The following is a 288358-nucleotide window of genomic DNA, read 5'->3' as shown; positions in this document are numbered from 1 at the left end:
TGTTTCCACTGAGAAATCTGTTGTCAGATGTATTGAAACTCCACTATACATTACTTGTTTCTTTTTTGTGTTGTTTTTAGTATCCTTTCTTTATCCTTGACTTTTGGAATTTTTATTATTAAATGTCTTGAGGTTGTCTTATTTGAGTTCAATCTGCTTGGTGTTCTATAACCTCATATTTGAATATTCATATATTTCTCTAGGTTTGGGAGGTTCTCTTTTATTATCCCTTTGAATTAAACTTTTTAACTTATCTCTCTCTGTCTCCTCTTTAAGGCTAATAACTCTAGGATTTTCCCTTTTGAGGCTTTTTCCTAGATATCGTAAGTGTGCTTCATTCTTTTTCAGTCTTTTGAATTTTATCACCACTGACTGTGTATTTTCAAGTAGTCCGTCTTCAAGCTCACTCATTCTTTCTTAGGCCCAGTCAATTCTGCTATAAAGAGACTGATGAATTCTTTGGTATGTCAATTGCATTTGTCAATTCTAGAAATTCTGTTCGATTCTTTCTAATCGAATTTCAATTTCTTTGTTAAATTTATCTGATAGGATACTGAATTTCTTCTCTGTGTTATCTTAAATTTCTTTGAGTTTCCTTAAACCAGCTACTTTACATTCTCTGCCTGAAAGGTCACATATCTCTGTCTCTCTGTGATTGGTCACTGGTGCCTTATTTATTTTATTTTGTGATGTCTTGTTTTCCTAAATGATCTTGGTGGTTGTGGATATTAGTCAGTGTCTGGGCATTGAGGAGTTAGGTATTTATTGAAGTCTTTGAAGTCTGGGCTTATTTGTACTCATCCTTTTTGAGAAAATTTTCCAGGTAGTATTCAAAGGGACTTAGGTTTTACGATCTAAGTATCTGTTCACTGCAGTCATATCTGCCTTAGGGGGTCACCCAAAGTCCAGTAATGCCATGGTTCTTATAGACTTGTAGAGGCACAACCTTGGTGGTCTTGTATAAAATCTGGAAGATTTCTCTAGATCATTAGACATACTCTTGATCTCTTCCTCACTTTCTCCCAAATAAATGGATTCTCTCTATGCTGAGGTAACTGGAGCTGGGGAAGGGGTGACACAAGCACCCCTGTGGCCAATACAACTCAAACTGCACTGGGTCAGTCCTGAAGCCAGCACAGCACTGGATCTCACTCAGAGCTTGTGGTAACCACTGCGTATGTTTGCTCAAGGCCCTAGGGCTCTACAACCAATAGCTGGCAAAGCCAGCTTGGCTTGTGCCTTTTCCTTCAGGGCAGTGATTTCTCCCTGGTCCTAAATGAGTCCATAGCTGCCATCTGTGAGCCAGGGCCTGGAGTCAGGTACCTTAGGAGAGTCTACCTGGTGCTCTATTCCACTGCAGCTGAGCTGACACCCAAATCACAAGGCAAAGTCCTCCCACTCTTCCTTCCCATTTACACAAGCAGAAGAGTCACTTCCCACAGACACCACCACCCCAGGCCTGCAGTGAGTACTGTCTGGCTACTACTGATGCTCATTCAAGGCTCAAGAGCTCTTCAATCAGCTTGTGGTGAATGTTACCAGGCCTGAAACTCTCCTTGCAGGGCGTCAGGCTCTTCTTTGGCTCAGAGCAGATCCAAAAATGCTGTCCAAGAACCAAGACCTGGAATCAGGGACCCCAAGAGCACACGTGGTACTCTACCCCACTGTGGTCAAGCTGGTAACTAAGCTGCAAGACAAAGTCCCCTTTATTCTTTCGTATCTTTTTCCCAAACAGAGGAATCCTTCACTTTAGCCATCACAGCTAAGAATGTGCTGGGTCACACCCGAAAGCCAGCACAGCTCTGAGTCTCATTCAAGGCCCATGGCAAGTACTGCCTGGGTAATGCTGCTGATTATTCAGGGCCCAAGGACTCTTTAGCTAGCTCATGATGAATCCTGTCAGGACTGGGTCCTTCCTGTCAAGGCAGCAGGTTCCCTTCCAGTTCAGGGTGTGTTTAGAAATGTAATCTGGAAGCTAGGGCCTGGAATGGAAACCCCTGCCTGGTGCTCTATCCTACTCTGACTGAGCTAATGTCCAAGTTGCATGTCAAGGTCCTCTTTTCTCTTCCCTCTCCTTTTCTCAAGTGAAAGTAAGGAGTCTCTCCTGGAGCTGCAAGCTGTGCTGCCTGGGGTTGTGGGAGGGGTGGCACAAGTACCCCTGGTGTCTCACTGGTTTGTGTGTCTCTCAGGTCACTGGCTCTGACCCTAGCACAACACAAGGACTTGCCCCAAAATTGCAGTCCTTGCAGCCTAGACTGACTTTCAAGTTTGTTTAGGACTTCAGAGTACTTTGGCCCCATGGTGGCAAGACTTGTTGGAGCTCAGGTTCCAACTACTGTGAAAGATAATTCCTCTCTGGCTAGGGTTCATCTAGTTGCTCCCTCTGTGAGCATTGGCTGAGTTTTGCCTGGTGTTGCTTTCTGCTATGATAGTGCACCACTGAGTCCCAATGCAGTGCCCCACAATCACTGCTTTCTCCCTCCCCCAAGTGCACAGATTCTGTCTGTATGATATGTGGCTGCTGCCAGGGAATTAAGGGAGTGATGGCATCAGCAATTCAATATTGTCTTTCTTCCTCTCCTCAGTGCCTCTTTTGTTAATATGAAGTTAAAACCAGATACTGTGAGCACTCTTCTGATTTTCTGGTTCTTATGAATCTATCTATCTATCTATCTATCTATCTATATATATATATATATATATATTCATGCCAGTTATATATATTATATAACTGGCAACCTCCAGTTATATATATTATATAACTGGCAACCTCCAGTTCTCATTTTTGAGAAACTAAATAGTAGAAAACTACTTCATCTGGAATCTTACAGAGATAGTCAACCACTAGTTGGGAAATGGACTATATGAAATTTAAAATCTATATGTCCCCTTATGTTTTGCATCTAAATGAATTACCATAAATTAATTATTTAGCACTGTATTGCATTTCACAAAATAGGTATTTATTATTAGCATCACTCTAATACAGGGGAATTTGAGGAAAATATAATACAAACTCCCTTTATTCAGTATTTAATATCAGCATTCTCTGTGTGTGGAAAACAAATGAAGAAGAGAACAATGTGTCTTCAAGACAGGAGCAACCATAGACAGAATAACAGGCTTGAATGAACTTTGATCTACAGCAGAAGCCTCCTGCAGCTACCGACTTCACAGAGACAGGGAGGTAATGAGATTCCTGGAGAGGAACACTGCAAAGTAGGTAGATTCATTGAGCCCAACACAGTTGCTGTGCATTAATTTTCAGTTAATGGAGCATAACTAAAATCAGTACAGGCTGAGGGCTGCAATCTAGACAGCTTCAAGTTTAGAAGCCGTCAGTGTAACATGAAGAAGAGTAGACGATGCTCAGTGCCAGAGAGTTAAAAAAAATCCTAGGCAGCAGTAATCAATATCAGATGTGTTGCTATAGTAAACTTATTAACTGTGTTTTAGAGTGATAAAATTGTATAATGAATTTAAAGATATTGATTCTAAATATAAACACTATTTTTGTGTAGTGTCTTACATTTTTCTAATGGAAATTTCATAGGATAGTTGTTTATTTATTCAATGAATATAAATACAACTCAGTATTTGCTATGTGTCAAGAGCTAAGCATGGAAACATAAACAAAACCACGTCCCTTCCCTCTAGGAGCTCAGAGTCTACTTGGTGAAATAAAACATCAGTGATTCCAGAAGAACACGAAGGGTACTGCACGAGATGTTAGGGATATGGAGAAGATGGCCTTACACGGATTAGACTGGGAAAGGGGTTTCAAGAAAATATTTTATTCATGAAACTATCCTTGGTCTCAATGTTTCTCTCAGGAGGTAAACTGCTTTTTTGTTGATTGCACTGCCAAAATCTGAAGGAGACCTATATTTCTAAACAAAGCTTCTGTGTTTTTTTCAGGGCAATAGAGTTGTGTTTTGTGGTAGACTCAAAATTATCATTGAGAGATTCAGATACTCCATGAAAGATTTATATAGATATACATATTTTCCTGTGGCAGTCTTAAGAATTAATAAAAATGACTCTAACTGGACTATATCAATTATTCCATATGCCAATTATGCCCAAATTGTGAACCACAGGGAGGTATTGTGTATTGCATGTTTATGTATAATAATGTACATTTTTTATGTGTGTATACACACAGGATACTGAAATGAAAGTGGATCTGAATATTTTCCAGGCCAGATGTAGGGTAGTCTTGTTGGGAATGAGTATGCAATGATGACAAGTCTTAAACCCCTTTCTTCTTGAAGATGGATTAAACAAAAGATTTATTTCCAATGAATCAAGTTTAGAAAGAAAAGTAGCATTACAATAGAGAAACCTGGCAAAAACTAACACTAATCAGTAATGTCATGTGGATATCATGCCCATCCTGATATAATATAATGAGAAGAGTGCTTCAGCTGTTTGGTACTTTTTTTCTACAAACCTATAACCCCAGACTAATCATGAGAAAACTATTAGACAAATCTAGAATGATGGACATTCTTCAGGATACTTGGACAGCACTACTTAAGATTGTTAGTGTCCTGAAAAACAAGGAAAAACAGCAACTGTCACAGACCAGGGTAGCCTGGGAAGACATGCTTCCTAAATGCAATGTGGTAACCTCAGTTGGATCATGGAACAGAAAGAGGATATTAATGGAAAGGCCAGTGAAATATAAATAAAGTATGGAGTATAGTTAAATAATCATTACCAACATTGGTTATTAGCTTTGACAAAACTTAGTTTATATCACATTAGCGTAATTTGCAAATAATGGGGAAAACTGAATGAAGGATGTACAGGAATGCTGAACCATTTTTGAAATTTTTCTGTAAGTCTAAAATTATTTCCTTCCCTTTCAAAAATTTCCTTGTGGGGAGATACCAAATCTACCTCGTGATTTGCCTTCTCGCTAATCCCTGGAAATCAACAGAATACAATGGACTTTAGAACTTTTACCAAGTGTGATGTGAGCTTGAAATCCTAGAATTGCGGCTCCTTTTATTCATGGCAAAATTCAGAAACATTTTTCTGGTTCTCTGAGCTCCACTTATGCATTGGGGATAAAAATTGATAAATTGATAAATCATATTTTATCCTTAACATGTTTTAGGAAGATTACATGAGAGTAAAAATATATAGTAGAGATACATGGTGGATTTTTAATAAATAGTAATTCTTTCTTTATATATTCTGTCAGTAGTACCCTCTGAATATCAAGGTAAACCATTAAAAACATTACAGGACCTAATTGGAGACCTTTTTTTTAGCAATTAATTAATGAACTCCTATGTGTCTGGCACTATGTGTGTTCTGATGATAAATGATTAATAAGCAAACTTACTATTTAATCAGAAAGCCCAGCAGAAAATGAGTCAATAAAAACATGAAATTAAAATGCAATAAATGCAAAGGCTTTGAATAAGAAAATGTGTGAAAAATAATAGAAGAATAATGATGTCGCTCACAGAGTCTACGACTCAGTAGAAGGCGGCAAAGAGGCACGCCTCTCTTCTATCTATTTCTCTTCCTCTTTCTTCCTCTCTCTCTCTCTCTCTCTCTCTCTCACACACACACACACACACACACACCCCTCTGTCTTCCCAAACCAATATCTGATTCCATTCTGCAGCTTCTGAGTTGGTTAATTTTGACAAAGAAAGTCAAAACACGTGGCCAATTACTTCAACTATAATAAATTATGGTTTAACCTCTCTGGTATTTATAAACCCTAAATTTAAGGTCGCATAAGAAAGAAAGAAGTTTTCAGCAACTCAAAATATATTTTCATATTCAACCAATATGTGCTAGCAGGTTGATTTATTTCAATCACACTTCTGACTTTAGAGAGGCTGTTTTGAAGAAAGGGGTTGACAATTGCTTCTCAAAGATGAAGAGAAGAAGAATGCATCAGGAAAGCAAGTAGAGGCCAGGAAACGAGATTCTGGATATGCCAGAGGGAAAGGTGCGGGCAGTGTGATCACTCATAATAACCAGCCCCTTCTTTCTGGCTTTAATTATTTTCTGCTAAGTTCTCCTTCACCCGCCTTTTGCTCATTTTACTTTAGTGTGTGCTTGGTGTTCCTAAGGAAATACTATTTTAAAAGCTTGCTTGCCCATCATTTCCAACAGCTAAATTTGTTTCTTCCCATGGGCCCTCCGTAAACTTCCTATCTTCTCTAAATTCCCATACTGATTTATCATTCTGCTTCTCATGTTCCTTAAAGCTTTTAACCTTGAACTGTCATCGCTCAGATATATGTACCATTTCCTCTATGAGACTTTACCTCTTTAAGATCAGTGATCATATTTTATATGTCCACATCTTTCGAGATGTTTATCAAATTGCCTTGTATAAGGTATACATTTTTAAAAGGCTTGAATTAATAAATTTGACATAATAAATGTTTATCCATAGATATTTTTGATTATCACTAAAGGAACTTATTTCTACAGCTATAATCGGAGTGTTTTTCACATCAAAAATCATTAAGTTTTCTCTAATAAATATGTTTTATTCAGGCTGTGCTTCCAAATTGGACTAAATAATGTTTAAGATCACAAATATGGCTACCTTGAAGTTAATAAAACTTCTAAGAAAGTTAAGATTTAAACAAAAGATTTAATCCCTAAAGGACTGTAAAAATGTACAAGATTCTTTAACTGACAATTATTTTATAGCAGAGCTCTGTCTATTGGTTTCATCAATGAATCTAGAAGCAGTAGAGATATGATTAAACATTGAAAAATTGCAAATGAAAGTTACTTTAATAAATACAATCATATTGTTATTTAATATGCAACATTGGAATGTTAGCAATATGCATTTTACTTATTAATACCTACGTGAATCTCTCAAACTAGTTGTGGTGTTTTTAAATTTTAGATTCGGGGGTACATGTGTTTGTTTATTACATGGTCATTATACGTGTAACAGTGGGGGGTGGGCTTCTAGTGTACCCATCACCCAAATTGAACATTGTATGCAGTAGGTAATTTTTCAACCTTCATCCCCCACCACCACCCTTCCCCTTTTTGGAATCTCCATAGTCTATTCTTCCCTCTTTATGTCCATGTGTACCTGTTGTGCTCCCACTTATAAGTGAGAGCACCTGATATTGGATTTCCTGTTTCTGAGTTAGCTCATTTAGGATAATGACCTCCAGATCCATCCATGTTGCCTCAAAGAACATGATTTCAGAGGAATAAAATTAGACTCCTATCTCTCACCATATATAAAAATTAAATCAAAGTATTTAAAAACCCAAATGTAAAACCCCAAGCTATAAAAATCCTAGATGAACAACTAGGATTAACTGAGGAATTAACTTACTTCTGATAGAAGCCTAATCCTCAGAAAACTTGTCATTCAAAATAATCAATACATACCTGTCTAAACAGTGGTCCTCTGGTTGCTTACTATATAAAGAGACAGAAACAAACCACTACGTCTAGGGTACCTACCTCTCTCCTTTCCTCTTTCCTTCTTTTTTGACCTATTTTTGTTTCCTACTTTTATCCCTTTATATCTCTCAAACATGTTGTCAGTATGTACGGTGGATACATTAATATTTTGAAGTAAATTGATGATGGGATTTCATTCTGGATGTTATCATTTGAGAAGGTACTTGGCAGTATTCTGATCCACAGAGAAGAAGAATGATTGATAAGGCTCATTTATTTTCTCTGATCCCTCCTGAAAAGTGCTGAGACAACTTTTCCAACACCCTTGCTATCCTCATGGCCCATACCCAATATACTTCATCTGAACATTGCTGAAAAATAGGCATTATTTTTTCTTCTGCCATCACTTTGTTCTGAATAGTATAAAAATTTTTTGGTCCATGAGTCTAGATAAAGAATTCTTCCAGTTTATCCTAGCGGAAAAAATTGGCAGAGAATTCACACTCTACTTTTACCCTCCTAATTTGATATGACGCTGCTAATAGAAACATTTATGTAAATGATACATATTAGCAACTGACCTTGAAAAATAACAACATTTCCCACCTACAAACAAGTCTCCACTTGGCACTTTACTAGTGATAATGATCCAGAACAGGTGTTAATTCTCAATTTGCAGGTTCATTATGAATCTGTTAAAGTTTAGAAGTTGAACATGTCTCTCATGTGATTCCAAATTTCGCCATTTTCATCTATATAGTGGGTTTATGTTCTCTTACTTACAAAGAACATATGCTCTGCAATGGTAATGTGGTCCATAACATATTCAGTATTACGTAAACATTCTTTCTCTTGAAGCATTTACCTACAAATGTGATGTATTCTCAGCTCCCCTCCTCATTTTAAAAGTTCGTTTAGATGACAAACTGTGGATTTCTTTAAAACGTTTTCACTTTTTCCCATGTACTTTTATAAAAGTTTGCACATCTTTTTTGTGGTGTACTCCGAAGAGCGTTTGTTTCTAACAGCATAGATAAATAAATTGCTGCCCACCTCAATCATTTGTTTTGTTTTCTATGGGGCAGATTAATCTGAAAACAAATTAGTATTAGTTATGAAAGCTTTCTCAAAAATCAAAGTGTTATGTATTCATAAATGCACTGTCCCTTTGAAATGGACAGCAGTAGGCACTGATAATATTTAAATACAGTGATTAAATTTTTCTTCTTAAAAAAATAGGTTTTCTTCAGGATAAGTCAGAGAAAACATAATAAAGTTACCTGGTGAATCTTCAAAATGTTGGAAACCAGAAATCTTACTGGAGCTAGTGAGAGAAGTATTTGAGCTTACACTGAAGTATAAGAATGTAAGTGTACTAGAAATATCTTTTTCAACATGGAACATAAATAGAAATGGGCAGAACATATGAGAAAGCCAAGAATATTAACGTAGATACCAAGACTAGAATTCCTGTAAGTAAAAAACATAAATGAAACAATTTGAGGAAGTAAAAGTAAACAATTTAAATATGATTACTTTTACAGGAAAGTATTTGGAAACTTGAAATAGTCTCATATATTTTGTTATTTAAAATCCATTTTAAATATGTTGAAATCAAATTAGAGTTTACCAATTAGTTACAGGTATCTGAGAAACTATCGCTGGAATGCCAGAGAAAAGAAACAAGAAACAGAGCCATCATGTATTAAATGTCTATGGTGTGCCAGATACGCCTTTTAAAACTTCTGCATGATTTTTCCCAGTTAACCCTCACAAATAGCCTAACAAGTTAAAATGTTGTTATTTTTCAGATAAAATAATTGAAAATTTGAAAAATTTGATTCATGTACCTATACCAACACAAGCACTAAGTAGTGAAGCTAGAATTTAACTCATCCCTTTCATACTCTATCATTTCATATGTTTCTCAGAGGAACCTCAGTGACATCCAGTTGTGCAGAAATATATGTGCCTGCTTGTAGGAAGGATTTGAGCCTGCAGTACAGAGCAATCTAAAGTTATTTCAGTTGGAGTGGCCATGAGGCAGAGACATTAGATTTTTTCATGGTTATTAATTGCAATGGGAGGAAGAGCTGCTACGTTAGAGGAGATTTAGTTTAGTAAGAGCTGTTTATGGCAGAGAAAGCAAGAATGGTGTAGTAAAGAGTCTGCAGAGACACTAAGTACTTTTTCTCAAACACATTTAACTCCCAGATAAGAGTGCTAACTAAAATGATAAAGTATGGTGTCCAGGCAAAGCTTATTGCTTGAGAAGATGCAGTTTAAACATGTTCTCTCAAGTAAAACTTGGAAAGACCATATTTTGAAAATGTTTGTTTGCTTTCTTGTTCTAATTGAATATAGCAAGTGTAAAAATGCCTTGAATTTCAAGGCCCTAAGAAAGTCAAAATAGCCTGAAGACTTTTGTTAATACAAAAGCTGATGATGTTTGTAAGAAATACAAACTCATGGCCCTCATAAAATAAGTTTGAGGCCAGAACCTTGAACTTATTATATGAGAGCCATAAGGTTCTATTAGTTTTTTCCAGAGAAACAGAACCAATAAGATGTGTATATAGGCACTGAGAGCAAGAGATTTATTATGAGAATTGCTTTGTGTGATTATGGAGGCCAAGAAGTCCAACAATATGCCATCTGCAAACTGGAGAACCAGGGAAGCCAGGGGTGGAGGGTGGGGGTAGTGGGGAGCTGGTATAAATCCTGGAGGCTAGGAACCAAGATCTCTGATGTTCAAATGTCCAAGGGCAGGAGAAGATGGATATTTCAGCTTAAGGAGAGACAGGAAATGTATCCTTCCTCCACCTTTTTGTTCTATTTAGGCAGTAAAGAACTGGGTAAGGAACTATATAGGTGAAGGTGGATTTTCTTTACTCAATCTAGTAAATCAAATGTTAGTCTCCTCCAGAAACACCTTTACAGACACACCAAAAATAATGTTGTACCAGCTATCTAGGTATACTTTAATCCAATCAAGATGACACATAAAATTAACAGTAACAGAAGTAAATAGAGAAAAGAATGTTCAATAATAAGTGTGAATATTAGAAGATTGATTATGAAATAATAAAACTCTTCCAAACGTGGCTTACAGATGTCCTGCCTCAGGAACTAGAAGGAGGGTAATGCCATTAATAGAGCTCATGTGACAAAGCCATTTTCTAACTCTTGTGCAGTTGGCATCTAATGTAATGAAAGGTAACTCTTCCATCCAACTACAAAGTTCATGGATAGGTAAGACATTATTTGGACAACAGATTTTAAAATTTGATTATGTATGGAATCTCCATTTTGAGAACTTTGGAATTCTCTAGTAATGTTGAAACACCCACCTTCTATGAACCAACATTTCCACTCTTAGTTATCTACACTACAGAGAAACTCATACACATATGCAAGAAAAAAATTTCTGATTGTAGAAAATTGAAAAAAACTTGTGTTCATCATATACACACACACGCACATTATATATACTATATACATAGCTATATAGTGTGTATATATAGTGTAGTGTGTATATATAGAGAGAAAGAGTGTGTGGATATGCAGTGTGTATACACATATAGTGTGTTTATAGTGTGTGTATATATAGTTCACACACTATATACACAATATATGTATATATATTACACACACACACATGCTGAGAGAGACATTACCAATTTCCTCCAGGAATGAATTTACCTCTAGATGAGGCATATATAGGATTAAGGTAAAATACAAAGGGATTTTATAAATGTTCAATTATACAGATGTTCTGGGGGAGGCACAGGTTGAGTCTTTGGGAAGCAAACATTGATTCAGAATTTAGTGTGCAGGATATTTATTAAAGAGTGTCCTTGAGATAGACATCTGTTGAAGGGAAGGGAAGGAAGCGGAGGAGTGCAAAGGGAAAAGTTAAAATGCAATGCAAGCCCAAAGGCAGTCTCAGCTGACCTTATGAGGATCTCTGTTGCTAACAAGGTCCATCAGGTTGGCTATTTATAGCCCAACCTGAAGTAGTCATTGGATACTGGCTATTCCAGAAGGGCCTTCCTTGCAGAGAATGGGTAACTAGAAGCTGAGGCAATTCATGAAGGGGCTGACAGCTGAAAACTCTCTCAGCAGACAACTTCTGGTAACAGCTGGCTCAATAAATTCTTCCTTTGAAAGAGAACTACGCTCAATTCAATAAACCAGGTCAAAGACAAATGAATAATAAAACTAGGAATAAATATTTGCAAAGAATATGGCTCACTAAGGGCACATTTCCTTAGTACATAAAGATCTCTTACCGCTCATGAGAAAAAAAAATAAATCAAATGATCTAATAAATACAAAAATGAGCAGAGAACATAAACAGGCTACTCACTGCCACAATAAACACACATGGACATGTGCAAAAATAGGTAAATGACCATTAACAAAATGATATAATGATAAATCTCTGAAGGAAAAAGGACAACTTACAACTATAATTAATTAAAAATCTTTGTTTAACAATTAAAAAGATATACTCTGTTAGCAAAAATATGGGAAGTATCACAGTTGTATATTGACATATATTGTTTAAAATGTATGAAGAACAATTTAGCACTACATACCATTTTATTAAGTTTATATTCTTGACCAAGAAATTTTCCTTCTAAAAATATATCCAGCAAATATAGTCACATGTATGCATAGGAAATATTCATCTGATCAAATTTCATAGTGTAAAACAGAAAACAAATAACAAAAATATCTAATAATATGGAACCTATTAAATAAATTACCCTAGAGCCACACAGTGGAACAACATGCAATCATTTAAAAATAATATATCTCTTTTAAAAGTATAAAAAATTAGAAGAGACACTTTTAGTGAAGAAAGAATAATAGTAAACACTGTATATAATGAACCATTTTTGTAAGAAAAAGTTGTCTCTATGTAAATACTCATTCCTCTCTCACACACACACATACACACATACGTGGACACTTTATACTTGTTTCTTCACAGAATCTCAAACCTCATTGGAAGAATACATCATAGAGAGGTAATGCTGATTTGAGGATAAGGATTAAGAACTCAAGGTAAGAAATAATCAATTTACTTTCAAAATTTGATGTCTAATTATTTTCCCTCTGAATAATTAAAATCTAATTATTTTCCCTCTGAATTTTAAAATAATTTAAAATTATTTTAAAATCTCTTAGGTTTTCCAGTGATAACAAATAAAACTGTGTGAAAGACATATACCAAAATCCAAATGCCTTCCTTAATATGTTAGTGAGATTTTTAGTTGCCTTTTTTTTTTGCAATGAATATGTTATTTCGATAAACAAGAATACAGTTATAAAAATAAATGATCATATTTTCCAAATTTAAATTATTAGAAATTATATAGTTTGAGGTATTAAGGAAGTAATATGGAAGTTTTGCCTGTGTTTCATGTTTCTTCAAATTTTACTTCAAAGCACATTTTCTATATTTGATTCGACAATTTTCTTCATGAAAATTAATAGAAATTTTATAAACTACAGATGCCTAAAAAGAAGAAAAATTCAAAGCTTTTATAATACCCGCCAATAGGAAATGACCAAAGCAATCATATTTTTCTTGGTAGTATCTTTTGATGTGCATTTGCATGGGTGTGTTTTTTATAAACAAAACAGGGTTATATTCATTTTAAAGTTTCTTTATTGCAAGTAATCCATCATAAATATTTTAATGTTGTAATATTTTATAATCTGTTCAAAATATAACCTACATTTATGTTTCTATTTTATTAAAATGATATTTTTGTTTAATTTGGTTTATTTTTGAAAAATCAAATATTTTGTCTTTTGTATTAAGCTGTTCATATTTAAGGGGATGTTAATTATTTTACATGCTTCAAAAGAATGTACTTCGACTATTTAATGACAATTTCTTGCAAAGAGAATCTTAAGGAATAAGATACGATAGTTACATCTCAAGTAATGGCCTAGCAAATTCAGTTCAACCTTAGCAATCACACATGAAAAAAAACACAATATGAAAGTGCAAGAAGGTAAACAACTCTTCTATGGAATCTACAATGAAAACTACTAGGTAACAAACCCTTGTAATATTTGAAGGTAGAACAACAAAAGCACTTCAAAACAGTTTGAACTCATATTCAGTAAAATGATTTCATCTCTGAAAATGAGCAGGCATACAGAAGAGTTTGGGGACTTGGTTTGCATTGCATGGGATGTGCTGATCCACTGCCATGAAAAGCTTTTGGGCATGTATTCTAGACATTAAATTATGGTAATTGAAATGGGAAAATGTCTGTAGCCTTTCTCAATGTGTTTGGGTTAGTTGCACATGAACATCTGCTTTCCCTTTATAACCCGAGACTGGAGAATAGCATCAATTTGCAGGCATTAACAACTTCTGCTCACAAAACAGCAGACAACTCTCTGTTGGAACACCACACCATATAGTCTGCTCAGGGAACAGTCTCTAAGCACTTACACTAGTATCAAGTCAATAAATGTACTTGCTAAAAAGAAAAGACATCAGTGTTCAGCCATTTTGTGTGAATATTTCTTTCTTCCTCTTTTCCCTTCTCCCATCCTTGAGTAGATGGAAAAGTTCATGTTTGTGCCATTTTAAATCACGATTGATAAGTTATTAAAACTATAATGTTTACACTATATTGATATGACTCAGAGTTCTCACAACATATTCACTCTACTCCCTAGAGAAAACCATGGTATTGTTTCAGATCCTTTCTCTGTATAAATTATAAAGTATTATTTCTGTAACTAGCTTTTCCCATTCATATTATTGATATAGGTGTGATAAATGCAAGCATAGTAAGTATATCATGTCAAAAATCCATATGATTTCATTTAGGTATATAAAGTAATTATGTAATTGTTCTTCTGTAGAAAACTTTTTGCTAATGTAAATGATATTCCAAATATTAAGGACAAAATAATTTCAGTTTTATAAAAAATATTTGAAGAGAAGAAAGAGAGGGAACTCTTTCCACCTTATGTTAGGAAGTCAGAATAAACATGACAATGATATCAAAAGATGAAAATGTAAAGGCCAATCTTTGTCAAAAACACATAAGCAAAAATCCATAACATCATCACTTTTTTTCAACATTGTACCAAATTGGGCAATAGAATAAATAAAGAAAAAGAAATAAAAGAATAAAAATTGGTAAAGTTAACTCTTGTGCTAATGTCCAAATGAATCTGCAAGAAACTCTTAGAATCATGAGTGGATTTGGCAAATTCACTGGAAAAACAATTATTATGCAAAAATCAATTTTACTTCGATACACCAGCAACATAAAATTTGAATAACCATTTTTAGTTTTATCAAAAATACACAGGTTTTAGGAATAAATCCAGTGGATGATGTGAAAACTACAAAACACTGTTGAAGAAAATGAAGAGTCCAAATAAATGTAGAGACATATGCTGTTAATGAGTGAGAACTTCATATTTTAAATGTCACTTCACTCTAAATTTATTTTTTGATTCAATATATCCCCAACAAAATTGTAGCAGTTCTTTTTTTAATTGTTAAATGGTGAGTTGATTCTAAAATATACAGAAAAAGAATGGGCAACAAATAGTAAAAAAATACATTTTCCTCCATTCCTCTTGAAGTTCACAGGGCACTATCCTGTGTCTGATCAATTCTTGCCTTGGTCTAAGCAGGAGAAGTCAGAAGTGGAGGCAGGTCCACCCCAGCCTCTTCATGCTCTCAGTACCTATGCTTGGCTTGCATCCAGAGGGGCACCTTCTTTTTCTCACTCGTTTTCCTGAAAATATTGTGTGCTCTGGTTTCTTCTTCCATCAGATCTCATAGCACAATACCTTTGAAAGAGTACTTGTAGTTATTCTTCTAATTTTAAGTATTCAAGGTTATAGATTTGTTAGACAAAAGATAATTTTCTCTTTGTTTAGAGATATAGGATCAAAAGGGCCAGCTGTAATGTGTAGCTTGAATTTTGATCCAATTCTCCTTTGTTGTAGTTTTCTTTTTAGAAACTCTTCACAATGAAAATATGATGGATGTAGTATATGTACAATCTTAACAAACAATATCCTAAAACAAGAGGGTTGTTGGGTATTCAAATTAGTGAAATCTTAAACTTTTTGTTTGTCAAAGGAAATCTAAGGACACAAACAACATGTTATTGGGTATGTTTGAAGTGATGCATATCAACAATTTCATGAGTTGTCTTCAGCTTCAATTCTACATTTATCAATGCTGTTGACTTCTTTAGAAGTCCCTCTAGACTCACCAAGAAACTGGCAGAATCTCCAGCTAATTTGGAATAGAAATGCTATGTGATGAATTAATCTAGGTATTCAGCTTCTGATATGAGGACTCACAGCTCAGTTAAAATATTTTTCCTGAGTCCCATAAATCAGAAATCCATTTGCAAAGAAGTGGCTTGCAGTTCCCATTAATAATTTTCTGAGGGTATCAAAATATACAGTTTTTCTTCATCAGTTTATCAACCACTTTATTTTGCAGGCATCATTTTTATACACGTATTACTTATGAATCCAATAGCTCTTTTTCTTTAAAATATCCTGACTAATAATAGAATTAAAATTATGAAGTGCATAGTGGCAGGGATATATTTATCTGTGAAGAGTGATGTTCTTAGAGACTTAGATACAGTGCTTAAATTGGAGAATATTACCAATATGTCTCCTATAGAAAAGATAACTCAGAATAACATATTAAAGGGTATTGGAAGTCCTAGCCAGAGCAATTAGGCAAGAGAAATAAATAATGGGTATCCAAATAGGAAGAAAAGAAGTCAAATTAGTTTTACAGGTGACATCATCCTATAGCTAGAAAACTCCATAGTCTTGACCTCAAAGCTCCTTAAGCTGATAAACAACTTTAGCAAAATCTCAGAATACAAAATTAATAGCATTCCTATACACCAACAATAGTCAAGTGACAGCCAAATCAGGAACATAATCCCATTCACAATTGCCACAAAAGAAATAAAATACCTAGGAATACAACTAACCAGGGAGGTGAAAGACTTCTACATAGAGAACTACAAAACACTGCTCAAAAGAATCAGAGATGACACAAACAAATGGAAAAGCATTCTATTATCATGAATAGGAAGAATCAATATTGCTAAAATGACTATACTGCCCAAAGCAATTTGTAGATTCAATGCTATTCCTATCAAACTACCAATGGTACTTATCACAGAACTAGAAAATAAAACTATTTTAAAATTCATGTTGAACCAAAAGAGACCTCAAATACCCAAGGCAGTCATAAGCAAAAACAACAGAGCTGGAGCTATCATGCTACCCTACATCAAACTATACTACAGGACTATAGTAACCAAAACAACATGGTACTGCTACAGAAACAGACACATAGACCAATGAAAGATAATAGGAAGCCAAGAAATAAAACCACACATCTACAACTATCTGATCTTTGACAAAACTGACAAAAAAAAATAGCAATAAAGAAAGGAAACTCATTTCAATAAACGGTGCTGGGATAAGTGGCCAGCCATATACAGAAGATTGAAACCGAACCACTTCCTGACACCATATACAAAAATTAACTCAAGATGGATTAAAGAGTTAAATGTAAAACTCAAAACTATGAAAACCCTGGAAGACAACCTAGTAGAAATGGGAAAAGATTTCATGACAAAGACACCAAAAGCAATCACAACAAAAGCAAAAATTAACAAATTAAACAGCTTCTGCACAGCAAAAGAAACTATCAACAGAGTAAGCAGACAACCTACAGAATGGGTGATAATTTTTGCACACTATGCATCTGACAAAGGTCTAGTATCCAGAATCTATAAGAAACTTAAACAAATTTACAAGAAAAAAACAAATAATCCCATTAAAAAGTGAACAAAGGATCCTTTTCAAAAGAAGACATACATGTGGCCAACAATCATATGAAAAAAAGCTCAACATCACTGATCATTAAAGAAATACAAATCAAAACTACGAGATACCATCTCACATCAGTAAGAATGGTTGTTATTAAAAAGTCAAGGCCAGGTGCAGTGACTCACACCTGTAATCCCAGCACTTCAAGAGGCTGAGGCGGGTGGATCATGAGGTCAGGATATCGAGACTATCCTGGCTAACACGGTGAAACCCTGTCTCTACTAAAAATCTCGAAAATTTAGCCAGGTGTGGCAGGCACCTGCAGTCCCAGCTACTCGGGAGGCTGAGGCAGGAGAACGGCCTGAACCCAGGAGGCAGAGCTTGCACTGAGCCAAGATCACGCCATTGCACTCCAGCCTGGGTGACAGAGTGAGATTGTGTCTCAAAAAAAAAAAAGGCAAAAATAACAGATGCTAGTGAGGTTGTTGAGAGAAAGGAATCCTTATTCACTGTTGGTGGGAGTGTAAATTAGTTTAACCATTGTGGAAGGAAGTGTGGCAATTCCTCAAAGACCTAGATACAGAACTACTATTTGACCCAGCAAGCCCATTATTGGGTATCTACCTAAAGGAATATAAATCATTCAAACATAAAGACACATGCACATGTATGATCACTGCAGCACTATTCACAATGGCAAAGACGGGGATTAAACCAAAATGCTAGTCAATGGTAGACTGGATAAAGAAAATGTGGTACACATACATGATGGAATACTCTGCATCCAAAAAAAGAATGAGATCATGTCCTTTGCAGGGACATGGGTGGAGTTGGAGGCCATTATCCTTAGTAAACTAACACAGGAACAGAAAACCAAATGCTGCATGTTCTCACTTATGAATGGAAGCTAAAGGATGAGTACACATGGCCATAGAGGGGAACAATAGATACTGGGGCCTATCGGAGGGTACAGGGTGGGAGGAGGGAGAGAATCAGGAAAAATAACTAATGAGTGCTAGGCCTAATACCTGGGTGATTAAATAATCTGTGCAACAAACCCCCATGACACAAATTTACCTATGTAACAAACCTGCACATGTACCACTGAACTTAAAATAAAAATTGGGCTGGGCACAGTGGCTCAGGTCTGTAATCCCAGCACTTTGGGAGGTCGAGGTTTGTGGATCACTTGAGGTCAGGAGTTGCAGAGACTAGCCTGGCCAACATAACTGTCTCTACTAAAAACACAAAAATTAGCCAACCATGGTGGCTGGTGCCTGTAGTCACAGCTACTTGGGAGGCTGACTCAGGACAATCGCTTGAACCCGGAAGGCAGAGGTTGCAGTCAGTTGAGATTGTGCCACTGCACACTCCAGCCTGGGCCCTGTCCAAAAAAAAAAAAAGAAGAAAAGAAAAGAATAAAGAAACATATATATACATGAGTTTAATATATAACATATATGTGTTATATATGTTTAATATATATTAATATATATTGTTTTATATATTAATATATATGTTTAATATATATTAAACATATATAACAATATATATTAAACTATATATTAATATATATTAAACATATATAATGTATGTTGTATATTATATATTATAAAATATGATAAACATATCTATATGTTTAACTGTATATGTTAAAAATAAAGAAAATGAGGAAAAAAGACAAAAATAAGTACAACAAAAAAGAGGAGTGTTCTGACTAGACAGTAAAAATTTTGAAAGGAAAAGACAAAAGGAAAATATTTTCAAAATAATGTTTTAAATGTATGAAGGCATAAAAGAATTGAAGAAAATATCTCATTGTTCTACATGACTAAATATAATTTACTTTCACTTTCATGATCAAATTTATGATCACTTTTCTAAACAATTGTTTGTTTCACTTCATGTCTGATTGACAAGTGTTTTCCCTTTTGCTAAATTAAAATAAACATGCATTTCTGCCTCATTTGATGGGTTTGGGAGAAAGAGAGACTTTTTATTAGTTTCACTTTTTATTTGTTTTTTTAAATCACAGAGGTGTTGGGATTTAAGCTTATGCTGAATAGCATGCTATTTAATGCTATCTTACAGTCATGAATGGATTTACAATGATTTTTCTGATAATGCCAATTTTGCAGACGTGTTATGACCCAGAATTTTAAGTTTATCTCTTTTGTTTTCAAATTTACTTTCCTTTTAAATAAAAAAAAACATGATTATCAACAGATTTTATGTATTATTAATGGCTTAAAAATAGGGAATATTTTGGTCTTATAATGCATCCCTTATTCATCCTACATTATTTCACTTACTCTTGAGCAAAGAAGGATGTGACCTTAAATTTTAAAGTAACAGCTGACTTGTTTGTCTAAAGCAAGTATCAAAGTCAACTGTCATTCCTTAGCTATAAGTTTAAAAGTTACTAACTTGTTTTTACGTTTAGAAAAGTCCCCAAAGTTTTTTATTTTCAACTTTGTATACTTAACAGATTTTGTCAGAAGAGTAAGTGCAGTTTACGATAGAAAGGTAACATGACAAATCCAAGAACTTTTGATGTACATTACTAACTGTAAATGTATATAACATGACTGACAATATTGGTTAAGTTAATGTGAAATAGCTTTACAATTTCAATTTGCATTAGCCTAGTGATGATTTAGAATTTAACACCATTCACATAGTGTTTACTAAATACATACATGCAACATACACAGATTAAAAATATTACACAATATTTTAAGTTTTCAAATGTCCTCAAATAGTAAATATTATATAAAACTTAAGTTTCTTATAAAACTTTAAGAAGTTTGTATAGACACAAATATAGTTGATAGCATTATGAAGTTGGTATAAGACATTTACTGTTAGTAAGACATTTACTCTTCTGGACATCAGTGAACTTGTGTAAAATTGTACATTTCAGGGATGCTTCGGTGACTCAGTTTGGTGACAGTCTCTCCCTCACCTTCTGTTCTCTCACTCTCAGAGTAAAGGTGTCTCTTGTTAGGTTGACACCTCTCTCTCCCCTGTGTTTGTGCTTATATATAATATTCTCTAACATCAATGGATCGTTGTTTCTTCAGATTTTCCTTTTTTTCTCTGCATTCTAACCAGTCCTCTGCAACTTGGCTCTTTCTGTAAAGATTACGACTATGCTAAAATGCAAACTTCTTTCATATTATACTTATAATTATTTTACTGCCTTGAATATGATTCCTCCAAAGCTATGCACCTGTCTCTCCTCTTTCTTTCTGTTGATAATTGCCATTTATTTCTTAATCTTAAGTTTGAAGAATCTACCCCTGAATGCTCATTATATGAATTGCAGCTATCAAATGTAATGAATACTTTAGTTCTAATGTTGCTTCACCACATCCCCCCACAAAACATACATAATCAGGTCCCAACTCCAATCCTACCTCTATAAAACCATGTCATATCAATTTTTGTTGATGTCTTTGTATTGCACCTACATGGCTAGGATGAACTGTGTTTCTCAGAATTCCCATTGTTGTATATTCCTTCCAATGGATCACAGGAGAGATTTTAGAGATTAGAAGGCAAAAGTGAACCACAACCTTTTATTTTTCTAATGCTAAGAAAGGTCTAATACTAGGAAACAACAGAAGGTGTTGTAGCTCATGTATATTTTCATTTACCTGCTGGCTTGGGACACTAGATAACCTACTTTCTTCCAGATCTTTCTTCAACTTCTCCAAGTCCTGGGTAAGGACTTACTTAGATTCATGAGAAAAAGCACCAGTTTCTCTTGACACCATCATTGAAGTTAGAAGCAGTAAGACACTTAAACAAGTTCCAGTCTGTCCTCGTGGGTTCAAGCCCACATTCATAAGTTCTAGTTTCTACTCATTCTCTCCTATTTCATATCCATCTTCCTTTCTGTCTGACCTCAGATGTCAAGCTCCAGGATCAGATGAGAAGACAGCAGCCTTTCACCAACTCTTTAGCCAATGTCCACAGTTGTACCAGGACAGATCCTTTTAATAAATTATGTAAGTATATCTATCTGTGTCTCATCAATTTTTATCTATCTATCATACACCTATCTTTTTACCTATCTATCTTTTATAATCGTTTTCTTTGATGATCCTGCCTGGACTGATAGAGTCCCCTAATCTTTCCTTTTTTTTCTTTTCTGACTTTGATCATTACAATCTCCTGACTGGTGTTTCTGCCTCCAGTCTTGCACCTCTCCAAGCATTCCCCCCAGCTATAAAAGTTAATTTAACGTTATCAAATTTATTTGTGTTATTTTCCAAAGTAAAACCCTGTTGTGGCTCTCAGTCACTTTCACTGCACACCACAAAACACAGATATGATCTCCAAGGCATTATGAGTTCTGGAATTTTAAAAAATCTCTCCACTGTTATTTTTCACTACAACCCCATCACCTATGAGCATTAGGTACACAATTTAGTTCAGCTATGCCTAAATACTTTAAATTCTTTAGACCTCCTTTGCTTTCATTCAAGCTCCTTCCTTACTTCTGTATTCACGATGAATATGTAACCATCTTCATGACTTATGTCAAGAAATATCCCTCCTGGTGATCCTTTCAGGTGAATAAAAGCTACTCTTGTATCAGTCATTTAATCCTGAATGATTATTGTTTATGTAAAGTCTTCCAATGATAAAAGTATAATTTACCAACTTTACTGATCCTTTACCTTTGTGCTGTGGCCCCTTAATGCACTAATAGTATTGGGGAGAGTGTGGTGGGGATTTAATTTTGGATCAACTTGGATGGTAACCTTAGTCAGCCAATGCAGTATGAAAAATATGTTGAACTCCACTCTGGGTCTCTTTATGCCTGATAAACTTGTCACAAGGATCTTTTGCTCTCCTGTGCATTTCAGTGCCTGTGGACAGCCTTTCTGACTCTTAATATTTAGTATATATAGACTGCTTTATCCACTTTTTAGCTTCCTCTTCCTATTCTGGCAAATATATGACAAACCCTCTTTAGTGATTTCAATGTGTATTTTGTTTTTTGTTTGGTTTTGTTTCGTTTTCATTTACTTTCTTGACCCTTACTCTGGATTTGTGTCTCTCAGGTGTCATTCTGTATACTCGGCAGAGCTCTACTAAATTTGATTACGTCAAACATGCAAAAAGAACCAATGATAACTGATGCCTCTGTTCTACAACTCCTCAGAACATGGGACTTAATAATCTCAGATGATATTAGATTATATCACATTATAATTATAATTATAATCACAAACTAGCCCCACATAAAGCTGTGGGAGTCTAATATTGCATAACAGAGCTGATGTTTGGGATAAATGGAATTCTCTTCTCATCAGAGGCATCAACTATGACGGGAGCAGTGAAGGTGAAGAAGGATCGATTTAATGAGGACCGTTAGAATTCTAGCCCTAATTAACATTAGAATTAGCTACTTTTTCTCACACTACACCATGCACAATTTCAAATAGAAAAGTAGTGCCTAGTGAAACAGTGGAGCCTCGTGTTAAAACATGAGGGTCTGAGCCAGAGGGTCTGAGCCAGAGGGTCTGCTTTTGATTTCTGCCTTAACTACTTACCAGCTGTGTGACTTTGGGCAAGTGTCTCTCTTCCCTCAGTTTAAAATTCTGCTGCTATTTCTCATAGGGTTGTAGTGAGAAATTCAATGAGTTTAATGGCAACCTTAGAATTCTTCAGGCAATGAAATATTAGCAATGGGAAGAATGAAAAGCCCCTGACATGGAGATCCCTTGATTTGTCATTTGAAAACAGGGAGTCTAACAGATGATTTCACATCTTTCCTTTGTTTCTTTCTTTCTTTACTCCTCCCTCTCCCTCCTTTTCATTCTTAATCAGACATTGCTCTGCTTTTCATGCTCAGAAATGTTACAAAGAATAATCCATTATTGCAGACTCTTATATGGAACCCTGAAAATGGGGCAAACCAAGTATTTATTTATTGCAGTAGGTTCACTTTGACACATCCACAATGGAGAGATGTAAGAGAGCTGCTTGTTTGAGAATTGTTTTGTTTTCTCTCGTTTCTTGTGGTCCTTTATCTTTTGACATTTCCACCTTCCCCACATTGTTCTTCTTCCTCATAGCCCTGATCCATGTGCAGGCATTTCGTTCTAAACAGCTTCCCTTTAAACTTTTTTTGCAGGTATTGAGGTATGAAGAGCTTCTCAGAGAGAAAAATGAGTGTAATGAATGCAGGAAAGGTGGTCTCCGTCGACTAGGAATAACCTACTGCAAAAGGAAGCATTCCTAATGTTGAGACTTAGCACAGTCTTTTAGCTCTATTTGTCATTATGCCAAAAAAGTTTCCATTTTCTGTGTGTTTCCAAAAGCCTTTATTGTGATTTTATTTGGCTCAGAGTTTCAGAGTATAAAACTTCCTTCACATTGGATATAATAGTTATCCTGCCCCATCAGGTTTTATTTTTAATTTTTTTGATTTCAGTTTCTAGATTTTTGTTTTTTGTTTTGTTTTGGTTTTGCCTTTGTGGTAAAGGAAGAAAAGAGAAAGAAATTTTTATTCTCTCTAGGAAGGAATTTTGTTCACAGTGGACATGACAATGAGGGTTCAAAGGCAGGGAATTCCCACACTCTGTCAATATGAGGGACACCTGTGACTCCTAGAGCTTAGGACAGGACTTTGAACAAAGTAAGTGTTAAATAAGTAATCATTTGACAGCTGAATGGAGTGTGTGTTCATGAGGCACTACTGATGGTGGCAGCAAAGTCAGAACAAAGACACTGAAAGCAACAATCTAGGCAGCACTGATGGCTCCTTCCTGGGTCACTTACAGCTACAGAAGAGTCCAGAGCAACGACTGTGACTGTGGCCCGTCCAAGATGGACTTAGAGTTCCTTCCAACTTGACTATGCTTTAGACAAGTTTTTTCATGACTCCAGGCCGCTGGCCTCCCTTTTCTTGAAGCATTTACTTTACAAAACTTGAGATTGTAAATCCTGCCTCTGCCCCTTTTTACAATGCAAAAATGACTTTCTTAAGGTCCTGAGAACCATTTCTTTGAAAATGTGGTGCCTATACACCATGGAATATTACACAGCCATAAAAAAGAATGAAATAATATCCTTTGCAGCAACATGGATGCAGCTGGAGGCCATTATCCTAAGCAAATTAATGCAGGAACAGACAACAAAATATTTCATGTTCTCACTTAGAAGTGAGAGCTAAATACTAAGTACACATGGTCACAAAGAAGGGAACAATAAATACTGAAGATGACTTGAGGGTGGAGAGTAGGAAGAGGGTGAAGGTTGGAAAACTACATATTGGGTACTATGCTCGCTACCTGGGTGATGAAATCATTTGTATACCAAACCCCAAAGACATGTAATTCACCCACATAACAAACCTGCACATGTCCCCTCTGAATTTAAAATGAAAGTTGAAAAAGGAAAAGCAATGTAAAATATAAACAGCAAGGAAGATAGTGCCCCTATCTCCCAGTTCCAGTGGGAGCGTAGGGGTCTTTCCACTTGAACAAAAGGGGCTTGCTATGTTCCAAGTCATAAAACCAACTCCTATTATGAAAAACAAGAACGTGGCTGGGCGTGGTGGCTCATGCCTGTAATCCCAGCACTTTGGGAGGCCGAGGTGGGTAGATCACGACGTCAAAAGAGCGAGAGCATCCTGGGCAAGATGGTGAAACCGCATCTCTACTAAAAATACAAAAATTAGCTGGCCATGGTGGTGGGAGCCGGTAGTCTCAGCTACTTGGGAAGCTGAGGCAGAAGAATCCCTTAAACCTGGGAGGTGGAAGTTGCAGTGAGCCAAGATCGCACCACTGCCCTCCAGTCTGGCAACAGAGTGAGACTCCATATCAAAAAAAAAAAAAAAGAGAGAGAGAGAGAGAGAGAGGAAAGAAAATAAAGTTTACTTTTTCTTTGGGGAAGGCCAACTGGCAAACCCAGATGGCCTAGATTCCCCCATGTCCAGCTTTTAATAACTCCTCAGCTTTTATATCTGAGGAGCAGGGTATCTACACCTGCTCCATGCTAGCAACAGTATTAGAATAGAATTGTCTTCTGTCTGCTCATCGTGTCACCATGTCTGGTGCAATTTTGTCTTTAATAAGAGCAACCAGCAGAGTGTGGAATGTAAAACCGGTCACTTAAGGATTTGTCTTTAGGAACAAATCACCTGGAATAGCTTCAGCTACAGGTACCATAGAGCAGAGAGTTACTCAGACACTATTTATAACTGCCAGAGTAAGACATATGGGTAAAAAGAATTTGTTCAGTAACACCATATGTGGGGTAAAAAGAATCAGGTCTCTGACAGTGCCATACACATACATTTATGAAAGCATGATTTACTTGAGGCTGGCTACTTAGGAGAGACTCTCCTCCTGGCTGTGTATGCTCTGAATGACTGAATAATTTGGAGCTTTTTATGGAAAATAGATTGGGCAGCACTTTATTAATAATTTTGGCTTTCCTTTAACTAAAGAGGAAATCTCCATCTTTATTTATTAAGACTTCATGGAGGAACAAATCAAAGTCTAGCAAGACATTCTGGCCCGCCTCCTCCGACCCACTCTTTGAGTGAGGGTCCAGCATTTTTCTCTTGTGTTCTGAGGCTTCAATGCAGAAACTTTACTTTTCCTTTTCTAACAGTCACCTCCCTCCCTCACTCACTTCTCAGTCTTTGGTTATTCCTTTTCCAATAAAAACAGCCTCTGCAGGATTTTCTTTTGTGACTGTAGTTTCTGTGACAACTATAGAATTAACTGACTTGAAGACACAAAACTGGGGAGATAAAAGAAAAGAGAGAGAGAAAGATTAGGTGTGAGGCTATAGTTATAAACTGATCAAAGTTTCAGCTTATGACAGAAGGAGGTAAGTTAGTTGGAGAGAGAGATATACACAGAGCAGTATAGCACTTAGAGTGAGAAGTTATGAATATGAGACTGAGCCTGCTTTCTGTTTATAAAACTATTTCTGGAACTTTCATGAACTTCTCTGTAAAATCACTACCTTACCCATCAAACAATTTTGATAGGAACAAGTGAGATAACACAAAATTATGTGCTATAAACTATAAAGTACTATAAGAATTGTCAGTATTCATTTAAAAGATATTCAAAAGATGCTTACTCTAATAAACCTTAAGAGTTATTTTTATGATTTTTTTCTTCATTATAATTATACATTTTTAATCCTGATGAGAGTTGGCAATAAAAGCAATTAAAGAGATAAGGCACTGTATTCATAAAGGGCCTGGACACATTTTTATTAACCAAAGGAAGAAATCTATCGTGGGAATTTATCAGCATGCCTCATGAAGCACAGGAAACCACTTTTAAACCTGTTTTTTTCACCCTTAGTCCCAAATCTATAATACAGCAACACAAACAGGCAAAATATGTTCCTCGGGGCTTCCTCTGTCCTAAGGGAGAAAATAAATTTATTCTGGTTTGTTTGTACTTTCCAGGAAATCAGCGTTTAGTAAATATTTAATAGTTTACTAACGGACTCCAAAAATCTGCTACCATAGCAGTGTCGGTAAATTAAATTTTGCTTGCTTCTCATTTCATGTATGTAATATAATTGGAATCTACTTTATTTTTAAAGAATGGACTTTATGTGTCATCTACAAGTCTTTAACATAAAATAAAGAATAACATTTATTCAATGTGTTGTGCGCAGTCATGTTCCTGTTATAGACAGCATAGTCTGTAAGACTACACATATTAAAATTGTTCACACATAGCTCCTATGTGGCATTTGATATCATAGCTCAGTGGTCTAAAAACTTGGTAATTCTCAGAAGACGACATGTTTCTCATATGCAGTCTTGCCATCTGCAGTATCCTGGTCAGACTCTATATATCCAATTACTGCAGTAAAAATAGGAACTACAATAACATAAACAGATGCTACACACTTGCTATGGTTGGAATGTGCCCCCTCGAACATTTATGTTGAAACTTAACCCCTATTGCAGTGGTATTAAGAGATGGGTCCTTTGGGGAAGTGATTAAATCATGAAGGTTCCCAAAACTATAAAAACCCTAAAACAAACCCAAGGCAATACATCCTAAACATAGAAATAGGCAAAGCTTTTTTTAACAAAAGCATCAAAAGCAATCACATCGAAAGCAAAAATTGACAAATGAGCTCTAATTAAACTGAAGAGCTTCTGCACAGCAAAAATACTATCTACAGGTTAAAGAGACTTGTAGACTATCCACAGGTTAAAGAATCTACAGAATGGGAGAAGTTTTTTGCAAGCTATATATCTGACAAAGTTCTAATATCCAGCATCTATAAGGAACATAAACATATTTGCAAGAAAAAAAAAAAAAAACCCTGTTAAAAAGTGGGAAAAGAATACAAATAGACACTTTTCAAAAGAAGACATACATGTGGCCAAAAAGCATGTGAAAAAAATGCTCCACATCCTAACAATTATAGAAATGCAAATCAAAACCACAATGAGATACCACATCATGTCAGAATGACTATTAATAAAAAGTCAAAAAATAACAGATGCTGGTGAGGTTGTGGAGAAACAGCAACACTTATACACTGTTGGGGGAGTGTAAATTAGTTCAACCACTGTGGAAAGCAGTGTGGTGATCCTCAAAGAGCTGAATGCAGAACTAACAATTGACCCATCAATCTCTTTACCAGGTTTATTTACCCAGAGGAATATAAATCATTCTAACATAAAGACACATGCCCATGAATATTCATTGTGGTGCTATTCACAATAACAAAGACATGGAATCAATCTAAGGGCCCATCAATAACAAACTGGATAAAGAAAATGTGGTACATATACACCATGGAATATTATGCAACCCCAAAACGAACAAGATTATGTCTTTTGCAAGAACATGGGTGGAGCTGGAGGCTGCTAACCCTAGAAAACTAACACAGGAAGAGAAAACTAACTACTGCATGTTCTCGCTTATAAGTGGGAGCTAAGCGATGAGAACTCAGGAACACAAACAAGGGAGCAGTGGACACTGGGGTCTACTTGAGGGTGTAAGGTAGGAGAAAAGAGAGGGACAAAAAAAACTATAGGATATTAGGCTGAATACCTGGGTGATGAAATAATCTGTACTACAAGCCCCCATGCCATGAGTTCATCTATATAACAAACTTTCACATATACTCCTGAACCTAAAATAAAAGCTTTTAAAAAAAAAATCAGGAAGGTTCCACCTTTTTGAATGGATTAATCACCTGCAAAAGGGCTGGAGCGAACCAGCTTAGGCTCTTTTTCACTCTTTCATACTTCCACAATGTGAGGACATGAAAAACAGCTCTCAGCAGACACCAGATACAGGCACCTCGATCTTGGACTTTCCAGATCTGTAAAAACTTCAAAACACACATTTTTATTATTTAAGAAGTACTCAGTCTCTTTATTTTGAGGTTTTCCTTAAAACAGCAACAGAGACTAAAAGAACATTTTCTTTTATTTATCTGATAATAGACACATTTTATGAAGATTTCTAGTTTCTTGGATATCAATAAAATATTTTGTAACGTGACATTAGCTATTATCAAATAACGTATGGCAATGATTTTAAATATCAAAGTCTTATCGACTTGATTAACAAACAGCAGTCTCCTGCTCCTTTCCCTCCCCTGCCCTCCCTGTTCCTGGATTCCTACTCCACAGCAGTAATCATCCTCAGCTACTTTAACTCTAATTTAGTGCTAATTTGTTTGTTCTATTTGTCCATGTTCTTATAGAATACATTTGTACTATATTTGGAGGATTTTGAAATTCAGACATAGATATCCGCTACTACCCTTACATTATATTCAGATATCAATATTATCTACTAATCTTGCACTGTATGTTGTAGGTACAATAATCTGTTATTTAGGTTTTTATTTCAAAATATCTAAATTTTCTTTCCTATATATGTCACTGGATATGATACTTGAATTTTGGAGATTGCTCTTATTCAGAACTGGCTCTGTTGGTTGTTAAGTTCCTCGTTTTTGTTTGTTGAGGTCTTCGTCTTTCATACCACATCGTAATTACCTAGTAATCCTTGGTTGTCTACTCTATTACAAATAAAGCACTAAAAAGCTGATTGGAAGCCCTAAGTATATGAAAGAGATTTTTCACTAGCAGGTGGCACATTAACTTGAAAAACTTTCCATAAAATTATTGGAGGATTTCTGATTTTCAAAATCTATGGGTTATTTTCCTTCTTTGGGAAGGTAAATTCCCCTGAGAGAATTCTCCAGTCTTAGGGGAGAACATCTTGACAGCAAATGTCCTGAGAGCAAAATCAGGACAGGGGCATGAGCCCCATGGATTGCAACATAGTCCATCAATTAATCCCTCTGTTTCTGTTTTGCCTCCAGACCCTAGTAATATCTGTTGTTCCCGGATTCGGAGTTTCTCAGATTCGATCTATACAAAGAGTATGCTGCCAATCTTCTACTGGATTGGGGAAAAGTTCTTCTTTGCTGTGTGGGCGGATGAGAAGGCAGCTGGTAGGCTAAGCGCTTTCAAGTCCCCTGGCACTTGGAGGGCTATTAAGTGTTCATGCTTGTTGAGTTATTCTTGGTTTTGCAGACGAGTAACTTGTGACTGGGTGTTGCTCCACTCTCAGCTTTGGTTGCGGATTCTGCTAAGTAAGCTGTCACTTTTCTATTGTCCTATCACCTCCTAAAATACTGCTGTTGTTGCCTCTCCTTTTCTTTTTACTTGGCGTGTATTCCCTTTGAAAACTTCTTCATTGTTAATTTAAAAGGATTTAGAATGCAACAGAGATAAACGTGTGTTTAACGTATCATGTTTAAAAAGAAGTTCACCATGTCTTTCTTTTATAGGATCTAAGCATGATCCTTCAGACGTAATATAGAGGAAATAAATTTCAAAATTTTTTTTTTAATACAAATCAGACTATATTTAAAAGTAAGCAATGAAAATGCTGTTATAAATTTGTATAGGATGCAGCTAAAGCAGGATGACAAAATGTATAACCTTGAACACTCATAATACAAATCAAAGAATGAAAGGTAATGTGATAAACATACATTAGGACTTAGAGCAGCAAAATAAAGTGTAAAGAACAAAATAATGAACATAAATCCAGAAAGTAATAAGATAAAATTAAATTTAAAATTGATGAATACAACAAAGCTAAAAAGTGAGTCTTTGAAACAGCCCGTGATAACTCTGGTCAAGAATAAAAGAGAGAATTCACAACTATACATACAGTATTAGATGTGAAAGGGAGTGCATAATTATAATGTTGCAGTCATTAAAAATATGGAAAAGGATATTATGATTTATATAAAGGATATATAAAAGGAGTATATGCCAACATATTTAAGTGAAATGTATAGATCTTAGAAAAATACCTGACTAAAAGTGACATAAAAATAAAGAAAATGGTTTTGTAACCTTTAGTGACATTGAATTAATAGTAAAAAAAAAAAAAAAACTTCCAGGCCAGGCACAGTGGCTCGTGCTGATAATCTCAGCACTTTGGGATGCCAAGGCAGGATGATCGCTTAAGGCCAGGAGTTCAAGACAAGCCTGGGCATCTCAGCAAGACCCCATCTCTACAAAAAATAAAAAAGTTAGCTGGGCATGGTGGCATGTACCTGTAATCCCAGCTACTTGAGAGGCTGGAGCAAGAGCATAGCTTGAACCCAGGAATTCAAGGCTCCTGTTAGCTATGCGGTGAGCTATGATCATACCACTGCACTCCAGCCTGGGCAACAGAGCAAGACTCAGTCTCCAAAACAAAACAACAGTAAAAAATATTCCCATTAAAAAATGTCTGCCACCACATGCTTTTCCCAGTGAGGTCTACATTTTATTTTTTTATTTTTTTTTTAATTTATTTATTATTATTATACTTTAAGTTGTAGGGTACATGTGCATAACGTGCAGGTTTGTTACATATGTATACTTGTGCCATGTTGCTGTGCTGCACCCATCAACTCGTCATTTACATCAGGTATAACTCCCAATGCAATCCCTCCCCCCTCCCCCCTTCCCATGATAGGCCCCGGTGTGTGATGTTCCCCTTCCTGAGTCCGAGTGATCTCATTGTTCAGTTCCCACCTATGAGTGAGAACATGCGGTGTTTGGTTTTCTGTTCTTGCGATAGTTTGCTAAGAATGATGGATTCCAGCTGCATCCAAGTCCCTACAAAGGACTCAAACTCATCCTTTTTTATGGCTGCATAGTATTCCATGGTGTATATGTGCCACATTTTCTTAATCCAATCTGTCACTGATGGACATTTGGGTTGATTCCAAGTCTTTGCTATTGTGAATAGTGCTGCAATAAACATACGTGTGCATGTGTCTTTATAGCAGCATAATTTATAATCCTTTGGGTATATACCCAGTAATGGGATGGCTGGGTCATATGGTACATCTAGTTCTAGATCCTTGAGGAATCGCCATACTGTTTTCCATAATGGTTGAACTAGTTTACAATCCCACCAACAGTGTAAAAGTGTTCCTATTTCTCCACATCCTCTCCAGCACCTGTTGTTTCCTGACTTTTTAATGATTGCCATTCTAACTGGTGTGAGATGGTATCTCATTGTGGTTTTGATTTGCATTTCTCTGATGGCCAGTGATGATGAGCATTTTTTCATGTGTCTGTTGGCTGTATGAATGTCTTCTTTTGAGAAATGTCTGTTCATGTCCTTTGCCCACTTTTTGATGGGGTTGTTTGTTTTTTTCTTGTAAATTTGTTTGAGTTCTTTGTAGGTTCTGGATATTAGCCCTTTGTCAGATGAGTATATTGCAAAAATTTTTTCCCATTCTGTAGGTTGCCTGTTCACTCTGATGGTAGTGTCTTTTGCTGTGCAGAAGCTCTTTAGTTTAATGAGATCCCATTTGTCAATTTTGGCTTTTGCTGCCGTTGCTTTTGGTGTTTTAGACATGAAATCTTTGCCCATGCCTATGTCCTGAATGGTACTACCTAGGTTTTCCTCTAGGATTTTTATGGTATTAGGTCTAACATTTAAGTCTCTAATCCATCTTGAATTAATTTTCGTATAAGGAGTAAGGAAAGGATCCAGTTTCAGCTTTCTACTTATGGCTAGCCAATTTTCCCAGCACCATTTATTAAATAGGGAATCCTTTCCCCATTTCTTGTTTCTCTCAGGTTTGTCAAAGATCAAATGGCTGTAGATGTGTGGTATTATTTCTGAGGACTCTGTTCTGTTCCATTGGTCTATATCTCTGTTTTGGTACCAGTACCATGCTGTTTTGGTTACTGTAGCCTTGTAGTATAGTTTGAAGTCAGGTAGCGTGATGCCTCCAGCTTTGTTCTTTTGACTTAGGATTGTCTTGGAGATGCGGGCTCTTTTTTGGTTCCATATGAACTTTAAAGCAGTTTTTTCCAATTCTGTGAAGAAACTCATTGGTAGCTTGATGGGGATGGCATTGAATCTATAAATTACCTTGGGCAGTATGGCCATTTTCACGATATTGATTCTTCCTATCCATGAGCATGGTATGTTCTTCCATTTGTTTGTGTCCTCTTTGATTTCACTGAGCAGTGGTTTGTAGTTCTCCTTGAAGAGGTCCTTTACATCCCTTGTAAGTTGGATTCCTAGGTATTTTATTCTCTTTGAAGCAATTGTGAATGGAAGTTCATTCCTGATTTGGCTCTCTGTTTGTCTGTTACTGGTGTATAAGAATGCTTGTGATTTTTGCACATTAATTTTGTATCCTGAGACTTTGCTGAAGTTGCTTATCAGCTTAAGGAGATTTTGGGCTGAGACAATGGGGTTTTCTAAATATACAATCATGTCATCTGCAAACAGGGACAATTTGACTTCTTCTTTTCCTAACTGAATACCCTTGATTTCTTTCTCTTGCCTGATTGCCCTAGGCAGAACTTCCAACACTATGTTGAATAGGAGTGGTGAGAGAGGGCATCCCTGTCTTGTGCCAGTTTTCAAAGGGAATTTTTCCAGTTTTTGCCCATTCAGTATGATATTGGCTGTGGGTTTGTCATAAATAGCTCTTATTATTTTGAGGTACGTTCCATCAATACCGAATTTATTGAGCGTTTTTAGCATGAAGGGCTGTTGAATTTTGTCAAAAGCCTTTTCTGCATCAATTGAGATAATCATGTGGTTCTTGTCTTTGGTACTGTTTATATGCTGGATTATGTTTATTGATTTGCGAATGTTGAACCAGCCTTGCATCCCAGGGATGAAGCCCACTTGATCATGGTGGATAAGCTTTTTGATGTGTTGCTGAATCCGGTTTGCCAGTATTTTATTGAGGATTTTTGCATCGATGTTCATCAGGGATATTGGTCTAAAATTCTCTTTTTTTGTTGTGTCTCTGCCAGGCTTTGGTATCAGGATGATGTTGGCCTCATAAAATGAGTTAGGGAGGATTCCCTCTTTTTCTATTGATTGGAATAGTTTCAGAAGGAATGGTACCAACTCCTCCTTGTACCTCTGGTAGAATTCAGCTGTGAATCCATCTGGTCCTGGACTTTTTTTGGTTGGTAGGCTATTAATTGTTGCCTCAATTTCAGAGCCTGCTATTGGTCTATTCAGGGATTCAACTTCTTCCTGGTTTAGTCTTGGAAGAGTGTAAGTGTCCAGGAAATTATCCATTTCTTCTAGATTTTCCAGTTTATTTGCGTAGAGGTGTTTATAGTATTCTCTGATGGTAGTTTGTATTTCTGTGGGGTCGGTGGTGATATCCCCTTGATCATTTTTAATTGCGTCGATTTGATTCTTCTCTCTTTTCTTCTTTATTAGTCTGGCTAGTGGTCTGTCAATTTTGTTGATCTTTTCAAAAAACCAACTCCTGGATTCATTGATTTTTTGGAGGGTTTTTTGTGTCTCTATCTCCTTCAGTTCTGCTCTGATCTTAGTTATTTCTTGCCTTCTGCTAGCTTTCGAATGTGTTTGCTCTTGCTTCTCTAGTTCTTTTAATTGCGATGTTAGAGTGTCAATTTTAGATCTTTCCTGCTTTCTCTTGTGGGCATTTAGTGCTATAAATTTCCCTCTACACACTGCTTTAAATGTGTCCCAGAGATTCTGGTATGTTGTATCTTTGTTCTCATTGGTTTCAAAGAACATCTTTATTTCTGCCTTCATTTCGTTATGTACCCAGTAGTCATTCAGGAGCAGGTTGTTCAGTTTCCATGTAGTTGAGCGGTTTTGAGTGAGTTTCTTAGTCCTGAGTTCTAGTTTGATTGCACTGTGGTCTGAGAGACAGTTTGTTATAATTTCTGTTCTTGTACATTTGCTGAGGAGTGCTTTACTTCCAATTACGTGGTCAATTTTGGAGTAAGTATGATGTGGTGCTGAGAAGAATGTATATTCTGTTGATTTGGGGTGGAGAGTTCTATAGATGTCTATTAGGTCTGCTTGCTGCAGAGATGAGTTCAATTCCTGGATATCCTTGTTAACTTTCTGTCTCGTTGATCTGTCTAATGTTGACAGTGGAGTGTTGAAGTCTCCCATTATTATTGTATGGGAGTCTAAGTCTCTTTGTAAGTCTCTAAGGACTTGCTTTATGAATCTGGGTGCTCCTGTATTGGGTGCATATATATTTAGGATAGTTAGCTCTTCCTGTTGAATTGATCCCTTTACCATTATGTAATGGCCTTCTTTGTCTCTTTTGATCTTTGATGGTTTAAAGTCTGTTTTATCAGAGACTAGTATTGCAACCCCTGCTTTTTTTTGTTCTCCATTTGCTTGGTAAATCTTCCTCCATCCCTTTATTTTGAGCCTATGTATGTCTCTGCGTGTGAGATGGGTCTCCTGAATACAGCAGACTGATGGGTCTTGACTCTTTATCCAGTTTGCCAGTCTGTGTCTTTTAATTGGAGCATTTAGTCCATTTACATTTAAGGTTAATATTGTTATGTGTGAACTTGATCCTGCCATTATGATATTAACTGGTTATTTTGCTCGTTAGTTGATGCAGTTTCTTCCTAGCCTCAATGGTCTTTACATTTTGGCATGTTTTTGCAATGGCTGGTACCGGTTGTTCCTTTCCATGTTTAGTGCTTCCTTCAGGGTCTCTTGTAAGGCAGGCCTAGTGGTGACAAAATCTCTAAGCATTTGCTTATCTGTAAAGGATTTTATTTCTCCTTCACTTATGAAACTTAGTTTGGCTGGATATGAAATTCTGGGTTTAAAATTCTTTTCTTTAAGAATGTTGAATATTGGCCCCCACTCTCTTCTGGCTTGTAGAGTTTCTGCTGAGAGATCTGCTGTTAGTCTGATGGGCTTCCCTTTGTGGGTAACCCGACCTTTCTCTCTGGCTGCCCTTAAGATTTTTTCCTTCATTTCAACTTTGGTGAATCTGGCAATTATGTGTCTTGGAGTTGCTCTTCTCGAGGAGTATCTTTGTGGCGTTCTCTGTATTTCCTGGATTTGAATGTTGGCCTGCCCTACTAGGCTGGGGAAGTTCTCCTGGATGATATCCTGAAGAGTGTTTTCCAACTTGGTTCCATTTTCCCCCTCACTTTCAGGCACCCCAATCAGACGTAGATTTGGTCTTTTTACATAATCCCATACTTCTTGCAGGCTTTGTTCATTTCTTTTTCTTCTTTTTTCTTTTGGTTTCTCTTCTCGCTTCATTTCATTCATTTGATCCTCAATCGCTGATACTCTTTCTTCCAGTTGATCGAGTCGGTTACTGAAGCTTGTGCATTTGTCACGTATTTCTCGTGTCATGGTTTTCATCTCTTTCATTTCGTTTAGGACCTTCTCTGCATTAATTACTCTAGCCATCAATTCTTCCACTTTTTTTTCAAGATTTTTAGTTTCTTTGCGCTGGGTACGTAATTCCTCCTTTAGCTCTGAGAAATTTGATGGACTGAAGCCTTCTTCTCTCATCTCGTCATAGTCATTCTCCGTCCAGCTTTGATCCGTTGCTGGCGATGAGCTGCGCTCCTTTGCCGGGGGAGATGCGCTCTTATTTTTTGAATTTCCAGCTTTTCTGCCCTGCTTTTTCCCCATCTTTGTGGTTTTATCTGCCTCTGGTCTTTGATGATGGTGATGTACTGATGGGGTTTTGTTGTAGGTGTCCTTCCTGTTTGATAGTTTTCCTTCTAACAGTCAGGACCCTCAGCTGTAGGTTTGTTGGAGATTGCTTGAGGTCCACTCCAGACCCTGTTTGCCTGGGTATCAGCAGCAGAGGCTGCAGAAGATAGAATATTTCTGAACAGCAAGTGTACCTGTCTGATTCTTGCTTTGGAAGCTTCCTCTCAGGGGTGTACTCCTCCCTGTGAGGTGTGGGGTGTCAGACTGCCCCTAGTGGGGGATGTCTCCCAGTTAGGCTACTCAGGGGTCAGGGACCCGCTTGAGCAGGGAGTCTGTCCCTTCTCAGATCTCAACCTCCGTGTTGGGAGATCCACTGCTCTCTTCAAAGCTGTCAGACAGAGTCGTTTGCGTCTGTGCAGAGGTGTCTGTGTGTCTTAGTTTACTGTGCCCTGTCCCCAGCGGTGGAGTCTACAGAGACAGGCAGGTTTCCTTGAGCTGCTGTGAGCTCCACCCAGTTCGAGCTTCCCAGCAGCTTTGTTTACCTACTTAAGCCTCAGCAATGGCGGGCGCCCCTCCCCCAGCCTCGCTGCTGCCTTGCCGGTAGATCACAGACTGCTGCGCTAGCAACCAGGGAGGCTCCGTGGGTGTGGGACCCTCCCGGCCAGGTGTGGGATATGATCTCCTGGTGTGCCTGTTTCCTAAAGCGCAGTATTGGGGTGGGAGTTACCCGATTTTCCAGGTGTTGTGTGTCTCAGTTCCCCTGGCTAGGAAAAGGGACTCCCTTCCCCCTTGCACTTCCCAGGTGAGGCAATGCCTCGCCCTGCTTCGGCTCTCGCTGGTCGGGCTGCAGCAGCTGACCAGCTCCGATCGTCCGGCACTCCCCAGTGAGATGAACCCAGTACCTCAGTTGAAAATGCAGAAATCACCGGTCTTCTGTGTCGCTGGCGCTGGGAGTTGGAGACTGGAGCTGCTCCTATTCGGCCATCTTGCTCCGCCCCCAATTTCAAAAATTTTTAAAGTTACTTGGCAGAACTTTTGACAGCTATTTTCTGTTTAAAACATCAAGTCAGTATTCATATCTTTTTTTTTCTTTTATTCTCTGTTACGGCTTGGATACTTGATACCTCAAAACCTCATTTTGAAATTTGACCTCAGCGTTAGAGGTGGAGCCTCATGGAAAGTGTCTGGGTCATGGGGGCAGATCCCTCATGAATAGATAAATGCTTTGCCTCAAAGGGAGTAATGGTAAGTGAGTTTTTGCTCTATAAGTTCCCAAGAGAGCTGGTTTTTTAAAAGAGTCTTGTATCTCCTCGTCTCTCTTGCATCCTCCTTGCCATATGATCTCTGTACATGCTGGCTCCCCGTCACCTTTCGCCATGAGTAAAAGTAGTTAGAAGTAGTCATCAGATGTAGATGCTGGCACCATGCTTCTTGTACACCCTGCAGAAGCATGAGCCAAATAAAACTCTTTTCTTTATGAATTACCCAACCTCAGGTATTCCTTTGTAAAACACTAAATGGACTAAGATAGTATGCAAGTCCTAATATTTTCAAGAAAATTGTAGTCATATTACCAACAACCGATGAGTCATTACTTCTCACTCTTTCTTCATTTTTAATACATGCTGCTCTTTCTAGCCACACCACTAGAATCTTTTATATAATCTAGGACATGATACTAATTATCAAATTATTTTCTATCTATTTAGGGTGTCCTTTGTTTGGCTACTTTGAGGTTTTACTTAAGGGGTTACCATTGCCCCATAGTAAATTCTTTACTTGTGTTCTGAGTGTGTTCACCTTTCCTAGACTGTAAAGCATAAAACTTGAGTTCATTCATTATTGAATGAGAAAATGCAGACTGCAAATACTTGTCTGTTAAGTTCGAAAACAGTGATTAATCTAACAGGTAGATTCAAATAAAACATTTTAAAGAGTATTTTCCTGTTCCCATGCTACATGAAAGATGCTTAAGTTAAAGAAAAAAAAAATAAGATGTAGAAAGGAAAGAAAGAGAAAGAGAGAATGTCAGGTGAAAGAAGAAAGTTTGATATCAGCAAGCCCCACAGAGTCCCAAGATGTCCAAGATGTCCAGAAGTCCTCTCATCACCTTCCTCTCTCCTTGCTGCTGCCTGGTGAGAATTGCCATGGAATGCAGCCAGAAAGTCACCAACCACCAGTGATGTTGATCTGTGCGGCATAAAGAGCCCCATGTAAGTGGCTTAGGACACTCATGAGACTCTTGGAATTGAAGTTGGGACATGAATCAAAGTTCTGTAAATGAATTATTCTAGTAAAGTCTCAATTAAGAATTAAATTATTATTTTTCCAGCTTTCTGAGGGTAAGGTAAAAAACTATATCTTGTCTACTTTCTTCAGTAACAGATTCCCAAGGTATAGTTTGTGGATTTCTACATTAGAATCACCTGGTGTAATTGTTAAAATAATATGACGCATGGCCCTACCACACTATCTTGGGAGAATTCCTGGAGTGGAGCCCAGGAATATGCTTTTGTTTGTTTGTTTGTTTGTTTGTTTTTTGAGATGGAGTCTCACTCTGTTGCACAGGCTGGAGTTCATTGGCGTGATCTCGGCTAAGTGCAACCTCTGTCTCCCAGGTTCAAGTAATTCTCCTGCTTCGGCCTCCCGAGTACCTGGGACCACAGGTGCCTGCCACCACGCCTGGCTAATTTTTGTATTTTTAGTATAGACGAGGTTTCACCATGTTGACCAGGCTTGTCTCGAACTCCTAACCTCAGGCAATCCACCTGCCTCAGCCTCCCAAAGTGCTGGAATTACAGGGGTGAGCCTCCACGCCCAGCCCCAGGAATGTGCATTTTAAAGAAACATCCTAGATTGGTGGTATGCACACTAAAGTTTCTCTACTATGATTATTATCTCTACTTTGAATAATCTCCAGCAGGGAGAAAATTGTTTATACTAATTAATAAAGAAATTTAAAAGTTTCTGTTTTTTGTTTGGTAGATTTTCTCCTACATTGGTATGAAGAACCTTCATTACCTGTCTAAACTTTAATCCTCTACACATGACTTCTTAAAATATTATTCTTAACTATAAATCTGCTTATTTGTTCATCCATCTATCCATCTCTTGTTCATTTGTTCATTCATGCATTTAACCAATGTTTATTGACTAGAATTATGTATTAAGCATTTTGATAGGCAGTGACCTAAAAATGTAACTTTAAGTAAAAGAATTATAGAAGAAAGGGTGAGGGCTTGAGGAATATATATCTGAGTATGGATCCTACATACGTTATTCATAAACTATATGAACTCAGGCAAGTTAGTTAATCTTTACACATTTACATCCTTAACTTTGATAGGTAAATAATGATTTCTACAATGCAGGATAACTGTGGACAGTAAGTCATATAATTGTTACAAATTATACCATGCAATTTGTGGCACATAATGCTAAGACTTCTTGCTATATTATTACAACAATCATTGTGATTATTATCCTTGTATACCTTGTACAATCTCCCACTACTGAATTACACAGGCTGAGGATTTGAGACTCTGTGTCTTGAAAGTGTAGCCTAACAGGGATTTCCTCCAGATGTGAAATGTACAGCTTGGAAATAATATCAAAAATGAACATACGGGCTGGGTGCGGTAGCTCATGCCTATAATCCCAGCACTTTGGGAGGCCCAGACAGGTGGATCACTTGAGGTCAGGAGTTCGAGACCAGCCTGGCCAACATTATGAAATCCTGTTTCTACTAAAAATACAAAGAAATTGTTGGGCATGGTGATGTGCACCTGTAATTCTAGCTACTTGGGAGACTGAGGCAGGGTAATCGCTTGGACCCAGGAGGCAGAGGTTGCAGTAAGCCGAGATGGCACTACTGCACTCCAGCCTGAGTGACAGAGTGAGACTCTATCTCAGGAAGAAAAAAAAGAAATGAACATATTATTATGTTTTTACATCAGTAATAAAGTGGACATTCAAGAATCAACTTAAGACTCTAATTAGAATAAAATACAGGCAAAGTAATGTGTGAAGCTAAGAGCACTGAGAACTGAGAAAACTGTTAAATAAAGAGATTCAGGAAGGTAAAAACTGAAGAAATTCTCTGAGTCTAAGTTTTATGTTGTGTGTAATCTTTATGTGGTATAATCATTGTAGGTAGAGAAGGGACTAGCAATGAAAAGAATGCTTTCTCTCCTTTAACTGTTAGCGAGGTAAAGGAAAAACCCATGAAGATGAATAATTAATATGCCAAATGGAAATGTGATAAAAGAAGTATATATGAAGTATTCAAACCACAGAAAAGAAGAAAATAGTTAAACATAGATATAGCATATAAAATACCTATTGAAAAAATGTTAAAAAACACAAGCCACTCAGCTGTCTTTAGAGCAGCAATCACAAACCCAAATGCTTACTAGGGACAGATATATAAATGAATGAAGCAGCTTCTGGGTGAGAGCATTATGAACACAGTGAGTAATTGGTGAAAACTGGCAAAATGAAGAGTATTCACATTGTCTGGTGAGAACAGCTGCTACTCAGGTGCAGGCAATTATTGCCATTTGAAAATAAGGCCCAATGTTGTCATCTAAAGATTTATGAGGAGCTGAATATCTACAATTTCAGGTGAAGTCTCTTACTAAAAGTGTGGCCAGGAATTTACAAAGGAAAAATCATACTCTATTGGAAAGAATAAAAGTCTGGTTGCAGACTATCAGTTTGAGAAATCTATTTAGATTTTAAGAAAATCTGAGCTGGCAAATCAAACTCTAACCCTATCAGGAAATCTCTGAGCACTGGCCTAATAAAAGTTCAACAATGTTAAAAGTTATTAAACTCTTTTATGTCCCCCCTCTCCACTGGTTTCTATATAGACAGGATTTTCTTAAGCATATTTCTGGCCTCTAACTATATCATTACTTACTTTGTCCCAAAGGGTAGTGAAGGGTAGTGAAGTGATACTTGGTTAGTGAGTATGGGAGCAAGAACTTAGTATGCCTAGCCCTGCTCTTCCTTTCTTCCTCTTGAAGTAAACTGCTCCTCAAGCAAAGGGACCTGCCACTGTTCTGTCAGGTACTTTACTACTTAGAAAATTGCTGCCCCAGACCTGAGTGGCTTGGTTTCAGTGATTGAATAGTTTGCCCAATTTAGGGACTGTGTTTGAGTGAGCAGACAGGCTCAGTGTATGCAGAATAACATTCTGCAGCCTGAACGTTCTATGAGTTATAATTTAGCTTCCATATGTTACCCATTCTATTTTACAAATGAAGTCTTATGGGAAAGAGGGTTGCTGTTTATCAGTTGCCTCTGAAGAACTTTAACAAATTTATTTTACCTTCAACTAGTGTTCTGTTTTAAAGTCTGCTAAAATATCATAAAGTTTATTTTGAAAATATTGATCTTGTCTAATTTTTATTCATACAAACAAAACCTAGGAGTCAATGTCACTGATTTACATAAGGTTACCCAGAAGTTACTGTCAAGACTATGGTAAAAAGTAAGATGGATTTCTTGTTTTGGGACTTGGAAGTTCTCACTCTCATTATCACAACAAGAAAATAATGGAACAATTTGAAAAAGAACAACTCTTCTTAAATCTATCTAATAATTGCTGTCACAGGGCAAGCTGCCAACATAGAAACTGGAGAGAAGGGCAATCAACTTACGATTTTACAACTTCACAACGTTGCAAAACCATCACAATTTGACATACTTCGAATTTTGAATTCTGATCTTTGCCTGGCCTAGGACTATGTGGTACATAAGATATTTGACACTTTTTTTTCTTTTATATATATATATATATATAATTGCTTTGTATTAGGTGATTTTACCTAACCATAGACTAGTGTGAGTGTTCTGAGTACATTTAAGGTGAACAAGGCTAAGTTCTGTAGGTCTGGTGTATTAAATACATTTTCAATTTACAAGATTTATGATGGGTTTATCAGGATGTAACCCCATTGTATGTCAAGGAAAATTTGTACTGAGAATCACAATACTTTCAGAAGTCTTACCTTCAGGAGTCTAAATAGATTATTACTGAGATGAAAAAAAAATATCCCTTCCTGTTTCCAGCAGAGGGAAGGGAAAAGTAGCCATTTTGAAATGCACTCAGAGCTTTCTGTCCTCCTTAACAAAAGCCTGTCCTCAAGGGAAGCTCTTCTGTCACACCTTAATTGACTTTATTTTTACTAGAACAAGGTCATTTAATTCATAAATGGAACTGAAACAAATACACATCCAATGAAATTTTTTAAAAAAGGAATCTAGATAGTTTTTACAAAAAATAACAAGATATAGACTTAAATGTAAAATGAAAAACCATAAAAATCTAGAAGATAGCATAGGAGAAAATCTGTGTTGGGTGTAGAGTCTTAAACTTAAGACCAAAGCAACATGGAATTAAAAAAAAAAAAAAAAAAGGCATAGCTCAAAGATAGTGCAGGTTTGGTTCCACACTGCCACAATAAAGTAAACATTACAATAAAGTGAGCCATACAAGCTTTTCGCTTTCCCAGTGCATATTAAAGTTATGTTAACACTATGCTGTAACCTATTAAGTATGTAACAGCCTTATGTTTTAAAAAGTACAAACCTTCATTAGAAAATAATTTGTTGCCAAAAATAATTGCTGATAATTACCTGAGCCTTCAGCAAATCATAATCTTTTTGCTGGTGAAGGATCATGCCTCCATGTTGATGCCTGCTGACTGATCAGGGTAGAGGTTGCTGAAGGCTGGGTGGTTGTGAAAATTTCTTAACATAAGCCAGCAGTGGAGTTTGGCATATCACTTGACTCTTCCTTTAACAAAAGATTTACCTGTAGCATGCAATGCTGTTTGGTAGTGTTTTACCCGTAGTGTAGCTGCTCAACAGGTTCACCTTGCCTGCTGCCTAGACAGAGTCAATTTATCAAAGCAGGAGAATTGCAACAAAGAGAAAATAATTCATGCAGAGCCAGCTGTAAGGAAAAGTAGAGTTTTATTATTACTCAAATCAGCCTCCCTGAAAATTCTGGAATTAGAGTCTTTAAAGATAATTCCGTGGGTAGGAGGCCAGTGAATCTGAAGTGCTGATTGGTTGGGTTGAAGATGAAATCACAGGGAGTCAAAACTGTCCTCTTGTGCTGAGTCAGTTTCTCTATGGGGGCCAAAACTCCAGATGAACAAGTATATCGATCTGAGTAGTGCCAGCTGATCCATCAAGTGCAGAGTCTGCAAAATATCTTAAACACTCATCTTAGGTTTTACAATAGTGATGTTATCTGTAGGAGCAATTTCAGGAGGGTCAGAATCTTGTGGTCTCCAGCTGCATGACTCCTAAACCATAATTTCTAATCTTGTGGCTAATTTGATAGTCCTGCAAAGCCAGTCCAGTCCCCAGGGCAGGAAGTGGGTTTGTTTTGGAACAGGGCTGTTACTCCCCAGGGCAGGAAGTGGGTTTGTTTTGGAACAGGGCTGTTACCAACTTTGTTTCAAAGCTAAACTATAAACTAAGTTCCTCTCGAAGTTAGTTTGGCCTACACCCATGAATGAATAAGGATGGCTTGACAGTTGGAAGCAAGATGGATTCAATCAGGTCAGATCCCTTTCACTGTAAATAACTTTCTCAGTTATGATTTTGCAATGGCAGTTTCAATAATAGAACTTGCTATACTAGAGTCAATCTTTTCAAGCCCTACCACTGCTTTATCAACTAGGCTTAGAAAATATTCTAAATTCTTTGTTGTCATTTCAGCAATGTTCACAGTATCTTAACCAGGTATAGATCCCATTTCAGAAACAACTTGCTTTGCTAATCCTTAAGAAGCAACTGTTCGTGCATTCAACTTTGATCATGAGATTGTAGCAATTCAGTCATATCTTCAGGCTCCATCTACAATTCTGCAGTTACTTTCTTCACTGAAGTCTTGAACTCCTGAAAATTACCCATGAGGTTTTAAATCAACTTCTTCTAAACTGCTGTCAAAGTTAATATTTTGACCTTCTCCCATGAATCACAAGTGTTCTTAATGGTGTTTAGAGTGGTGAATCCCTTTCAAAAGATTTTCAATTTATTTTGCCCGAATCTATCAGAGGAATCACTATCTATAGCAGCTATAGTCTATAAACCAAAAATGAAATTCTAAGCACCCCCCAACCACCTCAGTGGACCCCTCCTCTTGGCTAAGGGTATTCTGGAATTTGTCTGAAAATCTAGTTCAGGCTATGATGGAGTAGGAGGTTGGACATACCTCATTATACTCCTCAAGAGTTAATATCAATGCAGAACTTAAGTCTAATCAGAAACATTTTCAATGTATTCTCTCTGAAGCCTGCTACCTGGAGGCTTCATCTGCATAATAAAACCTTGGTCTCCCTAACCTCTTATCAGTTTTTTTTTTTGTGTGTGTGATGGAGTCTTGCTCTGTTGCCCAAGCTGGAGTGCAGTGGCATGATCTCAGCTCACTGCAACCTCCACCTCCCAGGTTCTAGCGATTCTCCTGCCTCTGTCTCCCAAGCAGCTGGGATTACAGGTGCCTGCCACCACATCTGACTAATTTTTGTATTTTTAGTAGAGACGAGGTTTCACCATGTTGGTCAGGCTCATCTCAAACTTCTAACCTCAGGCAATCTGCCTGCCTCAGCCTCCCAAAGTGCTGAGATTACAGGCATGAGCCACCATGCCCAGCCCCAACCCCTTATCTTAACCCTTTTTACCGATAGACATTCCTTTTTACCGATAATAACTCTTTCAACCAATTACCAATCAGAAAATTTTAAAATTTACCTATGACCCAGAAACCTCACACCTTAGCCCTTCCAGGTCCAACCACTGTAGATCTTATATGTATTGATTGATGTAATATGTCTTTCTAAAATGTAGAAAAGAAAGCTGTACCCATGGGCACATGTCATCAGGATGCACTAAGGCTGTGTCACAGGTGCATCCTTAACCTTGGCAAAGTAAGCTTTCTAAATTGATTGAGACCTGTCTCAGATATTTTGGGTTCACAAGCCCTACAAAAGGTATTTATTAAATACAAATACTTGAAAGTCTAAATGACTCCTTGATCCATGGGCTGCAGAATAGATGTTGTATTAGGAGGCATAAAAACAAAAAAAACAACATTAATCCTCTTGTTTATCTCCATTAGGCCTCTTGCATGACCAGGTGTATTGTCAATGAGCAGTAATATTTTGAAAGGATTTTTTTTTTAGTAGTAACTCTCAAAAGTGGGCTTAAAATCTTTAGTAAACCATACTGTCAACAGATGTGTTGTGACCTAGGATTTGTTTTTCCATTTATAGAGCACAGGCAGAGTAGACTTGTCATAATTCTTGATGGTCCTAGGATTTCCAGAATGGAAAATTAGCACTGGCTTCAACTTAAGTCCCCAGCTTTTTTAGCCCTTAACAGGAGAGTCAGCCTATCTGTTGAAGCTTTGAAAACAGGCATTGACTTCTCCTCTCTAGCTATGAATGTCCTAGATCGCATCTTCTTCCAATAGAAGGCTATTTCATCTATATTGAAAATCTGTTGTTTAGTTGTTTATCTTAGCTACTCAGGTCTTCTGGATAACTTCCTACAGCTTCTACATCAGTACTTGCTCCTTTACATTGTGCTTTTATGTTATGTACATGACCACTTTCCTTGAAACTTATGAACCAACCTCTGCTAGCTTCAAACTTTTCTTCTGCAGCTTCCTCACCATTCAGCCTTCATAGAATTGGAGAGAGTTAGGGCCTTGCTCTGGGTTGGGCTTTGGCCTAATAAGGGAATGCTGTGATTGGTTTGATCTTCTATTCAGACTACTAAAATTTTCTCCATATCAGCAGTAAAGCTGTTTCTCTTCCTTATCATTCCTGTGTTCACTGAAGTAGCACTTTTAATTTCCTTCAAGGACTTTTCTTTTGCATTCATAACTTGACTATTTGGCACACAAGGCCTATCTTTCAGCCTATCTCAGCTTTTCACATGTTTTTCTCACTAAACTTAATCACTTCTAGATTCTGATTTAAAGTGAGAGACGTGTGACTCTCCCTTTAACTTGAACATTTAGAGACCACTGTAGGGTTATTAATTGACAGAATTTTAATATTATTGTGTCTTGGTTAATAGGGAAGTCCAAGCAGGGGGTGAGACAGCCAGTCAGTAAAGCAGTCTGAAGGTACAGAACATTTATTATTCGTTTGCTGTTTTATATAAGTGCAGTTCATGGTACCCCAGAAGAATTACAATAGTAACATTAATAAACACTGATCACACATCACTATAACACATATAGTAACAATGAAAATGTTTGACATATTGTGAAAATTGCCAAAATGTCACACAGAGACACAAAGTGAGCACACGCTGTTGAGAAGATAGCACTGATAGATTTGCTCAGTGCAGGGTTGCCACAAACTTTCATTTTCTAAAAAGCTGATATGTGAAGGGCAATAAAGCAAAGCCCAACTAAATGAGGCAGGTCTGTTTTGATAAATTGAACTTCATTAAAATTAAAAACTTCTGCTCTGAAAAGACATTTTTAGGAAAATGTACAGACAAGCTATGTGTTTTGCAAAAATCAAAATATTTGCAAAAACACATATCACAATATATAAAGAACTCTTAAGACCCAACAATAAAAAACAGAACCCAATTCAAAAAGCGAGCCAAAAATCTAAAAAGACACCTCACCGAAGAAAACATACAGAGGCACAAGCAAGCTTATGAAAAAGTTTTCTACATTATATGTCATTAGGAAATTGCAAATTCCCTAATTTCCACTATTTCATTTAATAACTTCTATGAAACAGTGCCAGTTGTTTGGTTTGCTTTTTTATGCTGGGGGGTAAGAGACATATAGCCATAGCTCTCAATTAATTAGGCTACTCCCTTCCTTCATGATTTAATTATTCTAGAATGCTTGAAAAGGTTACACTGCAGAACCCTGTCACAGCTCTCCACAGACTAGAATCCTGAATAATAGTATAGTTTATTAACATAGTTAGCTTACAGTGTGTATCTACCATACGTGATTCAACAAATCAGTGTCAGCTCTGAGATACACTTAAAATACATTATGCGACCATATATACCTCCTCTAATGACCCAATGAAGTAAATAATGAGACATTATCACAACATAAAAACAAAACCTTCACAAATAAATGTTTGAAAACACTCAAAAATATTTACCAATACTTATCTTAAAATACAGTTGGAATTTGCATTTCTATGTGAATATTAAATTGAGATAGATAAAATCTGAATTTCAAATTCTTAGAGTCATTCAGGCATTTCCAGTTCTTAATATCTCATTGACAGAGTGAATAGGATTATATTTTCATATATCTGTTATTGAAAGAGCCTGTTGCACAGAAATACAGATTTTTCAGTTTGGGAAAATTACTAAATTTTTTAGTATCTTCCTTTTTTTTTTTTTTTTTTTTTTTTACTATTTCTTCTTTTTCATAAATCCAATATTGAATATATAGAGATATTGGTATTTTACTTGTGGGCACAAGGAAATTGCAAAATAAAAATTCTACTTAGACAATTTTCTATAACAACATCACCTTTCAAATTATAAGAATAAATAAAGCAACATATAATAAGAATTCTTAGCATCTTTTGTTTATATGAAGAAAGCTGCCTATTTTGGACTCCTATATGAATGTGCACATTCACAAGCCTATGTTTGTATATGTGCTGGGTTAGATTAGGATCAGGGAGATTTGGAATGCAAAGGAGACTAGCATTAATATGAACATATGAAATTACTAAAATTTCAGTGATACCACCATCTATTTACACAAAGGCAAATGTATAGTTTTGGTTGGTTTAATATTAATAATACAAAATAAAAATAAATATTGAAATGTCAGTGCTTGAAGTTTAAATTACTAAGGTCTTTTGGAGAGAGTTTAGTAGTGTTTTAAAATACACACACACCACACACACAAATACACACATATACACACCTAAATTGTGTTAGAAAATATTGTATATTAAAATGTAAATAGTGGACACTCTTCTATTGTAGTATACATACTACAATATGTATGTATACTTCTACATCTAATGTATACATACATGGTATATTCATTTTATACTCAATTTACTAAACTAAGTAGAGTATACAAATTCATTATGTTTTAATTAATGTATCTTTTATGGTACATAGTTCAGTGAAAGCCACAAAATAAAGAGAAGTTTCAAAGTTCTTTGATTCCAGAAGTAAATAGTTAAAAACCATGGGAATTTACTAAATAGCATTGAGCCATGATAGTTCCTGATGAGCAGAAACATATAATCAAGAACGACCATTAAAGGTATGGATACCTTTAAAGCTAAACCCTGGGGAATCTATGCCTTCATAACTTACCAATATGCTCCATTGTTAACTGCGATATACTTAAGGACCTATGGCTGGCACTTACCGATACAGAGAAATAGAAAAATAAAACTGAAAGGTTTATGAACTATATACTTTTGCCATGTAAAGAATTAAAGTCTATTTCATAGTTTAAACAGCCATTAACTAATTCTAGTGTTACTCTGATTAAATTCAGCAAATAATACTTAAGCAGACCATGGTAATCTCTGTGAAGAGATGAAAACTAGTGACTCTTGCCTTTGAGAAGTTTTCACTGTAAAGAAGGATGAGTTATTCTTCATGCTTTCTTTGGCTATAATGGCAAAATCATACTACTTACCAGCCATGAATGAATCTAGTATGGTATATGTAGATAGTTATATACATGTTTAGAGGTATATTTTGTATGGCTTAGTATTATTTTTGAAAGAGAAAAATATGACATTATAGGTAGGTTAATAAAGCAGATAGAATGACAATAAAGCAATATTTTACGAATTTTGGAGAAATAAATAAGAAAAAGAATGAATGACATAAAGTTTCTAGTTTACTGTCTTCATGAAGAGATTAAATATCTGTAGGAAGTGTCTTGAACACAATTGATAAGTAATGTACTCCAAGAATACAATGAGAATGTACAAAAATAATCTGTAAAGCATTAAGACCGGTTGAGCAAGATTGTCATTTGAGTCCTGTGGAAAGAAACTCAGACTGATATTTTTTTTTTCTAAATGCTTTTCAGAATGACAATGGAAAAAGCAATAAAAACTCCATACCTTGCTCAATGTTGCATTATGCAGATAGAACAGGATACTCTCAATCTTCTTGAATTTATGCACAAAACAGTTTATCTTTACGTAGAAAACAATGACTTGTCTGCAATTTTCCTTGCTTGATATTCTAAAACATGAATATTCTTTATTAATTAAAAAGGTGTGCATGGTTGCAAATGAGTTCTCTATAAAATATCTCTTGCTAACCAGTAACCAAGAAAACGGAATGCTTCATATGATTTTGAACATGAACGTATCTCAGCAATCCTATTACAAAATCCACTTATGCTTGTCTCTGCCTTTCTGTTCCTTTTGAATGTTTTTAACGTCCTTTTTCATCTCCACCTCAGGCAGTCAGGGCTCCTTTTCATTTCGCCTTCCTCAAAAACTTCTATGCTTGAACCTCACAAATCCTGGCATTTCAAAAACTAAAAGGTATTTCCCAATTAATTCATTAACAGAACATGTTGAATATACAACTACTTTTGCTTACTCTGAACAGAATGGAGGAGTTAATACATTTCTTCCATCTGAAAAGAAATTGTAAAGATCTAAACTCTTTCTTTGAATATCTACTTGCTCTCAAATAATTTGGTCAGTTGTCTTACTTTAACTTGAAAACTATATTCTTAAAAAACATACATACACAATTCCAAAAAAATGTTTTAGTCTCAGTTAGAAAAGTCATATGTAAATAGAGATAAAACTAATTATTCATGTCTTCTCTTTCTAAAAAATGTTTATGTATATATAACTTCACCTGTTCTAAAAATAATTAGGCAAAGCGATCATGTTAGAAGACACTTCGCTCTGATAAACTGTTGAGATGTTAAAATCAGGAGAAATTGGTAGAATTACAGAAACTACAGTTTGGAAGTGACCTCAGAGGGCATCTCTTTTAACTGGCTGCCTCATGGATTGATGCCTTCAGAGAGGTTTAGGAGTAGTGACTGTGCGGTTTCTGCTTGAATACCTCCAGAGAAAGAACACTCACTCTTAATACAACCAGGTTTCAGTTTCTGGAGAGCACAGTTAGAAATCTCTTTCTATTCTTCAGATCAGGGTCTACTTTATAACTCAAACAATAGAACTCCCATATATTTTTGTAAATAGCTTTACATTTCATAGCTTAAAGTTGAAATAAAAATGTGCATCCGTGGCCCTAACTAGGAGAAAGTAATATTCAAAACCAAGAGTGGCATCTGACATTGTCCACTTTGAGACTGAGTTTTGTTTTTGTATTTTTAAATCAGGCAAGATGGTAATCTGTTAGCCTAAGAATATCTATACTTATATGTTCAAACTGTGGAATAATTATTTCTTACAATGACTGTCTAGCAGACTAGAACAACTAGGGGGCACTGTGGAAAGTTAAGAAAAATCGTATTAGTCGAGGAATATGTGGCTATTAGTGTGTGTGTTTGTGTGTGTGTCTATATAAGTGCTTGTAACTGTGTGGATGTGTCTATGCAGATTTTATGTTGTGTGTGTAGATGTGTCTGTGTGCATGATGAGTAAGAAAGGAGAGAAAATAAAGATTTATTGTTAGCTCTGACTTCTTCCTTGCATATCATTTAAACATAACGACAAATAACACTGGAGAGAACACATTTCACTGTTATACCTCATAGTTGAATCATCTGTGTTTTTACTTGAATATTGGACAGGTAGAAATTTATAAACAGCTTTAGATGAATTGTATATTTTGTTGACTATTACATAAAATCCAAAGATTTTTCTGGTGTCATGTTGTGTGTGTGTTTGTTGGAATGTGTGGAGTTTTTGTGTGGGGGTGGATAATAATCATTTCTGTTAGGGAGCCATGCAACTTGACCACATGTAGCCAAGTTAAAGATTGGGACTCCCAGCCCAAATTAAAGATTATGTTTTTTTTTTTTTTTTGTATAGAAGTAAAAGATTTCACCTCCAAAATGTGAAGAGAAAATGAGTAGATTTTGCAAGCACATACTAATACCTTCTGAATATCATATTTTGAATATTTTAAAACTTTGGGATTGCATTTAAATACCATTTATACATTTGAAATCTATGTTTTCTAGATATCCAGAAAGTAACACCAAAGGATTCATAAAAATATATTGGCAATTTTACTAATTAGAAGTTCTATACACAAATAAGTGAAACCAAAGATATGAGGTTATAAGAGCATAGATTTGGTTGTCTTTGTTCTATTTTCTGTGCTAAAATTACCAGCCATCTTGAATATGGCATCTATTATATAATTTTTGAATATGCCAAATAGTAAATGATCAATTTTATTTTATAAAAATATAGCAGTTGTTGAATTTTATATTTTCCATTGTCTGAACATATGCTATTGTTTGCCCTGTAAGTTTAAAAATGTTAAAAAGACAGTTATAAAAAGTTAAATCTTTAAATAATTACAGGCTTTGGAGAGTTTTTTTCCTTTGTGTTCTTTTCTATAGCTTTTAAAGTTACTTGGATAGAGGACCCCCTATTTACTTCTCTTGGCTCTGATATTTTTTGGACTCATTGCAGTTATAGCATACTCTTTGATATATTGTGGTTTACTTTAAAAAAATTCCAACTATCACTGTATGCTCTGCAAAGTTTTGGTTGTGAAATAAATCCTCTATTTTGTTTTACATCCTGAGGCCATAGCTTGTAACTCTGGTGGCAAGGATTTGTTTAGCAATCCTGCCTTAGGGGAGGAGCCTTCTCTGATTCAGTATTTGCATGTCCCGTGTCTCTTAAAGGGCTTCACTCTCGTCTATAATCCCAACACTTTGGGAGGCATGTCTCGTGTCTCTTAAAGGGCTTTCACTCATGCCTATAATCCCAACACTATGTGAGGCCAAGGTGGGTGGCTCACCTGAGGTCAGGAGCTCGAGATCAGCCTGGCCAACATGGTGAAACCCCGTCTCCACTAAAAATACCAAAATTAGCCGGGCGTAGTGGCATACACCTATAGTCTCAGCTACTCAGGAGGCTGAGGCAGCAGAATAGTTTGAAGCTGGGAGGCGGAGTGAGCCGAGTCGGCGCCACTGCACTTCAGCCTGGGCGACAGAGCAAGACTATGTCTCAAAAAAAGAAAGAAAGAAAAGATTATTGGCAAAATGAAGGTTAGATGCAAGGTTTGCTAAGTGTTTTGAGGTTACAAACTGCTTTTTGGGTTTTGAGAACTATTTGACTTGCTGGCTTCACAGTTGATGAGGCCTGAGGACATGTGGAACTAACCACGCCCCTAACTAAGAAGGCACGCCTTGGCTGCAGTTAGCACACGATTAAAGCAACTTTCGAAGTTTTACCTTAAAGTTCAAAATTGCTAGGAGTTGGAACTACTCGAAATATATTTACATGCAAGGTGAGTAAGAACAGTAAAATGTGTTTTTTAATAAAATGTTATAAGAAGGCATGGAAATGTAAACTTCTGTTTGGGATTAAAGGATTGTTTTGAGTTAAATTAGGAAAAAGCTGAAGGTTCAAAGAAGTGCTGGGAGAATTGTGGAAATTAATCTTGCAGAAGAGGTTCTCTGTGTGAACATACTGACTAGATTCAGAAAAGGGTATTATTTGGTTTTTCTGTAAATTGAAATAAAAGCATAACAAGATTTTCCTCAGGTGCTAATCTGCTCTTTGGCACATTTGTAAAGGGTTATAACAGGCTTTTGCTTCTTTAAAATTTCTGAGTCATGATTTTGGCAAAATAAATAACTTATGGTAATCTGGAATTCTATTTCATTGTATCAAGTTATTTAAACCTCAAACATTTAGCAGCCTTCCCAAAATCAAACCTCAGTTTCAAAATTGTCTTCCCTGGCACCTGGCTTTTCAATATGTCAGAGGTCTCCTGAAAAGAGAGGTAAACAGGAATATTTGACACGCTTAGGTCCATGGGATTGCAAAAATTATGCTCAATCTTCTTTAGGTTATATCTTGGTGAATAATCCTAATATATGTTTCAAAATTGTATGAGATTTCTAGAATTCCAATGGCTGACTATATGCTATCAATCATAATTAAGGTTGTTATGTTAAGTTATTGTAATCCACGGAGATAACAAAACTTCAATCGTGTTTCTAACTGTAACTACCCTGGACATTTTGGTGTTCACAGACAATTGTTGTCTTGTTTTAATCCTTTTCAAAGATGATTTATAACAGGCTATAGAACTTTAACAGGTGCTCTCAAACACAGGCTTCTGATAACTTTGGAAATTGTAACATTAGAATAAAGGAAAATGTACAGGACTCACAAGGAGCTGAAACGCTCACGAATATCAAACAAAACTAGAGTTAACTAAATGGACTGAACTCAAGAAACTGAAATCAGGCTGGAAGCAATGGCTCACACTTGTAATCCTAGCACTTTGGGAGGCCAAGGCAGGTGGATCACCTGAGGTCAGGAGTTCAAGATCAGCCTGACCAACATGGCGAAACCTTGTTTCTACTAAATGCAAAAAAAAAGAAAAAGAAAAAATAGCCGGGCATGCTGGCGCATGCCTATAATCCCAGCTACTTGGGAGGTTGAGGCAGGAAAATCACTTGAACCCAGGAAGTAGAGATTACAGTGAGCTAAGATCAAACCATTGTACTCCAGTCTGGGTGATAAGAGTGAAACCCCGCCTGAAAAAAAAAAAACAAAAAAAAAACCTGAACAAATCTTTTTAACCTTTGCTTGGAATATTGCTGATCCATGTTTTGTTTTTCAGAGTCAAAGAAACTTTGAACTATTTATGGTCTTTAATAATTAAGTAAGGTAGGCGGGGCACGGTGACTTACACCTGTAATCCCAGCACTTTGGGAGGCTGAGGCGGGTGGATCATGAGGTCAGGAGATCGACACCATCCTGGCTAATGCAGTGAAACCCCATCTCTACTAAAAATACAAAAAAATTAGCCAGGCGTGGTGGTGGGCACCTGTAGTCCCAGCTACTCGGGAGGTTGAGGTAGGAGAATGACGTGAACCCAGGAGGTGGAGCTTGCAGTGAGCTGAGATCATGCCATTGCACTCCAGCCTGGGCAACAGAGCGAGACTCCATCTCAAAATAATAATAATAATAATAATAATAATAATAATAATAATAATTAAGTAAGGTATACTCCTGTGATCAAGACTTGGAGCATGTTTGTTTTTCCCTGCCTGGCTGCTCTAGAAACTGGAAACTATCAGTGAGTATTCTTATGGCAATATAGTTGTTTGCATAAGTGCAATAAGAGTCCATTTTCAATGGCAGAATTCTTTTCTCGCTCTTTTCATTGTTTAATAATTATTATAGCAATAATAATAAATATCAATTATTACATGAACTTTCTGCATTTCTATGTTCTTACTGTGTTTTCTTATAGGAACACAAGACATATTGGATTATGACCCACCCTAATGATCTTATTTTACCTTTTTAAATATCCTATCTCCAAATACAGTCATATTCTGAAGTACTGGGAGTTAGGATTTCAACAAAGGATTTTGAAGGGGCACAGTTCAGTCTGTAACAGTGGTTAAAAACCCAAGCTCAGAAACCAAATTTTCTTTGCACAAATCTCAGTTATGCAGATTAGGAGATATGAGACCTTGGCAAACTTGCCAAGACCTTGGTGACACTCTATATGTCTTCTTGTTCTCATCTTTAAAATAAGAGGTAAAAGATGATTAAAAATTATTACATAAAAACAAAAGACTTAGGATGATGATGACACACTGAGAACTCAATATATGTTAGATATTAGTATTTTTTATCTCAATAAATTCAATTGCCATAACTCTAAGTCCTCATCTTGCTACTGTGAAATTGCCCTTCTCTTCCCTCAGGGTCACCCATCAAAGGGTAGATAGTCTCATTACAATACTTACTTCTATATTTCCTTTCCGATTTATCAGTTCAACCTCTTTATTGATGCTGGGATTTATATGCATTGACTTAAGAATGGAGAAACTACAACAGCATTAGAGGCTGTTTTTAAATTAATGAGTCTTTCCACTTACACAATCAAACTGAAGATTAGTTGTTGATTTATGAGATACCCTCAGCTTGTATCTTGTGCCACATCCAAATCATTGCCAATTTATTTCCAGAAGGAGGATCAGTACCATTATCTGCTCAGTATCTCTCGTTTCAAGCACCTCTCAGAGAGAGAACTGAAACATCTTTATCATTACCAGAAGTAAAGCTAAAGCAAAAAGCTATTCTCTGAAGTCTGCTGGGGGGATGAAACTTCTCAAAAAAATACATCTCTGGGAGATGGGAGAGAACCTTTTTCACACCTTCCCTGAGAGAAGCAAAAGGGATGTGGGAAAGGGAGCATTCTCTTCTGCTAGGATAACACACTCCTCCTATAGTAATCCCACGCCACTGAGGGCCTAAGTTCTCAATGCTTCCGCTCTTTATTTCATCTAGACAGCCATTATTCTTTTTTTTTCTTTTGAAACAGAGTTTCGCTTTTGTTATCCAGGCTAGAGTGCAATGGCGTGAACTCTGCTTACTGCAACCTCCATCTCCCAGGTTCAAGCGATTCTCCTGCCTCAGCCTCCTGAGTACCTGGGATGACAGGTGCCTGCCACCATGCCTGGATAATTTTTTGTATTTTTAGTAGAGATGGAGTTTCACCATGCTGGTCAGGCTGGTCTCGAACTCCTGACCTCAAGTCATCCACCTGCCTTGGCCTCCCAAAGTCCTGGGATTATAGGTATGAGTCACCGTGCCTGGCCAACAGCCATTATTCTTATACACACCCACAGACCTAGAGAAGTTAGGTTGAAGTTTCTGTACCATATGCTACACTTGAGACCAGCCCCATTGCTCCACTTTCCCCATGGTAGGAATGTCGAGTTTTATCCAAGCCTTCACTCCAAACTCATTCTCTGATGCCTAATTAGTTCTTCCTTGTAGAGCCCTGTTTTCCTTTTTTTACCAAGAAACTCCTTTCCTTTCTTGAACAAGTTAGAATCTGGTCCCATTCATCAGAGCTATTCTGATACTATTGAGTCTATATAGGGAAAGGGTTAACGCTTGTATTCTTTAATTACCCAGGAAAGGTTGCATGCACTATCACCAGCAGCTGTCAGGTACAATACAGCTTCTGGCATGCGTTGGGAGGTGGAGGGTAGGGGGAATTATTGAAGCCTTTGTCAAAACAAAAACTTACATTTTACTGAAGATGCAAATTTAGTCAGTAAAGGAAGGGATACCAAATTCTCTCCCCATCTGCTCTTGGTTGATATGTTACTAAGCTTGGAAAAATTAGATGATTTTTTTTTTATATATATTTTTTTGAGACGGAGTCTCGCTCTATCGCCCAGGCTGGAGCGCAGTGGCCGGATCTCAGCTCACTGCAAGCTCCGCCTCCCGGGTTTACGCCATTCTCCTGCCTCAGCCTCCCGAGTAGCTGGGACCACAGGCGCTCGCCACCTCGCCCGGCTAGTTTTTTGTATTTTTTAGTAGAGACGGGGTTTCACCGTGTTAGCCAGGATGGTCTCGATCTCCTGAGCTCGTGATCCACCCGTCTCGGCCTCCCAAAGTGCTGGGATTACAGGCTTGAGCCACCGCGCCCGGCCTTAGATGAATTTTTTAACCAGTGGTCTTCCCCCGTTTTGTAATCATCTGTCTTATAAACCAATAGTTTTATAGGGACATATTTTTAACTGCATGGAAATAAGAATATGTATATACATATATATGTATATAATTAATTCGTTTTGTATGCAAAGTTTAACAGAAATCATAATATTAAGAAATACAAAAGATTTGGAAAGAATCTAAATTAAGAAGAGAAAATAAATAATAAGAAGTGAAACTATAGGATAGCAAAAAGAAATAAATATGTGGTACTTGAGACTTCAGGATTAATTAATTCATTTTCAACACTTTTTAACAAAATAATTGTTTTATCTACCATTGATTTAGAATTTACTAGGATCTGGGCATTTCTCTAAATTTGTTTATATTATTATAAATCTTTATAAGTATAATATAAAAATTACTATGTTTATTTTACTATATTTTAAATAATTTATTTATAAATTCACTACATTTATTTTAAAGATAATGAAAGTGAGGAAGTCACAGAGAGATTAACTTTATCACACACAGCTAGTTAGTTGTAGAGCCATGGTATGAATCCAAATCTACAAATTCCAATTCTCTAAATTTTTTCTAAGTTGTTTTATGTTTAAGCTGTAGTTCTTAGTAATATATTTATATTTAGTGTTAATTTTTAACACAGCAATATACTATTTTTTGTGTGTTGTTGTTAATAAAATTATATGGTCTTCAAAAATGTTTAAATATTTTTCAAAGCTTTTTAAAATTTACACTTATAATCATTAAATTTACTTGTGATTTATGTGGCACAAAGACAGGAAAGCATGTATATGACAACAGGTAAAATAATAACAAATCTAAAAATATAATAATGGCAAGAAATTAAACGAATTCAGAGGATATCATTTTATATTTAAAAAATCAAGAATTAAAATTTTGCAATATAGGAAAAGAAAGACATATAATACAAAGGCTAATGAAGAGGAAGATGGTTGATAGAAAAATAAAAATGATGTTGAAAAATAAAAATGATGTCAGAAATAAAATCCATTGTAAATTAACAATTAGAGCAACACCAGTATTATCTTAACACACTGAAATTATAGAGAAAAAAATTATAGTACCCAGTTTCAACAAAGGGAGAGGAGAGCAAACTCGTTAACATTCACAAAAGTATAGGAGGAAACCATAAATACATAAAAATGGTTATATTAATGAATGATCATAGAGAGAAGATATCAGAAAGCCAACAAAGATATGATTGGTGTCCTTGATACAGGAATCAGAAAAGGAGAAAAAGAAGCAACATTCATTCTTATTTCTTTCAGCCTTAGGAACAAGTTAATTTGAAAATGTAAAGATAATTATATAAAAAGATAAAGAAATATCAAAGTCATTATAATACTAAGTAGGTCCACACTGATACATATATTGGCAATTTCAAGCAGAAAAAGAAAATGAAAAACCTATGTAAGAAAAATGAGGACAGATTCAGATGTATTCTACCACATAAAATGCCAGAACAAAATGAAATAATCTCTTATTTCATTAAGAGAATTAAGGAGGAAACGATTGTGACAAAAGATACATTAGCCAGCAAAGATTTTTCACTTATAAAGATAAAAAGCACATCAAAACAAGTATCTTTTCATGTTTAAAGCAATAATGCATGTATGAAGCAAAAACGAGTGATCATAAAAACACATAACATTTAAATAGTCTTTTAAGAAACAACAATGTGCAATGAGATGCACATCAAGATAAAGAATTCCAAAACAAGAAAGCCAAACACAGAAGGTGTCACAGTTGACACTGCGACTATTGAAACATAAAATAAAACTACTTTTTGCAAGAGCAGCTATAAAATGCAACATATTACTATTAATGAAGAATATGTAATGTAAAAGGTAAAACAAAATTAAGAAGTGTCTAAAATCCTAGACTATTCCAAAAAAAAAATGGTAAAGACGCTAAAGTTTCGTATTTGAGATGAACTAATTTATTCATAATATACATGTACATAAACATGTATATGGAAGTCAGTATATACTCAGTATATACTATTTCATGCCTTGAGCTGGTCAAATAGGTAAAATATATCATTGCTATTTTTGTTTTTAATAAAAATTTAACAAATAGAATAATTAGAAAGAGAATGCATAGCTTAACAAAGAGTAGTGAAACAAACCAAAATTACAAAAACTCTAAAAAATGGGGGAGGGAGACAGATTTCATCAAATAAAAGACAGGGAAAGAAAAAAACCGAAAGAAAACAAAATATAGAAAAAAAAGGATTACAGTTCTGAATTGCTAAGTTCTGCATTAAGAGAAAGTGATCCTCAAATTTAATGAAAACCAAATATATTTATTTGAATTCTATAAGAAGTGCAATCAAAACCACATTATAAAATGGACACAAACATTGTATTATGATTTATTTGTTAAAAACAATAGTGTCAAAATATAAAATAAAATTTTTTCATCTTTTTTTACATGAAAGATGTAAAAAAAGACATCTATACCTAATTCTTGATCATTAAGTAATCAAAAATAATAAGTATTCTGAAACCAAATAGTATCATTATAATGTTGTATTGATTTAATTAAGATGTATCTAAATCCATAATAGGAAAATAAAAATCTTAATTTTTACCCTCAAAAGTTATACCATATGTAGTATTACTGGGTCATTTATTAGGACAAAACTTTCTTGTATATAAAGTTTCTTGTATATTATTATCAGTTATTCTGTGGTATTAGAAATATACACATCTAGCTATTTAACCAAAATTTTAAACAATAAAGGAATTATTGAATAATTAAGCTTTAAGCTATTTATTCTAAATAAATTGAATTTTTGAGCAAAGATATATGTAAAAAGAGTACCGCTATATTATTTTTAGTATAGAAACATGACATGACCTATGCTGTGAAACTGTTTAATAATAATCTACTATAGGTAGAAGAATTGCCATGGAATATCTATACCTTATTATCTTGTACATGTTATATACACATTTAAATATAAATGTTTTCTAAAGTAAGATTATATTTAAGTTTACTAAGTATAAATATTTGTTTACTTTGGAGATACATAAGGTTTCAATTGATTATTTTAACTGCCTTTTGGGGGCTTGTAACATTCCATCATTCTTAAAGAAAAGTTATTTCTGATGGCAATCTCTAAGGTAATATAATATAAATAAAAAATATTTGTAGAATGCAACAACAGAAACATTTCTTGAAGTGTTTTCTTAAATACTAGACCTCATTTTGGTTATATAATCTGCATAACTTCTCCAGAACTTTCAGATCTCAAGTAAATTAAATGCTGAAGTCAAATAAAACTGGCTCCATAATGATAACACTGAGATATCAGGTACAGATTGCCTGCCCCCTGAAATATGTGTTTTACATATTTAACTATAAATTTGAAATTGTTATCATCAAAAAGGTTTATTTTAATAGCTATCTCTGCCTATTTGTATATTCTCTATATACATATCTTTATTTTTAATTGATAAAATTTATATATATTTATGGGGTACAATGTATACCTTAATAGATGTATATGTTGTGAAATGGCTAAATCAAGCTATTTAATATATACATTATCTCATATACTTATCTTTTTTTGTGGTATGAACACTTGACATCACTTTTCAGCAATTTCCAAGAATGCAATATATTGTTATTAACGACAGTCACCATGGAGTACAGTAGATCACTTGAACTTGTTCCTCCCGACTAACTGAAATGTGTCCTCTAAGCAACATCTCCCCAGTTCTTCCAGCCCACAGCCATTGGTAACAACCATTTTACTCTCTGTTTCTATGAGTTTTATGTTTTTAGATACCACGTAAATCTCTTCCATGAAAGAGATCATATAGTATTTGGCTTTCTGTGCCTAACTTATGTGTTTAAAAAATATCTTGAGTTTTTTTACTTTGATTTAAATAAGTACTAAACATACTCCCAACATTCTGGTAATTCCTTCACCTTCTTTTAAAGTTGAATTTTCATGCTGTGGAATAGTTACTTTGTGACTATTCCCACTCTTTTCTCTCTAGTTTTATACATCTTTTCCTATGTTATCTATGACCTACTTAAGAAAACAAATGATTCCATTGTACTACTAGGTTTGTAAAGTGTTTTATTCATTTAAGGAAGCTTTTAGTGAATACCTACTATATGTCACATATACTGAGGGTGCAAAAATAGGTCAAACATGGATTTGCTCTTAAGGAAATCACATATATGTCATCATTTATATCTAACATTCCTGTTTTAAATTGCAAATCTTTGCCATTAGGTCTATAAGAGAAGTCCATCATCGAGCTGTGGTAGCATAGAAATGGAGGAATTAATAACTCCTTTGGACAAAATCATCAAACAATTCAGGTAAAGCTGCACTAAGAAAACATCTAATAGCAATTTTAAAGAACATTTTAGATCTAACAAATGGGCATGTGGAAAGATAAAAGTGTACAGAAAAGAGGGAGAGAAGAAAGAACTAATATTTATTTAAGGCCTGTGATGTGTAAGACATTATGCTAAGTGCTTTACATGGGTTATTATATGACAATAGGTAAGTAGTTTGACTTTTATTGTCGTAAGCAGGGGAGTGATATTACCCAATACGCATTTTATAAGGATTAGTCTTGATGTTGTAATGTAGAGGGTAAGTATGTAACCAGGAAAACCAATTACAGGTTATCATATTTCAGGGGAGAGATGATGGCAGCCTGAACAAGGTTGGCAATAATGGAGACAGAGAGAAAAGGACAGATGTGGTATGTGTGCAAATATTATATTTGCATATTTAATGTAAAGTAGAGAGAACTTGGTGATGGATTTATTGTAGTAAGAATTAGGAAAAGACATAAATCAAGGCTGCATCTTAGTATTTGTTTTTGCAACTGTGGGTATAATATTACTAATTACCAAGAGGAGAAGCACAAAGGAATTAAACAATCTGGGGGGATACCATGGACACGGGAGAATGAGAAGACAGGAAAAATTAATAGCTCTATTTGGACATGTTTAGTTTGAGATGACCATTTGGGCATTCACGTAAGACAAGAAGGAAGCTGTAGACGAGTAAAGGACTTAGAATACCTTGAGAGAGAATTTAGAACTAGCAAGAGATAGCATAGAAGAAGGAAAAAGTTGGGCCAGGTGCAGTGGCTCATGCTTATAATCCCAGCACTTTGGGAGGCCAAGGCAGGAGGATTGCTTGAGCCCAGGAGTTTGTGACCAGCCTGAGCAACCTAGCAAGACCCCCATTGCTACATTTTTGTTTTAAATTGGCCAGGTGGGGTGCTACATGCCTTTGGTTCAGCTGAGTGGGAGGCTGAGGAGGTAGAATTGCTTGAGCCCAGGAGGTTGAGGCTGTGGTGAGCCATTGTTGTGCCATTGCACTCCAGCCTGGGCAGCAGCTAGATCCTGCCTCAAAAAATAATAATAATAATAATAATAAAAGAAGACAAAAATCAAAAGAATGATATATCAAAAGAGGAGAGTGTTTGAAGAGAAAATGATCAAGAATTTTGTTTACTGCTGAGTGAATGAACACAACATAATAGGAGCCATAAATATTCCTGTGCAAATCTGTTCCATCTTAGGGTGGTTTCCTGATTTCAGTCTTTGATACGTGATGCAGAATCAAGGCAACAAGTACTCCAGACAGCTGTGCCTTTTCCACACTTAATCACTATACCTTTGCAGCATTTTATTCTGGGCTTTGAAAATGTTAGATTTTTCTGGACTTTGAAAATGTTGGACTTTTGGTGTTGAGATGAAATATTAAATGTGCTTGTATTATCTAAACTTATTGCCAGAAAGCAATTTGCTCAGGTGAACATTCCACATTATCACAGTATACATGAATAGGTGAATGAATAAAAGAATGAAGGAATGGATAAATAAATGAATTTTGAATAAAATTCAAAAGGCTTAAATGTTTCATATGTAAAATCAATAGCAGCAGGAAGCAGACAAATCCTAGGCAGACAGGGGCAGGTCCCCAGTGAAACCCAACCTTCAAGCTGAAGACAATTTGAAACCTGGCTACAAGTCCCAGATAAATCCACAGACTAGGTTGAGAACCTCTCTTCCCATTTGGTGCACTTTCCTCTGATTGATCTCCACCCTTCACCTATTTTACAAATTCCCACTCTTCTCTAATTGATTTTTTACACTGTCATGCCCACCTTTAGATGTGCCTTTGTTTTAACCTTTTTTGGCATACTCACAAACTATTCAGCATGCACTCCCCCATTCTGAGTCCATAAAAGCCCTGGACTCAGCCACATGTTGGGAATACCCGCATTTGGGTGGTGGGAGGACTACCTGCTTTTGGGTGATGGACCACCACACTTCGAGTCCACTCTCTGCTGAGAGCTGTTATGTCCCTCAATAAAACTCCTCTCTCTCCTTCTCACCCTTCAGTTGTCAGCATAACCTCATTCTTCTTGGACATAGGACAAGAATTCAGGATGCACCAAATGCAGGTATAAGAAAGGCTGTAACACTGTGGCCCTTAGCCCTCCACTAGCGCTGGGCAGCCACCCCACACAATGAGAAACAACAGTGGGGCTGGGTCAGCCATGGGCCTGAGCAGGGGAGCAGGACTGAACAATCTGTAACACAGCTGTGCAAGGGCTCACCTGGCCCAGCTGCAGGCTGAGCACGGGATTTGGCTGGGGTGCATGCCAAGTGCAATCCGCATGATTGAGTGGGCCAGGTACCTCCACCTAGGAGCCCAGGACCGAGCGGAGCCCAGGTGGGGGTGTTGCTAGCAGTGGAAGTCTCTGGCTGGCAAAGCAGCACTGAAAGTCCACAGCTTAAAATACTAATATAGTACCAGAAGAAAAAATCCTATGTCAAAATAATTTAATATTTAAACTGTTACTATGATATTCTTAGTTTTTGTGTAAAGAAAAATGGAATATAGAAGGCTAGAGGTTCACCTTCATAGAAATAGTAAGCTGAAGAAGCAGAATTTAAGCTCAGATTTTCTAACTTGAAATGTTGTAATACACTGTAACTATCTCAACAGTAGCAAAGAAAGCCACAAATGTATGAAAATTCTACTGCTATTTCAATAAGTTTAAAAATAAATGTTTCGACAATTTAAAAATAAATTAAGTTGAAGCTATTGTTAAGTAAAACATACATGGTAGACACAGTTTCACATTTAAAGAAAGAAACAACAATATTTGTAAACTGAAGCAAGGTAAAACCTACATAAAAAGATGCTTACAAAATTTCCACAAGAGGCTTACTGGCATTGTGGAGATAGATATAAATTTCTGAATAAAATTGTTTACAGTTATTTTATTAACCCTTCTACTGGTAATATTTCTAATAAATAATTTGTTAATTAATATTTAGTGAAAAAAGTTTTGTGGAAAGATATACCTGAGAAAATGCTTCAAAGGGAGGAAGTGTTTATGAACTGGTACTTCAAGGATCTAATTAAAAAATGGAGAAAAGATTGGGAACTTCAGTGAACATGTTAGCAGTATCTTTGAATATTTCACAGTACAGTTCAGCTTCATCAGAGTTTATGGAAAAAGAAAACAAATGCAAAAGTCAAGTCATGAAAAATAATGTTTCGCTGTCTCCACAATACTCCCCTAAAAGTTGCAGACTTGTTTAGAATCAGGTGATTATAAAGGACAGATATCAACTTGGCATGCAGAATTTTAGGATATTTTACTGACCACTAAATATTTACCAGTACCATGGAATTAGTAAAGATAGTGAGATAACACAGATCCAAAGAAAGGAATAGTCCATGCCTAAAAATAACATAAATTTAGCATTATAATGTATTCATTGATTCCTTTCAAATTCTGTTTCTTCCTAGTACAATAACAACCATATCCCATAATAATCCCATAATAATTATTGCAATTATTTTATTAACCCTTCTATTGGTAACATTTCTAATAAATAAATAATAATATTATCCCATCAGAACCATTAGTCAGAGAGAAAAAAAGTATGCTTGTCTTCAGTGGCCATCAGGGGCATGTATCTTCCTCTTGAAAACTCTTTATACATCCGGAAATGTGGCCGTTGCTTCTGTAAAACAACTCTGAGTGCTTCAACTGCTTTGCTCACCTTGGAGTCAAGGATACAACTTAAGCCTACTCATAATTCCCAATGTCAAGAATCTACATGCTATGTTCAGTCAACATAGCTATATATAACCTAAGCTGCTCTATTAGTCTCTGATTTTCTTGGTTGTAGCCTATACCCAAAATGATAATGCTCTGATATTAAACTGAATCTTTCACAATTTTAAACACACACACACACACACACGTGCATGCACATCTCAATCTTGTGCTTCATTCATTGGTACTGAACTAAATATTATTTGCCATATCACAGCATTTTACTTTTATTTTGTTTCAAACACATTTTCTTTTTTGCAACTCAAAAGTAAAACAAATTTATTGACAAATTTTACACATATTTGTTTAGTGATCACCTTTTGGAGATTTGAAAACATCCTGAGATTTTACCTTCTATCTTATTCTTTTAAAATAAATAGTGCTTACTCTAAGAAAATATGAAAACTACATTTTTATTCACAAAAATATATGCTTATTCTTGTATATGTAGTCTTGGATAGTTTGAAATCAATGCTTCTATTAAAAAATAGGAAATGAAACAGAGAAGAGTTGTAGGTAACAGATTAATTATGTCTTATGGATATGCTAAAAAATAAGTATATACAAGGGATATAAAGTAAATGTTGTCTTATTGGTGGTTACAGATATAGGGCTGGAAATTGGGAGATATTTAAAGGCTCTTGGTAGACAAGTGAGTTACAAACATGTATGTAGTAGCTGAAATGAGTTTACTGAGAAAACATGAGCCATTGATAATATATTGGAGACTTTTTATTTTTGTAGAATGAAAGTATATAAACATCTAGGGAAATAAACAGGAAGGTTTTGAGATTTTGAAAACAAACTAAGACACTAAAGGACAAATAATAAGAAATAGCAAGTAGTCTACAGCTTAAAATACTAATACAGTACAAGAGGAAATTACTTATTATTCATGAGTAGAATTTATTGTGGCCTTGTATGAGGCATATGCTATTCTAGCCTCTGGGAGTATGATAATGTTTAATTTTTGGCCATTTGCCTTCATGAATTTAAAGATTAAGAGAAAAAAACAGACCCTATACCATAACTATAATGTGATTTGCTGAGAGTTAAAATAGAAGGTGCTTTAGAGGTGCCTTTAGAGAAGCACTGTGACAGAGACTGGCCTTTCTTTTTCCAGGAACAAATACAAGCTCCATTTCCCAATCCCTTTGCAATCTGCATTGAACCATGAGTCAAGTTCTTGATAAAGGAGTGAAAATGATAAGTCTAAAGCAACAAAAAGCTGCTCTATTGACTGCACATGCCTTCATTTCTTCTACCCTGCTTCCTTCATGCCTGCTCATCTGAATAACACCAGGATGACATTTAAGGCACACCTGAAGATGGGGCCAACCACAGCACAGAATGAGGCTGGGCCCTTGAATCAATAAATCGAGGAGAACTACTCAAGAGAACATAACCACCAGCAATATCCACCTGTATTTGTCTTTTCATAAGTGAGTAAAAAAGTATTCACATATCATTGGGATTCAAGATTTCAGTTGTTATGCCAGCATAGCCTATCCTAGATGAGATTTTCATGTTGGAAACAGGTTACTGGATCTGGAAAGTAGTGGATCAGAAAACATTGAGTGAATAGTTCTCATAGGTAGAAAAATTTAGATTTTAAAGAATATATTTGTTTAGATTGTTCAATATATGCATTTCTATAAATGTGTATTAGGGATGTCAATGTGGTTAAAGTAGAAAAATATTTTTACAATCCTGCTGTGAAACAAAGAAGGGAGATAACTTGGAAGCTTGGTAGGGAGCAGGGAAATTCAAAAGGAAAGGCAGAAGCATGGGCATACAGGGATGTAATGTGGTCGTTGTTATAGTTGAGGGGAAAGCAGTATCATATAGCAGATGTTCTATGGCTCTTTGATGAACATATGAAAATAAGTAAAATCAATAAAAGGAAATGGATTTATATCAAGTACTATGATCCAAGTGGTGAAATCAATTTAGATGAAAGAGTAAACTATGATTGAAAACACAGCAATAAACAAGATGAGGAATGGCAATGAATTGCCTAAAAAGATTGTGAGAGAACTTTTCTAGGAAAAATGACAGAAAGGAAGTTGTTAGTACATGTTTGCAGAATAAAAGTCTGGACTGGAAGCAACAGTAAAAAAGCAAAGAGCATGTTGGTCCTCTGTTTTATTCCTGCGAACAGTAAAGAAAAGTAAAAAAATAAAAATAAATATATAAACTTTTTCTGGGTTGATCCCAAGAAAAAATAATGTTATCAAGATATGATGAATGATATGGTTTGGCTGTGTCTTCACCCAAATGTCATCTTGAACTGTAAGTCTTCTAATTCCCATGTGTCATGGGAGGGACTCAGTGAGAGGTAATGGAATCATGGGGCAGGTCTTTCCTGTGGTCTTCTTGCAACAGTGAATACGTCTGGAGAGACCTGTTGGTTTATAAAGGAGAGATCCCCTTCACGCGCTCTCTTGCCTTCCGCCATTAAGATGTGACTTTCTCCTCATTCACCTACTGCCATGATTGCGATGACTCCCCAGTCATGTGGAACTGTGAGTTAATAAATCCCCTTCCTTTATAAATTACCCAGTCTCTTGTATGTCTTTATTAAAGGCGTGAGAACAGACTAATACAGTCAATGTTGACACATGTGAAAAGATACAAAGAGTTTTTATGTATTAAAATGAAATATCGTAGAATGATGGCTTTATGGTGGAATTTGCAAAGAGCATGGTGGCAGTTGTCAAACTGCACTGAGTTTGATGGGGATAGTGATATAAGAAAGTATGGCATATGATTTATTTTTTAAATAATTTTTTTCATATGATTTTTTTTTTAAATAATTTTTTTTTCTTGCTCTTCTTTCTTCACTGGTTCCATTCCTTTCTGTCACTCTGTCCACTGCTGTTTGACAAACTATTGATTCAAATGCATGGCTAAGATACAAATCACATGCAACAGATAACAGGCAAGACAGAATGTGGGTAACAGAAATGAAGGCAGCGAGAGGAGAGGAGCTAAGTTATATAGGAATATGTTTCGACCTCTGGGGTTTTTTTATGATGTTTCAGTTTTACTAAATTAAGCTTGGAACTTTGAAGCAGTATATGAACACCAGGCACTGTTTATAATGTTAAGACAGCTACATTTATCTGCTTTACTTTGGCACAGTGAAAAATCTAAATTACTGTGGGAAGAAGAAAAACAGGAAAAGACGTGTTAATCCTGTTTTTTTTTTAATTTTTTTTTAACACATTATTTGGCATTATCTTTGAGAAGATGTTTGGTCTCTTTTGCTTAGTTTCTTGATTTAGAAGCTTATTACTTTACTGATTGTCACCTAGCAATATTGTAATTTGAACTTGCTGAATTTTTTGAACTAAAGTTCCAGTGTCAAAAGAGAACATATAGTGGAAGATTTATTTTGAAAATTAGACCATTTTCTGCACCAAACATGGATTCAAGCAATCTAAATAACACAATCTATAAATCTGGTAAAGAAAAAAAAATTGTACAGCTCTTTTTAAAGTATGAAAAAAAAAGAAACAAAAACTGCTCCTATGGCAGCTTCTGCCAGTACACATGGACGTAACTATGACTGCCACACAGGTGCAGGTGCACGCCAGGAGTGAGGGGGAGAGGCCAAGTTCTCATATCTGTTGAACTTACCTTAGACTTTCTGAGAGAGCTTTTCTGGGGAAAATGACAAAATGGAGCTGCTAAAGGATAAAGTTGATTTTTTCACAAAGTAATCTACTAAAGGAGACTAAAGCCCGGGGTTACTGACCCCATGTGTAGGGCACAACAGGGAAAATGAAATCTAATATTGGAAATCTAAGACAGAATTTACAAACCTGAAATCAATCTATAAGGTCAAAATCAGTGCTCTTCCCTAAAAACATTCATGAATATTTGTTATTCTTCTAAGTTATTGATGTTTGATAAGGAGTAACAATGGGTAGTTTTAAACTCAATTTATCTTTCTAGAGTTAGTTTCAAAGGAAGACACAGAATCTACTAGGGAAGAGAAGCTGAGCAAGTAGTAATTTAAAAACTGTAGAATTCCTTCTCCATTGATAATTAACATTGTTTTGCTCTTGTGACCTTAGAAAATACTACATAATAAAAATATTAGGGATTAAAATGTATATACTATATTACCTTAGCCAGGTGATCAAGATTAACATCAATAGTCATAAGTCTTGTTAAAAGTGTGTGCCCTTGGTATGATGTGATGAAAATGTCACCTACCTCTGTGGTCTTCCTCCCAATAACTTATAACCTCCATCTAATCATGACAAATGCACCAAGCAAAATCTAACTGATTGTCATTCTGCAAAACGCCAGACAAGTATTACTCAAAAATGTCAAGATCATCAAAAACAAGGACAGACAGAGAAAATTTCACAGCTAGGAGAAACCTAATAATAATTACTATTGCAATGTGATACCCTAGATGGGATCTTAGAACAGAAAATGGATGTTAGGTAAAAATTAAGGATTTCTGAATAAAATATGAACTTTAGTTAATGATAATATATTAATATTAGTTCATTAATTTAAAAAAATGTACCATAGTAAACTAAGATATTTATAATGAAGAAACCAGGTATGGGGTATGTGGATTCTCTATACTGTTTCCTCAATTTTTCAGTAAATCTGAAACTGTTCTAATAAAGTATCTTTTTAAAGCATTATACTTAATTTATAGGTAGAGTTTAATGAGTAAGAATAAAATTAACACCATATGCCATTGTCTAACTTAACACAGAAATGTGACTATTAACCTTGGAGTCTCCTTTGTGTACTTCTCTACTAATTTTTCTCTAAGTATTCCATTTTTAAAAAATTTTCTTTATGATTTAAAACAAGTTATCTAAAAAAACATATACTTTATTGTTTTATTTTAAAAATGTTAAAGCCTGGTGCAGTGGCCCAAACCTGTAATCCCAGCAATTTGGGAGGTGGAGGCAGGAGAATCACTTGAGTCCAGAAGTTGGAGACCAGCCTGGGCATCACAGCGAAACCCCGCTCTACTAAAAATACAAAAATTAGCTGGGCATGGCAGCATACCTATAGTCCCAGCTACCTGGGAGGCTGAGGTGGGAGGATTACTTGAGCCCAGCAAGTCAAGGCTGTGGTGAGCTGTGATCGCACAACTGCACTCCAGCCTGGGTGAGGGGAGTGAAATACTGTCTCAAAAACAACACAAAAAAATTCCATCAAATTATATATTTGCTCTTTTTTTTGTTCGATATTGTACTTTTAAGGTATTCGTGTTGATTTAACTAGCTATAGCTTAACATTTTTACAAATAAAATTGTTAATTTTAACCCTATTTCTTTCTGGTTTGTACGTTTCTGTCATTTTTTTTTTAAAGTATGTTTCTTTCCATGGAAGAGAAAATACTTTATATTTTTCACTACAAGTGTGTGTGTATACATATATATATAGTGTGTGTATATACATAGGTATATATGTGTATGTATATATACAAACATATATGCATACCTATATATACACCTATATATATGTATAGGTATGCATATATGTGTATATGTATAGGTATGCACATTGGTATGCATATATGTGTATATACCTATATATGTATATATGTTTGTATATATGTATGTATATATAGATATGTATATATGTGTGTATATATTTACACACACACACATATATACTTAAGAACTTTTTTATCTAAAATTTTTTATTTTCGTTTTCTTGTTGTTTGTTTGTTTATTTATTTATTTATTTAATTGTTTTTTGAAATGGAGTCTCACTCTGCCACCCAGGCTGGAGTGCAATGGCATGTCTCAGCTCACTGCAACCTCCACCTCCCGGGTTCAAGAGATTCTCCTGCCTCGGCCTGCAGAGTAACTGAGATTGCAAGTGTGTACCACTAGGCCTGGCTAATTCTTGTATTTTTAGTAGAGATGGAGTTTCACCATATTGGCCAGGTTGGTGTCGAACTCCTGACCTCAAGTGATCCGCCCACCTGGGACTCCAAAGTGCTAGGATTACAGAGATGAGCCACTGCTCCCAGTCTCTTTTGATTTTTAATTAAAAAAAATTTTTTTCTGTATAACATGTGGACCCAATTTTATTAAGAGTTATAGAAATTTAAAAAACCAACTTGGAGATATTCTGTAAAAAAATTATTAAAACATTAGTATGTGGATCAATAAAAATCTTCCTGTGTTGCAAGTGAGAGTATAATTGGTACAATACATTGATAAACTGTTTGAAAGTATCTATAAAATTTACATATATGTATACCGTAAATGCAGCAATCCCACTCCTAGGTATATACCTAACAAGTATACATTCTGTTCATCTAAAGATAGACACAGGAATGTTCACAGAAATCTTATTCTTACCACTCCAATGCTGTAAATAACTCAATGATCATTCACCGTGGAATGGATAAATTGTATCATATTCATAAATGAAAAACTACAAAATAATAATGAACAAACTGCAATTACATGCAATGTGGATGTATCTTGCAAAGGTATTTTTGGGCTAAAGAAACCATATATAAAATAAATAATTCCATGTGATTTCACTTGCATATACATTTATATATATTTATATATTATAGAGTGAGTTCAAAATTGACAAAACTAAACTCTGGTGTTACCGATTACAGGGTTTCTGCCCAGAAGGAGCCATGAAGCATGCCCAGAAGGAGGCATGAAGTGCTAGCAATGTTCTGTTTCACGATAAAGGTTATGGATATACATATGTGTTCAGTTTGTAAAAATTCATTGAGTTACACGACTATGATTTTTCACTTTCTACAGTCTTCTATTATTCAATTAAAAGTTTACTACAGATCTTAATAGTAGTTATATGATAAGAAATAAATTTTTGCTTAATTCATGGTATTTCACTGTATTTTTCTAATTATTTATGGTAATAAGCATTCCCTTTTTATGAGAGCTTTACTGAAATATAACTTACATAAGAAAAAATCAACTCATTTTAAGGGTACAATCCAAGATATAGAACATGTTCATTTCCCCAAAATTTCACAGTGCCCTTTTGCTAACATTTCCCTGGGCCACTGTGATCTGATCTCTGTTTGCTTTCTGTTGCTACAGTTTTGCCTTTTCTGAAAATTCCACATAAATGAAAGTTTTTTGTGTCTGGCTTCTTTTACCTAGCATATTTTCAAGATCATGTTGCTGTGTGTATGAGTAGTTCTTTCCTTTCTATTGCTGGGTTGAATTCCATTGTATAAATTATTGCATAGTTTGCTTGCCTATTCAGCAGCTAAAGAACTTTTGGGTTGTTTTCTTTTCTTTGGTCTTGTGAATAAAGCTTCCAGGAGCATTTCAATACATTTCTCTTTCTTTGGGGCAGAAAACTAGGAGTAAATTTCTTAACTTTGCAATAAGCACATATTTAATTTTATACAAAATTATCAAGCTATCTCTACGATGGCTATACCATTTGGGGTTTTGTTTTGTTTTGTTTTGCTTTTTACTTTTTTTTTTTAATTTATTTTTTACTTTTAAGTTCATGGGTACAAGTGCGGGTTTGTTACATAGGTAAACTTCTGTCATGGGGGTTGTTGTACAGGTTATTGCCTCACCCAGGTATTAAGCCTAGTACCCACGAGTTGTTTTTTCCTGATCTTCTCCCTCCTTTCATCCTCCACACTCTGAAAGGCCCAGTGTGTGATGTTCCTCTATTTGTCCATGTGTTCTCATCATTTAGCTTTCACTTATAAGTGAGAAAATGCAGTATTTGATTTTCTCTTCCTGGATTAGTTAGCTAAGGATAATGGCCTCAAGCTCCATCCATGTCCCTGCAAAGGACATGATCTTGTTCTTTTTCATGGCTGCGTAGTATTCCAAGGTGTATATGTACAACACTTTCCTTATCCTGTCTATCACTGATGGGCATTTAGGTTAATTCCATGTCCTTGCTATTGTGAATAGTGCTGCAGTGAACATACACATGCATGTGTCTTTATATTAAAATAATTTATATTCCTTTGGGTATATATCCAGTAATGAGACTACTGGATTAAATGGGATTTCTGTCTTTAGTACTTTGAGGAATTGCCACACTGTCTTCTACAACTAATTTATACTCCCATCAACAGTGTATAAGTTTTCCTTTTTCTCTATAACCTTGACAGCATTTGTTATTTTTTGAATTTTTAATAGTAACCATTCTGACCGGTGTTATATGGTATTTCACTGTGGTTTTGATTTGCATTTCTCTAATCATCAGTGATGTTGAGCTTTTTTTCACTTGATTGTTGGCCATGTGTATTTCTTCTTTCGATAACTGTCCGTTCATTTCCCCTGCCCACTTTTATTATTTTTGTTTTTGTTTTTGACAGAGTCTCACTCTGTCACCCAGGTTGGAATGCAGTGGCATGATCTGGGCTCACTGCAGCCTCCACCTCCCGAGCTCAAGCAATTCTCCCACCTCAGCTTCTCAAGTAGCTGGGATCACAGGCGCACACCACTATGCCGGGCTAAGTTTTTATATTGTTTTGGTAGACATGGGGTTTCGCCAGGTTGCCCAGGCTGGTCTTGGACCTGAGTTCAGGTGTCCAACAGTGCTGGGATTACAGGCATGAACCACCATGCCCAGCCTTTTTGTCCACTTTTTAATAGGGTTGTTGGGTTTTTTTTTTTCTTTTAAATTCATTGAAGTTCCTTATAGATGCTAGATATTGGACCTGTGTTGGATGCACAGTTTGCAAAATTTTTTTCCCCATTCTGTCAGTTGTCTGTATATTGTTGATGGTTTCTTTTGCTGTGCAGAAGCTCTTTAATTTAGTTAGATCCCATTCGTTAATTTTTGCTTTTGTTGGAATTACTTTTGTTGTCTTCCTCATAAAATCTTTGCTTGTGCTTATGTCCTGAATGGTATTGCCTAGGTTATCTTCTATGTTTTTATAGTTCGGGATTTTACATTTAAGTCTTTAATCCATCTTGAGTTAATTTTTGTATATGGTGTAAAGAAGGAGTCCAGTTTCAATCTTCTGCATATAGCTACCCAGTTAGCCCAGCACCATTTATTGAATAGAAAATCTTTTTCTCATTGTTTTTAATCAGCTTTGTTGAAAATCAAATAGTTGTAGGCATATGGTCTTATTTCTGGGTTCTCTGTTATGTTCCACTGGTCTATGTGCTTGTTTTTATACCAGGACCATGCTGTCTTGGATACTGTAGCCCTGTAGTATAGTTTAAAATCAGGTAACATGATGTCTCCAGCTTTGCTCTTTTTGCTTAGGATTGCCTTCACTATTCAGACTATTTTTTGGTTCCATATGAATTTTAAAATAGCTTTTTCTAGTTTGTAAAGAATGTCAATGGTAGTTTAATAGAAATAATATTGACTCTATAAGTTTCTTTGGGCATAATGGCCATTTTAATGATATTGATTCTTCTTATCTATGAGCATGGAATGTTTTTCTATTTGTTTCTGCCATATCTGATTTCTTTGGGAAGTGATTCTCCTTGTACACATCTGTCACCTCCCTAGTTGGCTGTATTCCTAGGCATGTTATTCTTTTCATGGCAACTGTGAATGTGATTGTATTCCTGATTTGGCTCTCAGTTTGAATATTATTGGTATATAGTTAATGCTAACGATTTTTGCACATGGATTTTGTATCCTGAGACTTTGATGAAGTTGCTTATCAGCTTAAGGAGCTTTTGGGCTAAGACACTGGATTTTTCTAGACATAGGATCACGTAATCTGCAAACAGGGAGAGTTTGACTTCCTTTCTTCCTATTTGGATGCCATTTATTTTTTTCTTTTGTCTGATTGCTCTTGCCAGACCTTCCAATTCTATGTTGGATAGGAGTGGTGAGAGAGGGCATCCTTTTCTTGTGCCACTTTTCAAGGGAAATGCGTCAAGCTTTTGACCAGTCAGCATGATGCTGGTTGTGGGTTTGTCATATATAACTCTTATTATTTTGAAGTATGTTCCTTCAATACCTAATTTATTGAAAGTTTTTAACATGAAATGACATTAAATTTTATCAAAAAGCCTTGTCTGCATCTATTGAGATAATCCTGTGTGATATTTCCCTATTTGACAAATCATTTTATCATTATACAGTGTCCCTCTTTGCCTTTTTTTACTGTTGTTGTTTAAAGTCTGTTTTGTCTAATATAAGAATAGCTACTCCTGCTCACTTTTGGTTTCCATTTGCGTGGAATATCTTTTACCACCTCTTTACTTTAAGTTTATGTGAGTCCTTATGTATTAGGTGAGTCTCTTGAAGACAGCAGATACATGGTTGGTGGATTTTTATTCATCCTGCCACTCTGTATCTTGTAAGTGGAGCATTTAGGCCATTTACATTCAATGTTAGTATTGAGATGTGAGGTACTGTTCTCTTCATCATGTTAGTTGTTGCCTAAAAACTTTGTTTCCCCCCCCCCCCTTGTGCTATTGTTTTACAGACCCTGTTAGATTTATGCTTTAAGGAGGTTCTGTTTTGGTATATTTCAAAGTTTTCTTTCAAGATTTAGAACTCCTTTTAGCATGTGTTGTAGTGCCGGTTTGGTAGTGCCAAATTCTCTCAGCATTTGTTTGTCTGAAAAATACTTTATCTCTCCTTCATTTATGAAGCTTAGTTTTGCTGGATTAAAAATTATTGGCTGACAATTATTTGTTTAAGAAGGCTAAAGATAGGACCCCAATGTCTTCTGGCTTATAAGGTTTCTGCTGATAAATCAGATGTTAATCTGATAGGTTTTTCCTTACAGGTTACCTGATGCTTTGTCTCACAGTTGTTAAGATTCTTTTCTTTGACTTTAGATAACCCAATGACTATGTGTCTAGTAATGATCTTTTTGCAATGAATTTTACAGGAATTCTTTGAGCTTATTGTATTTGGATGTCTAGATCTCTAGCAAGGCCAGGAAATTTTCCTCAGTTATTCTCGCAAACAAGTTTTCCAAACTTTTAGATTTCTCTTCTCCCTCAGGAACACCAATTATTCTTTAACATAATCCCAGATTTCTTGTAGGCTTTATGCATTCTTTAAAATTCTTTTTTCTTTACCTGGCAATTCAGATATTTCTTCTTAGTTTGCATCCATTGCTGGGGAACTAGTATGATCTTTTGGAGGTGTTATAGAGCCCTGTTTTGTCACATTATCAGAATGATTTTTCTGGTTCTTTTACATTTGGGTAGACTATTTCTTAAAATTAGAACGACATTTTAATACTAAGTCTGTTGCTACTGATTGGCAAGCTATCTTGATGATATTTAAACTCTACCTTGGCATAGGTTTATGTCTTAGTTCTCTATTTAGTTGCATTGGTTTCTTTCTATATTCCTGTTTCACTATCACACTGCATTAATTAGTGTACCACTATAATTAACATTATATTGCGTAATGTAATCTTCTCTAATTATTATTCAACTACGGAATGTGCACCCTTGAAAATTTAAGTTGAAACTTAGGTCCTTTTGGAAGTGATTAAAGCATGAGAATTCCAAAAACTATGAAAACCCTGGAAGACAACTGAGGCAATACCACACTGGACATAAGCAGGGGCAAAGTGGTTTTTTGAGATGGAATCTACTCCTGGTAAAGATATTGGAAACATGGATGACACAACCAAAAGCAATTCAGAATGTTATGGAAACTTAGTTGATAGAGTAATTGCATTGTTTAAGAGTATTGACTGCAGTTTTAAATGTTTTCCTGTGGGTAAAATACTATCAGACAACATCACATGCTACAGAGAAATATTTTATGAAAGGAATAGTCAAGATGCAACAAACGTTACTTTCGTCTTATTTTAAGAAACTGCCACAGCCACCCGCCCTTCAGGAACCACTACCCTGATTAGTCAGCAGTCACCAGCATGGAGGCAAGACCTCCCACCAGCAAAAAGATTATGACTCCCTGAAGGTTCAGATGATTGTTAGCATTTTTAGTAATTAAGTATTTTTAAATTATGATACGTACATTGTTCTTTTTAGACATTATGTTTTTACTACTTAATAAACTACAGTGTAGTGTGAAGATAACTTCAATTCACTGAGAAACAAAATTTCTGTGTGTCTCACTTTATTGCAATATTTGCTTTATCGTGATGGCCTGGAATGGAACGTGCAATTTCTCCAAAGTGTGCCTGTATACTCAGAAATAGGATTGCTGGACCCTATAATAGTTCTATTTTTAACAATTTGGGAAATGTTTATATGATTTTCTATAATGGCTGCACCATTTTACACTCTAATCAACAGTGTACAAGTGTTCCTTTTTCTTCATATCATCATCAACTTTTTTTATCTTTAGACTTTCTTAAGTCTAAAGGTGTAAGGTGATATTTCCTTGTGGCTTTGATTTGCATTTCCCTGGTGAGTTGTCTGTCAAGCATGTTTTCATATACCTGTTGGTCACGGGTATGTCTTCTTTGGAAAACTATCTATCCAGGTCCTTTGCTCATGTTTTAAACTGGCTAAAATATTTATCCATTCTTAAGCATCCATCTCAAGTACACTTCCTCTTTAAAGGTCATCTCACTACCTAATATTACTCTATCACTCATTTGTGTTTCCATAATGTATTTACCTCCATAACTTGTGTTTTCTATTTTGTCTTGTATATAAGTCTGTGTCCATGCTAGATAGACTCTTGAAGGTAAGACTCATGGTCATACCCCTCAAAACTCATTCTGAAAAAAGATGAGTAATAAGTCTTGTTATTTATCTTTGTATCTCACTTCCTTACACCTAGCATAACGAAGGGCCTCAGAAAATGTTGATTGATTTAAATGATTTAATTTTAGATATTTGGAAGAAATTTCTATACCCTTGCAAAGAGAGCAAGAGAGTGCATATAACCTTAAGCTATAAATGACAACCAAGTGACTGGAGATTTTCAGAGTAAATGACCATTAATCTTGATTTCTTTTGAGCATATTTCATTTTCATTCTTTCTCTTTCCTCTTTCCTTGGTGTTTACTTTTCAAACCATATCAAATACCACATACTTAGGATGGAGTTGAGTTTTCTGTATTTGAATATTTTATTAGACATCTTAGAGAATAAATTCAGTACAATATCATGTCTTACATTGGAACCGAGGTCTTTTGAGGAGGCAAATGGCTAATGGAATTTCTAAATAACCATGGGTTTGTTGTGGCCTTTTTCTTTTCTAGAATTGAGATAGCTGTCTATCTCAGTTTTAACTCACACAATTTGCAACTTGTAGGTAATTTATTAGTGACAGATTTAGTTATAGATCAACTAAAAATATTGAGTGTTTGGTTTGGGGACATTCTAATGGAGCTGGTCTATTATGTTTCATTTTGATGAAGATATTAGACTCAATAAAGTTTCCTCCAGCTACATCTGTTAAGTTCCTTTTAACAGGAAAATCTTTCATTGGTATTTTAAAGTTTTTATAGTTTTCTTTGTGTGTTTGGAAAGTGTTCAAAACATTCTAACACTAACAAAAAATTACGCAGTTACGCAATAATTCCAGGAATATTAGTTTGTCTTGTTCCAAATGTACTATTTTCATCCTCCTTTTAACTAATCTTAAATGTATTCAGCCCTTTTCCTTAATAAATTTTGAATTTTTAAATCAGTCATATATGAATTGTTATCATATCAAGACTTCCAGCTAGCCAAAAACAATGACGTCTAGGTCTCTATCTTCAATTATTTTCCCCAGAAATATAGAACTATGAGGAGAAAAAAAAATAAAACTAAAGGAAAACCTCAGCATAAATTCAAGACAAGAAATGCCAAAATGTCAAATTACCTGAAAGTACAAAAGGAGAAAAAAATGCCAAGTTATGGCACGTGATCTCTAGTGCTCCTACTCTATGAGGCAAAGGCAGGTAAGAAAAATGCATGGAATGGAGAAAAATGCAACAAACAAGAGGGTCTAATTTTAATGTAAAATCACAGTCAGAAAGAATAATTTGTCCTAAGTCTAAAAATACTATAGAAGTTTCAAGGAAGACCAGATAATAGATAAAGGGAATGGACTTACTAGTGTATTTTATTTGAATAAAACTTTGTAGCCTCTGGAAGAGGAAAAAAATGAAAAAGGAGAATTAGAAACAACTTTTGACAACTAGGTGGTTAAGGGAAAAGTTTATGGTGCTAAAGACAAAATGTAACTAAAAATTCAAGAGACATAACTTCTCTATCCACCATAAAAACTAACAAACAAACAAACAATTTAGTGTATGTCTTGATTTTGCTTTGTTTACAGAGTAATGACTTTCCAAAAGAGACTACACTAAAATAAAAATGTATTAAGTGACACTGAGGAAAGACAAGAATCAATCAAGCTAAAAAAATAAGATAAAGACATAAAAAAGTTCAAAAAGAAAGTAATAAACATGAAAGACAATAATCACATTTTTATTGAAAAAAATAGAAAGTATACTTAAAACTTTAATACAATAAACTGTCAGAGTTAAAATATTTTTATCTACATATTTGAAAGGTTCATCAGGTACTTGGAAAAATAAAACCAAAATGAAAACAGAAATATGTGCTAGTAAAAATATTAGTTTAATAAAATATTTGATATTATTTACAGGCCAAAAAAAAAATCAAATAATGTCAAAAACAACAGGAAAAAACTTGAAATATCAAAGGACTAATGAAAAACAATATGCACAATAAGATAGCAAGTGGAGAGTATTTTTAACTCAATAATAGTAGATCTGAATAAAGTAATTTATATGCAGTTATACTTTCAGTCAAATATCAAGGTTATTATGAGGGAAAAAAGCAGTTTTCAGAATACTTAGAGAATTCCCCTTCATCCATGTACCTATCTTAAGGTAGGTACTAAAGAATGAGATTCATCACCCATAAGATGACTGAAAAAAATCTGGAAATAGGATGGTGGTAAGTGGGTGTATATGACTAATCAAAATTGGGACAAAGATGGAATTTGTTGGTTCTGACCAATCTTACATAATTATAGCAACAAAATAATGACAAAAAGGAATTACAACACATAAAATAAGATAAATATCAATTAGTCCATACTTATATAAATAATCGAATGAATATATAAATAAATAGATACAAGAATAAATAAATGAATCATAGCAAGAAATAGTTATTCCTCAAAGTAGACTTCCAATTCATAAATGTAGAAGAATTGATGGAAAGAGAAAATCACCATCAAACAGATACCACAGTAATAATATTCCAGGCAGAAATAATGAATGGAATCTAACATTAATGAGTACAGAAATGTTGAAAAACAGGATATTTGCATCACCTTAAAATATCTCCACATAAAATATTTATTAAATACAAAAGAAAAAATAGTAGCATTATAATGAAGAATCATGTAACTCCCAAAGCAATATACTTCAAAAGAAACCATGTGACTTCTTTGGTTATGTTTTTCTAAAAATGCATAACGTTGGTTTAGCCATCAAACATCAAAATATCAAACTGAAATTGAAAGACATTCTACAAAATAATTTGCCAGTTATTTTTTAAAAGTATCAAGGCCATGAAAGATAAAACAAGACTGAGAAACTACAAAGGACTGAAGAAGACTAAGAAGTCATGATGATACAATACATTATATGAGCCTGGATAGGATCTAAGTCCAACAGTATAACAGTAGTGGAACAACTGGCAAAATTCAGATAATGTCCATAGGTTAGTTAATAGTATTCTGTCTGTGTGAATTTACAAGTTTTGATAATTATCTATGTTATGATATGTGGTGTTTTAAAAGTAATGAACTGGCTGAAGAATACATGGGGATTCTATACTATTTCAAAAATTTTCAGTAGGTATAAATTATTTCAAAACAAAAAGTTCTAGATTTGCTATTTCCTAATGACTAATAATGTTGAGCATCTTTACATATATTTATTGGACATTTGTATATCTTCTCCAGAGAATGTCCATTTAAATCCTTTGCCCCATTTTAAAATAGGATTGTTTACTTTTTTATCTATATCCTAATAAGAAAGTTTTTTTGTTTGTTTGTTTTAGTGTGGCACTACCATTGAAGAGCATTTCACTATTAGGTAATTTTCACTTTAAAATTTTTCATTATAATATTTTCACTATGCAAATGTCATTGAATTTTGCACTGCAGATAGATAAAATGTAGTTTTACCAACAAAATTCCTTGAAGCGGTTATGAAAATCCCTCTAAATTAACATTCTACCCATCTGAAAAACAGGCACATGATTCAAAAGGTTGAAATAGCAACAGTAGTAGGAAATCTATGTAGGAGAACGCTGCTCAGATATATCATTCCTGTGAAGATATCTAGAACTTGGGACCTTGTTTAAGGTTCTTCTGCAAAGCTAAAATTCTCCTAAATGTTTGTAAAGGGGATGGAAGGACCTAACCTGACCTATTCTCTCTTCTGCTCCTGAAAGACAAAAACTGGACTACATCTATATGACTGTAATGGAGAAGAATGTTTCTGTGTCCCAGAAAAGTATCTAGAAAAGTCGATCAGAAGATAGCATGGTTACTTGTTTACCATTTCTTACTAATTGAAGTCATCCTTCCTTCCTTGTGAAGTTATTAAGGATGGTTAGGAGTTAGAACAAGCACATTCAAGAAAACATACAATATATTTTATTCATTAGCACCAACCTGAGAAAGAAAAGGGAATTTCTTACCTGTAACTAAATTAGTCATATATCCTGGTTTATAACTATATGCCCAATATTATGTCAGATGATCCCTTCTTTCTCTCAAAATTATCTAAATTTGGACAATAAATAATATAGTTACACTACCCATATATTAATATAATAATAAATAAAATGTTATTATATGTTCTTCTGGATTATTTTTTTCTTCAGGTAGATCAGCCACTTTTCACTTTATCTGGAGCTTAGTGAGTTTGGATTAAAGTTAATCAGCGTGAATTGTTAACCAATATGACAGAAAAGCTTTTTGCCGGGAATAACTATTTACCTGAAAATAGGTGTTTTTCTTCTTTTCTCTCCACGATGTAACATCTAGCCCGTAGTTTGTTCCCACATATCAGAAAGCATTGTTGGTTCCATCAACAGAATAGGACACTGAAAAATTTAGGTGGTCAATGTATACATGAGAAACACTGGAGTACAAAAAGGCTGAAGTAGGCTTGGAATATTGGCCATAGCTAAGGTGACCCTAAAGTGCCAAGAAAGAGGAAACTCAACAACCATATTAGGAAAAGCAGTCTATCTGGGATGCTTCCCCTGCTGCTGGATGGTATTTGGTATAGGACATTCTTACTGACTTGGGGAATGTGTCCTTTACATTTGCCCACCTACAAAGATTCATAGTCATTATGGAGTCTTCCTTCCTTCCTTCCTTCCTTCCTTCCTTCCTTCCTTCCTTCCTTTCTTTCTTTCTTTCTTTCTTTCTTTCTTTCTTTCTTTCTTTCTTTCTTTCTTTCTTTCTTTCTTCCTTCCTTCCTTCCTTCCTTCCTTCTTTCTTTCTTCTTTCTTTCTTTTCTTTCTCTCTTTCCTTTCTTTTTCTTTCTTTGTCTCTTTCTATCCTTCCTTCTTTCCTTTCTCTTTCTTTCTCTTCCTTCCTTCCTTCTTCCTTCCTTCCTTCTTTCTCTCTCTCCCCCACCTCCCTCTCTCTCTCTTTCTCTCTTTCTTTTATTCTTTCTTTCCTCTCTCCTTCCTTCCTTCCTTCCTTCCTCCCTCCCTCTCTCCTTCTCTTCCTTTCCTTTCCTTTCCTTTCTTTTCCTTTCCTTTCCTTTTTCACTCTGCCTGGATGAGCAGACTTTTGAAAGACTTTTCCAAAAAAAATCAGTCAGCAGAACTGGAATAACTACCTATAACTACCTAATTCTTCAAATGCCCAGGCATCAATGTATAGCTACAAGGATCAAGAACAATCAAGGAAACATGCCATGACCAAAGGGATAAAATAACATGCCAGTGACCAGCATGAAAGAAATTAAGATATATGAACTGTTTAACAATCCATTATAACTATTTCAAGAAGGCTTAATGGACTTCAATAAAAGTCAGAGAAAAGATTTAACAAAATAAGGAAACAACAAGTGACCTGAATGAGAAATATGGAAAACATCCCAAACCTGGAGGAAGATGTAAATATCTAGGTACAGGAAAGTTAAAGTTATTAAAACAGATTCAATCCAAATAAAACTAAACTGAGTCAAACTGACAAAAACCAAAGAGAGAATACTGAAAGCAACAAGATAAAAGAAGCAAATAATATATATCAGATAAAAGAAGCAAATAATATATATCAGAGTTTCAGCAATGCAGATGCAGCTAGAGGACATTATCTTAAGTGAACTAATGCAGAAACAGAAAACCAATTATCTTATGTTCTCACTTATAAGTAGGAGTTAAGTTTTGAGTACGTTTTGGCATAAAGACAGGAATAATAGACACTAGGGATTCCAAAAGGAGGAAGGGGAAAGGGTTGAAAAACCTCCTGTTGGGAGGTTCAGTATCTGGGTGATAGGCTCAATAGAAGCCCAAACCTCAGCATCACACCATATACTCTTGTAACAATCCTGCACATGTACCTAGGCTGTACAGCACAAAAAGAGATACGATCCACTTGTGGAAGAAAGAGAAGGAAGTGAACACAGAACTTTGCTTTAGACTCCAATAAAAGTTGAATTAAAAAAAAATAAGAAAAGGACCTGAATAGAACTTTCTCAAAAGAAGACATACAATGAACAGTGGGTATATGGAAAAGTAGTCAACATTACTAATCATTTAAAAAATGCAAATTAGAACCACAACGAAGTAGTACCTCATACTTGTTAAAAAGGCTATTATCAAAAAGAGAAAAGGTGACAGTGGCTCATGAAGATGTGGAGAAAAGGGAACCCATGTACACTATTGGTGGGAATGTAAATTAGTAAAACTATTATGAAAAATAGTTTGGAGTTTCCTCAAAAAATTAAAAAGTTAACAAAACATTTGATCCTGAAATCTCACTATTCAATATATATCCAAAGGAAATAAAATCAGGACATCAAAGAGATATCTGCATTTCTGTGTTTATTGCAACACTGTTGAAAATAGTCAAGATATGGAATTAACTTGTTTTCATCAACAGATGAATGGATAAATAATATATGGCTTATCTAAAAAGTTGAATACTATTCAGTCATAAAATGCTACTACATGGGTAAAAATGGAGGACATTATTTAAGTGAAAGAAGCCAGGTACAGAAAGACAAATATTGCCTAATCTCACTTCTACGTGGAATCTTCAAAGGTTGGTCTCACAGAAGTAGAGAGCAGGGCTAGGCACAGTGGCTCATGCCTGTAATCCCAGCACTTTGGGAAGCTGAAGCAGGAAGATCACTTGAGCCCAGGAGTTCAAGACCAGCCTGGGCAATATAGCAAGAACCCTTCTCTAGAAGAGAAGAAGAAAAGAGCAGGAGAAGGAGAAGAAAATAGTGAATTGAATAATAGTGGTTACCATGGGGCCGTGGAAGTTGTGAAGGGGTTGGGAAGATGTTAGTTGGTCAGCAGATGGGAGGAATATATTCAAGAGATTCATTGTATAGCATGACCACTAGAATTAATGATGATAAATTATACTCCTAAAAATGCTAAGAGTGGGTATTAAATTTGCTCACCGTAACAATGATAACTATGTGAGGTAATTTATATATTAATTAGCTAGATTTAAGCATTCCACAATCTATATGTACTTCCAAACATTGTGTTTGCATGATAAATATATACAATTTTATCTATCAATTGAAAATATAATTTTAAAAAGAAAATGTTCTTCCAAAGGCCCCAAATCTTATAGAAACTAAAGCAGATTTGTGGCAGCTTGAGAGTATGTGTCTGGGTTGGGACATAGAGAGTCACTGGTAATGGGTGTAAGATTTTTATCTGCTGTGTTCTAAAATAGATTGCAGTGATTATTGTAAATCTCTGTGAATACACTAGAAGTCCTTGAACTATACTTTTTAAATGAGAAAATGTTATGAGATATAAATTATACCTCAATAAAGCTATTAAGAATATATCATGGCCAGGTGTGGTGGCTCACGCCTGTAATCCCAGCACTTTGGGAGGATGAGGTGGGTGGATCATGAGATCAGGAGATAGAGACCATCCTGGCCAACATGGTGAAACCCCGTTTCAACTAAAAATACAAAAATTAGCTGGGCATGGCAATGTGTGCCTGTAATCCCAGCTACTCAGGAGGCTGAGGCAGGAGAATCACTTCAACTCGGGAGGCAGTGGTTGCAGTGAGCCGAGATCATGCTACTGCACTCCAGCCTAGCAACAGAGCTAGACTCCATCTCAAAAGAGAAAAATATATATATATATACACACACACATACATATTGAGATGTTGCTATTGAACATACTTTGCACCACTACCATTGCACAGAATCATAACCATGCCTAAACTGTACAACAATGTACTATATATAATTTACAAGCATTCATGTGATTAAAAAGCATAAAAATTTGTAAACTTAATGTAGGTTTTAAAAGTCACGGTAGCATACAATGGATGTGTAACAATTCTTTGCTACCATTTAGGTGAATATTTCAGTTGATTACACCTTTGTGCTTGGTGATTTTGTAATTTTTCTCAATAAAATAGAACCCATTCATCACTGAATATACATAGCTAGCCTCTAATACATAGATTAGCCATTCATTTTGTATCTTTGGTTTCATTGTAGGTAATTTCCTGTCTATAAGAGTGTAGAAAATTAACACTCAATTTTAATCCTGTTGCAAACTTCAAATAATGGTGGAAGATAGAATCTTTAAGAAAACATATCAATATTAAAATGTAAAATAGTCTGAGTTGAATTGTGGCTCAGCAGGATTACCAAACTTAAAATTTGTCGATTTATATCTGCTCTGCTAAAAATGTCAATGTTAAGTTTGTAAAATTTGAGAGTAGAACAATAAGAGGTAATGTTACATGTCCTAAGCGCCTTCTGAAAAAAATACATACTCTTCACTTTTACCCTGTAGTCTGTGATTAGCATATCTGTCTGTAATAATCAGAGCCATTTGTTTCAAAGGCAACAATGCTGACTGTGGTGTACATGTGCCAGTCTGCAGAGATTTTAGTCATACTCCATCCATATAGTGTGTAAGATAATACATAGTTATTATTCAGGAGCCATTTGGATGAAGAAATAAGTTGCTTGAAGAAAATAAAGTCATAAAGTTCACTTCTAAATTGTAAAATAATAATTGAAGGCTTGCCCTTGCATTTGAAAATATTAACATATTATTTAAGTCATCTACATGCCAGATAAAAATATACCACAAGCCTCCAGAAAAACTGAGCAAGTATTTAGAAAATGGAAGCAACAGCTTACAAGATATCATTTTAATGGGTTTATAAAAGCTCACGTCTCTGAGAGACTTTTTTTGCTCAAGAAAATGTCATGGAGATGTATGTCTCAAACAGTGTTTATGAACAGTATAGTTATTCATAGTTTTCTTTACACAATTCCTATGGTCTGTGTGTCAAACCGCCTGCATGCATTTATGATGGCTTCCTGCCATATAAAATCTGGCTGACTTAATCTATACGAACTTGTGTTATGCATAGAGCTTTCATACACCAACTCACTGAGAAGTACCCTTGATGTAAAATAATTTTTATGTAGTTATTCAATTAAAGTTTGTAAAAAGAAAATGTAGATGCTTTTAAATCAGGCATAGGTTGAAAGTAAGCTCATATCTGTGATTATCTCATTAAGCTGCTTGTCCTATTGATAGAATTGAGAAATTGAATTATGAAAATTTTTTAAAAATATAAAATATGTTAATATGAGTGGAAATGTATTGATAATCCATCCTAAGTAAAACAGAAAATAAGAGACAGAAACAGCTTGAACCCAGGAGGTGGAGGTTGCAGTGAGCCGAGATCGGGCCACTGTACTCCACCCTGGGAGACAGAGCAAGGCTCTCTCCCTCAAAAAAAAAAAAAAAAAAAAAAAAAAGACAGAAACAATGCAGCAGAGAAAACAGTCTAGCATTTTTATGGCTAGGATGTACTTCCAGAGAGTATTATTTGAATAACTTTTCTCTCTGACATTAAGTTGTATAGCTTAATACAGATATGTAAAGTCTGTATGTATTTATTTACAGATATGTAAAGTCATTGTCACAAGCCTAACACACAGTGAGCTCTGTCTAAATGTTTTTATGTTAATTACTAATGAAGTTCGCACCTAAGAAAGGCATTTTTTCAAAAAAAAGAGTTTTGCCTTTGAGTCCTTTCATTTCTCTTATCAGTTTTCTCTCTTCTCTTCCTTATCCCTCAATCAATTTCTCTTGACAATTTCACACTGATTTCAAGATCTTGTTGTCAGTCCCCTTTCATCCAGTAAGATTCTTTCCTAAGAAGCTTCCTCATATTGAATATGTCTTATAAATGTATATTACATAAAGTACAATGCCTGATGGTGCCTCACCATTCTTATATTATTTTAACAACTGTCAAGATTTTTGAAGTAGAAGACATATCCTTACATTCACATTTACAACTTTCATGTAATTATGCTTGTCAGAGATTTAACACAGTTGACTACCTGTTTCTTCCTATTACACACCTTTTTTTTTTTTTTAATCTTCACTGGTCACTCCTCTTTAGTTCCCATAGTTTGTTCTTCCTGCTTGAGTAAATGTTTAAATGATGGACTTCTTCAGGTCCTGGTGCTGAATTTTTCTCTATTCTCTTTCTTTAGTCTCTTCTAGGAACTTTCATTTCCAAACCGAAATTTCTAACCTATCCTAGATAACCCTGAACTCAAGCCTTCCACTGCAAATTTAGCATAACTAAAATAAAAAATTTATTCCTGCAAACTTCCCCTTGCTCAGTTGTCACATCTTTGCCCATAGAACATTTTTAAAAATGTTACCTTAAAATTAAAATTTTTAAAAGTTAGAATTTTTAAAATGATAACTTTCACCCAAATTCTTGCTAATGAAGTATCTTGACATAATTCCTGCTTCCCTCTTTTTCAATGACTCTTATAAATGTACCTAGACAATCCATTACTGCTTTTCTAACTTAATATGTTGAATTATGATAACTGATTTAATCCACTTCAAATTTCTTTGACTTCATTTTTTTTTCTTTCTTATATTACTTATAGCTAGAGATAACCATATAATTCATATGTGAACAAAGAGACTTAAGCACAAGTCAACTGACTCATACTGACATACTGCTCATTTAAATTAAGTAATGCGGATGTACTAAACAAAAATTGTTATTATGTAATGGTTTGGTTAGTTATTATACTGAAATCAAACAATTTCATGATCTTATAAGATATCTATTATTATTCTTATGATTCTCAGTACTATTTCTTCTTTAGTAGTACTTCTGTTTAATATCTTCTTAATAGTGTAAAAATGTCAGTTAAACTGTTGCTAACAATTTACTTTCTTTGGGAAAATGAAGTGATACCAGATAAATACATTTAAAAGATGTAGTTGAAAGGAAAGAAAATCATTTTAAAGGAATAGTCTTCAGTGCAATAAAGGTAAATTCAGTTATAGCTAGCATTATTTCTAATATTGTACCATATGGAATCTATCATTCTGAAATACACATATATTCAAAAAGTTATTGATTATCTGTTATGTTCCAAGCACTATTCCTGGCACTTGGGATGTAGCCATAACAAAATACAAAAAAAGTCACTGCCTTTATGGAACTTACATTCTAGAGAATGAGAGAGACAACACTTCAGTATGTAATATGAAAAGTGGTGATAAGTGAGATGAAGAAGAGCACAAAATCAGGAGATGGAGAGTGATAGTCCAGTTTGAGTGAGTAGTATTTTGTATTCCACACAGAACAAATGAGTAAAAAGTCCTTTAAAGTTGGAGCATGTTCTGTGTATTTAAAAACTAAAACAAGGAGGTTGATATAGGTAATGAAAAGTATTTTGTAGGCAGAGTAAAAGGACATGAGTTTAGAGAGATAAGAGAGGATCTAGCTCATGTAGTGCCTTGAAGGACATGGTAACAACTTTGTAATTTAGCCTTAATAAGACGGAAATGCACTGGAGGGTTTTGAGTCTAGAAGTGAAGTGACGTAATTCAGGGAATTACTCTGAAAGGGAAAACTATAGAAATAATTTCTCTATGGAAGATAGAGACCCTTTAAATACTGGTAGGAAAAAGGAAAGAGATTTCTCAGTCAACACAGGGAATATTGAGTGTTTGTAATACAGTGGTCTTCTATTTAATCTCAGGAAAACTCAAGAATATACAAATAAGAGGAAAAGGAATATATTTTACTATAAATAAAGGTGGCAGTTATTATCAATATTGTTAGTAATCTGTCTTCTTTCCCTTTTGTAATTTCAGTGATCATACAATTGCAACATTTTACCTATATAATGAGTGATGAATCAGTGAGTCTTTTTGCGTGTGTGTGTTATATTACAGTAACAATTAGCCTCACATTTTCATTGGCTTATAAAATAGCAAAGTTTATTTCTTACATATATGGCAGATTCTGTAGATTGGTTACAGGTCTGATTTGCTCAAATCAAGCCACCTAGACATGATCCATGCTGATCATGTAGCATAAGTAAAGTGAAAGGCAAATAACAGAAACATCATGGCTCTTAATACTGCCACTTGGATATTGTGTGTGTTAAAAATAATCAGTGCTGTGAAGAAAAGTCATCGTGGAGACAAAGGATCTTTCATCAAGACAATCTTTACTTTCTGCAGAAAGGGTGCTCCTCACAGATGGAACAATGGCGAGAGCACACTTGAACAAAGGAAAAGCAGACATATTTATCCCTTACGCATTTGGGTTGTCCTTATTGCTGTGTCCTGCCTCCATTGGCTGGAGCTGGACCTCACGGTCTTAAACTGATACCTGATTTGCTAACAACCTAAAACATTTCTAAATAAGTAAGTGCAACGGAGAACAAAGAAGGAGAGGAAGTTGCTTATGAAAGTTTTAAGGAAGCAATAACAATTCCAAATAAGGAAGGGGCATAAGCTGTGAGCTAAAACTTGCCTGGGCCTGTCCAGACATGCCTGAGTAAGCCAAAGCAACGAACTGGGCTAAAGTGTAAGAACTAATAGTTGATAGGAGGCTTTAGAGTAAGAAGTTATTATTTCTAGTGTCTATTACTTTATTTTTAAACCAAGACGAGATTTGAAGAGAAACTTTTATAATTTCTACAGCGTGTGACACATGTGCTCATGGATTATTGTCTGAAGCAAGTCATGTGATCAAGGCTAACATCAACTGGGTGAAGAGTTATATATTCCTTTCTGAAGAGGCACTACAAGTTACATGCCAATAGGCAGGTAAGATCCTCTCAAATGAATGGGACCATAAATATTTGACTAATAATACAAATATTTACTGGCTATTTTACAGTGATAATTACAAATATCACTTGCTAACTTTTCCCAGCTTGATATCCTAAAAGACGCATAGTTTCAATAGTAAATGGTAAATTTACCTTGATTGCACTGAAGGCTATTTCCTTAAACCTATTGTCTTTCCTTTCAGCTATTCCATGTATTCTTTCAGAAGTAAACATTGTTTTTACGCCTTTAAAAAGTCTCTACTTATAACATCTATTTAAGTTGGAATTTATCTAACATTGTCAGTTTGATATAGGTACAGAAATTTAATGAGAAAATGCGGTTCTATATTTAGAATATGGATTCTTCAAGATGTTTCTGACATGCATTTGTTTTAATTGAAACCTTAAAAAATTTATTTAGCTAACATTTTGTACCGTTCAACTTTTTAAAATGAAAGAACTAGTGTTTCTTGTAGAAGGGAAGAATGGAGATTAGCACCGAAGGAAAATTTGACTCCTTCTGTGTCACATTTGGTCTTGAAAGTTAAAGTCTGAATAAGAGAAACTATGTCCAAGAAGTGTATCTTATGAATAAGAAACTAATGCATCACATTTTCATGGAAATTATTTTTAAATAATCAGAGTTACTAAATTCAGTTTTTGTCTTTTTTGTTTTGTTTTGTTTTTCCCTAAGGCAAGCTCACAGCCCATACTTAAAGTTGTAAATATAAGCCTGAAAGTGTAAATTTCTAGGCAGAGCATGGCAAGGTAGATGAATGGATTCCATTAATGTCAGCGGAAGCAATGGAGTTAAATCCTTTTTTCGTTAGTCTCAAAAATGAAGCCCTAAGCGAGTTTCGCAAATGGCAAGAGTAATAACAGTTAAGGCATGAACCTTAGGCTCTTAGTGTTAATGCTCTAATTCATTAAACCAACGATTTTCCTGATGGAACTCAATTTCTAAATGGTTTCTAAGCCAAAATGCCTGGCATAATTAAAACTTAAATTTTGGTTATTTTCTTCACTCTTCCCCATTTTTTTAATTCTTAAAAAATACTTTGTATCAAATACAACTCTTCAAAATGTATGACAATTTTCTTATTTGATAATTTTAATTTCATGATTTACAAAATTAAGCTCACTAAATATGAAGAAAATTCACAACTGAATGTATTCTAAATCCTAGGAAAACATTCACTAAGGATCAGCAAACTGTGGACTGCAGCCTATTTTTTAAAATAACGTTTATTTGTTTACATATTATCTATAGCTGCTATTTTTGTGCTACCATGGCAGAGTTGAAGGAAAGGAAAAGAAAGGAAAGTAAAGGCTTCTTTCTCCATAGTACTCAGATGCCTGCCAAGATGCTGGAGCTATGTGGCATAGAAAGAATTAGGTAGTCATTTTTTTTTCTCCTCAGATTCTCTCCCTTTAGCACACACTGTTTAGCCCATAAAGTAGAACCATTTTCTTTGTGGAAGCATAGGGAAAACATCTGCCTTCTCTCTAGATCTAGCCCAAGGCTTGGTCCCTTCAGACCCTCTTGGCCTTGAGGGCACCCTGTGATTGACAAGTGGGAAGAAAGTCAGAATTCTCTTTGTGGCTGCAATAGAAAGATCTTCTTCTGAACAATGAATTCCACTATTTATATGTGAATATAGAGAAATTCAGGGCTAGCTTCATGGATATATGACCTGTGTACTTATACAGAGTCCCATGCTTAGAAGAGTCCAATGTTTGGTTTAATATTCTGCTATCACTGTCTCGAAATAGGCCCAATAAATTAGGTAGGTATCCTAGGTAGGGTATGAGAAGTCAAACTCTCCTGTTACATTCAACCAGAAATAATGTCATATTTAGATGTTTATGTGTTTCTGTGTACACTTCTTAATTGTTGCATTTATCAGTTGGGGAAAAAAAAAAAAAAAAAAAAAACTGGTGTAATATTGCCCACAAAGAATCTTTGTTTAATGTTAGTCAAATTATCATTTATGTTTTCCCCACCCAGGATGGGTTACCCGGAAATCTCACATTTAGTACTTTGCTTAAGCAGATTATTAAATGTCTGTCCATGAATAACTTCTCATAGACTTGCACAACCACAACGCATCTTTAGAAGCAAAACCCCAGTTTATGTGTGAACAATGATTTGGTCACAAATCCAAGTGTAACAATATTTGGACTATGAATATTGGTGGCACATAATAGTAAATACATCAATTTATTTACATTAAATAAATTAGTTTCAGAAAAGACACAATCTAAAAATCCATTTTCATGTAGGAGGGAGTTTGTATAAAAATATATTATTCGGCTCCTATTAAGAATAACTAATATTATTCTGTAATTATAATTTTACCATGCACCTTTGTTAATAAAACAGCTACCTGAAATGGATATTTTAACCACCGTATCTGCTTATTCTGGCCTTAAATACTATTTTGGATTAACTAATTCATACACTTTTACATTCCTAAACAAGATTGCTAATCAAAGTCCAATCAAATTTTTAAATTCCTAATCACAAAATGCATCTATTTTCAGTAAATTCACAAATTAAGCAGAAAAAAATGTATAAACCTAATAAATTGGACTTTTAAATAGTAGTGATTTTTTTCGATCTTCCATTTTTCTTTCATTTTGTTTACAATGACTGAAATTATTTGCTATTTAAATACCTATATTAAAGTTAAGATGTTGTAGTAAGATGTTGTATATTTTGGATGTATATTACTCCAAAATATAATGGCTTAAATAAATCATAAATACAGTTCTCTCTCATGAGACAGAGCTGAGTGGTACAAAACAGAACAGCTCTGCTCTATAAGGCCATTCAAAGACTTGTATTTCTTTGATTTTCTTACTATGCCATTTCAGAGTTGTCCTTGTCTCAATGTTTGAAGCTAGCCACTGCTATATCCAGTCTGCCAGTGGGAAGAAGAAAAGAGGAAGCCTAAGGCAAAAGGCTTCATTTTATTTATTTATTTATTTACTTACTTATTTATTGAGACAGGGTCTTGCTCTGTCACCCAGGCCAGAATGCAGCGGCATAATCGTAGTTTACTGCATCTCCAAACTCCTGGGTACAAGCAATTTTTCTGTGTCAGCCCCCTGAGTAGCTGGGACTACAAGTGCACACCTCTATGCCTGGCTAAGAGGCTTCATTTTTAAAGAGGTGACCTACAAATCACATGCCTGACTTTACTCAAATATCATTTTTCCAGACTTAGTCATGAGGCCAAGGTTATGAGTAAAGTTGGCAGCCATGGTCCATGCACCTAACTAAAAGTCAGCAACCAAGAGTGAGAGAGAGAGAGAGAAGGAAGGAAAACCATTCTGGGCTTACAATTAATGCTATAATATCTCAAGTGTTTAAGCTGTTGTATCCGACACATAATTCTAATAAAGTCCGAAAGACATGAAGGATTTAATGTGTACAGCCTCTTAATCCTTGGCTAAATAGAACTAAATTAAACTAAAAGGTTAGAATTACTATGTTCCTTATTTCACTTGTAAATAGAAACATAAAGTGCTATTAATAAATACTAGAAATATTTCAAATATGGAATATTATAATTAAGAATTTTATGAGAATTTAGAAATACCTCTATTTGGAGAAGCAATACTTCTTAAAGTTCCATCCCTTGGCCTCACATTGGTCTTTTTGAAGTTGGGTTGTTTGCAACGTAATAATACAATTACAGTGAATATATTTATTTTATATAATTTGTGTTCCTTATTCTTAAGTTTACTCTTTTTCAAAAAATTTGATGTTGATATATTTTCATTAATAAACTGACAGTGATATAATAGGTTTTGGATATTGTTGTGAATTCCATATTCCTAAAATATAAGTTGACTGTCAATGGTGGTCCCCCTATTAAAATAAATAAATTAATAAGTAGTACTGGTGCATAAGATCCATAAACATTGTGGCCGATAACGTGAAGTGTAAATGGGACTTTTCTCCATTATGAGATTACATTGCACAATGCAACTCTGAACAAAAGGTATTCCTAAATTAAATCCTATATCTAAGGTAATGTGTGATGAAGAAACAACACAGAAGCCTTCAAGGATTTGCCCAAGTTTGCACGACTTGGCAAATGCATTGCTAGCCCTAAAACACTGGCTTCAGCTTATTTCTTATATTTTTTCTACTGCATAATAAAAGTAATGCTTTCCAAAGTTGTAAACGGTGAAACATAGTTCCTCTAGATATTATTATTTACAAAAAAATTGTAAAACATGCCAAATAAGTTCATGAAAAGACTACAGTAAAAATTAAAAAGGAAAGCTAGTGTCTTCGTTGCAGCCTTTTCTAACTAAGGTGCTTTGTGAGTTACAAGAGATGGATAGAGGACAGAGCATTTTACGCAGCTTCCTGCCTTTGAATGAGCATCCCTTTATTTCTACTTACTTAGAGTATTTTTTGAGAAACGTTTCTCTCTTGGAAATGATTTTAAGCAGGCTGTCAACAAACTTTCAAAAGCTCTCTTGTATCGGTGTATTTCAAACACACACACCTTAAGTTATGTCATACGACTTGCACATAACACGCAGCATACTGAGATACCATTAACTGAACTTCCCTGTATTCAAGTGCAGGGTTCAAGAGGTGCAAATCAATGTTTACTTTTCTGTTCTTAAAAAATTCTGGTGCTTCAGAAGACCAAGAAAATACATGAATTCAGGAACTTTCACCTTTAAGTCTTCAAATGGCATTTGGTTTATAATGGGTACTAAAGAAATATGTAACACAATTCACTTACAATAGCATCCAACTGCAGTCTTTAAAATTAGTCCTCAAGTGATTGAAAACATTAGAGGCACATCTTTTGTCGTTTTTATATGTGAAACAGCAACAACAACCTGCACCCTCCACACACGCACACACACACACTCGCAAAATTAAGACAATTGGAACTAAAAATACAATATCATTAGCAGGTTATCCATTTTTGTACTTGTGCATATTTTTATCTACTTGCCCTGATTTAGTATTTATTTTTTTGCTGGGTTCCCATTTTCAACTTTCTTCATCTGCCATTTCTTTTGTTTTTTATATGCACTACTATTCTCACTCATTCTTTTACCCATAAACATAACTTATTCTCACTGAGTCACAAATGGCTCCAAGGCATAGAAATATCTTTAAAAGACCATTTCCGAAGTCCACAGATTTTTTTTTTTTATGTTGGTCAATAAATGCTACATGTTTGGGCTTGATTCACACTTTACAAGAAGGGTAATGGAGATGTGATTGGAGTCAACTAACAGGTATTTTTTTTGGAAAGACGTTTGGTAGAAGTTTTGCATTTTATCTTAGTTGACTTGTTTGACGTTTATTAAGTTTCTCTATTGAGGTTTATCTAATGTTTCTCTTGATCAGACTGGGGTTATGTGATCTTGTGAAGAAGGCCACAGAGCTAAAGTGCCATTCTCATCAAATTATATAAAAAGTATGTATTTTCAACATGACATTACTGTTGATGTTGACCTGAGGTAGTGCTTGTCAGGTTTCACCACTTTAGAGTCATTCCTTTTTTCCGCTTCCCATACTGTATTCCATGAAAGAAAGTCACCATTTAAAAATCCAAACTAAAAGAAGGGGGAGTCATTTTCCACCTCCTTGAGGGCAAATATCTACATAAATTATTTGAAACTGTTCTGCAAGGGAGTATTGTCTCTTCTCTCCCATTTATTAATGTATTCATTTATTTATATCTGTATGGACTCCCTGATATTTATTTTATTCTTTGGGTTATAATCCAATAGCACTTTATTGTATTGCTCAAATTGTCTCAGTTTTGACAGTTGGGAACTCTTTCAATGGCTCCTGTGTCTCTTTGACATATCCCCATCATTGTGGTGTTATGTTTTATTTTATTTGTTTTATTGTTTATGTTTGTTTTATTTGCTCTTGCTAAGTCCTGGAATGTGCCCTTTCTGCAAGGAGCCTTGGTTCATTTTATTGGAGAATTACATTAGAAACAAAAATCTGGGTGATAGGTATCTGTGCATTCTTTAATAAATCCACCCTTTCTCCAATTGAAAGTAATATTCTATATAAGTTCTTGTAATGATAGATAGTATGCATTGAGTAGTTGCTGAGTTCTCGGCACGGTTTTCAGTACTTTATCTCTACCCCCTCATTTAATCTCTAAAATAAGTCTTTGATATCAGTACTATTGTTTTCCCTACTCTGTCCAGAACGGGGCTAATTGCTGAAGGTCACACAGAATAGTAAGTGATGTAATACACATTCACACCCGTGCAGTCTGACTTCTCTAGTGTCACTCATTCAAAAACTGAGTATTTTCTCCATCGTTTTAAAATGACAATCCTTTCTTTGTTTTGTTTTGTTTTGTTTTGAGAGAAAGTTTCACTCTGTTGCCCCGGCTAGAGTTCAGTGACGCGATCTCGGCTCACTGCAAACTCCACATCCAGGGTTCAAGCGATTCTTGTGCCTCAACCTCCTGAGTTGCTGCAACGACAGGCGTGTGCCACTGTGCTCTGCTAATTCTTGTGTTTTTTAGTAGAGACAGGGTTTCATCATGTTGGCTAGGCTGATCTTGAACTCCTGACCTCAAGCGATGCACTCTCCTCGGGCTCCCAAAGTATTGCAATTACAGGCGTGAACAGCCGGCCGTGCCCAGCCAGAACTTAATCCTTTCTTTCATTCATTGTACTTTTTTGAATGTACAGCTATTTGCTTCTTATATTAAAAAAGAAAAAAAAAAAAACAAACTCATTTCTGACATTATGGAAGCTTTCCTAAAAACCTAAAAACTATATGAAATTTAAGCACTGTTCTATTTACAATACTTTATCACACTATATTAAATTGTACATATTTAAATCTCTCTCACAACTAGCTAATAAACTTAAGATCTGGAATTTCATCTCTTATATCCCTGATCTTGTCATTATTTATACTTGCAATACATTTGAATAAATGAGTGTCTACTTTTCGTTATGAGGCTGCAAGCAACTAATACAGCTGATTCATATTAAAGTTTCATTTTTAATAATTTATACTCTCTTGACCACATTGTAGATGTTTAATAATGAATGAATGAGTATGGATCTGTGAAACATGTCTTATCACTCCTACGTGGATGAAATTTGCATGATATTTTTTAAAACAGAAAAAAAATATAGGAAGACTAGGTCTAAATTTCCTCAAGATATTTTTGCTAGGAATTTGTTTCTCTAAATAGTGTGTGGTCCTTCAATCATTTCAAATTGTTTTAAAGATTTATGGACTTTTATTTTGCTTTGTTTTGTCTTAGTCTACAATTAGTAATTTTTAATTTACCTAATACATACAAAACCCAAGGTAAATAAGATAATAGGTTTTTTTAAAAAGGAAGATTGGGTAAAAGGGTAAATTTAAAAGAATTGTGGTGGAGCAGGCATGATGGCTCATACCTGTAATCCTAGCACTTTGTGGGGTGAAAGCCAGAGGGTCACTTGAGATCAGGAGTTCAAAACCAGACTGGCAAGATCCTGTCTCAGCAAAAAAAAAAAAAAAAAGAAATTTAAAAATTATCGAGATGTAGTGGCATACATCTGTAATTCCAGTTAATGGGCAGGCAGAGGTGGAAGGATCCCTTGAGCCCAGGAGTATGAGGCTGCAGTGAGCTATGATCATGCCACTGCAACAAAGCAAGATCCTGTCTCTAAAATAAAATAAAGTAAAATTAAAAATAAAAAAAGAAGTTGTAAATACTGAAACAGAAAATAATTATTTTAGGTACTTCAATATTTATTTCTGATTTCTCGTCTCTGGCCGAAAGTAAGAGAGGGGGAGTTAAAATTGAAGTGAATTTAATCCTTTATCATTATTCAACAAATTCAGTGAACAGAAAAATATAATGGATTTTCCAGGAATAGTTTCTGTTATTTTAGAAATGCTGAAAGTAGATTAAAAGCTGCATAGTTATTGACCTAAAAATATCCACTGTTAGAATTTTTCTTTCATTATTCAGAAGTAAATGCTTTGCTAAAAATCTATAAATAAAATTACTGATTTTTTAAAGTATGTTTGAAGAACTAACTTTTGGAGCAACTGCATCAATCCAAGATAATGTTAATCTGTTGGAAAAAATTAGAGAACATGTTTATTAGACATTTAACTCTGTGTGGAAAGTAATTTCTTATTCATCTCTCTGCTCCTTCTTACACCTAGTGTTTAGCCCATAAGAGTCAATGATAAATATTGTATGTATGCATAAAATACTGTTTAGAATTAATTTTAAGTTAGTTTTCTGATAGAAAAACTCTGGTTTAACAATATTGCTAACTTAACTATAAGTAGGTATTGACATAATAGTTATTGAACTTAAACTGTATTCTACTATTTATTGAATGAAAAACATTTTGTATAAATTCACCTATACAACTGTTATTTCACCTTCTGACTTTTTTTTGGAAGAAGTCAAAATCATATTATGCAAGGAAATTTTTGACGGAATATAAGGGACAGATAAATTCAAGTGATTTTCATTTTCTCAATTGCATTTGGAATTTTATTTTCCATTTTAATAATACATTTTCATAAGCAAGGACAAATGAATCATAAAAAGTAAGCAAATTGCAGCCTACTAGTGGCACTAGTGCTTTCCCACAGATTCTTAGGTTAAGTCTTTAAGAAAAAAAATCAGTAATTTGAAATGTTTCTAGGTTATTTGTGCCCCAAACTTAATAATAAAAAAAAGTATACTCAGATTTTCCTTTACATTTGCATTATGGACACTGTTTTTTTAAAATGTTAACTTCACAGTAATTCTTAGCCTGTAGTCCACTAACTGTGATATACATAATAAATATTTGTTGGATTAAATTTCACTGTTCATTAACATGACTTTGAGTAAGAAGACTGACCTAGTAAATTTCCACAATAAATGTTAATATTCCCAGTAAATTCTAGTTAAGTTCCATGCAAAAGCTGTTTTATTATTTTAAGCAACTTGAGTTATCAAAATATCTAACCTTCATGTATTTTAAGTATTGTTCTGGAGACTCATCAATTTAATCAAAGCTATTGCTTCAGTCCTGATAAGTATTCTTATTGTAAAAGACTCCAAAGTACTGTACAGATTTATACTCAGCAAAAACCAACAAACACATGCAATATACAAAATTGTTTTCTGACAATGTGCCCAAAATATTTTATTACTCTATTTCTTATATTTTCCAATGAGTTGCAGAATATAGTTTACAAATCATTACATTGACTATTAGCACATTATGAGCCTTCAACATATTCCATTATATATGAAGAAAAAACTGAAGTCTTAAGATGAATGCAAAAATATACATGTAACAATAGCTCTAGAGGAAGATATACCATTTATAATTCTTCATATAATCTACCTGAGGGCAAAAAAAATTATCTTATATCAATAAAGAATTTGCTGGTCTTATACTTTCTTTGTGCCCAGTGTATATAATCTCTCATTCTCTTAATATATATGTGAACTCACAACTGATTCTACATTCATTATGTTGTGATATTTTGTTTTGGTTTAGTATGTGAAGAAAATCTGGACTCATATAGATGTGTAATTGAAAAAGGGAGGAGTATTTTAATAGCCTTATGATTGCTGCAGTTAGTCCAATTTGATGTTACCCCCAGCTTTACAAATAGTAGTTTCTTAAAGATTAGTTGCAATTTGGAATGGAACTTGTATCAATGAACTTCTTATAATCTGTTTAATTTCACTGATACATCTTCGATATAAAGTGAAATTTGTGTAAGGTCACTGATCATTTGAAAAATTATCAGTTTACTGGGTTGTGTAGACTTCACAAAAGTTGATACACTTAACTAGGGTTAATGTGAATAATCACATGTTAATATCACCATTGAGCTCCTTAGAAACATTTTCTTGTACTGAGAAACTGTCAAGCTCATAATGGTGGATAAAAATTTTGCAAAATTCTGTTTCTCTTGAAATTAAAATTTCATTATTTGCAACACACACTGTTAGCTGTTTTCCTTTAAGTAAACAGTTCTGTTCCTTAACTCTGTAACACTAAATTCTGAATAACAATACTTTGATAGTCATTCTTTCAAGTGAAGATGGTGTTTAATTACAACAGATAGCCACATCAGCCCAGAAGTCAAACAATTGCACAATTATTTTTCTTGATACAATCTTCGTACTTCAATGGGCAGCAGAAATGCACTTTATATATATTTCTCATTTTCATCACATAGAGTATAAAAAGATATGTTTTCAAAATAAAAGATTTAATAAAATTAATAATTTTCTAAGACATTCTTAGGTGAAACAGGTATTTTTTTCCACCTGTGTGGTGGGAAAAATTATTTGGTATCACTGCCTCAATTCTTGTTAACACATCAATGATTTTACATATCACTGCTCTTGTATCATGAATTCAAATGCATACACAGTGAGAAAGGCAAATACTTTCTTAGCATTCTTGAGAAAAAAAGTTTTTAATTGGACCGGCTGAGAGGATTACAGTGAAATTTGGAGCCAAAAATCACACCTTAATAATTATTGTTCTAAATATATCTACCAAAAACCGATAACATTCTATGGAATAGAAAACAAAGTAACTGTAATTGCAAAATCTTCCATATGTGCAACAAGAAAAGATTTTGTATGACAGAATTTTTTTTTTTTTTTTTTCTGGGAGAATCCTGCTTGTTGAAGGTATGTTGGAGGATACATTCTTATTTATGAATTAAATACAGGCCATTTGTTTCTTATTTTGTCTTGACTCTTACAGGTTTTTTACTTTTCTGTTCACCCCCACTGCCTTTTAAAAGCCCATCAGAATGATAAATATTCAGAGTTCATATTGTAGCTTACACAAAACAGAAGAAATTATATTTGGAGTAAAAATAAAGAACCTTTACTTTCATCTTTATATTCAAAGCCCCTCAACTCAGGAGATACAGTGTGGAAGATCCTATTGAAACAGCCTTTGCAAAAATTATAACTGAGAAAATTATGACAATGTAAGAGATCTACCTGACTCCATCTTGCTTCTAACATCTACGCTGTCCTAATTCATACCTGGGTTTAGGCAGAACTATTTTTGGGAGGAATTTAGTTTATAGTTCAACTTTGGAACAAAAATGGTAACAGTCCCATCCCAAAATAAACTCACTTCCTGCCTGGAGGCTAGATTGCCTTTGCGGGGGCTAACAAATTAGCTACAAGATTAGAGATTATGGTTAAGGAGTCATGCATCTGGAGGCTGCAAGAGTCTGAACCTCCCCACATTGCTTCTGGGGATAACATTACTTTTGTAAAACCTGAGATCAGTGCTTGAGATATTTTACAGACACTGTACTTGATGGCTTTTTTGGTCTTGTGGCCTCCCACCCAGGAACTGACTCAGTGCAAGAGGACAGCTGGGACTCCCAGTGATTTCATCTCTCACCACACCAGTCAGAAGTCCCCACTTTCCAACCCCCTAGCCACCAAATGATCCTTAAAAAACTATGTCCCCAAGTTTTTAGGGAGACTGATTTGCATAATAATAAAACTCTGGTCTCCTGCACAGCTGGCTTGTATGAGTTAAACTCTTTATTACAATTCCCCTGTCTTGATAAATCGGCTCTGTCTAGGCAGAGGGCAAGGAAAACCCCTTGGGCAGTTACATTATCTCATTCCTTCTTAGAACATAAGTCTTTCTCCATTGTATAGAAAGGACATTATCTGTTCAAATAACTCATATGTGAAATATGACGAGGATTCTGTCCTAATATAATGTTATCCAATTATATTTACAGCGAAGTTACTATTTATGCAGTGTTTTGCTGGAGCCAATTTATAATGGCACACAAGAGTCTACTGTGCACTTCTCTTCCCAATGCTACATTCAATGATGTTATCAAAGCAAAGCAGAGATTTGCCAAACTCATTGTCAGAGTTTGCCTAAGGAGGTGTTTCTAAGTATAAAACATAATTGAGTCCTGAAAAGATACGTAAAATATTCATTTTTAATGATACTGCTGCTGTTACTGACAATTGTAATTATATTTATTTTTTGGCCAAAAAATTTAATTATAAACTTTTGCCAAATTGTCTTTGTCAATTAATAAAGTTTAAAATTTATCAGGTATTTCTTCTACTGTGTTTGGAAAAATTCTCTGGATATCTATTGAGCTTACTTTGAATAATAAAAAATCTCTTATTTTAATATGAGGAAATATTCCAGTGCTGACTTTGCCCTGTATCAGACATAAATTCTAAAAATAAAAACTAAATATTTTATGTAAGCATTTTAGCAAATGTTTCCAGTACTTTGGATGGTATCATGTATATGTATTAGATAATATGTACTTAAGGATACCAATATAAAAAAAATAGAATTTTAGCAAAAACCCAACTCAATATAGAGTTATCCTTGTGTTTGTTTGAAATAAATTGTTGACTTTTTGCAAAAATAATTTCCATATCTTCAATAATTTTGCTAAGAAGTGTTAAAAAACCATGAGAGATTGGTTTAAAGTTAATATGATGAAAAAATAGATAAACCTCATAAAATAGAACTACATGAGAAAATAGCACCTAGCACGGTCCCAGTGGTCAATCTTTCAATGTTAATTAAGAGAAGTTCTGCCTGGGTCTAAAGAAAAGGACAGAAAATGAGAAATGTGGTCATTAAAGCAACAGTGAGAAAAGAAAGAGGGCTTGGTTACATATCAAGATACCCTTCTGGTTTTCAGCCCAGTTCTGCCACTAACTAGCTGTGTCCCTTACTCTTATGGAATGTGTTTCTTTGGGCCTTTGTTGGCTTAAATGTACATTGAGAGAAATTAATTGGTCTGCTTTAGATTTCTTACATTTCTAAATCTTACAGTATGATTAAGGACATAGGATAATCAAGGATATACACACACACACACACACACACACACACGCATATTATCCAACACCTACTGCATGACATATATAGAGTGTGAACCATGACTTTTGATCAAATTCGTTCAGCTGCGATGAGTTTATAGAACAGCCTAAACAAAACAATCTCCTCTCTCATTTCTGCTCAGAACATGACATCTGCAGAAAACCCATGGTCAGTTTCACAGTAAATTATATTATGACACTTCTGCCAAAAACGATAACACAGATTCCAAAACCTCTGGAAATTTTTAAGGTATTTCCACAGGTTTCAGAAAAACAAAACAAAGCAAGAATATTTATTACAATATATGATTTTTGTAAATGTGTTTTTCTCTTTCATATATGATATTGAAAAAGTATTATGTGGCTGAGCGTGGTGGCTCATGCTTGTAATCCCAGCACTTTGGGAGGCCAAGGAGGGTGGATCACCTGAACTCAGGAGTTCAAGACCAGCCTGGCCAACATGGTGAAACCTTGTCACTACTAAAATACAAAAATTAGCCGGGCATGATGATGGGCACCTGTAATCCCAGCTACAAGGGAGGCTGAGGCAAGAGAATTGCTTGAACCTGAGAGGCAGAGGTTGTGGCGAGCCAAGATTGTGCCACTGCACTGCAGCCTGGGTAACAGAGTGAGACTCCATCTCAAAAAAAAAAAAAAAAAAAAAAAAAAGATATCATGCGTAGCACTAAATACAGTATAAACTAAGACATATTCTTGGCCTGGTGGTTAATATTTATAGTGGATGATTATAATGAACTGGTTCAGAAAGTTTTTAAATTTTTAGAGTATAAGACTTCTTGGCTATAAGAAGAAAATAGTAATTTAAAGGTATAAAATTCTTTTATTAAGACATAAAATAAAAGCTACACAAGTAATTGAAAATAATGGGCTATAAAACCAAAGGCGACGATTGACATCAATGTTACTGATAGCTATATTATAGCGTGATGTACAAATAAAAATCACAACTTGGAAATATATGACCAAATTTCCTCAGAAATCGTAAGTTGAGAATAAATGTTCTTTAAAGAGGAACTCCAGGCTCAGATGTTAGCTGACCTGGATTTTAAACTTGACAACCTTCTTTCTCGTCATGTAATCTTTCAGATCTATCTCTATTAGTAATAAGGTTAATATAAAGTAAATGATAATTGTTCTGCTGTGATATTAATTGTTTTTATTTTATTATTATATATTTTCTCTCTTATTTGAACTTTGTATAATAATCGTATATCACTTTTAGTAAATACATAATGATTAAATCCAAAGGAAATATAGCAAGATTTTAAGAATTTATTCTGAACAATAAGAGTTTGAAGAATTATTGTTCTTTTCTGCATTTTTTGCATTTTAATAATTAAAATTAAGTTTATTAAGATAATTAATCATACCATCCTTAAAAGTAAAAATCTATTTAATGCATTTTATACCTTAAGCTCTCTCTATATTTTACATTTATTTCAACAAATATTTATAACAACTTTAGGCAACTGAAAATATTATTACTTTCCTTGTATCAGTTAAAAAATGCAGGTTGAGAAAGATTACTATCTTCTCCAAAGTTGTAAGTGTTACAGATAGGATTAGAACATAGATATGCCTTATTTTGCTCATGACATTGGTAGCCCACATTTCCCACTGAGTAAAGGGACCAATTTGTTCAGCCAAAACGGCAAATTCAGTTCTCTTCTCTACAAATAGCCTTAGGGTTGTGAAAACCATTTTTATTCATCATCCATGTCCAATAAACAGAATGCCCTTTTTCTTTCATTCATGCCTAACATAAATGTAAAATCAAAGGTGTTTTGGGGAGAACATTGAAAATAAGGATTTCAATATTAACATTGACTGAAATAGATGACAAGATCATAGGAACCATCTAAGCATGTTTTTCTTTATAATGTGTAGAAAGATCAGCACTGGTGGTTTCTGTGTAGAAGTTCAATAATATTTTATCTCATCTGTAATATATAAATAATTATGGTAGAACAAGAAATAGTTTCAGACCAAACCCTATTTTCTAAGATTGCTACACTATGGGATCAATTTATTTGTAAAAGTTTCTTCTTTTATTTTTTTTTTCCCTCAGGATTCTCCTTTCTACTCTTCTACTTTCTGAGCTACTTTTCTTCCTCTGTAAGTCTTAAAGAAGTTCAATGAGCTATAAGTGAACTCAGGTAGACAACTAAACAAAATCAAGAAAACAATATATGAACAAAATGATACTTTTAATAAATAAATATAAACCATAAAAAACCTTGAGTTATTCAGTTCAGTCATAATACAATGACTTTAGACTTCAAAACAGTTTGTTATAGTACAACCAAAATCATTAAAATTAGTCAACTAAGAAGTATATATTTTTTCAAGTTCTCTAACATTGTATTCACCACTTACAAAATCTGTCCAGCAAGGTAACAGAAGACACTTAACCTTCCCCAACAAAGGTATAAGTAGCAACTATTCAAAGACAATAAAACTACCCTGAAGTTACTAAAACTTGAGAGAGAAGCAGAGAAACTGATGGAGGCTGCAGAAATGAGAGAAGCTGTGACTGATAAAAGAAATGATGATTTTAGAATCTACTACCCACTACCCTAAGCCACATAACACAGCTCACAGAAAATTTCTGTACATTTAGGATGTCTGAGTTGGAAGGAATTGGGAGTTGAAAATAAACATTCAATTTCCCTATCAGTTGAGGAGTCTTCATGGGAAGCCTATATGGGTCTCATCCTGTGGAAGACACTGAGAGCTCCAGGAGGGCTGAATGACTTGGGTGAATTGAAGATAAAATCAGGAGAGCTGATTGCAGCAACTGTCCTGTGGATCTTGGTAGCTGCTCTGCATTTTGCTCAGCAGGAATGCCATGCTGAGGAGACTGTCAAGTCTCATAGCGCTGCAGAGGTTATGAGCCCTGGAAATGCCTGAGTCCTTTTTTGTGTTTGTGTGGCACCTTCCCCTGCCCTAGAAGCAGCTGAAATGTTTAGTAAGTTCTGGTGCTCACAATAAGTCTTTTCCAAATAACAAACAATGGCAGAGCAGTGATTTCACTCCAGTGCAGCATTTAAATTTTGATACACACTAAGTCCTCCCCAGTGGAATCAAAAGCTGGACAGCAATTAAGTAATGATATTAAGTTGTAATGATCTAAGACCACAAAAAACACCTGCAAACACAGAAAGAGGTGACCATCTCCTCAAATTCTCAGGCATCAATATGAAGATAAAAGGATTATGAAAAATCAGGAAAATATGACACCACCAGAAAAAAAAAACAAAGCTCTATAATGGACACAGAAGAATTGATCTGTAAAATGTCTGAATTCCAAATTGAGAATAATCTACTTTAAAAATTTCGGGGAATCACATAAAATATAAATAGAAAATTAACTAAAATTTGGAAAACAATCCATAAATACAATGAGATATTTGATAAATAAACATATTTAAAGCCAAAATATAAGTCCTAGAAATAAAGAATACAATAACTGAACTGAAAATGCTCAATAGAAAACGTTTACAATAGACATAATCAGAGGAAACAACTTGAAGACAGATATATGAAATTAATCAGAGGAGCAAAAAGAAAAAAAATATATGATGATGAAGATCTACAGGAATTGTGTGACACTATTAAGTAAACTAACCTTCACATAATAGGAGTTTCCAAATGAGAAAAGAGAGAACAGACCTAGAACACATATTTAAGGAAATCATAGCTAAAAATCTCCTAAATCTAGATATAGAAAACAACATCCACTTACAAGAAACACAGAAGTTACCAATCAAATTAACCCAAAAGGAATTCCCCAACACCCATCAAATTATGATTTAAAAAAATCAAAGATAAAGAAAGAACACTGAAAACAAGAAGAGAAAAGAAACATATCATATTAACCAGGGCCCTAATACAGCTTTCTGCAGATTCTCAGCAAAAACCCTGCAGGAAAGGAGAAAATGATACGGCATATTCAAAGTAGTGAAGGAAAAAGAAACCTGCCAACCAAGAACAGTGTACCAAGCAAAGGTATTCTTCAAACATAAAGAAAAGATAAAGGCTCTGCAGATAAACCAAAGCTGAGGGAATTCATCAACACCAGACCTACTAAAATGCTAAAGGAAGTTTTTTAATCTGAAAGAAAAGGATGGTAACATGTAAAAAGAAAACATCTTAAGGTATAAAACTCATTAGTCATAGTAAGTAAAAAATTCAGGACACTCAAAAACTGTAATTGGGCCAGATGTGCCTGTAATCCCAACAGTTTGGGAGGTTGAGGTGGGCATATCACCTGAGGTACCAGCCTGGCCAACATGGTGAAACCCCATCTCTACTAACAATACAAAAATTAGCCGGGCATGGTGGCATACACCTATAGTACCAGCTACTTGGGAGGCTGAGGCAGGAGAATTGCTTGAACCCAAGAGGCGGAGGTTACAGTGAGCTGAGATCATGCCACTGCACTCTACCCTAGGTGAATGAGTGAGACTCTGTCCCCCACATCCCCCCAAAAAGAAACTATAATTGTATATAAATCACTTACTTTTTTTTTTTTTTTTTTTTTGAGACAGCATCTCACTCTATCACCCAGGTCAGAGTGCAGTGGCATGATCTCAGCTCACTGGAACCTTTGCTTCCCAGGCTCAAATGAATCACCCACCTTAGCCTCCCAAGTAGCTGGAACCATACATGTCACTTTATATCTTTATATAATGTCACTTTCATCTTTTAGTATCTAAAAGAAAAAAAAAACAATTAATGATAATAACAGCAACTGTTTAAGAGAAAGGACATGTAAAAAGAAGTAAATTTACATACCAAAATTCAAAATTTGGAAAAAGAATGGTTTAAAATGTAAATGCTTATAATGAATACACTAAAAATAAAAAGTGCTGAACCAAAGCATACTAGAGAAAATCACTTAACCACAAAAAAGACAGAAAAATGAAAGAAAGAAACTCCAAAACAGTTTTAAAAAGTGACAAAATGACAGTAAAGTCTTTACCTAGAAATAATAACCTTGAATATAAATGAATTCACTGATTAAAATACATAGGGTTGTTTAATGGATTAAACACACACACAGCACACACACACACACACACACAACCCCCCCCACACACACACCCAACTATATGCTGCCTACAGAAACTCATTCCATTTATGAAGATACAAATGGACTGAAAGTGAAGAAAAGCAAAAACACATTCTACACAATGTGCACCCCTTAAAAAGCAGAAATAGCTATACTTACATAAATAACCTTCAAGTCAAGTACTGTAAGATAAATACAAAGAAGTTTATTATGTAATGACAAAGCTGTTATAACATTTGTACGTATACATGCACTCAACACTGAAGCACCTAAATATATAAAACAAATACTAACCTAGAGGAAGAGATTGACAGCAGGACAATAATGGTGAAAACTTTATCACTCCCCTTTTCAGCAATGGATGGATGATCCAGAGAGAAAAATCAACAAAGGAACATCAGAGTTCAACTGCAGTCTAGATCAAATGAACCTAACAGATATTTACAAAACATTCTATCCCACAACTACAAAATACATGTTCTTTTCAAGTGCACATGGAACAGTTTTTAGAATAGACTATGCTGAGTCATTAAACAAGTGTTAGAAATTTTTCAAAAATAAAAATCACATCAAGTACTTTTTCTAAACACAATGGAATAATACTAGAAATCAATAAAACTAGAAATCAATAACAGAAGGAATGGTGGAAACTTTACAGATAAATGGAAATAAAACAGCATGCTCTTGTATCCCCATGAAGAAAAGAAATTTCTGAAAATTTCAGAGATAATGAAAATAAAAGCCTATGGGATATAGCAGAAGCATGTCAAAGAGGAAATGCTAGAGTAATAAATTCCTACATCAAAAAAGTAAAAAGATATTCAATTAAAAACCAACTGGTGCCCTTCAAGGAACTAGAAAATTTCTAAAAAACCAAATGCAAAATTAGTAGAAGAAAAGAAAGAACAAAGATCACAGCAGAAACAACAAGAGAAAAAAAAAAGAGAGAGAGATTTTAAAACAATACAAAAAAATCCATCAAAGAAAATCAATTTTGTTTGAAAATAAAAAAAAAATTAACTACAATAAGAACAAAAGAGAGAAGATTCAAATAAATAAAATCAGAGAAGAAAAAAGATATATTACACAGAATTTGTCAACAGAAATACATAAGAGACTTTTATGAACAACTATAAATCAACAAATTGGAAAGCTAGAAAAAAATGAATCAAGACTGAATGATGAAGAAATAGAAAATCTGAACAAATAATGAGTAACAAGATTGAATCAGTAATAAAAAAAAATTATCCCATCAAAGAGAAGCCTAGGATCTGACAAATTCACTACTGAATTCTACCAAACTTGCGAAGAACTAATACTAATTCTTCTAAAACTACTATGTTAAATTGAAGAAGAAGGAATATGTCTAACTCATTCTACCAGGCAAGCATTACCTTGACATCAAAACCAGATAATGACACAACAGTAAAAGAAAACTACAGGTTAGTATCTCTGAAACACAGAGGCAAAAATCCTGAGCAAAATGCTAACAAACTGAATTCATCAACACATTAAAAAATCACTTACTATGATCAAGTGTGATTCATCACAGGAATTTGAGGATGATGTGTTAGGCTCTTCTTGCATTGCTACCTACCAACACCTGAGACTGGGTAATTTATTTTTTAAAAAGGAGATTTGATTGGCCCTACAGGGTGCCAACATCTGCTCAGCTTCTGGGGAAGCCTCAGGGAATATTTACTCATGGTGGTAGATGAAGTGGTAACAGGCACATGGTGAGAGCAAGAATAAGAGAGTGAGTGGGAGGTGCCACACACTTGAAAACAACCAAATCTCATGAGAACTCATTCACAATTACAAGGATAGCACAGCACCAGTCAATGAGGAATCCACATCTATGATCTAATCACCTTTCACCAGGCCCCACCTCCAACACTAGGAATTACATTTTAATATGAGATTGGGGGGACAGATATACAACCTATTTCAGATGGTTTATAATATGCAAATCAATAAATGTAGTACATTAACACAATCAGATACAAAAAACATATGACTATTACAATAGATGAAGAAACAGCATTTCATAAATTCAACCTCCCATCATGATAAAAACTTTCAATGAATTAGGTATAGCAGGAATGTAACTCAACATAATAAAGACATGAAAGTGGCCAGTAGATGTTTGACAAAAAATGATTAGCATCACTAATCATCATGGAAATACAAATCAAGACCACAGTGAGATATTACCTCATACCTGTTAGAATTGCTATTATCAAAAAGATAAAAAATAACAAATGCTGGTGAGGATGAAGAAAAAGAGGAACACTCATACACCATCAGTAGGAATGTAAATTAGTACAGACATTATGGAAAACAACATGAAGGTTTCTCAAAAAATTAAAAATAAAATTATGATATGATTCAGCAGTCTCACTGTGAGGTATATATTCACATAAATAAAATGAGAAGTCAATGAGATATATGCATTTCTATGTTTATTGCAGCACTGTTCACATTATGTAAGTGATAGAATTGACCTAAATATTCATCAGTGGACAAATACATCAAGAAAACATGCTAAACATACACAATGGAATATATACAGCTACAAAAAGAATGACCTTCTGTCATTTGTGACAACATGGATGAACCTGTAGGACATTGTTAAGTGAAATCAATCAGGTACAGAAAAACAAATATTGCATGAGCTCACTCATATGTGGAATCTAAAGTAATTGTACTCATTGACCAACCTCTCTCCATCCTCCATCCCCTTTTCTCTCCTCGACCTCTGGTAACTACTATTCTACTCTTTATTTCTATAAGATCAAAATTACAGTTGGATAGTAAGAATAAATTCTGGTGTTCTATAACATAGCAGAGTGACTACAGCTAAAAATCGTGTATTATATGTTTCAATATAGCTAGAAAAGAAGATCTTGAATGTTATCACCACAAAGAAATGATAATGCAGTGGTAATGGGTATGTTAATTACCCTGATTTGATCATTATACAATGCATATATGTATTAAAACATCACAGTATACCCCACAAACATGTACAATTATTATGTGTCAATTATAAACAAAAATAAGAAAGAAAATTCAGAAGAAGGGAGTTTTTTGAATCTTGTCCTTTTTTGTTCACACTCCAGGAAGATCCTTACGTTTCACCATTTAATTATATTGCAACAGTTGAGTTTGATATAGTTAATTAGACTAGAAAGTAGGGCAGGTTATACACATCAAGCACATTGGAAGTAATGTACCATGATTATCTCTTTAATGTTTTCATGTAAAATCAAATTTGACTGTTAAACTCAAGATCTATGTGAATCATACACAACTTCTAGTCTATAGTTTTGAACTTCTTTTATTTGGTTGTGGCTTACTAACATTAATTTCAATATATGTGTTACTGCCTCACATATGTACTTTTTATATCTAGAAAATATAAGGGCTCCTGAAATTTAAAAATAGTATGAAATTAGTAGCCTTATAGTAAGAATCTCTAGTTTGACCAACTATGAGGATTTAAAAGGTGGCATGAGGATATGTGGTTTTATTCTAACATGTTTTAAAATATATGTAGCCTGATAAACTTTTAAATAAATAAAATTGCCAGTAATAGCTATTTTGAACATCACATAAACAAATGTGTAAAAGTCCAGTGGTGAAATGATGAAGCTTACCTGTGGTTGGCAGTAGGCATAATGCAAAATATAGGCTACAGTGTTGAACCAGTAACTCAGTTCCAGCATGGTTTTGCCATTCAGGCTAAAGGAAATACAAGAATTCCTGTCCTATCCCCCACCTAGTTTTTCTAAAGAAATGCAAAATTCAGATTCTTATTTGAAATCTTCTGATTTCTATATGTCTCTCAAAGAACAGTTGATATTTAATGACTAGTGTTTCCAGGTAGATAAGCTTTATATTCTACTATCTTGTTGGATTCTCATACCACTTTAATAAGTCAAGCAAAGGAAGCAACTGAAGACCCAATAAAGGACAGTAGATCAGCAGTAATGATTGATACCTAAATTCTGATAACAATTCTTCCACTTGATTCGTGAATTTATTATCACTGAATAAAGAGCCCTTCTGATTTTCTCTACTTTGTCTGAAAAATTCAGCAGGGATTTTTGCTGTTGTTTATTTCCCTTCTCAACAGGTGTTTCGCCTTCATGCTCAATAGCTATTTCAATTAAACTGTCAGAATATGTTTCACACTTCCCAAAACCTGGCATCTTACAGCAAAGTGTGTGCAACCTTTTATTAGGAAGTTTGGAAAGCTTACAATGGATATACAAATTATTTTTCCATAAAGACTTTCTGACTTCAGAATGAACAGCACTAGGTAAGTCCCTATATAGTTTATTGTTATAAGAAAAATCAAAGATTTGGTTTAGTTATACATAGATTTGAAATTTAGTGGCAATGGGGACTGAAAGGAAAGGATATTAAGTTTTGCTTTGTAAGCTCTTCCGGGAATGAATTGCATTGGCCTCTGGAAGTGGCTCCTAGTCATCACTTTCAAAGGCATTTAATGGTTGTAGTAGATCTAAATCATAACTTACACGTGCATTGATACTTGCTAGCTGTGTTAAGGCCTGAGTCAGCAGTGGCCATGGCTGAGCAAGATCAGTAATTTGGTGGCTTTCACCCAACTGGAAAAGGGTTGCAGTTTTCACAGTGACTATGATAAACCACTCTCTCTTTTGGACTGATACAGGAGATTTTTGAACTCGATCCATTGTGGTGTTTTTTGATGTCATTTTAGGTGAACTCCTGAGAAATTTGTTTTAAAATAGAAATTTAAACCTGGATTTTATCACTAAAAATAATTGTAGGATTTTGATATTGAAAGTAATCAAGAGATAATAAAGTCCAATCCCTCATTTTAAAGATAGGACAAATAGGAACGTGCAAGGTGACTGCTCCAGGTCATATAGCTTTTTAGTAGCCAAGCTGAAACAGCAACATAGGGATCCAGTTTATAAGGCCAATGTTTGAGCACCTGTACTATGCTATTAAGTAGTAGCATTTGGTATTTAGCCATGCCAATGTAAAAAGGAAGAACAGGAGAGGTGGAAAGTCAAACATGGAGAAACAACACTGATAGTCTTCGTTAGTTTAAATTTTTCTTTACAAGGTGTCTCAGTAAGGTGATTTTATTTCTCTCTTTTGCTAAAAAGCATCTGAAAGAAATCAACAATTTCACAAAAGGGACAAAATCATACAGTTGAGAAGCAATTACAATATCTTTCCATAAGCAAGGATTCCTTTCTAAAAGATACTTGCTTTACTTAATCTCTGACCATCTTCTGCATTCACACTACTTTCCTAAGTGCAGTGGGTATAAATGGCTCCCAGAGTATGGAATTTAGAGTTAATGAGGAAATAATATGGGTTCAATATCATTATCCTATCAAATGTTGTTTAGGCTTAGTAAACAACAGGTGATATTTCTTCTGATTAATACATTCAGAACAGGTTCATGGAGAGGGTGACATTGTATTTGTCCTTAAATGGTAATAAATTTTTCAACAAGTGGAAGTGAGAGAAAAACTGTAAGTGTATATTTCAGGTAGAAGGAGTGACAAAGGCATCAAGGTACAGTGGTAGAGGAACAAAAGGAACACAGCAGAGGTAGAATCTGGTTCAAGGGCAGTGTGTTTCTAAGGCCAACAATTGAAGATAATTTTGGTAAATAAAAGATCTTTAGTAACATACTATGGTACCAAGGCATTATAATATAGGAAAATGTTTAAACAGAGAAGTGATACATTCAAAACTGTTTTAGAAAGATAATGCTAGCAATAGGTTTAAGATGGATTGCACAGTGATGATACTTAAAGGAAAGAAGGATTCTGAGACTTGGATTTGGTTGGAGCAGTAGAAATGGCTGATAAAGAAGCCTGTGACTTTCTTCAGAGAAAACCAGCATATCTTTGTAACTGATTCAACAGGGAAGGTGAACAATATAAAGAAAAGAGTACCATAAAATATGAATTTGAAATTTCGGGCCTTTGGAGAATATGGATATAATGAATGAAGATTAGGAAATAAGTAAGTGGAAAAAATTTGGAAAGAAAGATGAATCTTCTAAGAAGATGCTAATCTTATTAGGTGAATTTTATTGATAGCATTAGATATGTAAGTATGGGGGGCATCCTAAAAAATGTGATATCAGAAACATTGAGGGATATGAGAATTAGAAAAATGAACGAGCATTTCAAGAATGACCCTATTGCCGCAGAAGGTAGAAAAGATGATCCAGTGAAGCAACAAGAGAAGATGTAGCCAGGAAACGTCTGAAGCAAACTGGTGGATGCTGAATGATTAAAACTAATAATAATAACCAAAGAGAAAAGAAGTACTGGATGAGGTTGGCAGAGATGAGGAACTGCCATCTCTTCAAAACTCTGAACCAAAAGTAAAGACTCATTTGAATATTTTACCAAGCTTGAGCACTTTACAAAACTTAAAAGTGTGCAAGAGCAAAGATGTAGCATTAAGCACACTATAAATAGCATCTAGTTTAAAAACGTTGTACTCATTTCTCATAGTTGAAAGTAAATAACCTGAGATTTAAAGCATCTGTCAAACAATCTGTGAATGTTATGTGCCATTTTAATACATTATGACATTATTTCATATTGAAAAATACTTTCTCTGATTGTATTGACTGGATTATATAGAACCTCTTTGACTGACTTAGTCTATAACTGGCCCAGATAAAATGTACATTGCAAGTAAATAAAATGTGGGTGATATGGAAATGAAATTTCAAGGCAAATTTCGTGTGTAATCTGTAGCTCCTCTCAAACTATATTATCACTCACAAAGAATCCTTTATGTGATATGAATGCCTAATAATAAGCAACATTCCTTTTTATGCTATAATTACACTGTATTAATTCTTTTTCTAAAATGGAAATGCATGTCATCAAAGAATAAAACAAAATGTTAAGAATTTCACACATTTATATTTGATAAAATGACACATTTGTATTCAAATGACACATTCATTTTTTCCCTATGACTTGAATGAATGAAAATATTCTTTATTGTTCATTAGCATTATATAACATAATTTTCCAAAATAATAATTATGAGTGATACTTTCTAGCAAGTACAAAATCTCTTTAAAACAAACTTTATTTGGGGAAGAGATAATTGAACATATCAATTTCTTCAGTTTATAGAAGTGATAATTTTACTCCAATATTTGAAGAATAAACATATATTTGAAGAAGTACATTTGTAGAATAAAAAGCAACTCTGATCTGATGTGCAATAATAAGATTATCCTATCATCTTTAACGGCTATCCATCAAAAACGAGAAAATTACAGAATATAAAATCTGTGTCCCAAGTCAAAAGTAATTAAATTTACTTGAATTTTAGAGTAAAAGATTATTAAAGAAAAAAAGCTATTGCTTATTATATACACACCACACAGACACACACACACACACACACACACACACACACACAAATACATATATACCCCTCTACCTTTGTATCATATGCATTAGAGAAATTTTTAGATTTCCTTAAAAGGAAAGGTATGGACTGCCATTTCTCACAACATAGTGAAATGAAAATTTTGTGAAACTTCTAGATCATATTCATAACTGTTGGCATATATGTATTTAAAGTTGATATGCAAAATTAATATAATTTTATGGAGACAATTTTTTAAATTGTGAACTTATAAGGATAAAGTAGTTCTAAAAAAAAATTTGTATTGTGTAGGTCTACTGGTCCCTGGCTGTCTAGAAGCTGGGATTTACCAAAGGGTCAACATAAAAGACTCAAATGACAAAGCCAAATTTGTAAGCAGAGTTAAAGTTGGGATTGGGACATCTAAATGGAGCTGAGACTTCAAAATTACAAAATCTTCAGTGAGTGGAGCCAGGTAGTAACTGAGGGATACATGCATGCTCCAAGTTTGACTTTGGGAGAATTAAAATAAAATTATGAAACTTTTCAACCACAAATTGATATTTTAGATTCGGGGTTAACATCCACCTGGATTTATGACCTGAAACTTCAAGGAGAAACATAATTTAGAATAAATTTTTGGTTATAGTACCTTTGAGTCCATTGCAGACAAAGACGGATACACTGCAGAAGAAAAGTTTAATCCAAAACTCAGTTTTCTTTCTTTCTCTCTTTCTTTTTCTTTCTTTCTTTCTTTCTTTCTTTCTTTCTTTCTTTCTTTCTTTCTTTCTTTCTTTCTTTCTTTCTTTCTTTCTTTCTCTTTCTTTCTTTCTCTCTTTCTTTCTTTCTCTTTCTTTCTTTTTCTTTCTTTCTTTCTTTCTCTTTCCTTTCTTTTCTTTCTCTTCCTTCCTTCCTTCCTTCCTTCCTTCCTTCCTTCCTTCCTTCCTTCCTCTCTTCCTCTCTTCCTCTCTGTCTCTCTGTCTCTCTCTCTCTCTCTCTTTCTCTCTCTCTCTCTCTCTCTCTCTTTCTTTCTTTCTTTTGATGGAGTTTTACTCTTGTTGCCCAGGCTGGAGTGCAATGCCATGATCTTCGCTCACTGCAACCTCTGCCTCCCAGGTTCAAGCGATTCTCCTGCCTCAGCTTCCCAAGTAGCTGGGATTACAGGCATGTGCCACCATGTCTGGCTAATATTTTTGTATTTTGTTTAGTAGAGATGGGGTTTCTCCATGTGGCTCAGGCTGGTCTTGATCTCCCGACCTCAGGTGATCCACCTGCCTCAGCCTGCCTAAGTGCTGGGATTACAGACATGAGCCACCACGCCCAGCCAATATTTTCTTTATTAGTATAGCTTTAGGGTAAGTCTTTTAAAAGTTTACTATGAGTCAAAAGCCTACTGAGAATTTTTTACTAGCATTACATTGAATGTAACAATATAAAATCTTAGAATCTATTAAAATGGTATACTTCTCCATACATTATTTAGGCATTTTTTAATCAGTGTTTTCTAGTTTTCAGTGTATATATCATGAGAACTTTTTTTTTTTTTTTTTTTTTTTTTTTGTATTTTTAGTAGAGATCGGGTTTCACCACGGTCTTGATCTCCTGACTTCGTGATCTGCCTGCCTTGGCCTCCCAAAGTGCTGGGATTACAGGCATGAGCCACTGCGCCTGGCCAAAAACTTTGATTTATATCTAAGTATTTTAGTTTTGGGAGATTTTATATATGGTATTAATTTTTTAATTTGAAATAATTTGCTTCATTGCTAGTGTATAAAAATATAATTTTTTTTTTGGTATATTACCTTGCACTCTGCAGCCTTAGAATCCTCAGGTATAACTTCTTAGAAGTTTTTATGAGTTATTCTGGTTTTCTACACATAGAATAATATCACCTGTGAGTTGAAACAGTTATTTCTTCCTTTCTATCATGGATTCATTTTCTTTTTCTTGCCTTATTACACTGGTTAAAACTTAAAATACAATGCTGAATATGAACTTTGTTCCCAGTCTTAGAGAGTAAGCAAGGATTCAGTCTTTTACTATTAAGTGACATTACAGCTAAAGGCATTTTATTGATACCCTCTGTTATATAAAAAGAAGTTCCATTGTATTCCTATTTTGCTGAGAATTTTTACAATGAATGAATGTTAAAGTTTGTCAAATGCTTCTGCATCTTTTGTGATTGCCATATCATTTTTGATTGATAAGTTGAATTACATTGATGGGGAAAACTGTTGTTCAGAATTATTTTTATATGTTGATAGAATAAATGTATTAGCATTTTACTAAAGATTTTTGAATTTATGTTCATAAATATTATTGCTCTATCATTTTCTAGTATGTAATTTGTGTTGATTTTGATATTTATGTAATGCTAGTCTTATAAAGTTTATTCGGAAGTATTGTTTTATTTTTTCTGAAAGTTCCTGTTTGTAAATGTGCTGTAATTCTCCCTAAAGTGTTTGAAAATTTTCACCATTGAAGATTTCTTTGATTGAAAGATTTTTACCACAAATCCAATATTTTAGTAGACATAGGACTATTCAGCTTATCCGTCATCTAAGTGAGTTTTCACAATTTGTGCTTTTTTGGAATTAGTTCACTTCAACCATTTGTGGAATTTATAAGCATAGAGCTTTTTGCAGAGTTCTGTATATGACAGGCAGAAGAAAGTCTACCCCTTGAAGATATCCACATCTTAATTTCCAGAACTGGGGAATATGCAACCTTATATGGCAAAATTGACCTTACCAATGTAATTTAATGAAGAATTTTGAGATAAGGTGGTCATCCTGAATTATCCAGGGGAACCCAACTTAATCATAAGGGTTGTCATAAGAGAAAGAAGAAAGTAGTAGAGTCAGAATCAGGGAACATGATGTGATAACAGAAATAAAAGATAAGGCAATATGAAAATGGAAGCAGGGGTCAAAAGAATGCAGGCAGTCACTAGAAACTAGAAAAGGCAAGAATACAGATTCTCTAATAGAGTCTTCAGAAGGAATTCAATCTGGCTGATATCTTGGTTTGAGGGCTTCTGATCTCCAGAACCGTAAGAATCAATATCTACTGCTTTAAGCTAGTAAGTTTGTGGTAATTTATTACAATAGAAAATTAGCACACCTTAGTATACTTTTAATGGCTGTGTGGCCCATATTGGTGGCCCCTCTTTATTTCTGATATCGGTTATTGTCTTAACTCCTTGTCTACTTGCTCAATTTAGTTAGAGTTTCTTCAGTTTTATAGATTTTTAACAAAAAAACTCTTTCCATTTCACTGGTTTTCTCAATTATTTCTTTGTTCCAATTTATTTTCATCTCGAGTTTTAATTTCTTTGTTGTTTTTATTTATTTACTTATTTTTTGAGGTGGAGTCTCACTCTTGTCACCCAGGCTGGAGTGCAATGGCACAGTCTTGTCTCATTGCAACCTACACCTCCCAGGTTCAAGTGATTCTCCTGCTTCAGTCACCCAAGTAGCTGGAATTACAGGTGACCACCACCATGAATAGTTAATTTTTGTATTTTTAGTAGAGATAGGATTTCACCATGTTGGCCAACCTGGTCTTGAACTCCTGACTGCCAGTCTCAACCTACCAAAGTACTGGGATTACAGGCATCAGCCACTGCACTTGGTCTATTTCTTCTTTCTAGTAATTTTGAATTTAAACCTCTATCCTTTCTCTAGTTTCTTAAGGTGAAAATTTTATTTATTGATTTGACACAGTTTTTTTCTACTATAGGCATTTGAGACAAAAAGAAATTTCTAAACAATGCTTTAGAATAATTCTACACATTTGTATATGTTGCATTTTCATTTTCATTCACTCCAAAATATTTGCAAATTTATCTTGAGAATTTCTTTTGACTCATGAGTTACTTAGAATACTTTTGCTAATTTTCAGAAAACTGGAAATTTTTCAGTTATCTTTCTATTACTGATTTTTTTTTTTTTTTTTTTTTTTTTAAGACACAGTCTCACTCTGTTGCCAGGCTGGAGTACAATGGTGCAATCTCAGCTCACTGCAACCTCTGTCCTCCCAGGTTCAAGCAATTCTCCTGCCTCAGCCTCCCAATTACCTGGGACTACAGATGCATGCCACTATGCCCGGGTAATTTTTAAATTTTATTTTATTTTTAGTAGAGACAGGGTTTCACTGTGTTAGCCGGGATGGTCTTAATCTCCTAACCTTGTGATCCGCTCGCCTTGGCCTCCCGAAGTGCTGAGATTACAAGTGTGAGCCACCGCATCCGGCCTCTGTTACCATTTTTTAACTTAAATATATTATCATAACAACATATACATTACATGATTTCTAGTCTTTTAAATTGTTTAAAGTTTCTCCCAGAATAGCATCTGTCTTGGTTAATGTTAAATGTATACTTGAGAAGAATGTGCATTTTATTGCACAGTGGTGTGTACTATAAACATCAGTAAGCAACAAACAATAAATTTTTAAAAATCACTTTTAGACATATCTTAATAAAAATATTAGAAATATAAAATAAAGAAAATCATCTGAAGGCAGCTAGAGTAAAATGACACAATGCATGACACGTGGTAGAACTTATCCATTAGTATAAATGACTATAGGTGTCACAAAAGAAACACTAAATGGTAGAAAACAGTGAAAAAAGATTTTAAAGGAAAAAATGTGAAAATAAAATTCTATAACTAATGAAAATATTCGTTATATATAAATGCAAAATAAAGTTTTTTTATATGAAGTCAATTGCCAGCAGACTTGCTATATACAAAAATGCTAAAGGAATTCTTCAGGCTGAAGAGAATTAATACTAGAGGGCCAATTAGATATTCAGGAACGAGAGGGGATCAATAGAAATAGTTGGAAACACATGAAACACTACATTTTTTTCTCTTAAGTTTTCAAAATTAATATGTATTTTAAATGGAGTTAATATTTGCTGGTAAAGTTTTAAAAATACAGATACATTGAATGCACATGAGCACTATAACATAATAGTTCATGGGGAAAAAATGTGTTCCTAATAAACAGTCTCAAGATAAAAGAAAATAAAATGGAGATCAAAGTAAGCCAAAAGTAAGTAATATGAGGAAATAATTTTAAAAAACACAAATTGATGAAATAATAAAATGGACATGTTTCAGAAGATTAAAAATGCAAAACTGGTTCTTTGAAAAGATCAACTAATTACCAAACTGTTACTTACATTGATCAAGAAAAATAAGGAAGAAACACAAATAACTCAATATCAGGGATAAAATAAGGTATTTGATATATAGTTCTGATAGACATTAAAATGATAGTAATAGAGTATTTAAACACTGTTACATCAGTAATTTTTATAAATTCAATCAAATATGTATATTTCCTGAAAAATATAACTTACTGAAATTGACATAAGAAATGAAAACAAATTCTGAAAAGCATTATATCTGTGAAGTAAATGGAATTTATCATGAAAAAAAATCTCAGATATGAAAATCCTTCTGGCTTAAAGAAGTTTACTGATTAATTCTATCAAGTATTGAAGAAACAAAAAATACCAAACTTACACAAACCATTTTAGCAAACTGTGGAGGAATGGTCACTGTATATTTCATTTAAGTTGTCCAATTTCTTAACATGCTTTTTGAGGGCAACATAGCCCTAATACGAAAACCTTACAGACATGATGCAAAAGTGAAAAGCACAGATCAATTGCACTCATGAATATGAATGAATATATTTATAAAATATTAGCAAATCTAAACTTATAAAAAGTTTGTATATAAAAAGAATAGTATATCACAACCAACCAGCATTTATTTAAAGGACATAAGGTTTTAAACATTTGAAAACCACACAATGAAGTTTATAATATCACATAACAAATAATAAAAGTTACGTGATCATTGCAATAGATTTAGAAAAAGTATTTAACAAATTTAACACCCATCTATATAAATAAAAACAACAACAAAAAGAAACTCTGAGAAAACTGAAAATAGAAACTTTCTCAAACTGATAAAGAGCATACATATAGAAACCTTTAATCAGCGTAGTACTTAATGTTGGAAATATAAATTATGTTTCCCCTTGTTATCTGGAAAAAGACAAGAATATCCATTTTAACCACCTCTATTTATATTGTTCTAAAGTCCATAATTATTGCAATAAGCCAGATAAAAGTAATAAAAACATCAAGATACAAAGGGAAAAAATATATTATCTCTATGTTCAGATTATATAAATTGTTTACCTATAAAATTCTAGAAAATCTTTGTAAAAACTATAAGAACTGATAAATGAATTTAGCAAGATTAGATAATACAAGATTGCTACACAAAAATTAGTTATATTATTTGACATTAGATTAAAAAAATTGGGAAATAAAGAGAGGAAAACACCTTAATTTACAGTAAAGCCTAGAAACAACAACAACAATAACACTTAGAACTAAGTTTAAGAAAAAGCATTAATGAACTTTACACAAACGTTATTAAAGAAATTTTTTAAAAGACCTAAGCAAGTGTAAAGATATACCATGTTCATGACTGGAAAACTCAATATTCCCTTAGGGTGTCAATTCTTGGCCAGGTGCGGTGGCTCATGCCTTTATTCCCAGCACTTTGGGAGGCCGAGTCAGGCAGATCACGAGGTCAAGAGATTGAGACCACCCTGGCCAACATGGTAAAACCCTGTCCCTACTAAAAATACAAAAATTAACCAGGTGTGGTAGTGTGCACCTGTAATCCTAGCTACTCAGGAGGCTGAGGCAGGAGAATCACTTGAATCCGGGAGGTGGAGGTTGCAGTGAGTCAAGACAGCACCACTGCACTCCAGCCTGACGACAGAGCGAGACTCCATCAAAAAATAAAAAATAAAAATAAAGATGTCAATTTTTTCCTAATTGAGCTGTAGTTCTAAATGTCAGTAAATATTACAGCAGTTTATTATTTTTTTGGCAGAAATTACCAAATATAATCTAAAATACATGTGAAAATGCAAAGGACCTAGAAAATATCCAAAGCAGTTTTCAAAATAAAGGAAAAGTTAAGAGAATTTATCCTACCTCACTTGGAGACTTAGTATAAAGATACGGAAATTAAGACACTCAGTTATTGGAGAAAATAGATGATTGATAGATAGATAGAGAGAGAGATGTACTAGAATAGAAAATCTACAAATAGGTGCCAAAGCAATGCAATGGGATAAGAAAATCTTTGAAAAATGGTATTGAGTTACCTGACTATCCTTATAGAAATAAGTGAGAACTTACTGTAACTTCATTCAATACTCACTCATATGAAAACAAATTAAGTTTAACTTCATCAGAATTGATAATTTGATTTATAGCTGGAAATAAAACCTAAAACTATAAAACTATTTTTTGTTACAATTAGTTATTTCTGGAACAAATGGCTGTTATTGTTCTGATACATTGATCATATATTCTGCAACCTTGCTAACTCTCTTATTAGTACAAATACTATATCTGTTTATTTTCCTTCATTATGAGCTACAAATATATATCAGCTACAAATGATAACAATTATATATTTCCTTTCAAAACTTACACCAAATCTCTCTTTTTAGGCTATTATCTTATTATTGACAAAGCATTCCAATATGTTGTTACATAAGAGAGGAACTTTGGTTATAAGTACGTTTTCCTTATTCTTAAAGAAATGTGTCTCAAGTTTTAGCATAAACTGTAATTTTTATTGTAGGTTGTAGTAAAAAACAAAAATAAAAATATCACTTTATGGAAGTTTATTTTTATTCCACTATTTTCCAATATGTTTAATATAAATATTTATTGAACAATAAGAAATGCCTTTTACATTTATTGATAATAATTAGCTTTTTTAGATTTTTAATCTAATTAATTATAATAATAGATTGTATTAAATCATATCTGTGTTCTTTATCTAATATTCATCAAGAATTTTTATTACCTAATACTTATCCAGAATTCACTTATTATCTAATACTTATCTGGATTTTTTTTTACATCAATGTTTCTGTATGACATAGGCTTATTTTCTTTTCTAGTACCATACTTATTCATGACTGGTAATAAAATTAACTATACATTTTATATTTGTATAATTTTAGTTGATAACTTCTCCCTGCACTCTGATTTTTTTTCTTAATGGAGCTGAAGCAAGGGAATGTCATTAATTATCTAAGTACCTAAGTATCTGAGGCTAGAAAATGGCATTATTAGATTTGCATTTTTAAAGGTCATTTGGATGTAAGAGTGGAGAACTAATTTGAGGGTAATAATATTGTTAGAGTCAGGGAAGGCAGTTGAGAGAGTGAATTTTTTGTAGTTTTGATTTGTATTTTCCTGAAGATTAGTGATGATATTGAACATATTTTTATATATTTACTGACCATTTGTAGGTCTTGTTTTGAGAAACGTCAGTTCAGATAATTTGTCTATTTTTAAATTCGATTTTTTTGCTATATAAATGTTTGATTCCTTCTGTATTCTGAATATTAATCCCCTGTCTGACGAATAGTTGACAAATATTTTCTCCCATTCTGTAGGCTGTCTTTTCTCTCTGTTGATTGTTTACTTTGTTGTACAGGAGCTTTTTAGTCTAATATAATTCCATTTGTTTATTTTGCTATTATTGCCTGTGCTTTTAAACTGTTAAATATTTTCAAAGACCAATGAAGTATCATCTCGTCTTAGTTAGGGTGGATATTATCAAAGAGACAAAAAAAAAAATGCTGGTGAGGATGCAGATAAAGCAAAACATTTATACACTCTTGGTGAGAATGTAAACTTGTTCAGCCACTATGGTGAAGAGTATAAAGTTTCTTCAAAAAACTACAAGTGGAACTACCATATGATCCAGCAGTCCTAATACTGGGCATTTATGCACAGTCAAGGATATTGAAGAGACATCTGCACCCTGATGTCTCTTGTAGCACTATTCACAATAGGAAGATATGGAACCAACCTAGGTTCCCAACAACAGATAAATGAATTTTTAAAATATGTAATATACACCTTGGAATACAATTCAACCATAAAAACAATACAATCCTGTCATTGGTGGCAACGTAGATGGAAATGAAGGACACTGTTAAGTGAAATAAGTCAGGAACAAAAAATTAAACACTGTATGTTCTCACTCACATGTGTGAGAAATAAAAATAAAATCCTAAGCCCCCAACCAGCTGAGCATACCTTCTCCTGACCAAGAAGACACCAGAGAAATCTTGAAAACAGAGTTCTCAGGCACGGCAGGATAGGAGATTGGACATGCCTCATTATTCTCCTCTCTCACTAACTCCCGTTAGGCTTTCTTCCCTAAAGGCTAAATGGAAATCAGCCATTTCAGAGGACTCCACTACCACTGATGTCAACCAAACACCTGATGTTGCCCCTCCTTTTATTTGCAGAATGACCACAGAGTGGGGTTCTGGCCAGTCTATGTGAATGTGCAGTGAGGGTTTTTATGTCCTCTGCTTTACCTTTTTACACTGAAGGGCCAAAAATTTCACACAAATCATACTAACACACCATTTTTTTTTGTCCAGGGACCCATGAAGGGGCATAACACTCAATTCCTCATGCACATGTTTCTCCTTTCATAAATATTCATGAGTCCTCCTATAGCTTATTAAATATGTATATTTGGTCACCCCATTTAGTATAAATTCCTATTTTCTTTGCCTCTCTCTTGAAGTGTCTGTTTCTAGACTTCACCTCTCCTACTCCTCAGTACACATGTGTGTATGCATCCTGCCATCTCACCACCATCAGTGGGAGCACAGCTCTCAGTCCCACCCCTACTGACATGCAGGCACCCCACAATGCCACCAGCGCTGGCATGAATGCTGGCAACGAGGCCTCTGCCAGCAAATTACCCCTGCCATGCCACCACTGCAAGCATGTGCAAGAATGCTGCCACCCCACTCCTGTTGGTGCCCCACTAAACCCAATGCGCATGCACACCAACATGCCACTGTTGAGAACCAACCAAAATATTCAGGACCTGAACTGGACACTTGACCAAATGGAACTAACAGATATCTACACAACTCACCACCGAAAAACAACAGGGTATACATTCTGTGCCATTGGGACTGCTGAGACACACAAGTGAGCATGTATTCTGTTGTCACTGCCAAGATGAAGTGCTTTGGCCAACACCATCACCTGGAGTGTTGTGGTCAGCAGACTGAGAATTCTTCACGCCCTTCATTACAACAAGTTCCCAACCACCAGGGGCCAGAAAACAAAGCTGGGGACCTGTTACCAGACCCAGAGTTAGAGCACACAGCCCAGGAGTGCGGAGGTGCACTTTGGTCCCCTAACATGTTTCAGAAACAAAACCAGTTAACTTAACCCACCTTGTATTACAATCAAACCTCCAAGGACATCAAAGAAGAAAAAGGCAAAAAAAAAAAAAAAAGGCCATCCAAAGGATAGCACCTTCGAAAATAAAAGGTACATCAGCACACAGAGATGAGAAAGAACCAGCGCAAGAACTCTGGCAACTCAAAAAACCAGGCAGGGCATGGTGGCTCACGCCTGTAATCCCAGCACTTTGGGAGGCCGAGGTGGGTGGATCACCAGGTCAGGAGGTCGATACCATCCTGGACAACATGGTGAAACCCTGTCTCTACTAAAATACAAAAAATTAGCCGGACGTGGTGGTGCATGCCTGTAGTCCCAGCTACTCAGGAGGCTGAGGCAGGGGAATTGCTTGAACCAGGGAGGCGGAGCTTCCAGTTAGCTGAGATATGCCACTGCACTCCAGCCTGGTTACAGAGCAAGACTCCGTCTTAAAGAAAAAAACAAAAAAATTAAAAAAAAAAAAAGCCAGAGTGTCTTCCTGCCTCCAAATGACTGCATTAGCGTCTTACCAATGGTTCCTAACCAGGCTAAAATGGCTGGAATGACAGACATGCAATTCACAATATGTGTAGGAATGAAGAACATTGAGATTCAGGGAAAAGTCATAACTTAATCCAAAGAATCTGAGGAATGCAATAAAATGATACGAGAGCTGAAAGAAATGGCCATTTTAATGAGGAAACAAACTGATATGATAATGCTGAAAAACTTACTGCAATAATTTCACAATACAATTGTAAGTATTAACAGGCAAATTGACCAAGTTTAGGAACAAATATCAGAGTTGGAAGACTAGTTCTCCGAATGAACTCAATCAAATAAAAACAAAGAAAAAAATGAAGGAAATAACCCCGGAGAAATATGGGATCAAGTGATGAGAACAAATTTATGACCCATTGACATCCCTGAAAGAGAGGGAGAGAAAGCAAGCAACTTGGAAAACATACATGAGGATGTTGTCCATGAAAATGTCCCAGACCTCACTAGAGAGGCCAACATTAAAATTCAGGTAAGACAGAGAGCCCTTGCGAGATACTATACAAGATGACACCCCCAAGACACATAATCTTCAGATTTCCCAAGGTCAAAATGCAAGAAAAAAATGTTAATGGCAGCCAGAGAGAAGGGATAGGTCACCTCCAAAGGTAATCCTATTAGGCTAACTGCAGATCTTTCAGCAGAAACTCTCCGAGCCAGAAGAGAGAAATAATAGTGGTAGGCTTCGCCATTCCACTGACCTTATTAAACAGAACACTGATGTAGAAAATTAATCAAAATATTCCAAACCTGAACGAGACACTTGACCAAATGGAGCTAACAGATATCTATAGAACTAGAACTCTCCACCAAAAACAACAGAATATACGTTCTTCTCATTTGTACATGGCATATACTCTAAAATCAACCACACAATCAGCCATAAAACAATTCTCAGTAAATACAAAAAAATACTGACATCATACCAAGTGCACTATCAGATCACACAGCAAAATAAAAATTGAAATCAACACTAAGATCGCTGAAAACCATACAATTACATGGAAATTTAAAAATGTGCTCCTGAACAACTTCTGGATAAATAATAAAATTAAGCCAGAAAACAAGAAATTCTTAAAAACTAATGAAAACAAAGATACAACGTAGCAGAATGTCTGTGACACAGCTAAAACAATGTTGAAGGGAACATTTATAGCACAATATGCCCACTTCAAAAAGTTAGAAAGAATTCAAATTAACAACCTAACATCAAACCTAGAGGAACTAGAAAAACAAGAGAAAATGAACCCCAAAGCTAGCAAAAGGCAAGAAGTAACCAAAATCAGAACTGAACTGACTATAGTTGAGATATGAAAAACAATACAAAAAATCAGTGAGTCTAGAAATTGGTTTTTTGAAAGTATAAATAAGATTGATAGACTGCTATCTAGATTAATTAAAAAGAGAAGATCCAAATAAACACAATCAGAAATGACAAAAGCCTCTAGACTTGATAAACAACTTTGGCAAAGTTTCAGGATACAAAATCAATATACAAAAATCACCAGCATCCCTATATACAAAGAACATACAAGCTGAGAGCCTAATAAGGAACAAAATCCCATTCACAATATGTACAAAAAAAATTAAAATACAATACCTAGAAATACAGCTAAGCAGGGAGGTGAAAGATCTCTACAATGAGGATTACAAAACGCTGCTGAAAGAAATCAGAGATTATATAAACAAATGGAAAAATATTTCATGCTCATGGATAGGAAGAGTCAATATCATTAAAATCGCCATAGTGCCCACAGGAATTTACAGATTCAATGCAATTCCTATCAGATACCAATGAGATTCTTCACAGAATTTGAAACAAAACAAAACAAAACAAAACAAAACCTGTTTTAAAATTCCTATGAAACCTAAAAAGAGTCTGAGTATCCAAAGCAATTCTCAACAAAAAGGACAAAGCTGGAGGCATCATATTACCGAACTTCAAACTCTGTTTACCAGGCTACAGTAATGAAAACAGCATGGTACTGGTACAAAAGCAAACACACAGACCAATGGAAGAAAAAGGGAGCCAAGAAATAAAGTCCCACACCTATAAACATCTAGTCTTCAAAAAAGTTCACAAAACCAAGCAATGGGGAAATGAGTCCATATTCAATAAATGTTGCTGAGGTAACTGGTTAACCATATTCAGAAAACTGAAACTGGACCCTTTCCTTAGGCAATATGCAAAAATCAATTCAAGATAGATTAAATACTTGTATGTAAAAACTATAAAAACCCTGGAAGATAGCCTAGAAAATACCATTCTGAACATAGACCCTGGTAAAGATTCATAACGAAGATGCTAAAAGTCATTGCAACAAAAACAAAAATTGACAAATGTGACCTAATTAAACTAAAGAGATTCAGCAGAGCAAATGAAATTATCAAGAGCAAACTGACAACCTACAGAATAGAAGAAAATATTTGTAAACTATGCATCCAACAAAGGTCAAATATACAGAATCTGTAAGGAACTTAAATTAACAAGCAAAACAAAATAACCTCATTACAAAGAGCAAAGGAAATGAAATCGACGCTTCTTAAAAGAAGACATACACACAGCCAACAAGCATATGAAAAATCACTCCACATCCCTAACAGTTATAGAAATCGAATCTAAACCACAATGGGATATACCCTCTCACACTAGTCATAATAGCTATTATTAAAAAGTCAAAAGATAACAGATGCTGGTAATGTTGCAGAAAAAAAAGAACACTTTTATACACTGCTGGTGGGAATGAAAATTCATTTAGCCATTGTGTCAAGCAGTTTGGTGATTTCTCAAAGAACTAAAAACATAACTATCATTTGACCCAGCAATCCCATTACTGGGCATATATGCAAAGGAATATAAATCATTCTACCATAAAGATACATGCAAGCATATGTTCATCACAGCACTATTCAACAATAACGAAGACATGGAATAGACCTAAATGCCCATCAGCAGTAGACTGTTAAAGAAAATGTGGTACATACACACCATGAAATACTACACAGCCATAAAAAGAATGAGATCATGGTGTTTGTAGCAACACGAATGAAATTGACGGCCATTATCCTAAGCAAATTAATACAGGAAGAGAAAACCAAGTACCACATGTTCTCATTTACAAGTGAGAGCTAAGCATTGAGTACATATGGACACAGAAAAGGGAACAGACAGCAGGGCCTACGTAATGGGGGAGTGTGGAAGGAGGTTATGGATCGAAAAATTACCTATCAGGTATTATGCTGATTACTTGAGTGAGAACAGTATCTGTATACCAAACCCCCACAACACACAATTTGCCTATATAACAAACCTGCACTTGTTATATATTTGCCTATATAACAAACCTGTACTAAACCTAAAACAAAAAGTTAAAAAATAAATAAATCATTCTTTTAAAGATTTTTTTTCTTCTTTTTATATATTATGAGTGGAAATGACGAGGCAGCGGGAAGAGATAAGAATTTTAAGAGCTGTAACTAAGATGAGATCCACATAATTTTGTGGCCATTACATAAGTAGGGCAAAGCATGATGAAGTTACATTTTTCCAGTTGGGAACCTGATAAAACCATTACTAAGATATGGAATATGGAATAAAAATAGTGGCTACAAACAAAAATGGTTATGATAATTTTTATGTATGTATAGTAATTGGTAGTCATTTAGAATTTATAGGTATAGGCCTTTAAGGTGAAATTCATTCTGGAGAGTTCTATTTGAGAGAGGGTAGAGATTATGATTCTACCACAGGAATAGATGAAAATATTTCACATTCAATAAGTAATTTAGCAGAAAGCAAGAGTTCCATGAATTTAGAGGCAAATTACAGGAGAGTCATGAAAACTATGATTTAGCCTAGGTTTTTCTCTGTTTTTTGGTTAGCAATACTTCTTGCTGAGTTGTATTTCACAGTCAATGTAATGATGGCCCCAAATTTGAGGCCTCAAAATTATGGTATTTAAGGAATCCCCTGAATAGTTATTTATACAGTACCTGGACTGCAGTCAGTCCTCCATATTCATACTTCTGGATCTCAGGCTACAAAATGTGTATTTAATAGAGAAATTAGCACACATGGGACAGGTTTTTCCTTTGCAGCCCTGATGTGTAATTCAGGGCAGAAATGACAATATAAATGCAAAATCTTGAGTAGGATTCTCTGTACCTTTGTGAACTAATAGAGAGCAATCCACCTAAGATTGTAATGTTGGCAGGGAATAGATTTGAGTCTGAGCACACCTCTTGTAAGAAGAGCCTTTGTTAAATGGCTTAACACCTTGTTATATAAAGAGAACACAGGTCCTATCTTTACAGAAAATGTATCCAAGCAATCCTTGTTCTTGTGCAAATGAATGCTAATGCTTCATTCTTAAAATTTCACCTACAGAAAAAAGTATCATGTAAGCTCTTTGCATTCCCCAACGTGGCTGCTATGGAAACGAGTCCTGATGCATGACAGAGGAGGAAAGCTATCAGTCCTGTGGCTAAACAAAGAGGGGACATGTCCACTAGATTTCCAATTGCATATAGAATCAAGAAAGAAGCAACTGGGAATTACTCCACACAGCAAATCTAAGGCAGAGATTTGCCTTAGATTTGTTCATTTGGCTTTGCCAGTTACTCCTTCTCAATGCCCATAATTAAATGTGAGTTTCTGGGCACTAATGCAGAAGCCAGATTTGCTCTGAGCCTGCGGGGCTTATAAATTGGTTGCTTTTGCAAACTGTTATTGTTCCTTTAGGTCAAGAGGGGAAGAATGATTGTCTTTGTTCTGTTGAATAAATGCTCCCCTTGTGGTTCGAAAGAAGAAATTTGCCTTTCTCACCCTCTAAGATTACATACAAAGGGAGAATTGGCTTTGGGCAAGTTAGACTTGATGAAAAAATACACAGTTCTACTGGATTATAGCATTGTGTGCTGCCTTAGAGTCACATGACTCCAGTTTTGCCTTCTATATGCCCAAGGCTTTAATCTTTTTCTGATATAGTGGGATCTCCAGCCTAAGCACTGACTTTCGTGTGATAGTATACAATGCCTGTACACTCCCACAAAAAGTTCAAGATGTCCTTACAGGTATTCGCTGTAGGTATCTTTCAGCTGACTTTGGTGCCTAGAATCTAGATGCTTTGCAACTAGTTTCACCTTTGCTCACAGATACTGTAGCAGGACGAGTCCTGACAAAACCCCTCAGACACAGAGTTGTAGAAGGAAGCGCTTTATTCAGCTGGGAGCATCGGCAAGCTACCGTCTTAATCTGAGCTCCCCAAATGTACAATTTCTGTCCCTTTTAAGGGCTCACAACACTAAAGATTTCACATGAAAGGGTCGTGATTGATTAAGCAATCTCGGGGGTACTTGACAGGGGCTTCATGCACCTGTAGTCAGAGTGAAACAGAACAAAGCAGGGAGTTTCACAATGTTTTTCCATACAACGTCTGGAATCTATGGATAACATCAGTTGCTAAGCCATGAGTTTATTTTTAACTATTAGGTTTAGGCCCAGCAGGCCCAGGCCTGGTTTCGGGTCTAGTTTTGGGTCTGGTGCCTGGTGCCGGGCTGCCTGCCTTTGGTTTCACTTCCTAGTTTTTTTCTTAAAACAGGTACTGAGTATAAAACAATATAAAACAGTGTGGGAGGGTCTCTCTCTCTTCCCTCAGTACTAGTGCCTTTTAGAATCCCAAGAGGCCAAACTAAAACTAAAAAGCCTAGGAGGACCTGGTGTGGCAAAATCTAATCATGATCCACGCAACAGTGGAGGCAATGTTACTGTCTGCCCTAGGTTATTCTTATATGTAAATTAAAAATAAAATGCATAGGAAGCAATTATATTAGAGTTGGTATTTAATCCAACATTCTTCTGATTTATCTCACATATAAACTTACTTCATCTTAATATGAGAATTAAATCAAATAATAAATTTGAAAAAATCTAACAGATTTGTTCAAAATATGATTGCTGAATAAATAAATTAATAGTATATGCTAGCACAGTGTATGCATGTGTGTTGTATGTGCATATATGTGTGTATAATGTCTAATTTTTAATATTACCTATACTAATGACTCTAAAAGTTAAATCTTGATATACACTAGAGCAAGATTGTCCAACCCACAGCCCATTGGCCACATGCAGCCCAGGATAGCTTTGAATGCAGCCCAAAACAAATTCATAAGTTTCCTTAAAACATTATGAGATTTTGTTGTGATTTTTTTGTTTTTAGCTCATCAGCTATTGTTAGTGTTAGTGTATTTTATTTGTGGTCCAAGATGATTCTTCTTCCAATGTTGCCCAGGGAAGCCGAAAGGTTGGATACCCCTGCGTCAGAGTAAATACTTTGCATTCATAAATGAAATATAAAAGAGAGTAGTATAATAATCCAACAAAATATTTCTGCCCTTAATACTTACGAGGCATATTTAACCTAAATTTAAACATTGTATTGGGCAAGTCATCATTTCCCTTTAAAAATTTGTATATTCCAAAAATATTAGCCCAGGGTGGTGGTGCACACCTGTAATCTCAACTACTCAGGAGGCTAAGGCAGGAGAATCACCTGAACCCGGGAGGCATAGGTTGCAGTGAGCCGAGATGGTGCCACTGCACTCCAGCTGGGTGACGTGCATATTCATGATTACAAAATCTCATTCTCCATTAAAACCATTTTGACTACCCTGAGAAACCTGAGATAGTTTTTGCAACACTAATTGGTCATATCCTCTGGTTGTTGACTACCGAATAAATCTGCATTTCCTCTCAGCAACACTTCTCTTTTGAGTTTGGCTTTTGAGCAGCAGGCAGCTGAACCTGGGTTACACTACAATTTTCCGTGCCCAACATGGGATTGTAACCTACAAGTGGTCTAGCTTGCCTGGTATCCAACAGATGGAGCAACTGGGCACAGCAGTGTTCACACTACCAAGCAAAGCAACAATCACTTTGAATGCAAGCTACTTGTAGCTAGCTGATCCCATGGCTGGGATTCTAGGGACACCCCAGCAGCTGCCAAAATTGCTCTGGCTTGAGGGATCTCCCTTTTTTCCTCTTTCCAGCATCAGCTGCCTGCAACACTTCACTGGTGTTAGGAAAAGCAGTGTGTCTGGGGAAGTCAACAGGCTCCAAGACTGAGTAGGTCACTCTGGTGTGTATAGCTGGCAACTCCTTTTCCCTTCTATTTGGGTTTTTCCTGGGAATAAGCCACTTTGTGTACTGACTGGAGTACCCTGTTGGAGAGGGGAATAGCTACTGGATTTTTTTTTTTAGATGAAGTCTTGCTCTGTTGCCCAGGCTGGACTGCAGTGGCACAATCTTGGCTCACTGCAAGCTCCACCTCCCAGGTTCAAGCCATTCTCCTGCCTCAGTCTCCCAAGTACCTGGGACTACAGGTGCCTGCCACCATGACCGGCTAATTTTTTTTTTTTTTTTTTTTTTGTATTTTTAGTAGAGACAGGGTTTCACTGTGTTAGGTAGGACGGTCTCAATCTCCTGGACTTGTGATCCACCCATCTCAGCCTCCCAAAGTGCTAAGATTACAGGCGTGAACCACTACGCCTGGCCAGCTATTGGATTTTTACCCAATTTGAAAACAGTTCATTTGCATTTGTCTTCCAGTTGTCTTTGTGGGCTCTGGGGTTACATCTTTAAAAAAATGAGAAAAGACATGCCAGGTTTTCTGGGACTCTAGATGGTTACATATTATGGCCCACTTGTGCACATTTTAAACTGATGGGCAAATTACAGCAAGAAAAATTCAGAGCTCAAGTGGTTAACTTGCAACTATAGAGTTAAGTAAAGTCTTCTAAAGCTCTCTATTTTTCTCTTTATTTTCTGCCTACTTTGAATCTACTGTGAGAGGAAATAGCTTTGTAAGCTATTGGTGTTGGGATAAAACTCACTGTTTATGCTAACACTAATTCAAGGTTACTTGGAGATTTTGTTTTTCTTATACAGTTAAGTCAGTTCTAGCTAAAACAAAAAGACTGAAAATTCATTTGAAACTGAAGGGGAAATGGGGTGGTAGTAAAAGAGGCTTTTCTAAATTATCAAAAGTCCCTGAAATGTGCTTGACCCAAAATTTTGGTCCACGGCCTTCACTGGATTACCAGTCAGGCAACGTTTAGCCATATGAACAGGTCTCAATTTTGTCAGAAATAATTTGGATCCAGCTATATCTTTTATAGGCTGGTGACTTTGTGATGCTGTCTTATGATTAGAGTTCCAAGATAAAAGATATAGGATCTTCGATTTTGTGTGTATATGTGTTTATATGTGTATTTACATGTATTATGTTAAAATCATGTCCTGCATGTTTCCAAATTGGCTTATAAGTAAATGATTACTCATAAATTAAGTAAACCCAAATGCTTTTCAAGTTCACATGAATTTAGTAATCTTTGGTAAATAAAAATAATTTTAAAATTATTAGTAAAACAAAACTAGAAATGTACTTGGAATTGTAGGCATACATTTTTTAGGTGGGCTTACTGATTATTTTATATTTTGCCTCTGCTAGAAATTTTAAGGTGTCAGGGGTTGGCATAACCACAAAAGTTATGACTATAAACCCAACCAAAAAAAGAATTATCTTTGTGTGAATTTTTTGACAAGTAAGACTAATTTAAGATTGTTAATTCAATAAAAACACCTGAATTTTTTGAGTTATCAGCAAAATACTCATGTGTTTCACTTTAAGGTTCTTTCTTAGGTGAATACTTGGTATTCCAAGGGTACACTCAATGGTTAACAAGAAAATAATTTGAAATGATGACTAGCTTTGTCTAATATCTCAGTTTTCACAAATAATTTGTATAAAATGTTAATAAGTAAAGAATTTCTGGGTACAGGGCTTCACACCTATAATGCCAACACTTTGGGAGGCTGTGGTGGGAGTATTGCTGGAGCCCAGGTGTTCAAAAGCAGGCCTGGCAACATAGTGAGACCCCCATCTCTAAACAAATTTTCTTAAAATTTTAAAAAAATAGTTTTAGCTGGGCATGTTGGCTCACAACTGTGTTCCCAGATAGGAAATTTAGTTGGAAGAATCACTTGAGCCTGGGAGGTTGAAGCTATAGTGAGCCATGAGCCTGCCACTTCACTTCAGCCTTGGCAATAGAACAAAACCCTGTCTCAAAAATAAATAAATAAATAAGTACATGTAAATGGGATATATGCTTACATATAAACTTAGTAATTTAAAATCTTCAAATTATTTTGAATTGAATAGTAGATGCTTGTTGGATATCTGGGTAATTTACAATTAAAAAAGGGTTATCTTATGGAAAACGTTACTAAAAATTGTGAAGTGGTTTCATCTATAAAATGTTAACATCTATAAGATGTTAACATAGGATTTGGTGTTTCCTAAAATTTAAGGTTACTAAGAATAAGAATTCTAGTTAATATATAATTCCATAAGTTGTTTTCTTATTAAGAAAAGGCATAATTTTATGTAATTTGTAGATTATTTAAAAGTTATGAAAGAAGGTAGGAAGAAACAAGTAGGAGAGGATGATGCAAAGAAGCTTAACGATGTGAAGATGCATTTTTATAGGGAAAATTATAAAGAAAAAATAATAATTTTTTATGAAAAAGGATCTTGTATGTTAAATTTTTATCCTAAAGTACAATGACTGGTTATATAAAAGAGAGGAAAGTATGGGAAAAATACAAAGTCCAAGAATGTCATACATGGTCTCTGTACATCATGATAAGGTTTGTGAAATGGAATTTATGAAAGAAATTGTGTATGTAATTAAGTTGGTTATAATTAAAAAGGAAAGTATTGATTTACTCTGAATAAAATTATAAGAGGTTTTTATTTAATTCTGTGACCTGTCTCCTTTTGAATATTTTTAGATTTATATCTTGGAAGTTCAACTTTCGGTCAGGTGCTCATACCTATAATCCCAGAACTTTGTGGCTCATACCTATAATTCCAGCACTTTGGGAGGCTGAGATAAGTGATTTGGTTGAAACCAGGAGCTAAGGAATAGCCTGGGCAACATAGTGAGATTACAACATCATAAAAACTTTAAAAAATTAAAGTAATCAGGACATGATGGCATGTGCCTTTAGGCCCAGGTACTTAGGAGACTGAGGTGGGAAGGTTGCTGGAGTCCAGCTGGTCAAGGCTGCATTGAAAGCCACAGTTGCTGCACTACACTCCAGCCTGAACAACAGAGCAATACCTTATCTCTAAAGAAACAAACAAACAAACAAAAAACACAAAAGAATTTTCAGCTTTTGCTGTGTCTCACTATTTTCAGTGTTTCTCTCCCTTTGAAAAGGCCTGAGATGATCATTGTCTCTCAACATGTTTGTTAGCTCCCGTAACTCTTTTTCTCTGTTTCCAATTGTTGTTGTGGCCTGCTGCTAAAATGCTTCATCTTGAATGTCTAAAAAAGTAATGTTTTCCTACAGTCTAACTTGCTTTTCTTCATATTTCTTAATTGTTTCATGTAACTGGGAAACTTCTCATGCAGTTACAAAGAGTCATATATTCTCCTGCTATACTCATACCTTGAACACACTCCCTATGTCTGGTGAATGTCAAGTAACCTTTATTATCAAGTCTGACTTCTAGATTATATAAATGGGCTTTCCATAAGGAGAAGCAGTCACAATGCAGGTTTTTCTTTGCCTTTATCATAATCGAGTTAAGAAACAAGAGTTTGCATTTTATCAAGATAATTACTATGCTGTCTTTATTAGGTTTCTGATTACTCAGGAAAGGCTTAAAAAAGTTTAAGGCTTTTATATTCATGTAATTTTCTATATTGCTTTTAAAGTCTTTTGATATCACTCTTGCCTAAATGAACAACTATTATTCTATGTTGATAAAATGTTGTGAGCCTTTAATACCTTTGATAAATGTCCTCAAAATCAAAACTCTAAACTAAGTCTCTGAACTAGACTTATTACTGGGGACTTATCAAAGCTATACAAATTAAATTACTATAAGATTGAACAATCCTTTTTACGACTTCCAGTTAGATCATAAACTCCAGTATCACCACCTCCACTCCCCTTGAAAAGGTCCTTCCTTTATCAGGTGCTATTAATTAATCCTGTGCTATTAAGTTACAGGGCTTTGATTCAGAGTGCAAAGATCTTATCTAAAGATGGCACCAACTACTGCCAGTATCTGACACCAAACTTTAGTTAACCACAGCCTTACCTTCAGACTTAAGAAAACATAACAATCAAAGTAACTACCTTCATGCGATATATGAACAGTCCTCCATTAAAAAACACTGAGACTCATTTAATAATTTTCCTCCAATCTGAGTCCTAGATACCAGATAATTTGAATGGTTAGCTATCTGTAAGCTTCCTTTTCCTGTCATTGTCAAAATCAGACAGAATTATGATCTTTTTATTTGAAATGTTGTTAATTCTTTATGTTTGGTTTTACAGAGTTAAGAAAACCTTTTTTTTTTTTTTTTCTTTTTGAGCTATTTAGGACTTACAGAAATTGGGTAAAACAATAAAGATTACATTTCTCTCTCATCTAATATCTCCAGAATTTCAAAGCTGTTCAATCCCACTGGGCCCATCTGCATTGCCCACACACTGCTGCTAAAGCTATACAGTGTCAAGCACCTTCCCTTTAAGTCCAGGGACTGTCGTAAAAGAGGTGGGCATATGAGTTTTTAAGTGCCAGTTTTTAGGGATGAAATTAGCTCAGACCTTCCAAATCAAAGATGAGTACACAGGTGCCCATACAGCTGATGAGTCAACACATAGAACTTACAGATAAGTCAATCCTATAACCTTTCTTTTTGGCTTTTGGTTTTTGACTCTTATGTTACTCAAAAGGGTTCTAATGGTTAATGACCCTCTGCCCACTTCCATTCCCATATGGCCTAGAATGTTTAATTGGCTGTAAGTCTTTTGACTCTAAGCCACTTGGCCATAGGGGTCAAGGGACATAATAGATCTGAGGCAGGTAGCCACCCCATCCTGGCAATGACATTAAACTAAATAAAACTTTGGTGATTGATGTTACCTGTGGTATGTCTTGACCAAAAAGGAAGAATGCAAACTATAAAAATAAAATCCTAACATGCTACCAACTGAATGGACACCTTCTTTGGCCAAGCGAGGCCAATACAAGTGTCTTCTGTGGCCTCTCCAAAAGTGTCTTAACAATTTAATTCCCAACACTTATGGGACAGGAGGTCAAATAAGCCTCATTACACCTTTCATTTTATGGTTTAGGCACATCAATTGATCAGAGTTAATGTTAAAATAGAGATTATAAGACTGACAGAACAGATTCTTTTAGAAATAAGACACAGATTATAAACAAAACCTAAGGCCATGCCTGGCAAGGATTAAGTCTCCACCACAAGGTAATCAGGGTCATATGTTGCATGAATGTTTGTTCAATATGCATGTGTCAGGATCACCTTCATGAATATAGATCCTTGTGTAACTAGTTAAATATGTATTTTTAGCCAATCCATCCTTATATCTCCACAGGAACCCCAGGTGCAACTGACAGTGGAATACAAACTTTTGTTTTTTTAACTTTTTAAATTTTATTTTATTTCTTATTTATTTATTTATTTAGAGTTAGAATCATCCAGGCTGGAGTGCAGTGGCACAATCTTGCTTCACTGCAACCTCTGCCTCCTGCTTTCAAGTGATTCTCAAGCCTCAGCCTCCCAAATAGCTGGGATTACAGACACCCGTTACCATGCTAGGCTATTTCTGTTGTTGTTGTTGTTGTATTTTCAGTAGAGACAGGGTTTCACTATGTTGGCCAGACAGGATTTCACCATGTTGACCAGACTGGTGTCGAACTCCTGACCTCAAGTGATCTGCCTGCCTCAGCCTCCCAAGGGGTTGGGATTACAGGCGTGGGTACCATGCCCAGCTGGTACAAACATCTGACATTCTTATATGGGGCCACAGATTGTGTAGTTAACACACATCTATTCCCTGATTCAAAAACTATGATGATTACAATAATGTCAGGGGAAACTGTGACTCACTCTTTCCTATAACCTTTAGATTGACATCTTGGTGACAATAGTTTATGGGAAAAACTGAAAAGATTAACCATAATCTTTTTAAAAAGAACAAATATGTTAAGAAACTAATTTAACTTAAGATAATTCATTGCTGGTTGCTCTGTTGTGGATTAGAGTGGCTCCCCAATGTAGTCCACAATTGAGTCCCCCTGAAATATGATATGGTAGTCCACTTCCAGGTTTCTGCCCCAGTGGAAAAACCAACTGATGCTTTAAGAGATATAGCATTTGCCACATATGTTAACACTCTAGGCACTATGCTTACTACCTGTCATGAGTTTGCTTCTACCAGGACCATTCATCCCACAGACATGGCCCTACATCCTTTTCAATTGGGAGATAGGGTCCTTCTAATGATTTGGAAAGTACAAGGACCTGAACACCAACTTGCTACCAGGTCAAATAGTTTCATTTCCACAGTTGCCCCACATTGACCACGTTCAGCAGGAAGTGCCCAGATGAGAGACAATGTCGCATTGTCCCTAACTCCACAAGATTGTGGAATGAGCCTTTGACAGTGGGGAATTGTAACAATGAAACAGCAAAAGAGCTAACGTAACTAACTCAATTTTTGTTTAAGGAGCATTTACCCATGCCTGCACATAGACTAGGATAATTTTAGAGCACTAAGAGAAATCACAAAAACAACAATCATGCAATTTTTGAAACTGTGGGATTAAAAGGGTAATATATAAATAACTAACTACACTTTGTTAAAGATTTATAGGAACATTGTGACCTGACCAAGGGTGAAGAAGTTCCCAACCTCTTCTGATCCTCACTGGTACTCAAATGCTTGTGGTCGTTGGTCACCTCTTGATTGAAATCCCTTTCTCTTCCCTCTGCCCTCAACCTAGAAAGAGCCTGAAATTTTTACTGACCTAAGATAGTTCTTTAGAACATCACTTCACCATTTTCAGGGTTTGCTGGCTCTTTCCTTGCCGTGAGCAAGGAAAGCAACTTTATTTCGAAGAGCCAGCAAACCCTGAAAATGGTTGTTGTGTGGTAAGCCGGACAAGTTTGGACTTGGTTACAATATTATCACATAGTGAGAGAACACCTTAATTGTGATGCCCTGATTATATAAAAGGCTTAAACAGAAATATAAAAACCTAAAGTTTATCCTAAAAATAACATTAGCCAGTATCACAAATGCAAGGAAAAATATAAGGAAAAATATGTATAGTCAACAAGAAGGTAAACTTTTCAAAAATGAGAAAGGTGGTAGGAAAAAGACTTGCTAAAATATTTCAGCTTTTTCCTTTGGATTTTATTTAATTATTATGTTTATAGCAGCTCTGTTAAAAAATATGGGTAGAACTTTAATGAACATTACCATGAAGTGTTGGCATTTGCGATCTTTATGCATTACCAGCAAATTTTCTCTTCTAACACAAAGCAGATTTTCAATCCCATAAACTAGGAGGAGGAGCATCATCATATCTCATTCAACCTGCTGATTACACAAACCTTCCACTAAGTCAAATAAGTTCCTCCTGTGCTGAAGAATCTCTAATGATTTCTTGTTTAGCTTATAAGGAAAGGCAATCCTCATGGTGCCTGCAGATCTCCATATATTCAGGCCTGGATATCTCCATAGACATTTTCCCTTTGGGCATAAAGAAATTTTGAGGCATAAAAGTAATATTATCTATCTTGATTGGATACTGGTTACTTGAGTGATTACATGCATTACAATTTAGAAAAAAATTCAAAATGTATTAATCTGTTTACCTTAAATAGGTGCATTTTATTATATGAGTTATAGCTTGATAAAGTTGAATATAGAAAAGAGAGAAGAGGGAGGAGAAGGAAGAACAAGTGGAATCCATCAAGCACAATAAAATTTATTTGGCCTTTCTAATGAAAAGTGAAACTTCCATTTTTATTCAGAAATTCTTGAATAAAGATGAAGGAGGTATATATCAACTAATAAATGGTATCATGGTAATTTGGAAGGTTAAATATAAAGAGTAATATAAAAACAATACAGTTATAAAGTATTCAAATATGGTGTATATTTACTATGACTTCTTTCAGAGCTTTTATGTTATGTGATAGTAATGAAACTAATTCTATAAGTCTATGTTCTGCTCCTGTCCCCTAAATTTTAGGATTTTTATGTCATTTGCAATGAATGAAGAAGCACAGCTCTGAAAGACTCTGAATTCCCAGCACTGGGTGTCAGCTCTACCAAATGCAGTACAGATTGCAATCTGACCACAGAATCTCACCACAGAGAATGCCTGGGTCTCCTCTGATTACAGTTACTGGTTGTAAGTTCTGATTGGCGTTTAATGTAAATTTTTCCTGTAGACTACTTGGGGAGTTGGCCTCATTCTTGAATTTTTCTTAAAAAATTATCCACAAAAATGTGAGTTGTCACCTCAGTGAAAGAGGAAATCCAGCTATGAGCATATATTATACAGGAGAAACAATACAAAGAAAACACATTCTTTTCTTCATACTCAGTTGCCAGAGCAGTACATCTATAATATTTTCAGTTGTGATACTATGTCCCATTGAATTCAACCACACATTGGAAAAATCAGTTTACTCTAGAATCGATTTATTATTGTGGTACAGTTTAATTTTTGTCAAATAATTCTTTCTAAAATTTCTAATGTAAGTCTTCAATTTTCAAGATATTTTGCTTAGAAGATGATATGGTTTAGCTGTGTCCCCACCCAAATCTCACCTTCAATTCCCACATGTTGTAGGGGGCAGGTCTTTCCTATGCTGTTCTTGTGAAAGTGAATAAGTTTCATGAAACCTGAAAATTTTGAAAAAACAGGAATCTCCCTGTACAAGCTCTCTCTTTGACTGCTGCCATCCATGTAAGACATGACTTGCTCCTTCTTACCTTCTGCCATAATTATGAGTCTTCCCCAGCCATGTGGAACTGTAAGTCCAATTAAACCTCTTTCTTTTGTAAATTGCCCAGTCTTGGATATGTCTTTATCAGCAGTGTGAAAACAGACTAATACAGAAGTAGTTTCTGTGACATTATATAAGAGCATAACTAAAGATTTATTTTTCCAAAAATGTTGAGTGTTGATGCTATATTCTGGTGATGTTTGTTTTACCAGAAAAATACATCATATTCAGGATGTGAACTAAATTAGTTGCTACTGCTCAACTAACTTAAATATGAGATCTTGTCTAATTATCTCTGATTGCTTCCTTCGGTTTCTAGTCATTAATTATGCCTAATTATTTCTTGATTATTTGGAAAATCACATTTAAGTTTCCTCTGCAAAGAAAAGAATAGGTAAATCAAGTCCTCTAGAATAAAAGCATAAAAAACATAGTTGTGAAATTCTAAAACTCATAAAGGTAAAATAAAAATACCATTTGTTTTTATTTAAATATTTTGCTAGAAAGTACAATGGAAGGAAAGCAGTCTTTTTTCTAAGACAGCAGTATTGTAGTCAATTGTGTATCAACAGACTCTATATAATTGGGAGCCACATCTTGGAATTGCTCTTTCCAACAGCAGTAATGTCTGAGGAGAGTCCACTGTGATATGGACACTATACTAGAAGGAGATAAGAGTACAGTAGGAAAAAATTAGTCTGTGCCATGAAGGAGTCTTCTACTGTCCCTCGGTAGATTTCTATAACATTTCACTTAATTAGTAGCAAGTAACAGAGTTGGAATGAGGACCTAGATCTTTCCATATTAATCTAATACTCTTTCTTCCACTATTTTAGTTAGAGTGGTATGGGCAAGCCCACAATTAGTACATGAGGACATTTTTAATGGGTAAGATTACAGAGAACCATTAATTCCAGCTATTAAATCTAGCAATTCAGCAAACCTTTGATTCCCCCTTCCCTCGTTAAATCAGTTGTTCTCCATTCAGTTACTGAAGGATTATTTCTTGATAACAAAGAAATAATAAACTTCTTAAGACAACCTGGTATGCATAGCTGAAATTGATTGATAGTAATTTTAGTAAATCGTTTCATTCTAATTTTTGGTATATCTATACTGCTTTGAATAACTCTTCTACCTACGGCCTATTAATAAATATTTGCCTAGTCAAATTTTAGTTTATGCAATACTCCTAGAAGGACATGGGGTGTATGGAAGTGAAACTAACTGGACATTTAGGGCATTCAATAATGTCTTTTTGCTTCTGATTCTAGCTGTATAACATAGGTAAATCTCTTAAATTCTCAGAACCTCAATTTATTTATGCATAAAGTGAGGAGCTGTATCATATTGGTAGTTATCAATATGTACTATACTTGTGAATCAATCTGAAAATCTTGCTAAACTGCATATTCTGAGGTTTTCTTAATTTTTTTTTTGTTTTGTTTTCTTGTAAACGCTGATTCTCTAGGTCCTGGTTGGAGCCCGTGTATCTGCAAATTAAATAAGCACTTGAAGTGATAGTATCTGAGTGTCTGTAGGCAAATGTTAGGAGAACTGAATCAGATGTTCTTTGAAAGGTTTTCATGGTTCTAAAATGTTCTGATTTAAAATCCACGAAGAAAAAAAGCCTTGAAAATGAATCAGCAAACTAGATGTAATTAAAGCTTCTTGCAGTTCCATTAGTAAACTTTTTAGAATGAATTACACTTTAAGTATGTCTTCGTTTTTTTCTTTTACATTGGCATGAAAGCAGTGAACCCTGAAATGTTTCAGTCCTTGAGTTCCAAAAGTTACGTAAAAGCTTGATAATCTTAATTGACCCACATTATCTCTGATATAATAATAGTGCTTTCTAGAAGTTGACTATCAGATGGTGAAGTCAGTTCACTAGATTTATATCAGCTGGTCATTACTTCAAGTTTTTAAGCTGTAGACGTCTGAACTACACCAAAAACAGCAACTGTCATTTTTTGCTCAAACAAAGAAGTAAAAATCCTCAACATTTTCTCAAGTGTTCTATAAATATTTCTCTCATTTTCTAAGAAACCACATAAAGTATATTTCAACTGATAAACTAAAATCTCTTGGAGTTTGCTAATTTTGAAGATCACAGAGGAACAGGAGTTTTTACACAGCTCCTCAGCAGTTTCAATGTGGTCTGACTAGTGGCTGGACTGTGCCACAACAACTTATTTTAAAGATCTTTGTGATAATATTGGTAAATAAATGATTGGAAAACATAGATACCTATCTGCATGTAAAATAATAGTCTCCCACCACTTTCTCTTTTTCACTTTTCACATTTCAATCTTACCCCATTTTACTACTTATTACCATGTTGTAAAATAAGTTTATATTAGATTTTACCTAAAGATACGAAAGATAGTAAGGACATTAAAGATTTTCTTAGGATACTTAGAAAATACAGTACTTCTGCCATCTCTCTAATTATAATAAGATTATTGACTAATAATCTGGAAGTATGGCCTCAGTACACTCACCTGAGCAATGAGAGACTGGTTGGGCTTGATATTCTTTATCATAGAAACATACTGTTTAGAATAAACAGTTATATAATCAGACTGCTGTGTTAATGTCTTGGTTTCATCACTTGATTGCTTTGTATACTGGGCAAGTTATTTCAATCATCTTTGATTCAATTTCTTCATCAACATAAAAACCATGATGACTATTGTACACACTTCATGAACTTCTGCAGATATTAAATTACTTAGGGTACATAATTATACCAGTTATGTCATTTTTTAAATTGTTGCTAATATTGTTAATCCATTCAAATATTAAATTAAAGCATAGTTTGTAGTTCTGCAAGTTTCAATACTCACTATATAATTTGCGTACAATGCATTATTCGTAAGCTGAATATAGGGTTTTGGATATCTTCTGAAGGGTAGGTTACAATTAAATTGCTAATTAGAGAGGGTTGCTAAAGGTATTTGTACTGCGCAAAGTATCCTATTATCAGTTCTATCCTGGTTATTCAATGTCAGCCACAATGCCTCTAAAAAATTTGAAGTCAGCCTTTATTTTAAAAGTGTCTTAAACATTTCACTGAAATAATTTAATGTATTGGTTTAATGGAACTCTCATGATACAGTAGAATAAATGGGCTGTTAAGAATATTGAAAGAATTAAGAAGCAGTGAATTTAAAGCGCCCTCTTCAACTTTTCTTAGATGTTATAAATGTAACCATTAATATACAGTTTCCTACTAAAGTACAGCATACTCAAAAGATCTTTTCTCTTTCTTTATGATTTAGAAATGGTAGTTACATATGTTAAAAGTATAAGCCTTAGTTTTTTATATATGAAAGCACTATCAAATCATAATGAAGGCAATTTTTCCTATAGTCTTAATTTAGCTATTTAATATAAAATTAAAAAATGGCATACATGATTGTCTAGAAGTGTCAGTAAATAATTAGAGTGGACATTCAGTCTTTCCAGTATATAATTATTAACTATAGATTAGGTTGCTTTGGGACAATGTAACACCTTAGAACTTTACTTCATGATAATAATCACCACTTATTAAATATATACTGTATGTGACACTACATACTAAACCCCTTTCATTTAATCTTTATATCTCAATAACCAGTGCTGAATTGTCTTACAAAGTTGGTATCAGCACCACCCCCTCTGAATTCTCCCTGATTCAAGGGAAAATAGGAACTGAGCTCTATTGAATTCACTTCCACTTATGGTTTTGACAGAGAGAAATGAGAAATTCTGTCTGATATATAAAATGTAGGAGACAAAGACAGAGCATTATGCTCCAGAGACAGTTGCTCCTGGACAGCTACAAGGTTCAAAGTAACTCAGATGAGCTATTTGAGAAGAACCTGCATCATTGCTGCAAGCTGAGATTATCTGGATGAGTTTCCCAGAGATCTTGAATTTGCTACAGCTGTGGACTGAGCTGTTCCTAGCCGTATACTTCTGTTGTGTTGACATTGGTTTCAAATCTTCCATTTGTTTCCTAAGCACAACATGTAAATCCTTTCTATTGATAACAAATAAGGTGGTGTCTATTTTCCTAACTGAACTTTGATTGACTCAATCCTGATAAAGTAGGTATTATTCTTCCCTTTTAAAAATCAGGAACATTATGTTCAAAGGGATTAGGTAATATATTTGAAAATCACATGGCTAATACATGGATCCACTGAGATATGTTCCAAATTCAAAGATGATTTTGCTCAATGAAGAACATATCAGTCACTAAGTTCTGAGGCTGGTTCTGAAAGTGGTACATCTTATACTAAATTAATCTATGTTGTATCTACTCAAAGGAAAGAAATGGGTATGTATCATCACAAAATGTAGGATATCAGTCAGGGTGGTGGGAGAAGTTATAAGAAAAGTTATAGGGAAAGATGCAAACCTTCTTGGAAGGCTGGGAGGTTTTGCAAAGCTTTGGGAGAGAATAAAAGCTGAAGGCAGCTAATTCTTTTACCTTCAGGCTGAGGGCAACAAGTAGATAACAAGGGAGTGTAAAGGAGTTTATCTAGATAAGTTTGTTTACTTATGTTGTCTGGAAACTGACCTTTGATCATCTGCATGCAAGACTGCTCCCTGCAAGGGGGGACAACAATGTTAATTATCCACAGGTTGCGTTGGCTCCAAGTCTTTGTCATTAATCTGCACTGAATAAATACAAGTGGCTACGGCTTATCAAGACTGCTCACTCTCTTCAGCCCCTAGTGCCAGCAGTCCCCTAGCCCATTCTTTTACTGGATACCTGTGTCTGAGTACTGGCCAGGATCTGTGGCCAGTGTCTGTGGTATGGACCCAGCAACTAAATATAGTAATATAAATTTAATTTAATGTGCATTTATTTTCTATCTAATATAGGGGCAGCTTAATAATGAGAGAACTTCATTATGCAAGTTTATAAGGTTTTTTTTTTTTTGTCCAAGTTTCCATAGGCATACACAACCTTAAATGCCTGATGTGCCCTTAGAGTCTGTTGGTATTAATACATGAAGACCATTTCCTCATGCAGCAAGCCACCCTGGGACCTGAGACATGACAACTGAAAACTTTACACAGAAGATAAAAACCAATAGCTCAGTTTTTTGAGGAAGGTAACACAGAAGGAATAAGAAAATTAAGAGCCAAAAAGAAAAATAATTTAATGAAAGTGGGCAAATGAAACTAAACAGACTACTCTCCATTTACATGTTTTGAGACAACTTACTCTTCTAAGACTGAAGTCAATTGTCTTGTCTCCTTGGAAATATCTCTGGATAAAGCCCTCTCCTTTCCCAGGCTAAGTTCAATAACCCTTGCTCTAGCTCCATTATCACCATATGTATGTATTTATCAGAAAGATTTCAAACTTTCTTGCCCTTTAAAATGGTGGACAGAGGCAATATCTTTAGCTTTGGCCTGTCGAGAATCTTCAGAGTCATGGAGAATTGCAGATGCTTAGTAAGCAGTCATAATAATAATGACATGGGTCATTTGTGTATCTCTTTGGTGAAATATATTCTCAACTATTTTGCCCATTTTAAAATTTTTTCTTCTCATTTATTGAATGGTGAAAATTTGCGTATATTTTGGATACAATTTCTTTACCAGATACATGACTTGAAAGTATTTTCTCCTAGTTTTTCACTCATATTTTCATTTTCATAATGATGTCATTCGAGATGCAGAAGTTTCAAATTTTGTTATAGTCCAGTCTATCAATTTTTTCCTATAAGAATTATTATTTTGGTATTATATCTAAAAATTATTTGCCTTATCCAAGGTCAAAAAAATTTGTTTCTCTCTTTTTTCCAGATGCTTTTGTTTGTTTTATGGTTATAGCTCTTATATTTAGGTCTTTGATCCATTTTTAATAAATTTTCTATGCAATGTTAGGTAGAGGTGCAAGGTTCCCCCCTTTTTTCTAATTAAAAAATATTTTAATGGAGATATATAATTTTCCCAACAGCATTTGTGAACTGACTATTCTTTTCCTATTGAATTATCTTTGCACGTTTGTCAAAAGTCAGTTGGCCATAAATATAAAGTTGATTTCTAGACTTTTAATTCTGTTCATAATCTATACTCTTCTCTTAGTGTCAATGCCAAATGGCATTGATTACTGTGGACTTATTATTCTTCCTCTTATTTTATATATCATGAGTATCATTTCAGGTCAATGTTCATGCTTTTGAATAATTTAAGGAATCTTTCTCATACTTTGTATTAATAAACATAATTAATGAATAATGCTTTTCAACTGGTCCCTTATGGATTCATAAAGATTGCCTCCTATGTTGTATTATAAAAACTTTGTTTGGCTAGTCACATGTAGTCGATAAATTATTTGGGAAGAATTTTTGTAGTATAAATTAGAGGTACAATAATTTTCATAACAGTACTTAAATGCCTCTGCATAATTACTTGAAAAGACTATAGGTTACTCTCTGTTCTGTAGTGCAATCTATGCCATAAATCTATTTTTTAGACCTTCTTAAAGATTTTCATTAAATTTTTATACTTTTATTTTTTGTACTCAAGTACATCTTTTGTCAAAATTATTACTATGTACTTGATATTTTTCATATACTGTAAATTATATTTTTTTCTTTGTAGTGTGTTTCTGAATGTTATACTAGAAACCAGGAAGTTTGCTCAACTTTCCAATTAATTCTGAAAAATTAATGTTTCCAGTCTATTGAATTTTTAGCACACACACAAAATCCTATTGTCTATAAACATTTAGAGATTTTCTATTTGCAATATTTATAGTTTTAATTTATTTTAGTTCTTTACAGCGTTTTCCAATATTGAATAGAAGTAGTAATTTTGAGTATTTCTTTTGTCCTTGTTTGTATAGAGAAAATATTTTAATGTTTCACGTTCAGTATGATGATTCTAAAATTTTTTGTTTTGTTTTGTTATGTTTTTGCTTCTCTGTTTATTGTTGAAAAAAAATCTTTGTTAATTAAGTAAGCTCCACTCTATTTGTATGGTAGCACAAATTTTATAAGACAATATTTTGCTAAAACTACTGAGATACTCAAATGATTTTTCTTCTTTAGCTTGTTAATGGGATGCAACATGTTGACTGGCTCTTTTAGGATTGACGGTGGTAATGTTGAATTCTCTTTCTGTATTGGTTCATTATGCTTACTAATATTTTATTTAGAATTTTGTATCTAGTATCTTTTAGTTTATCTGTAATTTTCTCTGCTGGTACTGATGTTCCCAGTTTTAATATCAAAGTTATAATTACCATTTAAATTAATTTAAGGGGTGTTTCCTCATTCCAATCTCTGGAATAATTTATTTAAGATTTGAAATATGGTTTCTTCAAATGTTTGGTAAGTTTTCCCAATGAAAACATTAAGTCACAAAATTTTCACAATGGTAAAATATAGAATTACTAATTTCTTTTCTGTATTAAATATACAATTACATAAGTTTTCTATATTGTTTGTTTTATATGTATTGTTAAAAGCTTTGTCAATTTTATTTAGTTTTTCATTTTAGCTGAAATAAATTTGTTCACAGTATTTTATTGTCTTATTTTCTGCTGGGCCTAAAGTGAAGCAATAAAATTTTCTTACTCATATCTGATATCAGTGATAAGATTTCTCTCTCTTTTTCTTTTTCTCTCTCTCCTTTTCTTTTTCTCTCTCTCATTAGTCTTGCCAGAGTTTTATCAATTTTATTGGTCTTTTCAAAAAGTTACTATTTTACTTTGTTGATCCTCTCTTTTGTATTTTTATTTTCCTTTTTATTTATTTGTACTTTATTCTTTATTATTTGTACATTTTTACTTACTTTGGATCCTTTTATTTTTATTTTCTTTTTACTGAACTTTGCCTAACTTCTTGGGGTGGATATTTGATTCATTAATCTTCAGTGTTTCTTCTTTTGTAATATATTCACTTAACAAAGTTCTTCAGCAAATTGTTTTTCTGTATCTTACAAACAATGTATGTATTGTTTTCATTCTCATTTACTTCAAATATTTATAAATTTTTTTTCGGCTTCTTTGTCGTGTGTGTTATTTAGAATTGTATTTTTAGATTTTAATTATTTGGAGATTTCTTAGTTTTATTTTTTATTCATTTTTAATTCAATTGTACTGCAATTAGAGAGTATATTCTGTATGATTTCAGTGCTTAACATATGTTGAGGTTTGGTTTATAGACCTGCAATTAGTCACTTTTTATCAGTGGCCCATATGTACTTGAAGAAAACATATTCTGCAATTTTTGGTTTTACTCAAACCTTCCTTGCCCTTTCTTAATTTTTTCAACTCTTTCTTCAATAACTGGAACTCACACTTACATAAGTTTCATTTCTCCTTCAATCATTGTTAATATGGCTACTTCTTTGTAGTTTCTGTTTATCTTTGTTTTGTATAATTTGAAGCCATATATTTGAATGCATATATATTTTGATTTGATGTATTTTCTTGGTACCTTATAAATTAAACCTTTTATTCTTGTGAAAAAGCCCCTGTTATCTCTTATAATGCTTTTTAATCTTTCTTTCTGAAAGGAAAACAAAATGTGAAATTGATCTCCATGTACAAAACTAAGTCACACCATCATCTATTTAGGTAACTTTTCTCTACTTTATATGCTATTTTATTAACAATGACAGCATTCCACATTCATTATTATTATTGTTATTATTATTTTAGAGACAGGGTCTCACTCTGTCACCCAGGCTGTAATGCAGTGGCACAGTCGTAGATCACTGTAACCTAGAATTCTTGGCCACAAATAATCTTCTGCCTTAGCCTCCAAAAGCACTAGAATGACAGGCATGAGCCACTATGTCTGGCCACAATTTTTTTGTTGCTGTTGTTCCTTCTCACTTGTGGCACTGAGTGGTAAGCTTTCTATGTTCTCTAACAAAACTGTTACAAAACAGCAAGCATACATGGCAAAAGGACCATGGAATCTCAACATTTTACTCATTCCTATGATTAGAACTTATATAAGCTAATGGAAAGCTAAGAAGTAATTTGTAATAGTAAGTAATTTGTCTCTTGTGGATTAACAGTCTAAATTATATTTTGTACTGTGATCTCCTGGTGATAGTTTTAAAAATCCGTATGTTGGCCAAGGAATATGTTATTTGGAATGTATTCTATCTTTCTCCTAGCTCATCAGAAATAAAGGGCATTGTCTAAAATTCCTGTGATGGTTCTTGGCATTAATGAAACTTGTCTATGTGTATCCATAATAATGTTTGTGTTGATTAAATTATCTGGTCTGATTTTTTTAACCTAATGAGAAAAGCTGCTTTTTAAAATGTGACTAGACTTCATATTTTAAAAGAGTCCCAGCCAGTAAAAGTTTCCCTTACTGGAAAATAAATATGTATCATTTTCATTGGAAAAAGTAAATTTAAAAATATGAAATGAGGAGACACTGCCCAAATATTGTCAAGGCTTCACGGGACAGAAATGATCTCTAGCTTCACCCACAACTTAATTATTCTATGCCCAATTGACTTTTTATTTTTCGTCTCCCCAACTCTATCAACATTTTTTAAGATATGAAATGCACAGAGTTAGTGGGACTAATACTGAATTTCTGTGACTCGGTATTTAGCAATCATGACTGTGTTTGCTTCACTGATTTTAAGTAATCTAAATGTATATAAATCAGAATGTACACCTGACATGAATCTAAAGATTTGTTAGGAAACCTGCAGAGAGGTCCTCATTGAATCTAAGCATTCATGGCAAATGGAAAACATACATTCTGAAAGCAGAAAATGGCCTACGCAGGTTGAATTAATCATGTCACTAACTATTAGATCAGTTTCCTAAAAGTAATCTGAAATATGAAATAGCAAATCTTGGTGATTTTTTAAAAAATTTTTTGTTGTAGTAGTGAGTCATGTTTGTTGAAAAATACATGGACAAAAATCATGGTAAAAGATGAGAGGCAGGTACTGCTGTTCACTTTTTTATATTTTCTATTTTAATCTTAGTTTTATTACTGTATATATATGCATTATTTTAACCATCTCTAAAACTTTAAATCTTTTATAACAACATTTCATTTATTACATGTATCATTGATATATATATATTTTTCATGTATCATTGATATATATATATATATTTTTTTTTTTTTTTTTTTTTGAGACAGAGTCTTGCTCTGTCACTCAGGCTAGAGTGCAGTGGTGCGATCTCGGCTCACTGCAACCTCCGACTCCCGGGTTCATGTCATTCTCCTGCCTCAACCTCCTGAGTAGCTGGGACTACAGGCACCACCACCACGCCCGGCTAATTTTATATATATATATATTTTTTTTTTTTGAGGCGGAGTCTCGCTCTGTTGCCCAGGGTGGAGTGCAGTGGCCGGATCTCAGCTCACTGCAAGCTCCGCCTCCCGGGTTCACGCCATTCTCCTGCCTCAACCTCCCGAGTAGCTGGGACTACAGGCACCTGCCTCCTTGCCTGGCTAATTTTTTGTATTTTTAGTAGAGGCGGGGTTTCACTAGGTTTGCCAGGATGGTCTCGATCTCCTGACCTTGTGATCCGCCCCCCCTTGGCCTCCCAAAGTGCTGGGATTACAGGCGTGAGCCACCGCACCCGGCCTAATTTTTTATATTTTTAGTAGAGACAGGATTTCGCCGTATTAGCCAGGATGGTCTCGATCTCCTGACCTTGTGATCCACCCACCTCAGCCTCCCAAAGTGCTGGGATTACAGGCGTGAGCCACCGTGACTGGCCTAAAATATTTTTAAAACCTGTAGAGTGTTTGTATTACTTTTGTCATAGTACGTAACATTGAAATGGATTTCTTGTTTGTGTGTGTGTGTATATTCATTCACAGCCCTGTTAGTTTTTCTGAATATTTACTTTGGATTTTATTCTTTTTTCATTCAACTAAATAAGAACTTGCAACATCTTTTTCTAGTTTAAAAATTACAATATCTGAAGTGAAATTACTAGAATAAATAAACTATTCTTAAGGATTATCTTTTAGTCAGTATGGTTTTCAAAAAAGATTGTACTGAGTTTACTCCCAGTGGAAATATTTAAAGGCAATACTTCCATTTCAGTTTTACAGAATAGAATCCAATTATTCTTTTTCATCCCATTGTTGTATACAGACTTTATTTCATTTACTTGTAGATCAAAGGTTTTTTGGTTTCCTATCTTTTGGACACTGGTTTGGATACTAGAGAGATGATGAGTAGGTAAGTTTATAAACTTTACAATGAATGGAAAAAGGTAGGCATAAATGAAACAATCACAAAAATAAATGTAATAGCTACAGTTTCAGTTGTAAAACTGTGGTCGGTGCTATGGAGGAGAGTACAAGGTGATATGAGAGATCATAATAGGGAAGTTAAATCTCTGGTTCATGTAAAATTGCCATGGATGCATTCTCAGTGAACTTAGAGCTAAAAGAGGAGTAATAGCCATTAGACACAAAAAAGCAGAGAAAAAATGTTCTGGGAAGACTAATGTGTATAAAGGATCTGGAGTAGGAGACAGTGTTGTTCTTTGGTGATATTAGTCTGGGGAGATAGGTGAATATAAAATATAAGCCTAAAAACTAGATAGCATTTAAATCTTTTCCTTGGATCTTAATGAGAAGCACTAAAGAGATTTAAATAGAGAATGACAACACGTTCACTTGGCTGTTAAACAAAGTTATGTTTTTTAATGCAGAAAATAAATTGGAATGAAGCCCACGTGAATGCATGGAGACAAGATGAGAAGGTAGATGAGAAAAGAGTTGGAAATATTTGCAGGTGCATTTGACAGGACCAGCAGATGTCTTGGGCATTCATGATGACGGAAGAGTGGTCAATGATCACTCTATTTTCTAGCTGGTATCATGAGATGGATGGAGACCCGTAAAAGAATAAGTTTTGTGAGTGACTGGGTCATGTAATATATTTTGAATTTGTTAAATGTGAGCTACTTTTAAGAAACTGTGGAGAAAACCTTTGTTTTGTTTATATGCATGAATCACTTGAAGCACAAAAAATAATTCTCAGCTGAAGATACAAATGTGAGGGTCCTGGGAGTATAATTGAAGGCACAGGCATAAATGGGATTATTTAGGGAGGGCTTAAGAGCAGCTAGAGAGTAAATTCACAGGCCACAGGTACAAAATAATCACCAATGACAATACATTATGCAGCTTAAGGCCAATTGTGTATATTTTCCTGGCAATGTCTTTTAGAGCCCGTGACTATTTTTCTGCTGAAGGTGTGGTGATCTTCTTATCAATTTTTAAGAGTACTTAAATGTTTTAACAATTATATTTAACTCAAATTAGTTTCTAACTTGTTTTCCTTTAATTATAATTTAAAGTGTATATTTTATGTGCACGAATATTCAAAATTTATGAAGTCATATCTATTGCCTGTGTCTCTTATTACTTTGTCAATGCTTAAAAAAACTTTCCTCATTAGTGCTTACATAAATCTTCTTTTTTATTGCAAATTCTCCCATTCTTCTGGTTTTTAAAATGCCTAAAGTAAAATGTATATCTGAATTAATTAATCATTAAATGTCTGTTCAATTTTCTCAACTCGATATATTGGACAATTCACCTCTTACTCCCAGAGTTTTATCTCTACATATTATTCCTATGAAGCTTTTACACATACTGAGACTAAATGGTCCGTTCTATGTCACTGATTCTATTTGCCTAGTTGTATATTTACCTTGTAGTTTTGAGGTAATAAATGGTCCTTTAAACTGTGTGTGTTTGTGTGTGTGTGTATTTAAATTTTCTCAATGTTATTTTTAGTAGGTGGATTAAATGTGATAAATAGCCACACAAATGGAAACAGTTGAAGTAACTTGATGAATTGACTATAGTTATAGTCTTTTAACCTACCTATTAATTATTTATAGAAAGCAAAATTAAAATAAGCAAGAAAGAGAAGATTAAATAAAGAGAGCAATGTACTGGAAAATACTTACCAGGTATTTAAAATTATCATAAATAATTTAAGTATTCTAAAAACCAAGCAGAGGGGGCTTTCATTTATCTGAAATTTTTGGAGAATATTTTGTCCTGGATTTATAAATAGATTTGCTAACTGGTACTTTGTAACTTCTAAAAAGCAGAATAGTTTATTTTCCAATATAAGTGAATTCTTCAAATGACTCACCACCAACTTAGACTTATATTGAAGAAACATCTAGAAAGAAATACTTTCCAATTTTTTAAAACTTGACTTTGGTGTCATGAAGTTAATATTTATTAATTAATATTCAGAATATTCTAACATTTTAAAGATGACAATACAATTTATATACAGCAGTTTGGTAAAGAAAACAACAAATAATCAATTTAAGTGAAATAACCCATTTTGAATATATATCTTAATTAATTTATCAGAGATGTTAAATGCCTTTCCCTTTTTTTGGACAGTTGTGTATAATTATTTATTTTCATCTCTAAAATCTTAGAAATCACTTCCCAACATTATATATAAAAGAAACACTATCAGAAATGAGTATTTTTAAAACTTATTTCTATAGAGTGAAGTTTTGCTTCACTCTTTCATGATGGCCAAGAATGCCTTCCCTAAATCTTGCAATGTGGCTACCGCTACTTATAGAAGCCTGGTGATAATTGCTCTATGGGCCTTTTATGTAAGATGAATCAAAACTTGCAAATATATAATTGCTGAACAGAACACTCATCTTAAAGGAACTGGTCCAGAATATAACAGGTAATCAGCCAATGTCTTTATACAGGTTCCTTGATTTTAGCAATTTTCAAACATAGATATGATTAGGTTGGTGAAAAAGTAGTTGCGATTTTTGCCAATGAAAGTAATGGTCAAAATCTCAGTCACTTTTGCACCAACCTAATAGGAGTTTTAATTGCTGTGCAGTCACTTGTAGAGTGCCTTGAATAATATAACAAGCATCCACACTCTAGCCTGAATCTCTTAAATTGGAACCTGTGAAAATGAGTCCCAGGTGTCTATAATTTCTTTAAAACGCTGTGGAAAGATGGTCTTAATGCAGGGCAGTGATTAACACAAGAAAATGAGTAGTAGAATGCAGCTAAGAATTCATTACTTACTACTATTTTATAACTCTCATGGAAAAGGACCTCGATTTTATTAGACAGGTTTAGAAGAAACTAAGTAGAGGGATTGTGAAGAAATCGGTATGATAGAAAGAGCTCTGGACTGAAGGTCAGAGGACACGAGGCATTTTTTCCTTTGAATGTCTGAGCCTCACTCTGACTCTGTATCCCAGTCAATAAACACAAGAGCGTACCGGGTAATTGTAACAAACATGTGGTTGCTTTCTAACAACCACATTTTTCTTTCATTTTCCCATTATTTCTATACCTCTTTTTAATAATCCATATGATCCTGGATTAGGTGACCCCATTAACTCGGACTTTCAAAGTCCATCAGTATATCCCATCTCTCCTGGCTACAGGTATGAGTGCAATGCTCAAACCAAACGAATTCGAGTAAATATTAAAATATTGCTTATTTGAAAAGGACGTGTAGGTACCATTCATACCTGCTAGGCCCCCACACCAATACTAAAAACCAAAATATTAACTCTGACTTTTGGTGGGAATTATTCAACACTTAAAATCTAACACTTTGAGGCTGTAAATAATTCTCCCTACATCCTATATGTCTCTGATTTTATTCAAAACTGTCTTTTGTTTTGCCTGGGATGTCACGCCAACCCTAAGTATGCCCCAGGATATCCCTAAACGAATGATGGCCTGACATTGGGGTAGCAAAGGATAGTCTCCTTGCCTCAAGCTCTGACCAATTCATTGGGGCAATTGGTACTCCTGAGTTGCCATTGGATCAGGCTGAGGCTAGTCTTCAACTGAGATCACACTTTTGCTTATGTCTTTTCTTTGGCTTGTCCTATTATCTCACTTCCCCCTTCCAGAAAACTCCCCCTCCATAAATCATGTGAGTAAGAATGCACCTCTCAGCTTCTAGGTAACCCTTGTTCCCTGCCTTTTCCCCTGGTGCTAGAGTCTCTGCCTCAGGAACATGCCAACTTCTCCAATCTCTTGAGAACGGGAACCACCCTTTTCACTTAACATTTTCTCTTTAAAGTCCTGGAGTTCAGATGCTTGCAACTTTTCTTTCTTTCTTTTTTTTTTTTTTTTGAGACAGAGTCTTGCTCTGTCGGCCAGGCTGGAGTGCAGTAGCACAATCTCAGCTCACTGCAACCTCCGTCTCCCGGACTCAAGTGAATCTCCTGCCTCAACCTTCCGAGTAGCTTGGATTATAGGCGTGTGCCACCATGCTGGCTAATTTTTGTATTTTAAGTAGAGATGGGTTTTCACCATGTTAGCCAGGCTTGTCTCGAACTCTTGACCTCAGGTAATCTGCCTGCCTTGGCCTCCCAAAGTGCTGGGATTAGAGGCGTGAGCCACCGTGCCCAGCCTGATGCAGCTTACTCTCCACTACCGTGCTTTTCCTTGTGTCTCTAAAAAGCTTTGTTTCTGGGTTCTATCATTAGTTGATATTTGTTTTGCAACATGATTTTGGAAGATGGGGGAATCGACTAAGATAGCCTTACTTAAATGGAACAGATTTTTTAAAACATTTCAAATACCAGCATGTTCTCATGAAAAATTTCTGGGTCTGTAATATAAAAATAATTGCAGATATAGAGATAAAGTCATAGAATTTTACATATGCATAAATTGCTAAGTCTGTATCTATATTAATTTATCAATTTTCCAACTATATATTATATGTGGAGGGGTGGTGTTTTCCTTCTACTTGTCTTTCTAAGGACTATATGTTAGGATCATGCCAAATGCATGCCTGTCTCCTGGATAACACCTTTGTTTAAATGACAATGCCTCTTCTTATAGTTAGAAAGTACTAAGAACAATTACCCTTCTAAGTGTCTTCCTTTTTTATTTTCTCATTTTGTTTGTGTTCTTTTCTCTGCAAAACATAAGGGCACAGATCTATCAAATAACATCATACTGTGTAGCTGCAGCTGCTCTTTATTCTGATTTTACTTTATTTGAATATAGGATCTAAGTCATCTCTAAGTAAATTTAAGATCAATATAAGCAATAGATAACCAGGTTGTTCCAAATTGAAACAATTTGTGTGAGGGAGTAGATAGGAAAATAAGCCAACATTCAAGTGAAATACAATAAAAGAGGTTAAGTCATTGACCCTGTTGGAATAGATAACCCTAATATTTCTTCCTACTCTGAGATTTGTTATTCCCTAATATAATAGAGAGTAAAATAGTGAAGATTCCAAGTATTAAAGCATTGCTCTTTTTAAGTTAAATAAAGTCTAAACATTTTAATCTTTTATGTCTCTGACAAATGAGAGGATTTGTTGACATTTAAGTTTGACCCAAATTTCTTACATCTTTTTTTATTTCTCTTGCATTAATTTTTTATTTTTTTAGATTACATCACTTTCAAGATGAACCCAGAATGTTTCCGATTACTTTTTACTCAACAAATGATGTTTTGAAAGAGGTAGTCAGGGTCTTGAAAGATCTTATAGGCCTTTTTACTAATCCTGTTGGAGTGTTTTTTTAAGACCAAAATTTACATTGCATCGGTCTTCCTTGAAATAAAATTATTATTGTTGCTAAAGCAACATTTTAATATCTGTAAAAAATCTACATTCCATATGGTGAGATCCTCCTTTTCTGTTTAAGCCATAGTTATTTCAACAATTATTTTTCTTTTTTACAATTAGCAAAAGAGAAACAAACAGATTAAGTAACTTTGCTAAAAGCCACAGTAAGGTGGTAATAAACTAAAAAATCAAATTGACCACTTCCAGTTACCCATCATGTTACTTTCTAGGTTTAAGAGAAAACTAAAATTCATGTACGTTTTAAATTAGGCAAAAGACACATACAGTGTATTTCTATGTATAAACAGATAACATTTAATTACTTTGTGGTGTGAAATTTCTGAAGTTTAATCTCCACTTTTCACTTATATTGGCCCAGTTTTTTTTTTTTTTCTATAAAAGAATATATAGAATACCTAAGAAAAATGTACCCTCACGATATATCAAACCAAAGAACTCTTAAAAGAAAAATCCTATAGGCATAACATTACTTACAGCCAAAGTATTATAGTAATAGAAATAGCATGAAATATTTTTCATTATTTTATAGCTTAAAAAGTTATTTTACTTGTCCCATAAAACCATTCATGATATAGGTATTATTTTTGTTCTCACTTTTTATAGATTTGAAATTTAAAAATACTTAGACTAGTTAAGAGACTGGCATGAAATCACTCTCAAATTCAAGTTGTCTCATATATCCATGTATTCACCCATCATCAGGATTCATATACTGCAAGACTATAATATGTATCTGACTAAGTAAGATGGCCAAAGATCTTAGTGTGACTTAGGTAAGAACAATAATTAGTAGGCAAAATTTGTAATACTAGTATTTTCACAATAGAATGAAGAGGGTATTTCATGCATGGTCAGTATCAGAGGGCTCTAGATCAATAAAGAGGTATTGTGTGAAGGGTCTCTTTGAATAAGAACTAATAAAATAGTATGATTAAAAATAAAAAATAGATCTTTTTAATAGCAGCAACTACTAACTGGGGAAAATTAAAAATTTGATAATTACAAAATAATTTTTAAAACGCCTATAAGTTAATCTTAGAAGACATGTCCAGAAACCATTTAAAGAAAAATATGAAAGGTTGATGAGAAATGCAAGATGTTAATAAATGATAAGACATGCCTTCTTTTTGGTGGCAGTGTCTCAATATAAAAAATATGCCAACTCTCCCTAAATGTATTACTTACGTTTAAACAATCAAAATCTCAACAAGATTTTTATAAGAATTTGCCAAATTAAATTTTATCATATAAGTAAGATATATACGTATATCTGAACATTTGGGGGGAAATGAAGCCGTGGTCACAGGGTCTTATAAGAAAACTAAACACATTATAAGCAGTGCAAAATATAACAGAAATGTATAAATGAAATAGAACTCTTCCTTATATTTTCACAAAGTTCACCTTCAATTGATTGAAGAACTAAGTATACAAAAGTAGAAACTTATACATAGGAGAAATTAATAACATTGCAGTACTGGAAGTTTCCGTAACATAAAAATATAGTCAACCTTCCTCGTCCACGGGTTCTGCATTCATACATTTAACCAACAATGGATTGTAAATTGTTTTAAAAAAAGGATGGTTGCATCTGTACTGAACACGTACAGACTTTTTTTGGTCATTATTCCCTAAATAATACAATATAACAACAGTTTACATTGCATTTACCTTGTCTTGGATATTATATGTCATCTAGAAATGATTTAAAGAGAGGAGAAGGAGTGCAAGACCAGCCTGAGCAACATAGCAAGATCCCAACTGTTAAAACAATTTTAAATTAAATAAAAAATAAATTAGCTGGGTGTGGTAGCATGCATCTGCAGTCCTGGCCACTCAATAGGCTGAGGTGCCGGGATCGTCTAAGCTCCCGTGTTGGAGGCTGCTTGAGGCATTATTGTGCCACTGCACTCCAATCTAGGTGACAGAGCAAGAACCTTTCCATAAAGGAAAAATGGAAAGAAAAATATATTATTATCTTTTAACTGTGGCTAACTCGTATGTTCATTGAGTTTAGCAAAAGCTGGAAGTGCCTTGACATTTGCAGTACACAGAAACAGTGACTGGCTTGAAAAATCCCAAAACGATTTTCTGCGGGAGAGCCCTTTTGACTAATATGAGGTAAGTTTCCACAAAATAATAATGTGTAAAATCGTCACCTTCTATTCTAAAATTTCTGGGATGATTTGTTGTCAGTTTGTTTATTTTAAGGAAGATAAAGATATTTACAATGAGCTGGAATACTATGAGTTTCTATTCTGAATCTTTTAATATATGAAAAAAATGTTGAGCAGGTTCATTTTAAAAAATCGTTTTATACTTAGGCATTTAGCATCTGTTTTATTTCTTAGAGTGTCTTATAAGACTGACACAACATCTTCTGGTCCATTCAACATACAAGCATTCTATAGAGTCTAATAATACAAGCTCCTGATTCAACTCCAACCATGTCTATGGTAGCTGCACATTCCATTCACACTGATTAGAGTCCAAAACTAAGTATAATCCCTAATAATTGCTTACCAATTCAATTTGCTTTCTGACTCAGTGTTCTAGTGAGACTCTTATTAAAAGGTCAGCAACTTGTCTCTAACTCATTTTGTGAAATATGAAGAAAAAAGCAGCTTTATATTACTCAGCAATGACAAGGCGCATTATCACAAAGTGAAAAGTGTTAATATCTATTCTTACTTCAAATGAGTTGCAGAATTTCTTCAACTTTTGTCAGAGCTTTAATTAGCATTTTAAAAAGGGTATCATATACGACAGAAACATGGTAAAGAAGACAATGGCTAGCAAGAATTTTCATTATTAAAGAACACTTTTAGTCATTTGAAAGGGAAAAAAGACTTAAAACAGTTTGTTAAATACTAATTTCATGCATTCGAAATCAGTGGTAACAGCTTTTCAGTCACAGCAGACCAAGATGTCATTGATGATGTGGATTCTTATTAACAAGCTAAATTTGAATGAGAGATGAATAGGGTTTTATTTATGTGCCAATTTAATTCTTTCCTGCAGAATCTTATTTCTATTTTCATCACAAAATCAACTAACCACTCCAGCTAGCACTGGCTAGGCAGAGTTTAATGGTTAAGGTTTACATCTGGCCTTGTCCACTTATGAGTTATTAATATATCATCAGTATCAACTTACTATCATTACTGAACATCAGTTTTATATATGTAAAGTAGGATAATTAAATACACTATAGTACCTGTCTTATAGGGGAACAGTGAACACTAAACAATCTATATAATACAGTTTGCACAGGACTGATTGTGTAGTCAGTGATGATAAAAATGGAAGTTATTAGCATTGCTATCCTGTAAGTGGGCTCTTTTTCAAAACTTTTCTTCAGGCTTTTAATGAAATAGAAACAGTTTCCTTGAATGCTCCTCTACTCTCCACACAGGTAAACACTAGTCATCATTTTATATCCAGCTCACATATTTATAGTGTCTCTAATGAATACTCTTCTGATCACTTCTGTAAGTTTTTATTATCAACATCATATTCTTTGCACTTGAAAAAGCCTTTCCTATTTATTAAAATGATTTTTCTATTACATATATATTTTGGATTTTCATTTCTTCTTTGGAGTCTTGGTTCTTCTTGAGAATCTGATGAAAGCAATAAAACTTCTCCTAAAAAAGTCATCTATTTTTTTCTCTCTCTCTATATATATATACATATACATATTTTCTCTCTATATATATACACATACATACACATACATATGAGGTATATGTGTGTGTACATATTTACACACACAGAAACACACAGGATTTTTGCCACCCAATTTCATAAGAGTTCATAACCTACATCAAATCACCACATCCCTGGTTCAACAAGGAGTTATTTAGGGGTGTTATTTAGGGGTTTATGAAACCAGCTTTAAATATACTGGTGGAATATTTGGATTTCTAAAAACCTCGAGCTGGCACAAACCCAATTCTGCATGAAAAGACCCTGATTTCCTTAAGTTCCAGATTACAAGATAATGTAGATTTGATATAAAATACTTGGTAATTCAATGTGAAATCAGTTTGAGACAGGAAATGTGAGGTCAATATAAGCTTGAAAAGACAGGGGCTGAAGTCTTAAAAGGGCACTTATGGAATATATCAGAAGATGAAGACAGAGCAAATGCAGATCTCATTGAGAAAAAAATGTAAGGTAAGTGAAAAACAATATATCAATACTTTGCTTGTGTTAGAGGTACAAAGAAAAAGAAGTCTACCACAGATGTGCTGAAGCTCAGAAAATGACACTACAAAGTATGGCACTTTGACATGCTAAGTACTTTGAACTAAAGTAGCAGCCTCAGAACCAAGATCTTTCTGAACTTGTCTTCCCACCCCGTCTCTCTACCCTGTTTCTCCCCTAAAACTCTCAGAGAAGCTTTCTCTGAACTTTGCCTTATCTGACTAAGGGAAGTTCCTCCAGAAGGAACGCAATTATTATGAACCCCTTTCCTGGAATCTACATTAAACAGAGAAGATTATTGCACGTAGCAAGAGAGGAGACTAAAGGTCTTCCTGTCCAGGATATCATATCTAGAGAGGCTTTACATCCATTTTTCTGAGAGTTCATCAGACCATGTCTGTGCAAAAACCTGGACAATTCCATTGTACACTAGGAAAAAGTTATTCAGCTGATTTCAGCTTTACCAGAACTTTCTCATCAAAGAAACACACAGGCTTCTTGGAAATCAGTGTGGGAAAGACAGTGAAGAGCCAAAGAGAGTGATGGAGAAAAGTGGTCTTATGTCTAATGCACTCATGTGGAAAATTAACTGTTCACCCATCTAGGTCATTAGGACAACTTAAGAAGACTCAGGTAGGCTTAGTGATTAGGCTGCTCAAGTACAAATTCAGAAATCTCAATTTTGTTACTAGCTTTCTGCCTTTTGACCTTTTGAAAAAGTAATTTCAGATCTCATTTTCTCTGGCTCTTAAATAGAGTCATACTTGTCCATAAGGCAATTTTAAGATACTCAGATGAATGATGTTACACATGTTTAAATGCAATTCTCTACTGATTTACTGGAAGACATATATTTCTTTATTTGGAAAGTGTCATATATTTTATTAGCTCTTACTATGTAAAAAAAAATGTCTGAAATAAGCTACTAATAGAATCCCCAGTTTGCCAGTATGTAAACTGAATAATAGAAGTGCAAATAAAAGGATCAGAAATCAGAGTTTCAGAAATCAAATACAGTTACTCCAAAAAAAAGGACAGCAAATAATGACTTTGACACATTCCAACAATCTTAGAGCAAATAGAATAATGTCCACTGTATCTAACTTTAATTAATAGTAATAGGTAACACAATGTACTAATTATGTGCAGGTACTGTTCTAGGCATTTTGCATGTATTCATTCAAGTATTCTCACAACAATCCTTTGAGGTATATAGTATTGCTTCACTTTACATTGAGGAATCTGAGACACAAATGACTAATACACTTGAGATCAATAAGTGCCAGAGCCAGGATTTGAACCTGAAAAAAACAGATTCAGAATCTAGGCTTGTACCAATTCTCTATGCTACATATCAAAAATCCACGAAGTTACCTACCAGCTAACTTCAACTGTTTTAAAAATTGTTTAAAAATCTTTGCTTTTAAAAACGAGATAACATTTATTTAATTTATATAATGTATAAGGGGCTGAGCTTTACATTGGTTGGATGAAAAGGACTAAAAGGCAGTGTCGTATTCTTGCTGTTTTCTATATTCTAGCCATAAGAATACAACTTTAATTTCCTGGCAACATTACAGGGCATAAAAGAACAAATTAGTATAGTCAGATATTTACCATTAAAATAGCTAAATTACCCAATTGCCCAAAATTTATTGACTAGTTGGCAATATAGACTGGGCCTTAACTTTTTGAAACAAAAACAGTTCCATAACGATTGTTTGTTTGTTTGTTTGTTTATGATTACTCCTTTAAACTCTACTTATTTAAAACTCACATGCATCTCAAGAAAATACTGGGAGTAACACTTTGTAGTTTAGAAATATTCAATAACAGCTGATATATTTTAATTGGTGGTGTATTAATGAATGATTCAAAACATATTTGACCCCAAATATTTGTAACAAATCAGTATATATTTAAACTAATTTAGAGAAAGAGTATAGATTCAGATTCACAGCTCTTAACCAATATCTAATCCACAGCCACAGGCCATTCCTCCTAATTAAAACTTGGCTTCATACTATCCTAGGATATGCTAACAGATTTAAAGAAGTGTTTATGCGAATACATCTCAACAACTTCGTATAAATTTGTTTCCTAAATGAGTACATAAATAGTATTTATTGAAATGCTTATAGGTTTTCTTCTTTAGTATTCTAATCAAAATGGGTTGCCCAAATTGCTTCCATAAGCAATACTTTCCAAATCACTTTACCAGCTGAAAGATCTGGCTTCTAGGTAAAACAACGCATTACCTTGTATCTAGTTACTCTTATGTAGAATGAAAAAGATTTTGAGAAAATCACTTCACCAAAGTTTTTAGAAGACCACAAATACCACATACATTATTTTACATTTCAAATCATGCTGAAGTATGTTGTCTGATTTCCACTTTAATATCTTATAAGCAGAGGAAAAATTTATTATATTCATTCCCCAATGCCAACAAACTGCATATAGATAGATACTTGAGATTCTGTTCAACTTGCTAGAAATGAGGCTTGATCAATATAATTAACCAAAATTATATGTATATTTGGCTGCCAATGGCTACAATTTGTGTTTAGGATAGTATTTATGTAGTTTGGATATATTTGAAAGACTTAACATCACAATTTTTAAACAACTTTAATTGCAATGTGAGACAAGCATTGGTCTTCTTAGGATAGTATGCCATATGGTAGATTGCCACTTAAGTATCTTTCTTAAATTACAGATTATCCCATAAAGAATAATGCACCAGAAATGACAGACTTTGATTCCAAAAGGTAATTCATCCATGATGTGAGACTACAGATTATAGGGATTGAGCTCAGTAACATAAAGGTGAAAATCAAACAGAAAACACATCATATCTGTTTTTCTTTGATAATTTCACGTTTAAAGGAATACAAGGTTTCGTATAATAAAGACTCAGTAACTATAGATAGGCCAACCTAATAAGACATTTAGAAGTAACACACATAAGAATGTGATTTAAATCGAGAAGAGCTACTTCATTATGTACCATGGAATACAGGTTTTATTTTAAAAAGAATAGATAGAGTAAAACTTGTGTTGTGTCACAAAACAAAATAGCCACAGGATCTAAATTCCCCAAAGAGATTCCCATGGTTGAAATGTTTATTTCTGCTCTGTGAACAAGGACATGTCAGAGTTTTCTATGGAGTATCTGGGGAAACTAACATATCTTTTCACTTCTATTAGATGTTACAACTTCCTGCCAGTGGAACAGACAGAGGTGCCATTTGTGGGTTTCTTCTGACAGAATGAACACCATAAAAATATTAACAAAGAAGTTTGTGCTCATTTTCTATGATCCTTAGCATAATAAATCTTGATTTTTTTTAGATTGGATATTGGACATTGGTAGCACTTCAAAGATAATACACCAATAGTCTCAATTTGCTCTTTGAATGGACATATTAAAAATCGCTCCACTATCCTTAGTTATAAGGATAAAAGCTACCAATTTATATAGTAAGCAAGGTTTACTTTCAACAGGAGCTGATGTATAGGGCTGCAGATTGACCTCATGCTTCTTTGCTACATGTGTTAGTTATGTTTATTTTTTTACAAGGTATTTCTACAGCTATCTCAAGAGCAACTTCTTTGTTGCACTACCAATACAGAGTGGGATGCTGAACACAGAATTGGCATGCACAATACATCTTTGTTAAATTCAGTCTATTAGCAGTTCAAAATATTTGCATGGAATTAAAACATCTGTGTCTAAGTCCAGTTATGCCACTTCAAGCTCTACAGCATGGGATCAGTTTTCTCATTATCATAAAAAGGATAATGGCAATGAAATAGGTTGTTATGATGGTCAAATGTGGTAATATATGAGAAAGTGCCTTGTTAACTCTAAAGTGATGTAGAAGTGGATATTATTCGGGATATGCATTTAGCTATATAACTATTCATTTTTAATTTTACATCTAATTATATTTTATAAAATGTTTTGCATTTGTATAAATTATATTTGCTATAAGCTTTCCTTCATGCAAAAGAAGTCTCAAAAGTTCTAAGGTTTAATTATTTCACATTTAAGCATCACTCAACTCTACCACAATTTCACTAAGTCGGGAGCTAATTATATGGATTCATTTTTGTCACCAATTATGTATGTGCAAAAAAAAAAAACACAAAAAAACCCTTTGATATTTATCAAGGTTATTTGTGATTGTAAAGTGCCCAATATTAAATGAACTGGTTTTGGAACTATAAATTTGTTCCAAAATAGTGTCAGTAAGTTCCTCACCATAAAATAAAACAAGCATGAATTGAGAGGCACAATCTCTGAAAACATTCTCTATCACAAAGAAATGTTTTTGAGTGCCTAAAAATTATTAGTACTGTAAGAATAAAGTCCATGATTATTCCATACCGCATAATAGGGCATTCTAAAAATTGGGCAAAAAACTTTACTGTACTTCTCTCTATGTTTCAGGTAAATACGATATTGCTATCCGGGTTTCTTTCTTTTCTTTTTTTTTCTTCTTGAAACTACACAAGAAAATAGCAGGCATCTCTTATTCTGTTCAATGGAGGTATTAACTTTAGAGCTACCTGTCTTGAAGAACAGGACTTGAATTGAATTCTTCAATTAGTTGGGATTTAACTTTTGGGTTCAATATAGTACTGAAGAAATGCATTCAGGCACAAAGCCAATTTAGTTCTTACAGATTTCCTGTTCTTGGGACTACTAGACTTCTATCCAGAGGCAAAGTTCTATTTTTTTATTGTTTTATAAAATGTAAAATCAATAAAAAGAGGTGCTGCTACACTTCCCTACGTATTTATCTGACATTCTATACACACATAAGATTAAATTCTCAAGCAAATTATTATTTTGAGAGCAATTTTTCTTACACCCTTCATGCTACTTGTGACAGCCTAGGACTCTTCCCTACTCTATCTCCCCACAGGTATAACACTTGAGTAAGGTCCTTTCTGCCTTGTCAGTGCTTGCCTATCTAATATGTCTCATCTTCTGCGTAAAAAGAAACACATTATATATATATGGTATTAAATTTTAAGAAAATTTCAGTGACTTATTATAAATATTACAGATGTCAGAACAAAAGCAACAAAATAAAAAGACTATAGGGAAACATGGCAGGCATATGTTCAAAGTCAATTTTGAAATCATAGTCTGTGTCTTTGGTCATGATTGACAGTAAAGGAATTCAGGCAGAAAACGTGGGAATAAAGTTTTATTTCTAAAGCTAAAATGAAAACCTGATATTTTCGGTGAAAGTGAAAGACAAATATTTGCCATAAGAGGTAGATCAGTGGCCATCTGAATAACTGTATCTATACACAGGTATTTCTAATTAATAATTCAGTGTTGAGAAATCTCAAATGGAGAGCTGAAGAAGCCTGTTTTTATCTATACTGTACATATTTTAATTAGTTTCATAGATTAAAGTCTTCAAAAGATACTAACAAAATTTTCACATGTGAAGCTTAGTTTGTGATAGACTTTTATGGGAGGAAAGAGGTAAACAGTGGACTAGGTAAACAAAGAGACAAACCAACAAACAAAATAAAATAGAAAATAAAAAACAAGTAAAAAAGACTTACCTAACTGAAATGCCAATTTTACTTTTTACTGTACTTTTTCTGGGAGATATCTGAGAGAGTTTAAGAAAATATAAACAAGAGATAGTCATGCTAACTTTTAGAAAAGATGACATCTGTTGAATTCTTATTTGTAGATGAAATTGCTTTGGAAACATCTGCTTCTCTCTGTTACTCCCTGGAAGTGACAGTATGATGCAAAGAACACTGTACCTGATTCCTCGTAAATTCTAGATGAATATACATTAAGAAAGAGTACAAATAAAGACATATCCCTCCCTGTTTAACCCTGCCTATCTTTCACTCATTGTAAGTCATGGCAAAGTGTATATAGAATAGGTATTGGAAGAAGGTGGCTATAAATTCCATTTATAAATACCAGCTATGATTGCGTCAGTAGTTTCAGAAGTATGAACTAAAATAATTATGAAAATGTGTGCCAGATGTGGTGGCTCACACCTGTAATCTCAGCTACTCAAGAGGCCAAGGTGGCAGAATCCCTTGAGACCAGGGATTTGAGGCTGCAGTGAGCTACAATCATGCCCATGTGCTCCTGCCTGAATGACAGAATGGGACCCTGTCTCTAAAAAAAAAAAAAAAAAAAAAAAAAAAAGGAAAGAAAAAAAAGAACATGTATTCATTACTTTGATTTAAATATGTTTGTATATATGTTAACCAAATATTTTTCTACTCTCACATTTTCCTCATACATAACATAGGATTTATTGATGGTATTTAACTTTACTCTTAGTATTTTTGTTGCAGAATGTTTACATGTGAATCAACTAGCGGAATGAACATCACCTAAAGACAAAACGGGATATTTGTATATGTCTTCTGGGAAGAAGTTGTTATTATTTCCACAAGGCCAATTGCATCATTCGGATAAAAACATTATATTGTTGTCGTTATTTGGAAGTAAAATATATTTTAAAGAGATGTGCATGAATATAAAGTTTATAATAGGTATACTGTGATGACTTTGTGGAACATTAGCTTGACTAAGCTGAATGATATTTCCTAGAATTCCCTTTCCTTTGTTGTCTATTAAGGATGGAATGTTTTCTGGTAGACTATGTAATAGAGATAGAAGTTCTTCTTTTTCATGCATTCATTCATTATTATAGTTTAATGAATCTTAAATGAAAAAAAAAAAAAAAAAAAAAAAACAAAGAAAAAACACCTCTCTTCCAGAAGCATTTACTAACACTTTCAAGTATATGAGAATGGAATAATTTTCAGAATCTGGGCTTTCTGTATTTTCCCTGTTTGCTATTTCAGACCAATTCCCCACCCTTCTCCATCCTTCTCCATGCCCTGGGAAACCAACTTTTATAGACTGCAAAAGTATGCTCTCTTACACTTCGTTTTCCTATTGAGGTCAAGTAATAAAAATCACTGCCAAAAATTGGAAGGCAGAAGGACAGTGAGATGGTGCATTTATTCCACTCTGATGAACAATATATTCATCTATATTGATGGTTGTCTCTTATAACATTTTTAATAACCACGTTCTTTGACCTTTGCAATCTAGAGAGGTGTAAGCTATTTTCTGTTGCTAGTCTTAATATACCTTGCAATCCCTTTTTGGTTTTATGTAACCCTACCCATAGCTTTATAAATATTCTCTTTGTTGACCTCTTCCAAATTGCCATATTAAATGTACTTAACTTGCTGGGATCTGGACTTACACTGAAATGGCACTGGGAAATTGAATTATAAAATTGGTGTATAGGATTGGCTTCCTTACTTGTCTGAAGAGCATGCAGAAAACTGACCTGGCAGGGAGAAACAGGACACAGGTAATCTGTGGCATGGGATGACTTCATATTTCTCAAATTATTACCAGTGGTTGCAGGATACAAGATTCAGGAAGAGACAAAACACTGGGAGATCAAGACACTATCACATTTAGTTGCCAAGATTATAATTGTAACTGTAAGGAGTGCAGCATGAAACATCTGCCTTGAATTACCTGAGAGCACATACTCAGGAAAAATAAAAATGTGAAGGCTTTCAATAACAAACATAACACAATGGGTGGGAAAAAAGAAACCACTATGACACATTTTAAGAAGGAGTCCATATCTTTTAATGTCCTTGAGACTATTGAAGTTATAGTAGCAGACACTACGTAGCTGTGCTTCAACGTCAGAAAAAGTGGGCACAGTGGCCACTATGAGTCACAGAGACTGAGTGCTAATTAGAGTGCTTTGACATACAGTCATCTTTAATGATGGCTAATTAATCATGGGATACTAAGTAATGGAACAGATTGATGCCCTACTAAGGTACCACACAGGATGTGGTAAGTGTCTTAAAATATAGGCGCTATAGAGTTGCATTTCTCACAAAACCCACCAGGACAGCTGTGCAAACCAATAAATGGTGTTTAGAGTGACTGCCTTATGATTATACCTAATAAATGACTTAAATAATTTGTGACCTTGGGCTCAGTGAATTAGAAGTTCATAAAACTCAGGACAGGAAGATTTTCACAAAGAAATGCAATCACTATTTTTGTTCTCTCATTTTTCTAAACCAGTAGCTAGAGAAAGAGATATTGGCTAAGGATATTTATTTCAATCTCCAAGAGGAATTTGGGCCTTGATAGTTAATGAGGGCAAGGAAGACTACACCTGGAAACCAAGAGATTCATTGAGGCACTTCTTAGTATTCCCTTAGCCAAGAGTTTTTGTCAAAAAAAAATTATGTTAACTCAGTAAAAACAGGTCCTTAAGAATTTGTATCATGTAGGAGTGGATCTGTGGTTCACATCACTGTTTAAAGAACCCTGTCTAGCTAAGATCCTTATAGAAGGGAAGAGGCCAATGGAACACATATAAAATATCCTGGCAGTCATTATCAATTTTTGCCTTACAACCAGCAGAGAAGCAGGCTTTATAACAACAATGACTTATGTAAATTTATCATTTAATTTCCCCTTCTATAACACTTTATATAAAATGCACAGATGATAGTCACCATGATACATTTTAAGCAAGAATATGATGAATGAAACTAATAATTATGTAGTAGTTAACAAGTGCAAATCTGTGTGTGTTTGTGTGTGTGTTGTGTGCGTGTGTGTTCCATTGTTGTGGAAACTTTTGAGAGGATCCGGTAAAATATCAGCAGTACATGTGAAGGGCAGAAGGAATGGTTTTCTACATATTCTCCTGTCTGCCCTTCCAAATCCATTTTTCACCTTGATTATGCCTCTCCAAGCTAATCTTTATGTATTGCATCAGTATTTCCTTTGATGCCTGCCTTCTGGTTAGATTTGTTAAATGAAAGGCAATTGTAGGAGACTAGACTTAAAAACAGAGTAAGATCAGAATATTTATTATCTCTGTTTACTTTCTGCGGGACTACAGTTATATTCTTCAACCAAAGCCCACAACTCCTATTGAACAGCACGAGGATAGTTCTTCTGAATTCTAGTAACCTTGTATAGGTGGGTAGTAGCAGTTCTTTACTTTCGATAGTCCTAGGATTTTTCATTGTTGATTTCCAGTAACCTTTCACACAACTTTTGTGGGTTTCCACTAATCCTTCACCTTTCTGTGAATAGTTCTTCATTGAAATCTACTACCTTGAGCGATGACACTGATATAACACAGTGTTGAAAAAGTAAAAATTTGCATATCACCTATTGAAATAATGAGAAAAATAAGTTTTTATCTGCCTAGATTTGGTTTCCTTAGATCATCACCTGCACTTTACTTTTCTAAGTATTTTATTTACTTTTAAATTAAAAACTAAGAAATATTATGTATGGAAGAAGTATAGTATGTATAAAGTAAAAAATGCAAGTTCCATTTAATCACCTACACTCTCACTAATGATACCCCACTTCACCCTGACACTTCTTGTACACAGAAAAAGCTATTGTTATTGTAGCCTTTCAGATTTTTTTCTATACATGATTTCTGTTGCTGGGTAACAATTTACCAAAAACTTAGTGGCTTGAAACACCTCGTTTCTCTAGGTCAGCAGTCTGGGTCTGAGTTTCCATTCAAGGTTTCAAGATAAATAATGAAACCAAGGTGTCAGCCAGACTGCATTCTCCCCTGGAGGCTTAAATAGGGAAGAATCTGACTCCAGGATTCCTCTGGTTGCTGGCAGGCAGAATTTATCACCTTATAGGTAGGGAATTCATGGAGTCTTGCTTCTTCAAAGTCAGTAAGAAGACAGAAAGAGAAAGAGGGAGTTGAAGAGAAACGGGGGCGGGGAGGGGAGAAGGAGGGGGGGAGAGAGAGAGAGAGAGAGAGAGAGAGAATATGAATCACTGAACTCTAGAACCTGTTCAAAAGATTTCACCTGATTATGTCAGGATCATGAAGGAAAATCGAGTTTTGATTATCTTAAAGTCACAGTTGGACATTTCTTTAGGTTTTTTTAGGTTGCATAAAATTGTTTGTTACTCAAGTAATTCATTGAATTACTGAGTAATTTCAATTTTAGGAAATTTTAGAAAATTTTCTTTAATGAGACCAGCATGTTTTTAAGCTGTCCTTAAAAGGTCAATATCATTAAAATGGTCATACTGCCCAAAGCAATTTACAAATTCAGTGCTACTCCTATCAAAATACCAGTGCCATTTTTTTACAGAATTAGAAAAAACTATTCTAAAACTTACATAGAAAGACAAAAGAACTTGAATAGACAAAGCAATCCTAAGCCAGAAGAACAAAGTCCAAGGCATCACATTACCCAACTTCAAACTATACTGTAAGTCTACAGTAACCCAAACAGCCTGGCACTGGTACAAAAATAGACAGGTCAATGAAACAGAATTTAAAAACCCAGAAATAAAGCCACACAGCTACAATGATCCAATCTTTGACAAACTCAACAAAAATAAACAGTGGGGTAAAGGACTTATTCAGTAAATGATGCTAGCCATTTGCAGAAGAATAAAGCTGGACCCCTACCTTTCACCATGTATAAAAATTAACTTAAGGTGTACTAAAGATACAAATGTAAGACCTCAAACTATAAAAATCCTGGACAAAAACCTAGGAAATATCCTTCTTGACATCAACTTTGGCAAAGAATTTATGGCTAAGTCCCCGAAAGCAATGGAAACAAAACAGAAGTTGACAAGTGGGACCTAATTAAACTAAAGAGCTTCTGCACAGCAAAAGAAACTGTCAATTGAATAAAAAGACAACCTGCAGAATGGGAAAAAATTCACAAAATATGCATCCAGCAAAAGCTTAATATGCAGAATTCAAGGAACTTAAATCAACCAGCAAAACACAAATAATCCAGTTTAAAAATGGGCAAAGGACATGATCAGACACTTCTCAAAAGAAGACATACACTGCGAACATATGAACAAAATACTCATCATCACTGTATCATCAGAGAAACACAAATCAAAACCACATTGAGATACTGTCTTATACTAGTCAGAATGGTGATTTTTTTAAAAGTCAAAAACTAACAGATGCTGGCAAGGCTGAGGATAAAAGGAAATATTTATACACTGTTGGTGGGAATGCAAGTTAGTTCAGCCACTGTAGAAAGCAGTTTGGATATCTCTCAGAGAAACCACCATTTGACTCAGCAATCCCATTACCCTGTATATACCAAAAGGAAAATGAATAGTTCTACAAAAAAGACACATGCACTCATATGTTCATCGCAGTGCTATTCACAATAGCAAAGACGTGGAATCAACCTAGGTGCCCATCAATGATAAAAGAAAAAGAAAATGTGGTACATATACAACATAGAATAGTATGCAACCACTAAAAAAAAAAAAAAATCATGTCCTTTACAGCAAAATGGATGCAGCTGGAGGCTATTATCCTAAGCAGATATACATAAGAACAGAAAACCAAATGTTGCCACTTGTAAGTGGGAACTAAATGTTTGGTACATATACACATAAAAATGTGAATAGACACCGAGGACTATGAGAAGCAGGAGGGAGGAAAAGTGGCCTGGGGTGAAAGACTACCTGTTGGGTACTATGCTCATCATCTGGGTAACAGGATTATCCATTTCTAAACCTCAGCATCATGCAACATACCCGTGTAACAAACCCTTTGAATTTAAAGTAAAAGATGAAAAAACAAAAATTAAATAAAATGTCTTAATATTTTTACTGAAGATAAACATGATTAATGTTATCTGTCTATCATCTGTCAGTTATTTTACTAAGTGTACATAGTGTCTTTTCACTTTTTAAAATATAAATGGTATAAAACACACACCAAAAGTTTATACTTCTATGCCAAGTATGGATATATATACCCACTTTTGATAGCTATACAGTATCATATTAAATGGATGGGCCATAATTTTTATATCCACTCTCCTAATGTGTGGAAATACTGAGTTTTAATACTTTCTTTTATAGCCAATGCTAATGTGTGTTTTTTATACTAATTTTCTTAGGATAAATTTTTTAACATTATTCACATACTTAATACCATTGAGTTATTATCTAAATTGCCAAATTTCTACTTAGAAAGATTATGCCAGTTTGAACCCATAAACAATATGCAGTAAGTTCATTATTCACAATTCTCTAATTTTTTGCCAATCTAACAATAAAAATCGTATCTTATTTGTTTATATCTTTTTAATGCTGTTTGACTATTTTTCCTAAATTAGGAGATTTGCTTATCTTCTTTATTTAATATTTTTTATTATTCTAATTAACTTTTGTATAGGAAAACTAAATATTTATTGACTTGGAAAGCATGTAAATATTAATAATCTAAATTTTGATCATAATTTTGCAAATATGTTTTCCTGTTTGGGTATGTCATTTTACTGTTTTAAGACAGTTTCTGTTTTTTCATTATTATTTGTGGCTTTTATTGTGTGGATGATTTTAGTCAGAGTTAATTTGCATGTAGTTAAGTAAAGAGGTTATGTTTTATATTTTTTCCTTTGATTTTATAGTTAAAATTTCTCTGCAAAAATTATGTAGTCACATATATTTTCCTAGTTAGTAATTGTGAGTTTTTTTCTTTTTCTTGTGTTAAAATAATGCTTAGAAACATACTTTAAAAACACAAAATAGCTCATTATTTTGTTCTTCCATAATAGAAATACATGAATATATACATACATACACCCATACATTCATGTTTCTGTATGTGTGTATATATTCAGCTTTCACTCATAATGACAAACCCTAATTTGTTTCTAAAGTTTTATGTCATATAGAAATTTGTCTTAGCTTTATATATATATATATATAAAATTTATCTACCAATAAATATACACTCATTTTATTATGTTCTAAATATTTATCTTAGAATACCTGTTGTGCATTTTTCTATGTGAATGCATAGGACACAAACTATTTTTAGTGACTGTACAGTTATGCATCATCTAGCAATGGGAATAGGTTCTGAGAAATGCATAGTTAGGCAATCTCATCATTGTGTGAACATCCTAGAGTGTGCTTACACAAACCTAGATTGTGTAGCCTACTGCACACTTAGGCTATATGGTAGAGTCTGTTGCTCCTAGGCTACAAAAGTGTACAGTATGTTATTATGCGAAGGACTGTAGGCAGTTGTCACACAGTGGTATTTGTATATCTAAACATATAAAAGGTACAGTTAAAATATAGTAAGAAAGATAAAAAATAGTGCAGCAGAGTAGGGCGACTCCATTAGAATCTTATGGAACCACCATCATACATACAATCTGTTGTTCACCAAAATGTCATTATGCAGTGTGTGACTATATTCCATTTCTGATCATGCATATATCACAATTTATTTATCCATTCACCTCCTGATTAATATTCAAATAGCTTCCAATTTTTTGCTACTGTATATTTATGTGTACTAGTGGCTTCATTTTGACAAAATCAATTTCTAGAATGTTTATTTTGGAAAACATCTACAAATATGTATTACAAACTACTAAAAGTTGCTATTTTGTAGTGGGATTATGACAGCATTTTTCTTCATGCATTATATATTTTATTATTCATATTCTTTATATTTTACTATTTACAAGTGGATTTTTCTGCAATGAAAAAGAATATTTGTTTAAAATGATGGAGGGTCTCCAAGTATATACAGTGATTCAACATGTATATTGAATGAACCTCTTCCTAATGTTCTCTTAAAGAAAAGACACTTTTCTTAAATTCAGGAACACACAATGATGAAGAGAACAGACAAGACAAGAGCAAGACAATAATAATTGGGGAAGATGGAAGGCATACCAAAGCCTAACTGATTTAGAAAATCTGATATAGCCAAATTATATATCAGAAATGGGAAAAGCTAAGGAACAACAAAATTTAGTTGAGGGATCCCTCCGAAGACTCAGAGGTGGGTAGCATCTCCTACAAGGAGGGCATTATGATTGTGTGTGTGCATGTGTGTGTGAGTGTGTGCATGTGTGCCCATACATGAGTAAAAGTGGAGACTCTCTTTAGCAAGTCCAATATCTACCATACCCACCCAGAGTCTGATACCCCTCCCCCTGCTGTCCTATAGAGATTTAATTCACTGTTACAGTAAAAGTAGTGTCTGGAGTGATGGATATCATGAATAATTTAGAGTGGTGATACTGTACTGAAATCAGGTTGTTATATGAATATTTGCATAATGTGTGTTGAGGTTTCCTAGTTTCTCAGAATTTAGTTAACTAAGCCTAAACTGTTAGGGAAAAGTTAAAAAAAAAAAAAAAAAAAACTTTCTCCTGGAAATTTGAACAGACCAAAATAAAAGGGATAAAGATACTAATAATGGGGGAATCCAATGAAGCTTGCTTAGGTCTTTCTCCCAAGCCTACAGATAAGACGTCATTGTCTTGAGAAATTTATATTGGCCTTGTGACATCCTGAGTATAAAGCCTAGTTGAGCACCTGACCTCATGGAACTACTGTTTAAGCCACTATATGACAATCTGTTATGCGGCAATACAAAAGTCATTCATGAAAAGTCATAAAATGCTTTCCTCCAGTACCCTTCCTTAGAAAGTTTCTGAAAACTGTGCACTTCCTAAACCAGGCTGAACCAGATCCAGGTTTCAACCTTAGGTTGAAGTTAAGAAAGTAATGTACAAAAGATGCATAAAATAAGAGATTCAAGACAAAAGGCAACAGAAGGAAATAGCCAAGATATAAGTGAAGAGAGATGACAGGTAACAACTGTGTACCAGACTGGAGCAGAAGAGAAGGCCCCAGGAAAGTTTTCCTCAGTTAGATTGATTTGATAGAATAATTCATGAATGAAGACACTGGGGAAAGATTTAGACAATTGTTAGAATGTTTAGCATTAAATAAGTGAAAAATACATCAAAAACTAAGCAACCTTCCTTCTCGGCATCCCTAAAAATAAGATAACTATTAACTCCAGAGGAAAAAAAAAATTGAAGCAGGAAATTTTTTCAGTGGCCATTGTAAAATAGATGGTTCAGCTTGAGTCATGTTTTCATACTTACAACATGAATACTGAAATCAACAAAAATCAAAATTACAATTTAACTAGATTAGATGTATGGGAAAAAGGGAGACTACATATGTTGGGGTGGTTTAGGGCCTTGAAAAGGGTTGAAAAAGACCTACCTTCTAATATTGTCTAGTAGGGGCAGTATATAATGCCTAAAACTTAGAAAATAATCAAGGAACAGCTAAATAGCACATTATTTGGAAATATACAGCTAAATTCTAGAATAAATTTTAAACAGAATTGAAAGTGGTAGCCTCGGGTTAGAAGGAAATTTAGGATGTGTGAATTGCTACAAGGACCCTTGTAGAACTATTTTACCCCCTATTTATATTGTGTGCAAGTATAACTTTTAATAACAGTGAAAACCATAAATAAATATAAAAACGGGAAAATGTTTCATATAAAACAACAGATTTTATATGAATTTCATCAGTTTCCACTTCTCTCTGTTTCAGTATCTAACCCAGAATCTTATTTTCACACTGTACATACATCTTCTTGGTTTCCTCCAGTATGTGACAGTTCCTCCTTCTCTCTTTGTACCAATTACCTTGACATTTTTGAAGAGTATTGGTCTACAATTTTTTTCCTTTATAATTAAAAACATCCCACTAAAATCCTTGCAAAAATTATGTTTCTTTTCGAGTTTCAATCCACTAAATTTAGAATCCATTAGTGTGTTTTGTTTGCAACAATCGTTACTGTGATGTTTGCTTAATGGTGATTTTTATATTTTTCCTTTACCCCTAAATTTATTAATTGAAATTATTTTGCTAGGAAGATCTTTCTTCTCTCGTAATTTACCTATTTATTCAATCATGTATTGCTATCAATGTGGATCCATATATGCTTTTATTATTCTGTGGATTCATATATGCTTTTATTATTCTGTGGATTATAATAATTACTATCAGCATTTATCTTGTTATTCAAAATTTTCCAATTCTAGCCATGAGTAGCTCCTTCAGGTTGACTCATGTGTCCTTTCAACACATTACCCCTCTTTTTTGAACATGTGCTTACTTTCTGACACAAGATGCTCTAGGCTCAAATTGTATTTTCCCTAAATAAGCCTTGGGTTCAACCATTCCTCCAAAGAAGTTTTATCAGTAAGGGCTCTCCCAAGAAACTAAACTACTAGGATGTGTGTATATATGCATATAGAAGGATTTATTTTAAGAATTGGCTCACACAATTATGGGAGCTGGCAAGTCCAAAAATCTGCATGGCAGGCCCATAGGCTAGAGACCCAGAGAAGAGTTCATGGTGCAGCTCAAGCCTGAAGGCAGTCTGCTTGTGGAACTAGCCTTTTCCTCTGAGAACTTCAGTCTTTTTCTGTTAGGTCTTCAGCTGATTATATGAGGTCCCCTCACATTAGGGAAGATAACCTTTTTACACAAAGTGTACTGCTTAAATGCTAATCTCATCTTAATAACACATTCATGACAACATCTAGACTGGTGCTTGACCGATTATCTGGGAACTATGACCTAGACAAGTTGGCACACAAAATTAACCACCACAGAGCCCTAGTTCCTCTTATTGGATAACACTTACAAACCAACACATGGGTGCCATGTATGCTCACTGCTGCTGGGAAATCAATGCCTCTCAGTGTACAGAGCTAAAAACATGTGTATAAATACTGTAAAGTATATGTATAAATACTCATCCACACAATTCTTTCTCTCCCTCAATCTATCTCTTTCTTTATGTGTGTGTGTGTTTATGAGTTCTTACTTATACTTTTAATTCTAATTCAATGTAACAAGACCCTCCTCTTTATTTGTAACTTTTTTCTACAACGCTGATAAAACAATATATGTGTGTAAAGTCATTTCAGAATGACTCACTTACACCCTTAGGAGAAACAAATTTACTAATTATATGACAGTATATATGTGTACAGTTTATTGTGTCTTTAACTTTACAGTATCTAGTCAAAATATTTTTTCCAGTGTTATTTGGGTTAGCTCTTTTCTTCCCTTCTACCTTCACTGTGTTTATGTTATTCATCTGTAATGCATTTAGATTCTTTTGTTCCTGTTTTTATTACCTTTCTGGTGGTAGGTCAATTTTTAATTTAACATTAAAGGACAATACTTACATAATAAAGAGTGAATTTTTTGATTTAAATTCCTATTAATTTTTTTAAAACTCTGTATTAATCTTTAAGTATTACTTAATGACTTTCATTTTAGATTTTGGGTAAGCTCAGTCCCTCATGGGAATATGGAGGGGAAGAAGCCATTGACCTTGCTCAGCATATAGATTTATTCTCTCCTCTTCTAGAATTTGCCAGTTCTTTTGATGCTCACCCAGTATCTATAAAACTATTAATGTTCAAGATCAGAATAGGGTGATAATAGTGAGCACCAATGTAGTGTATATTTCAAAATAGCTTGACAAGGGGATTTGAAATGCTCCCAACACATAGAAATGAAAAATGCTCAAAGTAGTGGATATCCTAAATACTCTGACTTAATCAGCTTTAAAGCTCTGACTAATAAAGCTATTAAAAAACAAGCCAAAGTGCTAGCATGTTGCCTTGAAACTGCCAGGATAACTCTCAAGAATTCTCTAAGACATCTGGTTTGTTAAACTAATTTTGCATTAGCTTTTCTATCTGGTGAGAGTTTTCCACAGAATATTGAAACTATAAATGTACTTCCCAGAGATTACTCTAATTCAACAGTAATACTTGATCTGTTTTAAATGATTTGATTGCTATATAATATTTGTATACATTTTTACAGTATATGTAACATTTTGTTACATGCATAGAATGCATAATGATTAAGTCGGAGTATTTAGGATATCCACTACTTTGAGCAATTTTCATTTCTATGTTTTGGGAGCATTTCAAATCCTCTTGTCAAGCTATTTTGAAATATACACTATATTGGTGCTCACTGTTGTCACCCTATTCTGATCTTGAACATTAAAACTTATTCTAACTGTATGTTCACTTGATCACATTAATTAAAATAGGTTTGTCTTCAGACAAATTGAAAACATCATTTTTCTACAGAAATCACATGAATCTACTGTGTGATTCCATGTTTATGACATTCTAGAAAAGTCAAAAACTATAGAGACAGAAAATGAGTCAGTATTTATTTACTAGGGTGAAGATTGACTTTAAGTGGGCATGAGAAATTTTTGTCCAAATGGAGATGACCTATATCTTGATATTGAAGACGGCTACATGAAAGTATACAATTGTCAAACCACATTAAACTGTATGCTTTTAAATGGTGTATTTTATTGTATTATATATTGTATTTCAATTATAAAAACATTTTTAATCACAAAGTACCAGAGAAAAATATAATATATTGAAAGTAAGATTTAATGACAGCATTTATAAACATGTTGGAATATTAGATAATTCAATGATATGCAGTGAATGACTAAAAAGACTATTTTATCTTAGGCTAATTTTCTTCTGCAGCTTCCTCACCTCTCTCAGCCTTCATAGAATTAGAGAGAGTTAGAACATTGCTCTGGATTAGGCTTTGTCTTAAGGGAATGTTGTGGCTGGTTTGATCTTCTATCCAGACCACTAAAACTTTCTCCACATCAGCAGTTAGGCTGATCTGCTTTCTTATCATTTGTGTGTTCACTGGAGTAGCACTTTTAGCTTCCTTTAAGAACTTTTCCTTTGCATTCACAACTTAACTGGTACAAGAGGCTTTGCTTTCAGCCTCTCTTGGCTTTTGACATGTCTTCCTTTCTGGCTAAGCATAATCCTTTCTAGTTTTTGACTTAAAGTGAGAGATATAGTGACTCCTCTTTCCACTTGAAAACTTAGAGGCCATTGTAGGATTATGAATTGGCTTAATTTTAATATTGTTGTGTCACAGGAAATAAGGGGGCCCAAGGAGAGGGAGAGTAATGGGGGAAGAGCTGGTGAGTGAAGCAGTCAGAACACACACAACCACAGGATTTATCCATTAAGTTTGCTTTCTTTATAATGGCATGATTCATGGCATCTCAAAACAACTACAATAATAAAAAAAATCGCTGATCACATATCACCATAGCAAATATAATGATAATGAAAATGTTTGAAATATTGCAAGAATTACAAAAATGTGACAATCAGAAATGAAGTGAGCATGTGCTGTTGGAAAAATGGCTTCCTGTGGATTGGCTTATTTGAATAATTTTCCAGGTTCCAAAGCATAGGACTATTCCTAGTTGTCTGAAACCTGGCCCCAGGGTGATTTGGGCTGGAGCATAGTGGCCACGAAGGTGATGGCCACTTTAATGGAAATGGTAGGGGTATGAACTTCATTAGCTACTAAAAAGAATGGAATCACCTGTAGCTAGAGACTCAACATTGGGTTAAATTACCATTTAGCTAAAACACAAACCAAAAAGCTCTATTACAGTCCTTAACCAGGTCTGCTGAATCAGAACCTGTGTTTTGGAAATACCTCCAGAAGATGCCAATGCATTTTCAGATTTGGGAAGCGCTGCTTTAAACAATGCCTTTTCAAGAACAGTTGAAACATTAGAAATGTTTAATTTGGAAAAGAAGAAATTTTAGATGGATATGGAAAGTGAGTCAAAATATATTTTGGGGACTTTGTGTGGGTCTAAATATATGAGGGCTCTCATGAGACATTTGACCCCATAGGAAAGAAGAAGAAATATCAATTACAAGTTCAAGAAGACAGATTTTGTTAAAATAAGATCCTGGTAAAGTGACTACATTATTTGAGGATCATCTTTATGGAAGTATTATATATCCGCATTCTGTTTGACTTAGCCATGAACACTCTACCTGTTCCGGCCAATGAAATGTGTGAGAAAAAGACATTTGTTATCTCCAGACAGAAACTATAAGAAGCAATGAATATTTCACCATTTTCCCTTTCTTTGATTCTGGAATCACAGAAGTATATGTCAAGATAGAGCTTCCAACAGTCTATTATCAGAGACTAAAATAAATAGAGTGTGTTGGCATACTGCAATAAATATATAGTGTAAACCATAAACATTTTATTTTAAAAAACTCTTTGGGTTGATTTGTTTGTTTTATGCCTCTGAAATTTGGAAGCTACTTGTTATTGGTGTAACATAACCCAAGGTGACCTGACAGATATCTGAAAATGATGATAGAACTTTCTAAGATATGAAGTTTACAAAAATGCAATGAATTTTCCTCTGAGAAATAAGAATGAGAGTCTGCAATTAATGAAACATAGATTTAAATAGCAATTCTATTTCCATGCCATTTGTATTGGCAGGTATTTCATAGGTGTTTGATAAATGTCATTTTTATTCCATTAGTGCAGTGCTTTGTAAATAGTCTTCTGGAGCTCCATATTTTTATGCTGGTGCCTATGGGATCATGGTATACCTCAAAGAGGATGGTGTGGGTATAGGTTTCAGGTCGACAGTCTCCTATTCAATTAGTGCAACCCTACTTGAATATTTTTACATATTATGGTAGCATTTAAATTTAGCTAACTAAAAGTGTTCAAAAGGGCATGGAATGTGAAAAACAGTGCTTTACAGAATTGCTTGTGAATGAAAATGTTCTAAACATTTCAGTTAAGTATCGTTGAGCACCATTGGTGGCAACGTGTCTCAGTTTTCTCAGGATAGTCCTAATTATTAATTAGCTATTTTTCCCTCTTTCACTCTCAAAAATTACCTACTTGGTTAATAAATTATATGGTCACCCAAATAAAAAGTTGAGAACAATGACTATGAATAAATGATGATAATAATAAATAGTTAAAATGTATATGTCACAATATACTACAGATTCCTTTGTTAAAAGTGATTCTTTGTCATCTGATGAGTCAATCAACTACATGCACTTTAAAATTACATTTAAATTTTGCAAGTCTATTACAGCGTAAACAGAAATAACCTAGAGTAATACTCTAAAGAATGAGGAGACTGTCATTGCTAAGAAGAATACATTTTGATAACACCAAATACACAGAAGCCATGAGAAACAGACAATGCTAATGGAACATGATTTTAATATTTGCAAACCTTATGTTCTAAGAGATGAGACATATATTTTAAGAGTGCAGAATTCTACCAAGTTCAAAAGTCTTTAGAGTTGTAGGGAAAAGTTAATTAACTTGGAGAACTTAAAAGCAACAAAATTAATATTACAACCAAGAACTATAGCCATCAGGTACCAGTTACATATAGTTTTACTCAAAACATAGGTTGTAAACCTAAAGGGCATGTTCAGCATCATCACTTCATCTTTCTGTAATAGAGCCTGACGACTACAAATAGTGTTCACCTATATCATCAGTGTTATAGTAAGTTGTTCAACTGCATCCCAGCCAATCGTCCTGTTTCTTAAGTACTTAGAAACTCAAAGAGGCAGCTCCAAAAACGTTGCTTCAGGAAAGCAACCCTTCACAGTATTTGGGCTTATATAATTGTGATTGCAGTGGTGAGCATTTGAAAACTTATGAAAATTTAGAATCACTCAAAATACAAAATGACTCCAGGTTATTAATAATTTACATTAGGAAATGTAAGTATAAATACTTATATTTTAACTATTTTATTTAAGACAATTTGACCTTTTAAGAAGATAATTTTAAAAAGTAACTCCAATCTCAAATGTATAATTGTAAATTGAGATTTAATTTGAAGACTTCATTAATTTAAAAACAATATTGAATTTTTTAAGATAACTTAAAATTACTCTATTAAAAGGTCTAATGTATTATGATTTTAAGAGTTACAAAAATGCTTGCCAAGGCTTGTCACCTAGATAATGGGGAAAGTTAAAAAGGATATCAAGTATTGCAAAGTATCTGATGAGCAGAGAGACTAAATTCAGATGCCAGCATAAAGTGTAAGTATCTCACACTGTTATTTAACTTGTGTTGGCTAATAAAAATCAAATTTGGAAAATTCATCCTTCATGCCTAATATGTGAATGAAGAAAAACAAAAAAAATTAAATAAAATTCATCCTTTTATAAGCATAACTGTTTGTGGGAAAAACACAATTACCAAAGCAGTCCTAAAAGTATCAGTGTGCATTTTCCTAAGTAGTGATATACCAATTCTGTTTCCTCATAATTTCCAGCCATACTTTTCAGATGTATAAATGGCAGCATATGACCACATAACAAAGTTTAAGAAACTAAGTATCATCATAAATTTCACAGAACGCTAGCCTCTTATGAGCAATGGGAACTTGGGAATAAATGTAATCTTTGTGATAGAATGGTATCTCTACATTTCATTAATTGAAATAGATAATTTTCAAGACTTTTCAAACCATAAATGCAACCCAGTATGAAAAGTCTAAAGCACGGGTATAGAGTTCTTATCTGATGGAATGTTTAATCATGAAATCAGTATTTCGAGAACAAAAATTCTAGTGAGCTGTGTGTGCCTGGGGAGAATATTTTCATGGCTCGTGATGCTACTTAATAAGTGAACATCACTGAGACACAACCTGAGAAGGAAGTTTGTGAAATAAAACATTTAGCTGTTTTTACAAGATATTGGGCAATGCAAATGATGTTGTCTAACCATTGTGATTTTTTCAATCTTGCTGATGCCTATGCAATGACTTGTCAGGGTGATAAAACTTGTGGTGCTTTTTATCCTGAGTTCATTGATACCTGATTTCATTTTTTAAAATCACCCTGCATCAGCATTGAAAAAAGGTAAACAAAGCTTTTACAAGACAAAATTTGAGGTGGAGAAAATAATGGCACATCATTTCCATTCCTGTCTTCTTTTATTTTTTATTTTTTTTAATTTATTTATTATTATTATACTTTAAGTTGTAGGGTACATGTGCATAACGTGCAGGATTGTGGGTTTTTTTTTTTTTTTTTTTTTTTTGAGACGGAGTCTCGCTCTGTCGCCCAGGCTGGAGTGCAGTGGCCGGATCTCAGCTCACTGCAAGCTCCGCCTCCCAGGTTCACGCCATTCTCCTGCCTCAGCCTCCCGAGTAGCTGGGACTACAGGCGCCCGCCACCTCGCCCGGCTAGTTTTTTGTATTTTTTAGTAGAGACGGGGTTTCACTGTGTTAGCCAGGATAGTCTCGATCTCCTGACCTCGTGATCCACCCATCTCGGCCTCCCAAAGTGCTGGGATTACAGGCTTGAGCCACCGCGCCCGGCCATGTGGTTTGTTACATATGTATACTTGTGCCATGTTGGTGTGCTGCACCCATCAACTCGTCATTTACATCAGGTATAACTCCCAATGCAATCCCTCCCCCCTCTCCCCTCCCCCCTCCCCATGATAGGCCCCTGTGTGTGATGTTCCCCTTCCTGAGTCCAAGTGATCTCATTGTTCAGTTCCCACCTATGAGTGAGAACATGCAGTGTTTGGTTTTCTGTTCTTGTCATAGTTTGCTGAGAATGATGGTTTCCAGCTGCATCCATGTCCCTACAAAAGACACAAACTCATCCTTTTTTATGGCTGCATAGTATTCCATGGTATATATGTGCCACATTTTCTTAATCCAATCTGTCACTGATGGACATTTGGGTTGATTCCAAGTCTTTGCTATTGTGAATAGTGCTGCAATAAACATACGTGTGCATGTGTCTTTATAGCAGCATAATTTATAATCCTTTGGGTATATACCCAGTAATGGGATGGCTGGGTCATATGGTACATCTAGTTCTAGATCCTTGAGGAATCGCCATACTGTTTTCCATAATGGTTGAACTAGTTTACAATCCCACCAACAGTGTAAAAGTGTTCCTATTTCTCCACATCCTCTCCAGCACCTGTTGTTTCCTGACTTTTTAATGATCGCCATTCTAACTGGTGTGAGATGGTATCTCATTGTGGTTTTGATTTGCATTTCTCTGATGGCCAGTGATGATGAGCATTTTTTCATGTGTCTATGGATTAGAGACTTAAATGTTAGACCTAATACCATAAAAATCCTAGAGGAAAACCTAGGTAGTACCATTCAGGACATAGGCATGGGCAAAGACCTTCATGTCTAAAACACCAAAAGCAACAGCAGCAAAAGCCAAAATTGACAAATGGGATCTAATTAAACTAAAGAGCTTCTGCACAGCAAAAGAAACTACCATCAGAGTGAACAGGCAACCTACAGAATGGGAGAAAATTTTTGCAATCTACTCATCTGACAAAGGGCTAATATCCAGAACCTACAAAGAACTCAAACAAATTTACAAGAAAAAAACAAACAACCCCATCAAAAAGTGGGCAAAGGATATGAACAGACACTTCTCAAAAGAAGACATTCATACAGTCTTCTTTTATTTTATTTTGTTTTTTTAAGGAGAGCATACAGACTGGAAGAACAAGTCCTGTATGAGTCCATATAAACATCTGTAGTGCACTGGGCAAGAGTATTGACACTTTCCCATGTCTTGCACACAAGGTTTCTGTAATTCATTGTAATCACAGTTCCCCACACCCCTACTTGCTACAAAGGTCTACAGCGATAAAGCATTTTGGTTATGTCTAATGCTCTTAGATAATGATTCTCTAATTCAAGAAAACACAGGAAAGCCACCAACAAAAAGACTTTTTTTTTTTTTCTTGAAACAGTAAAAATAACATGGTTAAAAAAATGAAAGAACAAATATGAGGAAACTCTGGTCAAACAAGATGTCACTTACTAAACAGAAAGATAGAAGTAAAGAATTGATGCCTATAAGTATGTGTGACTGTGTTGACCTTGAGCAAGGGAAATGTACCACTGATTCTCTCTCATCCTTCCCTTTTGGGGCTTCTCTCTTTTCTTTTACTATCCTTACTTTCTCTGATCTATGAATCTAGGTACCTATGCTTCCCTAGTGGGTAAGATGCACACAATGTGAACAAATGTGAAGCAACTCACCAAAACCAGTTGTTCTGAGCCTCTCAACAAAATATATGTCTGTCGGCATCTCATTGACTCTAGGCCCACTTCACTTCTCTGAAAAGATAGCTAATTAATCTAAGTATGATAGATATAGATACATGCCACCTGTCAGGAAAGAACTGCCATGCTGCAGGAGTGTAATCAGCAGAGAGCCATCAATATTCAACGCCATTATAATCAGCCTCTGCTTCAGAAAGTGGCCTTGCCAGCAGTCATGATTTTCCCTGGGCAACCCACACTGGATAAATAAAAGTACAGTGGCATAAAGGTACAGTCATTTCAGCTGAAAATAGGACAACTAGACAGGTAGTACTTGCTCCTGATCTCTTCCCTCACATTGGCTGAATGTTTGACAGACCTACATCAGAGTTGGACTTCTTCCTCTACCCAATCTTTCTTTCTTTCTTTACCTTTCACAGGTATTAATCCCTAATAAATACTTTGCACCCAAAACTTCATCTTAGTGTATGCTGCTGGAACTTTCTAACCTGTGACATCAACCTTTCTACTAAAGTGTTATTAGCAAATAGCAACTTAATGTGCTACACCTCTGGGTACACTGTAGTTTAAGAAGAGACCCCTGAAAACACAATGCCTTTATCCAAAAATAGTCATTCTAAAATGCTAGAATTCTTATAACTTGGTAGGCTAGAAATTTATACAATACTTAGAGAGCAAAAAAAAAAAAAAAAAAAAAGTTTTCCTAAAGTAATTTTAATGGATCTCATTAAGAGGCTACTTATTGTTCATTAACCTTTTATCAACACAGCTAGAAAAAAAAAATCAATTCTATTAAAAATGGATAATTTCACTTTTGATAGTATACATAATTATTTTAAAACTAAAAATGTTTCAGGCACTGTATTAAATTCTGTAAATTCATTTTCACAAATTTATACTTGGAGCAATCCCTTATCTAACTTTATAGGTAAGAAAATGGAGGCTCGGAAAAGATAGATAGATAGATAGATAGATAGATAGATAGATAGATAGATAGATAGATAGACAGACAGATAGATAGATATGCAAAGCAGAAGTACAAGTCAAAATATCAAAAGCCTATGATCCTAACTTTCTGAGTAAAAGCAAAGGTGAAATTTGGGAAGGGGAAATAGTACAGGTTCTATGATTAGTGCTCATCCTCTTGCTGGCAGACCCAGAATTTTGGAGTAGGGACTCAGCAGAAAGAAAGAAGAGGAAATGTTAGAGGCCTGAGATTATTTCAGGACTGATTCTTTTTGGGGGGAATTGCCTTAACCAATGTCAAATGCTGCAGAAAAATTTTGTGTGAAGTTTGACTTAAAATGCTATAAATACAATATTTTAACTGGAGTTCCCTGTTTAGAAAGTAGAACTTTAAGAATATAGTAAAAATCAATATATTCCTACCAAGGGTTTAGATAGCAACTGACTAAAAACACAAATAAAACTCAGCATTATCACATATTTATTGAGTCTCAACACTAGACAATACCATTTGAAGCACAGACACGTTATCTTGATAGCTGTTATTATTTACATGCAGTCAAGGTTTTCAGGTGTCTAATGATAAACTCCTAAAAGCAACCAACACACATCAAGATGGTTACCTTGGCAACTATGACTAATCAGCCACATGTACATTTTAGGATGACAGCCGACTGTCAGTGATAACAGTTTTAGGTTGACACAGGAGGAAAAATTGGCATTCTGACCACTAATAGAGTGGGAACACACTTAAGGTAGGCAGAAATAAATGCTATAGTAGAATGTGTTCTAAAATTCTACTTACTAAAATAATCATTATGGCTCAAATAACTCAATTAGTTTCCAGAGGATGTTTAATATTCTATCATGGACTGAGCTTTCACAAGGTTGAAGCTTTAGTTGCCTACCATGATCTTTATCATAATATTGTATGGTCACGCTCAATTGAATCTAGGTACACAGATATTTCCAATGGAGGCTTCCGGGGCACTAGAAAACTCTTGGCGAACTGTTCCATGAATGCCTTTTAAATAAATAGATATAGAAGATACTATTCGAAAGTTGAAGCTTAATTCATTGATCTCGTTTATTAGGTAGATGTGGAGAACTGAGAAAATGTATGGTCTTGCTCATTCCCCTTCAACTGTATCACATTGGGCATATCCAACACGCTTGATTTTTAAGGCTGAGTTTCAGTTGGTGGACTTCTGAGAAAGTTAATTGAAACGTCACTTTTTTTATAGACCAGACCAGTATCTTACATACTGACTTTGGTTCTGCTGGATAATTTAGTATGTAAATAATATGCTGAGCAGCAAACTGGGATCCTTTCCTATTGTTTCAGTATGGATAGGCAGTTGGATTACAAACACCACACTATAATTAGCATGTTTGCTCCAAAATAGTTCATTTATTTAGGATGAATACATGCAGACATAATATGACTCCAAAAAGATGTACTGTGTATTTTTTGCATTAAATTATTGGACCCTACCAGAGATAGTGATCCATTTAATGTAGCTTCTTTTGGCCTGACTTTAAAGATTGAGTCAAATACTCCATTTCTGTCTGCTTAAAGAACACTATAATACTATTTAAGACATTATTTTGTAATTTTTGTATCCTGGCTTGTCTCTTCTTTTGACTGAAAGCTCTTTGAGAATAGCAATTCTATATGTATGCATTTATATCTCCGTGTCTAGCTCAAAATAAACGTAAAAAACGTTTGCTGAATGTAAGAATAAAATGATATAAAACACATGTGAATTAGAATTACTCCCACTTAGTAGAGTGACCTGTTCCATGGCTTCTGATAGTCCTGATGTTCTGATATTCCTGTTGGCTTCTGACAGTCCCTCTGATGTGTCTCAAGGTGTGCCCGACCCAGCCTTTCGGTAAGCTGGGCTAGCTTATAAGTAACTAAACTGCAAGTGAAGAGGGAGTACCTATTCCCCCTCTCTTCCTTTCTCTGTTTCTCTCCCTCCCTTTCTGTTTTGCTGGTAGACTCACACTCACTGTAAATTATACATTTTCCAATGCTGCTTTGAAACAATCTTACCTTTTGTAATTTTCTCTGCCCAGACTCCTAAGCTATAAGCCTCAGATCTAAGATACTGAATTTTCCGTTCATCACAGTGGACTGGTGATTCCCTGTGTTCCTTGTCTTGATTGACTAATTCCTGAGAACTGGCTGATTGAGCCCCACCCAGACTGTCTAATCCTAGCCAGATCTGCTTAAATTCTCTTATTAACGTGATAAACAAGAATTGTTTTCTTATTAAATTTTGTGCTTTGTCTTTATGCCAAGAAATATCTAGAAACTGGGCCAACTACATATATTGTCTTCAAGAAAAGCTTACCAATCACTTCTTGGGAAACAAAATGTATAGGTACACTGCTCCATTGTGACCTTTTTTCCCATTGTTTTTTTCAGAGAGAAATATTTACTTTGCAGGTGTCATTTAATTTTTATGTTAAAAGTTCCATTGTTCTCAAGGCAAATATTCTACCCCTCCTTTGGGTGAGCAAACTATGGCTTTGAAGTTTTGTTTGAACCAGCAAAATGTAGAGCCTGGATAAAAATTCATGTTTACTTTATCCTTGAGACTCCTCAAAGACTCTCCAAATAACAACTTATCTCAGAAAAAGAACTTAACAATTTCATGAATTCCACTTGGGTCACAAGAAGACGCTATGTTATTCATGCTATTCTCAAATAAAAGGATGTTATGGTGATTTGAGAGGATTTATATGTAGTAGCAACAATATAGTAGATTATTGATAAGAATAAAAGGCTTTTGTCTATAATTTTTCAAGTGACTGTGATGTGAAAAAAAATGCAAAAGGCTTTTAGAAATGTTTATTTTAAAAAATGGTGTATATCTTTGTCCCTGTCATTTTTATTAACACGATTTGTGTATATAAAGGGACTCTGACATGAGTAGATATCTCATAGTTGATTTTAGGTACCTCTTGTATTGGAAGCTTATCTTTATGTTTTTATTCATTATTTCATTTCTCCCAGAAATCTAAGCAGTTTCTTTTCTATGAAAAGTATCTTTTAATTTGATGAGCTAGGAAGCTCTATCTTAATAGATCTCATGATAGACAGACATAATAAACATTTATTTAAATTGATGTCGTAAAGGCAAAACAAATGTCATTTTTAAAAAATTACGAGATGACCTTTTAAAACAAGGCTAATGCTCTCATACCAAAATGTATAAGTGATATAGAAAACATTACTTTTCATTTGTCATGATCTACAACCACACACATGACATTTCTATTTGAAAAGGTCAGGATGGATGATGTGATTGTTTACCAAGAGTAACACTACAATTTAAATTAGGTATTTTATGAGTGTATTATTGAAATTTTTAATGAACACTGGGGAAAATTGATTAATACATCAGAAAATTTCCCATTCTAAAATTATCATGGCCATGTGCAATCATCTAAACTAGAAGGTGGTAAAATGTTTGGTCTCAGAATTTTTATTCTGGGTACTATCTTGAGCTTGCATAAAAAAATTTCTGGCCTCACTTCCACAGAACATATATGGCCCATGCTTTCGTTGTGCACCATAACTTTTAAAATATGACAAATTCATCTTCTGATCAGTTGATTGTTAAAAATATATGGAGCTGAGATGGGCAAACTTTATTCTTAAGGCACCAATTAGTTAATGTTTTAGATTTTATAGGTTACTCAACTCTGCAGTTACGGCATGAAAGCAGCTGTAGAAAATATACAAACAAGTGTGTGTAGCCATGTTCCAATAGAACTTTATTTAGCAAACAGATGGGGGCTGGATAGGGTGCAGTTTGACTCCTAAAAGAATACCAGCATTTTACAGTTTTGAAAGATAAAGTTCCTTTGAAATCATAATGTGCAATTACCAAATTATCTATTGTGAACAGTATTACTCGTGCAGCTTTCCTTGAAGGAGAAGCAGTTCTTCATTTCTTTCATCAATTACCCCAGGCTTTTGTGGAAAATAGTATTTCTATACAATATTCTTAGATTGGTTTGTAGTTAAAATAAGTTTGGCAAATACAGTAGCCCTCCCTTATCCACAGGATATGTGTTCAACCTTCCCAGTGGACGCCTGAAACTGTGTATAATGTCGAACCCTACATACACTGTTTTCTCATATACCTAAAAACCTATGATAAAGTTTAATTTATTAATTAGTCGCAGTGAGAGATGAACAACAATACATAATAAAATAGAACAGTTACAAAAATATACTATAATAAAAGTTATGTGAACTGGGGCTCTCTGTCACTTGCTCTCTCTCTCTTTCAAAATATTTTATTGTACTGTATTCACCTGTTTTCTTTTTAAAAATTTTAATTTATTTCTTAATTGATAAGTCAAAAATGCATGTATTTATGGTTTACAATATGTTGCTTTGATACACGTATACATCATGGAATGGCTAAATCAAACTATTTAAATATGCTTTACCTTACAGACGTAACTTTTGTGGCCAGAACACAAAATTTACTCTCTTAGCAGTTTTCAAGTATGCAATATATTGTTATTAACCACAGTTACCATGATATACAATAGATCTCTTTAACTTATTCCTTCTCTGTTACTGAAATGTAACAAACCTGCCTGTTCTGCACATGTATCCCATTACTTACAGTAAAATTTAAAAAAATAAAAATAAAATGCAGGTTCCTCCTGCCAAAAAATAAAAAATAAAAAAAGACAAATACTTCACGATCTAACTTATTATGTGGAATTTTTTTAAAAAATTAAACCCAGAAACAGAAAAATGATGGTTACCAGAGGCGGGGGTTTGGGGGATTGAGAGATTTTCAAACTGTGATTGACTGTGGGTAACTGCAAGTGCAGAAAGTGAAACCACAGATCAGTGAGGATTACTGTACTGGAATTAAAAAACATAATAAGTCTTTTCTGGAGCAGGATTTGTCCTAACTTTTAATAAGACAAAATGTACCATGTATCTTCACAGGGGGAAAGGAGAAATTTTCTACACTTATTTTGTGTTTTAGAAGCTTGCTTTTTTTAAAAACAATTTTTTTATGGATTGCTATCTGTGGGACACAGTTTGCAAGAAAATTACTTTTAGTTTAGCTTGTAAGGTAGTGATTTGTTTTTTTAATGATTTAAAACATTATTTTAGTCTTTTTTGTTTGTTTCTTTTTACAATTGGGAAGTGTTCACATTAGTTCTTAAAAAAATTGTGTTACCTCTCAATATATATCATTGAAATCTTTGCCTTTATGAAAGGTTTGAGATTAAGATAAAATGGAGAAAGGTGAGATGACATTATTGTCATCACATTCTTTATAAAAACTTCATTCGTAGAAGGGAAACTGTATTCACCTGTCAAAGATCTCACAATTAACACTTCCACACTACAATGTTGTTGGAAATTTAATGCAACTTTCAGAAACCTTTTCCACTGCTGCCTCCAAGTGAAAACAATTGTATTAATACTAAAAGTAATGTAAATGAAAGTACCCTCATAATATATATATAAATTTTCTTTTCTTAATTCAATTCTCAAACTTTTAATTGCTATAATACATAATTTCAAACAGGCTTACTTCATATAATAACTCTTTTGTTAACAATTTTTAGCAAAATAATTCCTGTAAAGATATATCACTTTTGGAGAGAAACTCTTCTTAAAACTTTATAATGGCATTTTTTGCAAAAGATACTAAAGAGTATGGTGTAAAATACGACGTTTCAATTAAAAGTTCAGGTTATAATACGTTCACACTTTTTAGGAACACAATCCACTTTATTCAGAGAATATTATATGGAACTAATGTAAAGTACATGTCATATTTGGATGAATCCACAACAATATGCTTTGCATACTTAATCAAGGATGTGGGATAAACAAGGAGTATCTTCCTCAACTTCAGTTTCTTGCACAAGTGTGTCGTTTCCAAATATTTTGAAGCTCTCCTACTTTTATTTTTCTCTTACTGGTTTTCTGTCTTAAAAGTTATTTTCAGTGTATTTTAAATTCAGTATAACCAAAAGCTCCTAATTGATTGAGAAAAATGGTAAATAAAAGAGCAGAAATAAGACTGCATTTGCTGATAAAACTCTCATATCCCTATTCACCAACTACTACCCGCTGTCAGCCTATCCCTTCCTCTTTGGAGATTACAACAGAGGCATCCTAATTATTCAAAGACTACATGTTTATGTTTAAATTATTCTTTGCTACTTAGACAAACTCTTTCTCCTTTGCTCAAACGATATATATTTTTCTTTTCCTTAAAATTTCTTGAATTTATTTGGCTATGATATAATGTATTATATTTTCTGAAAAAATAATAATAAAAATATTTTCTGTAAATGGCTTTTATTCAGTAGCAGAAGGAATAATTAAAATTATTCAATTGAAGGAGAGGCCAGGTGCAGTGGCTCACATCTGTAATTGCAGCACTTTGGGAGGCCAAAGTGGGCAGATCACTTGAGGTCAGGAGTTCAAGACCAGCCTGGCCAACACGGTGAAACCCTATCTCTACTAAAAATACAAAAATTAGTCAGGTATGGTGGCACATGACTGTAATCCCAGCTACTTGGTAGACTGACAGGGGAAGCACCTGAACCTGGGAGTCAGAGTTTGCAGTGAGCAGGGGAGATTGGGCCACTGCACTCCAGCCTGGGTGACACAGCAAGACTCTGTATCAAATAAAATAAAATATAAATAAATAAATTGAAGGAGAGATATCATATATTTCATTTTTATTAAAGTCAGTCAAATATTCCAGTTAATTTTAAGTTCTTAGAATGTAGAAATTATGTCTCATATGCCTTCTGTATGACATAGTATTATGCTGGATACATGGTATACTAATGGAATGGGTTAAACTTTCTCAGGGAACAGCTGATTGTGCTTTCCTATAGCCCCTATTCCTTGAAGATTTTTATTTAGAAAAAACAATTCCTCCAGGAATGCTCCTTTATAATAAAGAGTTTTGGGGAATTACAATAATAGATATAAGGTGGAGAAAGCACACGATGTGTGCTCAGAGGACTTGAGTGTAAGTTCTGCCACTGTGGTTACTAGTAGTTTCACCATTAGCAATTTAGATCACTTTTCTAAGACTCATTTGTCTCATCTTAAATGTTATAATAATGGACGCAATTTTTCAATATCATTGTGGAGATTCAGTGAAATCATGAATGTGCACATGTGGTGGGGACATCTAGTGAGGCTTCATGTTCTAAATGGGCAAAATGAACACAAATTAACAAATAAACAGACAGAAAATAAAATGTCTAAGCATATAGCAAAGAGAATATTATCTTTAGCTAAGCGCGTCCAAGACAAAGGAGGTGATATATGAACTGGAGTTTGTTTTGTTCTATCAGATCGTTTCACACCTCTGTAAAGAACTACCTGAGACTGGGTAATTTCTAAAGAAAAGAGGTTTAATTGACTCACAGTTCTGCAAGGCGGAGGAGGCCTCAGGAAACTTACAGTCATAGCAGAAGGCAAAGGGGAAGTAAAGCATATCTTACACAGTGGCAGTATGGGAGGGAAGTACTACACTTTTAAACCATCAGTTCTCATGAGAACTCACTCACTATCATGAGAACAGCATGGGGGAAACCGCCTTGATGATCCAATCACCTCCCACCTCGTCCCTCCCCTGATACATGGGAATTACAATTTGAGATAAGATTTGGGTGGGACCACAGAGCCAAACCAGATCCTTTGTAGAATGTTGAAAGTAGAACACAGTGGAATGCATTTCAGGTGAAAGGGGATATGTTAATAAAGGTCAAAGTGTAGTGAATAGAAGGAAAGTTACATCAGGGAAGACAAAGTAGGCATCTTTGGCAAATGATGGGAAACTTGCTTTGAAGAAAACTATAAAGGCGAATTGACATAGATCTGAGTGGACACTAGTACTACACTAAGAGTTTTAGATTTATTTTTGGAAATTGGTACAAACTTTGGGTGGTGGACTCTCTAGGACATATGAATTACTGGATAAACATTAATGGAAGATGAAGGTGCAATACAGATAATTTCAAGATTGCCTGAAATGTGATGCCGATACCAGGAAAGAGAGAGAACAGGAATAGGGCAGACAGATTTCAATTCCAGAACTGGAAAAACAATGATTCATATAGAACATAATAAATATGTCCAGGAAATCAAATAAATTTAAAGACATATAAATTTGGCTAAGTCATACATTGACACTTGACTGTGTTTGAATTGACTGGGATTCTTTAATCATGAACCCATTTTGTGATTTCAAGTTTATTTTCCAATGAGATAGGAATTTAAAAAAAGCAAAATTAAGCATTTGGTTGGATGTTGATTTTAGGAGCTATGGTAAATAACTATCTGTGTTCACATCATTTCATTTTGGTAATTGCAATAGGATGAGAGCAGTTTTAAATTTCTACCTCTGAAATAAGTTCAGAAACCATAAGATTGCACAGATGAATTCTCATATCATTTAGTTCAAGCACTTTGTTTTATAGAGGCCCAGATGACTGAAGTATATTGAGCAAGCTCTTCAAAAGCTAGTTTGCTAATCTTTTTAAAACATGGTTTAAAACCTTCTTATTTTATTGTAGAAAACATCACAGTATGTGACAATAAATAACAGAAAATAATTAACATTAAAAGAATTCAGGAATTCTACCTACCCTATCCCTTAGACAGGTTTTTAATACTTTACCCAGGGCCTAAAATGTTTACAAATTTGGTAAAAGACCTTGATTAAAAATGGATTAATTTCTAGAGACTGACATTCCAAAGAAAGAAAACTGGGAAAAAACTAAATCTAAATCACAACAACAACAAAAAGAAAAATCAGCACATGACCTTTCTTCTTGAAATAATTTTTAAGATTGTGTTTGCTAAATGCACTGTTAAACCAACTAAAAAAAATCAATCTAAAAAATCTGGAAGTAAAACAGAAGCCTTGTGAATCACATCACTACATCAGGAATATTTCTTTTTCAGCATTGTATCTTTTGCACATACATATGGAAAAGAGAAAAACAAATATGAAAATGTAAAGCTAAGAGTTAACAAATAAATATCTCGGTTTCACCATAAGTGATATATAAGATATATATCTTTTTAAAGTGGTTTGACTTTTCAACTTTTTTAATGTATTTAAAAAATTTAAAAAATGTAAAAGACTGGATCCAGATATGCAATGACACTAACAGTGATAAAAATATATATTGAACAATGTCAAATATTTTCATTTAGTTCCATGTGTATCAATTTTAAAAAATTGTATCTATCTTTGAAAAATGTAGAAATATTACTAACCTTCCTTTTATATTTTGGAAAATTGGTTTATTTCTAATTCCCTAAGTACTTTTCTTTTTATTCAGATCAAACACTCTTCTCTGGATCTTTTTCCTCCTTGAAGGATTTGGATATGTCTGTAGAAGGTAGTTTTTTCAGGGATGATTTACTTGGTGAAACACCAAAGAGGACCTGAAACAGGTCAAGCATTTTATGTAGATTGTGACTTGGAGCACCCATTCAATAACAACAACAAAACAAAATAACACTACCATGATTTCAAAGCAAGCTTGAGAGGTTGGCAGCAAGATGGTAGCATCAGCAACATAGTATGTGAAGCAAACCACACTTCCCCAGAAACTCTTTAAAATTAAAATTATAAAAGCACGACTTAAAATAATTCTCATTATTTCTGAAGCAGTTAGCTAGAGACAATGCATTGCATCAAATGCCTATATCAATAAAATTTAACATAATTTTATTATAAAACATAATTTAAAAATCTAAAAAAATTCAATAGAATAGGTTGAAAGAAAGCAGAGGGAAGTAATGATGAAAATACAAGCACAATTTAATAAGGTAGAAATCAGCAAAGTAATAATTCCAGAAGTTGTTTCTTAAAAAACAAAACACTTAGCTTACCTAATTAAAAAAGTGAAAGAGAAGAAAGTGCTAATACACAATATTTGAAATTATAAGGTATAAATATAATGTAAAAAAAGATTTTATAAAAACATAGAAAACAACTTTTCTAACAATTTGTAAATGTGCTTGAAAATCCAAGAAATTGATAATTTTGTGGGAAAATAGAATTTACCAAATTGTCTTCAGTAGAAACAGAGAGTCTAAAAAACATTGTCAAAAAGAGAAGAAATAATGAATACAGTCAAAAAGCCTCCTCCATATTAAAACACCAGGTCTTTATATTTTTCTACAACAAATCAACAAAACTATGCAAGAATAGGCAATCTCAAACTATTCACAACACAGAAAAGGAAAGAACTATCTAATTATTTCCATGAAATGAGCATGACTTTGATTTGAAAATTTGACAAATATTTCACAAAATATCTTAAATTCTGATTTATAATATGAAATCTGATTTTTGATTATAATATTGTAAAAATATTGAAATTTTAGCATTAAAATATTAAATAGTTTTAAATAGCAAGAATAAAATAATTATGTTTAATAATCAAGAATGAAAGAGTGTTTTAATATTATGAACTACATCAACATAATGAATTATATTAAAGAAATACAGGGATAAGCATATTGCTATTTCCGTGGTGTCTATCTACCATTATGTAACAAACTACTTCAAAACTTACAAAACAACCAATCTATTATCTCATGATTGTGTGGGTCAGAAATAGAGTGCAAGACTTTGTTGGAGAATGTATCAATTTTTCATATCATTGACTAGGATCACTCAGGATATTCATCTCATGTATGGGCTGGTCTAGAAGATTTTATAACAATTTCATTCACATAACTGGTATATTGCCATAGAGAAGGCTGACAGCAAATCACCTGGGTGCCATTCATTTCCTGTACCTCTCTAGGCATTCTCTGCAGGAAAGTAACTATACTTTCTTCATTGTGGCTTAGACCTGCCATCCTCTAAAATACTAAGCCTAGAAACTGATAGAACATTATTTCTATTGTAATCAATTGGCGAAAGCAGTCGTATAATAGTCTAGGTTCAGAGGAAGGGAACATAGACCCCACATCAATTAAAGAAAACCAAAATATTGGTCATCATTTTTATTTCCTGCAGAGGTAAGCTATGCATTTAAAAATAATAACAGCAATTTAACAAAAGTTTTAAAAAATAACTGTGTTAAAGTTAGGAATTAGATATAGATGCTGCCATCTTCACTATTATTGTATTATTATATTAGCCAATACAATAGGCAAAAGAAAGCAAGTAGAGTCCTAATAATTAAACACATATATTTATCTGAAAATTATTTTGTTATAGGTGGAAAATTTAAAAGAATATGTGGAAAAACTAAAATCAGCAAGAGAATTTAATGAATTCATTTAAAGATCAACATACAAATATTAATAGCCCTCATATATATATATAAAAAAAACCCAGTTAGAATACATAATGAAGACCAGACCCCATTTGCAATGGCAAAAATTTTTAGAGGTAAGATAAAATGTCACATGTATACATTGAAAAAATCTAAAACTTACAAAAAGAAACCCTAAAACATCGAAAAAGCATACACAAGATAATACATTTTGTAAAATGAAAAAATTACCATGTTTTTTGACAAAAGGCTTAAAATTATAAAGATGTTAAACATTTCCCACATTAATTTATAACCAATATATGTAATTATAGTTTATGATTTATAAATTATGTTCTCTAAATTAAAAACATCACTAAGTTTCTTTTTACTACAGCAAGACAAAGTGATTATTAGGTTCACATGGAAGAACAACCAAGGCAAGAATAGCCAGAAAAATACTGCAAAAAAAGAAGAACAATGAGAAGGGAGAAGGTCTACCAATACTCAAACACTGCGATATGGTGTATAAAGGAACAGAATAGAAATCCAGATATTGATTCAGTTTTGTATGGAAATATATCATAAAAAGGCAACATGTTAAACAAATAGTAAAAAAGAATTAATTTTAAGTTGTTCTGTGATAAACAACTATTTTTAAAAAACTAATATACAAATGTCTGAAAGCTTAAAATTATACCAAAACAAAAAATTAACACAAAAATTATTCTTTTTTACATACAAGAATTTTTCACACAAGAATATTACACACCAGAATATATTCTCAATGGATTGAGAATATGAATGTAAAAATTAAAGCAGAGATTTTCTTTTTAGTACCTAGTTGAAATCTCCTAGTATAAAACATACCAGGAAACACAACTGAGAAAAATTGTTTAGGAAACTATCATAGGCAGTGAACAGTAGACAGTATAACACTCAGATCACTGAAAGAAGACAATATTACAAGTGGGCATCATAACTGCCCTCAGCTTTGCCTAGGAAAAGTTACCCTGCTGCAGCATAGTGAGCTGGATTCCAGGCTGAGAGCCTGTTGTTCCTGTTGAGCTGTGGAAGCAGTCATAGGGTTTGGAGCAGATAAGGTAGCTCTAATCTATCGGGAAGAAAGTGGAGAGGAGGACACTGGATGTGTAAGGGTCTGAGAACTGTGTGTGAAGAGTCTCCATGAATCCTTGAGCAAGGGTTGTGCTGAGCACATGTAAGGTACAACTATATAAGGCTTGCTAGGAAGTATCTGCTATTGGGATGGGATTGGAAATATCAGAGATCTAATTCAACTGAGACTTTGTTAATATGTTAACATCACAAGCATCTATATGAAATACCAAAAGGCTGTACCTTAGAAGTAAGAACCACAACTTATAACAGGGCCTATTCTAGATCCTCCTTAAACACATGCACAGCCATACACACATACACTCTTATGGAAGAAAACAAAACTTCTGGTAAAATGTTATGGGGAGAAAATGGTTGGGAATTCTTGAAAGTTAAAGGATCTTAGAGAAAATGCTATTTCTACACTTCTACCCTTTAAAAAGCTCAAAAACAAGGCTATACAAGTTTAAGGTGACATGCCAAAAATTGAAATACCTATTCCTGGTGAAAAATCTGGTAAACAAGTCAAAAATAGTATAGAAAAATAAACATACTTCAGAGAAAGTTAGCAGAATCTAGAATCTTGAGAAATCATCAAGAATGCCCAATATACAAAAAATATGGCAAGACATGCAAATAAATAGGAAAATGTGACACTCATCAAGAACAAAACCAGTCAACAGAAATGAACCCTAAGATATCTGAAATATATTTAGCTGATAAAGATCTAAAAACAGGTATTATAAAAACGTTTAAAGAGGTAAAAAATTAAAGAAAAAAATATAATCTTAATGAGTGAATTAATAAGGGAACTAGGCAGAGAAATAGTACCTATAAAATGAACCAAATAAAATAAATTCAGAATGAAAAACTACAATACATCATAAAAAATTCACTGGATAAGATTAACAGTACATTGGAGATGACAGAAGAGTAAGTAAACTTTGAGATCAACAAAATGATCAAATGTATCAAAAAAGAATTCAATCCTATACTCACTGAAAGTTTTCTTTAAAAATGAGGGTGATGGGTTTTTTTCAGACAAATTAAAGTTGTATACTTGCACTACAAGAAATGCTAAAGTATGTTCTTCAGATTGAAGGGAGGTGATACCAGGTAGAATCTCAGATCTACAGGGAAATAAAAGAAGAGCATAGAAAATAGTAAATAAGAAGGTAAATGTTGATGATATTGCTTTTATCTTCCCATAATTTTCCTAAAAGGCAATAAAATAGCTCTGTATATCTGAGTTTACAATATATGAAGAAATAGAAAATACAACAAAAAGCAAAAAGACAGAGATATTTGGGTAAATGGAAAGAGAGTTGACACTGTTGAATATAGGAGTAAGAAATAGAAAATACTAAATTGAAGTGCTAGGTAGAAAGTGTGAATGGTCAAGTGTGAAATGAAGAAAAGACATAATGTACCTAGGAATAAACTTAAGAAGAAAAGCAGAAAGAGACAAAAAGCATCATTCTCTTGACTGCCTGATGTATGTGACTATTGCATTAGTCAAGTCTCTCCAGAGAAACAGAACCCATTGGATGTGTGTCTCTGTGTATTTCTCTATCTTTCTCTTTTTCCTTCTCTCCTTTCTCTCTTTCTTCTTCTACACACACACACACACACACACACACACACAAATATTTATTATAAGGTATTGGAATGGCATCCTATAATTACGGAAGCTTGCAACTCCAAAATACGCAGTGTGGGAGACCATGGAGAGCTGATGGCGCAGATCAAGTCTGAATGAAGGTGGTAGGCTAGAGAATTTCTTCTCGGTCTGGAGGCCACGGTTTTTGTGCTAGTCAAACCTTCAATTAATTGGATGAGGCTTACTCACATTAGGGAGGGAATCTGCTTTATCCAGAGTTCACCAATTTAAATGTTAATCCCATCTAAAGACATCCTCCAAGTTGACATGTAAAATTAACCATCACAACTATTTTCTTTAAGTTAATGCACTAAATTTATTACAATTCCAGTTAAAACACTGCTAGAATAATAGGAATTATATAAGCCAATATTAAAGTTCATATGGAAAATAAATAAGAATTTCCAGGGAAATTCTAAAAATAGAGAGTAATTAGAGGTAACAATTTCTCCCAGATATAAAATATGTTTTGAAGACACCAGTGAGTTCCTGGTGAAAAATCTGGTAAACAAGTCAAACGTAGTATAGAAAAATCTAAAAATTCATAGAAAATGAATAAAAATGTATCTTAATAAGATACCTTAATAATAAGGTCCAATCCTATCCACAATAAAATGCATACATATAAAACTACGTTGAGATATAATTTTTATCTATTGCATTGAGAAAAAAACAAAAAATGAAATATTTACTGCACTTTGAAAACCTTTTTCTACCCTTCCCTCATCATATTCCTCACAATTTCTTTCCAAAAGCAGCCATTCTAATTAATTTTACATTAATCTTTCTTTTGAGTTGTACCTAAATTGCTTTTTTTTTCTTTTGTGATGTCTATTGTTTCCTTTATCTGTTCTCCTGTTTTTTCTTAATTATAATTAATCTAAACCAACATAGCCTAGTTATTTTTAGTTAGAGATGAATTTGCTTTGATGAGATTTTTTTTCTTTATCTGCAATGAAGCTATGTCCAAAGAATGTACTTTTCTGTGCCCTGGGTTTGAGCAATTCTTGTGCCTCAGCCTCCCAAGTAGCTGGGACAACAGGCACATGTCACCATGCCCAATTGATTTTTGTATATTTAGTAGAGATGGGGTTTCACCATGTTAGCCAGGCTGGTCTTCAACTCCTGGCCTCAAGTAATCGGCCTGCCTCAGCCTCCCAACAGGCTGAAATTACAGGTGTGAACCACCACGCCTGGCCAGAAAGTACATTAGAGAAGTTTCATATAGATTCTTTTCTTGTTGCTTAGAAATAGAGGGCAGTCACTCAGAGAACCAGAGAAACTAAAGTGTGCACATTTCCCAGTCAAAAATAAATAAATAAATAACAATTAAAAGTATTGACTATGAGCAGATATATTGTCTGTTGCCTGTTAATTATCCGTGTTCAAATGCAGTTAGTAATATTTGGCACACTTTTTTCTACATTCCTTATTTTCATCCAGAGTATAATTAATGTCTTAATATACCAGAGAGAAAAAACGCTGTCCTCTATATTTTTGAAGGAATGAAAGCTGAAAACAGGGTGTGAAAATGATTTGTTTACCTTGGTCCACAGTAAAATTGCTTTAATTTTTCTAGCTGCATTGCTGCAGTAATTTGAAAGCCAGAGCACGTCTCCTAGTATCATTGAAACAAAACTGGAATTAAGACACAACCCACTCAATTCATATCATAAAGCAGTCAAGGAACTGCTGATGGTGGTTGAACTACTGAGAGTTGGTTGAATTTTATGAATTAATGGCATATATATCATCAACAATTATGTGGATAAAAACTGATTCTGTTATGCTTGAACAAAAAAAGGGTGTGCTTGCCCTAAAGATATGCCATTTGAGATATTACCTTTCTTTTACTTCATGCCTAAAACATGGATATAGGCGGGAAAAAGAAGACTGTCACACTGATACGGAAGGGGGCAGGGACGTGTTGGGTAGAGAAAGGTGGGTCCTCTGGCTAGGGTTCCACCCCTGGGCCTGTGCCCACAGACCTAGGTGAGGAAGGGCACTCCTGCCTTCAGGCCCAAATGTTGTATTTTCCAAGACCACCCTGCTGACCATGCCCCCATCCTGTGCCTATGGAAACCCCTAGACCCTAGTGGGCAGAGACATGAGCAGCTGGACATTCAGAGGAACACATCAACTAAAGAAGAAAGGGGCTGGACGTCAGAGCACGCCAGCAGAAGAGCATACCACCAGGCCGGAAGGCCATCGACTGGTGGAATGATGCCTACTTTGACCAGGGTGGTCACAGGCGAGTCTGTGCTGCTGAGCGGCTGAACTCCCTTCTGGTGCCCCTATCTGCTGAGAGCTACTGTCACTCAATGAAACCTTGAACTCATTCTCCAAGCCCATGTGTGATCTGATTCTTCTGGTACACCAAGGCAAGAAACCCCGGGATACAGAAAGCCTCATCCTTGTGATAAGGCAGGAGTTCCAATCGAGCTGACTAACACAAGCCACCTATGGGTTGCTAAACTAAAAGAGCACCCTGTAACACATGCTCACTGGGGCTTCAGAAGCTATAAACATTCATCCCTGCATGCTGCCATGGGGTCAGAGCCCCACAGCCTTACCCCTCTGCATGCTCCCCTCAGAGGCTTGAGTCTCAGGGCACCGAAGAAGTAAGCCACACCCCCATTGTATGCCCTATGAGGGGGATAAGAGAATTTTTCCCGTTTCAACACAAATAACCTAAAATGTGAAATGTGTGAGCCAGATGGAACACTTGGGTTCTACAAAAGTGTACTTTGAATACACCATTTTCTGGTAGACGTATGTTAATTTTGAAACACTTGGCACTGCAATGAGATCTTCACTTCCTGCAAGTGCCTCTGTTTTGAATATTCTAAGTAGCCTAGTATTGTCTTTGTGTCTTTCAGGAGAGTGTCTTGGTGTCTTTGCGTGTGAATTTGAGAGTGGAAGTGTGTGTTTGAGATGGGAAGAAGGCAAGGCCATCTAGTGATGGTTCTCTGAGATACCAACAAAGTTAATACTGAAAGAAAGGAAATCAGTGGAGCCAAAGGCCAAGGAGAACCTGAGGTCAGTGACGTGAACATGTGTCTTACCTACAACCTAGCAATTCCAATTCTAGGGAGGTAAGTAGGGACATTTTGACATAGGTACACAGGAGACCAGCACTAGAAATGTTCATGGCAGCATTTTTTTGTAATATCTCAAAACATGCAAACAACCTAAATGTCATCACTGTTAGAATAAACAATTTAGCATATATTCATTCAGTGAATACTATGCACAGTGAAAATGGATCAACAAGCTATATTTATCAACTGTGATGAATCCCAAAAATGTAATATTAAGAATGAAGCACGGGGCTGGGTGCGGTGTCTCATGCCTATAATCTCAGCTCTTTGGAAGACTGAGGCAGGAGTATCAGTGAGGTCAGGAGTTTGAGACCAGCCTGACCAACATGGAGAAACCCCCGTCTCTACTAAAAATACAAAGTTAGCCAGGCGTGGTGGCATATGCCTGTAATCCCAGCTACTCAAGAGGCTGAGGTAGGAGAATCACTTGAACCTGGGAGGCAGAGGCTGCAGTGAGCTGAGATCGTGCCATTGCACTCCAGCCTGGGCAACAAGAGTGAAACTCGGTCTCAAAAAAAAAAAAAAAAAAAGAACCACTGCCAGGCACAGTAGCTTACAGTAGCTTAACCCTGTAATCATAACACTTTGAGAGGTCAAGGTGGAAGGATTGCTTGCGGTCAGGAGTTTGAGACCAGACTGAGCAACATAGCCAGACCTTATCTCTACAAAAATATTTTAAAAATTAGTCAGCTGTGGTGGTGCCTGCCTATAGTCCTACCTACTTTGAAGATTGCTTGAGCCCAGAAGTTTGAGATTACAATAAGCCATGATTATACCACTGCACTGCCTGGGTGTCAGAGCAAGATCCTGTCTCAAAAGAAAAAAAAAAAAAAAAAAAAGCAATTTAGGTATAACTCAAAAGAAAGATTAATGTAAATTAATTAGAATGGCTACTTTTGGAAAGAAATTGTAAGGAATATGATGCAGGAAGGGTAGAAAAAGATTTTCAAAGTGCAGTAAATATTTGATTTTTTGACTTGATGGGTAGAGAAATGTTTGCTCTATACAAAATGTAAATTGTGTACAAAATATAAAACACTATTATTGACTCTCTTTTCTTGAATATTGTCACATAAATTTTCCAATTTATTTTCCCAAAGCATTTGGTACTACTATTATTCCTTTTTATGTAGAAGCAAACTTAGGCACATATTAACCCAGCCAAGGTCACACAGAATAAATTATCCAAGATAGCATGACTAGCAAGTTTCAGATCTGGGATTTAAACCGTGATAATCTGACTGCAGTGCAAATGTTACTCTCTATATAGTGCTATGTACACTTTTCCTTATCTAAGCACATGCATGATTTTAATGTGGCTGAAATCATATTAAATTTTGCGTTTTATCTGTAACATTGCATTCAGGGATTGTCTGTCACCCATGCATTTTCTGTGTCAATGGGTATGGTTAAACACCCATTGAAAACCATATATTTTAATGGTTAATATTTTATCCTACAGTTGTGTCATACTTTATTTAAAGCCACCTAAGTGTTTATTTCCAATGTTTCAATATAATAGTTTCAAAAAAATTCTTGGATATATTCTTTCTTTTCAATAAAAAATACAAACATAATTTTATACATTATCATTGGTCTCTAAAGAGGCCATATCAACTGACGTTTCCATTAGGTATTTATGAGAGAACTTGTATTTTGAAAATTTGACACGTCATGATCATATAACATGGCTGCTCCCATCTGCACACATTTAATAAGCAAGAGGTTTGGATTTTTATATACATTTTGATAAATAATTTTCCTTTATTTTTATAGTATTTTAGTTTTTTTCTTTATTTTTTTTTCTTTTTCTTTTCTTTTTCTGAGAGAGAGGATCTCACTCTGTCACCCAGCTGGAGTGCAGAGACACCATCAGGGCTCACTGCGGATTTGAACTCCTGGGCTTAAGCAATCCTCCCACCTCTGCTTTCCAAGTAGCTAGAAACACAGGCTTGCCCCGCCATGCCCAGCTTTATTTTTTGCAGCAGCTAAGTTAGCATTTGTTTCAGTGCCAGGTAGGATAATTTAGTATAAAAAAGATTATGGTTATTTGTCATGTTGGTCTAAATGTTTTGTTATTCTATCTTTTAATTTTATTTTTGACAAAATATTTTTTAATTTTTCATGAATGTGTGGCCTTAAAATTACTAATATGTTTAGGAAACTATTAATTTGTGTGGGAAATATATTTTGTGCTTTCCACCACAAAAATCATATACAGACACCATTTTTTCTTCTTTATATGTTTTTAAATTATTAATTATTATACGGGCATCTTATTTTTGTCAGATATAATGCTATAGTCTGAAAGTTTGCATTCCCCTCTCCCAAAGCCATATGAAATTCTAATCCCCGAGATGATGGTGGCATTAGGAGATTGGGCCTTTTGAGAGTAGAGGCCTTAGAATGAAATTAGTGACCCTATAAAAGAGACACCCGAGAACTGACGTACCCCTTCCACCTTTTTGAGGGCAATGAAAATACTTCATTTATGAACCAGGATATGGGCCCTCATCAGACACTGAATCTGCCGGCACATTGATCTTGGACTTCTGTCTTCAGAACCATGAGAGGTAAATTTCTGTTGTTTCTAAGCTGGCCAGTCCATGGTACTTTGTGGTAGACACCCAAACAATCGAAGAAAGATGAGTATATAACTTTTTTTTTCCAAAATCATGTATTAATTTTCAGAAAGTTTTCAATATTCCTTGTATTTAATTAATTTGGAATATATATATGTAATATATATATATGTAGCCCATCCTTTTATTCTATCAATTCTTACACCATTGATTTCTAAATCATTTACTTATCTATCAATGTTTGTACTAATACAACATTGTTTTTCAATATATACAAAAAGCAAATATCTTTATAATTCTATTTGAAAAAGACTTCTAGATTTCAATACTATTCTCCTCTCTACAAATTTAGTAGCAGTATCAATTACTTGGACCATTGCAATGAAGTCCTAATTGGCTTATTTACTTCAGCAATATCCTCCTTGTCAATAGTCCACCTAGCAGCCAGGGTGACTCTTAAACATGTCAATCATATCATTTCCCAGTTTAAATAATCTAGTAGCGTCTTTTTCATTTTACATTTAAAGTGTTCATGGATTATACGTTTCTACAGAATCTGGACACTCCATTTGGTCACCAGTTTTGGCCTAATTTTCCCTATTTCTCATTTTGTTTTAGCTACTTCAGCCTTCTTGATATTCTAGGGACAAAGCAAATATAATTCTCTCTATACAAATATTGTTGGAATTTTTGCATCATTTTCAATCTTAAAATGATGTTGGTATTAACTAAAAATGATATTGCGGTTGCTTTTCAGTTTCTAAGTAACAAAAATTATAAAACAACTTTGTGTTTTTCAACAGCCTTATACATGGACTTAGATAAAAATTGAGCCTTTTGAACACGAAGAGTGGTGTCATATTGCTTTGCTGATGAAAACATCTACATTGTAGCCTCTGGGTCGGTGACTGCAAGCTCATTTCATAAGCAGGGACAGGATAAGCCCAGACGCATGCCTCAGTTCAAGAGTCTTGGGGAAATTAGCTATATCCCATCCCTAACACTCAATTTTATTGTAGCAAAAACTGCAATGGAAAAACAACCAATTGTCACATCCTATCTGGGAAAGGCATTGTGTGGAATAAACATAAGTCATCAGCTAGTCCAAGCACTTAGATTTTTTGTTTCTCTTTTTTAATCTTCAAGACAACCTAAGGACACAAAGAAGAAGTTATTATCAGGCTTTTTTTATAATTGAAAAATGTAACAGATAAATTTTCTATGCATGAAATCCCTTTATATTGAACATAAATTTTCTTGGACAAAAATCTTGGCTTTTAAGAAACATTAATAGCTATCTTTTTCCTTTTGTTAACTAGAATCCATTTATAATTCAAGCTTTTATTCCACCAGAAGAAAGTAACTTAGTCTGAGTTAATTGAGTTATGTTTATTGTACGCAAGTATCCACTCTTAGGACATCACCTCTTCTAGGGATCAAATCTAATTTCCTGGAGAGAATGGCTTACAAGGAGGGCATTTTGTTTATCAGCATTAGCCATGCTGATACTAGCTGGGCATCCAAGTTACCATAAGTTTCCAAGTTTTCAGTTCAAAAGGCCCAAGCAATGCCGGGCACGGTGGGTCACGCCTGTAATCCTAGCACTTTGGGAGGCCCAAGAGGGCTGATCACAAGGTCAAGAGTTTGAGACCAGCCTGACCAACATGGTAAAACCCCGCCTCTACTAAAAATACAAAAATTAGCCAGGCGTGGTGGCGTATGCCTATAATCCCAGCTACTCAAGAGGCTGAGGCAGAAGAATCTTTTGAACCTGGGAGGCGGAGATTGCAGTGAGCCAAGATTGCGCCACTGTACTCCAGCCTGGGTGACAGAGCGATACTCCATCTCAGAAAAAAACGAAACAAAACAAAACAACAACAACAAAAGGCCCATGTGGATCACAGCTGTGTTCTTTTGACCTTAGCTACACAGTCACTTTAGACCTTATGTACTCTCAGTTAATTCGATGCACCCTACCTCTCAGATTTTATTCTTCAACTCATCTGTCTCTACCCCAGGAATTAACCCTGGTACCGCAGGTTGGAAACCTTTTTCTCAGGCATACATACAAATGATTGACTCTTTTGGGGGCGTGAGACTTCACATTTTCTACCCTTTCTCTGTTTGTTTAAGAAAAGTGGCTATTACTGAAGTATTCCTGCTTAGTATTAATTTATAAAATACATTTATGTCCATAGCTATTCTAGGCTGTAGCTTTTGTAACACAAAGTATGTTTTCTTGAGAAATAATGCTTTTTAGAAAAAATGATTTTCAAAATCCATTGTGAAACTCAAAAACCAATACTTGATATGTTTTGTTCTACGTATTTTTATATGGAATCTTTCATTGAAAAAGCCAATTAATCATTCTTATCTGATAGAAAGAAACAAAAGGCAAGAAAAATGATTGTGAATGAAAAAGATGTCAATAAATAATTTCATTTAAAAATGAAATTATTAAAGAAAATAAAATCAAATGATGAAAGCTCCTATTTTTCAGTTTCTGGTAGACTGCTGTAGTTGTCCAGAGAAACAGAACCCAAAAGAGACATTATATATATAAAAATCCTTATATATAAAAATATATCTTAAATATATATGAAGTTTATATATAATATATATTTTATACATAGAGTAAATATTCATAATTTCTATATTATTTATAATTAATATATACTTTAGATATAATTTATATATTATATATCATTAATTTATATTAATATAATATTTAATTATTGATATATATAATTAACATAGGCTTATATATATTAGATATTATACATATAAACTTTATATATAAATTTATTAGGAGAGAGAGTTATTATAAGAAATAGGTCCAAGAATTCTGAAGGCTGAGAAGTCCCAAGATGTTCTGTCTAGAAGCTACAAACCCAGGAGAGGTGATGGTGTAGTTCCATCTGAGTATGAATCCATGAGAACCACGAGAACCAATGGTATAAATTCTAGCCCAAATCCAGAGCAAAGTCCTAGGAACTGGAAGGCTGCTATTTTAAGTTTCAGCCCAAGTACAGAAGAACAATATTCCAGCCCAACAGTCAAGCAAAGAGAGTGAATTCTCCCTTCCTTCATATTTTTGTTCTATTTGGGTCCTCAAGGAAATGGATGTTGTTCACTTACATTGAGGGCAATATATTTTAGTCAGCCTACTGATTCAAATGCTAATCTCATCCATAAACACCCTTGCAGACAGAAATAATGATTAACCAAATATCTGGGCATCCTATGACTCAGTCAAGATGATACATAAACCTAATTATTAAAAGTCTACCCTTTTTCAACATGGCACTCATCTGTGTCTCCTTAAACCACAAGTAATCTCCAAGTGAAGAGAGTAACCGGGTCATGATTCTGCCTAACATGACACAGTGATCCTGTGCACAACCAAAACCACACCAACTCCTTCCTAGAAAAGGAGATAAAGTACGTAATATTTAATTTTCTCTTTGATATACTGTGATATAAATACTATGAGGTAAAATAGACTATACTTAAATACTATGATATAAAGTTAATACATCTTAGTTAGATGATAACGGAATAAGACAAGAAAGAAAACAAAGATATTTATTATACACACAAACGAAAATAACAAAATAGGAGCAATACTCATGACAGTTACAATGCTCACGTTTTCAGTGGTCACATGATCGTAGCTAGTATTAATAATTACCTTTTTCAATATTCATTCTGTATTTCCTTTGTCTTCTTTCAGTAAGCACCTCAGCTGGTCATGGTTCTCAATTTAATGCGGGAACCCAAACCTTTATTCCTGAAGTACACAGCCCATTAGTAGTCCTGCCTGGATTGGGTTGTCGTAGCTTTCCATCAACATGAATCAGAGGACGTGCTAATTCTCACAGACATGCTTTCTTATTCTCCATTGTGGAGTAGCAGTCCAACTTTCTATTGGTAGTGAGGATAAACCACTCAAGTCAGCTCAGTAACTCTATTCTTTGCCAATTTATTCAGAGGCACAAGGAGCCCAAAGTTGGCAGGCAGCAGTCTTAACTTCCAGTTCAGTGGAATCATTGCTGTGCTTCTTGTGGGAGCATTCTTCCCTCTGGCCTTTATGCCAGCAGAGCATAAGGTTGTGGGAACAGGAAGCAAACTTTGCCAGTGGGTCACTGGGAATGATAGTGAGAGGTACCACTTCCATTTCTATCCCTTGATTCTTGGATCTGTGAATCCTTACGGGGAAAACATCATATGTTAACTGATTCAGAGTGCAAACAGTCTTCTGAAAAACACTGCCAAGATTTGCAAGGTCTTGCTGCCTAGATGGCACTATGAGTCTTCAAAGGGCTATTCCACCTTTCTGTCAAGCCAAATGCTTCAGGATGGTGGAGAACATGATAATACCAGTGAATTCCATGAGCATAGGCCCATTGTAATATTTTTTTTGTGGTTAATTCCTTGATTAGAAGCAATGCTGTGTAGAAGACCATGATGGTGGGTAAGGAATTCTGTAAGTCCACAGATGGTAGTTTTGGCAGAAGTATTGTATGCAGAGAAGGTAAATCCATATCAAGAGTAAGTGTCTATTCAAGTAAGAACAAAATGCTACCCCTTCCATGATGGAAGTAATCCAATGTAATCAATGTACCACCAGGTAGCTGGTTGATTACCCCAGGAAATGTTGCCATATCAGAGTCTCAGTGTTGGTCTCTGCTGTTGGCAGATAGAGCACTCAGATGCATCCATAGCCAGGATGGGCTTGGTAAATGAAAGTCATGTTGCTGAGCCCATGCATCACCTCCATCCCTGCCACTTTGGGCACTTTGTTCATGAACCCACTGGGCAATGACAGGAGTAACTGGAGGATAAGGCTGACTGGTATCCTTAGAATGAATCATCCTATCCACTTGATTATTAAAAATCCTCCTCCACTGAGGTGACCCTTTAGTGAGCATTTACAAAGCACACAAATGTCTTCACTCTTTGTTTTTTTGCACCTTTAGATAATTCTATCTACATACTTCTTCCCCAAGTTTCCTTGACTCCAATTTTTCAATCTTGTTTCCTCCAGATTGCTGACTATCCAGCCAAGCTGTTGTTCACAGCTTATGAATTAACATATAATCATATATCTGGACATTTCTTTTTCCAAGATAAGTGAACACCAAGTGTGCTGCCTGAAATTCTGCCCATTGGGATAATTTTTCTTCACCATTATTCTTTAGAGATGTACTGGAAACTGGCTATAGTGCTGCAGCTGTCCACTTTTGGATATTGTCTGCATATCATGCAGAATCATCTGTAATCTAGGCCTAAGTTTTTGCTTTTTCTATTAACAGATCATAGGGTACTCCCCATAAGGCCATGGGTGCAGATGAGAGAGCAGAAGCAGTATAGCAGGAGTAAGGACCATGAGCATCTGGGCTATATTTTTATATAAATTACTTGTGCCTTTAGAGCCTGTTTGTGCCCAGTCATAATATAATACTTCCTTGATGATGCATCGCTACTGTGAAAGTCCAACTTCACGGCTTGGTGGGCCAGGTAACACCCAGCTCATGATGGACAGCTTAGGTTGCCCATGATTAAACATTCAATTCTCTATGAAGGTTCAGTAAAGAGTTGTTTCTTAAAAGGAGTAGTTATTTGCAGAGGATGACAGAACTTTATTCCAAAATCCAAACGGCCTGCACTACCATTCGTCTATGGGGGCCTGCCAAAGGCGTCAAACAGAATCTCTATCTGCCACTGACACTTCAAGCACCATTGGATCTGCTGAATCATATGGCCCAAGAGGCAGAGCAGCTTGCACAGCAGCCTGGACCTGTTGCAGAGCCTTCTGCTGCTCTGGGCTCCACTCAAAACTAGCAGCTTTTCAGGTCACTTGGCACTGTCACACTCGGAAATAATGCATAATAGGCAAAACAAGAAAAAATGTTTAGCCAAATATCTTGGCACCAGTGACACAGGCCACTTCACACATAAAATTAGCTGACACAGTTGCACTGAATTAAAATGGCTTGGTTGGAATAGGAATGGTAAGAGTGTTAACTAACTCATAGCTCTATGTGTCTTTTGAATATAGCTGTCTATCTTTATATCCATCTACCATCCTATCTATCTAAGAGATACATACGTGTAAAGCTAACATTGTGAGTCACGACTCAGTTGAATAAGAACACTACAAATAACTTTAAAAACTCAAATGCCTTTGAAACCTTCTGTCTTCCCTCCAATAACAAATAAACTTCTAAATTTTGTTTTTATCACTCTCCTGTTTTCAAAATAGTTTTACTGAAAATGAATGAGTTTTGAATAGGATGCTGTTATACTTTGTATGTTTTTAATTTTATACTAATGATAACACTACATGAATTATTGTCATGTGCCTTTTCACTCAAAATTGTTTCTTGTCATTTATCCATGTTATTTTACACAGATATACCTTATTTTCAGTGCTATAAGTATTCCAGTGGATAGATATTCTGCAACTTTTAAATTCATTTTACTATGTTCTGCATTATACCATTTTGGAAGCATTTTGGGATAAGTTTTACATCTTAATAAAAAATAAATTTTCATAAGCATTCTATATGTGCTTAAAAAACCACCTTCTCAAATGTTTGAAAAAGAATCTTATATATGTGCATTTAATTTACTTAACCATGTTCTTTTAGTGTTAGATGGTCTTATTTTTTGTCTATCAATGACCAACATAATGCAAATGTTGAAATATTTTGAATATGATCATGAATTTGCCAATTCATTTTCTATTTCTATCTAGTATCATTTTGTATGTTCTACTTTTGATATATTTCTTGTCAACACTAATTGGAGACTATATTTTAAATATAATCTAGAAATCATTGTCTTTTAAATAGTTAATTGGTCTACATGAATATCTAGATTATTGCTATTATTGATATATTTGGAATGAAGTGAATATATCATATATTGATATCTCATCTATTGCTTTACTGTAGACTGAGTTTTCCCCAGGTTATGTCCTCCTTTCTTACCTTCTTGGAATTATTTTACTTCTCATACACATTGTTCAAACACTACTTTGGAAACCACATAATTCATGAGTTTTCTTTCAGTGCACACTCATTAGAAAGTATTGTGTTTATTTAACATGACCATCTATCTTAACCACCCTCCCTCAACAGAGAAAGAATTTGGAACTCTATCTGTGATTAAATCTATCTTGAATGTTATCATTTTCCAGTATTTTAGTTCAATTTTTTATTGCCTAATCACAGACATATAAAATATTATCAACAGTGTTAGGACCATCACAATTCCATGGGCAAGGATATATCCAGGCAAAGATGATTGCATTTGACTATCACAGATCAATGATTCTAATATGAAATACAATCTACTCATCTCTCCTGTCTCTGATTTCTTGATCTGAAAGCCCCTCTATGCTTTTTCCTCAAAGGATGCTTCCTCGGTGGATGTTCATGACAGCATATTGCTGTCATGAACATTCCACACTGTTTGGCAGTATTGTGTTTCTCATTTTAACCAACAAATTGAATCTGTACTTTATATGCCGGTCTCTTGGGAATATTTTAAATTATGGGAGGCATAAACTTACTCCAGAGAGATCAAATCCATTTCCTGGAAAGACAAACCCAACAATAAAATCCTGGGACATAAGCAATTTTGTTTCCTTAGAAGTCCTTTCATCTGTCTTGTTACTGCAGCACACAATTGGTCAGAGAAGCCCTCTGAAAATCACAATAACAGTAATGCTAGCTCTACACACAGAAACTCAATTGCATATTTTCAGGAAAAATGTAAAAATCAACAATATGATACATATAACCCCCCAAAAAATAAAAACATCACATAGTGTTTATTCTCATAAGACATTAACTACAATAATGAATTAACATATAGTGAAAAAAATTATTTTTTAAATTTTTTCTCCTGTTTTCACTTACGTTGTTTCCACTTTTTTAAACTTCTTTTTTACTTTTCTTCTTTTTTGTTTTTTTCATTCATTTATTATTGCTTTAATTGTCTTTCTATGTTGATAACTGGGAAAAGTGTATAAGATTAGATCTTGGGTTACTAAGGAAAAGCTATAGAAAATAATCATATGCGGCCAGGCGCAGAGGCTCATTTCTGTAATCCCAGAACTTTGGGAGACAAAGGCAGGAGGATCCCTTTGGCCCAAGAGTTTCAGAACAGCCTAGGCAACATAGGGAGACACTATCTCTATAAAAAAATATGAAAAAATAAACTAAGTGTGGTGGTGCACACCTGTAGTCCAACTTACTTTGGAAAATGAGGTGGGAGGATCACAGGAGCCCAGGAGTTCAAGGATGCAGTGAGCTGGGATCATGCCACTGCACTCCTGCATAGTTGACATAGCACGACCCTGTCTCAAAAAATAAAAAAGTAAGTCATGCTATTAAAAAATATAAAATGTATTAAGCTAATTCACCAGATAAAGAATGGAAGAAATCTGTTGAAACCTAAGAAATAATTAATGCCATTCAAAGATAACTGGTGAGAGCCAAGATAATTTCTAATTAATAATTGGCATTTTAATAAAAGCAGATACAGTAAAAAAATACAAATTTGGAAATAAGATTTTATTCAAAGGAAGCATATTTTGACTTTCAAAGGCTAAATTCTGTCAGAATGTATTATTGTTGAGTGAACGAACGATTAAATTTCATTGTAGATTTAAGGAAAATTATTACATAAATATCATGCTAGTTCTGATGAATCCACTTTTCAGATGCTTTGCTTTATACTAATTGGCTTATGTTTGCCTAAGGATTATGTTTGAATGCCATCACGATAATCTTGCTTATTCTAGTATTTAGACACACAATATATTCATTCATACATATTAATGCTATGAAGGAAATAAACTGTGTCATTGCTATTGGCAAAATTGTGTGAGAAACAGAAATCTCAAAGGAGCATTTTTCAGACCACATTAATATTTTCCTGTGTCTGTGTCATTCTCCATTTGTATACAAATATAAAAATGTAGCTTTGAAGGTGATTTCTCTACTCAGGCAATGATTTTCCCAAATATCCTGAAATCACACGTTACCAAAATTCATATTCGCTAATTGTTCTTTTTCTACTCTCCATATTTGCATATTTCTCTTTTGTGAAGTATTACAAATGACATATGACATATGATTATTATTATTTAGAATGTTCAGGCAAAATTTTTAATGATCATTTACAAACACTCCATAATCATCAAATACCAGTTACACGATCTTGCAGATTTAAAAAATCCAATATTGTTTAATTGTTAACAGTAACTAGTTATTCTTTTTAATATTTTCTTACATTCATTATTATAAATTCATCTAACACAGGTATTACGGAGGTGATAATTAAGTTTGGAAGATTAATTTTACTTGTCATGACATCTAAGCATGTAGTCAACAATGTTGTTAATTGAGATAAAGTAAGCATAATGATTAGAAACTCAAGTATTTCAACAGGTAATCATTCTCAGCTACCAATATTGTCAGACGTACTGTTGATGTTACAGTGCATATGTCAGACTCATATCACCTACAAGGTAATTTTAAATTAAAACTGGTTAGGATTTAGAAAATTCTACATTGATGAACATTTTCATAAAGTCTGATACAAAAAGCAAAACAAATTGAGGATATAGTTTGTTTCTGTTATTCTTGAAATGGCAAGACAGAGAAACGATACTCTTCATAGACTACATATATGTTATTTATTTATTTATTTATTTATTTATTTTTTTTTTTTTTTTTTGAGACAGAGTCTCGCTCTGCCGCCCGTGCTGGAGTGCAGTGGCCGGATCTCAGCTCACTGCAAGCTCCGCCTCCCGGGTTCCCGCCATTCTCCTGCCTCAGCCTCCCGAGTAGCTGGGACTACAGGCGCCGCCACCTCGCCCGGCTAGTTTTTTTGTATTTTTTTAATAGAGACGGGGTTTCACCGTGTTAGCCAGGATGGTCTCGATCTCCTGACCTCGTGATCCGCCCGTCTAGGCCTCCCAAAGTGCTGGGATTACAGGCTTGAGCCACCGCGCCCGGCCATGTAATTTATTTTTAAGACAGAATCTCTCTCTGTTGCCCAGGCTGGAATACAGTGAAGTAATTTTGGCTCATTGCAACCTTTGCCTCCTGGGCTCAAGTGATTCTCCCACCTCAGCCTCCTATGTAGCTGGAACTACAGGTGCATGCCACCACACCTGGCTAATTTTTGTATTTTTAATGGAGATGGGGTTTCACCATGTTGGCTTGGGTGGTCTCGAACTCAAACATCTGATGATTACTCGAAGAAAGAACAAGCAAAACAGACTGATAAGAAGTTGTTAGAGAGGTGAAGAAAGATATTGAGATTACGCCAGCATAGAAGCCAGAGAAAGGTGGCTCAAGACTTTTTTTTAATCAAGTGGTGCTGATATCTAGTAAAAGTTGTCTTACAATTATTTTTCAATAGAAGCTTTTAGGAGAATAATTAGATTTGGAGCCAAAGAGGTGTGTTGAGAATACAGTGGAGGTGAGAAACTGAAGACAATGAATAAATGAACCATTAAATATTTCAGAGTTTCTAAAGAATAGGAAACAGATAAGGCAGTAAAAGATATATTAAAAATATGTGAGATAGAAATTTTTTTAAAACATGGATTTTACTTGAGTCTGCACAAATGCTGCGTAAATTAATGTGTAGAGGGAAGAAGATGGGGGAATAGAAAGAAGAAAGAGAAAACTGAAATCAGGGAAACATTCCAGAACATAGGAAGAACTGGTATTGAGAAGACAGGTGGGGGAGGGTCTTTATTTAGGAACAAAATGCAAATCAGTGACTTATCTCATAACATATATGAAATTATTCCAGATAGATAAAATAATTAAATGTAAATAGAAAATGTATTTACATACCAAAAGAAAATATTGATAAATACTTAAATGATTTTTTAATAAAAAAACTAGACATAATGGTTTTTAAAAGAATCAATAGATTTGACTGTATAAACTGTAATCTATAATATGTCACAAATGCCATAAACATAATACAAAATAAGTAGTAAAATGAGAAAAAATGCTAGGTATATGAATGCTACTAATGTAATATCAGAGTAGATATTAGAATGTATCTTGTAAACAAGGGCCACACATGATGATAAAACCAGAAACAAATGAAAAAACAAGGTTTGTGGGAAGAAAATGAATGCCTAGAATGTAGAAAGCAATAAGAGAAAGATGTTTAGACTTAATGAGAAAAAAAATGGGTAATCTACCAAAATAGATATTTTCTAAAACTCATCAGAGATGAGGTCACAGTAAAACCAGATATGTTGTTTGCAAATTTCCAAGTTCATACATTTCCTAGTTCATGCATATACATATATATGTCTGTCTGTCTCATATATATATATGTGTGTGTGAATACATATAACATATATATTTCTGTCTCTCTCACTTTCTGTCTATCTATATCCCCATTATTTGCCAAGCCCATTTTTGAAAATTTTCCTACTCATTAAAATTTTTTTGTGATAACAAAAGTAATACTTGCTGCACTTTCACAGTCATTAAAGAACGTGTGCAGGTTGGCAAAAATGTATCACCCAAAGCACAGGTTGCCCACTGAGGTCAAACCAGGAGATGCTCTGCCTTCTTGCTTTAGTTCTTACACTATTAAACAAGTGTCCTTTGGAATTCTACTTAGTGCCATACCTATGACATTTTTATACTTTGGTGATGTGGTTGTTTAGAATGACCCACAAACATAGTGTTGAAGTGGAAGGCTGAGATTTGCCTAGAAGAGAATATATGTTTGTTAGATAGATAAGATTCATTCAGGTGTGACACATAGTGCTGTTGGCCATCAGTGCATTGTCTTCTCTGCCTCCCGGGTTCAAGCGATTCTCCTGCCTCAGCCTCCTGAGTACCTGGAACTGCAGGCACCTGCCACCATACCCGGCTAATTTTTGTATTTTTAGTAGAGATGGGGTTTCACCATGTTGGCCAGGCTGGTCTCGAGCTCTTGACCTTGTGATCTACCCATCTCAGCCTCCCAAAGTGCTGGGATTACAGGTGTGAGTCACCGTGACCGGCCAACATTATGTATTTTAAAAGATGTCTCCAAACAGAAACACACACAAAATAAGGCCATGTATGAATCAGTTGCAAGTATATATAAAATCTGGTTATATGAAAATATAACCAGAGCTCTCAGGGCCCTAATCCTGTGTTTCCCTTAGGAACAATGGTTTAGTATTTGCTAATTCAGTGTTTGCAGTAACTGTATATTGCCTAACTACCATGAATAATGAAAAATGACTCTAAATACAATCGTGTGTCACTTAACAATTAGGTTACTTTCTGAGAAATATGTCCTTATGCGATTTCATCACTGGGCAAATATCACAGAGTGCACTTACACAAGCCTAGATGGTATGGCCTCCTACACACCTAGGCTATGTGGTATAACCTATTACTTCTAGGCTGCAAACCTGTACAGCATGTTACTATACTTCATACTGTAGGCAACTGTAACCAAATGATATTTGTAGTATCCAAACATATCTAAACATGGAAAACACAGAGTAGAAATAAAGTATTATAATCCTATGGGACCACTGTCATATACACTGTCCACTGTTAACTGAAACACCTTCATGTGTTGCATGACTGTAGGTGATTGGCAGCTAGCTAGCTAGATTAGTAGCTAGATAGATATGTTCATACATAAAATAGTGAAGATACAGGTGTTTTATTATTTTTATATCTTTTAACTTTCTATAAGGAGCTATAATATATTGACTAACACTCAACAGTTTACCTAATTTAAAAAATGTGTTTGGGATTGTGTATGTTATGCAACCACATGAATGTGTTTGGATATATGTTTTTGACTGTTATCCTTACAAAAATATTGCAATTTTTCTTTGTTCTTGAATTTCTGTTTTAGCACAAGATTATTGATAATTTCTGTTTCAGAACTGATCTGTGGTTTTCAAGGTATGTTCCCTGAACCAGGCATCAGGATCATCTAGAAAGTTGTTAGAACATTCTCAAGCCTCACCCCAGACTTAGTAATTCAGAATTTCTGGGAGTGGGTCCCAGCAATGTATGTTTCCACAAAACTCCAGGTTATTTTGACACATGCAAAAGTTTGAGAACCACTGGTAGGAATCACTGAATTGGCCACACAGATATCTGGCAACATTCTGTTACCACAATTTAAAAAGAGAATTGTAATTTTAGGGGAATAGTAGACTTTTGTCTATTGAATATTTAAGTCTTTTATTTGACAACATTATAAATAAAAATATGATGACATCCTCAGAAAATGCTAGTCATATTATCTCAACTATATGTTTCTGAAAATCAGTTTTTTTTCTTTCTTTTATTGCAGCTAGAATTATCAGGAGATAGTTCTTTTAAAAAAATATGTAGACTCCTTCAGTCAATAATGCATAATGACATACCATCTATACAATAATGCAACATGTCGCATACACAGTACAAACCCACACCTATGTACAAGCATGAAACTTCTTATTTAGGCTATTTGATGGGAGACATTGCCTCTGGCTAGTAATTTCTGAAATATTTATTTGTAGCAAACTTTATTTTGCTACAATAAAAATTTAAAAAGTATTGTATAAGCTACTTTTCAAGGACAAACTTATATAAACTCATTCATATAGCATGAGTTATTTTCTGAGGATCCTTGCATGTGATATGAATTCTAGTTCATTTCTATTCTACAAACATTGCTAATAAGGGATTTAGAACAAGGAGATCAGAATAACTGTAAATGTTGAGAAAAGTGGTTCAGACACTCAAGAATACTAACAACTACAAAATATCTTCAGATTTAACAACAAACCTACATTTAAGAGCTTCTAATAAGAATATAATTTTAAAGTCTTGGCATTTTCCTGAAAGAACACTGATTAAAATAAAACACATCAAAATCTGCTTAAGTACAGTGGAACTACTTTAGATAACCAACAGTGACTTATTTTTAACCAATTTTAAAACTATTTTATATGTTTTTTGCAATTTTCATCATGCCACTGGCAAGTTATATGATGAAGCCAAACCTCAGCAGCTTCTTGGGCTAAAATCAATAAGCCAGGTATCTTTTATGACTTTCTCCAGGTTTTAAAAATGTCTTATGCAGGATCATCAGGCTCAAGTCTAGACACCTCTAAAGGACTTATTTTCTTAAAATGTCTGCACACAGACCTAAAGGTAGAAAAAGACCTGGTGTAAATAAGAGCTGTTGGAGTTAAACCAGTAAAGTCTAAGGTTGCAGTAAGCATGATGATAACCTTGTCCATGTTTTGCAAGATTATTTACCTTTCTCTCATGGAATTATTTCATAGGCAAGGAAATAAAGGTTCAGTTTGCTGGTGATAAGTAGGTCACCAAGAATTTAATGAAACCAAAAGCTGAGAACTGAGGAAAGGGGAAGCTGTGTGCTGAGTTCACAGTGCAAGAAGCTGTGATTTTGCCCGTTCTAATATTTCCAATTTGAAACCAAATAATAGAAAATTTGATATTTACAAACGTTACCCGTGTTTCACTGTGTTATTGAGATGGCTCAGTTATTTTACTGAGTGGACCACTTCAATCCAGTTAAAGAACACTCTTCTACAGTTTTACTGCTTTAGATTATTTATCATCAGGATTTCTCAGAGCTTCCGCTCTACCTAGAATGTGTCTGGGCTTGCATTTCTATGAATCATAATTCACACATATTTATAATTCATCAAACCTGCCAGGAAGTGTTCTGTCAAGTAAACATTTTCTGAATTTTGTTATGCATATAAAGGATAGACTCATAATATGAGTAGAAAACAAAATTGTTATCTCCGGAAGATACCTACAGACACATTTTAATTCATTTGAAGGAAACTTGCTGTTACAGTAGAGCTAGAACAAATGGTTCAGACAAAATTACCTACTTGCTTAGGTACAGTGCAGTAACTATTTCCGGTGACTAGGAGAACTTCAAGCAAGTTTTTGTTCTGGAAAACTCAAATGGCCAGAGAATACAGTCATATATCCCACGTTGACATTACAATTGAAAATGGACAGCATGTATGACAGTGGTCCCATAAGATTCAAATACCATATTTATATGTCCCTTTTCTATGTTTAGATATGTTTACATACATAAATACTTGCAATTGTGTTACAATAGCCTGCCATATTTAGTACAGTAACATGTTCTACAGATTTGAAGCCTAGGGGCAATAGGCTCTATTATATAGCCTAGATGTGTAGTAGGTTATGCCATCTAGGTTTGCATAAGTACACTCTGATATTTGCACAGTGATGAAATCGCCTAAGGATGCATTTCTCAGAAAGTATCCCCATCATTAAGCAATGCATGATTGTGCAGCTTTGCTAATTAGAATGGTCCAATAAGTCAAATTGACCTAAAAACCATTAGTAAGAATATGAAGTGATGCTGCTTTCCAGAGTATTTCTTACTAACATTATAAGATTTTTAACATATTTCAGGATGATGCATAGCTAGAGCAAGTAAGAATTGTGAGAGGGGGAGGAACAAGATATGGTAACATCTTCAAAAATGAAAATATTTTATGTAATTTCTTTCCAGAATCCCTAATATAATAAGGAATAACCTAAGTGAGCTGATTAAGCTCATTTAAAATGTTACTAGCAATGAATGACAGATTTAAAGGGTTTACATTAATTCCTAGTTTTTTGATGTTACAAGTTGTCCTCATATTTGCGTACCATATTTTCTTTTTCTTGTCTTAGAACACTATCAAGTTCAAGAACATTTTCATCAACACAAAAGGAAACTCCATATCCTCTAACCAGTCATTCTCCATTTCTCCCTCTCACTAGCTCCTGGAAATCACTGATTTGTTTTTGGTCTCTATCGATCAACCTATTCCAGTTATTTCATATAAATGGAGCAATATAATATGTGATCTTTTTTGTCTGGCTACTTTCACATAGCATGTTTTCAAGCTTCATTCATGTGTAGTATGTATGAGTACTTTATCCCTCTTTATTGCCCAATTCCATTTTATTTTTCAATTTATCTGTTGATTCACACTTGGGATGCTTTCCACTTTCGGCTATCGGGAATAGCGCAGGCATGAACACAGGTGAAAATTTTTTTTTGAGTACTTATTTACAATTCTTTTGCTTATATACCCAGGAGTTGTATAGTACGGTTATATAGTAATTCTATGTTTGGCATTTGAAACTGTCAAACTATTTTCTACAGTGGTTGTCCCATTTTACATTCCCACAAGCAATGTACAAGTCTTCCAATATCTCCATAATTTTTGGTTAACATTTTAAAATTTTGGTTTAGTTTGTTATTTGGTTATATCGTCATTTACTCACTTACGTATTTCAGAGACAGGGTCTCTCTCTCTTATCCAGGCTGGGGTGCAGTGACACAATCATAGCTAACTGCTGCCTTGAACTTCTGGGCTCAAGCAATCCTCCAGCTTCAGTCTCCCCGATAGCTAAGACTACGGGCATGCACCCCACCATGCCCAGCTAACTGTTTAATTTTTTGTAGAGCTAGGTTTTCTCTATGTTGTCCAGGCTGGTTTCAATATCCCAACCTCAAGTGATCCTCTCACCTTGGTCTCCCAAAGTTTTGAGATTACAAGCATGAGCCACTGCACCTGGCCTATTTTCTTTTATTATAGTCATCTGTACCAGTGTGAACTGATATTCCATTGTGGTGTTGACTTATAGTTCCCTGACTAATAATATTGAGCATCTTTTCAAGTACTTGTTTTCAACTTTTAAATATCCTTTGGAGAAAGCTTTATTCAGATTCTTTGTTCATTTTAAATTCTGATTGCTTTTGTTGTTCTTGAGTTTAAGAGTTCTGCTTATATTGTGAGTTCTAATCCCTTATCAGATATATAATTTGCAAATACATTCTTCCATTCTGTAGGTTGTTGTTTCACTTTGTTTATAGTTTTCTTTGATGCACTAAAAAGTGTAATTTTCATAAAGCTCAACATATCTTTTTCTCTCACTTGTGTTTTTTATGTCATTTATAGAAATCATTGTCAAGTCCTGTTTATGAAGATTCACCCATGTCTGCTTCTAAAAATTGGAGGATTTTAGCTCTTATATTTGCCCCTTATATTAATTGTTGCTTTTTGTATGTGAATTGAAGTAAGTCTAACTTCATTCTTTTGCATGTTGATACCTATTTGTTCCAACACCATTTGTTGAAAAGACAATTACCTCCCCATTGAATTATCTTGGCAACCTTGACAGAAATTATTGTAGATATATGGGTTTATTTCTGCATACTAAATTATATATATCAATATATGCAATTTTTATGCTAATATCAAACATGATTATTGTAGCTTTTTTATTTTTATTTTTCAAAAATATTTAGAGGTGGGGTCTTGCTATGTTGCCCAGGCTGGTTTCAGATGCCGGGGATCAAGCAACCCTCTTGCCTCAGCATTCCAAAGTACTGGAATTACAGGTGCGAGCCACCACATCTGGTGATTATTGTAACTTTACAGGAAGTTTTGAAATTAGGAAGTGTGAGTCTTCCAACATCATTCTTTTTCAAGTTTGTTTTGGCTATTTGGAGAAAGAAGCTGTTGGAATTTTGATGAAGGGTGAATTGAATGTGTAGCTAGCTTTTAGTAGTATTGACTTCTTTACAATATTCACCTTACGATCCGTGAACACATAATAGCTTTCCATTTATTTGGGTCTTATTTCACTTCTTCTAAAATATTTTGTAGTTTTGAACATACATATCTTGTACCACCACAGTTATATTTATTCCCAAGTATTTTACTCTGGTGTTATTCTAAATGAACTGTTTTCTTTCTTTATAAATGTGTGGAAATATAACTAGATTTTGCATGTTAATCTAGTATTCTAAATCTTTGCTTAATTATTCACTTAGCTATAATAGTTTTTTTTTTTTTTTTATGGCTCCTTTAGGATTTTCTATAGATAAGAGCATGTCTTCTTCAAATAGAGGAATTTTATTTCTTCTTTTCCAGTATGAATCCTTTTTGTTTATTTACTTATTTATTTATTTATTGTTTGCCTAATTTCTCTGGCTAGAACCTTCAGTACAACATTGAGCAACAGTAAAGAAAGTGAGATGCTTCTCTTATTCCTGATGACAGTGAGACTTTCACCATTGAATATAATGTTAGCTTTGACTTATTCATAAATACTCATCATTTTGCAGAAAAGTCTCTTTTTCCACATTTTTTAGTGTTTTTTAATCATAAAAGGAAGTTTATCAAATACTTTTTCTATGTCAATTGGGACAATTATGTGAGGTTTTTTTTTTTTTTTCATTCTGTTAATACTATGTATAACATTGATTGATTTTCATATGTTTAACCACTCTTGCGTTCCTGGACAAACCTCATTTTTTCATGGTGAACAATTCTCTGAATATGCTATGGATTCAGTTTGCTAGTGTTATGTTGAAGATTTTTGCATCTATCTTCGTAAAGGATATTGGTCTATTTTCTTTCTTTTGTGGTATCTTTGTCTGACTTTGTTATCAGTAATACTGATCTTATAGAATGAGTTAGGAAATGCTTTTACTTTTTTTTTTATTTGTTGGAAGAATTTGAAAAGCATTGATGTTAAATCTTTTAAATATCTCCAGTATAATTCACTAGTGAAACAATCTGGCTGATTTCTTTGTAGGGAGGTTTTTTATTAATAAATTTTTCTCTTTACTCTTTGTAAGTCTACTTAGATTTCCAATTTACTTGTGAAGTAGTTTTGAAAATGTGTATGTCATCAGGAATTTGTCCATTTTGTCTAGTTTTTCTAATTTGTTGCCATACAATTATTCATTGTATTCTCTCAGGAAGGGGAACATCACACACTGGGGCCTATCACAGGGAGGGGGGAGGGGGGAGGGATTGCATTGAGAGTTATACCTGATGTATATGACGAGTTGATGGGTGCAGCACGCCAACATGGCACAGGTATACATATGTAACAAACCTGCACATTATCCACATGTACCCTAGAACTTAAAGTATAATAAAAAAAAAATTCTTTTTGTTTTTGTAAATTTAGCAATAATGTTTTCTTTTTCATTTTTGTTTTACTTATTAGTGTCTTATTTGTAGCCAGTCTAGCTAAATGTTTGTCAAATTTATTGATCTTTCCAAAGTAATAGCTTTCATTTTTTTTATCTCTGTTGTTTTCTGATGCTTTAGTTTACTTATCTCCATTCTAATCTTTATTGTATCTTTTGTTCTGCTAGCTTTGGGTTGAGTTTGTTTGTTTGTTTTTTAGTTCTTTAAAGTATAGAGTTAGGGTATTTATCTGCCATTTTTTTAAAAAAAATGAATACATTTACAGCTATGTACTATACTCTGAGCACTTCTCAGAGGAATTAAGTAATGGTGTAGGGAAAATCTTCAATAATTTTATCATTAAATTTCAAACTTTTATTGAACCTCTTTTCAAGGACTGGGGACTGCACATGCATTTCTTTGCTTTTTCATTTTTTGACTCTTCTCCTAACCTTAGGCGAGATAGGAAGGTTAGAGCTGGGTAATTTTAATGCCAGTTATCTCTGTGGTCCTGACTCCATATTATGTAACTTCAAAGGAGTCTTATGATTTGCACATGTCTGTCATTAAACTGACTCCCAGTTTACTTCTTGCTCTAGTCTGAGTTCCCTGAATCTCAGCTGATAGATGTAAGGCAGACAGAAGATCATCCAGAGAAGTGTCAAAAAAAATTGGGAAAGAGAACTTCAGAAAATAAGAAACATTAATAGTGCCAAATATAATGGAAACATAAAGAAAATCATATTCTAATGGCTTGGTCACTGGCATGCACATATATAAAAAGAATGTTTTTGAGGCCTTTCAAGAGAGTGTAGTGTTGGATACACAGAAAGTGTTCTTACTGCTATTTAGTTTGATGAAATAAATGTGTCTTTTTTTAAAAAAAAAAGTTAGATTTGAAGAAATTAGTAGTCTCCACTTTTAGGCGTGAACATTTCCACAATATTCACTAATTTATCTCTCGTTTCCTCTAAAGTAAAAGAATGAAAAGAAAAACAATGTTTCAAAAAAGCAAATCAAATAGAGAGTAGACAAATAATCCATCATAATTCAAACTAAATGATTGTTATTTCTTCCATTTAAAAAAAGTTACCAGAAAGTCTTTTGAAAGATAGTATCCTTACGTTGAAAAATGATTGTGTTCATTTTCTTTCAAATGTAGCGTCAGTTCAATTGAAAATATGCTATGAAATGCTGTGTAAACACAGTCAGAATGTATTTAAATTTTTGTCAATACCAATGTTTAAGAATATTAAATTACACTTCCTACTAGGATTGGCACATTTCAAAATCTTTACAGGTGCCTATAAATGTGATCTCATGCATATACTTTTCGTTGTCATTAATTGAAAAGTTAGTGGTACAGGTAATTTTAGAAAACACCATGATCTATTATAAGTTTTAATTTGTACAGCCCTCATTTAACCTTTGTGTTCATATACTGACTGGATTCAAACTCAAATAACAATGAAATTCCTTAATTCTAGGATGTAAAAAGAAGCAAATTCTGCAGCTATTTCCCTAAGGATGCCAGGGTGACAGAGAAGATACATTATAATTGACATTAATTGGCACTCCTGACTTCTGTGTTATATATTTATACTGATGTGTGCAGGATAGCTGGAGAGTCTGTTTTCACGCTGCTGATAAGACATACCCGAGACTGGGAAGAAAAAGACATTCAATTGGACTTATAGTTCCACATGGCTGGGGAGGCCTCAGAATCATGGTGGGAGCCTAAAGGCACTTCTTACATGGCAGCAGCAAGAGAAAAATGAGGAAGATGCAAAAGCGGAAACCCCTGATAAAACCATGAGATTTCATAAGATTTATTCACTGACACGAGAACAGTGTGGGGGAAACCGCCCCCATGATTCAAATTATCTCCCACTGAGTCCCTCTCACAATGCATGGGAATTATAGAAGCACAATTCAAGATGAGATATTGGTGGGACACAGGGCCAAACCATATCATTCCACCCCTGGCCCTTCCAAAATCTCATGTCCTCACATATCAAAATCAATCATGCCTTTCCAACAGTCCCCCAAAGTCTTAACTCCTTTCATCTTTAACCCAAAAGTCAACAGTTTAAAGTTTCATCTGAGACAAAGCAAATCCCTTTCACCTATGAGCCTGTAAAATCAAAAGCAAGCTAGTTACTTCCCAGATACAATGGGGGTACAGGTACTGAGTAAATACCGCTGTTCTAAATGAGAGAAATTGGCCAAAACCAAGGGGTTACAGGGCCCATGCAAGCCTGAAATCCAGCAAGACATTCAAATTTCAGAGCTCCAAAATGATCTCTTTGACTCCAGGTCTCACATCCAGGTCACACTGGATGTGTGCAAGAGGTGGGTTCCCATGCTCTTGGGTAGCTCTGCACCTGTGGCTTTGCAGGATACAGCCTTCCTCCCGGCTGCTTTCACAGGCTGGCATTGAGTGTCTGCAGCTTTTCCAGGCGCATGGTGCAAGCTGTCTGTGGATCTGCCATTCTGGGTTCTGGAGGATGGTGGCCCTCTTCTCACAGCTCCACTAGGCAGTGCCCCAGTACAGACTCTGTGTGGAGGTTCCAACCCTACGTTTCCCTTCCACATTGCCCTAGCAGAGGTTCTCCATGAGGGCCCCGCCCCTGTAGCAAACTTCCCTGGGCATCCAGATGTTTCCATACATCTTCTGAAATCTCGGCGGAGGTTCCCAAACCTCAATTCTTGACCTGTGCAACCACAGGCTCAACACAACGTGGAAGCTGCCAAGACCTGGGGCTTCCACCATCTGAAGCCACAGCCCAGGCTCTATGTTGGCCCCTTTCAGCCACAGCTGGAGTGGCCAGGACACAGGGCACAAAGTCCCCAGGCCGCACATAGCTTGGGACCCTGGGCCTGGCCCACAAAACCACCTTTTCCTCCCGGGTCTGTGGGCCTATGATGGGAGGGGCTGCCATGAAGGTCTCCGACATGGCCTGGAGACATTTTCCCCATGGTCTTGGGTATTAATATTAGACTCCTTGCTACTAATGCAAATTTCTGCAGCTGGCTGGAATTTCTCCTCAAAAAATTGGTTTTCCTTTTCTACTGCATCATCAGGCTGCAAATTTTCTGAACTTTTATGATCTGTTTCCCTTTTAAAATGGAACGCTTTTAACAGTACCCAAGTTACCTTTTGAATGTTTTTTGCTGCTTAGAAATTTCTTCCACCAGATACCCTAAATCATCTCTCTCAGGTTCAAACTTCCACAAATCTCTAGGATGGGGCAAAATGTCACCAGTCTCTTTGCTAAAACATAACAAGAGTCACTATTGCTCCAGTTCCCAACAAGTTCCTTATCTCCATCTGAGACCATCTCAGCCTGGACCTTATTGTTCATGTCACTATCGGCATTTTTGTCAAAGCCATTCAACAAGTCTCTCGGAGGTTCCAAAGTTACTTGCATATTTTCAGATATCCTTTCAGCAACGCCCCACTCTAGCGGTATCAATTTACTGTATTAGTCTGTTTTCATGCTGCTGATAAAGACATATCTGAGACTGGGAAGAAAAAGAGGTTTAATTAGACTTACAGTTCTGCATGGCTGGGGAGGCCTCAGAATCACGGCAGGAGGTGAAAGGCACTTCTTACATGGTGGCAGCAAGAGAAAAATGAGGAAGATGCAAAAGTGGAAAACCCTGATAGAACCATCAGATCTTGTGAGATGTATTCACTACCATGAGAACACTATGGGGGAAACTGCCCCCATGATTCAAATTATCTTCTACTGGGCCCCTCCCACAATGCGTGGGAATTATGTGAGTATAATTCAAGATGAGATTTGGATGGGGACACAGAGCCAAACCATATCAATAGCTTACTACTTTTTAAAGGATTAAATACATTTCTGGTGTAAAATAAGCCTACTCATATCTATACCTAAGTAACAAACATTTTAGGAGCAACTAGAAGTGACATTCTGAAAAACAGATTATTGCTTTAGAAAAATACTCAGAAGCGGTGTAAAAAGGTGTAGACTACATATAATGTATTATTTTTAAAATTTCATTATTGTATTCATTAAAATCTAAAGATAAATATAAAAAAACTAATTATAGTATAATCAGTCAAGAACTGTAAATTATGTGTGTAGTTCCTTCAAGTTCTTCCCTTTATAGCAATGTTTAAATATAGTCATGTATGCTTAATGATGGGGATACTTTCTGAAATATGTGTGGTTAGGTGATTTTGTCATTGTGCAATTATAGAGTGTATTTAACACAAACCCAGATGGTAGAGCCTATTGCTCCTAGGCTACAAACCTGTACAGAATATTGCTGTACTGAATACTGTAGGCAACAGTAACACCATAGAATATACTGGTGTATGTAAATGTATCTAAACAAAATAGCACAGTAAAAATATGGTATGAAGGTTGAAAAGTCATACACCTGTATAGGAAACTTACGACGAATTGAGCTCGCAGGACTGGAAGTTGCTCTGGGTGGGTCAGTGAGTGAGGAATGAGTGATTATGAAGGTCTAGGACATTACTGTAGACTAATGTAGACTTTATAAACATTATCCATGTTGGCTATATTAAAACTAAAGAATCAACCAAAGAACTGTTAGGACTGATGAACAAATTCAGTAAAGTTGCAGAATACAAAATCAACATACAAAAATGAATAGCTTTTATTTGTCTCGATGGTGAACAATCTGAAAAAGAAACCAAAAATATGATCTCATTTAAATAACTACAAATAAAATAAAATACCTGGGAAAAAAACTTAGCCAAAGAAACAAAAGATCTCTACAATGAAAACTATCAAACATTGATGAAAGAAATTGAAGAGGGCACAAAAAATGAAAAAATAGCGCCTAGTTATGGATTAGAAGAATCAGTACTGTTAAAATGACCATACTACCCAAAGCAATCTACAGATTCCATACAATCCCTATAAAAATACCATTTATATTCTTCACAGAAGTATAAAATAATCTAAATTTTTTATGGAAGCAAAACAAAAAATTAAATACCCCAGAATACCCAAAACAAGCCTGAGAAAAAAGAACAAAATTGGAGGTATTGCATTATCTGACTTCAAATTATATTGCATACCTACAGCAACTAAAACAACATGATACTGGCATAAAACCAACACACAAACGAATGGAACAGAATACAGAATCTAGTAATAAATTTACACATTTTCAGCCTGCTTATTTTCAACAAAAGGGCCAAGAATGTACACTGGGGAAAGGACAGTTCCTTCAATAAATAGTGCTGGGGAAACTGAGTATCCACATACAGAAGAATGAAACTAGACTCCTATTTCTTGTCATATGTGAAATCAAATCAAAATGAATTAAAGACTTAAATCAGAGATCTGAAACTATGACACTACTACAAAAAGACACTGGGGAAACACCCCAGGACTTTGGTTTAAGCAGAGGTTTCTTGAGTAAGGCCTCAAAAGCACAGACAATCAAAGCAAAAGTAGATGAAAGAGATTACATCAAGCTAGAAAGCTTCTGCACAGAAAAGATAACAAACAACAAAGTGAAGAGACGACCCACAGAATGGGAGGAAATATTTGCAAACTACCCATCTGACAAGGAATTAATAACCATAACTTATAAGAAGCTCAAACAACTCAGTAAGAAAAAAATAAGTAATCTGATTTAAAGATGGGCAAAAGATCTAAATAGACATTTCTCAAAAGAAGACAAAGAAATGGTCAAAAAGCATATAAAAAATGTTCAATATCACTTATCTTCAGATAAATGCAAATCAAAATGCTGAGATATTATCTCACCCGAGTTAAAATGGTATTAACCAAAAGACATATAGTAGTGAGTGCTGATGAATATGTCAAGAAAGGGGAACCCTCATAAACTGTTGGAAATGTAAATTAATATTTCAACTATGGAGAAATGTATGGAGGTTCCTCATAAAACTGAAAATAGAATTACCATATAATCCAGAAATGCCATTGTTGGATATATATCTAAGAGAAAGGAAATCAGCATCAAAAATATATCTATACTCTCATGTTTATTGTAGCTCTAGTCATGATAGCTAAAATATGGAATCAATCTAAGTGTCCATCAATGAATGAATGAAGGAAATGACGTACATGTGCATAATGGACTTTCAGCCATAAAAATGAATGAAAACCTGCCATTTGCAGCAACATGGATGGAACTGGAAAACATTATGTTATGTGAAATAAGCCATACACAGAAAAACAAATATTGCATGCTCTCACTTATATGTGGGAGTTTTAAAAAAAAAACTCATGGAAATAAATGGTAGAAGGATGGAGGCTGCAAAGGGTAATAGGGAGGATAAAGAAGCGATGGTTAATGTCTACAAAAAAAAACTGTCAGATAGAATGAATAAGACCTAGTATTCAGAAGCACAATTCTTTTTAACTATAATAAAAAATATTTTTTGTGTATTTTTAAATAACTAAAAGAGTAGAATTTGAACATTCCTAATATAAAGAAATGATAAATGCTTTAGGTGATGGATAATCCAGGTACCCTGATTTGATCACTACACTCTAGATGCTTGTATCAAAATATCACATGTACCCTATAAGTATGTACAACTAACATGTATCCATAATAATTAAATATTTAAAAATATTTTTAATAATAAATTAACCCTAGTTTACTGTAACTTTTAAATTTTATGAACATTTTAGTTTTTTAACTTTTTGACTCTTTCATAGTAGCATGTATGTTAAAACACAAAGACATTGTACAGCTATACAAAATATTTTCTTTATATCCTTATTCTATAAGTTTTTATTTTTAATTTTTTTTAATGTTTTAAACTATTTTGTTAAAAACTAAGTCACAAACAAACGTTAGTCTGTATTAAGGTTTTTTAAGAGTGAACTTTATGTATATGTGTATATGAGAATTTACTTATATAAACATATAAACTCCCCTTTATATATTATATATATGACTATATATTACAGTCACAACTTGCAACAAAAAAGTATACTAAATAAATAAAATATACACATATGAATAAAAATATATATATGGGAGTTTTTTAAGTACTAACTTACATGATCACAAGGTCCCACAATAGGCTGTCTACAAGCTGAGGAGCAAGGAGAGCCAGTCAGAGTCTCAAAACTGAAGAACTTGGAGTCCGATGTTCGAGGGCAAGAAGTATCCAGCATGGGAGAAAAATGTAGGCTGGGAGGCTAGTCTCGTCTCGTCTCTTTGCATTTTTCTGCCTGCTTTATATTCACTGGTGGCTGATTAGATGGTGCCCACTTGATTAAGGGTGGGTCTGCATTCCTCAAACCACCAACTCAAATGTTAACCTCCTTTGACAACACCCTCACAGACACACTCAGGATCAATATTGCATCCTTCAATCCCATCAAGTTGACACTCAGTATTAACCATCACATAGCCTAAGAGTTCACGGGCTCAGGATCACTGTCTTCCACCTCCTCATCTTGTCCCACTGGAAGGTCTTCACGGGCAGTAACGCACACTCAGCTATCCACTATGATGACAATGCCTTCTTCTCGACCTGCCTGAGGCTCTGAGGCCGTTTTATAGTTAGCTATTTTAAATAAGTAGAATATGTTCTAAAATAATGATAAAAAGCATAGTATAGTAAATATGTAGGTGAGCAGCATAGTCATGTATTATCAAGTATTATGTACAGTACATTACCATATGTGCTATACTTTAATAGGACTGGAAGCACACTAAGTTTGTGTACACTGGCATCACCACAAACAGTAATGTAAGGACATTACAATAGCTACCTTGGCTACAATGTCACTAGGAGACAGGAATTTTTCAGCTCCATCATAATCTTATGGACCCACCATCGTGTATGCAGTTCATCCTTAAACAAAATAGTATGTGGTACGTGACTGTATTTGAAATCATATTAGATATTATTTTAGTCCTTCTTTTCTTAATATCTTCAACTAATAAGTGTTTTCCCAGTACACTTCAATAACATTGCCTAACCACAGTTAATATTTTCAGAGTCTATATGCAATAATTTTGTTAAATTGATTCATCACAATGTACTTAGCCTTTTTCCCGTCCTTGGAAAGGTAAGCTGTTTCCAAAAGCTGCTGTTACAAAGACAACTATATTTAAAATAATTTGTGTTTATTAATGTTTCCAGTTAATGATTATTTCTCAGTATCATTAAGCAGTTATAAAAATTCTAGAATAGACAAAGAAACATTTTAAAGAGGATACATGTTATCAGACTGCTTTATAAAATAATATTCCACTTACCACTCTCAAAATGAGGTCTTATGAACACTTCCAAGCCTATGCCATTTTTTTTTTTTCTGACTGTTTTAGACTGTCTTTCTCTGAGTAGGGAGGCAGGTAATTTTTATGTGTTTGTTTGCTACTTGTATGACTAAAGAAATCTGAAGTTCATTATCTTTGCTCACTTTTTAATTAAAGTCAAATGTTTGCATCTTCTTGCTGTGTACATATTTTTTATTTAGTAAATACTGTATGTTATAACAACAATAAATGTATTCCCATCTTTTTGATCTGTGGATTTTGACACTATTTTACATATGCAAGTTTTAAATTTTTGTAAAGTGTATCCATCTTTTGCTTTTTAATGTCTTGTTATTAAATAAAAATGAATCTACCCAAAATAATTTAATTTTTATTCATTTAGAATAATTTTTTTGTTGAAAGATATGACTATAACTTTATTATCATAAATTAATAATCTTCCAAGTAGTTAATCAATTGCCTCAATACTTCCTTTCCTCCTTGATTTGTGCTTTCTCTTTTATCATGTAATAAACTGATACATAATAGGTCTTATTCCTGGCTGTCAGTTCTGTTTTATTGCTCTGTCCCTCTAATTTTATATCAGCTTCATACTACTAAAATTAGTTCTGAGATGGCTAATGCCCCCCTTCCATATTAAAATTCTTTTTGCAAGTCTTATTCGCTTACTGTACCTGATAAGCTTTAGAGTCATTTGGCCGAAGCTCAAAATTAAATTCTGTTGGGTTATATAGTAGAATTGAATTAAATCTATTAATGAACAGGAGTTAAAAATGGTCTAAGAGCAGCCTCAATCCAAATTGTGGGAGATAATCTGGACTCGTCATATAAGCAGCAGATATTTGTAGTTAAAATCTCCCTGATCAATATTTCTTCACCATTGTGCTCCAAAATTTATAAATATTACTGCTTATCCACGTAATTCAGGATTTCTTACTTATTAAATGTTGACATTCAGTATCTGAGAATAGTTTGTGTGCAGAAATTGTGGAATTTCAGTGGACATTCATTGGCTAATGTGGGACATAAGGAGCAATTAGACATCCAGATTAACTAAAGGTTAATACACACTGAAAGCCTTGCAAACATATTAATTAATGAATTGCAAGGTTCGCAGTTCAAGACTTACTCTTCTGGTCACAAGATTTTTTACATGTTTCCCCATAGTACAGTTATAGGAGATTTGACTGAAAATTTGCAAGGAGAGAAAAGACTGTTCCTTCTTCCTGTGTAAATATTGTTAAAAATGTAAATTTCTGAGCTATCTGGAAGTTCCTTTCCTATTTATGTTAGTACACTATATTTGAAGGCCCTGCTCTGCAAAGTAATATCTGAATTCTATGCCATATTCCTGGTACCTCAAAAGTAGACTTGGCACTAGAAGCATTATTTTCATAAAATTTATTTGAATTGTTTTCATAAGAGATTTTACTCATACGTTCTTTTTTATGACAGAAAGAATAAAAGTGGCCGTTGCAAGAGTTTTCTGCTTTGTTTATGTTATTACAATCCACTGGATCTCACATGAGATATGAGGAGTCTTGAATGAATTAAGGCAATTTTAGAGAAAAAAATTGATGAGAAAATGAGGATCAAAAAATACAAAAAGAAGAAACAATTAAACATAAGGAAAAATGCATAATTTAGATATGTTAACCAATGTTCTACAAAACTAATATTGAACTGCAAATCTAGTTTAAGCAAAATAGTTACATTTGCAGCGATGTGACTCACTTTATCCATCAGGCTCACACTGCACTGATTTCTCCGAAGAAAAAAAAATCATTTCCAAGGCCTTTGTTAAGAAGAACTTTTAGACATGGGTCTCATAGTGAAGCCAAATTAGTGATGTGAAAAATGTTGCTAGCTACATCTTTTTAATAAGAGGTGGTAAGAATGGTCGCTTGTTAGATTTGATTTTTGCAACGGTCTTGAATGTCAGTCAACGTGACGGTGCTAACGTGTAGATTTATTGTCACAGTTTGAAGTGGGGAGAAAAACCAAGTGGCCAATGTAGTCAGCCTTTTGTTCATTTGGCCTGCATCAAAGAAACAGAAAGAAAATAAGGAGTAGTCCAATTAAAAACTGCAAGTGTCTTTTAAATATATCAGTTCTTTCAACCTGATCTTTAACAAAAGTTGGACATCAAACATTTTGATATTACTGTGTTCCTTCTGGTTTTATGTAGTTAACGAAAGGGAATGTATATATTTCACAAATTGTCTGAGTGAATAGTATGGTCTTTGTCCTCTCCGTGAGAGTCAAGGAGCCAATGCCAACTGTGGCTTGTAGGACTAGTTATTCTGCCTCTGAAGAAGCAGGCTGAGATTTTTAAAAGAGTGAGCTTGTTTCTCTGTTACAATTTTAGTTGACCTCATGTATTGAAATTCTACTTTCACAACATTTTCTTAATTTGTTTCTAATATTGATAACATTTTTGTTTTACATATTGTTTCATTGGGCAGAGATTTTATCTCAATATTAAAATACAAGTGAGCTTTTTGTTTTTCTTTTATTTATTTATTATCTGGAAATGTTACCTGAATTGTCCTTGAACTATGCTGAAATCTCATCTATAATGACACTTCAGTATCTTCTTGTTATCTAGGTCTTTGCTTAAATATCACTTCCTGAGACAGAGGTTGATGGATACCTTTGACTCATGTGTCTGTTCACTTACTTTCCATCCTACTGCCAGGTTTTATATTCTTCATAGCGCTTTAGTATTTCTCCCCCAGCTAGAATGCAAACGACATAAAAGCAGGAACTATTAGAACCTAAAACAGATTCTACCACATGGTAGTGTATCAAGGCAGTTTTGTAATGTCAATGAATTAGACCAAGATGAATGGATAAATGAAGAAAAATATTAATGTAATTAACCTGTTGACTGCTTAATCATGATATTGAATAGCAGTTTCTAGTAAACATATTTTAGCACGCTAAAATGTTTGCCTGTCTTGTGTAATAATTGTAAGTTATGAGTACTGGAGTTTATTAAAATTTCAAGAATCAGATTAGTGCATTATTTATCTTATTTCTCAGAGTTATATATTTTACTAATATATGCCCTAACATTCCTTGCATATTTGGGATAAATCTTACTTAATTATAAGAGGGTCATCTTTACATATACTCTTCATTTCTATGTACTATTAGTTCATCAAGGATTTTCAAACTTACACTTCACAATTTTTAGTTTATATTAAACATATTTATCTTTAATCATTTGCCTTACAAAAACATAAAAGTTTTTCTTTGTTGACTACCTTTACCTTTTTATCTTTTTTTAAGTCTTAAGTGTAAAATGGTCCATGCAAACCATATGACTCTGATATGCTTAAGTAATAAAAAATGTACTCCTAATTTCCAGGGTGAGGCAATGAAAAGCCAATCTGTAATTGTCCCCTCTGTCTTACCCTGCTGCTAACTACTGAGGAAGCTGCGACAGCTGGCAGAGCCTCCATCAAGCCAGGTTGACTGAGTAACGCAAACTCTCTCTTTGCCTGTGTTGGACAGGTAATGTGAGCAAAAGTAAACTTCTGTTGTTTTAAGCCACTGAGATTTGAGGGTGGTTTGTTATTGTAGCATATTTTAGTCTGACTTGATTAATAGATGAGGGTTTGTGTTTGCCTCTAGGGAATTTTCTTTGGAAAAATCCAAAGAAAATATTTGCCGTTCTAACCCTCTTTTAAAATTAAAATAAATTATGAACCAAAAAACTTCTTTATGATATCTGTCAATCTGGCTGACATCACAGCTAATATTAAATGATTTATACATGTGAAATATTTTCCTAAAGATCTGTTTTATGTGGATATTTGAATACATAGAGAGCAATTTAAAGTCAAATGAAATTATTTTTTAGGCAAAGAAACATGGTATGTATGTGTTTGTAGAGATCTATGTATTTGTGTGTGTGTGTTTGTGCATGTGTCTATTATTTATCCACCAATTTGTTTAGGTACAATTTGGATTATCTTATGGTCTAAATAATTGCATACCCCACCCCAAATTCATGTGTTGATACCTAACTCCAAACCCAATAGTCTTAGTAGCTATAGCCTTTGAAAGGTGATTAGATAATGAGGGTAGAATCTCCTGACAGATTTGTACCCTTGAAAAGAGAGCTAGCTAGCTTCTTCCGCTATGTGAGAGCACAGTCGGAAGTTGACATCTCTGAGGAAAAGAGCCCTGGCCAAACACAGAGCATGCTGACACCTTGATTGTGAACTCCCCAGAATCCCAGAATTTAGCCTGAATAGAATAAATGGAAAATTTAAATAATGGATATTGAGACACAACTAGCACAATTATATAATCCCTAAATGATTATACATAGATCTGTCAACCTTAGATACATTTCTCTTTTTACTAAATCTAATGTTGTTTCTTCACATATTTGTGATAATGCTAAGAGGGCCTTAAGGAAAAATGACATTTGAGTTATCAACTGGAACAAACCAGCACTCTGCTTTGGTGCTGGAGGATTAGGGCCTTATGGCCTTAATGTAAATTATTCATTGGGGCATATTCCACAGGGTTATTTTATTTTTTTATCGTGCACTCTGGTAACACACATTTGTAGTGTGTTAATGCCAATAAATTATATATAATACTATGACAAAATGCCTAGTATACTCAGCTGGGGTAATAAAATTCGTGCATTTTCCTGCCTGAAATAATGTTTGTGAAAAAATGAAACTTCTCTGTGATTCTATAGAGAATCAAAAATTTCTAAAGCCCTAATAAGTCATAGCATTGTAATGCATATATATATATATAAAACATTATATATAATGCATATACATGCAAATATATATACATATATATTTACCTGTTCTTATTGATAGGGTATACTATAAAACAAAATTAAATTAAAATTTTCTTTGAACACTGGAATTTAGAAACATTTTTTATTGACCATTGACTTAACGTTCAGTGAAAATTACAGCTGAGAAAGTTTTAAACAGCAATGATATAGTTTGACCTTGTGTCCCCACCCAACTCTCATCTCAAATTGTAATCTCCACATTCTGAGGGAGGGACTTGTAATCCCTACATGTCAAGAAAGGGAAGTGATTCTGAGGGAGGGAAGTGATTGGATTATGTGGGAAGTCTCCCCGATGCTGTTCTCATGATAGTGAGTGGATTCTCATGAGATCTGATGCTTTTATAATTGGTAGTTTTTCCTGCACCCACACATGCTCTCTCTCAACTGCCACCAGGTCAGATGTGCCTGCTTCCCCTTCTGCCATGACTATAAGTTTCCTGAAGCTTCCCCAGTCATGTGGAACTTTGAGTCAATTAAACCCTTTTTCTTCATAAATTTCTCAGTCTCAGATATTTCTTTACAGTGGTGTGAAAACAGACTAATACGAGCAGTTATTTTGCTACCATCTACTGAACCTTATAACGTAGTATATGAAAACACAGGGAATTAAGGTGATGCAGGGAATACTGGAAATCTGCCTGCCTGCTGCTACTTTTCTCTGTAGCATTGGAAAAACAAGTTAAACTCTTTCCTTCCATTTCATCCTCCACTTATGTGACATGAAGAAGACTACCTGCTATTTCTAAAGAACTTTGAAGCTAAAAGCTAGTGTGTAACCAGAAAAAGTGCTTCAATTAAATTTCAAATGATTCAAACATAGTCCAGTGTAAAACATCTCCCAAACACCTGCTCTCTTCAAATGAGTGTTTTTCTGCAGGACATAAGTGTATTTGAATTCCTTTGGAAAGTATATGCTTCATGAACCTATTTTAAGAGTTTTAGTCTATTAAATACATTCATTCAAACCTTTCTTTCATTGTCTCACCACTGAAAAAATAAATTCATAAAAGCATAGACTAAATAAAATAGCTGACAAAACTGAGAAAGAGCTGAACAATTAAAATGCATAATTTAGTTAGCCGTAAGTTGCTTCCTACCTGTGAGGAGAACTACAAGTAAAAATAAGATTAAACGATAAAATCTTTGAACTGTGAAATGGCTCACTAAATGTGAACAGAAACACGCTATAACATTTACAGATTAAATTTCTCAGAAATCATTATTTCATGTTCTTCTGTATGCAGTACATTAGCTCCTCAGAGTTTTCAAGTTTCCAGTTTTAAAGGTTCTAAAGTGAATTAAAGTTTGTGGGATGTTTGTGTTATTCTAAGGCAATTTTATATTGGCTACTGTGAGACTTGTGAGCAATTGGGAAATGGTTTCTTCTTCATGTTTTGAAAATAATATATATTTACAATTGTCTTATAGGATCCATAATAACTTTTGCTTTTAATGGAAAAATTAGTTCAATTCAGATTTATTTATATACTAAAATGTATGCTAATACTTCTAACCATTATACTAGCAAAAACAGAGTTCTTATGCATTACGTAAAAATATAGCTTCATCCTTTTGTTTACTACTGAACCAAGACTGGCCACAGTGGCTCATGCCTGTAATCCTAGCGCTTTGGGAAATTGAGGTGGGAGGATTGCTTGAGCTGAGGAGTTTGAAACCAGTCTGGACAACATAGTCAGATCCAGTCTTTACAAAATTTTTTTTTAATTACCTGAAATATTATATCATAATTGTCTACCAGCAAAATTGCTAGGATTTAGCCTAAGCAATTTTGGGTTTTTTTAAGCTATATCTGAATTTCTTAGAAGAAAAGCTTCTGATTCTAGCCTTCTTGCCTTTACAACATTACAACACAGGATCCCTGAGGCATTGCCACCTTGCTGCTCAAAACTGCCTTTCATTAATGATTACTGCTATCCCTCACACTGTTCTTGATTGTTTCCAGGAGTAACCATGGTATGTTTCTGTGGTGGGATGATGCAATGCTCTCCTAGGCAGTTAAAAAGTTGTTTTCGATCATCTTACATCCCATAAAATAACTTAGAACAGGATGCACAACTAACAAGAACTTACTGAGCATTTAAGATAACAGAAACACACGTGCACATCAAATAAAGTAAAGCTACTGCATAACTCCACACCACCTTAGGGAGTCATAATCTTATTTTCCATGTGACTCCCACATCCTAGACAGGAAAACTACTCCAGGTCTTCAAAACCCAAATAAACTGACCTAAAGGTCCCAGGTAAAGGAAAGGTCCCAGATAAAGGAAAGATTTTTATTTCAAACACAATTATAAGGTCTACTTTCAGAAGTTTTATTCCCTGTCCTAAATGTTTTTCCCAAAGTATTTCACAGTAGGGACAAGCATTCCATTAAGGCAAATGTCCACCCTCATTTTGTATGTGCTTGCTTTATGGACCTAAAAAATCAAAATCAATCCTAACATAGTCTAGAGTTGATTCATTTCCTAAAGTCTGGACTATTTACTAGTTTGTAGCTACCATCGTGTAGCAGTCTGAAGATTTAGATATGTTGTATTATGCCTGAAAAATTAAAATTACAATTTATGGCTGGGCTCAGTGGCTCTCGCCTGTAGTCCCAGCACTCTGGGAGGCCAAGGTGGGTGGACTGCTTGAGGTCAAGAGTTCAAGAGCAGCCTGACCAACATGGTGAAACCCTGTTTCCACTAATAACACAAAAATTAGCTGGGTGTGGTGGCAGGTGCCTGTAATCCCAGCTACCAAGGAGGCTGAGTCAGGAGAATCACTTGAAGCCGGGAGGTGGAGGTTGCAGTGAGCCAAGATCGCACCACTGTACTCCAGCCTGGGCAACAGAGTGAGACTCTGTCTCACACACACACACAAAAATACAATTTATAACATTTCATCAGTAAAATAGCATAAAATTGTAAAATTATATAATTTTATATAATGTATAAAAATATACATTTAATATTTTATTATATAAAATTATATAATTTCATCAAATTTTATATAATTTATAGATACATTATATAAAATTAGCTAATGAATTCTCAATCAGGTAATTGCTTCTATTTTTCATTTTGGAACAATAACTATTTTCACTATCTACAAGCATCAGATAATAGATAACTTGCTAATATGAGGGCTTTTTGAAAACTTCATAGAAAATCCATACTATGAAAAAACTATGCATGGATTTCAATTATTTTTTGCACTAAACAGAACTTGTACTAACTTGTTATAACATGTTTAAACAGGATCCAGTTTGAGGCACTAACAAGGTTAAGGTATCATTTGGAAAACAGCCTCTATCAGAGCAACATGAATTCTGCTAAAATTGAAGTAAGAACAAACATCAAATTTATAGTGAAGTTTGGATGGAAGAATGGTGAAATCACTGATGTTTTATTAAAAGTTTATGGGGACAATGTCAGCGGTTTACAAATGGGTAGCTTGCTTTAAGAAGGGACAAGACAATGTTGAGGATGAAGCCTGCAGGGGCAGACCATCCAATTCAATTTGTGAGGAAAAAATTAATCTTTTTTATGCCCTAATTGATGAGATACAATAACCAACACCATAGACATCTTGTAATCAAACCCAGGTTTCACTGCTTGCCACTGGAAACCCAAAGCTGAGAGAGATCAGAGTTGGTGGCAGGAAAAGCAGGTTTACTCAGAGAGCCAGCAAACCAAGAAGATGGTGTCCTAAAGATATGTCCTAAAGAACCATCTTCAGTCACTACAAATTTCAGGTTCTTTTTATGTTAAGAGAAGGGGGGAAAAGAGGGAATCTGGATCAACAACCACAGACATATAGGCACTAGTGAGGTTCCAAGGAGATTGAGAATTTCTTCATCCTTAGGTCACAATGTTCTTATAAGTGTTTAACAAAGCATTGTTAGAGGTTTACATACTTCTCCTTTCCAGAGTTAGTTTTAAAAACTACAGGATTGCTGTTTTTGCATATTATCTCAGTGCTCTTAAATTATCCTAGCCTATGTACAGAAATGGGTAAAAGTCCTTTAAACAAAAATGGAGTTAGTTATGTTTGTTCTTTTGCTGTTTCACTGTTACTATCTCAACTGACTCCACTTAACCAATTCTGAATGAAAAATTAAAGTTGAACAAACTTTTCATTCAATGTGTGCCAAAGCTGCTGTACCCAAATCAACTGTAGACAAGAGCACAGCTTTCAGTAAAAATCTTAAATAAGTGGGATCACAGTCCTGAAGGATTTATTCAAAGCATTATAGCAGGAGATGAAACATGGCTTTACCAGTACAATCTTGAAGACAAAGCACAATCAAAGTAATGGCCACTAAGAGGTGGAAGTGGCCCAGTCAAAGCAAGAGTGCACAAGTCAATAGAGAACAGCAAAATGTTTTGGCATGATCAAGACATTTTGTTTGTTGACTTTCTGGAGGGCCAAAGAATAACATTTGCTTATTATGAGAGTGTCTTGGGAAAGTTAGCCAAAGTTTTAGCAGAAAAAAACACACGGGAAAGCTTCAACAGAGAGTTTTTCTCCACCACAACAGTGCTCCTGCTCATTCCTCTCATAAAACAAGGCAATTTTGAAGAGATTCAATGGGAAATCATTAGGCAGTCACCTTGTAGTCCTGATTTGGTTCCTTCTGACTTCTTGTTTCCTAATCTTAAAAAATCTGTAAAGGGCACCAATATTTTTTCAGTTAATAATGCAAAAAACAAAAAAACAAAAAAACTGTGTGTGTTCATGCAATTAAATTCCCAGGATCATCAGTTCTTTAGGGATGAACTAAATGGTTGGTATCATCATGTATTGGTCCATTCTTATGCTGCTATAAGGACATACCCGAGACTGAGTAATTTATAAAGGAAAGAAGTTTAATTGGCACACAGTTCTGCAGGGCTGGGAGACCTCAGGAAACTCACCATAATGACGAAAGGGGAAGCAAACATGTCCTTCTTTACATGGTGACAGCAAGAAGTGCCAGTCAAAAGAGGGAAAACTCCCTTATAAAACCATGAGATGTCATGAAAACTCCCTCATTATCACAAGAACAGCAGCATGGTATAACCACCCCCCGTGATTCAGTTACCTCCCACCAGGTCTCTCCCACCATACATGGAAATTATGGGAACTACAATTCCAGATGAAATTTGGGTGGGAACACAGCCAAACCATATCACATTGCTTACAAAAATATTCTGAACTTGATGGTGCTTATGTTGAGAAACAAAGTTTATACTTTTATTTTTAACTTTTTTTTCTTTTTTGAGACGACTCCCGCTCTGTCATCAGGCTGGAGTGCCGTGGTGCGATCTCGGCTCACTGCAACCTCCACCTCCCGGATTCAAATGGTTCTCCTGCCTCAGCCTCCCAAGTAGCTGGGATTACAGGCGCACACCACCATGCCCAGCTAATTTTCATATTTTTAGTAGAGACGGGATTTCACCATGTTTGCCAGGATGGTCTTGATCTCTTGACCTCACACCTGCCTCGGCCTCCCAAAATGCTGGGATTATAGGCATGTGCCACTACACCCAGCCTATTTTTAACTTTTAATTCCATTTTTCCATGAACTTTTTGAAGTCCCCTCTTATTTACTAGAAAGATACAATGCTGTTTTTTTTTGTTTTTGTTTTTGTTTTAATTTATTTATTATTATTATACTTTAAGTTGTAGGGTAGATGTGCATAACGTGCAGGTTTGTTACATATGTATACTTGTGCCATGTTGGTGTGCTGCACCCATCAACTCGTCATTTACATCAGGTATAACTCCCAATGCAATCCCTCCCCCCTCCCCCCTCCCCATGATAGGCCCCTGTGTGTGATGTTCCCCTTCCTGAGTCCAAGTGATCTCATTGTTCAGTTCCCACCTATGAGTGAGAACATGCGGTGTTTGGTTTTTCTGTTCTTGTGATAGTTTGCTAAGAATGATGGTTTCCAGCTGCATCCATGTCCCTACAAAGGACACAAACTCATCCTTTTTTATGGCTGCATAGTATTCCATGGTGTATATGTGCCACATTTTCTTAATCCAATCTGTCACTGATGGACATTTGGGTTGATTCCAAGTCTTTGCTATTGTGAATAGTGCTGCAATAAACATATGTGTGCATGTGTCTTTATAGCAGCATAATTTATAATCCTTTGGGTATATACCCAGTAATGGGATGGCTGGGTCATATGGTACATCTAGTTCTAGATCCTTGAGGAATCGCCATACTGTTTTCCATAATGGTTGAACTAGTTTACAATCCCACCAACAGTGTAAAAGTGTTCCTATTTCTCCACATCCTCTCCAGCACCTGTTGTTTCCTGACTTTTTAATGATCGCCATTCTAACTGGTGTGAGATGGTATCTCATTGTGGTTTTGATTTGCATTTCTCTGATGGCCAGTGATGATGAGCATTTTTTCATGTGTCTGTTGGCTGTATGAATGTCTTCTTTTGAGAAATGTCTGTTCAGATCCTTTGCCCACTTTTTGATGGGGTTGTTTTTTTTCTTGTAAATTTCTTTGAGTTCTTTGTAGGTTCTGGATATTAGCCCTTTGTCAGATGAGTAGATTGCAAAAATTTTCTCCCATTCTGTAGGTTGCCTGTTCACTCTGATGGTAGTTTCTTTTGCTGTGCAGAGGCTCTTTAGTTTAATGAGATCCCATTTGTCAATTTTGGCTTTTGCTGCCGTTGCTTTTGGTGTTTTAGACATGAAGTCTTTGCCCATGCCTATGTCCTGAATGGTACTACCTAGGTTTTCCTCTAGGATTTTTATGGTATTAGGTGTAACATTTAAGTCTCTAATCCATCTTGAATTAATTTTCGTATAAGGAGTAAGGAAAGGATCCAGTTTCAGCTTTCTACTTATGGCTAGCCAATTTTCCCAGCACCATTTATTAAATAGGGAATCCTTTCCCCATTTCTTGTTTCTCTCACGTTTGTCAAAGATCAGATGGCTGTAGATGTGTGGTATTATTTCTGAGGACTCTGTTCTGTTCCATTGGTCTATATCTCTGTTTTGGTACCAGTACCATGCTGTTTTGGTTACTGTAGCCTTGTAGTATAGTTTGAAGTCAGGTAGCATGATGCCTCCAGCTTTGTTCTTTTGACTTAGGATTGTCTTGGAGATGCGGGCTCTTTTTTGGTTCCATATGAACTTTAAAGCAGTTTTTTCCAATTCTGTGAAGAAACTCTTTGGTAGCTTGATGGGGATGGCATTGAATCTATAAATTACCTTGGACAGTATGGCCATTTTCACGATATTGATTCTTCCTATCCATGAGCATGGTATGTTCTTCCATTTGTTTGTGTCCTCTTTGATTTCACTGAGCAGTGGTTTGTAGTTCTCCTTGAAGAGGTCCTTTACATCCCTTGTCAGTTGGATTCCTAGGTATTTGATTCTCTTTGAAGCAATTGTGAATGGAAGTTCATTCCTGATTTGGCTCTCTGTTTGTCTGTTACTGGTGTATAAGAATGCTTGTGATTTTTGCACATTAATTTTGTATCCTGAGACTTTGCTGAAGTTGCTTATCAGCTTAAGGAGATTTTGGGCTGAGACAATGGGGTTTTCTAAATATACAATCATGTCATCTGCAAACAGGGACAGTTTGACTTCTTCTTTTCCTAACTGAATACCCTTGATTTCTTTCTCTTGCCTAATTGCCCTAGCCAGAACTTCCAACACTATGTTGAATAGGAGTGGTGAGAGAGGGCATCCCTGTCTTGTGCCAGTTTTCAAAGGGAATTTTTCCAGTTTTTGCCCATTCAGTATGATATTGGCTGTGGGTTTGTCATAAATAGCTCTTATTATTTTGAGGTACGTTCCATCAATACCGAATTTATTGAGCGTTTTTAGCATGAAGGGCTGTTGAATTTTGTCGAAAGCCTTTTCTGCATCTATTGAGATAATCATGTGGTTCTTGTCTTTGGTTCTGTTTATATGCTGGATTATGTTTATTGATTTGCGAATGTAGAACCAGCCTTGCATCCCAGGGATGAAGCCCACTTGATCATGGTGGATAAGCTTTTTGATGTGTTGCTGAATCCGGTTTGCCAGTATTTTATTGAGGATTTTTGCATCGATGTTCATCAGGGATATTGGTCTAAAATTCTCTTTTTTTGTTGTGTCTCTGCCAGGCTTTGGTATCAGGATGATGTTGGCCTCATAAAATGAGTTAGGGAGGATTCCCTCTTTTTCTATTGATTGGAATAGTTTCAGAAGGAATGGTACCAACTCCTCCTTGTACCTCTGGTAGAATTCAGCTGTGAATCCATCTGGTCCTGGACTTTTTTTGGTTGGTAGGCTATTAATTATTGCCTCAATTTCAGAGCCTGCTATTGGTCTATTCAGGGATTCAACTTCTTCCTGGTTTAGTCTTGGAAGAGTGTAAGTGTCCAGGAAATTATCCATTTCTTCTAGATTTTCCAGTTTATTTGCATAGAGGTGTTTATAGTATTCTCTGATGGTACTTTGTATTTCTGTGGGGTTGATGGTGATATCCCCTTTATCATTTTTAATTGCGTCGATTTGATTCTTCTCTCTTTTCTTCTTTATTAGTCTTGCTGGCAGTCTATCAATTTTGTTGATCTTTTCAAAAAAGCAGCTCCTGGATTCATTGATTTTTTGGAGAGTTTTTTGTGTCTCTATCTCCTTCAGTTCTGCTCTGATCTTAGTTATTTCTAGCCTTCTGCTAGCTTTCGAATGTGTTTGCTCTTGCTTCTCTAGTTCTTTTAATTGCGATGTTAGAGTGTCAATTTTAGATCTTTCCTGCTTTCTCTTGTGGGCATTTAGTGCTATAAATTTCCCTCTACACACTGCTTTAAATGTGTCCCAGAGATTCTGGTATGTTGTATCTTTGTTCTCATTGGTTTCAAAGAACATCTTTATTTCTGCCTTCATTTCGTTATGTACCCAGTAGTCATTCAGGAGCAGGTTGTTCAGTTTCCATGTAGTTGAGCGGTTTTGATTGAGTTTCTTAGTCCTGAGTTCTAGTTTGATTGCACTGTGGTCTGAGAGACAGTTTGTTATAATTTCTGTTCTTGTACATTTGCTGAGGAGTGCTTTACTTCCAATTACGTGGTCGATTTTGGAGTAAGTACGATGTGGTGCTGAGAAGAATGTATATTCTGTTGATTTGGGGTGGAGAGTTCTATAGATGTCTATTAGGTCTGCTTGCTGCAGAGATGAGTTCAATTCCTGGATATCCTTGTTAACTTTCTGTCTCGTTGATCTGTCTAATGTTGACAGTGGAGTGTTGAAGTCTCCCATTATTATTGTATGGGAGTCTAAGTCTCTTTGTAAGTCTCTAAGGACTTGCTTTATGAATCTGGGTGCTCCTGTATTGGGTGCATATATATTTAGGATAGTTAGCTCTTCCTGTTGAATTGATCCCTAACCATTATGTAGTGGCCTTCTTTGTCTCTTTTGATCTTTGATGGTTTAAAGTCTGTTTTATCAGACACTATTATTGCAACCCCCCCTTTTTTTTGTTCTCCATTTGCTTGGTAAATCTTCCTCCATCCCTTTATTTTGAGCCTATGTATGTCTCTGCGTGTGAGATGGGTCTCCTGAATACAGCAGACTGATGGGTCTTGACTCTTTATCCAGTTTGCCAGTCTGTGTCTTTTAATTGGAGCATTTAGTCCATTTACATTTAAGGTTAAGATTGTTATGTGTGAACTTGATCCTGCCATTATGATATTAACTGGTTATTTTGCTCGTTAGTTGATGCAGTTTCTTCCTAGCCTCAATGGTCTTTACATTTTGGCATGTTTTTGCAATGGCTGGTACCGGTTGTTCCTTTCCATGTTTAGTGCTTCCTTCAGGGTCTCTTGTAAGGCAGGTCTAGTGGTGACAAAATCTCTAAGCATTTGCTTATCTGTAAAGGATTTTATTTCTCCTTCACTTATGAAACTTAGTTTGGCTGGATATGAAATTCTGGGTTTAAAATTCTTTTCTTTAAGAATGTTGAATATTGGCCCCCACTCTCTTCTGGCTTGGAGAGTTTCTGCCGAGAGATCTGCTGTTAGTCTGATGGGCTTCCCTTTGTGGGTAACCCGACCTTTCTCTCTGGCTGCCCTTAAGATTTTTTCCTTCATTTCAACTCTGGTGAATCTGGCAATTATGTGTCTTGGAGTTGCTCTTCTCGAGGAGTATCTTTGTGGCGTTCTCTGTATTTCCTGGATTTGAATGTTGGCCTGCCCTACTAGGTTGGGGAAGTTCTCCTGGATGATATCCTGAAGAGTGTTTTCCAACTTGGTTCCATTTTCCCCCTCACTTTCAGGCACCCCAATCAGACGTAGATTTGGTCTTTTTACGTAATCCCATACTTCTTGCAGGCTTTGTTCATTTCTTTTTCTTCTTTTTTCTTTTGGTTTCTCTTCTCGCTTCATTTCATTCATTTGATCCTCAATCGCAGATACTCTTTCTTCCAGTTGATCGAGTCGGTTACTGAAGCTTGTGCATTTGTCACGTATTTCTCGTGTCATGGTTTTCATCTCTTTCATTTCATTTATGACCTTCTCTGCATTAATTACTCTAGCCATCAATTCTTCCACTTTTTTTCAAGATTTTTAGTTTCTTTGCGCTGGGTACGTAATTCCTCCTTTAGCTCTGAGAAATTTGATGGACTGAAGCCTTCTTCTCTCATCTCGTCAAAGTCATTCTCCGTCCAGCTTTGATCCGTTGCTGGCGATGAGCTGCGCTCCTTTGCCGGGGGAGATGCGCTCTTATTTTTTGAATTTCCAGCTTTTCTGCCCTGCTTTTTCCCCATCTTTGTGGTTTTATCTGCCTCTGGTCTTTGATGATGGTGATGTACTGATGGGGTTTTGGTGTAGGTGTCCTTCCTGTTTGATAGTTTTCCTTCTAACAGTCAGGACCCTCAGCTGTAGGTCTGTTGGAGATTGCTTGAGGTCCACTCCAGACCCTGTTTGCCTGGGTATCAGCAGCAGAGGCTGCAGAAGATAGAATATTTCTGAACAGCGAGTGTACCTGTCTGATTCTTGCTTTGGAAGCTTCCTCTCAGGGGTGTACTCCACCCTGTGAGGTGTGGGGTGTCAGACTGCCCCTAGTGGGGGATGTCTCCCAGTTAGGCTACTCAGGGGTCAGGGACCCACTTGAGCAGGGAGTCTGTCCCTTCTCAGATCTCAACCTCCGTGTTGGGAGATCCACTGCTCTCTTCAAAGCTGTCAGACAGAGTCGTTTGCGTCTGCAGAGGTTTCGGCTGTGTTTGTTATTGCCCTGTCCCCAGAGGTGGAGTCTACAGAGACAGGCAGGTTTCCTTGAGCTGCTGTGAGCTCCACCCAGCTCGAGCTTCCCAGCAGCTTTCTTTACCTACTTAAGCCTCAGCAATGGCGGGCGCCCCTCCCCCAGCCTCACTGCTGCCTTGCCGGTAGATCACAGACTGCTGTGCTAGCAATGAGGGAGGCCCCGTGGGTGTGGCACCCTCCCGGCCAGGTGTGGGATATGATCTCCTGGTGTGCCTGTTTGCTTAAAGCGCAGTATTGGGGTGGGAGTTACCCGATTTTCCAGGTGTTGTGTGTCTCAGTTCCCCTGGCTAGGAAAAGGGATTCCCTTCCCCCTTGCGCTTCCCAGGTGAGGCAATGCCTCGCCCTGCTTCAGCTCTCGCTGGTCGGGCTGCAGCAGCTGACCAGCACCGATCGTCTGGCACTCCCCAGTGAGATGAACCCAGTACCTCAGTTGAAAATGCAGAAATCACTGGTCTTCTGTGTTGCTCGCGCTGGGAGTTGGAGACTTACAATGCTGTTTTAACACATTTAGGAGTCTCAATAACATAACCTACAAAGATAGTTTACATAAATAAAGCAGTATGGGTATTTTTCCAGAACCTAATAGAATTTTCAAGGTATTACTGTTAATGATTTCAAGAAGCTTAGAAGAATATGTGTATGTGTGGAGGGTGGGCATGTGGACTCATGCATATGTGTGTTTTGGAAAGTTGAATAACATACCACAACAAGAAGACTTTATACACTGCAACTTTTAAAAAAATGTATTTTTATTGTATATATTTCAGATGCACAATATGATGTGTGTCTGTGTGTATGATTACTACAGTCAAGCAAAGTAACATACCTATTATCTTACCTAGTTACTTGTTTTGTCTTTTCTTTTCCTGTGGTGAGAACACCTAAAATCTATTCTCTTAGCAAATTTCCATGATACAATAAAATGTTATTTACTATAGTCCTTCATTTTGTATATTAGGTCTCTAGACTTTCTCATCCTACATAATTACAACTCTGTACCCTTTGACCTACATGTTTTCATCCCACCCTGGTAACCACTACCTTACACTGATTCTATGTATTCAACTTTATTTAGATTCCAGGTACAAGTGAGATAATGCTGTATTTTTGTTTCTATATCTGGATAATTTCACTTAGCTTAATCTCCTCTAGGTTCATGTATATCATCCAAAGTCTGGATCTCCTTTTATTTTAAAGGCAAAATAGTATTCTATTGTGATTGTGTACACACACACACATACATTTCTGTATTGACTCATCTGTCAACTGACACGTTGTTTCCACATCTTGACTATTGTGAAGAATGCTGCAATGAACATGAGAGAACAGGTATCTCTACAAGGTGCTGACTTCATTTCCTTTGCGTATAAACCCAAAAGAGAGAGATGATAGTTTTGTTTTCAGTTTTTTCAGGAAATTCCATACCGTTTTCTGTAACGGCTCCGCCATATACATTCTCACCAACTGTGCACAAGAGTCCCCCTTTCTCCAACCTTCACTAACAATTGTTATTGCTTGTCTCTTTAATAATAGCTGTTCTAATAGGTGTGATGTGATATCTCGTTGTATAAAAATAAGCTGTTAATTGAAAAATCACTTTTTTCTCTTAATTCTTAAGGTGCTTTTGCCAAAGTATTGTGCAAGACAGTAACTCAGTTTTAAATAGACTCTTAAAAGATCCATAACTTCAGCCTCTTCTTTGAAAGGATTTCAGTACAGTAGAAAGTTGAGTGGGTGAGTGAGAACTCTAAATTTCTTTATCAACAGATGTAATATGATCAGAATAATTTGGAGATCACCAGTGAAGAAAGCTAGCATTACACAGGTTGACATCTAAAAAGTAAAATAAAAATATGACCACAATAATTTATGTTTAAAACTTCCACCCCTTTTCTGTCATTGTATTTTAATATTTGGTTTTACTTCTATCCCCATGAGTAGATTCATGTTTAGATAGACTATATGATAATTTTTTTCTAAATATCACCCATATTAGTATTTTGCAGTGGCCTATTCCAAGAATGACTTCTTAAATACAGATTTTCAGTAATTTAACTTTCTTCTCAAAGAAAGATTAAAGACAGATACATTTCTATCAACTCAAGTAAGACCTTTCTGCTCTCCTCATTTACATTTTCCCCCTTATCCTTCACACCGATTTTTGGGTTCCAGCTATGTAGACCACAGTATTATTTAAAATGTTGACTTTTAAATGTGACACAAAATAAATGTTCAAAATGATACGAAATTAAAATTAATGTAAATTCACATCACTGTCAGCTGATTATAGAAACAGCAACTGTGTATGTCATGTGCTTAAAAAATAAGGAATAATGTTATTAACCAAGAGAAAACATAACATTTATAGTTTACAAGTCATTTTAAGTATAGATTTGTTTTGTAAACACTGAAAAATCTAAGCTGTACTAATTTTCTAGGTCTGAAATGCCCTTATTTACTTATTTAGACTTCAAAATACAAAAACAAGTGCCTCCAAAGAAGGGATAAAATTATACTGCCTTTAAATTCCAAAATATACCTTATTGAATTTAAAATATATTACATATAACTAGATCTGGAGGTAAAAGACAGTCTAAATTACAAGTTAAAGTTATGTTCATTTAGTGATATTTTCAATAGCATGATAAAAGTTACTTTGATTATCTAATTATTTTTCATTAAATCCATACCATTAATAATCTATGCTTATTAATAATACCAGAAAAATAAAGAAAGGAAAATAAAAGGAAATTTTTGTTTATTTCACTTTATTTACTTATTTATTTACTTGAGATAGGGTCTCATTCTGTCATCCAAGCTGGAGTTCAGTGGTGTGATCATGACTCACTGCAGCCTCCATCTCCTGAGCTCAAGCTATCCTCCCACCTCAGCCTCTTAAGTAGCTAGGACTACAGGCATGCACCACTGTGTGGGGCTAATTTTTTAAATTTTGTATAGAGATAAGGTCTCTATGTCTATGTTACCTAGGATGGTCTCAAACTCCTGGCTTCTAGCGATGCTACCACCTTGGCCTTATAAAGTCCTGGGATTCAAGGCGTGAGCCAGCATGCTCAGCCAGTTTTGTTTTATTTTTAGCAGCTTTATTGAGATATAATTCATATCCCATACCATTCACTTATTCAAAATTTGTAAGCCAATGGTTTTCATCATATTCATAGAATTGTGCAATAATTACCATGATCAATTTTAGAACGTTCTTATCACTCTCCAGGAAAAAAAAAAAAAAATTCACCCAACTCTGTCTCCCCAGTCCTAAACACACCTTAATCTACTTCCTGTCTTTACAGATTTGCCTACTCTGAAAATTTAGTATAAATGAAATCAAAATAGGCAGTCTTCTATGACTGACTCCTTTCACTTACAATGTTTAAAAAGTTCATTGATGTTTTTGCATATAACAATACTTCATTCCATTTTATGGTTGTATAATATTCAATTTCAAAGATACAAAATTATATATGTGTATACAATTTAAAAAATTTTATTCATCAGTTAATAGGCATTTGGTTATTTCCACTTTGATTATTTTCAACAATGCTGCCATGAGTATTGTGTACAAATTAATGTGTAGACATACGTTTTTGTTCCTATTAGGTAAATGCTTAGGAATGGATTGCTGGCTGAGTCATATGGTAACTTCATGCTGAACATTTTGGAAAATTGCCAAACTCTTTTCCAAGGTGTCTGAGCAATCTTGCATTCTCACCAATAGTGTATGAGATTTCACATTTTTCCACATTCTCTTCACCACTTGTTAGTTCCTGTCTTTTTGGCTATAACCATCCTCGTAGGTGTGAAGTGGTATTGCATTGTGGCTTTGATCTACATTTCCCTAATGACTAAGGATATCAAGCATCTTTTCATGTGCTGTTGCCCATTTGTAAATTTTCTTTGAGAAAAAGTCTATTCATTTACTTTGCCAATTTTCTAATTGAGTTCTTGTCTTAATTATTGAGTTTTAAGGTTTCTTTATAGCTTCTACTTATGAGTTATTTATCAGATATATAATTTGCAGATGTTTTCTTTATTTTGTGTTTTTAAACTTTTTTAACTTTCTTCAAAGCAAATGTTTTTAGTTTTGATGAAGCCCAATTTGTTTTTGTCTTTTGTTCCATGTGCTTTTGTCATATCTAAGAATTCATTTCCTTCCCATGGTCATGAAGATTTAATCCCATATGTTCCTTTAATACTTTTATAGTTTTACAACTGATTTTATGTATTTGACCAATTTTAAATTGACTTTTGTTTATGGTGAGAGAGAGACATTCATATTTATTCTTTTGCATTTGGACATCCCATTGCACAAGTATTATTTATTGAAAAGACTATTCTTTCTACCATTGGATGGTCTTGACATTCTTGTTAAAAATCAAATAACTGGCATCTATAAACTATACATATTTAATGTACACAACTTGATGAGTTTGGGGATAAGTATATAGTACAAAACCATCACCATTACGACCATAAACATGTCCATCATCTTTCTAACTTTTCTTCTAACTCTGGGTGTGGTAAGAAAACTTAACATGAGATCTACTTTTCCCTTCTACTTTTCTCCTTTTCTGTTTGTGTCCTAAAGTTTACTGTCGTAGTGACAGCAGCTTAAAATAAATCAGTATTTGGTAGGATGAGTTCCCTACCTTAACAATATTGTCTTATTGTCTTAGACATTTTCTTTATTTTTCTCTCTTTTTCTTTCAAACACATGCACATACACAACACACACGCACATAGTCACAAAGTTTCCATCTGATAGCTTTTATAATAAAGATGCATAATAATCTGGATGAAATGTTCACTTTACAAAATAGAAATAATCCATTCATAAACATGGTGTACACCACCAATTATTTAGGTCTTATTTTATGGTTCTCAATGATTTTTCTATATCAAGAGTTTTTGTGATTTTTTTTATTTTTAATAGAGACAGGTTCTTACTATATTGCCTAGGCTGGCCTTGGTCTTGTGGCCTCAGTTGGCCCTCCCACCTCAGTCTCCCAAGTAGCTGTAATCATAAGTATAAGCCACTGCATCTACCTATACCCAATTTTTTCATGTTTTATTAGAACCATTCTCAGGTATCTTTAGTTATTATTGTTATTATAAACAGTGACTTTTCTATAATTACATTTTTAGCAATTCGCTGAAATTTTATTCCATTTCTCTGTTCTGCCACCCTGAGAAATAATTAGACTTCCCTTAGGATATCAAGACTTCTAGAATTCCAGATATTATAGCCAAGTATGTCAACATCTGGTTATTGAGAAGGGCCTTTTCTCCTAGCAGTCACTTTTAATTACGGATGGTCCTTTATTCTAGAGTATCACAACTGGCTTGCTGTTGGGTTTCTTGACTAAGATCAGGTCACATGCTAATCATGCCCAGCCATAAAGGAGAATGAAATGTAATTATCTGAGTTTTCAGATGCTACACTAAAAAGTGGTTCTTTTCAGTTGATATGGGGTGGTGGTTGTACATGTTGGAAAACAGTAAACAAATGGGAGTGAATGTTACAGCTTTTCTATTTGAGAAAGCTCACTGAGATGGATGTTGGTGGCGGCACCAGCCTGTCTGGAGCAGCCACTGTGGGGATGCCAGCTGCTGTGGAGGAGGCATAGCTGAGGCTGTGTGCTCTGTGGAGCCAGTGGGGTCTGGGAACAGGCAGGAGCTCCACCCCCTACTGAGTTGATGAGGCGAGAGCCCCACACTCCTGGACACAGCTGCAGCCGCCCAGCTGCAGCTCTGGACCGGGGCATTCTTTCACTTTTGGGGGTCCGGGAAGCTCCCTGCCCTCACAGGCTCAGAAGTGCCTTCTCCTGCTCCCTGGCCTCTCCCCACTCCTGTGCCCACTTCAGTTTTGAAGCAAAGTTGAAGCTGAGCCCACGCATTATCATGACCTGGCGTGTGTGCATTCCCTCGGGGAGGTGCTGACACTCCAGGTCTCCTGCTGTCTCGGCTTCCTCTGAAGCTTTGGGCACTGATGAGCTCAGGGAGGGAGGCCGGAGGTGGGATGGAGGTGCTGAGGGCGGCTCAGCACAGGCCTATAGGTGCCCTTTGGTGTGAAGAGCCTGGGATCCAGGAACAGCATGTTGATGGCAGCAGGAGGCAGACAAGTTCCTAAATGTAAAGGGGCGGGTCCCTGGTGAAGACCCACCTTCAAGCCAGGGGTGGCCCGAAGCTTGGGAGCCAGGCTGCCAGTTCTGGGTAGAGTCTGTGATGGGGAGTAAGAACTTATGGTGCTTTTTCCAGGCCCATCCATGGCTACCCATGGACCAATCAGCATGCACTTTCTCTCTTCTGAGCTCATAAAAACCCTGGACTCGGCCAGGCTTGCATACTCATCAGGATAACATCCCTGCAGAAAGGAGCTACTCACTATGTTTCTCCTCTCCTCTGTAAGCTGGAACCCCATCAGGACAACTTGCCTATGGAAAGGAGCTACCCACTTTGGGTCTCCTGAGAACTGTTCTGTCACTCAATGAAGCTCCTCTCTGCCGTCCTCACCCTCAAGTTGTCCATGTACCTCATTCTACATGCAGGAAAAGAACTGGGACCTGCTGAATGGTGAGACTGAAAGAGCTGTAACACAAACAGGGCTGAAATATGCCCCCTGCTCACCACATTGTGAGTTATGAGGAGAAAAGAGCTGCAGCCCTTCTGGGATCCCAGACCTCAGGTCTCCCCAAACCAGGGCTGTGACACTGTCTTTGGAGCTCTGCTTTTGAGCACCATCTCATTCCCCTTGTCTAGATGCTGGTGCCCACAGCCAAAGCTACTTTTAATATGCCTAGTCTAGCTTCATTCTTGCACGGAGCTGGCGCCTGTGCCAGTGCCTGGAGCTGCCCACCCCTCTGCCACAGCCAGAGCACCTGGTTGTGTGCAGTCGCTGGACCCTGCACTCACTTGTTCACACGTCCCTCACTGCTCCACACCTGGCTCACCCATGGCAGGCATTGGATCGGGCTGGTAGCACAAGCTCAACACACTCTGCTGGGCTGAGTGGGTGGAATGAGCCCAGTGAGCACAAGCAAAACCTAAGCAGAGGCACTGCCAGCCACAGAGGTTTCTGGTTGGCAAAGCGACACCCTAAGGATCCCACAACAACCTGGGCTTCTTGGTTGCCCACTGCATTCTGGGAGAGCTTAAGGATCCACTATCTTTAACGTCAAGTTTTCCAACCTGTGTCTGTTGAGACTTTTTAAGATATGTCATTTCAGAAACATTAACCACTTTTCTGTTAGAATCAAAGCCTGAATTCCAAATCTTTTGGTACCAGTAGCATATTTTTACAATAATTTTGATTTTTCAACCCTGGCCATTCTGATTTTGTAGTGTACCAGCCCCTATTCTGGCAGGAGATGGAAGGGCTAGGGAAACTAGGGGTTCAAACGTTGCATTTTCAGCTGTTTGAGATAATATAACCTTTGTAATACAACCTGTGTGATTCTGCAGGAAAATAAATAAGTAGATAAATAAATAGCACCAAACAATAACCATTAAATGTCTCTGAGGGGCAGTTAGACTGGTGATAAGCCATAAATTAGGGCATAAATACATTGGTCAGCTGACTACTAGCAAACCACCAGGACTCTGCCACTATCTGGAATGATAACCTCCGGGATAGTCAGCTTTGTGCCAGAGCTCCATTTGAGCTTGAGTCTGTCATACTCAACTGATACCCAAATGACCCCTTCTCTCATCTTTCATTCATTTTTCATGCTTGCATTTTCATACCTACCCTGCTTTATTCCCTTGCCATCTCTTACTTCCTTCTAGAGCTTTAGAGCCATAAGTCAATGGCAAAAATAAATAAAATAAAATGCCTTACAATACAGTGCCTCACTGTAAGATCTAGAAAAAGCTAGAAAGATGACAAGTTGAAAAGATGTTCTTCTCCCCCTTGTGATGGGCTGACTCCTGAATCTGTGTTACCTTCCTGTACAATTCACTGACCTATTTTTCATTTGTTTCTTAACTTGGTTTTAACTTTGGCCTGTTATTCTGAAGTTGGTTTCTGGGATCCAATCTCTATTCTAGTTATTCATTCTTTACTCAAATACAGTTTTAAGGCCCAGTCTTTGCCTAGCACACAATTGAAATGTTGACCATAATACCCCCTTAATATCTTTCTCATGTTTTATTCTCTGTGAAGAATAGCAGCATGCACCTTTGTTTATTCCTCATGAATAAAAATATCAATAAGAATACATGAGAGAGCATAATATGTATTTTATAACGCATGATTTGTCCTGTGACCATAGACAATATATATTTTATTAAAGTTATACAACTGTGAATTCATCTTGTTCTTCAATAATTTATCTGAGTAAATTCTTTACAATGGGATTTTTAACACTATATATCACAAATAAAGTCTGGGTCTTCTCATCAGAAATTTTTTACAAATTATTAAATGAATTAGACATTACTTGGACTCACAGTTTCTAACCTTCAGTCTCACTTGGACTTCTGAGAATACAACTAACTCCTTCAAACTAGTGAGATACAGGAAAATGTAGCTACAATACTATATACAACATTAACACTCCCATACAAAAACCTGAAAGAGATCATATAATACTGGTGTGTCTACATTAAGATAACATATTGCACACTAACAAACATTGCAGAATCCAGCACATGAAGAAAATGAAAAATTGTTGAATAGCAGGTGATTGGAATGTTAGGTGCCAATGAGATCCACGTATTTTGCCAACTGTTCTAAACACATTTCTTCTATGAAGAGGAAGCAATACAATGGTGATTGCTTCTCTTCTGTGCCTGCCTTGTATCACACTTTCAAAAGAAAACAGTCTTTTAAACTACAATTTATAATGCATTATATAATTTGCTGCTATAGTGAATAGGCAGAAAGTATTTGTTTAATTTAGAATTTAAGAACTGCTGAGCTTGGTCCAATTAGTGTGGCAAAACAGAACTTCTATACTTCTGTTGAAAGTCAACATTCCACACTCAATACTTAAGCAAGTCCTTTCAATATGTCAGTTTCACCATACATCACTTTCTTTATAAGTTGAGTTCTATTCATGCAGTTTTGATTGCCATTTATGAAGACGAGCTCTTATTAAGGCCTTATATATATCTAAACTTGTGCTGTGGTTATACCATTATGTAAGTCATTTCCTTTTGTTTTTAATAGAAGATGAGAAGTTCAATGCTATTGATCAATGGTTGTTGGCTTTTTATATTCTTCTCTAATAAATAATGTGAGGTTCTAGTGGTGCTATGTGTTTGCGTATGCATATTCATATATATATACATATGAATACAGAGGTAGTTAAAATATTAAGACAAGTATTCCCATATACATGTATGAAATTTGTTTTCATATTTTCATACAATTTTTGAGTCATCATTAGTGCTATTTAAAGATGACCTACCCTTTAAGATCTTTGGCCAAATACCTAAAATTTTTCTTAGGTCTTATCTTAATTATTTCCATCAAATTAATTTGTAAGTCACAGAATTTATGTTATCGGCAATCAGAAAAGAATAAAAAATATTATTTGAGCACCTACTAATAACTCAACCTAGGCATCAATACTTAGCCAAGCAGTTAACTACAATCCTCAAGATCCCAAATCATTAGCAGCAAATCAAGATTGACAATAAGGACAGTCTCCTAATCATTCCTCAGGAAAAGTTGAGGCTCCTGCATACATTTCCAGGGATCTTTTAATATCCAATATTGTAGCGACCTATTAACATTATAATTTCTGAACATCAACCACTCTCAGTTTAACCTCATTTATGACTCTTTGCCCTTAAGAGAACCAGTGACCAACTTTAGGCAAGGGTAATTCCATTTCTCTGAGGAAATCTGTTGTACATCCAATAGACATATTCAGTCTTTTCCAACTTTTCTGCTTCCATTTCCTCGTCTGATGTTTTCCCTCTTTACTTCCATATTCCTTATTTGCCAATCACCAGATACCTCACCTGAGTTAGGGTATCATTTCATTGTACCTCATTACCATCAGGAAACTGGCAGGAATATCATGAATTTTTTTATCATTAAGAAAAGGATCCCTTATTTCTTCAGAACTCTCTTATCTTTTTTCACCTATATTTTAACCATTTTCCTTTGAGATATTTAGCTAATTTGGCATTGGTTCCCCTTCCCACCTGGTTAGTGGAGATAAGTCTCTCTCACCCCTGGTATATTTTACACTTTTTAAATAAATGTTATTTGCTTTACTCTCTGTTCTCTGAATCACTTTTCAGTTTTTACACAGATAGAGCAAAACACGGAGGTACATAATTTAAATAAACCTCCAACAACCCTACAGAGAGATATTGTTATACAAATTTTATAAACATAAAAACCAAGTTTAATAACCCACCCAAAGTCAGGCAATTACTAGATAAATGGTAGAATTTTGTATCTACTTTATCTCATTTTAGTATCTAAACCTTTCCTACCAGTAAACAGTTTCTCAAGATTTGAATTAATATCCTTAACTGTTCCTTTTCTATCTTCCCAACTCGTACACTTTGACCTTGCTTGGCAAATTTTCATAATAATATCTGGATGTAGCATCTTTTTCTCTGAGGAATATATATTTGTTTATCATTTGTCTTCTGCATTTTCTATAAATACCATAATTTTTTGTTAAGAGAAGTGGATAATAAACACTATGGAATCAGAAATATCTAAAACTTTTTTTAAAAAATTAATACAATTTAATACAGTGAGCACAAAATAAAAGTAATTCTGTGACACTGACTTTCTTCAGGAGACGTGAGTCCAGTAAGCAAATCTGACTGATTTGTTGAAGTATTCTGCCGGCAGGTGAGTGTTGCCTTGCTTGGTGAAAAGTCCACTTTAACCCCCGAGTCCCTGAAGGGTACATTACAGCCTGCTTCATGAAATGTACAGTTTTCAGGTATGGATGTTTGCCTTTTTCACAAATGAGAAATTTGAAATGTTTACAAATAAAATATGCTCTAAATGACAAATTCACTTACAGGAGGGTTAGAAAGCATCCCTATTTTGACAGCTAATTTTACTCTGCTAACTACAAAGAAATTATCCTGGAAAATCAGAATCTTTGGAGCAATATCTAAGTTCAAATCTTATATGCTGTGTGCATTATCAATATAAGCTTGGAAAATTAACACCTCTAATCAAGTTTCCTCATTTGTAAACTAAAGACTGTTTACTTAGTTGTTACGATAAGTGAAAGACATCAAACACCTCAGTGCTCAGTTAGTAATAAATTACTTTCTCACATTCCTTTTAATGGGAGCAGGATACTATCCCATGGGCCTTATGGGTAAACAATTATCTTACATATGTAACCAACTCTTAGTATAATGGAGCTAGGAGAGAATCCTCCTACTGTATGTACTTCACAATTTTTTCCTCTGGCTACTTGTTTAAATGAGAATAAAATTCAGTAAAGTAGCTTAACAATTCAAAACTAGACCAGCAATAATGTATTTTTAAACCCTGGAAAATTTACTTATTCATCTTGGACTCTAAATTTCTTACTGAGATAATACATTGGTTAAACAAACATGTATCTAATATTCTTTTTAGTCAAGAGTCCATAAAGTGACAGAATGAGTGAATGTGCAAAGAAACTATTCCAAGTTCCGGGCAACCAAATAACAAGGAAGATACCAGAAGAGTTAATAATAACCCAAGCAATTAAAGTGATGCATATCAGGTACTGGGAATGCTTTAGTGTGCTTGGACTGCCATAACAAAGTACCACAGATTGGGTGGCTTAGATAGCACAACTTGTTTTTCACAATTCTGGAGGCTTGAATTTCAAGAGCAAGATACCAGCAAATTTGGTTTCTGGTGAAGACTCTCCTCCTAGCTTGCAGATCACCCACCTTCTCGCTGTGTTCTTACATGGCCTTTCCTCTGTGCTTACAGAGAGAGAGAGAGAGAGAGAGAGAGAGATCTGGTGTCACTCTACTTAGAAAGATAGAACTCCTATTTCATAAGGGTCCCGCCCTCATTACTGCCTTTAACCTTACTTAGCTCCTTGAAGATTCTCTAAGATGGTGGGGTGGGGTGGCATTCAGTTCAGAACAGGAGATATGACTAAAGTACTGGAAAGAAAAATGTACAGTTTAAAAGAGGTACCTGCCCATCCATTCATCTACTCCTCCCTCCAACCACTCCTCCCACTATCCATTCAGTATACATACATAAAGACAAATTTTAAAATTTAAAAAGATACAGACTTAATAGAAGTAAAAGAAGTTAATAAAATATTTTGAAATGGAGACATCTCAAGTAACTCCAAATTTCATTTTTTAGAACTAAAATCTATTAAAACACACACACACACACACACACACACACACACAACATAACAGAACCAGAGAAAAAAACATTCTGCAAGGATGATTGAGAATCAGTGAAAATATTCCACATGGTTATATCAATAAATTTGAATATCCATGTGAAATAAATTAATTTCTGAGAAAATAAATATTACTCTTATTAACATGAAAATATAGAAAAAACATTAAATTAATTGCAAAGTCAATTAATGATCTATTTGTAATATTTGAGGACCATGTAGTTAATATATTCCCTAAACTGTTCCAAAGTACAGAAAAAATTTGGAAAACTTCAGATTCATTTTACCTTGCTATATTATGTTATTCACAAATTAATACTAGTGATTAATGTTAGCCCCGAAAAGAAAAGTTTGTGTCAATTTCATTTGTTAAATTGAATTTTTTTAAAACCATAAATAATTATTAACAAACAATATTCACCAGTTATTTAATTAATACCTTACCCTATTCTAGGAAGCATAATCATCCCCCACCAAAAGACAAGTATGGTACAAATTATGACGTATTATTATAATAAACCACATTGTCAAATGTAGTTATTCAGTCAGGGACCATAGCAAAGTCTGAGAGAAGTGAGCTATAATAGGTATTCATGAATAACACCAAATGTCCCAGATCTTAGCAAGAAATGTTTGTTAAGGCCATTTTACCAATAAATGCCTTGTGGATAGGGGTAGGTTTTCCCCTTGTTGCTGCCATCTATCACCACATAAGAAACTTCTACAAAATATATTATTTCTATGATTCTGCTGTCTGTGTGTTTGGCTCAGCCGGGCAGTTTGTCTGCTCTGTGTGGTGTCTATCGGGCTGAAACTTCCGAGGTGGCAGTATTAGGCTGCAAGGACAGACTGGGTGGCTGAAACAATAGAAATGTATTTTCTCACCGTTCTGGGGGCTAGGAGTCTAAGACGAAGTTGCTGGCAGGTGTGGCTTCTCCCGAGGCCTCTCTTCCTGACTTGCAGACAGCTGCCTTCTCACTGCGTTCTCATGTAAATTTTTCTTGTGCTTGTGCGTTCCTAGTGTCTTATCCTTTTCTTATAAGGGCACAATTTTCTTGAATTATGGCTCCTCTCTCATAACCTTATTCAACCTTATTTACATCTCTAAAGGCCGTTATCTCCAAATACAGTTACATTGAGGGATTAGAGCTTCAACATATGAATTTGGGAAGAGACATAACTCACTTAATAGCAGTGGCCTTATCACTCACCCATCTGATACCTCAGTTGGAAAGGCTGGAACAGCTGGGAGGTGGACCAGACATTCTCTCTCCAAAAGGCTTTCCACTGTGGCTAGCTGGGGATTCAGCAGAGCTCGTGCTCTCACGGTAATCAGACATCCTATACGGTGCTGGTTTTAAAGAAAACAGAAGTTTCAAGGTCTCTTTCTTGGAAACTAATCCAGGAACTGACAGAGCGTTTCTTCTGCCACATTGTATTAATCAAGGAAAGTCACAGGCCCACTCAGATTTGTGATGAAAGTGGTGGAGAAATAGGCTCCCCTTCACCATAGGTGCAAAGGCATACACACGTAGGAGAAAGAGAATTGTTGATTCCTGACATTGGAGGCCACCACACCCCTGAGAAGAATTAATGTTCTCAATGTCAGTCAACTTAGAAAGATTAATACTGGAATAAGGAATAAATCTCATCAAAGGGATATTATATGAAGAAGAAAAGCTTCTTTTTCTGGGCAATAGAATAAGTGTATTCAAATTCTAAGAGCACAAGAGCCCCGAAACAGTTGTTAGGTAAAGATTGGATAAAATTGATTAGCAGCCCCAAGCTTGGCCAAAAGTTTTACTTTCCTCTCTGTTTTGTAACTCTCATTCATGATCCTTACCCTTTCATTAACCTCTGATGAAAATTATGGCCTTAGCATTAGTTCTGCTGTGGCGATAGAGAAAAAGAGTCTGTGTTCCTACTTAAGATGAAATAATGTAAAGGAGAACAGAGTGTCCCCAGCCCAAAGCCCAGAGAGTGATTGACAGAAGCCAGCCCAACCAAGAAATTGCAATTAGGCGTAGGTGAGCTATAATAGAGGCAATAACAAGGCAACACGAAGTCATAATGTATTATCTAACAAGACGCAGTAACCTGGGAAATAATATTGGTGAATGCTGGTGTCACTGTCATTTGGATGCATGATGACATCATATAAACTTCTATCTTGACCCATTTTAAAATCACTTATGTTTCCTAGTGCATATAAAGTAGAATGGAAGTATCACAGCATAACCAGCTATATATAATTTTGAGTCAATGTATGGACATAATATGCCCATAAACCCTTAATAAAATGTAGTATGCATCTTTTCTAGTTGATTCAGCTTTCCTAAGATTATTAGTGGAACCCAATATCCAACGAAAATTGAAAAAATTGCCTTGCCGTCTTATTTCTCACTGCTGGTCACATTAGACTGTACACTCAGTCACATCACTTGCAACTCTCTGAAAATGTTTTTTGGCCTTTTGCATTTACATGAAGTTGCCTATTGTCTTTATCTAAGCCCAGACTCTCTTACCTCTTATATATTTGATCCCTCAGAAATCACATAGGTAGAGTCTGTACAAGCCTACCTCTTCAAGGAAACATTTCCTGACACAGAGCCTTAGCTCCTGACAACTCTGCTACTATATTGAGAGTTCCTTGATGGTATGAACTCTGTCTTGCATTCCTCTCCAAAGAAAAATAACAGTAAATATTTTTAAATGGTTAAAAGAATGATATAACTTCACACTTATATTTTAAATATAGAACTTCTCACTGGCTCTTGATACTGTAAAATTTTGAATTTGAAGGAACTTGGCAAAACCACAAATTAATCTCCATATGTTCTCCTTTGAGATGCATATGAATATTGTATTCCACGGAAAACCTCAGTATTACATAGCTCCTTAAAATAAATGTGCAAAGTAATCTTAATAATAATCTTCTGTGGTATATGTTTTGGTTAAATAAAAGAAACCATAGCAATATGCTGTAAAATTGCTTTGGTTCAAAATGTCATTTTAGATCATCTTTTCCTGGGCAAAGGTAAATAGGTTTCTAATAATATTTGGCTTGTAAACTGTATTTTTATTAATGTAGGTTGTCTTTCTTATAAACTAAAAATTAATTTGAAGAATTCCTAGTCATGCAAATGACAGTATCTAAGAAAAGAGACATGTATAATATCATCTAAAAGAGCTGTTGCTTTATATGTTTTCTTCTTGATATGCAGCCATACAAGTGCTTTTTAATGTTCATAGTATGGTAAGTTAGTTTTTCCTTTTTGATATAAAAACATGACAGATTTGGTTCTCTTTTGGAGTGCTATTTCTGATATAAGAAATCAAGTAGGTATCAATATATCTCTCTTTTCTTTGGGCAGAGCCTCACTCTGTCACCCAGGCTGTAGTGCAGTGGCATGAGCATGGCTCATTGAAGTCTTGACCTCCCGTGTTCAAGTGATCCTCCTGTCTTAGCCTTCCAAGTAGCTAGAAGTATAGGCACACAACACCTGGCCTAGATAATTTTTTTAAAAATTTTTGTGGAAACAAGGTCTCACTATATTGCACAGGTTGGTCTTAAACTCCTAGGTCAAGCAACCTTCCTGCCTCAGTCTCCCAACCTGTTGGGATTACAGGCATAAGTCCCCACACCTGGCCTCCATGTGTCTCTCTGTATGACTAAATTGCTTTTTTGCGATAATCAGAAATTGACTTAAGTTAACTTAAGCATAAGAATAATTTTTTGAAGCAATGTCAGATCTTACAGAATCAGATGGAAGGCTAGATAATCAAGTCTAGGCAATGAACACACTCTATCGTCACTTTGTTTGCCATTGCCATTGTCATTCTTTATACACCAATGGGAATCATTTCAAGTCCCAAGACTTCAAGACTCCAGTTTACCCCGCCTGGTGGAGGAGAGGCATTAGCAATACCTAGCCTCATTTTACCTGTGAGAGGCAGGACCTAGGTAAAGAAGATTTCCCAAAATATAGAAAAAGCGTTCAGAAATAGATAGCCTTCACATGTAACAAACATCCACTATATATTTTTAATACATTGGGAAATGAAACTCTATGGACATTTTGGCTTTTTAAAAATACATAATATATGGCAATCTCTCTATGTTAATCTGATATAAAAAGTGATAGTTGTGGCTGGGCACAGTGGCTCATGCTTGTAATCCCAGCACTTTTGGGGGCCCAGGCCAGTGGATCACGAAATCAGGAGATCAACACCATCCTGGCCAACATGGTGAAACCCCATCTCTACTAAGATATGAAAATTAACTGGGCATGGTGATGTGCACCTGTAGTCCCAGCTACTCAGGAGGCTGGGGCAGGGGAATTGCTTGAACCCAGGAGGCGGAGGTTGCAGTGATCTGAGATCACACGACTGCACTCCTGCCTGGTGACAGAGCAAGACTCTATCTCAAAAAGAAAAAAAAAGTGATAGTCATAAGGGGACTTATTCTTTCATTTGTACTTAATTTGTACAATATACATCAACATAACATGAGAGTAAAAGAAGAAAAATAATATGCTTGTATAGTGTATGGAATCTTGATACATATGAATCAGGCTGTTAGTATAGGACACGGCTTAAAAATTATTAATTATCATTTTAAAAATCACTAGAAGTCAATAATTTATTTTAGTGTTCCCTGAGTTAATTGCAGAGTAAGAAGAAACTTCACAGAAGAGTTTGTCATTTGTTTGATAAGAAAGTGAAACCACACACAATCAATCATATGGGCTGACTCTTCCTCTTAATGTGATATCAACAAAACAAACTGGAATGGGTTATAATTCAGGATATAAAGACATTTCTCATGGAACTGCTAAAGTCAAATAAAATCACCAAGAAGAGTGTCAAGAGGTACCAATAGAATGGAGACTATTAAAAAGCATGAAAATACTAGTAGGGGTTCTCCACTGAAGTTCAAGTGGCATGCTAATTATTAAAATGGTGGAAAAAAAATCAGAAAATTACAGATAATGTATGTCACCATTTGATATGGTTTGGCTGTATCCTCACCCAAATCTCATCTTGAATTGTAACTCCCACAATTCCCACATATCGTGGAAGGAACCCAGTGGAAGATGGTGGAATTATGGGGGTTGGTCTTTGCACTGTTCTTGTGATAGTGAATGAGTCTCATGAGATCTGATGACTTTAAAATTGGGAATTTCCTTGCACAAGCTCTCTCTTTGCCTGCTGCCATCCATGCAACATGTGACTTACTCCTCCTTGCCTTCCGCCATGATTGTGAGGCCTCCCCAGCCATGTGGAACTGTAAGTCCATTAAACCTCTTTTTCTTTCCAGTCTCTGGTATGTCTTTATCAGCAGCGTGAAATTGGACTAATACATCATTTATTTATTTATTTGAAAAGGCGTCTCACTCTTGTTGTGCTGGTGAGAGTGCAGTGGCATGATCTTGGCTCACTACAACCTCTGCCTCTGGGTTCAAGTGACTCTCCTGCCTCAGCCTCCAAAGTAGCTGAGATTACAGGTGCCTGCCACCACGCCAGGCTAATTTTTCTATTTTTAGTAGAGTCGGGGTTTTACCATGTTGGCCAGGCTGATCTCGAACTTGCAACCTCAAGTGATCTGCCCACCTTGGCCTCCCAAAGTGCTGGGATTACAGGCCTGAGCCACCATGCCCCGCCCACCATTGTTATTAAAAGGTCATTAGTCTAGACTGGGAAGGACTAGCTAAACTTAGAAGTAATAGGAGAAGTTACAAAGGGAGGCACTGGCATACCGAATACACACAACTTGAAACTGATATATTTCAAGGTCAACATTCTGTCAAAATTAAAGGCAACAATATGCTACTTAAAATATCTTCAATAAATATGACAAAGGATTAATATTTCAATGCATAGAAAATGTTTAAATATTGATAGTCTTTTAAGATACCAATATGCAAATGGGTACAGGACATATAGGTTGGTGCAAAAGCAATTGCAGTTTTTGCCATTGAAAGTAAAGACAGGCCGGGCACGGTGGCTCCCACTTGTAATCCCAGCATTTTGGAAGGCTGAGGCAGGTGGATCACGAGGTCAGGAGATTGAGACTATCCTGGCCAACATGGTGAAACCCTGTCTCTACTAAAAATACAAAAATTAGTTCATTGTGGTGGCACACACCTGTAATCCCAGCTACTCAGGGAGCTAAGGCGGGAAAATCACTTGAACCCAGGAGGCGGAGATTGCAGTGAGCCAAGATTGCGCCACTGCACTCCAACTGGTGACAGAGCAAGACTTCATCTCAAAAAAAAAAAAAAAAAAAAACGAAAGAAAGAGAGAAAGTAATGACAAAAACTGTAATTACGTTTGCACCAAGCTAATAGTCAAAAAAGAGAAAATAGTTAATACAAGTATCATATGTATGCATTCTCCAATGTTTTAGTAATGAGTTATTTTAGTAATCAAATAACATTTTACTTAATAAATGTCAAATTGTAAATGAAAATGTACATTGTTCAAAAGGTTCAATAATAACAGGGCACTTTTATTAACTTTTATAGAACCCCAGAGTAATATAAGTTTTAAGGCCAATATGGATGTGGGTTTTGAAACAATAATACACATGTTAGAAATGCGTGTTCCCCAGTGCCATAAAGAAATAGCACTTCAATATAAATGTAATTTTCTAAGCAAGGCCATTTTTTTTTTTTTTTTACTTTCTGCAGAAAGGGTACTCTTGCCAGCAGTCTTGCCACAACAGTACACCAAACAAAGGAGACAGGGTTGTTTATTACCTGACACATTTACCCTACTGATGTGTCCAGTTTCCACTGGCTGGAAAGGGATCTCATATTCTGTATTTGTCCCAATTGGCTAGCAACTTAGAACTTTCTAAAAGATGTAAAGGCAGAGGAGAGCAAAGGAAGGAGGAAGTAACTTGTAGAATGCTGAGAAAGGTAAAAACACCTCCAAATAAGGAAGAGGAACAGGCTATGACCTAATGCTTGCTTGGACCAGTATAAGCCTGGCAGGGCAAATATTTAGGCTAAATTGTGGGAGCTAAGAACACAAAGTACATTGATGTCTTTATTACAGCTAGCAGATATATAAGATTGTTAGCACAGGTCCTTGAATAAATTTTGCTTCTAAGAGAAGTTACTGTTTATTCCCAATTAGATGGGGAGGAAAATCTCTTTGAAGAGGAACCTCTACTTTACTTTTTACATACATAACTTGAACACAATTATTTAAATTATAGATGTTTAGTTTAAATTAATTCATAATATAAAAAAATTGTTGCTCCCTGCATTATTTATATTGGTTAAAAAAAAAATCCTAAAACTAAACATTGAACAAAATATAAGTGAGCCAAATTAACTATAATTAATTTTAAAATGTTTGGCCATTAAAATTATTTTTGAGATGGTTTTAGCGCCAACTTAAAAAGACCTTAGAAATAGTCAATCCCATCATTTCGATAAAAAAAAACAAACAAACTAAAAATCAATGACTTCTTGGATCCATCAGAGAATTGAGTTTGCAGGGCACATTACCTCCCTGAAATCTGAATAGACAAGTGGATTCAAAAAGTCACAGGTGAAATCTGTTCACCCAGCAAAAACCGCTGAACCCATAAAATGGTAAGAATACTGCAGTGGTAACTTTGGAGAATTGCTTTAGACTGAGTGTAGACTAGCACGTCAGAAAGAAATTCCCAGGAGCCCCATTCTTGGTGGGGGACAGTGGCAAAATTTTCATGAGCTTTATCTCCAGGAAACCTATCAGGTTTTCAAGGTTGAAGGTCTAAGAAAAAGATCCTGATGGCCAGCGATGATGAGCATTTTTTCATGTGTCTTTTGCTGTATGCAGCACACCAACATGGCACAAGTATACATATGTAACAAACCTGCACGTTATGCACATGTACCCTAGAACTTAAAGTATAATAATAATTTTAAAAAAAAGTTGAAGAAAAAGAAAAAGAGAGAGAAGAAAAAGAAAAAAAAAAAGAAAAAGAAAAAGATCCTTTTGTCTCTAGCAGGAAGAAAGGAAGAGAAATCATTCTGAAATTCCTCCAGAGACTTCTCCATACCAAAGGCTTATTATCCAGGGAAAAGACTTTAAAAAGCCTTTTCCCAGAGCAGTGGGAGATGGATATTCTTCCCATTCCATCTCCATCTAACCTTCCTATCTCATCTAAGTGCAGGGGTGGGGTGAAAAACTATAGAAGAAGAAACACTCTTAGTGGTCACAGATTAGAGACATAGAACCACTAAAAGACTGAGACTGAACAGAAAGATAACAGAAGCTTCCAACTCCCACACTTTATTATCACACCCACCAGGCTCCAATAAAATAATAGTGGATTATAACTGAAACAAGTGAAAGACACAGACTATCTCTTAGGAGTAATATTTGTGGGAGACCAAGGTCAAGACAAAATCAAGTACAACAGAAAAATGTGAAGCTTCTGGGAGACACAGCTGCTGCAAACATGAAACATGGCACAACTCTTAGCCACATTAGAGGAAAAAATAATAACACAGTGGGAAAAGACAAAGCAAGCACTGAAACAGATCCAGGTATGACATAGATGTTGCAATTATCACACAGGAATTTTAAACAACCATGAGTAATAGACTAAGGGCTGTAATGGAAGAGTAGGCAACATATAGGAACAGATGTGTAGTGTTATTAGAGAGATTAAAACTCTAAGAAAGAATCAAAAGGAAATGCTAGAAATAAAAATGGAAAAGTTCTGTGTTAAATTAAGTTTAGCCTAAAGCTGCTTCTTCCCATATTTTAAGTTTGACCTAAAAGTTTCTCTGTACATAGGGAACTAAAACCTAACTGGATATGTAAACAGACTGTAACCTACTCTTGTGCCAGTCACCGAGTCTTGGCCAATCAAAAGCGGCCAACTGTTCAAACCATATTCAAAAAGGGCAAATGCCAAGCTGTAACTATTCCAGCTGGTTTTGTACCTCACTTGTTTTCTGTGTCACTTTCTTTTCTCTGTCCATAAATCTTTCTCTACCACAGCGCTGAGCTCGAATCTCTCTGAGCCTACTCTAGTAAGGGAGGCTGCCTGACTTGCAAATCATTCTTTGTTCAATTAAACTCTGTTACATTTATTTGTCTAAGGTTTTCCTTTTAACATCTGTGATAAGCTCATCAATAGACTGGACATGACTGATGAAAGAATCAGTAAGCTTGAGGTAGGTCAATTGAAGCCTAGAAACTTCACAGACTTAAATGCTACTCTACAAAATTAGAAGAGGCTCTTGTTTGGACAGTTTGCGTGTGTTTTATTGGGTTTTTAGTCTTATTATTAAGTTGTTGGTATTTTTTACACGTTCTGTATATGGGTTTTTATCAAGTATATATAATTACATTTATTTATTAGAATTATATACAAATATGCACATCCACATATGATCAATATTTCCTTTCTGACTATGGCATGCTTTTTTACTTTCTCATTGGTGTCTTTCAAAGTAGAAAATTTTACTTTTAATTTTCTCTGCAATGTCTTAGAGTTTTCATTGAACACGTTTTGAAATATGTTGACATAATTTAGCCCTAATTACTTTAGGTATTTTATATCATCAACCTGAAATAATCAAAAGAGTCGAAATCCAGTTTTTTGTTTTGTTTTGTTTTTTGAGACTGAGTCTCGCTGTCTCCCAGGCTGTAGTGCAGTGGCGCGATCTCAGCTCACTGCAAGCTCCGCCTCCCGGGTTCGCGCCATTCTCCTGCCTCAGCCTCCCGAGTAGCTGGGACTACAGGCGCCGGTCACCATACCTGGCTAACTTTCTGTGTTTTTAGTAGAGACGGGGTTTCACCGTGTTAGCCAGGATGGTCTCAATCTCCTGACCTCGTGATCCGTCCACCTCAGCTTCCCAAAGTGCTGGGATTACAGGCGTGAGCCACCGCGCCCGGCCAAAATTCAGTTTTAAAGAGTTTATTTAAGCATAAAGCTAGGAATAGCCATCTGGGAGAAAACGATTCCAGAGAAATGGGGTCAGTGCTTGAAAGTTAAAAGTTAAGTTCTTGCTTATACAGGGGAACAAACCAACAAAAACATTAACGGGATTACAACATGTTTGATACAAGGTTGGCTTGGGTTACAACAAATTAGTCACAGTCTTTCATTTCTCTATGGCTTGTTTTCTTTTCTCTATAGCTTGTTTTCATTTCCTTTCCAACTTAGAAGTGTTTATTTAACAATTCATCTTAAGATAATGTGATAACCATGAAGTTTTTGTGTGAGAAAGGTAAGAAGGAGGTTAATCTATAACGAAAGTCAACAATACTAAGTAGGATGTCTTCCCTGGTGTCCTTCAGCCATTCAGAACATTTTACAAAATAATGCACCTACGGAAGGCTTAATCTATAATCCGAGAAAACAAAGATTACACAGTTGCTTAGGTTATAGCTACCTGTCAAGTTGACTCAGTCCCCGTAAGGATTCCTTTAAGACTCAAAATCATTTAGGAGTTCCAACAGCTTAGATTTTTGAATTACTTATGTTCACAATATTTTATAAATTATAATTTGCTTTGAGTTTCCAGTTGGTTATTGCTAACATAAAGGAAACCAATTGTCATTCATATATTGATTTTTGCATCCTGAAAATTTACTAACCTATTATTGTTTGCTGTTTCTATTGTATTGACTAGGACAAATAAAATGTTGAATAGAAGTGGGTATAATTGCCTCCATTTTATTTTCCAAATATTACCACGGAAGCTTTCATTCTTTTACCATTAGGTATGATGTAGCTGTAGTATTTTTTATTGATATCTATTATCAGGGAGAGGATATTTTATTTATTCCAAGTTTGCTGAGAGTTTTCATATGAATACTGTTCATATTGTTGAATTTTTCAAGTGCTTTTTAAATGCATCTATTAAGTTAATCATTGTCAAGCAAACAGGTGTTGAAGTGGTCAATTAAGACAATGAGACAGACTGATAGTAGGAACCAAGGCTGTATTTACTTACGGTGGCAGAGTTGAGAAAGAGGTTAAAAAAGCTCTGAGTCCCAAATGTTCCATATTTTTTTCCCCTGTGGAATGGCACTAGGTGAGGGCCAGATAGGTGCAATGTATATGATGATAACTGCCTCTCGGCTGAGGAGAACTGAACAAAACCTTCTTGCCTCTTTAAGCCCCCATGGGTAGGTGGTGAGGAAGAAGAGGAAGGGCTAGGAGTGGAAACATACTGAGTTAAAGTGGAGAAATGTGCTGCAGACATGATCCCTGATAAAGAGGCCTTCATATAGTCCAAGGTTAAGAACACAGATATTCCTAGGAGTATGGCTTGGAGAGGAGAGGAAGGAGCGGAGTGGCTGAGTTTGTGACTGCAATTTCCTTCATAAAACTGCAATGCTGTGGTGTTTTATGAAGGAAAGCTTACATTCATTTTGTGGAGGAGGGCTTACATGCATTGTTTTGGTGCACAGCGTGGCATACATCCTTATAATGCATTTAAGGAGGGCAGCTTCCCGTAGCTATGCACCAAGTTTGGGATGGGGAGGGCTGACTCAAGAAGCCTGGCAGGCAAAGCCTTGTAATTGTCTATGGTTGAACATAAAAGATTACACATAGGATTTTGGCCTGGAACTAGACCCCTCAATCACAGGTTTTTCTTCTTCATTCTTTTACTTAAAACAATGATTTGGACTGGATGCAGTGGCTCACGCCTGTAATCCCAGCACTTTGGGAGGCTGACACGGGCAGATCACGAGGTCAGGAGTTCGAGACCAGCCTGACCAACATGGTGAAACCTAGTCTTTACTAAAAATGCAATTAACTGGGTGTGGTGGTGTGCACCAGTAATCCCAGCTACTCAAGAGGCTGGAGCAGGAGAATCGCTTGAACCCAGGAGGTGAAGGTTGCAGTGAGCCAAGATCATGCCACTGTACTCCAGCCTGGGTGACAGAGTGAGATTCTGTCTCAAAACAACAACAACAATGACATAAGATCATTCTTTTTTTTTCTAAAATACACATTTGAAACTTTAAGTCTCCCTCTGATTATCCCTCTAAGGACCACTTTGGCTGCATATCCCAATATTTCTATAATTTTGGGGATAATTACTCATGGTTTATATAACATACATGTATTATGTATTTTTAAATTTTATAATCTGCCTTTAAATAATATTTTAACACTTCACATAGTCTAAGGAAAGGCAGGAATGAAAACACAAATCTGTGACTTTTTTTTCAAAGCACCAATTTTCTTCTGAGAGCAGGACACCTTTTAGCTGACTTGGTGGTCCATGACATTAGGATAAATTAAATGTCAGGGTTTAAACCTTGATTTATAATTCTGATCTGAATATGTGAAGGGGATATTCAGGAAGGCATCACATGCCTGAGTTTGGAGAACACAAATTTGTATTGGTACCAACGTGTAAAGTTGTGTGGTCTTCTCCAGCAGCACTCAGCAGCCTGAAAAGTAAGTGGAGAAATATATGGGGTGGGGTTGAGGAGGATGGACTGATATGGCAAAAGAAAAAGCTCAAAGATAGATGGTAAAAGAGTTTGTTGAAATAACACAATTTTTTCTTTCCCTAAACTAAATGAGAAAGAAAATGAACTGATAAGACAGGTGAAGGGTTAGAACATGGGAAAGTTCCACATTCAGTCTAACATTTCACACTCATTCTAGGGTAAGTGTGAAATGAGAAGAAAATTTACAAAAGAGACAGAGAGAAAGGGATAGAGAGGAAAAAGGAGAGGGAGAAAATTTAACAATGATATAAATTTTCTATTATTCTGTTTCCTTGTATAGATAAGTACTGGGTTGGAAATTTTCCATTTGCCCCATCAGATCCAATTTGCACCATTTTTTCACTGTACTCTCTGCCTTAAAATGCTAACCTATATGGAATTGCATCATCAATTGACTTCCTTGACCTTCAACTCCCTTCAAGGTTGAGACATTGAGGGTCACTAGCATGAGATCAGAAGACAGGCAGAGAGTAAGTTCAAGGTAATTACTCTTCTCAATTCCTCCTTGCCAAGTTACAGCTCCTGCCAGGATGCCGTTTATATAGTTTCTGTCTACAGTTTCTACTACCTGCTTCCTTTCTTTGCCCCTTCATAGTAACGTTTAACAGCTTCAGGTTTGCATTATCCCCTGTTAGTTTCCCCAAAGCCTACCCATACCTTTGTAAATCATCTCCTTTTTAAATTTATACTGAACTTCCCAATTTCGGTGTGCCATCTGTCTCCGGTGCAATCTAGACTAACACACACGCACACACATGCAAGTGTGCACATACACACACAGTAATAGCATAGTGTGATGTCAAATTTCTTTCTGATATTGACTTTCCTCACTTCAAACCAGCATCTCTCTTGGATTTGTTATACAAGTTCACGGACCCATAGTGGGAAATATGGCCATCAAAGTGCTATGCTTGAATGAACAAATTGTAGGACCCTTATACCCAGCTATTATTGGTGTCTAAAATTATATCAATTACTCTAAAATCAAGTAATGAATTCAGAAAAAAATACTATTCAACAAATATTTATTTAAATGCTCAGTAGGTACCTGACACAAATTAAGAAATAAGAGCCAACATGTGTTGAATGTGGATGGTGGAGGGTAGAGGGTGTCTAGGTTCTTGGGGTCCTGAACAAAGAATTGGACAACACGCACAAACAAAGCAAGGAAAAAATGAAACAACAAAAGAAGAGATGTATTGAGAATGAAAGTACATGCCACAGGTTGGGAGCGGGCCCGAGCATAGGGACTCAAAAGCCCCATTATAGAATTTTCTGGGGCTTAAATACCCTCTAGAGGTTTCCATTGGCTAATTGGTGTACACCCTATGTAAATGGCCTAAATCAGCCTTATGTTCCTTGCCTCCAGACTCTATTCTCCTGCCTCAACTGTACTAGTGCAAGTGATTTATATGAATACCTCTCTTGCTTCTCTCAACAACCCTGTGAAGCACATCCTGTTTCAGGTGAGTAAACTTAGAAATTTTGAAGGGAATAATTTTCCCAAAGTTGCCCAGTGCTGCTATGTGAGAAATCTGGATTTTCACTCAGTGAGTCTGATTAGTCTTCACTATTAAGATCTTCACTAGCTTGCATCTCTACCTTCTTAAACTAATAGTTTAGAAGGATGAGATATTATACCAATAATTATACCGATTATTTAATTGACCTGATCATAAAGATATAAATGAATTGTATAGAGATTCAACAATTGTTTAGTAGAAATGACTAGCATTTAAGGAATAATGAGAGTCAAGCTGAAAACTGAAGAAGATTATGTAGGAGTTAAGCAGGTGAAGAGAGGGTGGAAGAGTATTTCTAACAGAGAAAGCCACATGGATGAATGTCTCAGGGTGGGAAGGAACTTGGCATATTGCAAGAAAAAATAAGTTGACACTGCCCAAATTATAGTTTATATATACACTGAGAAATGGAGTTGGTGTAAAACAGGCCACAAAATGTATTCATTTAGATAGAGATAGTTGTATGACAGGTTACAACCTTAAAAATAACGAAAATCTTTAGCAATTAATGATGGCATGAGACAGCAGGATGGGTTTAGCATTAAGACTCCACAAATGAGAAGTTTCGCCAACAACATTTTAAGTGAATATATTCTTAGATTACTTTGCTAAGGCTGCTGTGGCATACTACCATAAACTGATTGGCTTAAACAACAAAATCTGTGGTCTCACAATTCTGGAGTCTAAAAGTTTGAGATCAAGGTATCTGGGGGTTGGTTGCTTCTGAAGTCTGGGAGGAAGAACTGTTCCCTGCCTCTCCCCTAGATTCTGGTGCTTTGTTGGCAATCTTTGGTGTGTAGATGCATCACCCTGATGTTCTTCCTGTGTGCATGTCTGTGTCCAAATTTTTCTGTTTTAAATAAGGGTATCAGTCATACTGACTTGAGACCCCGCCCTTATCTTAACTAACTAAATCTCCAATGATGCTATCCCCAAATAGGGCCCCATTCTGAGCTACTGGAGATTAGGATTTCGGCATATGAATTTGGAGTGGACACAATTCAACTCATAACAATATTCATTTAACAAACTGTTAGATAATCTTTCATGGGCCTCAAATGGGCTCAAACTGTGAGGCTTACTACATTTATCTCAGTATAAAATACTGAAAAGAAATTGGATAGGTATATTCCATCAGTTATAGAGTTAGCCAATAGACAGCAATGATAGTTTATTGTCACATTTTGCCAAGCATATTGACGAATCTTGCTTTTTGTACTCTTGATGGGAATATATGAAGATTGACCAGAAGTTATCTGAAAAAAATGTCCCTCAGTGCTCATGAATGAATCCAGAAGATTTCCTTTAAAGCTTAGGAGCTGGAGGATGGAGCACTAAATCCCAAGTGAAAGCACGTGTCTGATAGATGAGCCCTTTGATCCTTTTCTCCCTTTCTGCTGAGAGGAGTTATAGTGAAGTACTGAGGATGTATGAGCGCAATCTGTCTCTCACCCTCCTCCTCTCCATTTCTTCCATTTTAGTTCATTTTTCTTTGTGAAAAAAGACTTTGGAGAGCCTAAGCACATAGCAGGCCTTTGTGTGTGGATGTGTGCGTGTGTTTTAAATCAGAGACTTCTAGTGAGCAAGAAGTCAGAGATCACAGGTAGCAAAGCTCCCAGGTCTAAGGTATTACCTTCTCTCTGCCTTTTTTTTTTCCCCCCAAAAAAGGCAATTGACCCTCTCTATCATAAGTCACTGCTTATTTCCTACACAGAGCTATCACAACTTTTGACAGCACAGCATGTTCAATACAAAAATGCCTGTTCTGCTATCTATAATAACTAATAGAGTATTAGAGGGATTCAGTGAAAATTAGTCTAATCTCTATGCTAAAAAAAATACATCCTAAAGTACATAAATTGCTTTTCCCTTAGTAGGTGGAAGGAAATACAGAGATATATGGAAAAATATATGATATCAAATGTGACATTTCTCACCATTTATAAGTCCTATTGTTTCTGAGAATTTTTTGCATTCATTATGTAAGGGAGAAATGAATGATAGGAAGAAAGCATATCTCAGGGTCGAAGAAATAGCAGAACATAGAAATAACTCTGAGGGGAGAATTATAAAATCAAATTTAGAGCAGGAATTAGAACAAATGTGATTAAAGTATACTGAGAAAAAGAATGCAATAATAAAAGTAATTTTAATTTGTGATCCTATTTGAGGCTTGTAGCCACATTAAATCTCCTCCTACTAGAAAAGGGAAGTAGTATGAAATTACAAAGGAAAGGGAGAATATCAGGCTAAATAACTAATGCATGCAGGGCTTAATACCTAGGTGGTGGGTTGGTAGGTACAGCAAACCACCATGGCACACTTTTACCTATGTAACAAACCTGCACGTCCTGCACATGTATCCCGGAACATAAGATTAAATTAAATTTTCAAAAAATTTGAGAGATAGATTTTTGTTTTAAAAAAAGAAATACAAGGAAAAGATCATTTAAAACTGCAGGCTTAGCTGATAAGAACACAAGGACCAATAAAATGGAGTTTTCTAATGCTTCAAACAGGTATTGTGTATGTGTATGTGTGAGCATATGTTTGTATAACATGTATTTTGTTAAGTTTGAGTCTAAGTGTGTCTTGTAGGATTGCTGAGGGATTGAGAGGGAGAAAATGTGACAACATCTAACATCATACTTGACATATAGTAAAGGATTAATAATAGAAGTCAATGTCTGGTGTTGGTCATTAGGAGCAAAAGTTTCCATTTTGACTAATCTTCCTCTTTATACTCTAAAGTTGGATGAACAAAACCTAGAAAATAACATTAGAGGAGAGAAAAAAATAAGATGCTAGATTTCTTGCTGCTTGCTTCCAAGAAATCTTAAATCTCAGAAGAAAGGGTGGTGATAGTGGTGGCTATTGTTGTTGTGTGTGCTATAGGAAACCAGTTGTATGTGTTATTAGGGGAGAAAGGATAGCCTGGGCAGTGGCCTGAGAGGACAAGTAATATGAGAACACTTTATTGTCTGGAACTTTTGTTTTTTTGACTATGGATAGAACTTCAAAAATGGAATTGTGTCTTTTTTTCTTATGCATATTTTGAAGAAAACCTTTATTTTAAGAATAGTTTTCTCATGATAGATTAAAGAAACTGTGCCAGATTAAGGAAAAGGTGCCAGATAGCTGACAGGGAATGGAGCTTGCTTGGTCAACTGAAGCTATATTTGAGGAATTTTTTTTTTTTTAATTTCACTATTGATACAACCTGCCTAAATAGAAAACCTCTACGTAACCCAGTCTCAGATCAGCCCTGATTACAAAGGGACAGTGACCGTTCCTAGCCGGTAATGCAAAGTAAGTTTTTAAAAGAATTCCAAACCTACATCTCTACAAAAACATTAAGGAATTTTAATTAACAATTTGCTTACACATTTGTATAACTTTCTTTCTTTGTTTTAAACTACACAGTTATGCCAAAGCATGTAACCCTCCAAGTCCTCGATATTTTCTTCCTTCTCACCCCACTCTTCGTAGCATTTCTCCACACTTTCATCTCCCTATACCCTCTTTTTTTGACTCTCTTAGCTCTTTCTTTAATTCTTCTTGGTGAAACTCACCCTCCCGCCCCATCTTCTCAAGAAGCAATAAGTATCCTTTCTTATAAGCCTCCCGCTTCTCATCTGAGGGTCTATCATTAGTGGAATCTGCTGTCTTCTGAGGTTAATTTTATCTCTGTTTTCTCCAATATCAAAAAATGTTTTTACCATGAATGGAAGTATTGGGAAAATTCTCTACACCAGCCTTTCTAGTCTACATCTCTCGACTAATCCTTCTTCTACATTACCAAAAAATAAAACTTAAAAATAAAAACAAAGAGACGAAAAATCAACTTCCAAATTTTTGCCAGTATAAGTAGATGAGGCTCATAACATTTTAAGAGTTACTTTTTTGTGTGGGTAAAAATTTTATCTGTTAGTCTTTGGTTAAGAGAAGAAGCACTCCAGAGATTTCAAAAAAGGAAGGTTTTCATTTGTTTGGGATGTATGGTGTTATCTATCTATCATCTATCTATTATCTATCTACCTATCTAATCTATTATCTATTTATTTGGTAACATGGAAATAAGGACTTGCAAAACAATTGGAAGGGCTAGAGGAAAAATGGTTACAAAGGCTGCCATTCAACCACAATTCTTGCCTTTAGCTCTGCAATGACTGAAGAAGCCCACGTTTCTGTAAATCCCTTGTTGTCTCCCACACAGAAACAGGTTGTTTCTAAAGAAAAAGACTGATGAGGAATCTTTAATTTGCTGAAGCCCACTCTTCTGCCCCCTCTTCCTGAGAAGCAATAAGTATCCTTTCTTATAAGCCTCCCACTTCTCATGCAAGGGTCTATCATTAGAGGAATCTAACTCAGATCCCTACAAGGAGGGGCCTTAAGAAATGTACTTTTGGGCTCCCAGTGTCTGTATTACAGGGCAGAGTATAGAAGGACTTAAGTGTCATGAAGTATTGCTAACAATCTGGCAGAACCCATAATGCCACTTCCCACTTTGCCTTTTTTTCTTTGAACATCATTTTGCTATTTAAATCCCCAAAGAGATAAAATAATCCAAAATCATTGCTTAAGTCTGAGGATAAAAGGCAGATATTTTTGTATTTGTATGGTCTCAAATAATGTTCCATGGATACTTTCTCAAGACACTACAGAGGGAAAAGATCAACAAAAACGAACTAAGTAGGGAAGAAGATATAAAATCCAGGCAAGAGGATATTCACTCCAGGAATGAATAGGGAATTCTTGGATGATGATGCTGGCAAGTCCCAAGTGATACCCATGTACCATTCTCAGAAAATCACCTGTCCAGACTGAGGCAAGAGGATCATATTGTCTAGAACACCCTGTGTCTGGCCAGGCACGGTGTCTCACACATGTAATCCCAGCACTTTGGGAGGCCGAGGCAGGTGGATCATTTGAGGTCTGTAGTTTGAGACCAGTCTGTCCAACATGGTGAAACCCCGTCACTACTAAAAAAATACAAAAACTAGCCAGATGTGGTGGCGGGCGCCTGTAATCCCAGCTACTCAGGAGCCAAGGCAAGAGAATCACTTGAACCCAGGAGGCGGAGGTTGCAGTGAGCCAAGATTGTGCCACTGTACTCCAGCGTGGGTGACAGAGTGAGACACTGTCTCAAAAAAAGAAAAAAAAGAAAACCCTGTCCCTGATAAATCACATGAGGTACTTGACAAGGCCTTTTAGAGTCCTTACAGTCCTTTTGGTCATGGTTCATTTAGGGGGAAAGGTTGATACATAAGCATCTAATAAGAAAATAATTAAACTGGAGGGCAGGGTGGGGAGATACATAAGAAAGAAAATGTAATCATAGTATGGTATATATATATTAGCTGTGAATAACACCATAAGTTATTATGTATTTCATAATAATGGAAATATATAACACCAATTTGCAAATTGTGATATAGATAACATTGGGAAAATATTTAATGTGTGACTTTAATGTTGAGGGACTGATTAAGAATGCTAAGCCCTTATTTTACTTATGAGGAAGTCAACAGATAACATGTGTAATTGAAAAATCAATACATTGTATTACCATAAGTGTGTAATTTAGAAATATAATGGTAAATATCTCCTAAAATAGAAATGTGTTTCTTTCTGTGAGTGAGAATGGGGCATTGGAGGGTGGTAGGTGGGGAGTGCTGCCTTTTATTATAAGACAGCACAAAGAATCTCAAAAAAAAATAATTTTAAATGAAAGAAGAAAAAACACAAATGATTTTTAAAATTGTCTAGTATTTTATGATAAACTTAGAAGAATGTTTGGACAACGTGTGACTAAATTTAAAAAAATAAGTTATATCAAAGATCGACTTGCTACTTGTCTGCATCTTAAAAAAGACAGTGAGAAGACAAAGAATCTGAAAGAATAAGAACCAGGTTGCATTTGTGCATATGAATGTGATACCTCCAGCACTTACTTTTGACAGCACATATGTAGCTAAAAATACAGGCATATATCTAAAGATGCTAAGCATTTCTACTGCCATATGCATATGTAACATATTCACATCAAAGTTAATTGATGTGTTAGCATTCTAAAAATAAGGACCAGATTCTACAAAATTCATCTACCTTATGTGTTTCCCACTTCTAGGCTTTAAGGCCTCACTCAACCATTTATTCATTTAAGTAATTCCTTCTCAGAGGAATACATTGTTTGGTTTGGCAATTAACACAGCAAGTAGCTTAAATAGCATTTACTCAGAACATTTTAGCCTTGTACACAAGCCTCATAGAATAAAGCATTTCTGCTTCAAAAAATTAATACCACAAAGTGCTCCTTAAAAAGAGTAGTTCTATGACAAATAATGTTGAGAAACAACACATCTATGCCCTAATCTTGAATGGTAACCACAGTAGTCTTAATGCTGCCTTCAGTTTGACTTTAGACAGGTTTCTTTCTTACTACTGTTCTTTGACTTCCCTTTTATTAGAGCATTTACTTTAGATAACTTGGAATTATAAGTTCTTTCCTTGGCCCTCTGAGATGTAAATCTTCTCCCGGTCTCTTGCCAGTTTTATGAGCCAGGAATGTCTTCCTTGCCTATGAAATGTAATCATGAAGAAAGATAGAGCCTCTTTTCCTTCCAACAGATTCCAGTAAAACATACAAACAAACAAAAAAACAACAGACAAACAAAACAACAAAAATGATAGGACCTCAATCTCTTAGTCTCTGTGGAAGAGTAGAAGCCTAACTACAATAAACACCAACTAGCAAACACAGATTGTCCAAACACATTTACTGACTTCCCCCAGAAGTTTCCACCAGCATACTCCAGTGTTTAAAGACTTCTGCCTTTTCTTTTAACAGAGTTAAGTTCAATCTGTCTCCCCTATTTACATAGTCTTGAATAAAGATTCCCTTGTCTGGTTAACTGCATCTGGTGCAATATTTCTTTGAAAACATTCACAAAGAATATTGTATATTAAATGTATTGGTAAATACTGCAGAGAATAAATCCAATTGATGTTCTTTAAGTCATTGTTCCCAAGCATATCACAATGAACACCTTTACTTATTTATTAATAGAAATTCCTCTGCACCAGTCGTTCTCAAAGTGTGATCCAAAGACCAGCAGCATCAGTGTCATCTAGGAACATGGTATAAATACAATTTGGGGGCCTCATCCAGATCCCTTGAATCAGAAATTTGAATAGTTTGCTTGTTGTTGTTTCTCAGGATAATACTAAAGATGCTCATGTTGTAGGTCAACTTTCATGTTTCTAATGGTAATTCCCAATTCCCATTCTCTAAGGATGGGGCCCAGCAACCTGTGGTTTACCAGGTCTACCAGGTGATTCTGATACACACACACTAAACCAATACTCTTCATCATATATAGGGAAATTCAATCCTAGGTAACAGCAATAATGATATAGGAAACCAGCTAAAAAAGACCATTACTCAGTTTATTTATTTATATATTTGTTTAAATAGTTTAAATGGACACTCTTTTTTTTGTTCTAAATTTAAATTTCAGTGTAAACTTATTTACACTATACTTATGACTAAAGGCTTAATCTGAGTTTTCTCTCTAGCCTTCGTTTTTGCCATGCACCCTTCTATCCTGCTCCATATAATACACAAAGTTTTTATACCCTGGTTGTTCTAAAACTAATATGATAGCTGTATGATCAAGTCTCTGGAGGTGAATTGTACCCATTATTGTCAGTGCTGGAAAGTCTCAAGTCATCTTTGAGATCTTATGAAATATACAAAGCATTAGCCTATCACCTACTGCTTTCTCTCCTCTTTAAATCTCCATGGAAACTGTTTAAAGCTATTTGAAAACACATATTTAAATTTCTTGGTGGACTTACATTGTTGCTTATCTTTGCATATGAAAGTATATATATTTTTCCTTTGTGATTAAATTTAATTAATTTTTATGAATTCGGAATTACCAGTGTTTTGAAACTCCTTTCATTGGTTGCCTATCATGGGAAACTCATAAAATTTGACCAGTTTTGTTGTTCTTTCTCAGGATAATACCAAAGATACTCAGGTTGTAGGTCAACTTTCATGTTTCTAACTGTCCAACAGTTTCTAATATATAATACAACATGTTTCTAATATATAACCATATATTATATATAATAAGGTTATATATAGATACATAGTGTTCTATACCTCATTGTAAATACATATATAATATAGTATATATCATATGTAAATAAATGTAAGCTTAGCATTAAGTAATTTTGGTCTTTTTTTTTGCATTATGCCATCATGTGTCTGCTGGAATTCACAAATCTGCCAACTGGTTTTATTAGAACATATTCTTTTGTTACCAGTTTGTTAAAACAGCTGTATCAGTATCAGTAACTCTCACTGAATGGAATGTGAAATCTTTATCCCATGGGAAAGCACTTTTGGCTGAAATAGGCTAATCATTCCTATTTTCTTAGGAAAATAATGAGAAGAAATATATGTCAACCACTTACGGGTGTTCTGGATTCTTCTCTTGGAAAATACTTAGTGAGCAAATGAGCCACTCGTCAGAGATGGCTGAGGGTAAATTTTACAAGGCAGGGGATTGTCCACATGAGAGTGGCTAGAATTCCTGCTGGCCATGGACTGTGTTTGAAGAAATGTCTTTGAAGTTAGAAGCTGAAGATGCTGTTTGCAAACATTAATATAGCTCAGATTTTGGTAAATAAATGATCTCAGGTTCTCTTTTTTTCCCCTTTGTATTTTGAAGATGTTTTATGTACTGTGTTTAAAACTATGGGGACTTCACTTACATTAATGAATAGGTGAAACCAAATAATACTGATATCACTCTGACACTGATTGTCAGTGACTGTGCTGGCAAACACTTTTCTGACTTCTCAAAATTATCTATAATATCATTTGCTGTTCTATTAGTCACATAACTGCATGGAAGAAAAATCTTCTCAATGTCTAATTGCACTAGTTTACTGTAAATTACTCTTACAAAAATATTCCTATGTATTTGCCTGTGCAACTGTGCGTGTAATTGCATTTTGGCAAGGGTGCAAAACTACATCCTTTTTGAAAACGCAACCTAAGGGGTGCTTCAACGAAATACGACATTTTCAGCTTGACTCTTAGTTGAAATTTCCTTTGTACTCATAAAACTGACAAGTTGACAGCCTTGTCATCTGAGCTTTTCCAGACACAAGACAGGTACAAAACAGAAGCTTCTGGTTTTTTTCTGACACTGAACCTTTGCGGACATGCCACATTTAACAATAAAGAGAAATCTCTTGTAAGCCCCTTAAGCAAGCCCTGCTGTGGGCATGCTCATGTACCTCTCAAAGCCCATTAACCGAGTCATATGCAAATATATTCCAAAAAACACTGTTTCTATTATAACATGGAGGTGAATTTGAGGTTTGGGGGAATAATGGAAGAAAACTGAGCTGAAAGATTGCTGTCTGCATCTACTTATCAATAACTTATCAAAATGTGACAACCTGAGCAATCA

The 288358-nt window shown here is 35.0% G+C and overlaps 1 long non-coding RNA gene across 1 annotated transcript; it reads left to right on the top strand.

The window, feature by feature from the left end:
- Positions 1-52605: 52605 nt before the first annotated feature.
- On the top strand, positions 52606-239829 carry LOC107130928 (uncharacterized). The gene is made up of 7 exons (XR_001493701.3): positions 52606-52748; positions 54096-54142; positions 54480-54554; positions 90255-90380; positions 161216-161324; positions 208938-209040; positions 239766-239829. It is a non-coding gene; the product is annotated as an uncharacterized lncRNA (long non-coding RNA).
- The last annotated feature ends 48529 nt before the right edge of the window (positions 239830-288358 follow it).

This window comes from Macaca fascicularis, chromosome 9 (assembly GCF_037993035.2).
Source record: "Macaca fascicularis isolate 582-1 chromosome 9, T2T-MFA8v1.1".
In the NCBI taxonomy this organism is placed as follows: domain Eukaryota; kingdom Metazoa; phylum Chordata; class Mammalia; order Primates; family Cercopithecidae; genus Macaca; species Macaca fascicularis.
This window is presented reverse-complemented; position numbering and strand designations above follow the sequence as displayed.